This window comes from Falco biarmicus, chromosome 4, assembly GCF_023638135.1.
Source record: "Falco biarmicus isolate bFalBia1 chromosome 4, bFalBia1.pri, whole genome shotgun sequence".
Lineage (NCBI taxonomy): Eukaryota > Metazoa > Chordata > Aves > Falconiformes > Falconidae > Falco > Falco biarmicus.
Genome location: NC_079291.1, coordinates 46,666,902 through 46,955,259, shown reverse-complemented (window position 1 = coordinate 46,955,259; position 288,358 = coordinate 46,666,902). Strand labels below are relative to the sequence as shown.

The following is a 288,358-nucleotide window of genomic DNA, read 5'->3' as shown; positions in this document are numbered from 1 at the left end:
TCACAGACATGCAGGACAGCCTGGGATGCTGAGGAAAGTTATTTGGGTGCAAGGAGGAAGGATGGAGCTCTCGCGCCTTCTTTTCTCTCACACCCACACACATGCTCATGTGCATAAGGATGAAGCTCTGATCCCATGCCTGTGGCTACCCTGCTTCCCCTTGAATCACACCACCCACAAAGTAAGCAGGCTTTAAAACTTGGCATTAAGAAAAACAGAAGTAGATTTTCCTGTTGGCAAATTAATCTGCCAAGGCAAATCCATCCCTTATAACACGAAACTTTAACAAGCTCTTGCATTGAGATGCCCTAATTTGAACAAGGAAAAGTTTGCAGAGAACTGAAACCTGACTTTTCACTCAGAGATAAGGCTATATACCTCTCTGCCTGCAAGCCCACGGGTATTTAAAAAACCGCACAGAACAAAACAGAATGTCTTTACATATTTAAATGAATTAAAATGAACCTGCTCTAGATGAAACATTCAATTCAGTTCCTTAACTGAGTTTTTAAAGGGTGAGTTCCACTACAAAAGAAACTTATTAAAGAATAATGAAGACTGTCAAAAACCATATGCTTAAAAGCTAGTAAATAACAAAGTAAGGCTTTTAGTCATCTTGACTGGACAAGGTGAGGTCAGAGAGAAACAACACATCCAGCACCATGGCAATGGGCTTTTCATACTTCTTGTCTTCAGCAATTCCTTTTTTAGAAAGAAGTCTAGCTTTTCTTTGGTAATACATTCTCTTCTGTTAATCACTGTCTTTACCCTGACCCTTCTGATACAGAAAATCTCTTTTATGCAATATTTTTACTTGAAGTGCTGTGTTTCTTTTTGGTTTTGGTTTTTGTTGGTTTTTTTTTTTTAATGAAGCTATGTTTCCCTCGCTTACAAGTACAGACAACATAATGAGAGAATAACATATTTTAAACCATTGGTGAAATGTTTTTTCAAACAACTATATGTTGGATGGATCCTGGGGCTGTCATTATTTATATAAATAAATATTAGATTTATTTATACTGAATCAGTTAGTAAGTCAGATCTTATGTCATGTTAAACATTTTTTCCTTGTTTATTTTCCCTGCATTAATAGCAATACTGTAATTGTACACAATGCCCTGAGCAAAATTTAATTCAGTAGTACTGATTTACAGCTGTAGAACATGTTGGTGGGGATAGCTGTTGAAAAAAAAATCACTTTAAAGGCATATGCAGGCATAAAGAATTGATCAGTTGGCATCTAGTTTTGGCTGTGTAGGAATGAAGTAGTTGTTCATTATTTTACTTTTGCTGTAGTTGTTCATTCTTTAGCATATTCTTTTTTAATCTTTGTAAGCAGGCAAATGATCAATGGTGACCAGGTGCTGTTCCATCTTAAATACTGTTAGACAGCCTCAGGGTTAACAGAAATCTCACTTTCACTGCAAAATGTTCATAAACTTATGGTGACAAGAGCAGAGATGTGGAGTACTGTGCTCAGTCATGTAAGAATGCATCTGAGATTGAACTTAGAAGCCAATGCTATCTGAACAATCAACACTGCATATGTTATACTTCTTTAAGTAAAGCAAAGGGTTCTCCTATGTGACCTTGATGTGTAAACAAGAGGTAATTAACAAAGGCATTGTTGCAATTTCATGGAACATGAACTTCCCCCTCCAAAATCTTAGTAATAAAAATCAAAGTATATTTTATTATTTTTGATGCCCATGGCATTAAAAAAAAAAATAGTGTCAAGTTAGAGAGCCAGAATTTGATGACCAGAGGACACAGGAGGGAGTATAAAGGAAGGTTGTTAATAAGAGGTATTGCTAATTCCTGTCTCTAGGAATAATATAATGATGTGGTTCTGCAGCTTGTAGCATCCATTTACCTCCTCTCTTTTTCCAGTTCTTTTACAGCAGCCAAGCAAATAATAAAATACTTTTATCCTTACCTTAGTGTCCTATGTTTAGTAAACAGAAGCTATTCTAAAACTAAGAAGTTTTGTTTGAGTCTAATTCTGACACAGCTGAAGATTTTTGATATAAACCTTATGCATAATTTTAAAAAAAGCATATTTAACGTAGGCCATCTGTAATTTCTGTGTCAGTAGTGAGCTGCAGAATTGTTTTGAAAATACACATTCATTATATATGAATAATTATGTAACTGAAAAAAGACGTCACATAAATCATTTCCACAAAAGGGACCAACCCAGTTTTGGCCCTGATGAGTGTATGAGGTACTAATTTCCAAGATATAAAGTGTATTTTAAAACAACCAAGGGCATTTACTAAATATTGATGTAGTGTTTGCTTTCCAGTTGCCTTACCCTAAAAGCTTGTGAGGCAACCTGGCATGAATCAAGTCTTTAGAAAAAGGGAAACAAAGGAATAAGGCTAAGGTTGGGAGAGAGGGGCAAGGAGAGAGAAGAATCATAGAATCTTTTAGGTTGTAAAAGACTTTTGAGAGAAGGAAACAGGAAGGAAGGAAGGGAGGGAGGGAGGGACACACATGGACAAAACTTGTGCCTCAGTATCTAGAAAAGTATTTCACTTATACCATTGCTGTCAAACAAGCATTCCAAAGTTTTATAGTACATAATTAACTCTTCCTCCAAATTTAAGTCCCAAAACTAATTGTTAAACATCACAGGTAACATTGTCAAGCAAGTGCAGTGATCTGTAGCATCTGCTTAGTCTGTGTCATTTGAAAGTCAAACTATGCTTGTAAAGCTGGACACCCTTTTGAAGGTCTCATGGGTATGGTTTAATCTCTCTTTGTTGATAGCCTAGTGGTAGCTACCTTGCCTGCTGTAATCTTATTTGTCTCAAATTTCTGCACTGAAACATTAACAGAAATTTATTAGGATTTTGTTTGTTTTTCCCAAAGATAATTTGCATTTATGATAGGATTTGTATACCTTATCACTAGAAGTGATCGAGATTTGGAATTCCACCTCGAATAGGTTTTTGGGATCATGATTATTTTTCATTTAAAATCAGAATAACACATGTTCTGCAAAACAGAATTCCAAAACAATTGTACCTTGGGAAAAAAAAAAGAAAATATTACTTTAATATTCTTTCAATGTATTTGCTTAGTTTATGGTGTCATAGTATGGCATATGATCATTTCTTAGTATGTTATGTTACAATAACATTCATTATGCTTACATTCATTATAAGTGCTCACATTCATTATATTTAAATATTTTTTCTATATTAGAATCTCCTGTTTATCCTATAATGATATGGCTAAAAAATAAACACCCAGTGTCATTTAAAGAATAATTCAAATAGTATACAAATTAAGGGTATGCTTATATTTTCAATATACTTTTGCTATATATTTTAATATTAATAAAAGTACCATTACTCTAATTCATACCTTGAATAACTTATCTGTAGATTAGCATGTGTGTTGTAATGAAACCTTAAGTGTCAAATACTTCCATTACAACACACATGGGTGGCCCTGTTCTCGAAAAGGTGGCACATTTAAATTAGAACTGATCAATGTCTGTTTATAGTTATTTTAAAAATTATGTGAAATGAAGTCTTTTGCTCCCTTTTCCTATGATGTACCATAATTCTACATTGCTGCTGATAACATTTAATGCAAAGTTGTAAACAAATAAAAATGAAGTCAAGGGAAAACCATGTAGAATTCATGCGGACTTGACAGGGAAGTTTGCAGGTCGATAGAATCGTGGTAGCTATCAAATTTGTGTTTCATCACGCACTTTGTTTACATGTCTGCATAAGTGGCTGAATGACCTTGGCCTTTTCAATGTATGACACAAGACACACCCAAGTATGAAAAACTGATCAACATTAAAAAGAATCAATAAACAGAAAATCATTGTTGGCAGAACTATGGATCAGGTGCATGTAGGCACTTAGGTTTAGCTTAGAGATGAGCAGCCGCTATCAAGCGAGGAAGAGCCTTCCCAGAACCTCAGTCCAAATTGGAATGAAACATTATGTAATTTTGAAACTTTTAAGGTTTTTAGCACTTAGGCTTGCTGACCAAGTGCAGAAGGTAGGCATACCAGCAGGCTGTAAAGAGGGCTGTGCCTGCAGTATTTATGACTGGAACCAGAAAGGAAAAAATTTTCTTGCAAGATTCTCATTGGGGTTTTACAAAGTCAAACACCCCAACTCAATTCAAAATTTGAACCTGATGTGTCTGCACAGATAATAGAAACCTCAGTATCAGAAAGACACATTATCTATAACGTGGCAAAAAGAAACCACTTTCCACAGGATCTCTTAATATTCATTCTTTCTTTCTTTCTTTTATGGCACTGCTGTAGATAATTTCTTTTGTTCTGTCTCACATTGTTCTTGGTTAGTGGCACTTGCCTGAAATTAGTTTCTAATTGGGATAAATGGACTGAATGTATTCATGGGGCCTGGGCAGGTTTTTCTTGGCTTCCAGCAAAAAGCAGTGAACAAGCAGATTCTGGTGGCTGCTGACAGCTGTTTCACATAGGCTCATGTTATCAGGGCAAACACATGTAAACGATATGAATAAATAACATGAAAATGTTTATAAATTGAGTGAATTTAACTTTATCAGATTATCCTCAAGCTAGTTTTAAATGAAATTTAGTGGCACTAAATCCTTTAGCAAGTGCTACAGAATAGTGCTTCTTATTAACACTGAAAGTATGGCACCGTGTTTTTTTTAAGTTTCCACTCAGTACCTATGGTGCAGGAATTCCTAGTTCAAGACAAAGCAAGGGCAGCAAGTGGTGTGTGCCAGCCATCCCAGGCGTGTACTCACAGAAGCAGTTCACCATCCCATCTTGCTGACAAGCTCACTAAACCCAATTCATACAGATGTATGTTCTTATTTTCTAGCCAAAAACATTGCTGGTTTTGGCTTTCAGATGTTGGCATCTACAAAACACCGTACAAAGAGACATCTAATGTGAACTGTAAATCATAGTGGGTGTTAAACAGTGGCTCAGTTTACCAGTTTACCTGGATGCCAAGAATGGTTTGGGAAATTGGAGACAGACTCCTTCACTTGTTTTCCTTTCTTCTTTTTTTTTTTTTTTTAATTAGAAATTCACTGCAAAAGCAAGATTCATCCAGAGTAAGTGATCTTAGTCCTTTGTATCCTAAACAGAAATCAATGCAAGAAGCAACCAAACATACTTAGAAAACACTTGAGGTCTTAGCTAATGTTTCCATGGCATCTAGTTCTACTGAGGTATGGTGAATGCTTACCCTTCTCTGGGTGGTATCCACTCATAATTCTCCATCACTTTTCTGCAAAATATCTTAACACCACTGTAATGGATTTCCAAATTATAAAACATTCTTTTTTAGACCTGACATTTACATTGTGACACCTTCAACCGAGCTCTAAGTTGGCAATGTAGAGTGCTGTTGCATAGCAATAAACTCGTTTAACTAGACAGTTTACTTAACAATTTTCACTTTCTGTTTCTGCTGGGGTCTACCTTTCTCTGGCTTATTTATGTCACATTACTAGCTGCCCTTTAATCTGTTAAATTGCCATTTTATAGCTTCTGCTAAATATGTTTTAATCCATAATCCTATAGCGGCTAAATTCATCTGTACAGTTAATACCAATTATTCAATTATGCTGTGAATTAATATTGCATATTGAATTCTAGCCTTCTTTTTTGTTTAATATACATGGGAGCTAACCATGTAGGATTCTGATGTAAACCAGGAACTAAAATATTAGAGATATGTAAACATTTTTACTTCCAAAAGTCCTTTGAGAGTCACTGAAGATGTAATGCTTATAGCAGAGTTGGGTTACAGTGAGATTCAAAGCCTAGTCCAAAACAAGGAGTTTAAATTCAAATCAAAAAAACTTCCTTAAGTCCTTAGTGTAAAAATATTGCATGGTAGTGTGGTTATTTTTTAAATAAAGATTTTGGGTTCTAGTAGTTTTTAATTGTTACAATAGCTGTTTCCACTGTGTATTAAAAATGTGGTTTATCTCTCGCTAACATTTCCTGGTCTTTTGTCTTTTCTTATTGGGGCATCTGCTGAATTTAACAATTTGCTACGAGATAGCCTCTTCATTTTAGACTAAGCTAACTCTTAACCTTTTACTTGATCAACAGAATAGTTTGTTCTTTCTGGATTTGAAATCAATCCAACACAGTATCTGTTCACATAATGTCTTGCCTATGAACTGGTTTGTTCTCTGCCTCCTATGAAATTAGAAGGAATGCAGATATTAACACGCTGTGCTTCCTTCCTCCTTTCTTTTCCTGTTTGCTTTCTTTCTCCTTTTACAAAATTCTGATTACACCTGCTCTGAGAATCATGGTGTCGTTGGCTGTTCCTTCTGAGAGGGCTTTTTCTTACCAGAAGTACAGTTTGATGCTTAAATGACCTTGGGAGCACTGGGCCTTAGATTTGGAACAAAGTAATTCTGTGGAAAAGAACTGGCAGATTAGATTATTTTCCTTTTTCCTCCGGCATATTGTTAAGGTACATTTACCTGTGATAAAAGCACCAAATGAAACTCTAAAAAAATAAAGTCTGCTAAAGTTTCTTTGTTGCTGTTCAGCTTCCTAAGCGTTATGCACAGTTAGATGTTCATTTATGTGCTCAGAAATTAAAGACAATATTTATAGTCTTCACTCTGAGGAAAATATATTCTCTCAGAATAATCTGGTTTTGACAGTTTTTGCCCAGGATGTCTTGGTGGATATCAAAAAATGAGAGGTTGGGAGAAGGTTGGTATACCCTTCGACATGTTATTAGATAAAAATTACATAATTATTGTTTTCACAAAATGAACTCATTTGTTGGCCACACTGAGACACAGATATGATATCTGCATGCTAGCACAATTTATCGATGAGGAGGAGGTAATTGCTGCATTCCTGTAGAGCACCCATGAAGGAGTTCTGTGCCTAAATCTCGCTGGCACAGCCCTTGTGCCTGAAGCCCTGAGCCTGCAATGCAATCATCAGTTGATCCTGTACTTTGTTCCTACATCCGCTGATAACTACAATCCTTACCAACAGCCTGGAAAAACAGACGCTCCTGAAAAGTAAATGTGTTATATTAGCCATATGGAAGTCAAAATGCCATTATGGAGACACCAGAACTTTGGGTTACATTAAGGCACAAATATCAATGCACTTGTATATGCCCCAAAGTAGAGGGGTCCAGCTAAAAAGCACCATGTAACAGAGGTAGCAGATGTTTAATGGCTGCACCATTGACAATGTGTTTAACTGTTATTAATATTTATAATTCAGTAGTGATAACCATGGCTCCAAAGTGCACTAAATGCACTATCATTATTGCTTTGACTTAAACCTTTGTCTCCATTAATTGGCTTTGTGTCCCACTCCTATGTAGCCCATATGGCAAGGCCAGGAAATAATAATATTGTTATACTAGGAAAAATGAGTGACTGCTCTCAAGTGACTCTGGTCTCCAGATAATTATTGAACAGGCTTAAGCAATGGTCACGCTAAACAACCATCATTCAGCCCTAAGGAAAGGTGTAATTAAACTACATTTAGTGAGATTCCTAGAAACAGCAAAAGCCATTTCCCAAGGCAGTGGGTCACACAGCAAGGCTTGATCAAAAACTGCTACCTGTGGCCAGAGCGGTTGACTGGTTATAGCTGCAGGGATATTAGGCCAGCATGGCAGGCTATGGACAGATATTGCAGCAGAAAAAATGAATATAAAAACATCAGAGTGAAAGAAGCAGTCATGGGCAAAGAAAATGGAGAAAACAATGCTTTGTCATGGAACTCAGTAGAAGGAAAGGCTGGGGATTTCTTAGCAGGAGAGTGGCAATTTATAACTAGTGAACTCCAGAAAAGACCCGAAGATGTGTTGTCTTCCAAAATGAAGAAAGAGAAGGCAAGGCTACTGGCATTTGGCTAAGTGGTTGTGCCAAAACAACCATGCAACTTTGATCTTATACAATGCTTTTAACTGATAGTCTTAAACTAATCAACAGATCATGACAGCAGTACTGTGCTTCATACTTACGCATAAGATTTTTTTAATGTTTGTATATTTAGTTAGGCTCCATGCCTTCCTTTCATATAATTAGAGAAAATATTTTTACTCTTGCACAAGACTGGATCTGATGAAAGGCAAATGAGGACCCAAACATTGGATGAGGATCTGAAATAGGAGACTGTAGTTTTGCTTATGTCTATATTACATATACAACATCCAGTTACATTTAGCAGAAAGAGACCCTTTCACACACATTCTGGGGATGTCAAGAGGAGACTGAGCTTGCTCAAGCTATGTATTGCAGTTTCTCTTCCTGAGGTCTTCTCCCTCCACTTGAAATTTTTTCCAGATGTGCGCTGCTCCTAACCATCACTCAATGTCCCGAGGCCTATTTCTATATCTGTCATATTTTTGGGCTGGACTTGGTATGTCTTACTTCACTGGAACCTTTAGGGTTTGGGGGTGCCATTGCTATCATTCTGCATAAAAACTAATGCTATCTGCTAATGTGGCAATAAAGTGAAAAAGAAGAGGAAAAAAGTGGAAAAGGACAATGCTACACCTCCCAGTGAACTTGTTTCTTGGCCTTTGAAAATACCAATGACAAGATGTTCTGACTATTTTTTGCTGGCTGCTTGTCCCAGTTTCAGCTGGGACAGAGTTAATTTTCTCCTAGTAGCTGGTGCAGGGCTGTGTTATGGATTTGGTGTGAGAACAATGTTGACAGGACACTGATGTTTTCAGTTGTTGCTGGGTAGTGTTTCTTCTAAGTCAAGGACTTCTCAGTTCCTCGGGCCCTGCCAGCGAGAGGGCTGGAGGGGCACAAGAACTGGGAAGGGACACGACCAGGACAGGTGACCCAAACTAGCCAAGGGGATATTCCATACCATAGGATGTCATGCTGCGTACATAAACTGGGGGGAGTTGGCAGGGCCAGCCGGCTGCTGCTCAGGGACTGGCTGGGCATCTGCCACTGTGTGGTGAGCAATTGTACTGTACATGACTTGGGGGTTTTTTCCCTTCTCTTTGGATTTTTTTCCTCTCATCTTCTTTATTATTACTATTATTATCATCATCATCATGGTCGTCATCATCATCATTATCATTATTATTATTATTAAATTTTTCTTATCTCAACCCTTGAGTTTTACCTTTTTCTGATTCTCCTCTCCATCCTGTTGCGGGGTACGGGGGGTGGGGAGTGAGCAAGCAGCTGTGTGCTACTTAGTTGCTGGCTAGGGTTAACCCACAACACTGATCCCATCAGGAAATAGGTTAGATGGTACCTGCTTCCTGCAGGTCTGGCTGTCTGATCCCCAGATGGACTCAAAGGGCTTATAAAACCAAGTCCCCTCCTTTGCCCAGTCTGCTTTTCTCCAATAATCTTTTGATGAGGTGTATGTGCATGGACAAGTTAGAGGCAATGATGCAGAGGGATGCACAGGAAGCGAAGGGGCAGTCCCAACCTGTGCTGTGTCTGGACCAGCTAAAACATCCTCTTGGCCACTGAGTAAAGGCATTCAGTATGTTGATATATTGGATCCAAACCATGAAGAAGTGTTGGGTAACTAACTATCACTTTTTTTTTTCTTTATAACTAACTTTTCTCCTTCAAAACAAATACTGGTACCATTAATAATCACTTAGTTATTAAATTTCACTGTGTCTGGGTGTATTTATAAATATAAGACAACTTCATGTCTAAAGATATAAAAAAGAAATGAACACCAATCTAGACATCTTTAATATTTTAATTAAAAATAATCAAGACATTAAAAACAATATTAAAGAAGTTGAAGAGAAAACAAGATCTTAAAAACAATATTAAAACAAGTTGTTAGTTGAAAATTTTTTGTGTGGCCCCTGCAGTCTGGAACTCTTTTCTTCTGCCTCACCAAATCTCAGTGTAAAACACATTCCCTATCCCTGCTCATTCATTCCTTCTATTCCATTTTGGTTTATATAAAGAAGTCATGTTCTGTTATTGATTGGAAAGCATCACGTACTAGGTTCATACACTCATACTTTACAATATATTTAGAATATTGGTGGAAAGTAATAATGAATCACATCTACACATTCATAAATGCAGATAAATGCATTCTTGCCAATATGTTTAACATTTCTTTATACAGAAGTCCTAATTCTTGAATGTTATTTTAATGAAATGGAGAGTATAATTGCTGATATTTCTGACATATATTACCCATATTTCCAGGATCTTCTGGAAGCTGCCAGGTATCCAGGGAAATGTTTGAGTCCTAAAAGTTACATGAATTATGTATTTCTTGTATGAAATTTCAGAAGATTCAATATTTGTTATACCCTATTTGCTATTCATCATTTGCTATTCATTATACTTGTATTTATAAGTTTCAGTTACCCAATCAGGGAGTGCAGACAATAGTATGTGATTTGGTTGACCAGTCAAACACTTCAAATTGTGAATAGATGACACTAACAATTTGAGAACAAAAAAACAGGCTGAAATCTGTTCACATAAAATTGTTCAGTGAATACTTACAAATAACAAATGTGTTTGTAGAAATCAGGATTGTTTCCAGAATGATTCATGAACTGCAAAACGGCCAAATTAGCAACAAACACTATTTGCAATGGATAATTCAATCAGTCATAGATAAAGGAGAATTCAGCAGAATCTTTGATTCTCCTCACAGGAAATGTCGAGTAGCATTTTCTTTCTCTGCTCCACTATCAAAGCTGACTGGAAAACATGCTCTTTTCTTGCAGACTTCAGTTTGTGTGAGATGCTAATCTTCACAGCATTTTGCAAACTGTTGTCCTCCCTTTCTTGACTTCCCAGCTTTTTTTTAGCCACATTGATTGTCAATAAAACAAGGCATGACTGCATTTATTAAACTTGAAAATCCATGCCTGTTTAAGTACCTAAATAATCAATCAATTTTGATTTTAGAAAGCTAGCTTAACTACTTCTGAACAACCTCCTAGAGATGGTGTCAGGGCTGGATCCTCTCCTTTTTCAATGTTTGTAGATTATCTGCAAGAGCCACAGAAAGAATGGTGAAGTTCATGGCTGCCCCTTGCCTGTTCAGGCAGTCAAACTAGCAATATGACCATGGTCCGGTGGGATGACTGGGAACTGAGCTGTATGGCATAGATACAAACTACTGTATAGATGTGGCAACTCTTTTTGAATAATATTCCAACACAGGGAGCAGGATTAACATTTCCTACCTTTAGCCATGTCAGGGACTACTCTACTTAATCATCTAAGTTCCTTCAATGGAAAGAGGGAAAATTTATCTAGACTAAGTCACCTGGGACAGGAGAGACAACTGACAGTGATAGGAGACTGGTTGATGAGCCATTAGCAGACACAGGAGGGGTCATTCACAGAGTGGTGTTAGACACCCCTGGTATTCCATGTGGCCTCTAAAGGCATCTCCAGAAAGCTGTGGGTCTCTCCTAGGACCTGTACCATACCTGCACGGTGTCCTGCATACCCTGAGTTGCATAAAATTGCCCTAGATGTCTCTATACAGGCAAGTGAATTGCTCTAACTTTTACATTACATAGGAAGCTTTTTACCAATGTTATTGAATAACTGCTCTTAAATGTCTGTTTATACCTGTGTTTTGGTCAGATGCTCAACGTCACTTAGATGTCATGTTCTAGATTTCCCTTGTTTTTTATTTAAAACCCCCGACAACTTAGGAAATGTTAAAGATTGTATTAAGCTTTTATGTACTATAACAAATAACCCAGAATAATATGGAAATAGCACAGAGTTTTAGAGTATGAAATGGTGATTTTTTTTTCTTGTGCTTGAATTACGTTCACACTGTTGCCTCTTTACATGGTTCAGAAAGACCAGGAAGACAGGCTGGCAGGAAGGTCAGGAGAACATGCATTTGCAGCATGTACAAGAGTTGTGAATCAAATGCATGGTCCCATCCTGGCTCCCTGCCTGCTTTGTCCTCTTTGGAGTACAGGAAAAACAAGGATGTGTGACACTACGTGTCTCCCACCTGACCACAGCTTTTGGGACGTGCAAGTTATGGGACACACTCAGGTTACTTACTCCTCCTCTCTCACCTGTTTTTCTATGTATACTGAGTGCGTTTTTTCCTAGCCAGCTCCCTGTGCCAAGTTACAACACAATCAGCAGTAAAGCAGCCATGCAAAGTGGGGAAAAGCGTCTCAATGAGCTGATTGAACAAGTATTTCTCAGTTTATTCATATACTGTGTACAGTATCTGCTTCCATTTCCCATAAACTACTCCAACGTCACTTTATATATAAAATCAAGCTGCAAAAGCGGTATTAAATGTCCTGCTTCTTAAACTGTGTGCATGATTTCTTCTGCTACCCACAGTTTAGATACATAGGAATATAAGAAAAATCTGCTGTATATATTTCTAAATGTTCTCTTTGATGTGTATAACTATGTTTGTTAAGTAACAAACATGAAAATAGAAGGCAACAAAATGAAGTACATCAGGACAATACTGAGAAATTGTTCATTTTAGCTTACAGGAGTTGTCACAATGGAATCTTGAAGTTCACGTTTACATTTGATAATTTATTATTTTAATCCTAGGAGGCTTTAAACTTCAGTCTTGGAAATGGGGATAAATTAAATGTCAATAATTTGCTCACTTACTTTATTGTTTGTTTTCTTTTTTTGATATATCTGTGGTCTATATCCTAGCCATGCAGCTATTATTCCCCACCCCCCTGCTCCCCCTCCTTTTTATAACAGGAACATGTTGCTGTTTTACAAGCCTTAAAGGATTTTTTTTTTTTCCAGATTAATTAAAAAAGGCTTACCAGGCTTGTACTAGAAAAAAACAGATGGGATGACTCTGTAAATAGAGTCATTCATTTACATCAGAGCTTGAAATGAGTGGGGCTACTCAAGTGCGTCAAGTTACATAAGTAAAGCGCAGTTTGGACAGTAAAATAGACTATTACAGCTAATCAAATGTTAATACTGGGAGTCCAAGAATGACCATAGGTTACCAAATCTGGCAAGATGCTTTTACCCACCTTGAGTTGAAAAGTGTCACAGAGGAATGTCTGAATGTTCACTGGAGAAACTCTTTAAAATAGAAGCATCATAACATCTCTGAGTCACAGAGTTTTACAGAATGTAAAGAGGTCACAGCATGGTCATCCCCTTGAGGAAATCTGAGTAATATAAAAATTTTCTGCCATCTGACTTGACTGCATGGGTGGCTGAGCTATTTTACCACTCAGGAAGTCTTGAACAGCAAAAATGCTGATCAGTGAACAAAAGTTGCAGTACTGTTTTCCTTCCCCATTGAGTTTCTTTCTTGTTTATTTTGATATTGGAGGTTTTAAATTGCATGGAGTGATTTGGCTGATTATTTTCCCCAAAATGTCCTGGAAAGAAAATCCTACAAGACTTGTAAAACAGAAAAGTTTTTTGCTTAAAAAAAAAAATATGAAGGAAGCAGAAGGTAAATTAAATTTTAGAGAAAGGAAAGAAAATTGAAAATGGGATAGCTCAGCCATATGTAGGAAGACGTGAGTGCTCACACATGTATGTTCTTTGTCAGCATAATAGTCTTACCTAAATGTATGCAAACAGATCAACTCACACAGACATTTGTATAGTCATACAGAGATACTAGCACAGGCATACATTTTTGCATTCCTTGTTCATCACATGAAATTATATATATAATCTGGCACACACCATATCATATTGATATTCATATTCATTGATCTAACTAGAAAATGTTTGGTCTAGCATCATTGTTATTCAATAATTTCTACAGTTTATTTCTGCCAAAATGTAGTGTTTCTGGGAATAAAAGAGAGTCTTAGTGGGTAATAGGAGGTGGTGTATTTCCTACTTGCATTTAGTTAGAGTGCTTTTTCATCTCAGTGCATTCCCAAACTTATCAACAAATTTCTTAAGTATTAAATTCTTCATAGGGATGTTTAAAAATGAAGTAAAAAACTTAAAACTGATACATTCATTAAGAGCTCTTCAACAAAGCAAAGCTATAGTTACATTCTTAACACCTAATTGTCTTCTGGCTCCTATTCACACATTTATAGATGGTTAAGACAGAGTGTGGAAAAACATGTTGAACTGGTTCCTTAGTTAGACTTCTTCCCATCTACCCCTACACACGTTATAACTTGCCATTAAGATGAGATTTTTGGGCTGACTGTCTCTTGACTCCATATTTGTATGAAAGCAGCACAGTGACTACTGCAAAACACAGCAAAAGGGAAAATTCCTACTCACAATGCCATAGATGAATATAAGTGAATATCTAAGCTGAGTATCTTCTGTCCATCAGTGTCCACAGGTAAAAATCCAAGCAAGAGCAAGCATATTCAGACTGAAACTATTTTCAGCTCAAGGATTTCCTTTTCTTGATGAGATTTTCCTATTGAGTAATCTCCAGAGGGCAATTCTTGCAAGTATTTGTCCAGCTGCCTATTGATATCATGCCAATTTTATGCACAACGCCCTCTGGCAAGCTGTCCCACAGGTCTATCACCCACAGGAGAACCACCCTCTTTAGTCTGTTCTGAACCTGGCCCTTATGCATGCACACAATGGCCCCAATTCTCCTTTTTGGCAAAGAAAGTGAGTTGTCAATCTTCATGCTGCCCATAATTATCCCGAGCTCTATCAAATCCTCCCTGTTTCTTTTCCAGGATGAGGAGCTCCAGCCTATGCAGTTGCTGTTTGTGCAGAAACCATTTCAGAAAAAAAGAGACCATCCTTGTTGCCCTTCTCTGGACCTTTTCAAATCCTAATACACCTCAGACACTGTTTTATAAGTAGAGCTGGGACTGCTTACCTTATGTGCATCACTTTACATATATCTGCATTGAATTTCATCCATCATTTCATTGTCCACTCACTCAGTCTTTGTAATACTTCACAGTCTGCCCTTGTCTTACGAGTCTGAATAACTTTGTATCATCAGCATATTTTCTTACCTTACTGCCTACTTACTTTTCAGGTCATTTTTGACATTTCTCTCTGAGGCAGCACTGGTTTAACCAGTTTGTTCCCCCTGCATACCCTCAGCATGGCTGGAATAGCTGTCCATGACCTGGACTGGGGAGACACCATGACCTGGATAGGGAAAGTGACCTGCAGTTTTTTGCTGGGGTATTTTTAAATGGGGAGGCGGGAAGAACATAAATTGAATCTGCTGTCAAACATGGAAGCTTATTCTTCCACTACCCCAAAGATGAGGTGAATGAGCAAGCTTAACATTGAAATCATTGACTATGATTGCAACACTCGCACATTTAAACCTTCATGGCCAGTGTATGTAGTGCCACAGCTGTCAAATAAGACAAAGGATAAGGAAAAGAAGAACAGGCATGTATATTCCTACTTGAATTAAATATTGTCGTGCGTATATCATAAGAGATTCCAGTTCAAAAAAATAAAGGCAAGACATTAACTGAACTCTGCAAAATGTTAACCCAGGGGTCTTACGAGGAAGAAGACAGAAGAAAAGGGGATCAAGATGAATATGGGCTGGAGTATGTCTCTAAACTTTAGGCACCTTAACGAGAAGAGCTCTTCATTCCAATCTCCCTTTAGCCAGCAAAGATGGGTATTTTCAGGAAGCAATTCATACAACCTCTTTTGCATGCCTACATTAGAACGGATTCCAATGACCATATCAATTACATCATCACTGACTGTAAAAAAGCTTGGGACAATTAGTTCGGAAGTAGATATCTTCTGATGTTTCAAATCCCATCTTATGTCTTTCCACCTTGCTTCTGTCCAGAAAAAGTTAAATAATTTATAAATGGATAGCCCATGAATTGGTACTAAAGTTTAACCCCATGGTTAAAACTTTCAGCATTTTCTCAGGATGAGTCCCTAGGTCATTCCAGTCATCTCAGGACATCCAAGATAGACATCACAGACAATACCTGCAATTTTTCTTCACTTACTGCACTTTGTACCAAGATATTTCCTGAAAGAAATCTGCTCAGAATATCTAGCATGAGCTATTTGCATGCTCCACGCTTCAAAAGATACAAATCTACTTCAAAAAGCCTACACTAATCTCAGTGGGAACTGTTTACCCACAGCTGTTTGAGTAGCAGAACCAGTTGAAAACAGTGACCAAAACTGCTTGGTAATAAAGAAAAATATAGGGTGTGTGTGTGTGTGTGTGTGTGTGTGTGTAATTTCCTTCCCTTATTCAAAATCAACAAGTGAAAGCTTTAGAAAGTTATGAACTACTGAAAACAAAGAACTGGGAATGGAAAACATTATACAAAATTAATTATAGTGATCACTCTTGCCATGATTGTGATTTACAACACATACCTCCCCTTGCAGTAAGAAAGACATAAAACAGGATATGAATTTAGTTGGAGAGCAATACTTTCTCTCTGTATGTTTTCCTGAGTACCAGATTTCTGAAAATTCCCTGACTGTAACCAGTTTCCTTCTGTGTCACAATCACATTGCGAGTAGCTTTATGTCCCAATGTGAAAGGCATTAGATAACACAAGTGTGTCAAAATACAAAGTTAGCTAGCCTTCGTTTAGGCAAGCAAAGGAAGTAGAGTAGGATATTGCAAAGTGGGACCTTAAAGCTGTGGGACATCTGGCTGCCCTGTACGAGATGGAATGAAGCAGCTGCTGAACTGTCACAGGAATGCTCCACAAAGGAGCACAGAGTCATCGTTCCAGATCAGACTAATGGTACCACTACCAGATGCTTCAGAGGAAGACATAAAACTGCCATAATAGGCAATTATACAACAACATGTTGGTGAGGGAAGTTTCTCCTTTAAATCTCAGACTTTTAGTGTATGATTTATATCCTGAAGAATGTGGATTGATTTATGTCCTGGATAAACCACAGTTATCCTTATAATTCATAAAATGGCTAAATGCTTTTTTTTGAAACATCTACATTCTTTTTCTACGTGTTATGGTATTTGTGGATTATTAGGAAGCAAATATGAAGAAATACTGCAACCAACTGAAACTCAAGGAAGAATGCAGAGGGAAAAGGTAATGATGTAAATTAGAATATGAGCAAGAGGCCGGGAATAATTTCAAAAAAATGTGACACACATGTTTTCTCTTTTAACCACATGACAGCATTAAGAAGTATAGCTGACAAAGCAGAGGTTGGAGCATTCAGGTGTGAGGCTGTGCAGATGGGGGGAGGTGGGAACGAGCACTGCCAGTTGGCTGGATGAGGCCCCCTTTCCTTCCCTATGTCAGAGCTGTTAACAGCCACCCCACCAACAGAAAGAAGCATCAACGAAGAGGCTTTCAAATCCAGTTCCCTTAGTCATTAAAATATATGCATGATTCAAATATATCTTTAATTCCCATTTTTCTCAGAGACAGACTGCATACTCTCATCACATGGCACACAGCCTGGCATTACCTTTGGGCAGCTTGTAGTCCAAATTTTGACCAGGCTATTGAGCTGCTTCTGAGAGCTGTTAAATGATAGACTAAGCCAGTAGAGTTGTGTCACTGAGATGGCTTCTCTAAAGAGGGCATTAAATCCCCATTGGCCAGGATTGCTACAGTACACTAGCAATTTTTTTCTCTCTCAGAGCATGAGCATGTACTCTAAACTATTTAAGTTAAGAAAATGCATGCCAGGATCTGAGTGTTTGCTAGGGGTATGACATGACAGGCACACATGCTACAGCTGTGTACATCCTACTGCTGCCAAAGACTGTATTTCATTTTGAACTACTTAAAGGAGTAGTTTAAATTTTATGGCAACCCACAAAGTGTACCAGCATATAAACACATTCTCATCTGAGAGAGGGGTTCTGGTCCATGCTACCACTTTTGAGCCAGGACAAAACTGTAAAGATACAAATGGCAGATATCCGTTTAAACATAAGCAGACAGAACGGTTAAGTCACCCAAGTGTTTCTTAGATTATACAAACTGTGAGGAACCACTGTGCTAATCTAATCCAATGTCTCTGAAAGACATCCTGTTCTGAATTACAGATTTCCAGAGACAGAGGTTTCACCATAATCCTTGTTAAATTGTTCCAGAGGTTAATCATCTTCCTTATAAAACCAATGCCTTTATATCTGAATTTTTCCAGCTTCAGTGTCCATCTACTGCATCTTGTTATGTCTTTGTCTGTTGAAATGAAGAAAGCCTAATTATCAAATGCATTATCTCTATGGAGATACTTATAAACTGTGATTATGTCATCTCTTAACCTTTCCTTTGATAAACTCAACAGATTGAACTCATTGAGTTTACAATCCTTGTTTTCTTGTCCTTTAACCTTCCCTGTACTTCTTCCACAAATTTATCCTCTCCCCTCACCAGTTTGCAGATGACTTCATAAGATGTTGAACCCCAGGACTGGACCCATTAATGTAGTCACAGTCATAGAGATACAAAATATAGATAAGATATAACAGGCAAACTTCTTACTCTTCCAGGGATCACAAAAGCCATATTTATTCAGTCATGATTCCCTGTTTGCATTTTGAGACCTACCAGTTAGCCAGTTCTAATAAACTCAATGTGTGCTGTGTTGATTTTTAGTCATTACAGTTTCTTAAAGAAATGTTTGCTGGGTGCTCAGATGAACTCCTGACATAAATCTATGTATATTGTATCAATGTTATTTACCTTTATTAACCCAGCTTGTAATCCCATCAGAGAGAGACATCTGGTTTGTTTGACAAGAACTATTTTCATAAACTCATGTTGATTGACACTTAATATATTATACTCTTTTGGAAATAGCAGTACCCCAATTGATATAATTTCATAAGGAATTATTCTATCAGCTGCTGAAAAACTACATTCTGTCCCTGTGGAAATTCTGTGGGTCATTTTGTATTAAGTTGATTCTAACTTATATTAAATCTATAATGCATCCATCACTGTGAAGAGGCTGCCTTACACAAGCGAAATGACTGGGGTAAGAGTGCAAACACTTCACTACAAATTAAACTAAGCAGGTAGTCATATTTAAGCCTTAGGCTTCCAGAAAATCAATCTTCCCATGTAAGAAAAACTCATTGATCTGCAGCCTACGTGAGTGCGTTTATTTAAAAAATATGTTAAATACATTATGGTTACATACGTAAGGGTGTATTAAACCTGAAACACTGAGATTTATCCAAAGCCTATGTCCCAGTGATAATACTATACTAGTAGATGAAGAAAATTTCCATCATTTCTTATATAAACACTTTACCACCAAAACCTCATAAACGCAACAGAAATAATAATCAGTATTCCAGTTTTTCACTTTGGTCTTCACTAACAAGTGTTTCAGGCACACTACCCAAGTAACAGAAGGCAAAGTCAGGGCCTAGGAAAATGAAGAACCACCCACTGTAGAAGATCAGGTTTGAGACCATCTAAGGAACTTGAAGGTGCACACTTCCATGGGATCTGATAAGATGCATCTGTGGGTCCTGAGGGAACTGGCGGATAAAGTGGCTAAACCACTATCCGTCATATTTGAGAAGTCATGGCAATCTGGTGAAGTTCCCATGGACTGGAATTGGAGAGACATAATCTCCATTTTTAAAAAGAGAAATAAGGAAGACCCAGGAAACTACTGACAGTCAGTGTCACCTCAGTTCCTGGCAAGATGATGGAGCAGTTCCTCCTGGAAATTATGCTAAGGCCCATGGAAAATAAGGAGTTGATTGGTGACAGCCAACATGGCTTCACTAAGGGCAAATTGTGCCTGGAAAACTTGGTGGCCTTCTGTGACAGGGTTACAGCATTGATGGACCAAGGAAGAGTGACTGATGTCATCTACCTGTACTTGTGCAAAGGTCTTGACACTGTCCTGCATAATAATCTTGTCTCTAAACTAAAAAGACATGGATTTGATGGGTGGACCACTCAATGGATGAGGAATTGGCTGGATGGTTGCACTCAAAGAGCTGTGGTCAACAGCTCAATGTCCAAGCGGAGACCAGTGATGAGTGGTGTTCCTCAGGGGTTCATACTAGGACCAATGCTGTTCAACACCTTTGTTGGCAACACGGGCAGTGGGATCAAGTGCACCTTCAGCAAGTTTACCAACAATACAGAAATGTGTGATCGACACACTGGAGGGAAGGGATGCCTCCAGAGGGATGTTGACAAGCTTGGGAGGTGGGCCCAAAAGAACAAGTTCAACAAGGCCAAGTGCAAGGTCCTGCACCTGGGATGGGGCAATGCCAAGCACAAATACAGGCTAGGAGGAGAATGGATTGAAAGCAGCCCTGAGGAGAAGGACTTGGGGGTGCTGGTTGACGAGAAGCTCAACATGACCCAGCAATGTGCATTTGCATCCCAAAAAAACAGCCGTATCCTGGGCTGCATCAAAAGAAGTGTGGCCAGCAGGTCAAGGGCAAGTGATTCTCCCCTCTACTCTGCTCTCATGAGACCCCACCTGGAGTAGTGTGTTCATCTCAGGAGCACCCAATGTAAAAAGGGCATGGACCTGTTGAAACAAGTCCAGAAGAGGCCCCAAACATGATCAGAGGGCTGCAGCACCTCTCTGATGAAGAAAAGCTGAAAGGGTTGGAGTTGTTCAGCCTGGAAAAGAAAAGACTCTGGGGAGACATTATAGTGGCCTTCCAGTATCTAAAGGGGCCTGCAAGAAAGCTGGAGAGGGATTTTTTACAGGGGCCTGTAGTGATAGGACAAGGGGGAATGGCTTCAAACTGAAAGAGGGTAGATGTAGATTAGATATTAGGAAGAAACTCTTTACTGTGAGGATGGTGAGGCACTGGCACAGGTTGCCCAGAGAAGCTGTGGATGCCCCGTCCCTGGCAGTGCTCAAGGCCAGGCTGGATGGGGCTTTGAGCAACCTGGGCTGGTGGGAGGTGTCCCTGCCCATGGCCGGGGGGGTTGGAACTAGATGACCTTTAAGGTCCCTTCCAACCCAAAGTATTCTATGATTCTATGATTCTATGATTGATTATATGATTCTATGACCTGAACTGCAATGTACAGAAGTGTAACAACATGAAATGTAATCAAAATGCCCAGAGTTCATGTAGGATAGGTTTAGACATCAGTAGTGGACTCTAGGGTGTGACAACCTAGACCATATGATCAAATTCAAAATAAATTGATGGAAAGATAGTACCTAGATTTTTCTGGTGTTCTGTAATCCTAAGATTAGGTCAATAAGAGCATTGCTCTTTAGAACACTGTAGCATCTAGTCTTTTAAGTTATGCACCCAGGTTTGATATGTACCCAGAGCACTGAGATGGATAACCCTGTAAGAAGTTCTGCCTAACACAACATGGTCTGCTGACCTGGCGTTTCTTAAGTTAGATAGTAAGAAATTACAAAAACCCCATGAATTCCACATGCTCCCTCCTTGATCCCCAGGGTCTGGGAACACATTGCTCCCATTGCTGTGTTGATTTCTCTCCAAAAGCTAGGTAAAAACCTGTTTCTATAATGGGTGCTTTTAAAAAACAGCTGGAGAAGGAAATGCTATTATTCCTCACCCCTGTTTTCCGGAGTTCCAGGGTGTGGAGCGTTCTTCTAGAATATGGGGGGTTGGGTTCAATTCCCTTCTCTGTCTAATGAATTTATGCCCTGTTCTCCTGACTCCCTAAGGCACCATAGTGATTAAGAAGAGATTTAGGGAGCTTGTGAAGGGTTGCTCTTGTTCCCACATACTGAAGTGACCCATTTAAACAGTGAAATGGAAAAGGAAAGATGACTCTAAATCCCAGGGTTTCAATCACTCACAGGAATGTGTAAGAGTAAAATACTATAACAAATGAAAGCGTTCTCTAGCCCAACTTCTGTTACTTGGTACTTGCTTTCTCTTTCTCAGTGAATGTTTTAGCCATATAAAGCCGAAGAGACTCAGGATGAGGGTGTCCACACCTGCCTACTCAGGTTAGTGACAAAGACACATTCCAGGAGACAGGAGATGAAGGCTCAAATCCACCTTGGCTTAGGAAGAAGCTGAACTTCTGTCCTGGATTGGTCTTCTATGCATTGATGAAAAAAGTCACTTGCTGCATTCCTATTTTCTGGCTCTATTAGAGGCAGGTCAGCTGTCAGCTGCTTGGTTTGCTCTAGATCCTTGTAGAAGAATCCATGTGACTTATGGCAAGACTTAGGCAAGACTTGAACTGTTCTGCAAGTCTGCCTAGAGTGGGAATTTAAAACAACCAAGGAGGATAAATCTCACCAAACGAGTTGACTGGCATGTAACATGTTTAGTCTAAGCTGTCTAAATTCACTCTGTAATGGATGTGAATAGATTCTGAGAGAGAGCAAGTCACTCCAACTATCATATAAACAACACCTTGCACACATACCTGTTTTGTTCCAAGGACTACAGAAGGAGGCTAAACAATCCACTCAGATTATACACTCATTTTTCAGGACTCTCCTGGTTTCAGCTGGGATGGAGTTAATTCTCTTCTTAGGAGCTGGTGCAGTGCTGTGTTTTGTCTCTGATGTGAGACTTTTCAGTTCCTCAGGCCTTGTTAGCAAAAAGGCTGGAGGTACACAAAGAATTGGGAGGTCTGCTGGCCAGAACCAGCCAAAAAGGTGTCATACCATGGGACGCCATACCTGGTATATATATACCTGGGGGTTGCCCGGCATGGGAGGATAATTTTCAGGGACTGGCTGGGCATCGGCCAAGGGGTGGTGAGCAGTTGTACTAAGCACCACATGTTCCTTTCTTCCTTTCCCTCTGGATTTTATTCTTTCCCTTCCCCTTTTCCTTATAACTGTTGTTGTCATAATTGTTATTGTTCTTTCATGTTTATTCTATTTCAATTATTAAATTGTTCTTATCTCTACCCTCAAGTTTTACATTTCTTTCCAACTCTCCTCCGCATCCCTTGGGGTGAGGGGGGAGTGGGCGAACAGCTGAGTGGTACTTAATTACCAGCCGGGGTTAAACCACGACAAAGGCTCAATTAAGGCAAAATGAACCCTATTCTTGAAATCATAAATATACTTCAGGTTTAAAAAAGGACAACTACTGAGAGCTGTGAAGCTAATTTAAGGATCTGAGTACCTGAGATGACCAATCACATCTAATATTCCTTCTGGTTATGGCCCAATCTTTTATTGTTGCACTGAAGAAAAAAAAGTATGTTGCTGATTTCTTTCACAGAAATTCAGAATCATCCCTTTGGAATTCACCATGCAAGTCCAACAGTATACATGAAGTGTGACTCCTGTTTTCTGGTCACACATGGCTTCCCTGTCATTTTGCCTTTGACTGCAGCAGCATAATCCCAAGAAGACTTTCTTTTCAGGTCTTTACTTCTATAGATGAGGTGTGCTTATTTGTGCCAGACCCAATGTACTTTACTAATCCTCAGTTATCAACATTGTTGACCCAAAGCTGACATGGAGTCATAAGATAAGGTCCAAGACTACCTGGCTAGAATCAATCAAAATTTCTTTGTATTACAGTAAAGATAGCCACTTATTAACTGAATTTTCTGCATCCTTGTCTTATTTCAGTGATCATCAGAAAAGTATTTGCTCTGGCTGCTGGCCACTGACTGGTAAATTGATTCTTTTCCTGGTTTGTGACGAGTGACCGCAGACAGTGACTGCACAGATGAGAGATATCTGGAATTTCCATTCTCTAGATCTCCTGAGCTCTGAGAGAATCCATGATTATTATTTTTTCCTAAGGGAAGGGGTATAAAACTGAATGGAACATTTTTTATCTTGTGGAAATTGAATTTTCTATTTAATAAATTATTCTGAAAAAACATTCCCAAACAATGTCTATTTCTTTGATTCAAGAGACCTTTTTTTGGTTTGTTCTCTAATAATGACACAGTGTGGCCAAGGCTGACAAATGGACAAAACCTGGAGCAGAAAGGACTCATCCACATATTCCACCATGTTGTTGAGATTTGTTCCATGATGGTAAAAATATATCTGAGTTGTCTACAGTAGCACTTGTATCGTTGCTCTCAAGAGTTGCAAGACTGTCTAGTAAATACCTCACATGCACAGCCAGATCTAGTGATAAATAAATAGGGTGGAATCAGCTGCTGGAAAACCTGAAAGATTCTTCCAGCACTTTTATGTTTCTAAGCGTCATTGCCAAGGCCTGTAATTATACACATTAGATTCTGGTATCCGGGTTAATGGTGTAACCAGGTCTGACAGCCAAGACAAAACTATCATGCAGCATAAATTTGGTTGCAAATCACAGATATCCTGAATCAAATAGTTTCAAGAATGTTATTTGTAAACTATCTAGAGTAGCCTAGCTTGACCCCTATCAACTTTCCAGTATGTTATAGCTAAAAAATTAAAAAATGCAGAGCTTGAAATGAAATGTACAGAGAGCTGATTCACTGTCATTTTCAGATACTGATAAAATCAGATACAGTACGTAGGAAATGCTTCATCTTCTTTCTTCCACCCCCTACTTCAATTTTTAAGGAAAGAGTCACATTTTTCCCTATAGAGACAAAAAGGTGACTCATTTTCTAACTAAAACAAATATTTTTCTTAAAACAACTTTTATTTTCCCAAATATTTGACAGGAGCAGACTGTACAGTTCTGAAGAAGTTTAGTCAGCTGTGCAGATTGACTTTTGAAGTGTAAAATAAACCTTTACTTAACAGATGTCAAGAATATGACTTTGTGAGATAATGACAGGTTTTGTAATAAGTTGGTGGTGGTTCTTTCTAAGTGGAATGAATGAAGTTTTGGTGCCAACTCTTTAAAAAAAATGACAACATTATTATTAACAATTGACTGGAATCAGGAAAGAAAAATCAACAACAAAACTGACTGTACTTCATTTTTGTGTGTTTGGAAAGCACAAATAAGAAACATGGCAATGGAAAGCACAAGTTGCACGAAAGTACAATTATCTTTAATGGGTACACTCCTTCATCTGAACACTGCAATCACACTGAAATCCAGTGCCCAGGAAGACAGCCTCAAACCTACTCTTCAGACACCAGCCAAAGCTGACCACTTCCTTAGGCCCATCTTCATCTATAGGACCTGGATATCCTGATTCCACACTAATGTGATGACAATTTCAAGAGATGACTTTTCCCTCATGCGGTTAAAAATGGTTCACTGCCCCACCAGTTCACACAACTTTTGGGGAGAAAAAGGGGGATCCTCTACAAGAATCATGGTTTCTACCATCTTCCTAGGAAACAGGGCTACTCCTGCTGTCAGCACAGTCAACAGCACAAGAACATTAACACCCTTTCTAAATATTTTACACAGAGTCAACCCTTTGCTGTGCAAAACACCAGCAGTGAAGGCTTGGAAAAATTGATGCACCTAAAGTAAGTGGCACTAACCTTCCCTGCTGTCTGAACCCATTGGCATTTGGTACAGATTCCAGCAAACTCTTTCATCCTCCAAAAATAGCCCTGTGGGCTGTCATGGTGCTGTCTGGTTGGCTACAATTGGTCTGTACTGTCAGCCGGAGCATATCATCCTGAGCTGGAAACAGAAATGTGGGCTTATTGCAGGATTCAGAGAAAAGATGAGGGACACTCTTATCTCTGGTGGCCCCACACTGAACTTGCTGGACTACAATCAGGAGCTGCTCTAGGCAGACATGAGAGCATTTCTTCTCACAGAGGCTAGGTCCCCACTAGAAGGGAGTACTAACATGGACATGTGTACTGACTTTTTTCTCATTTGCTGGCCTTCTGCCTGAGAGCCAGATCTGCTTCTATATATATCAAAATTTTTTAATTCCCTTGAGAATGGCTGTCCTTTGCCAGTGAAACCACGTGTTGCTCATCACCCTGTCAGTGCTCTATTGCCAGCTCCCAGCCCTACCAGCTGACACACTGCTGAGGCCAACACTGGAGAGGATGGCCAGCCATCTCCACCTGCCTGTTAGGTCACCCAGGGACCAGTGCTCATCACCTCTCCTGCTCTCATCAGTGTCCTTCGGACTGACCCTTCCATTACTTCTCCTGCTACTCCAGCTCATCTCTATTTCTGCCCAATTTTATTTGGGATCATCTTCCTATCAGGTCCTTACTGTTTCATTGAAATGGCCTTCTCTTTCCTCTCATCTCTTTATTGAATTTTTCTCTGCTGTTTCTCATATTCCCCTTGCAACCTGCAGGTTCCCACGAATCCTCTGCAGCCAGTTTTATAGCTCTCCCTCACACATTACTTCACATTTCCTTCCATCCTATCAACACACACCTGACAGTCCTGTCCACCCTGTTGCTCCTGATTTCCCCCCAGTCTACTATATCCCTGATTATTCTATAGAGATGTGAGAAGGAGAGGGATGAGCCTTTGTACATGGGTAAAATGTACATGGGTAAAAATGCCTTTGCAAGTCTGAGGTTTCAGAGGCCGGATTATTAAAAAGTGACCATTAATATCCAGGCCAAATGTTATTTCAAAGCATCTCCTTCCCTCCCTCTCTGAATTGCTGTATTTGCTTTCCAACAGAAGCTAATGAAGAAAAAGAAAATACTTTGCTCTGCACAGGGAATTAATGCAGCAGGCCTGCAGTGGCTCTTCTGGAGCCCTCCTCATGTCCAGTGAATATCCATGTAAGTCCCCTGTAAATACAGACCCTCAGCATTTCTGCTAAATGCATGCTATTTACACAATAGCCCATTACAACAGCCCATCTGTCAACCCTCTTTCATGGCCACAGGTGGAGGATGAAAAATTCTTTTGAACAGAGCACTGAGGGTCTTTGGAGTAAATCTTGTTTGTCGCTGTATAGCCAGGCCTCCCGCAGAGCCAAGATCCGCAACCTTCTGGGGCTCCCAGCCACGGCTGGCCTTTAGTCAAACAGTGCCCAGGGCAAGCCAGAATTTCATGCCTTTCCAAAACGCTAATTGACTGGGGATAAACATTAACCTAGAATTTCAGTCGTGCATTCTAGTCTTAAGCATGCTGGGCAGCTGCCCAGCTAACCCACCCCTCAGGCTAACCCTACTTCAAGGGTCTTTGTGTAAGACCCAGAAGGTCATGGCAGTTTAGTTCATTTTATGGTACAGACAGCTACAAACCACCTAAATGTTTTTATTTTTAAAGACTTCCCTTTAATTCAGAAAATTATTGTGAAAATATGGTGGACAGAAGCAGGACATGTCCCAAGCTTTCAGGGTGGACTTCCTGGTTCAGAGATCAGAGCAATGAACCAGCAGCTCAGCCCAGATTGCAAACTGAAGCCAAGCAATTATGTAGATCACATGCACACTTACAGTGACAGATAACCCACCCATTCCCTGAACTCTGAGAGACATCTTGCCCTTCCAAAAATGTCATCACAGGATTCTCAGTAGATCTGGCAAAAAGTATGCACAGTTTAAATACCACTGGCCAGAGTCCAACAGAGAGCATGTTAAGTCCTGGGCTCTCACCCCATCACCAGTGTGGGAATAAAGTTTCTAAGAGGTGGCTGGAAATCAAAGAAAGAATGACAGATATTTTTGTGACACTCTAAAACTATTTGCTGAGAGCTGTAAGGTTGCTAGCCTCCCTATTTGTTTTTCCAGAATAATTCAGTTACTCAATTAAAAAAGAAACAACCCACATTGACACACAATTTAAGCTGAAAAAAAAAAAAAAACAAATGGTATATGGCAGACTGTCCTTAAAGCAAATTTGCCCCTTGCCTTGGCCATATGGAATGTATTTATTGTATTATTTTTTCCATTACCTTTTCCTTTTTTTTTTCTCATTCTGTTCATCTGTTCATTTGTTTATAATTCTGCAACACCCTTGCTCATATTTTCTTTTTCTTTTTTCTTTCTTTTCTTTTGTTTGTTGGAAATTATTCTTTCAGAGCCTTCTACCCCAGTTTTATCCTGGTAGAACATCAAACCAGTAACACTGAAAGTAAACTTTTGAACCCAAAGTGTTTGAGTTAGTTCAAAATTTGGTAAAACCACCTGGACACCAAAGGTCCTCCTTACCTTGAAAGAAGAAATGGGAAGATAAGACATGGAGAAAGTGGTGCAGATAAACCTCTCATTCTCTGCAGCATCACCAGCTGAGGACATGTCCACACCTTCCAGTGCACTACTACACTTTTGGCTGTTGCTCAAATCCACTGCAAGCAAAAGCACCCTGACACTGACCTCCTAGATCAGGTCCTGGAGGCAGAACTACATTTACATAGCACAGGACCCTAACAGAATAACTCTGCCTCTCAACAAGGCTCATTATCAAAGACACAACATTATCCTGAAACCAGATGAGAAGCTGGCTTGGGAATATCTATAGTATGCTGTATGGTACAATATGGATATGCCAAATCAAAGCTACTGTTCAGTACAATCCTTCCTGTGAATGCTACTCCCACAAATGTCAGTCAGAATCATATTTCTGACATGAAGTGCCCAATGACAGCAACTGTGAAATGTTTGGGAGTGTGCTGCCTTCCAACTTTTAAGTCTTTTATGTATTTAAGATGTATTGCTGTCAAGAACAGAAGTTTTTCCGTTATTCTTTGTCCTTTCAGTCTTTTATTTTGCAACTAGGCATATTCTCTCCTACTGATAGTTAAGATTTCTGCCTGTGGTGCATAAATGCAAAGTAATGGGTAATGTGGGCAGGGATGGAGGGCCCATTAGACAACAGAAATTCTATGAAAATGTGCAGCCCTGGAATATTCACTTTCATCAACGTAATCACCACATCAGGGTCCTAATTGGCCTGTCAATGGCCTATTTCAAACTCCAGGAGTGTTAAGACCTGAGCAGCTGGAGAGAAAAGTATTCTAAAATCTGCCCTAGTGATATCTTATAGGGGACATAACAGCAGATCCATGTGCTTTTCCCAGCAGATTTTCTTCTGTAACTTTTCTCAGATGAATAGAGTTATAGCTCATAGAAAATATGTCCTGGCTATTTTGTATGGTCTTGACTATGGATAAGTTCTAACTATATATACAATTTTGTCTGGGTGCTGCTCAGAGTAGGCTGGTGATCTGTGGTACAGAATGCTGTAATTCTTTTATTCTGGGTCTGCAGTGTCTGCCTGTCTTATTTGTAGCTGATGGCTAAATTTCTATCTGATACAATTGCTGAAATAGCCTTGAAATGGGAACTGCCTGTAACTGATGTAGTGATGTCTACTAGCATTTGCAGAATCTAAATGACAGGCTCCAAACACTAGGCTCATCTGGAGTAGTACGTCCAGTTCTGTTTATCTCTGTTCCAAAAAGACATATTAAAAATGGTGCAGGCCAGGAAAATTACTCCCAGTTTGGCATGGAGAATAGATTTCATTTTAGAAGAGACTGAGAACAAGACTAAGTGAGAGGATTCAGATAGACTTCAGATCTCCCTAAAGTATAATAGCCAGATCCTGGCACTCCACTTACATATCACATTTGGGTCACATCTGGCCCATTCAGGGCGCTGCAAGGGTGATGTCAGTTTGTCTGCATCCACACACAGATGCATGTTTGTTTAGCCTAAGAAAGAAGAAGGTTTGTTTATATCAGTGTTTTGATTCAGATAATTTTTGAAGCAGATCTCCTGATTTCATTGCTTCACCATGCAGAATAGTTTTAGAGGACACCAGGTGGATTCCTTTCAGATTAAATTAATCTGGAATATGTGATAAAGGTTCGTCTGGTGAGCTCCAGCCACTAATGGGAGTTCAATCCACAGGACCAGGCTCAACCAAGCAGACTAGGTAAAATCCCCAAAGTGTTTGTAATGTGGATGCGGACGACCCAGCACCAGGCTTTATTCTACAGATCTGGTTATATGAAACCATGTTTCTTGCTAATGTAGACACAGCTAAATAATATGTCTACTTGCTGAGAAGCAAACTAAGAGAAACCATGCTGAGCATCGCTGCCCAGCTAGATTGTTTCAAAGACTCCTTGTTTAAAATTAGCTCAAGCATTTTCACACTGCTCTAAGTTAACAACAGCGACTGCAGTGAAGAAATTCAAAAGAGCCATTACAGTTATGAAGTTCTGGATCATCGTTTTAGCAAGACCAAAAAAGGATAAGGAGTTTTTAAAAGGTTTTAACTTTATGGAAAGGATTACACGATCTGACTGCCTGTATTAAACATGGGGTGGAGAGGACTTTGTCATCCCAAGAGGTTTCTCCCACTTCTGCCTACTTAGGAGGTGTCACTTTCTACATTTATTTCTATATATGCAGGCAAAGAACTAAAAAATAGTATTACAAATAACAATGAAACAAGAAAGGATTTATTTGAAGGAGAATTTCAACTCTTTCCTCTCCCTATAGTAATCACCAAGGAGCCAGGACAAGGTGTCTAGCACCAGGCAGGGGAAACCTGGGTCAAAAAGCCCTGAAGAACCGTCACACTCAACTAAGGGAAATGAACTCTGGGAAACCCAAGAAATGCATCTTTGTTCTTAGACCTGAACTGAATTGAAGGGAAGCCTTGAATATATGGAAAAAAAAAAATCAGACCATATGTGGAATGCCTTTGGAATATAGATAAGTGCTGTCACATGTAGATGGACCTTCTTTCACAGACAATGGACTTCCTTTTTCCATCAGGAGAGAGGCATAAGGGATTTTCTTATGACCCCCTGATTCTTTGTCTTTGTTTACAAACAAAATTAGAGCAGCTTGAAGGTTGCTGTAAATTTTATGAACTAATTCCCAGGCGGTCATATCATTTGTGGTTTGCCAAAATATGCTCAGCTTTGTCACTTCTGTAATCTGTGGAGTGCACACAGTCTAGCTGGTACCTATGCCAAGCAAGAAAATTAGTACTAGTGCCCTGGTCCTTCAGCCTTAAGAGATCTTTACATGTCCCAGGTACGTGCCTGGGCTGTTGTCAAAAGGAGGGAGACCTGATGTGAAAGTGTCTGTCAGCCACCCAGCAGGAACATACCTTTTGCATTTCTTAAGCCTAAAGTGGCAGAAATTCAACCAGAATTCTGGCTTTTTCACTGTTCACCTTAAAACCTTTGTTAGGTTATGCTTGCTAACAGGGAATTTTGCAGAAGGAACCAAGTACAGAGACACCTCTGAACGGTCAGTTCCCCAGCAACAATGGAAAAATCTCTGAGGTACACAGAAGAGATGTGATTTTGTGATTAGTGAGCAGAACAGAGAGGTCAGGAACTCTGGGCTTCTCATCTCTCTCACTGGTTTCCTCTGTGTCCTTGTCACTTGAACTTCTGTGCCTCAGTACCCATATGTCTGAAACGGAGATCGTGAAACCTACCTTTAGGTATTGTGATCTGATCATATTTGTAAAGTCGCTTCACATCCTCAAATGGCAGGACCCTACAGGTCCTAAGAACCATTAGTGTGGGCTGAGAGATATACAAAGTAAATAGCTAGAGTTCCACTATGAGTTATTTAAGGAAAGTGTGGGTGTAAGCCTGATGTAAGTCATGTTCAAGAAACACACTTTCTTTGTTTTATTATTCATTTCCTACTTGGCATTCAAAATATTTAGAGACTAATAGTTTTTAACACTTGTGTATGCTTTTTCCTGGGACTGAGGATGCGGTAGTCTAGAAAAGTCAGAGAAGTTTTAAATAAGCAAGGCAAAAGCCCACGAACTTTGGAAATTTGAGTACAAATTAATACAATCTTCAAGGGGACTTTTTTTTTTATTATTACTGGCTGTGCTTGTGATGAATTTTAAATAGCATGACAACTCATTTTTCCAGAAATGAGGAACTCCAAAAATATCAGTATGATTTTGTTACTTAATTCTGTACATTTTTTTAAATAGTGTTAGTTTGAATGACCTTCTTAAAGTGAATGACACTAAAGCATATATCAATAACAGTCTAGTGCATTACATCAAGCACCATGTGTTGGCTCTGCCTGCTGTGTCTGCCCATCTCTTTTAGTGCCACAGCTGTTTAGTGCTTGTTCATAATCAGAATGTCTATATGATTCCAATAAGAAGTAGTAAATCAAGTATCATAATCAGAATTATCTTGAAAGTCTAGCAGCAGTCACCAAATCCTCTGAACATTCTGCTACCCAACATTTATCCTACATATATGAAGGTCAAAATCTGACATTAGGTCAAATGATGGATGTTCAGATCATGTCCAAACTGGAGTGGATATAGAGAGAAGATCTGAGATGGAAACAGAGACTCAGCTGGTTCCAGGATTAGTACTTTGGGACAGGCCTGTAAAACATTCTGAGTAAATGTTAATTTCTTAGAGATATAATCTGTACAAGCAACAGCATGAGGAGAATTTAAGCCAACACACAGATATGCAAATATAACTGTCATTTCATAAGCACTTTAAATCAGTATCAGTCAGAACTCATGCCAACAAAAGTGTTCATGCACCTACCATTGTAGGCTGCCTTTTACTGCATTTATGTCACCATTTATTTAAAAGGTGTGTAGATGTGGTGCTTAGGGACATGGTTTAGTGGTGGTCTTGACAGTGCTAAATTAATGCTTGGACTTGATGATCTCAAAGGTCTTTTAACCAAGCGAAACAATTCTGTGATTCTATGATTCTGTGTTTTCTATGTTCATGTTCATTAAGAGGGTTCACATGAATAGTTTTGCCAGCATTACAGAAAGAGCAGTGGGAGTGATGAACAGCAGATGAAGAAGGGTGCTGGGACCTTTTAGTGACATCACCAACTCATGTTACTGTAAAATTCATCCTATATATCTAAAATTCAGCAGAAAAAAAACGCACCCTGTTTTCGTGATGGCATAGTTTGTGACTTGTCAGACAAGACTCCTGTCTTTTTATCTGATCCTGTATGGTTTGTGACCATGGGGAAAATCAGCCATGAGCTTCCAACAACTGAATGACTTGACACCAGCTTATAGTTTTCAATGTGATTTTTATAAAGGTTTTTTTTCTTGAAAAGAACTGAAGGAAAAAGAGAATTTCTTTTACATTTTTTGAATCAGATGAGGTTTCGATTGTATTGACCTGTGGGAATTTCATATGCAAGACAAAGTCAATTTTGTATTTTAGATGTTTTTGTGGAAAATTAGCTATACTTTATGATTTTGATCTGGAAAAAGTGCTCCTTCTGGTTTGAATTCAACCCAAAGCTAAACCACAGGGAAAGCTGAGGTCCAGAACTTATACTAAAATCCCACTAAAAGGGTACAAGTACCATTGCTGCGGAATTTCTTCTACAAGTCACATTTGGTTACATCTCAGTAAAATGCCAGATTGAATGCTGCTAGTTACCATGCAAGTAAGACTCAAAACAATATTCTGGACACTTTGAGGTAAGGACAAGTAAGGACAAGTTAGGGAAGAGTGTGCAAACCAGTCAAGAGTCACACAATGAAAGCAAACCCCACATACTCAGTTCCCAAAATGTACACAGGCAAACAGACCCCTTCCATCTCCACAGCACCCTAAAGCCATTCTTCTGTTCCATGAGCCAGGTGCTAGACCTAGCTGGACAGCTGAATCTGCCATTGTCTCTGTCTGTTCAGAACAAGGGTGCAATAGATGAGCAGAAGGTGAATTTCTGAACTGAGCCTTACACCACAGCATGTGGCTGACCACTCACAAGAACTGAAGCTCTACAGCTCACCCACTGGGGGAGAAAATCCTGCAGAGTTCTGTCTTAGAGTCCTTGTCTCATTAGTGTGTCTGCAATGGGAGCTGAGTATCACCCAAAATGAGGCAACCCAGCCAAGACAGAGCCAAGGAGGTATTCACAGAGAACCAATGATTTTTTTTCTGAAGAAGTACAGACTCTGTATTTCCCTGCTTGCCATGAGTCTGTGAAAAAGATGGTGTCACCTCAGGTATTGTCACTGCTTAGGGCATCCCTTGAGCAGACTTCTGCAGCTCCCAGCGTCTCTTCCTTCATTTTACAGAGACACTTGATATAGTTGTTGTCCATGCTGATGCATTTTCCTCGTTTTTTTAGCGACATTTGTGAAATCGTCTCAAAGGATTTTAGCATAATCAGTCAGGATTTATGAATGGGTTTTAAAGCAGAAAACCTGCTGTTGAATATCCATGCTCATTCACACTTTGATAACCAGTCACTTAGATGGTTAAAATATAACTTCTGTAAGATAGGTTTCCTCCCACTTGGGTAATTACTACAAAAAGTGTTTGCAGACAGGGCTGTCTCACAACAGAGCCCTTCTTCCTGCTTCTCCATCCCATGGCTTCATAAATCTCTGCTTGTGACATCATAATCTGTTGCTGTGGGAATCCTGCTGGTATCACAAACAGGAGATTACAACCTCAAAGTAGGAGCAAACAGAAAGAAGAGATCGGTTCTGTGACAAACAAAACATCCTCAGGGAAGATGAATAGATCATCCTCCCAGCCCTTTCAAGATCAGGCTTAACCATGTCCTGGAAACCTGAGATCAGATTCCCGATTGCTGTGTCTTAGTAACCTCATCTGCAGTGTCAAAAACCTACTGAAGACTCCCTTCACATCCCCCCACAAAAAGCTGAATAGGGATGCAAGGCAGGCAGGCATTTAGAACAAGTTCTTAGGCAAAACATAGAAAAATATCTATTTTGTGATGACAGGGTAAAACACATTCTTAGCAGATAGGGTAAACTAGTTGCAATCAAATATATGTATAAACTGAGCTTACACAAAGACAGCTCAGTTCAACATCTATCATCTCCCCATTCAATGACCTTATTTTCATAATTTCATCTTGTAAGTACATGCCACAAGGTTTAGGCCATATCACTCTGGACACCTATGAGAAGGGTCCCCTATGGGAAAAAGCTGCAGGAGACACTGCCTGAGCAGGGCATTTATATCTGAGCAGCTCAGGGACCCAGTGGGTCACAGGCAGGTGTTGGCAGCATCATGGTGCTTATACTTTCTTCAGTAAGAGAGTGCTTTAAGATGTTCAGTGCACCCATGCTATGGCTGACTGAGACCTCTGAGAGTCACCGCAGCTTTGAAGCTGATGCCAGCACTCTCAGGAGTCCTGCAGCTGGAAAAGAAGTGGTGTGGTGCTCACCTTCATAATTTCCACATAGGACTCTTCCAATATTTATCCTTTACTACTAAACTATTTGAATAAAATTTGAAGGAAGTGCGATCAGTAAAGGCATATGTAAATATAACTTCTTTCTTGTAGGTCATTGCCATAGAAACTATTGCTACAGGATCTAGAGAGACATGGCCAGATCATCAGGGCACAGAAATGAGGGACTCGGCCTCTTGGCTCCACTGACATCAACACTTATGAAGGTTTACTCCAATTTTTTAGACAAATTATTTGTTTTTTCTTAGTTTTCCTACCTGCTAAATGGGAATAAAAATCCCAAATCATCTCATTGGAGTCCTAGAAGGAAGCCTCATTTTGTGTGGACAGGCAACTGGAGAAGACAACACAAGTGCTTTTGGGAGTGACTTCTCAGTGAGGTTCAGTCTCTGCTCCAGACTCAGGCCTATGGAATCTCTGCATACCCCAGCCTAGGAAGCTTCCCCTGTTTGTGTCTCAGGGCAATGACTGATTGTCACCCAACAGACCTTTACTTTTCACCAAGCGCTGGACCCGACCAGAGTCAGCCTGCAATACCCCGTATTGTGTCCTGCATCACTTGCAAAACCTCTGCACCACAGGCGGCACATGGGGGAAGGAAGGAGGTCCCTGGAACTGCTCTTGCAGCAATGTTACTCTCAACTGTCCGTGATGTTACCCCAGGCCCCCTCAAGGCTCAGCTTGTCTATTTAGTAAAATTAAAAATGTGTTCCTTCAAAATAAACCACTCTAGCTGAGGGTGTAGTTTCTCAGTGAGCAATCTTAGACTGCACTGTAGCCTAAAGCAGTCTTTCCCCCACGCTTCCTGCCTTATGTTCTTGATGCATCACTTGTGCTGGCAGCAGCAATTGCATAGCCTCACAATGCAGAAAACTAACCCTTTTTTTTCCATGTGTTTTTCAGGCAAAGCAGCTTGTTCATATCATTCATGATATGACAGCTAGAGCTGCCCCAAGTGAAGGGAATGTGTGGTCAGAGGCACCAGGGAAGAGCTGAACCGCTGCTTTTGGCAGCAGCCCACATTCAGACTGGGCTAAACTGTTGAGGAAATAGTTCCCTTACCTACGTATTTTGTTATCGTCCTCTTGCCTTCTTTTACTATCAGTCTCATCCCTCTGGGTAGGTACTGAAGGACTCAATTTAAACTTTGTTTCATTACATTTGCTTCCAAATTTTCCTGGGCAGGTGAACAAACAGGTTATGTGGAAGTCTATATTATATCTTGAGAGAGTACTGGAATGGAGGGTACTTGGGAAGGCTGAAATAGTTGTTGAAAGCTATTTGCTGTCTGGTTTCTAGGAGACTGCATGACTCATTGCATCTTTCCTTGTAGTCTGCACCTCTCAACCATTTATCAACTAACACACTTGATCAAGACTGATAAAAAATATTTTAGAAAAATTATAGAGAGCTAAACTGCAGAATGGGAACATTAAAGTGTGGAAATAAAATGATTGCTGAAGATAAGATCTGTTCCACTAGCATTGAAGAATGTAGGCTCACATTCATCCCAAGGGATTTATTGGTGTAACTCCCACTAGTGCAAGTAATAAATGCATGCATAAATCTCTCTGTACCTTGACAATTTTCCCCTAACCATGCTTTGACCAAACTTCACAGTCAGCAGTCTTTCAGTGTGTGTGTGTGTCTTTAAATTATTATTGCCATTATTTCATTCAGCACTACCTAAATATATCAAAACTAGAAAAGAGTCTTAATTTTAGTTGAAAAGTATCATTTACATATGCACACCAATATAAGAAAAATAAATAACACTAGTAGCAATAAAAACATTAATGGTCCAGAACATGATTTCAGAACTACGGAAAAGCAGATATGGATTTGGTGTACTAATCATAAATAAGTAATAGCTGGCAATTAATACATTTCATTTCAAGCTCTGAAAGGAAAATGACACTAGTGTGATAAGGCTGTTTTCTGCAGCTCATTTAGAATAAAGGTGTGAATGGTATATACGACACTTCATAATTGTATATGCCCAGAGATTAGAATGCAGGAAGGAAGGCAGAAACATCACACACAGGTTACAACAGAAAGTTCAGCTACTGCTGCAGAATGTACAGATTCGGTCTTATAAAAACAGTGCTCTGAATGCTTTTTCTGAAAGCAAGAAAATGCTGTCAAACATTTGATTCATTAAACGTTATCTTCACTATACAAGAAAATTATTCTAAGCCCTGACAAAGCCCAGGAAGAAGAGAATGAAATAAAACAGAACAACTTTGCAGCCCATCCAGAAAAAAAAAAAAAATCAATAAAAGTGACCACTGAAAATGAGGAAATTCTTTTTTATGCAAATACAGGACTTCCATTTTGAGGTCAATGAGGTAAAAGGCTGTGTTCATACTGAATTTAAAAAGGCACAGATGAAGACTATGGGTGACATTTTTCATAGTGTGTACCTGCATTAAAACCGTAAATCTTGTTTTTAAGTGGTTTAGATGCCTACGAGTTACATGTTCAGGATGGAGACGCTGAAAGTCATGGATGTGCACCAGAAAGTGCAGTTTCAGATTAACACATCTCCTGAAACCAGATGGAATCCAGGTAAGGGAGTTTGTATGGATGAAAAAAATGAAGAACAAAATTCTGGCTGAGGTTACTGCCTTCAGCAGCCCGCTCCACCTTGAGTGCACGGGCAGTTGCTCTCCTTGTAAATCAGGGCTCGATGCTGCGGTGTTGCTAAGCAAACTGGAACTGGAGACAGCTTCCTCCTGACCACGGGCTCCATTCTGCCGCAGACAGGCAGCCGGCTCCAAAAGGGAGCAGACGTCCAGTCAGGGCAGCCTGGCCAAGAGCTTGGGGCTTTGGCAGCCTGGGCCAGCCTATGCCCTCCATGCCTGGACCTGCCGCCTGTGACTCCTGGTGGAGTTTGGCCTTCTTTCCCAAATGTGTTTTTCTTTCACTAGAAAGGTTGGAGAATTAAACGCTCTATCCAGCTAAAAAATTCACAGTTTTGTTTCGGTGGAATTTCTACATGCATGCACACAAAGGTTACACACAAATATTTTTAAATATGTGTTAATTTAGCCAGCAAAATGACTATACTGATTAACTACATAGCCTAACTCCTAAATGCCTCCGCCGCTTTACTGGTCTTAGGTTTACTGTGGATATTTCCAATTTAAATTATTTAAAATTAATAGATGACCCATTTTGCTGGCCGTAGCTTAAATTCTTGCACATGTCTATCAAGACTATTTATTGCTATGGCACAAAATATACGGAAGCAGGGGCCGGGGGAAAAGGCTGGCACCTGCGTGATCTGTTCTCCACTAGCATGTGGGAGAAACAGGTTCTTTTCCAATCCTCTTGTTCCCCAGGCTGTCATGGGCACCGAGCACTGCAGAGATAGCAGCAGCAGCTTCTCCAGCTGATTAACCAGAGACAGTGACAGACTTTAACAGGAGTGCTACCCAGCGCTCCAGAGCCAGAAGAATAGTTGCCTCAAAATAGAAGCAGATGGGTCTACGCAAAACGGTGGGACTTTAGAATTCAAAAAAGTGTGTTAGTGGGGAGGGAAAGAGGGAATTGTGTATCTCATTTTAAAAGGAATATGTACACTCTGTCTCTTACTATCTTTTCCAGCAGGAAGATAAGGAGGCCAGGCTGTGCTAAAATATAATGAGCTGTGGTAAACCATGATTTTAAAATATGTTGAAATCTTTAATAGCAACAGTAGAAGATATTTACAAAAGTACCATGCTATAGATGATTTATACAGGGATAATTATCCTGGTAATAAATATAAATAGGAACAAACATTTTTCTTTTCATATTTTGGACAAGTCAAGTGGACTATGGAAAACAGAGAAATGTCCTATTTTACAAACCAGGTCTGAATATGAAGCTGAATTTGAAATTTTTCATTGAGATTTCCTGAGTCAGAAAGACATTTGCTGGTGTAAGGATCAAACTGTGAAGTCAGTAGGCCTGAGTCTCCAGCAGCTTTTACACTAGGGTAACTACTCAGGCCTCAGTGAAATTGCTCTGGGTCTGTCCTCTGGTAATTGAAAACAAAATTATCCTCAAAGGACAGCTTCCTATTTGCTGTAGAAAAACCTAAGGACTGGACCTTAATTTATTGATCTGATCCTACTACAGCAAATCTGCTTCCTAAGGGCATGTTGTAGGGCTTTAGGCTTGCTTTAAACTGCTCCGAAGCAGAAGTCAGGTGTTACGCCAGCATGTCACAGATGTGCTATAGTGCCCTCCAAAACACTGAAAATTATACTTACCATAGGATTCAGCTCATCTTTGGTAACAGACTTCTAAAAGTTCACACTATATTAGAAAATAACATGGGTCTGGACCTATTCTCCAGCTCTGGGCTAACTTTTTCACGTTCACATTATTAAACTCTCTCAGCCCCCAAAACAAACTGACTGCATTTAATACACTTTATTGAGGATGTGTCAGGCCCATGCTGCGCCCTGAACTGTGTGTGGGCACTGTCTGGGAGAGTGCTGGGATGCTGCTGACAGTGCTTGCAATTTGACCATATGCATGGTCATGCACGGGTGCGCAAGGCTGGCTCAGTTTAGTAATATAAAAATAGGCCTAGTGTCTAAGCCTGCCTGATGCCTCTTAAATGCCCTTTTTAGATAAATTGACACCTAGAGATGTTCATTTCTCCTCACTGAGTTTAGAAAATGCCTATGGTGGCTAATTCACACCTAGACTTTAACCAGGGTGTTTCAGGGACACCATATACATCAGTGAAGAGAGGAGAAAAAGGAGGGCATATTTCTTACTGCGCGTGCCTGGATTTAGTATGGTAAAGCAGAATCTTTGTGTAAATAAATAAAGAGTGAAAATAAGGCAGTCTCTGCCACATGTAGATCAATGCAGAAGCAAGCACTCACTGAGCCAGGCGAGATGCTGACACCATGCTTTTCTCCTATCTGCTCTGTAAGCAGTATAAACAGTAATAGACATTGTATCATCTTAAATTGCCTCGTCGAACATAATGCTGATTTTAGACCTGGTTTGAGCCTCCTAGATACCATGGAGCAGAGAATATTTACTCTCATCTTAGAAGATTTTACCTGGTGAGACAGACCCAACAGCAGTCAATACCATTAAGGTGAGCAAGACCCTTCTGCACTCCCAGAAATTCTTCAGAGCATCGTCCCTACAGAGCCCTGGGGGATCTCAGAATGAGAAGAAAAACAGAGTAATGGGCATGTCAGTGCAGAGAGGTTAATCATCAGTCAAGTTAGAGTTTTGGGGGGGGACAGACAGTTATCCTAAGGTAAGGAGAGTAAGCCCCCACTTACTGCCCTTGTTACCTAATGCTTGACATGGCCTCAGTACTCACTTAGACCTGGCAAAGACCCAGAGAGATATGCTGAGATTCAAAGCTGCAGTTGCTGATACTTTGAGTGTCCCTTGATGCATCTGATTAAAGCAAATGATCGATACAAAACTTGGAGAAAAACTAGTGTGGGGATGTTACGGATGACAGCCCATGAATAAATAACTCCGATAATGGCATTTGTCTTACTATAAAGCTCATTCATAATTTAGCAAGAATAATGCCCATTAAAGAACACCTAGAATGATCACTGCCAAAATAAAGAGTTAATTGGTGTCTGTCTTCTGGGAACTGTCTCATAATAAGCTCACTATGGAAAACTGGCTACGAATTCTATATAGCGATTATAAAAGTATCTACTCTCCACGTTACCTCCTCCTCGTTTAGTCTTTCTTCAGCACTTTTTGGACATCTGCTTTTGATATATGCTCTCTAACTTGGAAAGGGAAAATTTTGAGAGAGGTCCCATTTCTTTTTCACAAAAATAAGGAAGAATTTGTCCCAATCTCCACTGAAGTCATCAGAAACTGATGTGGGTCCAGAAGTAAGTATCACAGGACCCTTAAAGTAAATATTGCCCCTTACTAAGCAAATCAGTGTTGCTGTATACTAAATCTAGAGAAAGAAATAACCCAGTTATGTCAGAGGAGTTATGTACTTTAATAAAATGTAGCTTGAATATTCATACCGTACAGTCATGTAATGCCTATAAAATGCTTCCTGCCCCACCACCACAAAAACGGTTTGCAGATGTCTTTTAATCTAGAAATACTGTCTGTCTAAGGCAAGGGGAGAATGCCAATACCGGAGCCTTGCTCTAACAAAATACAAGTGGTTTGTATTTTCACATAAGGATTGTGCATATGCACTGGCACATCTGTTCACTACACAGTCCCACAGCCTGGAATGCATAACACTGACTTCAGGGATTAATGCCAGCCTCACTTGAATAACAAACACTTGTATTCTAACAGTCTTTGCAGCACTAAACCAGGATACGCTTCTTTGGACATCGTGTCAAAACACAAAGTACCATCCGATCCTGCCTTCACTGGGTGATCACCTGGTTCTATTTAACATCTTCTATTTAACAAGTATAGTATGATGGTGATAGAGCCAGAGTGTTTCAGAAGCATCCTGGAATAATACTCCATGTGGAAAATTATGGTGTCCCATAGTGCTTCACATCTACCTCAACTATATTAAACACTACATAAAACAATCTGAATTCCAGACGTTCTCTCTAGATATTGTAAGTACGCTACGCCAGTATTTATGAGATCAAAAACATGCCAAGGCTTTAAATCCCTGAATCTGAATAGAAACTTTAGTTTCACACACGACTGAGCTCTCAGCATACTGCTCCCCTCCCTGAACATGCCCTAGCCTCAGCCTTGAAAGTGACCACAAAAGTCACCACTGTCACTTCTCTTAGGCCAAAAGATAGAATAGTGAGCTCTAGGGGCCTGCTTCTAGCGACCAGGCTATTCAGTTATTGAAATCCAGTGACTGCCTGCAGATGAGCTTATCTGCTGCCTCTGCACGCAGGCCCTGGCATGGCCTCTGCTGCCTCTCGCATGTGGGGATCAACAGCAGAGAGCAGCCACTGCAGACTGGCCCTGTCCTAGCCATCGGGACTGCCAGGGAAACGGTTTCACAGGCCTGAAAGAAGAGGCCAGGGGAGATGTGTGAGAGGGGAGGGGAGGCAGCCCAGCTCCCCTCAGGCCCACTGGCAGCAAGGTTTGCCATGTTCTCACCGCCCAGGGTCTGCACTGCCATCCCCTTGCACTATCACCCCTTACACTGCAGAGATTCCACCCCTCTTCTTCCACACCATTTCAGTCTCTTTCACCTGCGCTAGGTTTGTAGGAGTGCAAAGAGTGGGCGGCTGAGGTACCAGGAGAGATGGATGGAGAAAAAGCACAGCCAGGGCCAAGAGTGAAAGCAGTTTTCCCTGGAAGAACAAGTCTTCCCATGGTTCTGCCCTCCTGGACAGAGGTACCCCAGGACAGGAAACCACCTGGCGCAATGTGAGGGAAGCCATTGCAGGGCAACCACGTGCACACACACACACAGACACACATGTAGCTATTCGGCGGGGTAATGAGGCAGATTTGAGCCCCTTGAGCTCAGTTTTACCTCAAGCCAAGGTGCTATGTCATGCGGGCAGTTTTCTGGAGGTTTATTCTTTTCCCCAGGGGCAGATGGGGCTTTCCTGAAATAATGTGCATGCACGTCCATGCGCTGAGTTATGCTTTTCTCCTGTGGTTGTCCAGAGTGAATTGTGGAGGACTGAAGCACGCTAATGCGGAGAGCTTGAACTGCATATACCATAAGAGCCATACCAGGGAGGTATTAGTCTCCAAGGATAGCAGCCCAACACACTTAATGAACACTGTTACTTTCTATTATTTTCTGTAAGCAAAAGTGGTGAGAGATGATTCACTAAGGAAATCTGCATAATTAGGGTCCATCATTTCCTACAGATGGGAACATCACAGGCAAGGCAGAACACTTTCCCCCACTCTTAGCAATTCTTCTCAAGTAGCTGTTATCTCCTCCACCTCTGGGAAGGGAGAAGGGACAGCTAATGACAAAGAAATCTTCACCAGGAGAATGGCTTACCCCTTGCTGCAACTGCCACTGCTCCGCCAGCTCGCCAGCTCCACATATTTCCTGCCTAGGAAATGGTCGGTTCAATTTCATTTTCTCTTATGATGTGTGGCTTTTATGTCAATTTATAAATCGTATACTAACCACAAACTGGATTTTGGTCTGGCAGCTCAGGAACAGTACCGCAGTCTGCTGCAGCCTGGCCTTTGCCAGGATCTGCCTCATGCCGTGGGAATGGAACAGACTGCCATTGGATCAGTCCTTGAGAACAACAGTCTCAAATTCTTGCTTTGGCCAACTTCATATTTTGCTCTACCTCTTTCCCAGCAGACAGGGTGAGCACTGTGTAAGGTTCGCATGGAAGGCATTATTCAGCCAGTGGTCACCAAGTGGGGAAGAAGGAGGGAAAGGGGGTGCTGAATAGTTCCAAATGGTAAGGGAGAGATGCTAGCTGATATATTTTGTATTACTTTACCAGAAGTTAGTTGCATACATTTGTTAACACTAAAATAATTGCTAGATAGTCCTGCAGTATGAGGTAGAATTTGCTGCTACCAAAAATGGGAATTCCTACTCTACTCCACCCTTTCCACATGTAAAACACTACCCCCTGTTTAGGGCTGGCTATGGCATATGTTTGGACAGTCCTTCTCCCTTCCCTGTGCTGGCTTAACTCACTACTCAGGCAGAAAACTAATTCAAGGAGGTAGTGAAAGGGAAGGGAGAGGGTTAGACTTCTGTTGGCTTAGTGCTTTAAAGGAGCCCAGGGGCATATCTGGAAAATGAGAGAGCAAGTGTAAGGGAGAAAGTAGGTCCTTAGGGCTAGGAACAGGGAAGGGGAAGAGAGTGGAGAGGAGATCAACATTTGAATAACAGCAAATTCTTTCACAGTCTCGATTGCTCTTAAGACAAGACTCTCATTTGTATCAGCATGAAGGTAGATAAAACCAGTTTAAGACAACTATAAATTAGGGCATCATTACAGTGGGCTTGCTTTTAAAATATTTTCAGTGTAAAAATCACCTGTAAGCAAAGCTTGGTGGGGGGAGAATTAAAATGTGCAAATCAAGCCTAAATTTATCTTCATTCGGAAGCTCTGAGCAGCCTAGCAACATCAGAGCTGGGACACCTTGCTTGAGGATGTCTGCTGGTGTGTTCTACCTTGAAAACTTTTGCAAGGTTTTTCTCAGTTGCGTGTTTACATTCATGTCTTATTCTCTTATTCTGCTAATGTTTTTCTTATTCTGCAAACTGTTATGAGAAACTTGGAACCTGGAACCTGCTTGATATGTTTAATATAGTATTTTTACTTTTTAATGGGCTTTTAAAATAAATTATATGACAAGTGAACAACACAAAAATCTTCAAAAGAAAATCCTCAGAATATTACACTTTAGGTACAGTCAATCAAATTAGGATATCAAACAGATTCTCTAAAAAGTGTTCATGTGACAACAAATGATGATAATCTCACCTTTCTGGTAAAGCACATAGGCTGTATACTTTCCAGTTTTCTTTTCTTTTTCTCCTCTCCTTTGATTGCTAACATATTGAATTATTTTATCTCCAGTGTTCATCCACATTTCTCTGATTAGTCACTTAGTATACGATCTAAAGAATCATTGTGCACGACTCCACACTCAAGTCCAACGGAAGTGGGAAGTTTCACGAATCATGTGAGAAAGCCTTTCTCTGTAAGACCTAATCAGTCTGGGTAAGTTTGTGTACAGTCATAAGCACCTCATTTTTTGTGCTAAGCCTTCAAAAGCTAGAAATCAGCCCCTCTGCATTCCACCTTTAAAAGTGAGGATAATTGCACTCAGCTCCACAGTAGCTGGAAATCTTAAAGCTACATCTAAAACCTGTGCTACATCTAAAGACAGATTGAAATGTTTTGTGCTTTTTTTTCTTCCAGTGTTCTTAATACTGTTACTGCTTTGTAGATCAGTAGGAACTTTTCCTAAAAAAACCCTGTACTTTGTAAATTAGGGTCCTCTTTGGGGCAGTAATAAATGATCGGCTTATGTTAGCTATTTTTGTGATGTGAATAGTTTATTATAAAATATTCACTAACCCTTCTCTGTGAGGAGGAGTGGATTGTGAACAGGGATAACAAATGGCATTCTGCCACTCACAGAGACCACAGACTTCACTGCTTTGCCCAAAAAGCAACTGCCTGCGATTTCTTATCTCTTCCAAAGTTTCACGCTAAATCGAAGACCTGGACAAGAACTTCCTGCCCCCTTGTAAAAGCCCCTCACCTAAAAGCTGTTGGAAACTTGAGGCCTTCAAAGGTGAGATCTAAATATCAGATCTCCCCTTGTGCCACTTTGCAATACAAAGGAACCTCCGAGCTTTAATTGTCAGACAAAAGAGACTATCTTAACCTACACAGTCCCTTTAATTAGGGTCTGCATGTGTATACATCAGTGACCTTTAATGGCAGGCCATTAGCACCTTTAAACATTACACCCTGATTGGTTTAGAGCCTATGTGCAGAGAAGGTTTTCGGTATTAAAGGTCTCTTTAATCTAAAGGAGAGGATAATAAGATCCATTGCCTGGAAACAAAAGGCTGCAGAATTTTGTACCTGCTGTTTCACACTGAAGACACCTTGCCACTGAAACACCTTCCTCAAGTCTGTTCTCTCTTGGAAGGAAGCTAAAGCCCCTTAGTGCTGATAAAATGAAACCAGTAAAGAGTGGTAAATAGCAGGAAAGGAGTGTAAACTGTAGAGGGATATATGTCTCACCACAGGACTGTTTATGACTCAGTTAACAGAATTCAGCTGAATCACTGTAACTAGCTCTTCCCTGGGGCTCCATTACGCTATATGAGCTGGATCCTTTCTCCAGCCCTTTGCCCAGTGGTACTACTGCAAGCACTTGTGGGGCTGCAGACTGGACTGAGCAAAGATAATAATCCTGGGAGTAAAATTCAACAAAAAACCACAGCCTAGACTTCTTCTCAGTTGGACCAAACTGAATCCATTCATGATCTGCTTCATAGCAAGACCCCATCAACCACTGACCCTACAGAAGCAGGGAGAGGTTCCTTGCAATACAAGGTGAGGAATAAATGCTGCAGGATAAACTGTTGCAGTATTGCGGCCAAGCATTTAACTTTGTCTTTGATATGTGGTTTTGCAAGGTGAAATAGTCTAGTTTAAACATTGAAATTATCAGCTAAGTTATATGGAAAAACTGAAGTACAAAAACTGGTAAAAGGCTGAAAGGTTAGCCTCAGTTCTCTGGCCAGCCCTCCTTCTGCTAGAGGATTTCCACCACCTGCATCTTTCCTGTGAGAAACCCCTACCTCTGCTTATTGACAGACTCTAGTAAGCATTAGTCTCCATGTTCCTGGTGACCATGGCTGTTATGGTGATGTTTTTTTCAAGCCTTTGACTAGGGAATTGTTTTATGGTCTATTTAAAGGGAAGTTATCTGAAACCAAAGCCAGTGTGAATAAGTTCTACAATGCTGTAGTAGCAAACTTACTCCCAGTTGGATCAGGAATAAATTTGCCACATTTAAATGTAGTATTTTGTATTACGGTTACACATGGTCCCCTTCTAATTCACCTAATGTTTCCCCCTGATAATTTCCCTGCCACTCTGCACCCTTCCAGGACAGGCCTATCTGGTCACCGTGTGCTGCCTAACACTCTGACATTCCAGAGACTGTAATTTCTTGCTTTATGTTCTGGCACAGAAGCCTGTTTTCCACCTCCAGAGACATTCTAGTGATGGAGACTCTGAGATCTCACCTATGCCTTTACCTCTCTGATCTGTGAGACTGTCTCCCATCTATCCCCTCAGGGTGCCTCATAAGAGTTTCAAACTGTGCTTAGGAGAAAAGTAAAGGCCTGGCAGGCCTTAAAACATGTAGTTTGCCAAGCCTATTGCAGTCCAGATAGATGCCAGAAGCCCTTGGGCAAGGACTTTGAGAAGTTCAGAGATGGATAAGAGATACTAATCATCATTACAGTGCTGAAAATGCCACAACCACTTTCGAAAAGGAAGCTGGTGCAGTCTGCAAAGGTATCACCTCAAGTCCTATTTTGCTGCAGATTCTGCACCTGACTTGGCTAAGACTGGGAAAAACAGTGTGTGTGTATCCTCAGGAACCAGGGCTCCTTGCCAGGAAGGAGCATTTTTAGCATCCTGATCCTGCACAACCATTAGATGCTCCTTCCTGCCAACGTACAAACAGCTGGTGCTACTTATATTATTGTGGCCAGATGTGAGAAAATGTTCCTTTACCTTCCTTTTGCTTCTTATTTTCTTTTCCCTCTCCTCCTCACATAGAGGCTGTTGGCCAAACCTGCATAAAAACTCTTCTCCCTTCTCCCAGAGTTGTTATCTGGCTTAGGCAGACACCCAAGTCCCTTCAGACTACAAAGTTTTCAGCATGCAAGCCAGGAACCAGCCATGCTTTGTGCACTCCTCTCAACTTCCCCCTGACTTCCCCAGACTGCTAAACTCCAAAACAGAGTTTTCAGTTATCTGGAGTCCAATTGTTTATCATAGCAATACTCGCTGGGGTTCCAGGAGAAGCCACAATGATGAGAATCAGCTTTCTCATTTACTACCGTAAGCTCTGGATAGAGGAAACATAGACCAGTGCCTGAGCGCACACACGCTGCTGACCCTTCCCCTGCCAAAGCCCAAACCAACTTTTTTTAGGAGAGCAAAACCATGGGTAGTCACCAGTCACTGCAGATAAGCATTTGTAATCTGGCAGTGCTGGGTCATGTTTGCTTGGGAGATAAGCTGGAGGATGAGGCACAGGAAGTACTCTGGCCAAGTTGTCATGTTTGTGAGGATGCCTGGCCTCTCCCTGTTCCTCAATTAGCAACATCCCTTTTTCAACCCTGTAAGAGCTCTGCTGGTGCCCGTCTAACCAATGCAGGCCATGTCTTTGAAAGATGCCCTTTTGCTACACTGACTGAGAAATTATCTGTGGTCCTATGCAACAAAACACCTGTATGACGCTGGTACAGTTAGCCTGCTTACACCATCCCTGTTAAGGAGCCATCACCACCTGGAAACTCTCCCCTTTTTCCTTCCCATGGAAAAGTATTGTTCACAAAGCAGTGTGCATCCCACACTGAGAAATGTCTGGGGCCTCAAGGCGTCTATCCAGAACACCAGCTGTTACAGTAGAAAAGAACTCCCAGGCATCAAGTCTCTCAAGATGAAATATTTGTGAATATGAAACACTGGAAATGGTTGGGAGATCAAGAACTTCATTCAGGCTAGAGAAAGAGGACACAAAAATATCTTCCTGTTGCACTTCTTACCTTTCAGGGCTGGCAACTCAAAGCATGTTGGTGATTACAGCCACTGAGCACCTTTCTAACCTTGAGCCAAATAGGAACAGTGTCCAGCAAGAGCCTGTAGACTTTCAGCATCACAACCTGTATTTTCCAGAAAAATCTTTTGAGGTTTCACCAGAGGTAATGGCAAGGCTTAGAGAGGAACCATGGGTCTCTGGATTTTCATTAGCCGAGCTCATTCAGCTGACATGGTAAAACATAATAAGGGAGATAGAGAGGCCCAGGAGGATACTCTGCACCCAGTTAGAGGGTAAAATGGCAGGGCAAAAAAAGTATATATTTTATACTCTGTTGTGAGGAAAGATTTAGTAGTCCTACCTTTGATAAACAAAATGTCCTCACCTTGACTATAACCTCTTAAAATCATTTCAGCCATATATAAAGGTGTACTACACCTCTGGTGAGACCACAGCTTCTCTGTGGCAGGCGGGAACAATAGCAGCTCCTGGCTGTCTTCTTAACACATTTGAAGAATTGCTTTTTCAGCATTCGGGATCTTGGTGCTTGCAGCAGCTGAAGAGATGTTTCCTCTCCATATATCCATTACTGAAACATCCCAAAGCCCAACTACTTGGGAATAAGTGCTATTCTGCATTTTGAGACAAATTGTACCCACCTTTCTTTGCTCTTGAAAGGACATTTACATCCTTCTCTTTGTATTTGTGTTACACCTATGTTTTAAAGCCCTGCCTGAGTATTCATCGTCTGGTTTTGTTCCAGTACCTTTCAGAAGGGTTATCGCTCATTTCACCCAGTACCTGCAGAAATCAGTTAATGAACAGGGTTTCCATGCAGTGGCCTGTCCATATGTGGCAGACAGACCAAATAAACTTGGACTGCTGGCAATCAAAGGAGTTCTGCTCCAGCAGAAGCAAATTTCACACAGGGAAAGATTGATAATTAAAAATTACGATTAATGAGGGAGGTAGAATAACAAAAGACATCCACAACCAGTAAAGATGTGTGCTCTTTACAATTTATTGGCCATTTTTTTGACAGGTAAAGACATTATTGGGTTTTTTATGACTGCCCACATTTTGTAATAGGAAGCATCATGGCTTTCAAAAAGCTTGTGCTGCTTGGCAGATATTTTCAGCCTGTCTGTGGGGCTTTGGCCTTAACTCCATACATAAAGGAGCTATTCTTAACCATGATGCTCACCACCACTGTCAGTGACTGTAAGGAGGATTTCTCTGCTAAGTGCAGACATCTACAGTGACTGTTACCTGGGTTGCCCTTAATAGTGGGTATCTGGTGAATATGTCTAGTCCTTATGGAGGCCCGGGGTGAGCAGTGTGGCTGCAGATGTCTGCTCTGTGGATAACTCAGGTTAAGTGAGATGAACTTGAACTTGTTTGTTTGCAGTACAATCTCTTCCAACAAATTCACCTGTATTTTCTGCATCCTGAACAGACCAGAGAGAGTATCAGTGCAAGCCATCTTCATTAAGTGTCTGTTTACATTCCCATCTTTGGGCAGATTGCTATCATCCTCCCAGAAAAGGATGCAAATGTCTGGTAAACAGTGTTTCACAAACCTTAATCTCAGCCCCTTAATCTTGGAGATTTCTGATTAGCCACCTCCAAATATCCCATAAACACTGAGGAAAATATCCCATATTGCAGTGAAACAGATAAGGCATAATTCATAGGAATGTTTCCTTCTACTTGAACAGATTTTAGTCCACAGCCAATGCTTTTGAACGGAATTGCAGTTGGACAGCTGTCCATTTCCATGACTTTTGCTAGTCTGGGACATGACTGTGAAGGATCTTAGATATTTGATTTAGTGGGTAAGTTCTGCTTTGACTAATTTGGCTATTTGAACTCGCCAGATGCAAATGTGGACATTTCAGAAAGCACCTGCTGTCTCCAGGGATATTTGTGAAAATGAGGTGCTGTCTCTCTTGAGGCTTATCTTGGCAAACAAAACTCAGTAAACCAAAGCCCAATATTGCAAAACATCTCTTACTCTTTTAAATGTCTGCTTTAAAAAAAAAAAAAAAAAAAAAACAAATCAAAACAAAACTCTGTGAGACCAAATAGATCCTAATTAAGTTAAAACAACTGAAGGGTACAGAGAGAGAAAAGGAGAGAATATTTCAAACAAGCTATTTTGGGGTTTGCCTTCACAGAACTCTTTTTCTTTCTCTCTCTTTGTTTATATGGCTGGGCTCAGCCTCAGCTAAAACAGCTGATTCCAATAAAGAAGTACTGGCAGCTTTCAGACCTGCTTTCCCCCTTGAATCTAAGAGAAAAACAGAAGAGAGTTTGCAAACTTTTCCAAGTGGACCTGGAGGGGCTCACTTTCTAGAATTTGAATGTCTGGCAAAAGAACTCAGGCTAATTATAACATCTCAATGCTCTCAGCTTCCCAAACCCTTTCCTGGCCTTTCCCCAGGCAGGAGAAGGAATGTGCAAAGGTCTATTGCCAGTGAATGGTAAACTCAGGAGCCCCCATTTCTTCCCTTTTTCCAGCTGAACCCACACCTGCCTTGGACACATCCATCCATAACAGATGTGAATTGCATGTTTCATCCTTGTAGCTTGGAATTGCTAAGATGTGAGCCCACAGCAAATTGAAAGCCTGTATCCTGCTAAGACAATTTGTCAGTCTTCATTTATAGCAAGCTGTGTGGCAATGCCACTGCTGGTTAAAGGGTCAGTACGACTTTCATTTCAGATTACCTGTTCTTTTTGAAGGCCTTTATGCATTCCCACTTGTGGGATATAGAATTCCTTTTGCAACAAGCCATGAATCTGCCTTGAAAAGCTAAGCCCATAACAAAGTGCTTGAGAATGCCTGCAAGGATGACTTGACTATCTCCTCCTTGTTAGGGACTCTAACAATCTTCCCAATGACTGCATCACTGCAGCAAAGAGCAGCTGGAAACACACTGTATATTTTCAGACTAAACCTTTCCTTTGCTTAGACAGACTGATTATGAGAAAATAGCTAAATGTTTTTGGCTCCTTAAATGTTCTCCATAACAATGCATTAAAAAGGACATGATTTTTGAATCTGGCCAAACAGCACATGGGTTCATTGTGAGAAAAGAATGAGGCATCCTGCTATATATATGTCTCTGGAAAGCTGGATACAACAGGGATACAATATGAATCTGGGAACAGATGAGCATCCCCCCAGGGACTCCGATTTGGCCTGAGACTGAGATGTCCTAAGGAAGAATTACACAGCTGGCCTCACTTCCTTTTCCTAATGTATCTGTAGCCCGTCATCCAGTGCAATCCCTTGGATCTCACGATGCACCCATATGCCAAGACAATCTGCAACTGCCCGACTAGGGCTGCTTTTTACAGTTATTTCTATGCAGCAGAATAGTGGACCACAACCTAACCCAGAAAGCTTACCTTGTAAAAGTCTATTTTTCAAATAGGAATTTTACAATGCTTTAAATAATTTTTTTAAACTATTATTTCCATTTAAATACTATGCCTTCTATCAGGACCTAGTAGCTTGTTTCTTAAGTTTCTCCTTTGAACATTATTATCTGTCCATTTAGTTCTCAAGTTTACTCTTTGTTTTCTTCCGGTTTTTATATGTGTAATGGCTTACTTATATGTTTAATGAAAATGGCAAAAAAGCATGGAAAATTAATATACAGCAAATCATGTTTCAGTTACCATCTCAGATGGGAAATGAAGAAATCAAGTAAAATGGCATTACCTTCTGAGTCTTGATAATGTCTATATATCCTTGTATGCATTCTTCACCTTTTTTGCTGTTTCTGCCTTCTGATATTTGTTTGTAATTTATGTCCTGGACTCCTAATACATTATTCAAACGAGTATCTCCTAATTTCCACTATCTTCTCTGATAACCTTGAGCCTCTTTTTATCTCAAAAACTAAGCAAATGAGCCTGTTTTATTTTTATATGCTGTTTGCTGAGCCTCAGCTAAGCTTCAGGTTTTAAATACTCAGACTTACTGGAACCATAGGTTTGAATACAAGCAGGTTAATCTTCCCAACACAAAACTGAAGTGCAACACTGCTGCTCATGGAAAAAAATCTTTCTGAAAAGCACCCCCAAAATGACAGACTTTGCATGGGCACCTTAAAATCAAGTTTTCTTAGAGGCCTTCTCAGAGAAGATGAGTAAGTTCTGAAGACACAAACAATAAACTTCCACCAGCAGGCTCTTTTTTTATTAGAGCTCAGAAGATGAAGTGTGGGTCTGTACAGATTTCTGCTGCATCCGTACAACACAAAGAAAAAAAAAGGTTTCTCGAGGGACAAATTAAGCCAGTTAGCATATCGTAAATCCAAACCAACACTCCAAACCCCACCCAAAAATCAATAAGCAATCAACATAGATCACAGGGTACCCAAAATATAATCATTTCAACATTCCTCCAGTGCACTGGAACTCTTTTCTCTGTACCAACAAAATTATTCCAACAATTTGAGAAACAGAGTTTGCCTAAATCATTGTAGTGTGCACAAAGATTGCCCCTGTGCATGAAGATGGATATACGCATGAAGACTGTACCTTCTTGTCCACATGCAAACGTAAGCAAGCTGTTCCAGCTACTTCTAAGACAATCATGGAATAACTGAGAAGCAAATCAGACTGTTCGCTGGGAAAACAAAAAAACAAATGGCTGACAAATACCTGCAATACAACAGAAAAATACATTCCTCATAATAATCCCAGGGGTTTTTTATTTTTATCTAGTTTGGGCACAGTGACAGGATGCTAAATTGGCTACGGTGGGATTGGGTCTACACCGTTGTTTTATAGGGAAATTCTCAGAGAAGACTTTATTTGGAGGGAAGAGTGGGGAGCAAAGATATGCAACTCTTCAAATAGGGAAAACAAAGTAAACAAGGACAAATGAGTAGGGTTGGGTTTTGTACACAACCTCTTTCCTCATCTACTACATCCTTGATTCCAGGCAACTCCTTTACTATGGAGCAGCAACAAACTCTTCCCTGTACCTTTTTGGGTCCTAGGAAAGTTATCAACTCTAAAGCCTGGCTGGTTTCTCACAGCACCATGCCACAAGACTCCACCTCTCTGTTCCTTTGACAAGTTCATCCCTCACTTTCTCCATCACATTGTGTTCAAACGTGCTCATAGGCTTGATTGAGGAGGAGCCACCTCCCCTTTCCTCAAGCCCCACATCACCCAGCCACTCTCTTAAGGGAAGATATGTATAACTGTGAAGATACCAGCAAAGCAAATGCCATCCAACACAATCCTTAATTAACTTTCATACATCCATGTGGCGATACCAGCCAGACCCAGGAACAAGGATTTAACCATGACATCCGGAGCAGAGAAAAGAAAAGGTAAAGCTAACATGTGTCTGTTCACTGAAGGTAGCCCTAACTAGGTGCTCGTACCAGCACCTTCAATAGCTTGTTTCCAAGATGAGTAAGAGAAACAGAGCAGGATGTACTCTTGCAAAAAAATAGCTCTCAGAATAAGAGCAGACCAGTGACAACACTTAGGTTTATAGGTATTTTAGCAGTATCCCATGAATAGCCAAATAGATACGCATAACTACTCTGACTTCATCCACCAGGAGAGGAAAAGTCACTTGCCAGCTAAACAAAGTCAGTTTTCACATTGTGCCATGACAGGAAGCTTTAATTATGTATGTATATGTATATTATATATGTACATATGAGTGTATACAGACATAAAACCCATATTTTTTTGTCTCACTGTGACCTTCTCCATAAGCTTAATAAAAAAATGAAAGAGCTAGCAAAAAACAAAACTGGCCAACTCACCCACCCATGTCTTACAAACACAAGCCATATCACTGTTGTTTTAAGCAAAGCTACTGGCCTGGGCTCTTGAAGTAACAATTTCGTTTACACAGGACTTGGTGCCCCTGTTAGGATTTAATAGCTGTGAAACTCATGTTTTCAGCCTCCAAATCATGGCCTAAATGTCACCAATCTCCTCACTACTACACAGAGCATGACAAGCACGAAAATGAAACAGGAATATTGCAGCATTTCTGCTGGGAAGATACTGCACTAGCTCCACAGAAATGTTATCCATCTGAAAGCAGTCTGATTTTTCTCACAAGTATCTCATGTCAGTCATGGAGTAAAGCCAGGTAGGATTTTCCTTCTAGATAACTGCAACCTAAAGCAACTCAGGGATTTGGTAAATCCTATGGGCAAGAAATCTCTTCTTTGCTTTCAATGTTGTGGTGGTATTGAAGTTTTCACCACATTTTTGCTGAAACAGGTAGCTTTTGCTTGACAGTCCTTCAGTGAGGGCTCTGCCTGCTTTCCAGTCCTCTGAAACTGCTCTGGATGATCCTAATCAACATGATTTCCAAGGGCAATGTCATGGAGGGGGTTAACTTGGATTTAACTCTAGGTCTAAATCCATCAGTAGAGTTTCCATGGGAGGAGAAATTATCTTCCTCAGGGTCCACACATGAGTTTTATCTGTCTTTTAGAACAAGCCATCAAAACAGGAGTCCAATGCTGACAATAGAGCCATGACCAAAATTCTGATTACCAGCCCAAAAGAAAAAATACACCAGCATCCAAAGCTGATCTTAGTCAAACAACTCAAAGATTCTTCACACTCCAAACAACAGCTAACTCATGCCATTGGCTGCCAGAAAGCCCTGCACTGTAGCAAAGCAATGAAACAGAAAGCTTCCCAATGCATATCCCCTTTCTCCTGTGGCTCCCCTTCAGAGACTGAATGAGTCCTCAGGTGCCTGTCAAGTCCTGCCTCACCTCCTGTGTACTCTTGGCATCTTGCTCTTTTCTTCCTACACGTCATTCGTGTGCCAGCAGAGCCAGCCACCTGACAACTTGTGCTGTGAGTCACCCCTCTGAAAAATACTGCAGAAGATCCCAAATTCTTCCAATCATTTTGAAGAGCCCTTCAATAGTTTTCACAATTGGTGGTATTTTTTAAAGGAGTCGTGATTTTTTTTTTTGTCAGTTGCTAATCTGCAAAGAAGGTTAATAACTCTGTGAATATATACACTGCTGAACGTTCTATTGCTGTCATATGTTTAAGTTATTGCAAAGACCCATGAGAGGGGAAAGTTTCAACTTTTAACTGAAAAAGCAAAAATCTTCAGAATGGGAGCAACAGGGAAGATCAAGGAATTTGGCAATGTATATATTATGGAAACAAATTATTTCGTTTCTTGCAAGGGTGAATAAAAAAGAAAAAGGGGAGAAAAAAATCCTACCTTTTACAATGACTTTAGAGGTTAAACTTCATCCTCATGTTTCAGTAATCAAATACTTTATCAAGCAAAAAGATATTTTAATTTGCTATTTTAAAAGCTCCCCAGCTAAAAATAGTCTAATCTTTAGAGGAAGGAGTGCCAGATGCGTAGGACAAGAACAGTAAAAGCTCTAACCCAGCAGTCTTCCTCTTATCTTCACTGGTAAGAGGAAATGAATGAGTCAGCAGATCAGAGAGGGAGAAATGGGGTGTGTTGCTCCAGTAGTTCTAAAATCTATGAACCCAAGAAAGTGTCTGAGTTATCAGACAAACTTTTAACATTAATGAAGAATTTCATTGGAAGTCAATGGTAGGACTTAAAGTTTGACAGTGTAATAAGCCAGAGTTTCTTTGTACCAGTCATTATTTTGGATCGTGGTTTAGTAATAATACCTAGGTTCTCACACAGCATTTTTCATCATTTGATCAGAAACTGCTTTACCAAGGAGTTCAGTATTTTCACTGCTGTTAAATTGAAATTAAAAAAAAATCTAAAAAAAGAAGTTAATCTTGTCTGATAAGACATTTCCAGAGCTACAGAACAGTACCATGCGATCTAGACTAAAAGAAAAAACACAAACAGGCTTCCAGATTTGTCTTTGATTGATTAGATTGCACTGTTCTTGCATTGATAAGCATGTTAACTAAGATGGCAATGTGTTTCTTAAATGGCAGTAAACTGTCAAATACTATAAGATTAATTTAGTATTGAAAAAGTATTTAAAAAGAAGAACATTCAAGGACAGAAATAACCAAATCCTGTTTAAAGTAAAATTCCAAGTGTTTCAGAAATTTTTAGATAAATATTCTATACATTAAAGGGTCAAATCAATTTCTTTTAACCATCAGTCTGATTTTAAAGCTACAAATCTCAAAATGTTTCACAAGATTCCAAATACTAGTTGCTTTCACAGGATTGGAATTTTCTCAAAATACAAGTCTCTTTCAAAATACTTTGGTATTTTCACTTATGGTCATAGATATATGTGTTAATTTTAAAAAAAAATTGTTCCACTTTGTGTTAAAGATAATTGTCTAAACCACACCGAGCCTGTTAGGAGAGCTGATTTTTTAAACCCCCTTTTAATTAACTTTACATGGGTAGATTCTACATAATGTATTTGTGATGGCCTGTATATCATAGGTACCTAGAATGAACCCAGATAAGGGCTTTTACCATTTTCCAGTTTCCCCACATAAATAACTTGGGAACGCTTACTAGTTGACCAACTATAACAATCTAAGCATTGTAGGAGTTTTTTTCCATTCTTAATTTCATATTTTAAATGGCACTCTTTACAAGAAAAAAGTTATTACAGAGGATAAACCACAAATAGTCCACATTTTAAAGGTGGCTTCCTGAAGCATGCAGAATTTTTAGCTTTCTTTGGTAGCCCATAAGAAGCTGAAATTGGACACCAATAATTTTCATTTTGCTGTGGACTGTTTAGAGAAGCGTGGCCCTAGTATTTAGAGTCAAGCATGTGAATCGTTTTTTTCTGATGAGCTCTGACATACTGCACACGTGAGAGGAGGCATCTCAGACCCTGTTGTTACACAAGCAGGCCTCAGAGATGTAGGGTGACATTTTCCTGCTCTGCTAAGATCTACAGCCACTAGCTTTTCCAGGACTTTTTTTTTTAAGTGTGTGTAGGGGAATCTGTTACTTAAAAAAAATAATAGCATTTATATCTCAGCTTGTTTCAATCTTTTGTCCAAGATCTGGTAATGATCACAACAGTATGCATGGTGATTGTATTGACAGTGTGCGCTCTGAGCATGGATTCCTATCTAGTTTCACTGGAATCACACTGAGCACATACATTTCCTTTTTATAATGAAAATATATAGGCCTACCACATCCATGGTACTCACCAAGCAGCGAGGGTGGCTGCCACAGAGAGAGGATGCTGACTCCCCACACCTCCCGCTCCTGCCTCTGCTGCATCTGCTTGACTTTCACTCGCACTGGCAAAGTCAAACGTGGCAAGTGGGGACCCATTAAGACATTGTTCCCAAATTCTTAGACAGAGTCATCAACAAGCCTGGAGAACCATTTTAAAATAGCAGCTCCTGGACATGCCATTGCCAGTAGCTAATTCTCATTCAAATGAAACAATGTGAATGAGACTCTCGGCTGCTTTATTAGGAGTAGAATCACTCAGGCATGGTGTTCAGCTTTGGTCCAAAATGAGCTTTCTGTAACGGAATGGCTTGCTTTAGCAGGGTAAGCAGTGACCACCTGCTATTCTTTGAGCTGCAACCAAAGCACAAGGAGCACTTTTTTATTTTAACTAGCTTACAGGCTGAGTTGCATATCCCCGTGGATATTAATCGGCAAATTTAGAGCTGTAGTGCTATCAAAAAATGTAAGATTTTAAATTTATTTTCGTAAAGTACAGGGTCAAAGTGAATGTTAATCTTTAAGGGGATGAAAATATGTCATTTCCTTGTTGGAATTAAAAAGTAGACGTAATCTGTAACTGACTTAGAAAGTAGACAATAAGGCAGCCAGCTTTATCCAGGAATAAAATATTTGGCATTTTAGAGGAGTATTTTCTATGAATTATTCAAAACACAGATAGAACTATGCCTTGGCTGTGAAATTATTTCCTGGCATTCGTCAAAGCTCTTTTCCACTAATTAACTAAGTATCTTCAATCAGTGATTTCTGTGTTTATTTATTAAATAGGCCACAATACATTGTAAGCCACATTGCCAAGTTGTCTTTTATTTTAAAGAAATAATATTTAGCAACCAAATCCAGAATTAGAATACTTGCCTCTGAATTTCAGGGTGCCATTCAGGTACTAGCAGAAATTACTTATCACAGCATTTACATCTTAATCTTCTGCTACCTGTGGTGGGATTCCCACTCTGGAATTCAGTATATTCTCTCTGAGATGATCTCTTTATTTACAAAACATAAAATTTCTTTACAAAACATGACATTTAAGTGCCTTGCACAATTATTTGATTGGTTAGTGCTTTTCTATAGTTTTGTCTTCTTAAAGTGAAATATGCAGGAAGTATCTGTATTTTGTGTATAGAAAGAGAACATCAGTTCTGACAAATACTAGTGAAACTCTTATTAACTTTAATTAATATAAAACTGGAGTGGTAGCACCAGTTATTTTTCCTCATTTTAATTATGATTTACGTGGAATGATTGATTCAGGATTTGCTAATGAGGTGAAATGTTTATGAATTTTTATGTATTAAGATAATACTTCACAAGTTCAGAATGCTGCACAAAAGCACACACTTCTGTGCAGAAATCACTACATCTGTTTTGACAAATAATAGCCACTTTGGGGGTAAAAACAAAGCTACGCTTCACCAAGGCACAAGGCTGCTATACTGCAGAAAAGAAAACTGGGGAGCTCCACTTTGCCTCCTATGAACAAAACCCTACTTTTATGCCCTTTTTGTGCTGCCTGTTTGTTTTCATCTAAATAAGGTTCAGGTCCAGATGTTCAGAGCTCACTGCTGCTGAGGGACTTCTGGTAGGACTTAAGATGGAGAATGTGATATTTTTCTCACGGCAGCAACATTAACCACATTTTCTCCAACTCTCTTTTTTTGATATACGTGGTTGAGAAAGTAAATGTGGGTGACAGGGAGCTGTGGCCTGCCTGGAGAGGGGCCAGGGGCTGCAGGAGCTCCCTGGGGCAGGCAGGGAAGGACCTGGCAAGCGGGTCCCATCCCGCCAGCTCAGCCAGGGAGCAGGACAGCCTCCATTGGGATGGGGATGGCCAAGGCTGAGCAGGACATTGGCCTGTTGGGGCTCTCTGGGTCGAGACGCCCAGCAAAGCACAGATGTGGCAGGGCTGGAGACAGCATCCCATGGCTGGGGCAGGGTCTGATGGCCCCAGGCTGGGTTGAGACGGGGTCGGGGAGAAGACACTAAGGCCCATGCGTGCTTTCAGGGCCCTGATGATACAGCAGATCACTTGGTACGAAAGCAAGGGGATTTAAAATTATAACTGTTCTCAGTTGTCTTTAGAACAAATATTTCTAGGTGGAGCATCAGCATCAGCAGAAAGGTGACATGGGGATGAAATTCTTGACTTCCCAAGGGCCAGCACTCTGCTTTGTGTGGGTCATAAGACAGTCAAGGAGGCATCCCATTCCAAAGGTGGGAGTCACAGACTCTCACGTGCTGACCATCTTCAACCAGAATTTAGAGAAACACATTGGAAAAGAGATAAAGAACCTTAGTGCACATTAAAAAGCACACATCCTCAAGCTGAGGAATGAAATGACTAAGTGGGCAGAAATTCTTCAAAATCAAAGGCATACCTATCTCAGTTCAACATGTACATTTCTGTCACTATGTGGTGTTATTAACTAATGGTCAGCTTCTGTTCTGCTACACCTTATTTCTTTAAATAAGTAGGATACTTTTCCAGCTTTTGAGTGGGTGACCTGAACTTTCTTGATACTTTATTCCTTTTTACAGATGTGCGGAAATTGGTCAACTTAAAGACAGAAACTCTTCTTCACTAATCTTGTTTTGCTAAATCTTCTATTTACCTTTTTCACTACCGTTGAGTATTAGGCTGATGCATTCAGAGAACTACCCACAATGATTATATCTCATAAAAATATGTTTATAACCCATAAATGTGTACCTGGAGCAAAACTTACTTTTTTTGTGCAACTTCCTTGCTTTCAGTGACATTGAATTTTATATTGAGATGGTAAGTCATTCTCTAGTTCATTACTGTGAGATCCTTTTGTAGCTCTTCAGAGTCAACGTCAAAACAGACTCTGCCAAAAATGTCTGTACAATGTGGAGGTTTAACAGTGACTGACAAAACATTCATCCTCATTTTCAGATGCAGACTATGCTGAGCTTACATATGTCCCTGTACTGATCTTAAGAAGATTTTGCAAATTTTTGGGTACCTAACTCTTCTCAATTTTTCCATTGTGTAACCATGTCATTTTTTTCTAACCTTCTTTGATCACCCATTAATCCATAAGAAATATTGTTCTATTATCCCAAGAGTGCTTAGTTTGTTTAAGAGAGATTTTGTCAAATGCTTTTTGAAAATCCTCATGCATTATATCCTTTGGATCAGCCATATCTACATGTTCATTTATTCTTTTCTCAGCTATAATAAAGCCATGGCTTTCATCAAAAGCCTATTCCCAAATATGTCATATTCCTCACTGCATTACTAAATTTATTCGTTATCAATTTTTTCATTTCTACTGTTTTGTGGAGATCAGAATTGCTGATTCATATTTCCCAGAATCATGAGTGAAGCTTTTCTTCAAAGTTTGTTGCTGTGTTTCCCGTCTGCTTTCCTCTGACAATAAGACAGATATAAATAATAATCACAAGTGTCAATTAGCAGTTCAGCAATTTTATATTTACCTTTTTTTAGAATTCTAGAGACAATACTACTAAGTTCTGGTGATTTGTTATTCTGAAGTGCATTAACTTATTTCAAAACACTTTCATTAATGTACCAGTCTGAAACATTTCCTCAAGCTCATTCCTTTTAAAGAGTAGCTGTGATATGGGAACAATTCAGTTAGCCTTTCTGCAGTCACTATATATTACACAAATATTCCTATTATTTCTTAATAGTATCTTGGAACTAGACTACCTTTTTTATTCTGATAGGTTTGAATACGAAGCAACTGCTGTATCACTAAAGATTAGTTTCTCCAATTTTTTTGGCATGTTTTTTGTGATTTTGGTTTTAGCTTGTCAAGGATTATGGTCCTTTTTAGCTTTCTTTACCAGCACATCATTTCCACTTCTTGTTTTGAGACATGTTCCAGAATTTTCCCATATAATTGTACTTTCTCCTTTACTCTAGCTTTCTCCTTTATTTCTAAATTAAATCACCTTTAAAACATTCCCTTTAGTTGCCTTTCTTAAAACTTTGATATTACTTACAAATTTAGGAGGTGGGAGAGAATTTCTTAGAATTTCTTACATGGAATTTGAATACATACAATTTCTGCAAGAGAAAGGAGGTCCTTTAGGGTTATTACCTGAGCAGAGAACATACCAGCAACAGGTTTATTCTTTCTCTCTGCAGGTATAAATGGAGTACCTTTAAACAAGGCTATACTACATTTATGGAAATGAATTAACAGTAGGTGACCTTAAAATCTCACTAACAAAACTCAACTCTCTGAGCTGGAACTTAAGGGTCAAATAATTTCTAATGTCACATGATCAGTAGCTTTAAGAGAGTGGGACCTTACTCATTCCTAATTTTCCCATTCACCTAAGCCTACTTAAATAATCAAGTTTTTATAGCTTTCTCTCTAATTTATAGCCTGATAGTTCACATGTGATAAAACAGTAGAATTAATATAGCTAAAAGATATAATGGATTCTCTGATTAATAGATCCCCTATATCTCTGGCAATATTTAGCAAGCAGCAAATAATATACTGCTTTTTAATTAGTGCCTACTGAGAGAGAATTTATTCAATTTCAGATTATTATGGTTATTATTCATATCATTTTTGGGGGTGAAACTTCAAAAGGTTGAGCAATCTTGTTTTGCAGAAGCCATAAGATTAACTGGGACTGTCCCAGTTTTTTTCAGTTTTTTTTATTACCTATTCTCTTCTGTCATACATGTCTCTTAAGGGAGATTGTCCTTGTCCCACAAAGATTCTCTACTCCGCCTTTGAGCACTAATCTATGTCCTTTTATCATATCTTTGACTTTGTCTTTGACCTTGCAACCAGCTGTGTCTGTTAGTGGAATTCTAAATTCAATAAGCATTTTGGCTGACTTATGTAGGTTCTTCCAGTTCCTTCCTACCCGCTTTTTTTTACCCTTAATTTCACACTCCTTCAGACAAACCCCACTGAGCTTCTTATTTTTGTCCCACCAAACTGTTTGTGGGGCAGTAATTGAAGTTGCAAAGTTTGAGTGAACTTGTATATTTTTTGATATAAATCACTTAGCGCATGTGACATTGCACATCAGCAGCCAGCCAAGAGCTGACTCCCTTTTTTGGCTAAGGCTCTTTAACAGAGGGGTGGTATATCAAGAGAAATATCTGGGGCCAAAGGTAAGTCAATTGTGGGAGATGGAGTCAGAAAATTATTCTTACCAAGGCTTGAGGTTAAAATTCCTGCTTCAACTTATGCTTGTGATTTTTGCAAACGAATTTGTCCCTCCCTAACTAACACTAAGAAATAGTCACTAACAACATTAGAGTGCCACCACTTAAGATAATGCTAGTATCCTTCAATACACATCTATAAAAATTCGGTCTCAGCCAGAGGTGCTTAGCCTTTTGTGCTGCAAAATACAACATTTGCAACTCTGACAGCCTAAGGGCTGAGTTTAATTTGCATAAACATTTAAATACATTTACATACGCCTGTCCTGCAAATAAACAGTAAAACTCAACACTGGTTATTAAGAGAACTGAAAATAGTAGGCAAAGGCTGTATTTAATGACAAAGAAAGAAGACAAGGCAGAGAGAAAGTTATGCTACCTATAGACCTTATGCAATGTTCTTTCACTGAGTATTTTATTTACAAATGAATTCTGTCTAATCTGAGGATGATTCCATAAGGAACATTCATTATTCCATTCCAGACCAAATCATTTATGGCTTAAAATGGACTAGAACGTGCCTGGTGTGTTCCTAGAAGCTGATGGATTTTCAATACTGTTCACCAAATCTATACAAATTTCTTCTTTGAGCGTACATTCCTTCCACGAAAATACAGCAATGAAAGAAACAAGCAAACCAAAAAAAGCAAAGGCATGAAAGAAAGAAATTAGTTGTCTTTTTAATTTTATTATCTCTTTCCTTTTTTCTGTCTCTCACCTTCTTCCTCCTGTTTCATTCTCACTCCTTTATTTGAAACAGCTCTTTCACTGTTGTTGCAATTTCAGCATGAGAACATATTGACATGCCTGGGCAATCATAAGAACAGTTAGAAAAGAGCATCTCGGAAAAGCAAAGCTCATTACAAGAGCCTGTCGTGAGAGCTGGCTGGACCATGCCCTAAGAGCTGTATGTGAATGGCTCTTCTGAACATAGCTTTTTTCCTTCTACAAGGAAAGGACACTTTCCAGAGAGAAGCCCAGCAAAGCAGATTTGGACTGGAGCTTAGTCTGCAAACAACAGGTCCAAAGGAATGTGCACTGATGGCTTATGAGCTTTGTGGTAGAAATGTAATACAGGTGGATAATGTAATGCAGTGCACTCATAACCCACTGCTTTACACATTTGATGATCCCTTACCAGGGGCGGGGGTATTAAAGTCCTAAGGGAATCCTGGAGCTGCTTTGAAGAAGGTTGGTTATAACTGATGGTCAGTGATTGGTGCTTGCTATAGCATAGATATCCCTGTCAGATAAGTCTGTTTCCACAAGATTTGGGGTGGATCATTCAGACTGTTCCCCAAAACTAGGGATGTGACCTGCTTTCCCAGTGGAACAGTCCTTCTTATCCCTTTGTGCAGATTTTCTCATGAGAAAAGGCAGCCAAAAAATGTACCATGTCTTCAGGCTCCATGTTCTTAATACCCCTTTGCTTTGCTTTACACCCATTTTTAAGATATAGATGTATATTTACTTCCATGTAGCTAAATATGTCTGTAGAGTGTCAGCACAATATATGTCTCTACAGTGCTACCAACATGCTCATAATAACAGTACTGTTTTCTCTGTCTCAGCCTATGAGTTTAGTCATGGCCTTTATTGTCTTTAGATGACAAATGGCCTCTTCCATAGATATTGCTTTCATTACATCAAGAATCCAAGGTTTAACCTGTAACATTGACATTGTCATACAGAGGAGAGCTATTTCACTTTTAGCAAGTAACAAAGTTAGTGATTTTGTTGGTGGGACTAATTACATTTTTGTTATATTTATGTTGCAAGTGAGGTATCATGATCTGGAGATAATTGCTGGAGCCAGTCAGTTTTATTTAATGTTCTGTAAACATAGCCAAGGGCATCCAGAGCTTGAGACTGCCATTTATTTTGTTTTGTGTAGGTAGATATCTAAGGTAAATTCCCTTCTTCTGTTAGTGTAAATCTGGCATAATTCCACTGAAACCAACAAAGTGAGTCAGATTTGTGCAAGTGCAATAAAGGTAAATTTAGACCTCATAATTTCTTCATTTCTATTCCCAATGCCATGCTACAAACTTGAAAAAGGTAGATGGGTCTCTGTTTTTCTTAGTGATAGCTGACGACAACTTCAACATGTGCACCTCCGTGAACATTTGCATACTTCGGGTAAGACGTCCATATTACATGGGAATTTGAAATTGCCACAGGGTGCGAAGTTATCTTTCTAAAATCTTTCACTATTTCAACAGTCACAACAGTTCTGCAAGGAAAAAGTTACAATTCTTCAAAAATTTGGTTAGTGTTTTTTGAGGTTTTTTGATCTACATTCTGGCAGATAACAGGCACTGTTTAAATCCACATATACCCTTTATTTCCAGCTGGAAATTTTGCTTGAGTGGAATTTGAGGCACACGATTAGATTAGAAACAAGATTTCCCAGTGTCCAACAGTCAAGTCAGAGCAGCAACAGAGCAGTATAGGAATCCTGGCTATGTCCACAGCACATATGGCAACCAAGAGGGCGACACATGCATAGAAAGAATGGCCCATCCAGATATCAGTGCACCTCTTGCAAATGTACAGACTAATTGTGGGAGCACATGAACATAAATCACATAGATCAGCTGCTGCCAGGACCTACTGAGCTTGCATACTTCATCCTGTCTGAGAAAATCTGGAAAAGACTGTGCCAGCGAGTCCTTATCTGCATTCCCCTCACCAAGGAGGCAAAGTAATGGACTCTCACAGGGAACTGATCCTCTCTTTCTTTCTAATACAAAGCACAGGCAGTTCCCTCTAGGGATACAACTGTTTGCATCTGAATTCTCAGACTGGAGCACAGTATGTGGGAGACTGTTCAATGCCTTTCTCAGATGGATATTATTCAAACTCTTATTTCTCACCTCCCAGAAGGGTGTCCTAACCATGGAACTAGAAATGAGGAACCTCTGAGCTCCTTAATGCAACAGCCACACTATAGTGGTATTAAAGCAAGCCCACATCTTTCTCCGCAAACAGCAACCACTGCGATCAGACTGTTCAGCACAGTTTGACAAGATGCCCAGATTTTAAGATTTAGGTTTACAAATGCCTTCTCAGGATTTCTGTGCTTCCCAGGGACCTAGGAGCCTGCGTCCCCTAGGTCCCTGGATATTACAAGGCATCCAGTTCCCTGCTCCAGCTGATGTGGCTGCTTGTGTGTGCGTGTGTCAGTCTTGTATGTCTGCACAACTTACCCTGTTCTGGAGAGTGAGATGGGGTCTGGTATTGAATATGCATCAGGGACACATGGATCTGAGCCCATGGCAACCTTCACAGGAGTCCTGTGGAGCAGACAGAGAGGCTGTCAGGCTGACACAGCTGAGTGCCTTGCATATTATAATCTGCTTCTTCCAGTCTCCAGCTGCCTCTGTTACTGATGATGTTTGCCACTGGGGTTTAGATTTGTGACCAACTCCCCCTTCCCCACCCCACCTTAGTCTTCAAATATGTATTTATGCAGTCAGTTCAGTAAAACTGTATTAAATAGCACCATTGCACCTCACACTTTCACCATTTCTTTATGCCTGTAATAGTTTAACCAGGGTCAATAACATTTTTTAAATGACTCGCAGCAAATGTGGTAAGTACTTAAACAATAGACTCCATCAGTTCCAGAGAAGCTGTTTTATTCTACTAAGTCAATTATCAGTGGTTTCAAAAGTCCCTAAATAAGTAGTTGTCTGACAGATCATAATGGCTCCTTCTGTTACTCTATGCCAACTCATATACTGCTGCAGAATAATTTGTCTTACGCTTTTGTTTAGGATGTGAAAAACAATCATGTTGAAAGGAAACAGAAGAAAAATTATAAGAATAATGGAATAAGAAAACAAAAGCAATTCTGGGAAAAATAAACTTCCTACACTAAATATTGCTGGGATCTTATAGTGGTGTATTTTGCCATATGAGCAAGGGATTTACCAAAGCTCTCAGTTCTTTGGCAATCGTGTTAACGTGCCACAGTTGCATTGGCTGAAATCACCTGCCCTGCATCCCCATCAGACTGGTATCCACTGCCAGCCCCTTTCACAACTGATTCTGAGCCTCAGGGAAACCACCTGGTTGCCTGAGCTGTAAGGGAAAACCTCACTTCTTGGATCTCCTGTACGCCAAAAGCATTGAGACTGGAGGTAACACTGGTGAGGGGGGAGCAAAATAATAAGTTGCTGATTTATTAATGGGCTCCCTTCAAATGTGCTGTACCTTTTCACTTTCCATAATTGCTTTAGGGACTGAGCTTTGCTAAGTGTTCACAGAGGCCAGACTTTAGGTCAGACGTGCAAATGGCTGTGGTGCTTGATTGTCCAGTTAGCTTGTAGGCTGCCCAGTCAAAGACATAAAGTAACACTACAAGATCAGTTGTGACTATCCAAACCAGGCAGCATACACATTAAGAAAACTCTGTATGATCACTTGCCAGACATTCCTTGGATAATGTCTGCAGAGCTACAGGATCTCCACAGATGTTATGGTCTACGGACAGGCAGATAGTCTCTGAGATAGCAGTGACTAGAGTTGTCAGCAGCTGCAGGGATCACAGCCAAGGCAGGGAAATGCTAAGCAGTGCTGAGGCTGCAGCAATGTGCTCTTTGTAGCCTATGGCAGCAATAAACTGAATAAACGAAAGTCTCTGAAATGTTTTCATGTGCTGCCTCAGATATGGGAAAGTTCATCAATAACAGATGGACATGCTGATTACATGCTTAGCCAAGGCTAATGGGAAGAAGCCACTGATTTGCACCTGTAGCAAGAAGAGACAGAAAATTGGGGGGGCCACCGCTTGACAGTCCAAAGTATCTGGGACTAATGTGTAAGAGAAACTCAGCCATTTTATGAACTGAGGCACACACTCTGTTTTGGCCCCTTATCCGAATCCTCAGCTCCTTTCAGCCACTATTATTTCAGTCCTGCTTGTATCCAGTTTGAGCTACTCCATCTACAGTCAGCATCTGCAGGCAGCGGGAAACGGTTGTGGTAGGAGTTGTGCACAATGAGATATCTATTCGGGCAAGGATCACCATGCTTCCAAATACTGCTTGTAAGGACTTCTACTATCTGCCTTTTTAGTCCACAAGCATCTGCTAATAATAAACTTAGAGGTGATATAGTAACTACTATAAAGGAAATTATAAAATAAACTGAGATTGACATGTGAAGACCCCTTTCTAAGCAGAATTCCATTTCCAGTGGAATAATAAGATAAAAAAAAAAAATCAATGGAAAATATAACCAGAAATCTTCAAAGAATAATTTAAGCTGGCTTTGCCAGTTCTTTTTGCTAAGCAGAGAAAAGCAGCCAAAAATTGGGCCTAGTGTTTCTGTTTAGCTTATACGTCATATGCAGCTCTCTGTTTGCCTTCATACCATACAAATATTTTCAGAAGAGCCTTTCCTTCTTTGTGGATGATTTGTATTCCTACTATCCCATGCTTGGTTGATTTCCATACACAAATCCAAACATTTCTAGCAACTCCCAGGTCAATTTGTGGAGAAGTTCTTGAAAAAACATACACTTAATAAGTTGCTTTCTTTCTCCTCAGAAATTTTCCCTCTTTCTGTGTGTATTGTGATAGGGGGAAACTGGAGAAAATAATCTATCTCCTTCATTAGAATTCAAAAACAAAGTTTCTTTGATGCTTTTCTCATTATTTTTATAAATAGCCATAAAATAGTGCATTCTTTATCCATAATTTAACAGATCACTGTGTTTATTTCACTGTACTTTTTTTTTTTTTCCTGCAAACTGCAGATAAGGAGTCACTCATATGTGGCATAAAGCTCTTTTTTGAAGAAATTAGTCATAGTGTGTAATAGCTAGAATCTTTCAAACTTCTGGTTATTCAGCTACTAGATGATTGAGATGCAGAATCAAGAATTCATAACAAATATCAAAAACCTTTAGTCAGACTGAGAAAACCAAAGAAGTATGAAGTTGCATTATCTCAGGCACAGTGAGATGAGAAACAGTGGCATCCCCCAAATAAGCGGTTTTTAAAGGTTTGGCCAGTGGTGCTGAATGAACATTGCTTTTTCTTAAGGCAAAATTAGCTGAAATAGTTTGGGAACACTGCCTAAGGTTACCTTTCAGGGCCAAAGTAGAGAGAATATTATATATTGTTACTGTTGTTGTTTTAAATACATTTCACCACAGGCCATTGAAGCAGATGATAATGGGGTTTTTTAGCATGAACAAGTTTTCCATGCATAGTAAGTAATGATCAAAAATGCATAAAAAAGGAGTAGTTCGGTGATAGGAGACTATTTGTGGGTTTTCTTACTGTAATGGGAAATGGACTTTTATTACTTCTCTGAATTTGTATTGAGGAAGACTATTTTTATCTACTTGGCTGTTGCAATCCAAGCAACCTCTGTGTGAGAGGCTGGGCTAATGATTTCACATAGGTCTCAAAACATTGCTCTCTGGAAGAATAAGTCAAATTTACCTAAGACACCTCTCTCTCCTCTTTTTTTTTTTGAGTGGACTTGCCAGCCACACTGAGTTCTATGTAGTCTATGAGAGCTGTTGTCCACTGGTAACTAAACAGGCTAACAGCTTAGATGCCCTCTTATCTTTTTGACAAGACTCAAAACAGCTTTTATTCTACTATAAAAAATGCTTCCTGGGAGAACATTTGAACCATAGCAGGGTACCAGGAGACTTTCTACATTTTTTGAAAGCTTTTTCTTTGGGATGGGTTTCATGGGAAGCTGTTGAAATCCTCAGTTGTGTCTCATTAAACTAATCCTGTGTCAGAGGAAATAATGAAAAAAAAGCCCCACCAAGCCATCAGAAGAAACCAGAGATATATATTTTCTGTGCCTCACAGGAAGCCCCCCAAGATATGATCCTTAGTGGTGTTCCCTGGATTTTCCTGTCTGGAACCTCTTTGTACCTCCCTTAGCAGCTTCTCTCTGTATTGTGCACAGCCTTTCTCAGTCCACCTCACTTTTTATCTTCTGATCTCTGCTTCTCCTATTGGTTCCTTGGTAATACCACTATTTCTAAACCCGCTTTCAGGTTTCTACTTCTCCATCATATTCTTCCCCCACCACCACCCTCTTCCTATTTTTTAAGGCACTTCAATCATGAGTCTTATCTTTCATGACTCTCACCCATCCAAATCCCCCCTGCTATTTGCATGCGCCTTTCTTCTTAGGCCTACAGCCATCTTCCAGCTCCTCATTAGGACCAGTAATTTAAAATCATGAACTGTCTTCTCTCTCTGTCATCATTTACCTCTCCTGCTTGTCTCTCCCTCCTTCTGCTGCTCTGCATACATTGGCTGGGCAGCTGCAGAAAAGATGAAATGGCCATTCACTTCCTTGCCTAGGGGCAGAATTTATTAGATGCTGAACCTCAGAAGGCTTGATTCTCAAGATAGCTCAAGACACAGGGCCAAATTCTCAAGAAATGGGTTTTATGGGCCAGACTACACCAGGGTAGTGTGCAGGCAGGCAGTGTGGGAGGAACACAGAAGCAGCGTCTCTCACCTCCTGCAGCTGGGTGTTTGCAGTGCGAAGCAGAGGGATTGCACCCTCTTGTTTCCCATCTCAGCCAGCCCCATAGCAAAGGAGGTACAGGTTTCTCTGCTTTAACTGTTAAAACTGCTTATGAAGCTGTGTTGTAACCCTCCAGAATGTGTAACACCAAAAGCCTCAGCTTTTCTTCCTAGGGCAGTGCAATCTTCTGCATTTCCCTAACAGGCAATGCTGTAAATACCCCAGACTAGCCCATTCAAAGCATATTTCTCTGTGCAAACCAATTTTTTAGAGTTTCTATGACTAAAAGTTTGTTATCTGAAGTCTATTATCTGTATGGGCACATCATCTGCTTGCAAATATACCGGGCAGGATGGAGAAAAATATGACCCTAAACTAATGTTCAAATTTAGATTAATATTTCCCCAAGCACTATTTCCATTAGTGCTAATACAGGAATGCATAGATCATAAATTGTCCTTTCGGGCTGTGACAATTCTAAATTTAGTGCCAATGTTAATTAAGCAAGAGAAAATTAGGCAATGCAACAGATTTGGGGAGTAGGCAGTGAAAGGGGAGAGCTGAGTTATCAGTTTGAGGACTTCGGGTGGTAATAGTTTAGTGCACAAACAATCATGAGGCTAGACCTGAATCTTTCAGTGATTTAATGATTTGTAGCATTTAAGGACAGCAGATTATTTTTTAATTATTTAGTTTCCACATGAGTAGAGAATAATCTTGATTTACCCTTCTCCTGGCCTTTTCTGGGTTGACAGAAAGAGTTCATTTGTTACTCTGACATACATGCTAATTACTATACCCATATGTACATACTGCACATTTTATTGACTACTGTATGAGAGAGATTTTGAAGGGGTTAATAAATGTCAAAAATATTACATAAACATTTTCTTCTCTTTTCTTTCATATAATAGAGGAGTCTGTTTAATAAACCCCAAATCAGCATGAGGTCACAATGTGTTTAGCTTTAAAACTGAAGTTAGGGTAAGTAATTACAAAGGGTCCACTGTGTTCCTTATTTAGTTGCATATAACACAGAACTGAATGGGATGATTAATAATCATGTTTTACCCTGAAAGAATGTAATTTATAATAGTTTATGTAAATACAGCAGCAGTATTAGTTGTTCATTTACCATTGCCATGTTAGCAAGTATGGGAATTCTAGCATTTTTAGAAAGCAACAAAGCCAAGATCCTCACAGGAGTTCTGTGCTTAAATACCTTTAAGATTGTGGGCCCAAGATACTAAAATAGCTTAGCACTATTGAATGTTTAGTTAAAATTAGACAGAATACTGGCATGTGTAGCAATGTTTGCTAAGAAGTCTGGGTTATACTGAGCTATGTTGGCAGTGGAGGAAGACAAGAGAGAATTAAAAGCTTTTACAAGATCACTGAACTCAAAAAGAGCTAAATAAATAAAGATTAATCACTGGCTTAGCATAAATTATATTTAAAAATGAAAATAACTCAGAAACCGGTGCAGGATGTTCTTTTAATTAATTAATTAATTAATGTCAAAATTGCAATATAAATTATGATGATTTTTTTTAAAATAGCATGATCTATGAGAAGCCTGGGAACAAATAAGTTCTCTCCAGCTTTGCCTGTAGTCCATGGTGCGTTCTCATGACAGCAGTGAATTGGTACTTACCTGTAACCTTTGATCAGCAATGAAATCAACAATAATGTTGCTCTATCGCATTTCTAATACTAAGTTAGGTCATGAATTTAGAGCACACCAATTACATCTCTCTCACCTTCTGCGTGGATGCTCTTATTACACACAGGTTCACTGGGGCTGGAAAGATTTTGGCTCCTAAGCACCTTAGTGAATGCAGCAGTTGGTGAGCAATACATGCAAAGTAGCTGTTACCTTTTGAGAGACGAGTAAAACTTGTTTCACCAGGTCCTTATGAAGACCTGGTGCTAAGTAGAAAGTATTCTGCAATTTTCAGTTTGGAATACAGCATGGTTAGTCTTTTATGAGATGATCAGGTCCTGGGTTGTAATGTGCTTTAAATTCATTATACTTTTTACAGCTATCCATAGAGGTTCACAGTGAGGAAAAATAGTAGGTTTAAATCTATTTGTGTTTGAGATCATATTAAACTTTTAAACATGGTGCATAAATGGAGTGCTAAACAGGGTTACTTTCTTGAATGAAAAGCCCTTGGTAAGTAATTGACCAGGTAATTAATGGGAAGTGCTCATATTCCACACTGCAAAGGCTGGATCACGCACTGCCGCGGCCGGTGGGAGTTCTGCCATTGACTTCAGAGGGAGCGCAAAGCGAGGCTGTTTTGTTCTTCATTCAGTTTGGCTAATAAGATTTGTGCTGCAGGCCCTTTTCACCAAAATGCTGGCAGGCTTCTTAGAGCATTACTGGAAACTAGACCCTACACAAATTACTAAGGCCTTTTGTATTTTAATGTCTTTTTTGTAATGATATTCAGTCCTTCGGGGCAGCTGCCTGAGAGAGACATTTGTCAACTTCACTTTGTTTTTAGGACAGATGAGCCAGAGCCAAAACCATAGACCTGAATAACTTGAAACTCCAGAGGAGTTTGGATCCAGATTTGAGCCCCATGATTTGAGGCCCTTGATAATTAGCAGGCCCAAATTTCAGCCTCTCATGGTGTGCCGTGCATTAACCACAAACCGGACTTGTGGTTACAGAGGGGCTCAAGGTTTGCTGCTGGCACTGTCCGTGCAGTAGCCCAGCAGTGAGAATACCAAAACTAGCCAAGTAGAGTCGAAATGAGTGGCACAGCACCCTGGCTCTGACACTGTCCTATAGCCATTGCCTATAAAAGTGTACAGAAACAGGGCAAGCACATCATGATACTTCCCCAGCACAACCTCCCGTTCTCCAGCGGCACACCAGGGTGGAGTCTTTGTGCTGGCAGAGAGAATTTTCTTTGTTAGTACTAGCCACTCCTTTCTGAATTATCTATCACTGTTCCTGCTCCTCTTGCTCCTGAGGCAAAGAGTTAGAAGGGTGAGCTTGTGAACTCCCAGTGCTGCTATATATGCATGTGAGAGAGCTGAGAAGGGCAGGTCTGAAATATGGGTCATGGGGAAGAACATAGCGAAGCAGGGGAATGGCTGCAGAAAGTCTGTGCTTGGAAAGGCTCAGACCCTGGGCTGTAGAATACCCATGATAGCTTTTTGCAAAAGTGTAACTATATCCAGTTAGAAAATGGCTGGATTTAAATCAGTACTGCATTCTTGCTTAGATAAAGCCATAATTATAAATGCAATTCTGCATTTTTAAGATAAATTACATGCACATAGACCAAAAAGTAATGATAGTAAGGGCAAAGTGTTTGAAATGTCTGTGAAATGCATGTGTAAAACTAATTAACTCATAGATGGCATTTGTCCACATCCTCCATGTGATGCACTGAGAATCCCTCTAGTATTGTAGAATGCAAATGCTTTGAAAAGAAATTGCCCAAGGGATTGAATGTCTTTCCTTTACGTTGTTTTTAAAAGGAAGAGTTTCTTACACTGTGTTTATTTGCTGCTAAGATACTGTTACACTAGCACCATCGCAGCCTGTTTCTCACTGCAGTATCCCATAAATTAGATTGTTGCAGGGAGTATTAAGGATGTGCATACACTGCCTGACTAGAGCAATTTTATCTGAATAATGTTTCGTGACCTTCCTTGCAAGAAGGTCCTGACTAGAAAAGCATAGATTTACCAGACATGCTGGCTGTACTGTAAGATTCTAATTACCGTTCTATTTTATCAGTATTAGTAGAGTTCCTGCGCTGACATCTCTCCAAACACAAATGAAAAGTTGGGATGCTGTATGACTCACGTAATGAAGTACATTAAATCCAGGTACCTGTTTCAAATCCAACAATTGTGGAAATGATGGAAGAGCCATCACCATCAAGATGACTTTCCAACAGGCTCAGTGAGATGGCTTTGTGGCCTCAGTCCAATTCTTAACGGGCAAGAATCCACAATACAAAAAGCAACACACAACTGGCAGTAATTGATACTCTTTTGGCACTCAACAGAGAAGCAAAGTATTGAATGAGCATGAAGAATGGACTAACCTTTCACCTCCCCCCTATTCCAGGTCAGGGATGAGACATCTGATAGAGCCACATAGGAAGCTCAGGCTGCTGCTCTCTGTGCTGCCCTGTGCCATACCCGAACAAAGGACTTCTTTCTTAACAAACATCGGGCTGACACTTTTCATGAACTCTAAATTTATGTGAAAAATTTGGAGGCTTTGGAAGTTAGTGTTTAACCTCAGCATTCTGCCTAAAGAGTGCAATCTACTGCTCCACATAAATACGTGTCTTTCTGATTGCCAGCTGCATTAAAAACTATTACACTAATTCCCTGTTATACATATGCATATATAATGTGTATGTACATGCGTAGCAGGAGTAAATGTATTAGTTATTCATGTATGTGTATACATAATAGGAGAAGTAACGCCTTTAGTTAAGACTAGCTAATGCTCATTTATAAGAACTTACTTTCAATTACTTATACAGTTTGCCAAAATTTAACTGTTACAGCTTAAATTTTCCATGGTGGCTGTCTGTCTCTAACTGAATTTGTTTTGGAAAGTTTTCACTAAAATGGTTCAGATAATTCCAAGAACACAGTAAAAATACATCCTTTTAGTCATGTTAGGAACTCTTGCAACCATTATGTTGAGAGATTCTAGCATGTCTGAGCTTTGGAGCTGAAGTTTGAAACTCCGTAAGGAAATTACTTTGATGTCAAGACTTATCTTCTGTCACTCCTGTGGAAATCTGATCCAGCTGTAATCTCCTAAAAAACTAAATTCTCATGCACTCATGCTCTGTTAAAATGTAAATTCTCCAAATACTGTATTTGCAGTAAGCACGCTGTCTTCTCCTACAACTATGACATCTTGGGCACAGTGTTGCCTTCTCTGTGGAGAATACCGACATATAGACATATATATATATAAACAACATATAGCCCAAGGCCACTCACAATGTCATTCATACACATTGCGTAAATCAGACGATAGCCCTATAGACCCATCTATCAGTAGAGTTCGGCTCTTCTCAAGGACTATGTAGATGATTTTAGTTACAGCAATGAGGAGGGAAGCACTTGCAACAAGGATCAGGAAGCACCTGCACCATGGATCAGTGTGCTTAAGTATATTCTCCAGACTTCTCTTCATCTCACAGCGAACCCATAATATATCAAATGCCTAGTGTCTTAAAGAGGACATGCCCAGAGACATCTGAGAGCTGCCCTGATTAGTCTGTATGACTGCAGCAGCCAACTACTTTGACCTGAACTTTGCTGAACCCTCTGGGTGGATTGGATATTGCTTGCAGGGTGTTTTACAAAAAAGTTTAAGGAACCACATAGTAAAAAAGAATGAGCAGTAAACATATAGAAGGGTCATTAACTTCTGAAGGATTCAGAAGTGAGGAAGTATTTGAATTAACATTGTCCTTTCAAGGATCCTGGTGTGAGGAAGTGAGGTAGAAATCTATGGGTTTGTAAGCACTGAAACTAAGAACTAGAAGCCAAAGTATCTCAGTGGATTCTCACCCTCTGATCATGATATAAACGCACAGGAGGAAGTGTAATGATTTTGTTGGTGATAGAGGTTTGAGTACTGTGTATTAAAAACAAAAGGCTTAGAGACATCACAAAAGGAATTGAGTCAGCTTAAAAAACCATTAACATCTAATTCCTCTTCTGTGAGCTCTCTGAATCCAGGACATTAAATAATATGAGGGACAAATGGAAAAAATAAGTTTAACACATGTAACCAAAGCTCTGTTTAAATGCACACTCCAGGGAAGGACAAATTAAGGTGACATAGAATACTAAATCTAGTATTTCCTCACTTTTAAATCCTCTCCTGTTAAAAGGGTTGGACAGGATGACCTCCAGAGGTCCCTTCCAACCTCAACCATTCTGTAACCCTAACGTTTGTTTAATATAGGTTTTGGTATGGTAGAGATATGTATTTAATCTCCAGATCCATCCCCCACCCCACCCCCCCACCCACCCCCCCCCCCAAAAAAAAGGCCCTCTAGAGACACTATATAGGAAGCCTAATGTTTTCTTCCCTTTCTGTGCCATATTTTGAATTTGTTTTGTTATGCAAGCCAACCCTCAGATTGCAAGCACTTTCCCACTTTGCCAGTCAAATTAATATGATGAAAGGACACCTGTAGGCACATACAGAAGCCAAGACCATTCTGTACATCCATTATTTATTTAGTTTTCTTCTTTAGATCTTATCAAGAAAAAAAGGCACAACAGGTAGAAACAGGGGGAAAAGTTCATCAGCTATATAGTCACCGTATGAAAAAGCATAGAAAAGAACTGATTTTTTTAACTTGGCAAATAAGAATGTTGAATGTTCTCCATTCTGCAGTCAGTTCAAAATAAGTCCCACAGGAATTATGCAAGCACATTCTCATTATGATAGTTATGATTTAGATTTCATTACAAAAGTAAAAACAATCATTCAAATGGGCTTGGGTGCAGTGATTTGGAGAGAAGCTGCTGCCCTGCCAAATAGAAAAAGAGAGTGAAGAGGTGGGGGCAAGGGAAGAAATAAATCCTGCCAAAGTGAACTCATGTGAAGGTGAAGCCAAAACGCCAAAAGGTACAGATTAAGTGCTCTTACGAACGTCCCAAATGTGTGTAAGCAAACTTCCCAAATAAGGGTTTGAACTGAAAGCTCAGGCTTCTGCTGGAAATACCCAGAAACACACAGATTAGATCCTGTTTGAAGAAAAGGATTCTGGTTTGATTGTCTTGAACGAGCATTTGAAAATCATACCACTTCTCACCAGAGCACGTTTTAATGCAATAGAAATGTTTCCAGGCTTTTTCAGTAACTGAAAAACAGCCCTTTAGTAATTCCACAACACAAGAGGTAGAGTACCATAGAATTTGCTTCCTTTTAGTTCCAGTTGTTCTCTGTTTGGCTTTTTTTTGTAGTTTGATGTCTGTAATGGCCATTTTAAAAAATGGAATCATTCAGATAATTCTTTATTGGCCCCTGACTTTAATGAAAAATTCACAGGAGAAAAAGTTCTTATCTTAAACATAGCTGCTGACTTCCGATATCTCATTTTTCTCTCACAATAATCCCAGTGTTCAAAGTAGGTATTGTATTTATCATCTTTGTATGGAGCTGAATTTCACTTCGCTTTTCTTTATGGCCTTATCACATAATTTACAAACACTTTATCTCTGTAACTGAAAATAAATGAAATCCTGGGCTTTCGATGAAATGCCATGATGAAATGGATGGTCCAAAAATCTATATTTAGATGACTGACTCCTGTTTGTAGAAGACATGATAAATGTTTTATGCATATAAACGGAAGGATGATGGATTTAATGATCATAGTCTAACAGGGAAATGTTACTTTGGAATAATTAAGTGTTCTGTCATTTGCAAGTCCAAATAGTCCATTGTTAGTTTATGCTTTTGTCTGTCAACAAACCATACCATTTTGTGAGGGTTATTTATCATTAAAACAATTGATGCAATGGAAACACACCACCAGTATGTGTTGTTAACACATTTTGTGAGACCTTGATTTGGATCCATATTTCAGGGATAGTTAATTGATGTATGTTTCTGTCTGACAGAAGAAATATATGACAAGAACCATTGAAGGATTGGAGGTAGCTTTCTCATTTGAAGTGTTACACATGAATTGCATTTGTTGTCCTTCCTAGAAATAGTTTCAAAGTTTAAAATATCTTGTGTTTAAGGCTCACATGTGCAAAATGTTTACAGTGAGGTGTATGCCCAGTTTCCAGCTGTTGCTCCAAAAGGGTATAAGTATCTGCAGATCATGATCTGCGGCTCTTCTTATAGCTACCCTGGACACCTGAGATGGTATCTCAAATGGACATCTCTGTTTAGACAGGTTAATCCTGCCATGAGGAATACCTCAATGGGAAGTACAGGGTGCCTGTGCTATCTTGTGATTTTTAAATCTGCATCAACAACTGCAATCAAGACAGTTACAGTAGTCTGATTTCCCCTGTCGTGCACACACAATTTTTATTGACTCTGTGTACAGAACTGAATACGAGTGCCTTTTATCTTGACATTCAATAGCAAAGCAAACTATTAGAAATATAAATGTTGGAAAGAAATACTAAAAAGGGAATTATTTTGATCAAAAAAATCAGTGGCTATACATTTAGTTGTGTAAGAATAGTGTCTAATATTTAATATCTGAATGATCATCACAGCATGGGAAGGTATAAACAAAAGATTACTTTGTATTTTAACTGCAAACACTATTTCCTGGGTTGCATGATATTTAGAAACATTGGATCAGTTCATAGGTCTTCTTGTCTCCTGATTCTAATAGTCAGCTACATTTTACCACTCAATTCCAAACCAGTTTTAAAAGCATTTGTTATCTTTTCTACATGTTGTAGATTAAGAACTAAAACATATGAAGGTGAAGTGATTTGCCCACGATCACTGATGAAGGGCCTCAGTCTCCTGACTCCCCACTCTCTGGTCCATGGTGGCTCTGTGAAATGTCACACCAGTTTCTATACTTTGCCAGATACGGCAGCTCTAAGAAGCAACAGTTTCTCCTTTTTACTGGCCCATTTATTACCTTTGCCATGAGTCTCTGCTCTCTGCATTCATACATCTACAAGACTTGTGAGACCTACTAGTCAAGTAGAAATATCAGCATGCACAAGTGTGGAAGCTGTGAAACATACATATCTGATCATCAATGATTTGCCCTGGGCTGCAGGCAGAAGTACTGAAAGTATTCCCATAGGGCTAGAGCTGGGATCAGTGGTTCAGACCTTGGCAAAACTGGCTGATACATTGTGGCATATATATTTAAATCTCAAAACTCTTTAGAGATTCTTCCAGCACTTTTCCCCATGAGAGGCTCTTTTGCATCACTGCTTTCCAGGTCGTTTTCTTAATCCTGGATGTAGACAGTAAAGAATGTCTTCATCCAACCCTTGAGAAAAGGAAAAGGGGAGGCAAGGGGAAAGCATGTCTACTGCAAGAAAACTTTAAATAGAGAACTATTGAAGGGTGTGTGTTTTTTTCTTTTTTAAGAATAAATCTTTTTTGGAGTTTTTGTACTGAAGGACTTATTGCTAGTCCTAAAATATAATAAACCCTGATATTAATCATGTCTTGATTTAATAAACGGATGGAATTTATCAGGTCTAGCTTACATTTTGTTTTTTAAAAAGCATTTTGTCGCTGTTTTTTTCAATAGTTCCACAAAAGTATGTAAGGTTAGCAATTATTTAGATGTATTGTACTGATGAGACAAATACCCTGGAGCTTCAACACTGCTTTCAGAACATAATTTTGTTACAATATAGTTCACCATTTATCTTTTTTGCCATAATATACATTCCTCATTAATATCAATTATTTATTTATGGAATTAATCCATTCAATTCCATGCTCCATAGCCTAATTACCTAAGAAAGATAAACTTGGTTCTTTTTGGAGCGGACTTCCATGAGAGCCTGGATTTCTACTCCATAAAGCCAGGACAGTTCTACAGAAACCAGACACGCTTTGCAGGGCATCACCCTGAACTCAGAGCTATCACCTCAAAATTAAAGCCAGTAAGGGACGCTGCTCTGACTGTCAACAGGCACAGTTCCTTAACAACAACAGTGTAGAATAAAGAACCAATGGAGCAACATCTGATCTGCCCCTTCAGCCCACACTGAAGGCTATGTGGAGGCTGCTTCCTGGAGACACCAGGACCTGAGCAGAAGTTGATTGCTGCCAGGGCATTGCTCAGCTCCTTGATTGTCCAGAATATGGGCCTTCGTGCCCATCTTCCAGCCAGTGGAAGAAACTGCCACTTACAAGGGAAAAATAAATTCTAGTCTCTCAAGAAAAAGCTACTGAAACATTGCTATTATTTCACTCATTGCTAGTACCCCAGGACCAACCACAACTTAGTTACAGTAGATGAGGCCCAGAACAGCCCTGATGACCTCAGTCAAATATAAGTATATAAACATCTAGGCAAACAAATAACCTTTGAGTTCCATTAGTCACAGAAATTAAGATGCTGAAATGCTCAGGCACTTGCACAATCAGACATTTTGCTGGTTTTCTTCTATAAATACAGCATAAAGGGTAGGTCTGGAGGAGCAATTTCAGTATTAAGTCTATTTTTTAATTCCTAAAACAGTAAAAAGGCTTACAGGCAAACCCATTAAAATTATTTTCATGGCACACAGTGAATACTTTGAATATATCAAGTTAAGGTTTTAGTTAAATAAGTTCATCTGTGTCAAGCTTAGCAATTTATTAGAGAATCTTTACCTAATTTGATGTAATTGGTGTTAAAGCCTTTTTTCCTAATATGCTGTTTGTGTATTCCTTTTAAATGAGGATAAGAAGAAACGGATTTGTAGAAGATGTTTTTAATTGATTCCAAAGGGAATACCTACCATGGAATCTGCTGACAGGTTCTGTGGGGCTCTAGGCTGCAATCATTCAGCATCTGTATTTTTAATGACAAGATGCTGAAATGCTTAAAAACAAGTATTTAAATTATAAGCACAGATAACTAACGTCTGCTCTTTTCTAATGTTTTATCAATAACCACCAAACCTCCAGTTAGGGCAGGGATGTCTGCATTGTCTTAGAGACCCAAATTGTAGAAAAAGCCAACGGGAGCAGAGCTACTTTCAAGCTCTTTGAAAGCTTCACTCAGACACGGTGTATAGATCCTTGATTTTCAGTTACAGGATGCCAATATGACCACAATACATACAACATGCTGTATCATTTGCCATCCCAGGTTATTCTGGCATTTGTCTTCCTCAGTTTTCACAATGGTCAATATTCATTCAAAATTAAATAGCATTAATCATTTGGCCAGCTTCATGGTAGCCAACCTCTTTGTGTGAAGAATCGCACTAACTCCAGGAGAACTAGTTGTATGACTGAAGGTTGCTCAGAATTAATAATGATCAGATTTGGCATTTGTAGTGTGATTTAAGGCTGGCTTTGGGCAATAGGAAGCAAGACTCTTGGGATGCTGCTGGTACTGATTCATTGTGTAACAAACGGGCAAGACGTTTAACAACTTTAAAACAAAACCAGCAATGGTATTATGCATCACATAGCTGTGACATAATTTAATGAATGCTCCAGATCACGTTCTGTAGGTTCATCTGTACAAACTGTATGTGTTTTATTAGGATATGAATGCATAAGCAGGAACTAGCCTATAGCATACGTAATCTGTCACTTCTCTTCAGCAATGACAGGGACTTAGAAAAAGTATTTCTTCTAGGGCTACCAAATTCCAAAAAGAACTCTGGATTAATTACATAAAGCCCTGAGGAGAGCAACAAAAACAATCTGAAGTGCAGAAAATATGGTCTATCAGGAAAGATTGACAGAAGAGGCAACATACAGCCTAAAGCAGAGAAGACTGAGGTGCATCACAATACCAAGCTTCAGGTGAAAGTGAAAAGGAGACTAAAATTACATGAAAGTAAACAATGTTCTAGTGATATACAAAACAGGGAAATGCAACAGATTTCTTGGTGATAATGTGTTGTATCACTGGACTTCCTGAAGGAGAAGACACCTGCCAGGAATGGCAAGTATAGTCAACGTGGTCTTCGGGCAGGGACAGAGTAAATTAAACTTCACACTGCGTTGTAGTGCTACAATTCTACAGCTCTGTGATTGAAAGATGGTGCATAAATGTAAATTGCTTTTGTGTTACTAAATTTTCACTGTCCCTTACCAGGTATAGGCAGGAGATATAGGCATTGCCTGTTCATGAAATTTGTAAAAAAAGTCCTACGCACTATTCAGTTACTATGCCAGAATTCTGTCCACTGCTGCAAAGATATACTGTGGCTACAGAGTACCCAGAAAAACCCAGCAATTCTATGTCGGTAACTTAGAAAGTAGGGCAAAATACTTTGCTACTTCTACCTCAGCAAGGACAGATGGAGATATACTCTATCCATGAAGGCACGAGCAAGGCATAAGTGACCTGAAGCAGAAGGCCTGTTCAGACTGTCTGGCTGTGAGGTCCCCGTGAAGTAACAGTTCAATTCTTATTTAACTCCTTATCTCCAAAATGTTTCCCAGGCCTCAAGTATTAGTCAGGTAAAGATCAGAGTATGCCTTTAAAGGGTGAGCAGATGGGCACATCTGTTTGTTTGACAGGAAAACGTATGTGTTGCTTGACCAGGCAAACATTTCTTGGTGCAGTGGAAGAATTGCACAAAATATCTCAGACAGTAATTGAAAAGCATCCCCCAGAAATAGCTCAAGAATTGGGACATGACAGTACAAAGCCCAAACAAAATGAGTTTGATAGTTCTAGCTCAGTTAAAGGAACATTGCTCAGCTTGATAACTCTGAAATTAGCTGTGCTACCTGTGCTAAATGACTCTGTCTTGCTGTGTTACTCGTGAGAGCTGCTCCTCTATTTTTTTTTTCTTTTCAGTGGAACAAGTTGTATGAGAATACACTATGATGAAAGCAAATCAGAGCCAGCATTTTCAGAAAGGTATTCTACCCATCAGGGATTTTCTGTTTGTTCCTTCTCTCCACCTTTGATGATGATTTTAGCAGATAATTGGACACCTTTCTTGCCAAAGTGATACTGCAGAAGTTAGCTCTTACTGACTCAGGCCTAGTAACTTGCCTCCAGTCTTAGCTTTCAGAATCATATCATTAAGTTAGTTTCAATCAAAGCCTTAATTTAAAAAAAAATAAATAAATCCATTCCTAACCGCCATAGTTCCAAAAGAGATTTCTGTCTCATGACTAACATTTGAAGTGAGATCTGGTGATAACTTCAATATCAGTAACATCATTGCCTAGCACCAGGCGTTAGCACATGAGAGGAAGATATCTAGCCCTATACCCATCTGAAGAGATAATCTTTATCCTCTTTCACAATGAGATCCCTGAGCTAGTACTGGCCGATCTGGTATAACACAGCTCTGATTTCTGTTGGAAATATTAGCTTTAGTCCTGAAAGCTGTATAATTACATTAGTGCTGTTCCATGCCTGAGGTAATAAGCTCTGCCTCACTGCTGCGTGACCAGCTGAAGCTCAGTGCCACTCCAACTGCTGCACCCAAAGTGGTACCCGGCACTGGCTCAGCAACAAAAGCCTCACCTAGAACAGTTTTCATAGTTTTCTGCTGGTGCCACATATTGACCTACGAAAGAAACAGACTGGGTTTTCGGAAGTCCTGAGTACCCAATTCTCCCTGTAAAATCTGTATAAAATTTAATATTGCTGAAAATTGGATCCAGTGCCCATATCATGAGGGCATCTGAAATGCTAGTCATGCAAGTCTTCTTACTCATAGCACTGTCTCCAGATATTTTTACAAAATCTACATTCTCAGTAATAAAATATGTGTTGCTATGGGGCATCAGTTTATGTTTTTATGTGAACTGACACTGGATTTCCTTCTGTCTTTAAAAATGGTATAGTTTTTCAGTGAGCCTACAAACAACTACCAAATAAATATAAAAGCACTCCTGATTTTATATGAGAAAAGAAACCCACATAGGATAAATCAGTGCAAGCAGTTCTCCATGTAATGGAGATGTAATCTCCATGTATCCAATGTAATCTCCATGAATCGTATGTTTGGCACCTTTGACAAAATATAATTTTTCCCTTCATAACCTTGTAAGCTCATCTCCCCTCTGAGCTCAGGAGCCATGCTTACTATATCCACTTGTCAGCCTTTAGACCTCATAGCAAACTGTCCCAGACGGGGTGGGTCTCAGCCTGCATTTCTGAGAGTGACAAATACCAGGCAAGTGTTAGAAATATGGCATTATTCAAAATACACAAGTAGATAGGTAGATTTTATATGTTTGAGACTATTCTATTATGATGTTTCCAAACCTCAAACACTGCAGAAATACAATACGATACTTACTATGAATAAAAAAGCAAAAGGAAAGTAAAACAAACTGTAGTTACACTTAACACACACTGAAAAAATTAACGCTGTGAGGCAACATCCACAGGAACAGAGTGTCTTACAGTCCAGCTTCTTAATTTATGTTTGATCTTTTTGTCCCAAAGACACTCCAGCTCTACCATAGCCACTGGCACAGATGCTATTTGTTAAGTGTCCCCTCACTTACAATCCTTTGGTGAACCCAATCACAATTCTTCGTAAATAATTTGTCTGCTTCCATTAGCTCACCTCTCAAAGGCACCTACAGGGAGGCTCTCTGAAAATGCTCCCAATGGTCTCACAGTTACATGAGCAACTTGTGATATTTGGATTTTTGGCCCTTTGTCATGGAGAGTCTCTCTGAAACTGAACAAGGATAATGCCTTTACCTCAAAGCTGGCTTCCAGATTTTATTTCCATCTGCCCCGGGTTCCTGCCTTAAAAAAAAAAATCATGGATTTAAAACCTGCTTATTCTGGTTAGAGTCTTCAATTTGTGTCCAGTTCATTTTTCCTTTAAAAAAGATAGGGTTCATGTTTTCTTACAGCTTCACAACTTCGTTCTGTTCTGCGTCCAATGTAATTGATGACAGATTAATGCCCATCTGTCACAGTTCCGCACTGTTCATTTTTAGTGAAAATATTCTGTACTTACTCTTCTGGGTGTTACAACCTGAAAAGAATAAAATCCAAATCCATGATAATAACATTACCAGAATTAGATAGATATCAATGACAAGTCAAGGAATTATTACATGTGCATGTACGTATGTGCTTTGAAACACCTGAAATTGGCAGAGTAAATTACTTGTGGCTCTAGGATAAGGCTGAGTGTAACAGAAAGAAACCACAAAGCTGAGGAGCAAAGACCTTGGAAATACAGGAAGAAGAGGGACCCAATGACCCAGCAGACAGTTTTCAATGATACAGACGTGTAGCAGCTTAATGAAGCTGCCTGTAACAGATAGTGTAGGTGGAGTGTCTTTAAGATCTATCTGTAAGACAGCCACGAAAGCAATTGGTTGCCTTTATCCTGCATTTCAGAATCGGGTATGCAGAACACGTGGCTCAGATCCTACCCTGAACTCCTGTCTTAGTGCTGTGGTAGTAGCACAATAGTACTTAGTACTATAGTCATAGTGTCTTACTACCATAAATGTAACTGTGTTTCGGTACCTCATTGTGCATGGCCGGTCTGGTTACCTCCTTTTGAGGGCTGGCTGTTAATTCTGCATGCAGCAATGGATGGAGGATGTAGACAGTCTAGGAATGTAAGTACTACTGAAAATCCGCCATGAGGAAGGAAGAGTCCTCTATCTTGCTCTCATGATCTAGCTGCAGTTCAGCCTCAACAGCCTACGTACGTAACTGAAACATTTGTCTTTTCACCTTCACCATTTGGTAACAACAGGTTTAAGTAACCAAACAGCCTATGTAATCAGGGATCAGTTAGACCAAAGGTAGTAACCAGACCTGTAACAGGAAATATTGATCAATGGATTCAAAGGATCACAACCTTTGTCTCATCATCTCTAGGACATGGGAAAATGAATTCTCAACTAGAATCATAGGTCTCACAGTGGGGTTCAAATCCATGGACAGAGGATGTTTTCCATGGGTCATTAGAAAACGAAGAATGAATTCTTGATATCTAAGTGTTAACAGGAAGTGAGAAATTCAGTTACAAGAATCCAACGAGTTCAAAAGATGAGCTATTTGGGTATTGTAGTGTACAGGAGAAGAAACCAGAGGTAGAATAGAAGACACTGAAAATAAAACTAAAGAAGCCAAAAAAACCCCAAAAAATGGATTAAAAGAATAATAAAAAAAAAAGTAGAATAAAAGAAGCTGAAGGTTAAAGAAAAGAAGATTAAATAAAATCAGAACCAAAGCCCAGAAGATGAACTATAGGAGTCAAAACAGAAGGTAGAAGAAAATGAATCCAGGTAATATAACACTAAAGGATTCTGAGCAGCAGAAATGTTGATGTTTCTAGAAAAAGGAACATAATTTAGAAAAAAAGAGTAACCAATTCCCGTAAGAGGAAACAAGTGCTAAACCAAAAATTAAGTGAAGCCCAGGCTACTTTCAAGTTGCTCTGGAAGATAAAAAGAGGAATCAGAGGAGAAATCTCATCACATGCCATGTTACCAGGAAATATGACAGTTTGAAAACATTTTTTAAAACACCAACTTAAAAAGAAAAAAATAGGTACTGCAACAGTTGTACAAGCGCACAGTAAATTAACTTGGAGATGTTTGATATGACCCAAATTCTGTAGGACTTAATGACAGTCCACAAGAATATAATGCACTCTTCATTAAGAAGAGAATGCAAATTAGTCACATTAAAACAAGCACAAGAAACTGTAAAATTATTGATCATCAAATTAATTTCAAAACCAAGGATAAATGAACAAATCACTGTTGAAACAGAACTGGACACCAATCATGTCAGAAGAACCAGAAAAGGACTTGGGATCCTTAAACAGGAAAAACATACAAATTGCCTAGAAGCACTGAAGGAATATCCAGGGCTAAACACTGAAGACTGAACTTTAATTGATCAAGCAGCCCCAACAAAGCTTGTCTGAGCTTTATTTACTGTGCTGGTATTGGCTGGGATAGAGTTATTTTCTCCACAGTAGCTGGTACGGGGCTGTGCTTTGGATCCGTGCTGAGAGCAGCGCTGATAACGCGGGGCTGTTCTCGTTCCTGCCGAGCAGGGCTTGCGCAGCCCCAAGGGCTTTTCTGCCTCTCACCCCCCACCAGCAAGTGGGCTGGGGGGGGGCACAGCCGGGACAGCTGACCCCCGCTGACCAGAGGGACATTCCATACCACATGGCATCATGCTCAGCACGTAAAGCTGGGGGAAGAAGGAGGAAGGGGAGAACATTCAGAGCTAACAGTGTTTGTCTTCTTCCCAAGTAATGGTTATGCATGATGGAGCCCGGCTTTCCTGGAGATGGCTGAATCCCTGCCTGCCCATGGGAAGCAGTGAATGAATTCCTTGTTTTGCTTTGCTTGTACACACGGCTTTTGCTTTACCTATTAAACTGTCTTTATCTCACCCCATGACTTTTTCTGACTCTTACTCTTGCAGTTTCCCACCCCATCCCACTGAGTGGGAGTGAGTGAGCAGCTGTGTGGAACTTAGTTGCCAGCTGGGGTTAAACCCACAATAATTACTCAAACATGCAAAGTAATCCAAAACGTAAAAGTGTATTAAGCAATGGAACTTGACCAGTCTGACTGTTCATTTAAGGTGATGGTAAATTGTTGATAAGCCATTTCACACTGCAGAACTAAGAGTAAATTAAAATGGCCAAAGGATCTGCACAAGAAAAGAAATTATTGGGGACTGCAGCCAGGTTAGTGATTGAGAACACTGGGGAGTATTTATAAAAAGGCTTTCAAACTAGCTGTATAAGCTGGGCTAAACCAGGCTGAGAAGATGACTAAGCCCAGTAAATACAACAACCATGAAATTGGAGATTTTTGTAGATATTTGTTGAAGAGCTGAAGAAATCTTGCAAGAAGGATGTGAGAGGTAAAAACCTACTGAGGTAATAATGGGGGAAAAAATCTATTCAAGCGGTAACCTTCTCTAATCAATGACTAAAGGGTCAAACAAAAAAGAAATCACAGTAAATAGGACCATGGATAAGACTGTAATAGAAACAACTGTGTATCCAGCAGCAAGGGTGAAAATGTTAGCCTGGTCCTAAAAGATACTGCAGACAAAAGCACAGCATGGCAAGAGAAACAGGAAAGGAATAGAGTGAGGAATTAAATGATTGATTGTTATTCTTGAAGAGATGTGAAATCCATGGAGAGAAGCCTACATATCTGAAGCCACCATGGAAAGCTGAAAGGGTTTTCAATTTTAGAGTTGCATACCGCATAAATCAACTTAAATATTCCTTTGAACACAAATTTCTGAATTGTCACCTGTAACACAACTTGGCCTAAACCCATGCAGACAATGGATTAAAAAATATGTGAGTAGAATGGAAAGATAGAAACCTAAGTACTTCATTGAGAAGTGTAGGGGTATTGAGTGGGACATTAAATAATATAGATCTCAGATCCATATCTAATATATTTGCATTTATCATTGGTGGACAATGACATGATGAAAGCATTGCTACAGGGAAATGGAAGTTTTCACATTTTAGAACATAACTAAGGATACCCATATTCCTTCTAAAATCTACTTCTTCATTAATTTCAAGTCTTATAAAAACAGCGCAAGAATCCACCTGGATTATTACCTGGCCTGTGCGATGTGCTGGTATGCAAAGCTTGTTACAAAATATAATTTTCCAAAGCTTAAAAGAAGTGAAAATGCAGAAATGTCTGCTGTGGTAAATTTTATTTCAGAAGGTTGCACACCCTTACATGCAGCTTTACAGCATTATGACTGGGAAAGAGGATGGTTTGTGTAGTGTTATATAGGGAATATTTCAAAATAAGTATGCATAAGTTAATGGCCTCACGATTGTCTTAAGAAAATGCTAAAAAACAGTAGAGGCCATAAACTCCCTAACTGTGGAGATATATACTGATAATCAAAACACTACAAATCTGTATGATATGCAAGCATGTACCGATTTAGTAGAAAGATTCTTTTGTTTTCAAGGAGCTAATCAAGTAGCTTTAGCGATGTCCAACAATTGTTCCTCTGCTTCAGGAAAACAGCAGCAAATATCCGTCACCATGAAGAATCACTCAATGCAAAAGTTATCTTTTTTAGTCTGGAAAAAACACACACTTTATGTACTTTGTCATGCAGTATCTTGGCAGTTAGATCACACTTTGTAATTGAAAACGAAACTTCATCCAAAGATGTTTGGTGCTCTGTGCACTCAGTCAGATGGATTCAAGTGCATAATCAAACACAGAATCCTGCCATTACAGTAACTGAAAATAACATACAGGTTTTATGATGGTTTAAAACTACTCCAACAGGGTCAATGGATAGAAGAAATTATGGAAAAAATCTTGTATCTGTGTCTACAGTAAATTATTCAATAACTGAATTCCAGAAAAATTAAAAGATTGAACAAATCCAGCAAAATGTCACAACATGGGCATCACAACTTCAAACAATATACAGTGATCTTATACGGGAGTATGTATCTTCAGTCCACAGCATCTAAACCGTTACATCTATTATTTCATCCACTTATTGTATTGTTAATAATACAATAAGTATTATTGTAAATAATAATAAGTAGTATTGTTAATAATACAATATGTGTTATTGTATTATTAATATTAATATTATTAATAATACAGGCTGGGATTCTGCTATGTATCATAATAACACTTAAGTGTTTATCAAAAACATTTGCATATTACAGCATGGTTATTTGCAAATAATTATCAAAAAGTCAGTATCTTAGGAGGCAAGACCAAAGCATTCAAAATACACCGTTCAGCCAGCAAGCACCCAGCAATAACCAGGCAATGCAGGTCAGGGAGTGTACAGTTTAGCCAACGGAATCGTAAGACCACAGTTACCTGAAGATGTCCCTGTAAAGGATGAGATGGTTGTAACCTGGACAGAACCAAAATCAAATTCCTTAACGTTGCAATAATGAGACAAATAGCTATAAATTAACCAAAATAATGTGTTGTATACATATATGCTTTGAAACATCATGGTTGGGCAGAACAAATAACTGGTGGCTCTAGAGTAAGGACAGATGTCTCAGAAGGCAATCACAAGGCTGCAGCAGAGACCCCCAAGGAAACCAGGGAGCAGAGAGCCTGGAAGTACAGGCAGAGGAGGGGAGCAGAGACCCAGCAGGCTGGCAACAGGGCTGCTTGTTGGTACAGACCTGTAACAGCCTAACGAAGCTGCCTGTGACAGGTAGCATACATGAGGTGGTTTTAAGGTGTATTTATTGCAAGAATGCCACAAAATCAACTGGTTGCCCTTACCCTTGTAGAGTCACGCGTGCCCACTGCATGCTTACCTACCTTGTCTGTGCCAAGGGGCCTATGCTTTGGTGTTTGGTCTAATGTTTTGTTAATTGTATTTGGCTGGTTTTGTTGTATGCTTTTGAGGACTGGTTATTAAATTTAGACGCATTGGAGATGACTGGCTGAGGAGATAGATTAAAACTCTGGGGTTTTGTCCTTTGTCTTTGAAGTTTGGAGTTTTTGAGGCTGTGTAGGTCAAGAAATTCAGAGTTCGAAGTATGAATGTTAACCTCAGAAGGCTAGTCACCTCCAGACAAGGACGGATTTGAAGGGTTCAGAGGGCAATACAAATGAAAACACACTGTTTTAGTTGTGGTGAGGCCATCAGCTTTGGCACTATTCATTTAAGAGCAATTTGTCATCTGTGTTAGGAACACTGTGTTGCTGGAGCATTTAATGTGATTGCAGGGATGTTTTAAAACAACTCCCAATATGAAATGGAATCAAAGAAGCTTGTGGAGCTCTTCAGCAAAGAGAAGTCCCTACTGAGTTGTATAGAAGTGTGTTATAAATGAATATGGAGTGTCTGAGCAGTGACCAAATGTCCGTTGCTAGCCAACTCGATTTTGCAGTGGATTGATCTTTCTTCTTCTAAAGCTCAGCGTTCATAAATCGTTCTGGAAAACATCTAAGTTATTTGAAAAGGTCTATAGCAGTATAAATTTCTCTATGCAAAATGTCTGTTTAACAAGATTGCCTCCTTGAACTTTCATATGATTGTGACAGCCACTTTCATTTACTAATGGAAGTTTTATAGCGGATTTTCCTACTACTCCCACATCTTTGTTTACTGTTATTTTATGGAGAATACTTTACAAATTGGGTCTCTGAAACAAAGGAAGGGACATGTGGTAACATTCCCAGACTGCCATGTGGCTTGTTAGCAGGGCTGCCCAAGAGAGAGAACGCAGGAGAACCCCAGCTCGCATGGGCTGCACCTACTGGGACCATCTACATGGGGGTTAATTCAACGGTCACTGTGGCCATCGCTGAGAAACTCCTTTTGCATTAGCCCTGCTTAGATTCAAATCAAGAAGAACAGAAGGTTCATGAGGAATTGTTTCTCACTATTTGTGGTGGAGGCATCAAAAGACGGTGGTGGGTGTAGTTAGGTTTTACAGTGATAGTGATCATTTAAGTAAAAAAGCAAGACAGAGGATGAAGGAGTAAGTGGTTAGCAAGGCATCTGAGGCTTCAGGTACCCAACATCCATCATATTGTTACTGAATAAGTTTTGGAACTAATCAGGAACTGACTATTTTCTCAGCTCACCATGCATAGAAAGCATTCACTTGGTATTTTAAGAAACGTCTCATGTATTCCATCTGGAGAATCCCTGGGTAATTTTATGTTTAATAGTTTGAATTCCCTCAGGGCAAAAAGTAAAGACATTTCCAGTTGCTTGATGAGAAAGAAGTGAGTAGAAAGGAGGGAAAAGTATCTGGAGAAAAGAAGAGACAGCTATGTGTAGAGTAGCATTTAGAGAAGCAGAAAAGTGTGAGTAACAGAAGTGAAGGAATGATTTATTTATCTTTTATTTTTCCAAGTTATATGTCTTTGTGAAGTCTGTTGCAAAAGACAAACCTCAGTTTGCCTGATTTGCCATTTTTCATTTTATGATGGTGGATTTTTCTCAGAGAAAGACTGTAACATTTCTCCTAGCAACTAAAGATTTTTTTCTCCAACAAGTTATAAATGTGAATTAAAATAAAATTGTGAAATGCTCTGACTTTGCACTTTGGTAAAAACTTTTATTTTTATTTTTACCAGCAAGCATCTTCTTTCTGAGCAGTAAAAAAAAAAAAAAAAAAAAAAGTTTGTTGGTTTTTTTTTTTTACCATAAATGTAGCTTTTGCTCTCAGTGAAGTTCCAAAACTTCACAGAGGCTTTAATAATTTTTTTACCAGTCCAAAAGAACATTTTGCATATTTCTAAATGTGACATGATGAACATTTCTCAGCTTTTGAAGCTGGGTCATCCTTCTGAACCAGGGTCATCCAGGGTCAGTGTACTATCCTCAGCAGTGACAGTGTGAAGCTTATGATGAATCATTTCTACACATGGAATAAATGCATTAGACTGCATTTTTCTTCCAGGTGCACTCATTAAATTACACAAAAATTACTGGGAAAAAATCAGTCTTGAGACACACAAAATGTCATAGCTCTAACTGAGATTGCTTGAGCTTACTTCAAGATTGAATTTGTGATAGTAGTTGTACATTGTTGACTGAAAACTGTTTTGATTCTAGCTGTACGATTTCAGAGCAGCAACCTCACTTTAATGCATACTGGTATCACGGTAATTAAATTTCATTCATAAAAGAAAGCTAATTTTAAAAACTTTTAATTTCTTTTTGTTTCTATATAAATGCTAACATTGAAATTTTTAAGCACATAGTAGGCACAGTAGGAGCCAAGCAACTAAATACACAGTTCTACCTCCAGACCGCTTAAACTGCCCACTGTTGAAGCACATCATCTACATCAAAAGGACAGAGTTCTGGCAGAGTACGTCCTCATTCATTACTGTGGCAAGTGAGGAGGTGCATGATCAGATTACAATTACACTGTGTAAATGCAAAGGATCAGAATAGGACCTCAAAGACATATACGCTGGGCTTCTCAAGTAAAAGAGTTCCTAAATGTTATGGAAAATAATATATGGCATTTAATCTTCTAAGAGATGTAAAGACAATGTCTTCTACTTTATACGCTTGAAGGGGAAAGTCTTTTGTTCATCACATTGGACAGAACTTTTATCCTTAAACTGTCAAGATGATAAAGGCATCAGCATACATTTAAATTCCTCACCTCAAAAAATGGTAAATGATATATGCAAAAGAAAACCAGCATGCACAAGAAATTTCTTTACACAAGGTCTGTACCATGGAAGAAAGTTAACTTAAAAAAATGTGAGGTTTTTTTAATCTAATGCTAATGCATGATGAGGTCATCCAGCCAACGGCAGGCTTCATTTTTTTAATAAGAAAACAGGCTGCTTCTTTTTTTTTTTTTTTTTTTTGAGATAGAAGATATATTTTTTTTTGCTCTGCTTTTGCTTATATTGATGGACTGTGAAGGTCAAGAAGAGATTGATCCACAGAGGCCAGTAAAAGTTAGAAGTAATTTAATTAGAGTTGTCCAAATCTGAAATATCTTCTAATCCGATTATATACTTATTTCTTGAGGGACAGTGTGTGGGTATCTGTATTTGCCATAGAAAGATACTTTTTTTTTTAACCTAAAAAGATTCAGTTATAAACTGATTTTTAAGAAGGAGAATGAGTTGAGAAAAAAATTCCCCAGGTATTTTTCCATAGCTAAAAAATAGAATGCGTTCATATTAGTTTATATTTCAAATTAATTATATATGTGTGTGTATGTATTTGTGTATATTGTACACGCATTACATAAAGTAATCTTGTTGTATCGAAGTAAGTGGAGACACTGTCGGTTAGATGTGTCATGTGAGGATCGGGTTTAGTGCTGTGCTACCTGCCGTATGTAGCTGGTGTGATTCATCATAATGAAGGACATACACTGGAACATTTAAAAAGATGTAATTTTGTCTAACTGTCCTAATATTTAATAGACAAAATGCTTTCTGTGAAGAGAAAGGCTGTCATCTATCAAAGATTTTTAATCCCTGCTTTGCCATGGTCATTCTTTTAGGGTTTTAAGGGTACAAAATGTGCATTAACTGTAAGTACAAGAACTGAGGTGACTCTTAACAACTGTGAAAGCAAATGAGGCATCATGTGAAGGTGAATATGCTGCGAATGAGAGCAGAGATGCTGGGAAGCAAATTGTAGCATTCACTGAAAGGCAGCGCAGTCTGCCTTACGGGACCTGAACTGCAGAGAAAGGTTTTCCTCCCACTGCCCCAAAAAAGTAATGCTACAGAGGGATGTCTAAGGTATCTCATCCTCAGATAAGCAGGTATTGCAGCCCTTCCTAGCACAGCAGAACAGGATTTGACTGAAAATGTTCTGTAGAAATCTTGAGGCAAAGTAGGTTTTGGTGTACAGAAAGCACAGGAGCATAGGTGAATCCTTTCCTCTTCCTGTCTCTGTTTGTAGCACCACAACAGAAACAAAGTGGGGGTTTTAAGACATTGAGTTACATTTTTTAAAATGTCCCTCCCTTTCATTTCTTGATTCCAGAGCCAGAAATGGAAGTGCTGAAATTCTGTGAGAAAGACCACTCTTGCACTCATGGGAAATATCATCGTTATCTCTATAAAGTCTGTTGCTGTGAGATTTGGAGATGTTTTGCTGACTGCAGAGATCTGGATGTTCTTCAGATTAGGAACTGAAAGTTTGTTTCATTACCAGATGCAAATCTCCGCTTTAATGTCCACCCATTAGCAGGTTAGACTGTTGAAGTACATTGAAGTATATATAACTCATACAAATCTGGTAGGGTCTCCTTGACACGAATGCTTGCAACACTGCTTTCAAAAGGTTTATAAATATGAATGGACTGGTGATGTTAGTCAACATGATTAAGATGCTCCCTAAATCAAAGCTACCACTGAGCTGCCCACAGATGGCACAGGAATTACTTTATTTTGATAAATAAAATATCAGAGATAAAAAAACTCCGTGCACTGAGTGCTGTGCCTACTGAGCTTTTACTTTTTTACCTTAGATGAGAAACTGATACAAAGAGCAATTAGGGGCTTACATTAAGCAAGAACTTAAGTTCCATGTGCTCAAGGGCTTTGCCCAGCATGAATGAATTTACTCATATACTTAAAGATTTGTCTTGCTGTTAGACAAAGAATTCAAAATTTGCAATTTATATCCATGCAAATCCCATCAGCATATAACAGTTTTGCAAATCAAGAAATGTGCTGTGCTTTTTGGAGCTTGCTGCATCCTGGAAAACAGAGAATATATTCTTCTGTCTCATCGGTCATTTCACTGGGCAACTGAATTTCTTGAAGAGTAATGGGCAGACAATGCATTCCTAATGATAAATATGCTGGCGTGATGACAACTGGTTTTACCTTGAATGTTTCCCTGGATAGTTAATTTTTTCTAGTAATATGGCTCAGTCTCCCAAAGGGGGAAGAAATACTTTCCTAGGAGCTGTGTTAGTCCATGCTAAATGAGGGCTCCAAGAGCAACCCCAGTGAGAAGTCACACGAAAGCTTTTTTAGTAAAAAAAGAAAAAAATAAGAAAAAAAAGCTGGCCTAAAAGAGTTTACACAGCTGTGAGTGATAAAATATAGCAGCCATGGCAACCCACTCTCTGGTATTCTGATAACGCATCAGAAATGAGGCTATTAGAATTATTAATTCACATTAGCGGCTATTAAAATTACTACCTGCAGATTCACAGCCTGAAAATCTTTTTCTATTTCTAAGAGAAGGTTCAATTGCAGAAGGAACCTTTTTGCTAAATAGGTGCACTGTATTGTATGCTAGACATTATGGGAAGTCCAACAGATAATAAAGCTCACGTTGAGCTTTATGTAGCTGCTTTGTAATGCAAGGGTAGCAGATGTAATACTTTATTCTTTTAATGATGGCAAAGAACCAATACAGCCCCAACAGCAGTAATAATAACTGGGCTCTTACTGGTTCCCTGGAAGCTAATACTAGAAATCCAACTTACCGTAGGGTATTTCACTAAATAGCAAGTGACATACAAAATATTCTACTTTGGTAGGTAATAAACAAAGCCAACAGAAATCAGCAGTAAAACTGAGCCAGACCCATAGAAAGGTTTTGTAGAGATACTGCGGTGAGGCTCAGGGAGTCCTGCAGAGATTTGGCTACATCCTTTCCATCCCCCATTAACTTAACTCAAAATGCAATTGCATGCTGTTTTAAGTAAAAGAAGAAACACTATTACACCAAGGCCACAGCGGGAAATAATCAGGGGGAACAGCAACATGGCAGAGAAAGAACATTTTATTTATGGAAATGAGCAGAAAAAGTAACACACAAGCTAGAAGCAGCCAAATAGGTACCAGTAAAAATAACAAACAAGCGAAGAACATGAGCTTGGATCACAACCAGTTTTTCGGAAACCACATCACAGTCTATCTCTTTTAAGATCCCATGTACCAAAAATGGATATGACATCCAGTGTTCTTTCTAAAAATTATCGTTCTCAGAAAGAGAAGAGGAAAACAAGGGTAACTCCAAATGAAATTTAGCATGTCCCCACAGGCTAGGCACAGCAAATGCTGTAGGCATATACAATGGGGCATGAGTCGCCTTCACACTAAACGCTGTGCTGAATTCTCTCCCCCTGGTTGCCACGTAACTCAAGAACAGCCTGAATTCTCTAGGCACTTTACTTTTTTACAAAGTTCCTTCTGTGCCTACAGACATTTATTTCTATGCATCCATTTTTTATTTCCTATCAGTAATGCTAACAGGTACCTGCAAGTAGACATTGATCTACCTCAGCTTCCTTTGGAGCATGGAATCAGGCTCTCTGCAAATACAGACATTTTTCATTTTAAACATGGTGGCAATTACTTTCTAACAAATAAAAAGATGGTAATAATTAAGGTCATAAATTAGAAGACTCAGGGTTGATTTCTTCCTGGGGATCATCACAGTGACAAACAATGATGTCCGGATGGCAGTCTCCCCGGCACTTTTGAGGGTGTGCCTAGAAAGGTTTGTTTGGTTTAGCTGTGCCACCAAAACACACCAGCTGTTGGGTGCACTCGTAACGTTAAGAAGGTGAATGTAGATATTTGTTTTAGTCCAGTCTGGCCAGCAAAATCAAAGAAATACTATCTCACTGGGCATGCCAGAAAACATTACTGATGATCGTCACAAGAGATGACCAACTCACAAAAACATTTGTCAGTGGTCTTATTTGTAAAATTTCAAAGACTACAATTCTGTGCTATTGGTACCCTGCCCTTTTTCCCATTTTTCCTCAGGCATTCAAACAAACATTGGTAGATAGGGTATGATTCATACAGATAACAGTATCCTTGCACAACCACGGGGCTTCATGCATGAACGAGAGTATTTGTTGTTTCTTTTTGACTGCTTGCTGTTCATCAGCTCAAGTTCATGTCAGCAGGATGAATCATGTGCTTTCATTTAGCACGTGCTTAATGCTCAGCTGAGTGACGCAGAGCCTGCAGTGGCCTGCAGAGCCCAGCTTGCCACAGGGAGGGAGGGGAGAGGAGGATGGCTCACGCCCCATGGACAGCCACTACACAAGCACCTAGCTGAGCTGCCATGGAGCAAGTCCAACACCATTCCACATGATGGGGGGTGCTCTCCCAAGTACCCTCGGATAGAGTCACGCTTTCTTAGGTCACAGAATTGTCAGGGAAAGATTTTTGCCTAAGAACTTGCTGTCTTATAAAAATTGAAAGGCCTGACAGAAGTGGTTTGGTTTTGGCAATGTTGTGACAGAGCCCTGACCAGGTCTCATAGACCTACCTGCCCACCAAGACTTTGTCGGCAATGTCCTTAGTTTCCTGCCGTTGCAGCTGCCCAGATTCTCCATAGCCACCGTGGGGCGTGGAGAGCCTCAGCATGACCCCACAGGAGCATAGCCTGTCTAAGATACCTTCTCTTTCCTCCTTTTAAAAAAATCTGAATTTTTTTTTTTTTTTGCTTTTTCCAAGTTACAGCTGGAAAATAATCTAAATATTAAAATCTTCTACAAGGAAAAATCACCTTTATCTGTACAGTTTGCATGTAATGGAATAATGAGCAGTTATTTTTCCCTATATCAGAAAGGAGATTTTAGAAAACATTTGAAGTGAGAGACAAAAGAAACTTTGCAGGGGACTGACTGGGAGACCATGTAAATCAGAACAGGCAGTAGAAAATGATACAGAGTCAAGAGTAGGCAAAAACCACTGGTGGAGACCACAAAACACAAGCTGAAGGGGGCAGAGGAAATAGTGGAGGTGATGAAGCATTTCCCTTTTCCTTCTCACACACTATGAGTACATCTGCAGAGATCACCAGCGTGACGTGATGAGCCCCCTAAAAATGCACCAGAGTGTGTATCCCAGAAAGCAGCCCTGTACTGGAAGAAGACGAACAGCCAAAGTATCCAAATACATTATTATTCCTTAACAAAAGTGTCCACGGTTAGGAAGAGTCCAGTTTTATAGTAAAATTTAGGTGGACAAATGCTGAAGGATGCATGATGAAATTCTTCAGTGGGTCAAGGCAGACTGACTCAATCAATGCACAGGTCATTCCAGACATGACTGCTGGGAGATGCTACCCATGCCCTGCACATCACTGCTCCAGAGCAGCTCTGTGGAGGGAGTGGATGCTTCCACAGCAAAACAGGTTTTTTTTCCCAGGAAACTATTGCTTCTGACAGTATCAGCTGACAAAAACAGTTTAAAAACATTTTCTTCTTTCTATTTTAACACTTTCTGTGTGTCTTCCTTCAGATCATCCTCTTTTAAGTCACCACAAAAACGCAGCTTCCATACATTGCCCATTGACTAAATGGCTACTTTTAGTCATTTTGATTTTAACTTAATCTCATATTAAAATCTAAATGAGGGATGATTTCAATTTCTTCTTGGAGGCTGGAAGGCACAGTAATGTGGGACTGTACCAGCTGCAGCTTTAGAGCTTTATTTGGAAGGCTACAAGGACACACTTTATTTCCTTATGGATCTCAAAGGCCTGGACTAATTAGTACTTATTAGAAAACAAATTAGAAATGCATTTTATTTCTCCATATGGTGAAAGCAGGAGCTACAGTAAAGGGATAGGATATCAGAAGAGCTGACATAGTGATTTGCAATGCATAATTTATTTGACTAATTCTTTGCCTTTTCTTTTATGTGTATGCATTGTCTACAAACAGGTAACAACTTCCTTGGATGCATCCGCTGTTCAAAACAATTTTCAAGTAATTTTTGTTGTGTAGCTCTTCTGTGAACAATTCATTGTATATATTTGATCACTAAAATTCCAAATGGCAGTGCCAAAAAATAATAGATATGTAGGTGACCTGATAATATTTTATTTGATAATGTGGATACCACTATGACCTTTTTTGTGTGACTGTGCCTGATTTGGTTTTTAATTTTCTGTCAGCACTAATTCTTCAAAATAAACTTAAAATTGCTTGATTGCTAGTAAAATTGCTACAGAAAACAGGCACTACCAGGATTAGGTAGAATTCACAGGAGCTTAGACCTTATTCTCACTGTTCTGGGAATGTTTGTCCCGTAATGTGCTTTATGTATGTAGAAGGTGATCCCAGCAGGTCAGTAAACACAGTTAAAGTAATTTGATTTTTAAAAGTTAATGAATACTCAGAGAAAAAAAAGAGAGGTAATCCCAGTAGCCACTGTCAGAGACACCTTATGGCAAATCTGTCATACTGATACACTATTTCTATGTTTGTAAAAGACATTATCTTTAATTATTTTGAATATTTTTATTCAAGAACCATTTATTATACCTTGAGTATATTAAAAATGGGAACACTGATCACTTTGGTGATCTCCTTCTGATACGGTTCAGCAAAAGGATAACTCCAGCACTAAAACCTGCAGAACGCAATCATATATATGGTTTCACCCTGGTGATATTGGAGGTCAGAGCATCTCAAATTCACAGTTCTTACCTCTCTTTCCTGAGTAGAACATAGTGTCCACCAAGCTAAAGCCATGCTTCCCAGTCCAAATCCTGACCTCTAACCTTGGGACTAGTTAAGGTATCGAAAGACATTCTTTTCCACATGCCCAAAGTTCAGGTCTTTAATTTCTGAGTATAACACTCAATTGGTATTTATCTGAACTGTTTCTAGCAACCTGCCAACCACATTTGTTGTGAAAGTCACGTCACGTGGAAGTCAGTGTTGCCAGCGTGCTAGGTGTGCTTTCAGCATGCCCACATACAAAACAGGGTGCCTTAAGGGAGCAAGGGCAGAAATGCCAGATGTGTTCATCCCAAGTAATTTCTTTCATTTGTATGCACTGGGCAATTTTAAACAGAGAAAATTATGCACAGATAGAACTGAATAGAAGTAATTATGTCTATAGGCATGCTGACCATGCAACTGCATGAACAATTGATTCCAGATATTCCTTTTATAGCCCCCACACCTGGCTGACTCAGAACTGTCATCTTTAGACCCCCGTACATTGAGGGCACATGCATCCTAGTCCCATTAGTAAGATATCTCAATTCCTGGGAAACAAGGAAGTACCCTTCACACTACTAAATGCTCCAAGATAAGGCATTCTGTACATCTACTGGTAGAAAGAAATGTAAAAAAAATGTGGAAATTTTTTTTATCCCTGGATCAAATGGTTTTGTTCATTATTTGAGATTCCAGCCAGACATAATCTAGTTTATTACAGTGAGAGGAAAAGGACAGGAGATGTGCTATCTTCCTTAAAATGTTTTTTGGCTAGAAAATGCTTCTAATTTGTGTGCTGCATTACTTCATCCATATTATAGAACTATATGTTTAAATTATACAAACTGTAAGTAAGCATGGATAATACATAGTTTTTCAAATAATGAAAGACTTCTTGACTTCTTGTTTTTCTTAGTTGATTTCCTTTACCGACAAGGACAGAGCTCACCTTTCAACCACCTCTTTTAACAGCACTTTGCTAATCTATAGGTAGTTTATAAACTCCTTTCTCTCTTTGAAAATGTGTTCTCCAATATGTTCCACATTCAGAGCTATATTTCAAAGTGCCACTTTAATCCTTTTTATCTTTCTGATAACTTAGAGTATTGGTCATTACTTGGTTATTCTGGTCACATTTCACTGTTCTTCACTGAAATCTCAATAGAGAAAGAATGCTTTAGGCAAAATGAACTCTGAACTTCTGTGTCATCAAAATCTTAATGTAAGTATATTGAATACAGCCATACAGCTTAACCTAAAATCATAAGAAACACATTCACATTATAAAGTTTGCACCAGCACAAAAAAAAGGAAGTTTTTGTGAAAAAAGGAAATTTCATTTCTCAGTGTTATTTCTTACGACTCTGGGTACTTACTAAATCGAATAATAAAAAGAGTTAGAAAATATTTATATAAAATCCAAGAATGCAGAGGAGAAAACAGTAAGAAATTCCTTCTCCCTCCTATACTAACCATAATGTTTTTTACTGTCCATAAACTATTAAATGATTTGGCTTTCTACAATTAGAAAGCTAGGACATTGTCTTCATGTGCCACATTTGAATACTTACAGGTCATGATGACACCATAAAAGTTAATGTGCATACTCTTTTTTAAATACCATTACTACTCCAAGGAAGTAGTGCTTATCATAAAATTGTGTTTAAATTAAAAAGAGATATTAGCATGAGTTAAAGCGTCCTTTTCTCTTTCAATCTTTTAGCACTTTATCTCTCAGCGATCATCAGAAGACTAGTTGTTTTCTAAAAAAGCCATTTCTGACATAGGTACTTTGGCTCATACTTTTCACATGTAACTCCACATGATTATTATTAAATTATCATTTTTGTAGGGGAGTTTGTCATCTTCACTTCATCTTCTGTATTAGTTATCAAACCCGCTGCTCCATTCTGGTACAGAACAATTTCTCACAGCTTAGTACTCAAATTACCTTAAAATTTCTAAAATGCAATTCCACCATGGCTTAGCCACTTTGGCCACTTTTAAAATCACTACTTATTAATGTTAATCATGTTAGAATGCTGGGTTTTCTTAACTAGTAGAAGAGCTTAAGTTTTTAATCTGAGTCTATTTTTTTCCCCCTCACAGATTTCCAGAAAATTGCTAGGATTAAAATACCATAGAGATTTCCTTTCAACCCATGTGAGTCTGTAACCCAGATTGCTTAGAAGAGAATCTTTTACACCATTCAAAGAGCATATGTGCAGACTGATATAAAGCACGATCTGTAGTACATGTGTGTCCACTCCATCAGGACATTCACACATCTTGCGTGCTGCCGTTCAGAAAGTAAAGGGAATTTTCTTACAAACAGCTATTTCTTCCTTTCACCTTTATCCTGTACCTATGTTGTCACCTATCTTCTCTACACTTATTGTCACCCTAGGTGAAATATATATGGGTTTTAAGCTGTGCAGGCCCCAAAGGGTAGTGAAAGCTGGGTCTCCATCCAGAAGAATAAGGGTGACCCTATGAGGAAGCCAAACCAACCAACTTCATTGCAATTAATTACTTGGGGGAGCGGAGATGGGCAGACGAACTCTTCACCATCAGTGCTTCCAAGACAAGCAATGTCTCCACCTGTGGTCAGACAGCTGGGACTGGAAGAGATAAATGTAAACTTTTCTCTGGTAACATGTCAGCCAGTTTAAGAAGCAGCAGTTCTGAAGTTTGAGGAAGGACCTCATTTTGCAACCTGGATTTTTGAACCAAGTCAAGCACAAATGTATTAGATCAGATATTTCTGATTCCTCATAAGAGTAAAGATAGAAACTTTGCAAAACTGTATAGTCTTTGGTTTTCTTTAAAAAATACATCTCAGTTCTTCAGAACTTGCAGTTCTGTTGCTATCACATTGCTCCACAAACTCCTTTCTAAGGGTCTTCAAGAAAGAAGATAAGGATAAATGAACTAGTCTGGAACCTTAAGCTGTCCTTCGTACTTTCTTTCAGGTTAATTTGAGTTAGGAGAATAGCACAGAGACTGTTCTAGTCTCACTGATTGCTGGTTTGTCCTTAGCAATGAGCAAAATCTCAGATACCTGTTTTAATTTCTTATATCAGTCAGCAGGCTTTGATACCTGTGGTCCTTGGTTGTGATAAACAGCGTAGCTTTTATGCTATCACTCACTTGAGTGATTGTGTTCTTTCCTCTCCAAATGTCAACTCCAGTTCCCACTGAACTCAACTGCAAAACTCCTTTAGGCTTCGACTAAAACAGGTTTGGGCCCCAGGAGATGAAAGAAAGTGATTTTGATCAATTGCTCATCTGCCCAAAGAACACTTTCACACAGGTTCTGCCAGGCTGTATTTTAGGTCCCCTCCTCTATGTAATGCTGAGAGAGATAATAACACAATTTGGGATGTTGTGCTATCAAGATGCAGATGACACGCAGCTCTATGCCTCATTTTCATCAAACCCAGATGGTGCGGCATCTTTGCTTTGCCTGTGCCTGGCAGAGATTAATACTTAGATAAGGGCAAGCCGACAGAAGCTTAATTTGGACAAGATGGAGGAGGTTCTATTGTGTAAGGGAAAATACGCATGATCTTACTTCTTTTCCACTTCCCATTTGGGAGGTTTTCAACCTGGAGTGTGTTTGGATTCCTATTGCTATTTAAATTCGCAGGTGGTTTTGAGGGCCCAAGACAGCATTTCATATCTGCTTCAGTTAGACATCTATCACATTTCTTCTTGGCTTCAGACACTGCCACCTCCAATCCATGCCTTTGTAAATTCTAGACTTAATTATTGTGATGTGCTCTATATGGGGCTACAGATGAGGACCAACTGGAAACAATAGTGCGTGTTGAAACCAGCTGCTTGCCTGGCTGGCAACGGGAGCCACTGAGCACATACGAGATAGCTACTCTGGCAAAAATTCTGTCTCCCTCCCCACCAAAGGTAGGGTTCCCTCCCTATTGAATCTGGCTCCTACACTGAATTAGTGTTAAATGACCTGGGTCCTATCTTCTTGAGAAAACATCTCCTGCCAAGTGAAGTTTCAAAGCAATTTCTGACAGCATAATGTTAGAGCTCTAGAATTAAACAAATAGGAGGCAGTAGCAATGCTTTTAAAACAAACAGCTCTCAGCTTCAAAATTGGCTTTCCCAACTACTCCAACAGAGCCCAAATGTGTTAAGCTTGGCACAGTAAATGACCCTTCACTTTTCCCTACCTTTGGATTATCACCACGCTTATCACAAAGGACTGGTTGGGGAATCTCATAGTAATTGCATCTGTGTTCATGAGCTTTTTAACATCATCATTAATATTGCACTAGAGTTATGGGCTCCCCGTGGAATCACACCAATGTGACACCAAGAACTCGATCTGAACAGCCTTGAACTTTGGATTCTTATATTAAAGATTCCATCTGTGACCCATTGTTTCTCAAAATGTGTGGTTCAGATAAGCACTCCCAGGATTCAATATTTTTCTGACCTGCCTTTTGGGTCAGCAAAAATGGTTTGGAAAGCTCAAGAGAATAGTCTTATTTATTACATTTCAGCACTTCTTTTTCTAGTTCTAGCTAAAACCAGGACCTACAGACAGGAATTCTTAGGACATTCAAAACACCCTTTCCAGTTCCAGAAGGACTTTATGTCTAGTCCAAAGATGGGAAAAGCCTGTCACTTCTTATTGTAGTCAAATCATGCATTACAGGGGACAGCTTAAGCAAAATACCTCAGTCAGAAGTTATGCCAATATGTATTTAATGCAGAATGCTGAATTATTTTTTTTTCTTTTAGACAAATATATCTATATCCATGTCAGGTAATGCTATTCTCCATTAGTAGTGAAACTGCCAAAATGGTGTAAGACACTGAGGGCTAAGCTACAACTTTATGAGAGTAACAGTAGCAGAATCCATCTTTTATGATAATAGACCAAGAATCTATTTCCTTCCTCCTTTGCTCCAGCTGACCAGTTCAGACCTTGTTATCTGAATACAATCTCTCTGCCACAGATATTCTGAGTAAATGGGATTTAGGCATAATTTATAATTCTTAGAAGGGGAAATATGTCATTATTTCCTATATAGACTACATATACCACTAATAATTTAAATTCCTAAAGATATGCAGGCGCTTGGATGGAAAAAGGAGACATTTCAATTCCTTGGTCTCTACTTTGTTTAATTGGATTTTACTGAGCATTTTAAATCAGCTGAGACTTTTGATCAACTGCACATCCACCGTTACTTCCAAGAGCTTTCACAACACTACAGACCTGAATATCTATCTGACAGACATATTTTTGAATCTACTAACAGTTCCTTACTAAGATATTTTCATCAAAAATGTAAAACCTTATAAAAAATTCAAATGTTTTGGTTCACTTGAGGCTCTCAGCTAGAATAATGTCATCTCATGTCTTTATGGCATGGTGTTGTTTTTATATGGGAGCTTTTAATGCTACAGTGATAGTGATTTCAAAGGTTCTACCTCCTTTTTAAGAGATAACTGCACTATTCTTGATTTTGATCTGTCACCACCTTGCCACAGTATGATATTCCAGGTTTCTTGTTTTGAGTAAATGTATTTTTTTATCATTGCAGCTTGATAAAACAGAAGCCCATTTTGAACAATAAAGCATAAGTAATGTATTTCTATTTTTATATGTTTTCTTGGATATGATTGCAATTTATAAGAAAAAACACTATAATTATGAATGCAAATGATTTCACAGTTACTGCAACAGATTTTGTTTATATATGTTAAACTATGCTGAGAAAGAGCCGGCTTTGATCTGGGAAACTCATTAATGTCTTTGCAAAACAGCAATCAGAACATGGTGTACAGCAGTGATAGTGACCATGGTTCACCAGGATGTGACTCAAACCATGCCAGCTTTGAAATTCAGACACCTTCTTCTGTCAGCACAAAGAGTTGGATCATAGGGAAGCTAGTAAGGCTTTTTTAATGGAATTGTTTAAAGATTGTGTTTCTAGCCTGCTACTAATAACACTGTTATTTATTAAAGCAATAGTATCATGGTTTCTACCCAGGCAAGGCAGAAGTTCCAGTGAAGACTGACAGTGCATATCCATACTCTGTGAAATTAAAACAGGTGAGTGTGCAAGCTTGAGAATTCAGCCCTTAACGTCCGCTCTGCATTCTGCTTTGCAGTGGTTTGGACTATTCCCCTTAACATCCCTTCAAGATGAAGTTTGGGTTCATCCTGGGGTTAGCTTCCACCAAGAAGCAGTATGGATGAGGCTATACCATGTTAAGCTATCTGTGTTTGTCACCATTCTCTAACATTAACCCCAAAGACCTCGAACTCTCACATACAACCCACATATTCATACAACACTCCAGGGCATATGTATACTCTCCATATCTCACATATTAAAATTCCACTCTTGGGGCTGTAAGGCAGTTTCCTCATTAGCAGCCTGGCCTATGGATCCTGTCCTGACAACAAGTGTTGTTAACAGCATGTCAACAAATGTCTGAGGAGCATGTGGAGCCAGCCTGAGCCTTACAGAGAAAGCAAACCTCCTTTCAGCATGCAAAACAAAAGGCCAGGAGGGGAGGGCCAGCCACACACCCTAAAAGAAACGTCGGAATATTGCACCATCCACAGACCATATTGATAACACCACACAAGTTCAAAAAACAATAAAGTTATCCTGGAAGTATTCTAAAGGCAATGTCTAAAAGACATTCCTTGCCTTCACTTTGCCCAGTTTCCTGATTATCTATCCAGACTCCAGTGTTCAACTCAGTCATAGTTGGCCCAGGTGAACTTAGAAGGATCTAGCCATGCCTTACACAAGGCATAGGGAATATCTGCAGGTGATCCAGCATATGGGGACAAGGTGGGCACCACAATGGACTCAAGACCTGGAAGAGGAAGGCAGGAGGTATGGCATGAAAGGGTCATGTCCCACTGCCTTCAATGTTTTTCTCAAACTCACCATCACACAGGTAGGCTTCTACTTTGTGGTGGAAACATATGCATGCCCCTCTTAAAGCAAATGTGATATCCAGTCTTGGATGTGGTAGGGTTGCAGAATGGCACAGAAATACGGGGTGGTCCACCTCCATCCCTCTCAAAGGCACCCACCCTTTGGCCTCCAGTAGGGCATCTAAAACTGTAACAGACACTGGACACACTACCCATTGCCAAACAGCATCTCACACTGCCGAATGCTGAAACACTTCCTAGAACTTCTGCTAGCCAGAGCAGCTGGAAGCCCTGTGCACCACGGCATGGTGACTCAGAGAAATATGGGCTGTCACCTAGTAGCTGAATAATAGGAATTTGAATGGGAGAGGGATGATGAATCCTTTGCATGCCCTCACACTCAAGACCCTCCTAGAACCCCTGCCTGGAGCACCTACAGGGCTGGATCCCTAGGTATCAGCACAGGGACTGCTGTCTACACTGGGGAACTGAGCAACAGGCTGTAGCACACAGGGTCACCCTTCATTTTGATTGCTTCCTCTCCACACCAAAAACATGTTCCCCACAGAAGTAGCCCTTCATTTTTGTTAACTCTCACTTTGATAGTTTTCCATTTGATGGACAACGCCAGTTTTTGCAAAGATGTTGTAATTGTCTGAGAAGATACTAAAGTTATGTCTATGCTAGTTGACAAAACAGGTTGGGGACTGTGCTCTCACCTAAAGGCAACTAACCTAGTCTTGTTTATGCAGGACAGCTTTGTCCAGACTTCCTATGGGGAATGGTCCCCAGCCCATGCTAACTCCCAAACCTCATCCAGGCATTGCCTGCAAGCACCAGTTCACACTGACCAAAAACCTACTGAAATTGTGCTGGCAATTATAAGTAGAGCTCAGGTCCACACCAAACCAGTTAGTTTATCAGTCTAACTATGGCTTGTTTAATTCACTAAAATATGAAGCTATTGCAAGAGGACATAAGTAGGGATTGGAAGGACTGTAAGTTACAGAGCAACACTCTTGTTCTATCCTTTAGAAAAAGAAACTTTTCTTTGGACTCAAAAATAGGTTGACAACTGAAGGAAATTATCCTATATCTGGTTTAATATCTATTGAGTTGAAGTTTATGAAGAAAAAATTTTCCACAGGGAACAGACAAGCAGCAGAGCCCCCCCCAGAAAAAGTGACTTATTTCAAAGAGTATTTCTCAGGCAGATCTTCTGAGTAGTTGCCAAGGAATTGTTTCTTTTCAATGTTTGTAATACCTTATTCTTCAATGACAGCTGATTATGGCTGGCAGCATTCTCATTCTGGGGCATTAGGTCAATAGATTAATATCTTGGCTAAAGGACCTGAGTGTGCTTCACATGGCAACACTGCAGTGCGCTGCCTGAATGCAGCAGCAGACAATAACAGGGAGCTTAACTTCCCCAGTAATGCTCCTCTTCGCCAAGGGAGGCATTACACACAAATATCCCCAGCTGCCTTTAAATACCTGCTACTGTCCTCCTTCTGAGTTTGAGAATCTACACACAGTCTTGCCACCATGTCAAGAGAGACTAAACTTTTAAGCTACATTTTAAAGCAGCTGGCATATAAAATGTTCACATTTCATCTGCAAAAGTGTGGGCTTTTGGAAGGATGAGCACCAGCTCATCTCTGTTCTTCTTTAGCCATAGAAAAGATAACATTTAAAAGCAAAAATTGTTTGTCAACACTGTCTCATCACGAACTTTGTAATTTTTTTCTCAAAGTACTGCATTTACATAATTAAGAGCCATTCATAACTTTGTTTTTAAATTTTAATTCATCTTATACTCTCCAAATATAGTGTCTATACTTTACTTGAATGGAGAATTGGAGAGATTCTGAATATACTGGTGAATGCAAAATCTATTATATTATATCTGGTACTGATTCTACCAGGATCATATAAGTATGCCACAAAATTATCTTGTAAGAAACAAATGAAGGCAGTAAATATAAAAGAGGCACTTTCAATAAATCCAGTAATTTCCCATCGTTCTAAAAAATGATCTTTTAATTATATTCAGGGAGTGATACTGCGCATGTCAAAAAAATCTATTTCATTAATTTTCTAACGTTTCATCCAGATACTGTATCACAAAGGTCTGGCAGCCCTTTTCTGATTAGGGGTAATTGGGTGAAAGAACATTTGAATTTATATTAACATGTGAACTTTCTGCATGAAGGATACAGAGCTTTCCAGAAAGATGCTTAGTGTTTTACTAAGGAGCTGAAAAAACATCAGCTCCTATTCAGCCTTCTATGACAGCTGAGGTTACTCAGTCTTCTATAAGATTGCTTGATATCTTGCAGGATTAATTTGAAGTGGGGTTCTTGGCCATTGGTCACAGCATGGTATTTTCTGCCTAGCTGAAATCATCTTCATTCCAGTCAATAAAACCCAAGCACCTTTTGGATTATATGCAGTTGCCAAGTCGTTAAAGTGGGCTTTGACCTTTTTCCAGTGCATATGTGGTACCTCGTTTTTGTCTGTTTATTACTTATTAAGATCTTTGTGATGGAAGAATTTGCCCCAAAGGAGGAGAAAATAATTGAAGGTTTTATGATATGCTATGGCATGATGAACAAGCCATGAAGGAAATCTCAAAAACAGCATAACATATAAATGTCAGGGAGTTTCCATTCAAACACAAATCTCACCAGAATAAATCAATGACTGTTACTAATCAGTCTCAGATAATCTTAAAGAACAAAGGGTGCGTAAGATTATAACTACAGGGATTAAAAAGGAGACAATGTCATGTTTATATATTTCTGCAATGGTGACGAAGCTTCAACACAGTAAAGCCAACAGAGCAGTTGAGAAAAAAAAAACCAACAATGTCTCCAGATAGATTTAGAAAAACATTGAATTTAATTTTTTTTTTCACAGCAAACAAGATGTTCTCTGGCAAATGATATGAATCCTTTGTCAAGGCTGTCCAGATGGCCTTTGCGAATAAAATACTGCACACAGCAGTGACATACTTGTTGGACAGATAACTTACAGATTTGGAAACTGCCTGTTGGAGAGCTTCTGCATTAAACTAATAATGTTTCTGGTTATTTGGTTACAAGAAGCCAAAGGCCTGGTGACAGTTTCACAAAAACGAAAGTTTTAGCTGCTATGACAACCTGGACAATGGTGTTTCTCCTTACAACAAGCTGTCCGAATTATACAAAGTCGTGAACCCACAATGAATACTAGATTCCAGAAAGATCTCTAAGAAATTTAAAACCATACTTGGGAGATCACAAGACATCTAACACAATTATTTTCTTCCCCTGTTCATGAAGTAAGATTGAGAAGATTGTGAGATGTGTGGATAACTGCTTTTGGTATTGCTTAGAAGTTTCTTCAAAAAAAAATAAATCTCACAGAGTAGGTAAAACTTATTAAACAAACTTTCCTTAAAACAGGAGTTCTTCAGTTGACTTTATTGACAACTGAATGGTCCCAATACAGGTAAAAATGAAGTAGAAAAGACAGGAGGGAGAAAAAAGACAAATTTCCGAGAAAGGTGAGTCCTTCTAAAACATAATTTCCTCTTCAGTCAGTCTTTGTTCAGGCTCTTCTTTACTTCCTTTTTCTAGTTATATACCAGGTAGCCTGCCAGTCCAATTTTCTATCACTCCCATTGGGTTTCTCTGTCATTGACATCCTTCCACTACAAATCCAGTTTTTAAAAAATTGCCCACCCATATTCCATAGCCAAAATGTCTTTCTGTTTTAGCTGCATCTTCTTGATAAAGGAAACAAAACCAAAATACTACTCTGTGGGATTTTTTTCAAAGCAATTTTACAAGACATGACATTTCAGAGCAATTTTTCTACAGACATAGAAATAAGGAGAAAATACTGAAAGTGACCAACATGCTGAAAATAAACACATTAGATCAGACCAGTCATGTTTCTTGCTTTCCACTTCCAGGCCCTGGTATGAAACAAAATTTACCCACACAGAGCCTAAGAGCTCCTTCCAGACCTCAGACCGTATTCTTAAGGTGCGTGACCAACAACAGCATACATATCAATTAATTATACTTCATTTATGTGAATAATACTCCTACCGTTATACGTAATCACCTGAATAAAGATCTGTGTGTTAAGGATTGCTTCCATCTCCTCCAATGAAGCTAGCTGACTGGAGGTAATCCATTCCCTGAGTTAATCCCTTTGAATATGATTCCCTCGATTTCTAGTTAATCCACTATAGTCTACAAATGGGTTCTCCATTTCATGTATAACGTCAAAGTAAGACAATGTAAATGTTATGTAGTTAATAAATAACCCTAACAAGCATTTAGCTGAAAAGCCATTTAACATCAACTGTAGTAAGTGACAAAAAAAATTATGATCGAGAACATCTCTTCATGAAGATGAGAGATGACTGCGAAAGGGAATCTGATCTCTAATGAATGCAGTACAACTGCTCGTTTACAGTGATTGCTGTATTGTAACTAAAGGGGGTGCATGACAACCATGCAGTGTCACTGTGACAGCTTCCATTTCCCTAATAACATTGCACCCTTCCTAGTATTATTCTATCGGATATAACACACATAAAGTAGTGCATATAATTTTCAATAATATGATATAATCATATGGGCCTTTACAGATGAATAGATTACGTGAGCAGGACACTAATTTTCCAGCCAAAAAATAGGGCAAGACAAGAAATACAAAGATGCATCGAACACTATTTTTACTTACCTCTTAAGGATTATAGACCTTCAGTCTGGCAAAGCCTTACTTTGAAAGGAACTGATATTTTGGTTTTCTGCAGCAGTTATCTTAGTATAAACACAGACATCGATATACCCATTGTGCAATCAAATGGAAACAACTGAAGCTGATAAAAACAAAACAAGTTTATAATCTAACAGTCCATTATCACCATACAGGGCCTGCTTTTCTCCTTTGAAGTAAGCGGGATTTTGTCATTGCCATCAATGGAAATATAATCAGATTCTTCATCCATATGGGGGGATTTACTATGTATTACTTCCTTCATCCCAGAAACAGTAACTTCAGAACCCTTTAAGTTGATCAGTCATTATTATTAATGACAGTACCATAAATCATATGTTCTATATGTCCCTCCCCTTCCTATTTCAGATAAAAAGCCGATTACCCTGACAATATACACATACTACTGAAGAAAAGGAGTGGGGCAATCTAGAAGAACATGGTGACAATGTTTAGATTTTGGCAGCTGCAGCAATGCAAGCAGAAGAAGAATTAGGCCTAGGAGAGACCTAACAAGCTTGTTGTCAAAGTAGACATGGGAGTAGAATGATATGTGTGATGATCTGCCTTCGACACAGATGAAAACATTTGACTGTTGATAATCAGACAATCAGCTAATAAAGCCTTGGGCTGTGCTAATTTGTTGAAGTGGAATGTGTTTAGACAGGATGATGAACATTGATAAGGCATTTGTGAGATGGCACAGTTGTGATTCCAAGGAGTTTGGTAAGATATTTTTTAAGCCTCTCTAACCCTAACAATGTAGTCAGCGTGGAGATGATGTAAATGCAAATGCACCAGATCTCTAACCAATGGAGTATAGGTTCTGAGTGTATTTTGCAGTACATGGCCATATGTAAATTTAAGTAATGTATAAATCAGATGACATGGGTTAAAAAATACATGTATTTGCCGTGGTTCTTTGGAGAAGGGTAAGATGTGCAGTGAAAGAAGGATCATTTAAATGCATGTGGCTATGTGTGGAAAAGAGGTGTAACGTGAGAGGATAGGGTAAAAAAGCATTGGGTGTGAGAGACTGAGTAGGTGGATAAAAGATGTAGGAGATAAAAGGGTTGAGAGAGGAGAGATATAGACAAGGGAAAATGTATGTCTGATCTTAAAGATAAGGGTAAATAGCTTTGGTTCGGTACAGTAAGCAACAGGAAGCCAAGCAGTGATTCATATGGCCAAAACAACAGGAGAGGAGATGACACAGAAGTCTTACTTTCGAGAGATTATTGGTTAGATAGGTGAAATAAAAGGAAAACATTAGAGAAAAGGTTATAAATGAGCACCAGGCCATATATGAAGATATTAGTAGGTACTAGTCATAAAGCAAATATATTTTTACTCTCCACTAAATATTGGTAAGAAGTCTCCATTTTCAGGCACTTAATATTACGATGGGTTTAACTTGTTGTGTTTCTTTTTCAAAATAATACCAATTAAAGGTGTCTTCAGCCATGGATTAATCATTTGCCAAACTCAGTTTTTAATTAAATGCATTACTGTGCTATATGAGTGCACAAAGGAGTAAACATCAAAGTTGCTCTGTTCTGCTATTGTTAAAATGGAAAAAGTGTTTTTTCCTTTGGAATTTTAAGTTTTATATTACATGATTTAGCCCAAGGCAAATATTTTTTATGGCTGAATTATAAAGTTCTTGAGAAACAGGTTTATAACAGAAGTGCAGACAATCTTCAAAAAAGCATTATAAGCACCAAGTCAAATTACGAAGCAAAGATGGGCCTGAACCCAAACCCCAAAGCTAGCCACTCCAGTAACTTTTACATACACTGGATTCAGATTCACTCTTTGTAAGACTAACTCATCCTTGCCATAAAATCCCATTACTAATGTGAAAATGGAGAGCTGAACAAATGTGTAAGCAGTTGCAGGATCAGGACCTAAAATACCGTAACTAAAATGTGAGAAGTGGATTATAAAAAGAGACTTCTGAATGTCTCATTTGATGTCAGTTCATATTCAAGATGATTAAAGATTAAACATTTTCAGATAAATATATGTAAACCAAGGATAGAATGTCTTCACTCACCATTTCAGGGCAATTTATACATGGAAGGAAACTGTACCTATATCTGTGAACTAGAGAGAAAAAGATAGAAAAAATAGACTAATGCCATTCACGTGATGATAGAAAAAGACATTAATGTGCTGGACTCTGCTGTATTTCCTAGGCCTTGAGAATTCAACAGGAAAAAAACACAGTTCCAGTGTGAAATCCAAAACGCTCACAGGAGTCCTGTGGAAGGGCAGAACTGCTCTTCCACGGACCATTCTAGCCGCAACAGAGGCCATTCCTGGTTCAGCTGTCTTCGTAGCCTGGTGCACATCTCTCTCTGTGCAAGAGGAGAAAGCGCTGATATTTGAGACATGAGCATGTTGAAATCAACCTTGGTGTATGGATTAGTGGTTACAAGGTAGGCTGAGGTGATAAAAGCAACCTTCATCATTAGTCTTACAATTTATCGCATTGTACCATCTTCACTAATGCACATGTTCTGTCTGCATTTAAGTGTTTAATTTTTCTTTCAGGGAATGGAATTTCTTTAAAATACACTAGCTACTAGCACACTGTGTCCGCATCTGCAGAAAGTGATTTGTTAATCTGATAAGAAAACAAATGAAAAAACACCACAGCTGCTTGGTTGGTTGGCTGGTTGGTCTGGAGCATCTTTACAGCATACAGCTGGGAACAATTGTTTCCTCTCTACAGATTTGTAGAAATTACCTGACAGGCAATGCTAATCCCAAAGCAAGAAAGCCATCATTGTCATGCACTAAGTGTGATTTTTGATACATACACTCTCTGGGTATCTGCTTGCTACTTTTCACTTACAGAATTAGTCTTGGCTTCTGAGACTAAGTTTTTAAAATAAATGTGTATGTACACACTGCTGCAACCCCCCAGTAAGCTACTATCAGCAGGTAATTTCTGTTTTCAAAAATAGATGTACTTTATTTTAAAACCTATATTGTCTCTCAGTCAGTCACAGACTATGAAGTGCTTCAGGACAGAACCAATTTATCTCAAGGACTGTCCAGCAGCATAAGAGCTTTAATAATCAGAAAGCACTGTTAACTCTCCCCTTCCCCCTTGTTCTGGGAACTCCTCTAAAAGAAAAAAAAATAATACAGGGGGCTTAATGTGCTACCCATAAAATATACATCTCAATCAATCAAAGAAATGCATAACTATTGTGTATGATGATCCAGAGACTGCCTAAAGATGGGGAAATGAGACTGAACCCAATAACTCAGTCTGACTAGTTCCAGACTGCCTGGTTTCCAGCCTGCCTGCAGACACAGGCATGGGCAGGAGCAGGGGCAAGGGCAGTGACAGAAGCTAAGGAAGGAAAGCATGAAGTGTACAGAGAGTATAACAGGATCAAACTGCAGTTTAGTGCTCGATATTGCAGAACTGCAATCATGGAAGAGAAGGGGAATGTCTGGCGAAAACTCAGAAAGCAGTGATGAGAGAGAGTGTGCAGTATGAGACCAGCAGACAGATTTCCTACAGTCTTAATCTCCAGACTTCAGCTGACCTTAAAGTCGGGGCTTCAAAAGGGCAGCAAGGGAGAGTGAGAGTGGAAGACTCAGGCTCGGGGCTGGAGACAAAGGGATGGAGGAGGCTGAATCTGTGTATGATTTCTGAACACAGATGTAACACATTTGTAGTTAATCTGTGTGTCTGCAGACTTACAACTATGTTTGAAAACTATTTCAAACATAGTTACATCTTCAGAGTGAACAGGGATTTATTGCTGCGGCTACACTTGGAGGATGACACTGCCCCCAGCAAAGCTCAACTCTTCCCTCTGCATTCCTCAAAAACACTCCTTGTGGAGTAGGTCCTCTAACAGCCCTTTTTCCTGAGGAAGAGTGAAGAGTTTGCCTGGGCTGTGCACCAGTTACAAATTGTTTTCAAGCTCTGCTCTGGGAGATGAGAGTGGCTGACATCCACCGTTGGCCGCAGGTCATTTTCCTAGCACAGACCCATCTTTGGGGACCGTTTGACACTGTTTCAGCTCTCAGCCTTAGAGCTCTTCCTCTAACCCCTACCCCAGCGACTGGATTGCCTGTACACAGGGAGCTCAAAGCGCGCCACGTGAAAGAAGCAGTCAGGTTTGGCTAGGCAATCGCTCCCCGCGAGCGGGGACAGCCTGTCAGGCAGGGCAATGGGGCAAGGAAGGGACAGGCCCATAGCTGGTGAGCACCAGAGCGTGCAGCCAAAGCAACAGGATTCAGAGCCCACTCTGTCCCTGCTCTGTGTGTCTCCCCTGGTGCTGCACGGGAGGGATTGCTCAGAAGGAGACACACATACCCCAGTGGGGATTTCATGCTGCACAGCCTCCATGGGGAGCAGAGCTGGCCCCGGGGGACCCCAGCAGCTCCTCAGCCCCTCAAGAGGCTTCATAAGAGACAGACAGACTCGGGAGGGGGGGCAAAGCCGCAAGGGAAGCTGAGAGAGGCGGGAATGACAGCCAGGGTTGGCAAGAAGGGAGGTGGGAAGTGTCAGGAAGAAGAGGGCTCAGGGAGACCCATCAGAGCAGCAGAAAGGCAAAGGGGACGAAGCGGTGGGTCCGGGAGAGCCTGTCACTTACGGGTGCCCGTCAGTTCTCCCCGGGGTCCTCACAGCTCACCCCACGCTAGCGCAGCCAGCAGCCCCTAGGACCACAGGGGGTGGCAGCGTCCCACTGGGGGGCAGCAGGGACTCCGAGGGACACGCGTGGGGCCAGGTGCTCGGCTGCACACTCGCACGAAACAAACAGAGAGTGTTCGGGTGGGCGGCGGAGGGGGAGCCCGGCGGAGGCTGCGAGTGGGTGCCCGCGGGGGGAGCGGGCCGGGGGGCAGGGGTGCGTGTGCGTGCCGGGGCGATGGGGGCGGCAGGGCACGGCAGGGCACGGCAGGGCACGGCAGGGCACGGCAGGGCACGGCAGGGCAGGGGTCGCTGGGCCGCAGCAGCCCGCGGGGGCGGCGGGGCGCAGGTGGGTGCCTCCGCCTGAGCGGCTCTACCTGCCGCGGCGGGGGAGGCCGCCTCTCGCCCGCCCTCTCCCACTCCGCACCCCCCACCCCCCGCCCCGAGCCAGCCCCCGCCTCGGCTGGGTGTCAGGGCTGGGGCTTGCCGCGATTGTTTGTTGGTTCTTCCGCGCTGCCGATGTCTTGGGGGGCTGAGGAGGAGGAGGAGGAGGAGGGCGGGGAGGGGGAGGGGACTAGGGCTTGGGAGACGGCGGCTCCTCGGCCTCTCTTATTGCCGCTGAGTTGCGCTCCTCTTCCTCAGGCTGCGAGCAGGAGCCGCCCGGCCGCTTCCCCCTTCCCCGGCCGGCCGGGAGTCCCTGCGGCGGCAGCGCGCTCGCTCGCCTCCCGCCGGGGCAGGTGAGTGCGGGGCGCCGGGCACCGCCGGGCACCACCGCCCCGGGGCTGCCGGCCCTGCGGGAGCCGCGGGAGAGCGGGGCAGGCGGGAGGGGACGCAGTTTGCCAAACTCCGGCGCCCGCCTGGTCCCCGCTCACGGCCGCTTTCCCTCCCTTCTCTCCTCTCCGCAGAGCACGCACGCCCCGTCTCCCTCAGCCTGCCCCGGCAGAGCGCTCCCCGAGGTGCCAGCAGCCGCCAGGATTTTTGTCTGTCTTGTTTGTGTGTTTGTTGGCTTTTGGTTGGTTTTGTGGTTTGGTTTTTGTTTTTTTGGTTTTGTTGGTTTTTTTCCCCCCTCGTTTTCATTTGGCTTTCTAGTCTCGCTGGGAATGGTAGGGGCAGCGGCGCCTGGAGAAGGAACAAGTGTGGGGAAAGGGAGAGGGAGCCGGAGCTAAATGACAGGATGCGGGCGACTTGAGGCACAGAAAGAAGCCAGCCTCCCTCTGCCCCCGGGACTGCCCCTGCGGACCGTGCTTGCTGCTCTTGATTCCGGCTGGAGGATTTAAGACCTAGGAAGAGTTGTGCGTGGAGGGCGTTTTTTATTTTTTTTTTTTCCCTCCTTTCCCTGCTGTCAGAAGGGAAAATGGACTGGGGACTTCTCCTGCGCTGTGCAGCCCTCACCTTCACCCTCGCCAGGGCTCTGCGAAGCGGTAAGTGCCGGGGGGGCCGTGGAGGCTCAGCGTGGGCAGGCAGCTGCGGGCCGGGCTGCGGGGCTGCCCGTGCGGGCCGGGGGGCGGCACCGCCTGAGCCCGGCCGGGGGAACTTCCCGCCGGAGGGAGGCGGCGCGGCCCGGCCCGGGGATCGACCGCCCGGCGCTGCCTTTCCTGCTCCTCGGCGTTGTTATATAAAGCAGGCTGCTCGTTCTCGCTAGATCAGGACAGCCAATTATCGTAATAATGTTTCCTCCCATAGGCAATTAAATAAGTCTCGCCTCCGATATCTGAAGGATAATGAACACTTTAAAGGGAAGGCTTTATCTCCCCCTCCTTTCTTTTTCCAGTGCGTAAAATTTCGGATTATAGTGCTTTTTACTAGCTGTGTGTATACCTGCGAGTAGTCTTCAAACGGAGAGCTCTCTAGACTACCCCTTTCCCAAGTCTGCCGTGTACGTGCAACTTGCACAGTGCCAAGAGAGAAGCTGAGCTTCTCTGCGAAGGCTCAAGACTCCCTTCCAAGAGAAGAAATCCCGTAACTGAATGACTGATGTAGCTAGTTTACTATCAGGCAGCCCTTGAAAACATAACTAATTAAAAGCAGCGTGCTCCTCCTTCCGCGAACAATACCAGAGCGCTGTGAATATTTCACTGCATGATGCATTTTTAAAGATGGTCTAATTGTGGGACTACTTGATGTTTAACTCTCACACATGAAGTAGCTCGTGTGAGTTTTCCTATCCTGACAAATCCTGAGCAATTATTATTAACTAATTATCAAATATTTACTTTTGCCTGACTGGGTTTTCAATCAAAGTAATTAAAAAAAAGAGAACACCCTCTACTTACGCTGGTATATTGTTTTAATAAGGGACTGGAAGTTGAGTGTCGTGAAAGAGAGTATTAAAATTGTGTGGTTTATGATGGAAGTTAATCTCTTTCCCAATATGTTTTGAGAAGGCTGCTTAATTTAATCGGGATGAGCTGCCTCCTCTAGTGCTGTGGTGCAGGAGAGAAGGCACTAGAGGTGTGCACTTAGCCTGGCTTGGGGATGCCCGAGAGGTGCACTTCGCCCTCCCCCCAGCCCAGGTGAGGGGTGCGGGCAGCTGCCTCCCTGGCACCCACGTAAACCAGGTCTGCTCCTCGTCCTGCACCCTCAGCGTTGGGGTGGGGGGTGGGGGAATCCAATGCTCTTGTTGATCATTTCTCCCCATTTAAAGAAGGGGAGCAGGGTGGGTCGCTCGGCAGAAGCCTCCAGCATAAGTGGTTAATGTGGTGGCCCTGTTGGAGTCACCAAGGCCATTAACCTCCTCTGTAACCTACCAGACCTACTAATGCTACCTTCACCTACATGCAGTACTAGTGTCTGCTAAATTAATTCATTAACCTTATTTAGAACTAATGGTCCAAAGTCATTAGAAACTGCTCTTCTTAATCAAGTGTGAGAGAGATTGCGCAGAGCCAGGGAGTCTAGCAGACCGCATTATCTTATTACACTGTCACTTTCCCAGAAGTCGCAGATTAAGGAGCGCTGGTGGTAGTGAGTCCACCTCAGCGTCCTCTGAAGTGACTCTGTCAAGTGACTGGAAGCAGCACTGCTTTATTTCAGGCATTTAACAGATGCCAGACTCTGCCATGTTGTTTGCAGGGCTGGAGTGGGCTTAATGAGACAGGATCACTTTCCGAGTGTGCTTACACAGGGAGGAAAAAGCAAGATTCCCTGAGAGCCCCAGACAGCAGATTAGCAAAATCACCAGTGACAGCTTTTAAGCCTTGAGCTGCAATGCCTTTTGTTCTGGTCAGAGCAAAATAGCCTGTTTTGCAAAGGCAAAGCAAAAAAAAAATAATAAGATAGCCTTTCCCAGCAACATGCTTAGCAATATCTGGGTTTTGACCATACAGCTGAGTGCCTATCATCCCCTTCCCTCCTAATTTATGGCAAATAATTTCTCTAAAGAGTGTAGCTTTATGCATTTTTGATGTGCACTTCCTCATTCATTTCCATTTGACCTGTTTTTCCCACAATAAAATCCCGTACATTTATAAATTCATGCTGAGAGCAAGAAATGCCATTTTGCTTTCACAGGGAATGTATTAGATGCAGCACTGCAGCCTGTATATACCATTCCTGGGACACAGTGATATATAGTCTTGCTTTTTAGTGTGGACGTTCTTCCTGTCTGTAGTTTACTGTCATATTTTATTGCTCAAAATTAAAAAATCCATGTGTGGAAGAAGTTTTCTCCTCCCTGAAGGTCTACAGAAAGAAATCCATAGTAGTAAAAAAAGTGATAACACAAACCTGCACTGGACAGTGAAGTGAGTTACCATGTAGGCTGAATTTCTTGTCCCTTTTTATTTTTCCTATAAACCTTAAAATGCAGCCCTGACAATGCTGGCCAAAGGAGCAAGATACAGCATACCACATTTTGCATCACACTTGGTGATTCTGGAAACTTTAGCAACTATTTTGCCATTAGAAATGATTCTTTGTTGTTGTTGGGGGGAGGAAGGGACTCGGGGAAGAGGAAAGGATATTGTTCTGCTCTGTTACTTAGATGCAGTCTCTGAGCATGAACAAACTTTCTTGAAGGAATAAATAGTGGATGATTTCTGCTTCACTAAAACCACTTTGTTCTCTGCTACCCTGGGTTTAAAGAGCACAGATAGCTTCAACCTGCCTAGATTTATGGACTGATAAAACAAAAGGAGGGTCTGCTGCAAATGAGCTGGGATCCACAAAGACAATCCCAGTGGTCAGTGACACAGGCCAGGCTTATCCCGTAGCTGGGCAGGGGGTCAAATGGCATCTTTATAGCTCACCTCCCAGCTTTCCTTAAAACTTCATACTTAAGAAGATTACACTTTTTGGAGATAATCGTGTCTCAGACACCCTTCTGAGCTACCATAAACGTTTTTTGTGAGAATGCAAGGTTTTAACACTGTAAGGGGCACTGTTTGCTCAGGACGGGAGGATTTTTAAAAGGATGCTGTTTAGAAATGGAGTATCTTCTGTTGCTTCTCCAGCTGCTGGACTGAAGGGTGGGCATGGAGAGGCAGGCCTCTTCCCTCTGGTAAAGTGTGGCAGAGATGCCTTTGTGTAAAATGCACAAGGATGCAGCAAAAGTTTGCCTGAAGAAGGCTGCACACACACGTGCACACACACACAGAGCATTCTCAGGGCAGTCGACTGGTTTGCTGCTGCAGGCTGAAATGGGGCGCTTGCTGTGGGGGCACTGAGAAAAGCCTATCTGTTTTCTTCCCCTGCAGACAAGTGCGGCGACACGATTAAAATATTAAACCCCGGATACCTCACCTCTCCCGGCTACCCTCAGTCCTACCACCCCAGCCAAAAATGCGAGTGGCTGATCCAGGCCCCGGAGCCCTACCAGAGGATCCTGATCAACTTCAACCCTCACTTCGACCTGGAGGACCGCGACTGCAAGTAAGTGCGGGCGCCGCGCTCCGGAGCACCACGGCGCCACCTGCCGGCCGGCCGCCGCCCCGCGCCCGCGGGTCCCCCGCCGGGCCGGGCTGCTCCCCGCCGCTGCCCACGGGCTGCGGCCCGTGTGGGGAGCGGGTGGGGGTGGGTGGTGGGGGTGGCGCTGCGATGTTTAAAAAGATCTTTGCAACTTTTTGAGCTTTATGAACTATATTTGAATTCTATCTGCCTGATGAGCGTGCAAGTGGGTGATGGTGATGAGGCAGGTTATGGGGGTGCCGGTAGGGTGGGGTGCCGTTGCATGTTTGTTGGACTGCTTGCTGTTTTGAGTAAGTCTCTAGAGTTATAAAAACTAGTTCCTTTTCGTTTTGTACCCCCACCGCTACAAACAGCTGATGGCCGAAGCAGGCAGTTTATAAATTGCCAAATCCTCTTAATGTAGAATTAGTCCAGCGTTTACTCTCTCCCGTTAAGGGGCAGTGGACTGCAGGACTGATAGTGGTGTTTCCATCTTTCTCCCTTTGCTGCTGATTTATAGCCAGTAGCTCTTCTTTCCCCTCCTCCTGCTCTCCAAGTAATGCCCTGAGAGGAGGAAGGGGATAGCTGAGGCTTTCTTTGCTTCTCTGTCCTCGCATTCCTGTCCCGGTCCTGTCTTCTATCCCAGCCGAAACCAGGGCAATTACCTTTGACCACCTATTTCCAAGAGTGAGAAGGGGAGTCAGAGCCTCACAGCAGCTGTTCTCCACTTTTCCCCAAGTCTGTATACCACATAGCTTGCACAAGGCAACACATGGTCAGATCAAGCCCCTCTTCAACATGCCGTCTAAATTCAGCCTACTTGTTTCATGAAGAAAATATTTTAGTGATTCATTATTTTAAAATTTCTGGAGTATCACAGATTTTCATTCCCTTCTGACAACTGCAAGAGAGAGTTACTGTTCATTAATGCTACCAGTCAAGGTTTTCTCTGCATGTCAGAAAGATTAAACTCAGTAGTCATTGGTGTTTGGCATTTCATGTGAGTATTCAGGATTTTACAGGATTTGGTCCTGTAAAATGATGCTTGGCGTTGTCAGGAACAGACCATGAGGTTAGAGTGTTGGACTTAGAGAAAGGGAGCAACTGTCCTCAATCATTAAATTTTATCGTGCGCATCTTTGTTCCTATTGTTTAATAAATGGATTACTCAGATCACTTATTACAGTTATAAGGTTATTACTTATTACAGTTACTGATTTCCTTTAAAACTGAGTTTTTTAATGATGCAGTGTGGTGCTTAGTTGCTTTTTTGTTGCTTTTTATAATCTCTTATGTATCAGCATTTTAGTACCGTAGCTGAGTGATAATGCAGGAAAACCCTATGCTCATAAAACTAAACTGACTTTTCGTTAAAATGAGTTTTTACTGTGGTGCTGGAGCTGCAGCTCATATTCACACCATATGTTCACACGCTGACTTCCCATTCTTTAATTTTTAATTATTTGTACTCAGGCAATGGTTCACTTCCCCATGTCTTCTTGATACAGGTTTTGCTTTCATTCTGTGGGACAGTGCTAATGCTTTAAAATGTCTGTCTCTGCCTCTTAGATAGAGATTAGGAAATTAAATCAAGCATATTCCAGTGTCAATTCCTTTTTGTTCCTCACTAGAATACATGTTTTTTCAATGCTGTAAAACCAACATGCTCTTTGACAGCGGTAAAATGGTGTACAGCATACAATTATTTAAAGAACAAGGCATGGTGTTGTGCTAAACAGTGCTAGACTGAGCTGAACTGGGTCCAGGGAAGAAATTGACTCCCTCCCTCCGTTGCTCCCTTCTCAATATTCATTGTCCGCTTCCCCCCCCCCTGCATTATCTCTTTCCCTGAAAGGGGCCCAGTGCAGTAAGGAGATGGTAGTGGGTGGAAGGAAGTCTCTAAACAAGGTTGTTTGCATTGTCTTTGCAGTATGTGATGGTGATGACTTTACCGTTATTTGGTCTATGCTGAACTGCTGATCTCCTAGGCTATGTGAAATTACTCAGCTGCTGTTTCACTTATACTGAAAATTGCTCTTTTTAACTTGAGAGGGATTGTATTTGTGCCAAAAAACTTAGGACCAGAATAACAGAAAATTATTTCAGCAACAGGAATTTGTCAACAACCTCTGTGGTTTGAAATTACAGTGTCTACTTACAAAATTCACATTCCGTGTACCAAATATTGGCTACAACAAAAGATTAATGCAATAAAACATATCACAAGATTTTTTAGTTTTGCAGCTAAGTACGTTTTGATTTCCTAATATACTTTAGTTTATTAGAAACTCAGTCTGCGATCTAGAAATGTGCAATTTAGGTTACATTCTATTGAAAGGTTTAGCACTTAAAATTAATAAGCGCTTAAATATTAAACGCAGATAGAAAATGAGAGATAGGGGAATTCATGTCTGGAAACAAAAAATGCCCCATACAATTAGAGTGGACTAGGGGAGAAGATTAGCTTGCTGGCCTAGCTCCCAAAATCCTCTTTGTGATGCTGTTCATTGCATCTTAGACCTTAGTTAGAGTTGAAAACAACTTTAATAACAAGGACCCCCTGACCCCAGGGAGGGAAACAATGTGACTTTGGAAGGGTTACCTTCTTGTTCTGTAGTGCCAACAAGAAAATTGAGAGACCTTATCTAACTCTTTAAAATATTACTCTGTATAGAGGGCTAGATGTATTGAAATGTAAAACTGGTGAAAGGTTGATTCTCTGGGGAGAATCAAAAGCAGCAAATTTAAGCATTAGCTGTAGCATGAAGCTGTTCCCAGTTATGTTCCCAGTCTTTTTGTATGTTAGTGTTTGGAATTAATTATAAAAATATGCCTTTTACATTTACCTACTTATTATGCTATGCTTTAATGAATAAGTATTTCTCAAATGTCTGCTAATAAAATTCATTTATGTATGATTTTCTGATTATCAGAAGCATTTGAGTTGTTTTAAATTTCAACCAAACATGGTGAAAATTCCTGTTTTTCTGGAGGCATTCCAAAGGACTCAAATTTCACAGTTTTGAAGAATAAAGATAGGCAAATAATTAAAAATATGTTCACACAAGCTAGGTTCATCTAATGAAAAATCTTCTAGCCAGAACTACTGAAGCAGCATAATGGAAATACTGGGTCTCGACGGGAAGTATACAATCGTGTCAACCACAGATTGTTATCAAGGACATACATAATGAAAAAACACACGGTCTCTTTTTAACTTTTAACTTTAATGAGTGTTATGCCTCCTCTTCAGGAGGCCAAGAAACAGAAATTATGGTTGTACTTTAAGAAAGAAGTTTCTGTTTGCCGTTTTGCCTTTTCTCAAGTAAGCCCCAGTAATAGCCATGCATTTTTGGAATCAGGAACATGGTTAAAATTAATAGAAGAGACAAAACATATGGCTACATATTATTTAAAATGCTCCAGTGTTTGTTGCATGTGGTAAACGCTTTTCAGCACTTGGGGCAAGCTGTACAAGTCTCGTGTTGCTGAAGTATCATACTGTGTAAATGTAGCCATCTTGAACCTAGTAAAACTTTATACCTAGATAATAAACAAGAATGTCACTGATACAGTACTTTGAATTTATGGAACTTTTCCGGTTTCCCAGCAATGCACACTATCAGCATGATAATTTATAATGGTTTGTGACAAATGTTGCTGAGCAAAAGAGGTGTGTGGTTACATTCAGATCAGATGTCATTATCTAGGGAGCAATAAAAATTTCACAGACACTAGGTTAAAAACATTAAGAAAATGAATGTGAAGCTTCAGAAGAAAAGGGCTTAAGAAAGGTGGAGGCTTGGGTAGAGAAAGCCCAACAGTGGTTTCCTTACTGACAAATTATTGACTTTGTTGCCAGACTTGACTGTATTGTTTTACAAGGTTTTCATAGATATACCACACAGCACAATTGTTTTATTGGCCATCATTTATAGATGTAGAGAGTAAATATCATTGTTGCTTGACAATTATAGAGTGTACACTCAATGCTGTCAAATCACTTGGAATGGAAAAATTGCCCATTTTGGAAACATTCAAATTGTAGAAGGTGGGATGTCATGGATAATTAGTCTTTATATTGTGTTTACCAGGTGTTAGTTACACTGATAAGATTAGAGCCATATAGAAATTGCAATCACTTATAGAATACAGAGAAGAAAACCCACACCCTCTGTTTGTTTATATAGAAGAAAACAGCTCCTCCAGATTCTTAAATAAGGAAGAAAGTGTAGCTATCCAGGCCTACAGAGTGAAACTGTAGCCCCCACGGAACTCCTATAGACCTTAATGACATTAGAAATTCATCCATCCATTTTATTTCTAAATAATGTCAATGGATTTATGCTATAAATCTGTAGGTAAAACAAACTGAGGCTGGTAAAATAAACAGGAGCAAGGCAAGCCACGACTCGGCCTTTCTCTAGTTTCTGCAAAGTTTAAGCTTTCGTTTGCTTTTGTCTAAATCCTGGGTCCTAATCTTCTGTGCAGAAGAGTTTTCTTTGTGCCTTGTGATTCTCTTGCGTAGGGGTGGGCTGAGCCCTTTGGGGTGGGTCAGTGGGACCACGCACCCCAGCTGCGCGGCTGGAGGGGAGCAGCTGGTGAAGGGCACTGCTGGGCTGCCCGCCGAGCCCAGCCGAGCCTCTCACAGGGGTCCTGTCAGCGGCTGCACATGTTGGAGCTGCTTTTTGGCTGCCCAGAGGAGCAGCTAGAGCCTGGCTCTAGGCCTGCCAGCCCCAAACTGCTCCTGCAAACCACACCGAGGGTATCTCAGCTCTAATGGAGGGTCTGGGCCCAGCGTGGGCCTGTCATCATAAGAAGCAATGGGAATGTTCCCCTCCGCTTCCACAGAACTGTCTCCTGTTATTCCTTAAGGCTGTGAGGGAAGGGGCCTTGTAGAATTGGTGTGTGACTGTATCAGTTGTTTTGATGGCAAATGTCAGTCAGAGCTTCCTAATACCTTCCACCACCGCTGCTGTTGAGCTGGGCGGGCAGTGAGGTGACCGCAGCTGACAACAGGAGGCAAGCAGCAGAGCTGGCAAAGGAGCACATTCATTCAGGCCTGTGAGAGGCAGGGACCATGTTTGCCCATGGTTGAGCAGAGAAGTCTGAAGGAGCCAAGGCCTCTGAGCTTTCAAGCAGAAATATGGTTTTAATGGCCTGGCCCTGCTTCTCTGAGCATCAGCATTCAGCTTTTAGTGGATTGCCTCAGGAGGAGGTACCCAGGAGAGGGGGGAATGCCCCCTCCTCCCTGCTGAGGGCAGCTGGAGGAATGCCCACGCTCCCGTGTTTGCTCTGATTTGAATTAACTAAATCGCCCAGCTCACACACCTTGGGCCGCTGCGGACTTCACAGCAGGAGGCTGGCAAAGGCCCGAATGCCTCTCTGTCGAAGCCAGGCTCAACACAGCCATGAGCAGAACATGGGGCCCAGCACCGTCCTGATGGGAAGAACGCACCTGGGCCCAAGGGGCAGCATCTCCATGCCGTTGTCTCCCTCAAAAATCTATCCCTCAAAACCTCTTTGGGGTTATTGAGAGATTATTTGGGAGTTACTGAAGGGATGAAGTGGACCATCCTTCATTCTGTCCCCAAAACAAGAAACGAGTGGTTTTGGCGTAGTTTAGGATGAGTCGTTGCAGTGGGTTTGGGGGTCATGTGATATCTCATGTTTCTGGGTACACTTCAAGGGCATTTCTCTGCTTTATATAAAGCACATGAAAGGCTTTCTCAGGAAGCATGCTGCTAGATTCCAGTCAGCCCTGCTGGTGACCACTGCTATTTGATACACTCTGGAAGGCTACAGTAAACTGTGCCAAGGAAAGGAATCAGCCCAGAGCCTGGGCAGGATCAGGGAAGCAGAAGACACTTGTTGCAGTATACATGGAGCGTGTTACCCCTCCTACACACAAAAATCCCAAAACTTTTCCTTAACTTAAAGGCTCTGTATCATTAAACTATATACGACTATGTGCTTTTTGCTGCAGGATTCAGCATGTATTTGCGCACAAGTATCAGATGCAAGTATCTGAAGATAATGCTGTTATTTTATTGTGCTTTAGAGACTAAATAAGAGTTGAAAGAAGTTGGAAAGTATATTGTTTTTCTGACAACACAGTGTAATAACCCAATTCTTTTGTTGTTTATCCAAGCAGTTAAGTCTTGTGAAAATCTCTATTGTCAAACTGTTTAACAATTCTTTATTTTAGAGTAGTGGTTTGGGTTTGAGTTTTCTCAGGAAAAGGTATTAGGGAAACCATGACCAAACTGCCTGGTCATAGCTAGAGAGTCTGTGCTGGCCTGCGTTTAGTGCTGAGGTGTTGGATGGAGAGCCTGGTTCTGCACTCTGTGTGTACGGGTGCATTCCCTGGCACAGTAGTCTCGAATTTGGGTCTGTACAGTAGCATATTAAAATTATAATAACAGTCATATGCAGGTGTTTCTACTAATCCAGACAGTTAAGTGAACTGTGGGGAGGATTCTGTCTTGATGTGCTACAAGCAGGTGCCCTTCAGACAGGAAAAAATTTGAGGGTCAAATATGAATTCCTGCAAGCCTAATCCTTCATCCTGCCTGTGGACAGAGACAGACAAATCAGAGCAGAGGGCTGAGTCCTTTCTAAATGGAAACCCTGAGTCATTGGCATTAGCCTCATGAAACTCTTAATGGTTTCAGTCAACTCCACATGGCTGTCCTTTCCACCCCCTCTCCTGTGCTAATGTAATTAAAACAAAAACCTATGTGTTGCTGAAAATTAGTTTCTTAATTATAGCTTATTGCAAGCTATAACACTGGATCATAATTTGATAATTACACTATAGAGATTTTTATGCAGCTGATGTAAAACCAAATTAAATTATTTTCTTTTGTAGTATTTCCAAAGAATGAAATTATGTCTGAAAACAGGATATACATGCACTCACATGTATATGTCTAGACTTCTATATCACACAGAACTACTTGGATATAGTCATGTGTTACATGCATCTCATTAAGACTGTGCATATATACAGACATTTATGCATGTAGGATAGACTCCTTAGTTTATGTAGAAGTTCCTAAAGTAAATCTACTAATTAAAGTGCTAATACCCATCTTAAGGCTGATAATTAGGTATAAAGAGAAAAAGAGACAGGATTAGTGTTCAGATCATGTTCCAAATGCCTCTTAATTGGGTGTTTGTAATCAATCCTGATTGCAAGAGGCAGTGGTTTGGCAGAATAAAGAATGAAAAAGGCTTAGCCCTACTATTTTCCTGTTAGTTGACTTGGCCGTAGTATTTAGGTCAGGATCCAGTGTCAAACAAGGTAATTTTGTCAGCCTTAGCTATCCTCATAAAATATATAAAAATCTTTCCTAATGATATTTTTTCAAGCTAAAAACTCTCTGAAGCTAGACAGTTATTTTTATCCAGAATCTTATAAAGTGTTTTCAAGTGAACCACAGAAAAGACTTTGTTCTCCTGGCCTCCATCCACCACTGACTTCTGAAATCAGGTCTGAGTTCACTGTGGGTCTTTCATTGCATTGACCTTGGCACTTTTCTCACCAAGCTACAGTTTTCCATCACAAAACCACACAGCTTGGTATAATGATTATTTCTTATCCCAAGTAACCAAACAATTTTTTAAACAGGGTGACAAATTTCCCTCTTGCACTGTGGGAAGCAAGCACCTGGCCATTTCCAAATAGAGTTTTAATGAACTTCCTGAAGGAGATTTGAGAGAAGTTTAATAAGTCACCTGCCAACTTTTCAGGAGCATAGGTCACTTGCTTTTCTGTAGGAATTCACTAAAATGTGAGAATAACCCCCTTCCCAAGTTCTAAATGTCCATGGAGGAAATTGATTTTCATGGGCAATATCAAAGGTTTTTAAAAACATAACCTCAAAAAATTAAATTTCTGATTGTTTCTCACACATAAGGTACTGCAAAACTCTGTGATCCACAAAGCTGGTTGTGGACTGTGTGAGCTTTATAATAATTCATTTATACAGGAAAGGACTGTGCATATTTACTCATCTTGCATGTTAATAGCATTACAAGTATTTTACGTAATGCTGTAAAATGAAGAATTTAGACGACTCAAAGGACCATTGAGAAAATATCTCCGTATGTGGAAGAGACACCCATTTGACATGGTGATTTCTTCCATAAGAAACTATGGACATCCCAGAAGCGCAATAACTGCTGTTCTACAGGAGAAACTAGGCGGTTGTCCGCTGCCTTCCACACTGATGTGGAGCTGCAGTGGCCACATGCCCCATGCTTCCCCTAAATACGGATGGGCTGAGTCTCACACTGAATGAGAGCCTGGGTTCATGCCTTCCTTACACTCCCAGAAGCCTGGGCTGTGTTACACTTTTGCACTGTGGGCTGCTCTGTGCCCCCATGTGAAGACACGGCTCATCATAGCTGTGGGGTGGGGTGGGGGTTGGAGCACCCCACTGCAGGTGGGGTCATGCACTGCCCTCCCAGCTCAGCCCTGTGCTGGGGCTGTGCCCCACTGCTTTTCATGTTGGAAAAGAAGGTACAAATAATTCTTTTTCTTTCTTACAACACTTGTTCTTAAATTGGAAGTTAGTAACCTAGAGAAAAATAGAGAGGTCTGTTCACACCCATGTGATTATTTCTCAAAGCCTCAAGCTTTGAGAAATGCTCCCTCACAGCCAAAGGTTTGCTCATCTTATTCACAGCAACGGTCCTGCTGAAGTCAGTTAAAACAAGAGACTCGCTTGTCCAGGGCTAATAGCTAGGACATACATTTATGGCACTATACAAATTAATAATTACTTTTTATAACAATGGATTTCAGATGCTTGCAGAGTAATTTACAATAGAGTAGAAAAATAAGCTTTGTTATTTTTTGTCCCCTCAATTAATAAATTACCATAAATAAATTATCATATCTTCTCCAAATCTTAGCTTGTAATAGTGAAGGTCTGGAACAAGTTGCTAAGTGCATGGGTAAGAATCAAAGTTTGCCTTGTTGTAGGATCTTGTGCCAATCTGTCATTAAGCCAGACAACTTCTACTGACTTTCCTCTGATGTATTCATCTGTAGCAAGGGAAGCAGATCAGTAATTTAGAAAAGCTTTAGCATGATCACCATGAAGAACGTAGGCTACACTGCCTATTTCCATAGTGATCACTCCACTTTGCCAGATGCAAAATGAGAGACTTCCATCCCTCATGTTCTTAGAGGAAATCCTAGGCTGTCGCTCCATTTGAGCAGCTTTAGTTAAGTCTGGAAAAATATGCAAAGGTAGCTCTTAAATAAATGCTTTTTTCTGTTTCACAGCCATCTCCATAATCTGTTTTGGAGACAGAGGCATAAGATGTATTAACATGGCAGGCATATGTTCTGATTGCTGAGTGTTTTTTGACGTTCCACAAAACCTCTGAGACTTTGTGTCACAATTCTCTAAACTTTATCTATTTCTATATTTGTATCTGGGCTTAAATCCGAAACTTCTTTACATGCATTTACAGAAGAAAATTTAGGTTCATCTCCTTGTATTTCAGATGGAAAGCAGTTAAAGCAGGTACACATTTCAACCACTCTGTATAGTCTAACTTAATGCATTTCAAAAGTTTTCTGTTGTGTTTCAATAGCACATACACTATATAATTTGGGTATATAAAATAGATACAGCACCACATCGAGCTGCAATGCAAGTCAAGACAGCTCTACTGATGGCAATAGTGTTGCACCTGCTAATAGCTCAAACACAAAATACCATAAGCATATCGTATTATGTTCCTTACTGGTTTCCATTTTCATTTATCCTTCACTAGATGATGGCCTTCAAACAGTATAATAGTTGTCTTTATCTCATTTCTCTGACATCATTTTCAAGCTCCTTATTACTCTTGAACAGTGCAGCTCATAGTGCCCAAATTGCTTCTCATTCTTCCCATCATAGCATGTCATTATTCAAGAAACCAGTGCTCTTCAGCCTTTCCCACACAAATAGCTCTCCCTCAAACTAAACTTAAAACTTAATTCCAAGACCCAGTCTGACATTTCCCAGACAATTCAGCTCCTTCTACCAGCTATTACATTTTTAATTTGTGCATTTTTACACTTTTTAATTAACCATACCTGTGTACTCCTTGCAACTTGATTCTTTGTCTTCTAAAGCCTAGTCTTTATACAGTGATTTTTGTACTGATTTAATGATTTCAATTATGGTTTTGTTTGTGTATAGTTAAAAAAATTCAACACGTACTGGGGACACATATTCTAGTATGAAGATGTCTTATGTCAGTATTTTTGCAGAAATTAACCTTGCTAGTGTCAGCAGTTTATAGCGGGGGCTGTACTGCTTTATCTGTAATGGTTTGTGAACTGGTATAGCTAAAGTGGCTGTAACAAGAATATATAGACTTATTTCTGCGTTACATAACTTGTCACAAATGCTAGTAGAGGTTTTTGGAGAATGTATAATTTAAATTCATTAGCAAAAATTAATCTGATTGCCTTACTGACTGCAAGTTGCGAATTGCAATATAGACATAGGTATGTGCATGTTGGGGGACTTACTGACACATCCATTTTCTCCCAGCTTTTTCTCTTTGAACAAAAGCTTAGGCAATCTAATCTAAGCTAAGCAGTCCCTCTGCCTGCTGTAACTTATGCTTTCCAGGAAGGTTTTTTTTTTTAACTTGCCTCACTAGGCAGCTAGATAAATTACTGTGGTGTGACCTTCAAGCACCTCGCTTACTCCATGGAAATTGTCCGTATGCACACTCTCACCCCGTGATATTCCATACGATGTGCAAGGTAGTGTATCCTGTTTCTTAGTTATTCCTCCCCCCACCCCTGACATTACAAAGTAAAAATATGCTCATAGGTGTAACCACAGCTCAGCTAATGCTCTGAAATCAAACTCTGAGTGCTCTGAAAATAAACATCTGATCACTGAATAACTTTTGCATGCCCCCATATGCTCAGCATAGAAAGAAAAATGTATCCTTCCCTGTTACATCCCAGTTTCAGCTCTTTATCGTCTGAAAGATGGCAGATAATTTTCATTTAAATATGTAGAGAAAGTAAGCTTCTTTTCATATGCCATATTCTTAATTTGTCCAAAGATCATTCTACTGGAGTTAGGGGAGCACCAGTTACTAACTAATATCAGCTGAGTGAGGAGCTGACTCTACATTTCTACATTTCCTTAGAAATTCTCAGAAGAAAGGCCAGTATTGTAGCTGAAACGGCATTAACTCAGAATGAAGTCAGTTAAAGTTTTGCCGTTCAGCAAGATCAGACTTTAATACTCATGCAGAATGGGTAGGAGCTTCTTAAAAGTAGGTGGAGTAAAGGCAAAAGTTCTTCTGTCATGTGTATAAACCTTTCTTTCCTCTAACAGCTTTAAACAAGTACACAGGATTGGGTGCTAGGGTACTGTGGCTGTTTACAGCGCTAACTCTCTCATACTGCTTGATCTTGGGCCAGTCAATCATCAACTTTGTGCCTCAGTTTCCTTAAAGAGGATGATATTTCTTTGGTTTGCAAATATCTGAGGATGCACTTATTAGTGTTTGTGAAGTCCTTAGAGACTGCTGAGTGGTTATGTAGTGCAGTGTAATAGTTATTTGCCATTGTTTTGTATTTTTTCATCTGCTAGCTGATAATTTTTTTTTAACAATATACTGCTGTGTAGAAATGCATGTGGCAGTCTTTTGACTTTCATAGAGAAGTGTTATCCAAACAAAAATAAAGAATAAGACTCATGCTCACAAGAGACACATTATCCATGATGAGAAGAATCTGTAACAGACACAGCACTAACTCAAAACTGAGCACCAAACAGCATCCAAATGCAAGCAATTTCAAATGTGTGCATATTGCCAGTGCAAAACCAGGCCATTCTGCAAATGCAGTGTCCCCCGAGGAGTAGTGAACCTAGCAGCAGCAACGCTAATGGCTGGCTTCTCATGTGCAGTGAGGGAAAGCAGCGCTTTAGAGCCGCCTTGGGCAGCTGTTAAGTTATTCATTCTTAACTTACTTCTATAAAGCTTTATTGGGTGGAAGCAGATGACAAAGATTTTGGGCCTTCTCTTGTGTGCATTGATGACGGGGGGTGGGGTGGTGGTGGTCGTGGTGGTGGTGTCCCCATCCTTGCACATAAGGTGACATTCTGGCTTCCTTCAAGAAAATGGCAAAATTTCTCCCCAGTCTCGCTTGGACTGAAAAAAATATATTTTAGGTTCCAGAAAACCCTTTTTTTTAAAGAACACTTTCTGGGTGCCAGCGTATCTCATAGAATTTTTCTCAGTTTGGACATTACTTTCCTTGCAGTGCATACAGTGCGTGTAGGGGAGCAGAGAGGCCCATGAGTTTTCAAATGCATTTCTACTACTAGAACAATGATGAAATAATAATAATAAAAAAAAACCCAAACTATTTTCTGTTGCTAGAACACACGTAATGCATGAACTACTGTGCTAGGTCATCTACCTTGTTTCTTAACCTCCTTTCAGAATATTTCAAGCTGTTTTGTGGTTTGCTTGTTCCACCTGATGCCTCATCCTTCCGTATCTTCTCTCTGTAAGTGATATGAAAGCTCATGCTCTCCTGAGTAAAACATAGCAGTTTTCTTTCTCACTATTGTCCACTCCCAATTTATGGACATTGTAAGTTAGGCCTCAGAAAATTGTGAAAGTTTATAAAAATCCTTATATCTCAAAAGTTACTGTTGATTTCTTTTTCATTTTCTGTCTAGTATATTTTAGGGGGTTTCCTCTGTGATAATAATAGCAGAAAATTCCTCTGCTTTAAATGAGAAGTTTGGCAATATCCTGATACCAGCAACTGATGCTTTAAAATCTGTGACCAAATTTCATGAGACTCATGACAAAGATCATGAGAGCTGGCACTGCTGGATTCTTGCTAAAGTCCCAGCTTCCTGATGCTGTTTCTGTTCTTAGTCACAGCCCTGAAACTCCCATTCCAGTGGTAGACTTACAGAAGAAAAATAGGACCAAAAGGAAATGGAAGTATTAATTTATATTGATTTCACTGTTTGGCTATGTTTCTTCACCCCTCACTGTATGATCAAAACTTTCAGAAAGCAAAATTCATCTCAGCAAAAAAACCCTCTGAGTTTACCACCCTTTTCTCTGAATATGCATAAAATAGCATTAGCAGTCCTATTGTTATGGAGGCTACGTGTTTGCTTGGCTTCAAAGCCAATTTGTACCAATGAAAAGAAAATTGATTGAAAGCCATTAAACACAAGGACATGAGTTTTGGCTCAGAAAGACCCTGACCTGCAATTCACTGACATGTTTGGGACAAAGATCACACCAGCTGCTGCAGGATCCTTACACTGTCCCACTGCTATCCCCTGGCAAGCACGTTGCAGATAAAAAGGCGGACTGGCATATAAAAAACTTTCTTATGCCATGTTCTTTTATGTGTTGTGCAGGCTTATGTTTTCAGGGGATTGTTCTCTTTCAAAAATTACACAAAACCACTGTGTAAAATAACTAACATTGACATTAAGAGTCCCATCCTCCACCTAACTATATCATTTTTATGTCTGCATGTTTCTAATGAAGGCAGTGAAGTTGTGTTGTATTTCCTTTACGGTTTGGATCCTTTCCGGCTGCAGTTACAATAACTGCAGTGGGTCTAATCTCATGTGCACAAGCTGAGAAGTGGCTATATAGCTTTAAACTCAGGGGCTGTTCTGAGGACAAAATTAATTTTCAAAACATCGTTATAAACTCAGGGAAATCTTAATGTCTTTATTCTGTTATTACTTTAAAATAATAATCCCAAACTGACCTGGGAGCTATTACTCAGTGAGCACTGGCCCCTTGGAAGGTTTCAACTTGTCAAGTTTAACCATTTTCTGAACACACAGAGGAAGTCATTAAGGCACATCAGGCTGCTGATTGCTATTAAACTCTGCAGAGTGTTCTGTGTAAAAATCAATGCCATAACAGGACTACAAGCATCTAAGAGGAAGGAAAAGCATTTCTTTACCCTCCGGTAACTCAAAAACGTATTAATAGATTTTGTGAAACCTCAGAAAAATATCACCTATAAGCTAGGAGCCAAATGTAAACCTCTGTGACAAAATAATACAGCTCAGAAAGCTCTGAGCACGTGAAAATGGGATTATAATGGAACTGTCACTGCTGTAACCTCAACTGTGTGTTCCTGTGCTGGAGAAATCTCACACATCTGCACACATATGCATGCACATGCTTATTTATTGTATCCCAAGGAACACCTTTTTTTCTGTATTGCCACTAAGGAACCTAGAGGAAAAATGCGTTTCTAGTAAAGTACAATCTTATATAGCTTTTGCTAGAAATACAAGAGTTTTCCAGATGAGTTCAGTCTCAGAATCAGCAAAAGTGTTGCTGAAATGGCTGGTGGGTTTTGGCTGTGTGGGAACTGTACTGAAATATGCACACAGTTTGCTTCTAGTTGAAGACTTTTGTAGAAGTATTTTTCATGGGAAAAGATAGTTCAAATAATATTAGGAAGTTTTACTGTAAACATGCAGTATATAAACTCGGCAAAGTCCATTGTCTGGCTCTGAGGCCAATTGCCATGGAATGGCTTAAATTCAAACGGTCCAGTTCTCTTACCCCAGAAAGCAAAGTGGTGACATTCAATTCCATTTTTGGCATGAATTTTGTTAATTTTTTTTTAATAAATTGTTGAAACATCTTTTAATTTGATTATTCATCTTTGTTTCTTATATGAAAATGAAAGTTTACTGAGCTGTATTAAATTTGCTTCATTCTATCATAGGGTTGGAAGGGACCACAGGAAATCACCTCATCCAACTTATTGCTCAAAGGAATTACATTTTATATAACACAAAAGCCAAAATCAAGCAATCCATGTACAACTAAATGTTTCCATAAAACCAAAGACCTAGTTAGGATGTTTCAGAAACTTCATTTCATGGCCTATCCCAGCCCTTCTGCTCAAGTAAATACTAGTTTCTCACCAGCTCTCCTTACTAATTTTAAAATTTTAGATTGCATGCTTTTATTGAAAAGAAGGTTCCCTTTCTGTTTTCCCACTTTAAAATACATGGAAATATCATGTGGCATTGACCCACCCCAGGAGAAGGCCTGGCTGCAGGGCCCCTGTGTCATGGTTGTGGTCTGCCATCTCAGTTAAGTCCAGAAAAGACCTTTCTAAAGAAAAACCGTGAAGGTGAGCAGTCTCAGTACCACGGCTCAGGGCAGGCAGGGCTTGGGACCAAAACAGCCAGCTTTGGTCCAAGTGGAGGCAAGTTTTGCCCAAAGCTCACCAAGGCTGCAGGTTTCTGACAGTCCCTGTCCTGGGGAGCAACCCCAAGTCCATGGTGAAAGCATGTGGTCATGGCCACAACCAGCATGACAAACCCTCTTGGAGTATCTGAGCCCAAGACTGAGATCTGGAGAAAAGGATCAAAATTGGGCTTTTTTTTAAGGACCATATCAAGCACATGCAATGAAAAAGCTCTTAACAAGTGAGTTGTTAAAGCCTGTTTTAGTGCATATGGTCTGGATCAGCTGCAGCGAGGGGGCAGATAGCGGACCATTTCCCCAGCACAGTGCTGAGGAAGGAGGCTCCTATACTCTCATTATAGCAGGGGAAAATCCACTTTTCTTGCATGGATAATTTGGAAGTTATGAATCAGCCTGTTGTTTTTATTTCAGTGGAGTACAGACAAGAGTTGTGTAAAATGAGGCTGCTGCCTGTCTGTCAGGCAGCTGTAGTTTTTTACCCTGCAGCCTCTTTTAATGTGCATTCTTGGCAAATTCTGAAGAGAAGCAGTCACAACTGTGTGCTCAGATGTTAAAGCAGATCTCATACCCTAGCCATTGAGCCAGGGACTTCACTTATGCGTCACCCTGTGTTTGACACAGCCATTAAGCATCCTGACCCAGTAACCAGAAAACTGAATTGGTGTCTAAGTTAAAAGGCACAGTAAAAATAAGCTCTTGAATCATCCGTGTTTGAACAGAGATTAATATTTTCTTGCAGTGTATCTACTTTGCAGTGTATCTACTTTTCCCAGGTGTTAAATAGACCATTTTCTGTCTGCTGGTTTCTAGTTGTTCTATTTTTTTTTTTTTTTTTTTTTTTTAAGTAGGTGTTAAAGGCTATTCCAGCCTAACTCTACAGGGTTTTAAAGCATGAGAGGCAGTTCTCTGCAGAAAAATGCCCATCTTGCTCAAATAATTAGCAATTATCTGTCAAAAAACCTTCTGAGCCGACTACACTAAGAAAAACACTTTTCATCTTCAGCTTTTTTTGTCTCCCTCTTTTTCCCTCCTTTTTACCTCTCTCCCACCTTTTCCCTAGCATTTTCTGAGCAGTCTTTGCCAAAGGAAACACTGATGAAAGTAACTCAGTGGCTGAGCTCCTCCCTGTCCGCCCCATAGATTGCAACAGACGTCTGCCTTTTTACACACCATGTCAGAGTCCAGCAGAAACATTTAATGTTCATTGTTTCTCCAAAATAAATAAAAGCAGCACAGACCATGCAAAGTGGCTGCAGACATCCCATTGCTAATAATGGAGCTATGCTGGTAATTGCTAATAAAGATGCAGCGTTTCAGCACGGGAACACTGTTCTAGCTGTAATGTGGATCGGGCCTGAATAAAGTGACACAGATGGTAACATTATTGCATATTTCTTTGTAGTAGAAGTTAAAATTTTACTTGGGGGGGGGAGGGGGGCAGAACTCCTATGTTTCCTTCCAGTTATTTCTTTAATATTAGCAGCACTGGCATGCTTGATCTGTGAGGTGTGTCACTGCCACCTAAGGAACTTGAAGAGCTGTCTGTGAAGTGAGGAGAAGCAATTGTTTCCATTTAGAAAAGGAAGCACTTAGATGCTGTTTAACAGAATTACATTTGCCTCCCTTGGCAGGGATGACCCATTTTGATCACATGCAACACACAAACAACAAACAGCCAATTTGCAGTAAATCAGACTTTAAATATCTCTTTAGCTGCTATCTGAAAGACCCGTTCTGGAGTCCTGTCTCATGAACCAGAGCTCCCACATCTGTACCTCAGTTGTCTGGGGGTATCTGCCGGCTACAAACAGCAGGAACACATGCTTTGTGGGCCAGCTCCTGGGTTTCATCTTCCTTTGATGCACGCAAAGTACGTGCTCCTCTGGGAGTGCCCAGCATCCTCCATGCTTACGTGCATAACGACTTCAGCACCCTGGTGAGCCAAAACCAGTGGAAGCACACACTGCTACTTTGGCCGGACTGCAACATGTTTCCTTTGAAAGGTGTTTGTAAAGCCGTGGCAGCATGTCAAAGATAAGAGAGGCAGGAATTTGTTGTGTTTGCCAAGCGCCTGCCTTTGTTGGCTCTGTCCAAAAGAGCAGCTACCCTCACTTTTGAACTCTCTGAACTTGCTGCATGTTCATCCACAAAAATCACTAGCTTGCCCAGACCTAGAGTATCAGGGCCAGAGTTTTCCTTCCTGCAAGATTAGGTCACAGGATTAGATCAAAGTCTACTATGCCATTTTGCACCACATGGATGCAACAACCAGCCAAGTTTCAGGTCCCAAGTACAGGTGTCTAGTAACTGTATGGTGCACACATGAAGTTTTGAGCCAGAAGCCAAACTTACAAGTTAAATTTCATTTGACACCTTTCTCATCCACCCTTATAACTGCACTCCCAACTTAAATTTCAGAAGATCACTGCTAATGTCTACAACTTCTATGCCTGACTTTCCTTTGCAATTTTCTGTCTTCATCGGGCAATTCAAAACTGAGATTAATAATGCCCTTTTAAAGAGCTGAGAAAGAGAGACCCACCAAAGAGGATTCTTCCTGGCAAAAGAAGTGCTGCACAGTATTAATTACTATGTGGAGGAAACACGTAGCAGAAAGCAGTGTTGGCATGTGTGTAGGAAGTAAACACACTGTATTTGCTGCAGAGTTGCTGGAAGTGCAAGGTATGAGCAAGAGTGATAAGTGAGTGTCATTTAGAAATGATTATGAGAAAAATAGTGAGAAAGTGCAGAAAGAGCACCTAATTTCACCTAATTCATCCTTCCAAAAGCTGGATGTCTCCTTTAAACTGGATGTGTCGGCTTCTCCTGTGGCTTATGTGGAGAGCGACCTCCAGCAAAAATATATCCCACCTTAAGACTGATCACCAGTATAAATCATTCTTTCAAGGTGCCTTTCTTTTTCTCCCCAGACTACCAAGGGATAACTAGCTCAGAGTATCTCCCTGGGTTTTTGACAACTACAGTAAGGTGAAATAAATTCCACCCAAAGTCCTCAGAAATGGCTACCCAAAGCGGACAGGAAAGCTGGCAGACTTAGATAGCTACAGAAACTCATTTATGTCATGGTGGACACAGAGCTGATTGCCAGAGCTGCTACAGTCTTGCCCACACCAATGAAGTAAAAAAAATCTTGCAACTGTTTGGAAATTGTTTGCCATATCACAGGCTCAATGCACAACAAGCACTATAATTGATTTACAAGTGAAAATGAAAACAGAAAATGAGCACAAGACAAGACCTCTGTGTTCCGCTCATATAGAAGTAAACATTTTCTTCAAGAACTGAAACTGTTCTCTTAAAATATGGCACATGTTGTTGTGCTTACAATGTAAAACTGCATTTTCTTTGGCGGTTTTACCTGCAGCTTCTGTGGCTTGGCTCAAAGCCTTTTTGAATCTCATTGGGGCAGGCTGACAGACCTGTGCTCACTCGTCTGTGGCACTCAGTGTCACTCCTTCAGAGCACATGCACCTCAGGAGCACACTGGTCAGCACTTAGAGGTCTTCTGTAGCAAAGAAGATACTTGATAGGACATAAGGATATGGGCAACATCCCTGAAGTGGAAGGAAATGGAAAGAAAAACACCAGAGTATAAGCACACACAACACAGACTGCCTAATTCAGCAAAAATGCAGATCGTTCACTTGAGCTTCCTCATTCTCTCAGCACACACTCAGCCCTGTTTAACATATGCTTGAACTGCTCTTAATTTAATGTAGCCAACAGGTGCTTACAATTAGGCATATGCTTAGTAACATGACTGAATTAAGGCCCAAATATTCCTGCTTCAACACATGAACAAGATTGTTTCTATTAAGACAGAGCATTGCATGCTTGAATTTGTAATCAATGCAGACCGCACCGCATGGATGATGAGGCACTATGAAATGTTTCTGTTCAGAAGGCTGATCACATGCATCCATTTAGATCTGAGCTCAAAACTTTTTCTTAATCACGGTCAAAGCAATGACTGTATCTTAGACCAAGTTATGAAGCTGAAATCCTGAAGTTCTTGTTGCTGCAAAATTCCCACAGACTTGAAACATGCAAATCAGATGCAGTTTATAGACTCCTGGCAGACTGTCAGGGCAGTGTCCTTAAGTTCCTGGTGTTTTGCTAAATTGTAGTAAGTAGTTCTGTAGTTTAAAATGCAGGGAAAATAGAGGACACTGCATTTTCACTTACAAACCGAGTTTAGTCAGTTTGCCTAGTCCCTGCCTTATTTAACTAAAATAAGGTGGACTTAAGCAACAATAGGTTAAGCAGTAATGACGCCATCATTTTCTTTTGCTGAGGCTTTAGCCAAGCTAAGGCTGCAATGCTAAGCTAAAGTTCTTTCTCTTTTTCCTTAAATAATATTTTATTGAGCAAGAAGCGGATGCCAGAATGGCCTTTTGATCCGCTAAAACCAACAGCGTCTCTAAGGGAATCTTTCCTGTTTATTGTATGCTGCTGCATTTGGAAAAGGCTAGCCTACAGTAGAGCCAGACTTCTTAACATACAAGAAGCAGGGCAAAACAGGATGAGGCCAAAATGGGAACTGTATATCACAGGAACTCGGAAAGGCAGGAAGTAACAAAAGAAGTAGAAATTCTTGATCAAAAGTATAATTGTACCAGCTTGTGCAAGAGGATAATGACTTTCAAATGTCAGCCTTTGTGCCTGTTCATAATGATAAAGCTATTAAACCATATGTACTGTTCTTAATTCCATTTCTCATGGCAAGTCATTTAGGATCCACAACTATTCTGTCCACTAAAATCTAAAGCATTTCTTCAGCACTATTCAAACAGTAGATTAAAAGGCATGCTAACTAGAGCAGTGCCAGCCAGGACTGCTGCGCAGTAGTTTAAAGTGTGTCAGAGATTCTAAGCCCCTGCTTTCAAGGATTTAAATACCAGCCATAAAAATTCACTCCCAGGATAAAAGTCAACCAAGGAGTGAATATTTAAATCTAATTTGTTAAAATAAAAAGACATAATTTTTGTAGTTTAGAAGTTTTTACACATAAAAAAAGGTCTTAAAACATTTTTTGTGGATCTGTAACTGAAAAGTAAATCTATTTCAAAAATTAACTCAATAAGAAATTAACTCTTAAAGCAGTCAATGCCTTTATTTCAGAAAAAGAGTTATTGCAGAGATAGTCACAAACAAGTTACCAAGTTTTAAAACCACTGCTGCACAGTTGAGCTTGGTCCAAATCTCTGTTGCTAGTGGAAAAAAAAAAAAACTTTTGCTTCAGTGGTAATTAGATGAAATGCTAACTTCCTCATGAGGCAGTTAAATTCTGGAAGAAAAAGTAAGAGCTCAGTTTGGTAATCACAACACTTGGTAGAATTTTCATTTATAATGTCAGTAAAGTTCCCTCCAAAGACGGGAAGACAAATGTTGTGCTGGTGTCACTGTGGGTGTTTTAGCCTTCCCCAGCATTTCAGTCAGAGTGTCAGTGCTTCTAATCCCAGGCCATGAAATGGTGTTGCTTACAGACTGAAGTTGGTAATAACGTGTTTTATAATTATAGGCACATGCCAACAGAAAAGCTATAGAATAAATTGTCATTACCAGATGGTTCAATGTTTCAGAGGCGAAGATGTTAGCAGAGAATTCTGCAGCAGCTTCTGCAAGTCCTACCCAGCAGGTGATATTTATGGACTGTTTACAAGATTTTCACATATGGCATTCTGAAGAGGTTTGTAACTTTTATACTCTGACATCCAGTTTGTTTATTTTACAAAAATCCCACTCCAAAGGTCACCTATGTTCTGTCTGTCTCAGCAACTCCAGGCCTAGGGAAAAATGCTGAACATAATCTCAGCATGGAGTAGTTAAATGTGATTTTAAACATGGTAGAGATGGTTTTGTGTCTTGTTCTTGTTCTCATATATCTTAGACCCTGTGTCTCTTGGCTTTAGGCATCATTTAAATGAGAGCACTGTTTAGCACCTCTTTCACATTCAAATGATGTATTTGTGCTCTTTTGTGTGGAAATGTCTGTATATTTTCAACACTGCTCGGTTCATGTGAAAGCAGACAGGAACAAACCAAGGAGACAAAGGTTGTGTCAAAGTAGGTGAATAATACTGAAGTGATCATGATGCATCTATTCTTCTTTTCAAAATCTTCAGAAGAATCCCTCCTTTCCTTTTCCAGCTTTCAAGCAGCTCAGAGGAGTTCATTTCAAACCCTTCCAGCCTGACACTCTGCTCTTGGTGTTGGGTTTCCACCTCTGAGCCTTCTCCTTTGCTCCATCTGATTAAGGCATGGAGGCCAAACCCAGTACTGGCTTCCCTTCTTACCTGACTGCAATACAGAATAACTCCTCCTTACCACATCTTAGCCGTATACCTGAATAGATCCCATGCTAAGTAATGAATTGCAGGTGAAATTCAAGTAATGCAAATGCCACTACTCTCATCTGGTATGTGGGACAGAACTGGGGAAAAAAAAATAAAATGTGTGGGTTGAGATAAAGACAATTTAATAGGACAGAGAAGTAAGGGGAAATATTATTATTAATAATAATAATAATATACACAATAAATGATGCACAGTGTAATTGCTCACCACCTGCCGACCAATGCCCAGCCAGTTCTGGATCAGCGCCCCCCAGCCAGCTTTCCCCCTAGTTTATGTACTGAGCATGACATCATATGGTATGGAATATCCCTTTGGTCAGTTGGGGTCAGCTGTTCCAGCTGTGTCCCCTCCCAGCTTCTTGTGCCCCCCAGCCTCCTCACTGGTGGGGTGGGGTGAGAAGCTGGAAAGTCCTTGACTTAGTGTAAACACTGCTTAGCAACAACTGAAACTCCAGTGTGTTATCAACATTATTCTCATCCTAAATCCAAAGCACAGCACTACTCCAGCTGTTAGGAAGAAAATTAACTCTATCACAACTGAAACCAGGACACTGTAGAAGACTGGTGATAAAATTTTGACAATTGGTTGAATAGTTGAATCTCTAATTCAGAAAAGCAATATGATTACAAGGCAACTATTATTTATACAATGTCTGATTTGTGATATATGTGTATAATCAATTGCAAATTACGATCATTTCAAACACCTGCTGTAGTTTATTGTGAGTCTGTTAGAGGATATCTAATGTTTAGTAAGAAATAATGTGTAAGAAATCCATCACCTTTTTTCTGGCAGGAGGGCCTTGTAATTCAAACAGAGGCTGTCGGTCTTCTTTGTTATATCCCTCTGGATTTGAGGATCTTAGGCTTTCTGCTGAACCATCATGAAAATACCTTCATGATATTTTCATGTCTGACATAATAAGCCTCCTTTCTGACCAAGAGGACAAAACAGCTATACAGTATGCAAAAATGGGCATAGCTGTAAAACAGGCATTAGTTTAAAGTCATGAAACAGTGGTGTTTGTCAGAAAAATAACAAAATCCATGTTTTCAAGTAAAAATCACAAAATTGTTATTTTCAGTAGCTGGTAATATCACAAGCAGTATTTCTTTTGGGAATACTACCTGGGAGTGTAGATTTTTTTTGCTCTTAGGAATCTGATATACAAACTCTAGAAGCAGAATGTGCAGTTGCTCATAGGATGCATAGGGAGGTCTGCGATTTCTGGTATTATGCACGTTTTGTCAAACCACCACAATTTACAAATTGTGGTTTCTTCACTGGAGGAAGAACACTTGAAACTGCCTATCAGCTGCAAGGTATAAAAGCAGCTGTTAAGTGTACCTACTGCTACATGTTTATAGATTTACTAAGGAAGACTTGCCTTGGGCTAGACCTCAGTAGGTTAAATTGTATCCACTGACATTATTAATAGAGCTGTTCAGTTTTGAACTTCAGCAGAGCTGGAGAGCAGGACAGGGCACCGTGCAGGTCCTGCAAGCAGACCAGAAAAGCTCTGTGAGAAGAACTTGGACATATTTTCAAATTGCAGATTTCAAATTGCTCTTTGAGAGCTGAGATTCTTCAGTCGGTAACACCTTTTCTCCTCCTGAGAATATTTGGCTCTGCCAGCACGACCTGCATACTGCCATGCTCTCTGCTACCAAAGTCTGCAGAGTTTCACAAAATGCCAGGGAGGAGAGCGTGATTGCAGAGTGTAGGTTTTTTGGGTTCCCTCTTGGGTAAGGTGTCTGCCATGGTCCTGTGCACAGGACAGCTGCTGTGCGGCTCCCTTGGAGCTCCTGGTCTCAGCCATGTGGCAGACTGTCATGGGCGCATTTTCGCCTCTTTTTCTTAGCCTGGAAAACATCCTGTTATCTCTATGAGAATTTAACTTATGCGGAGGCTGTGGGATAGGGACTGCAGCTTACTCTGTTACACCTAATTAGCCCTGGGAATTCATTTCCACAACACAGAAGTAGGCCAAGAACATAGGTAGCTTTACAAAAGAAAATGAAGGATTTGCAATCAAGATGTGGAATATCCACAACTGCATTTCATATGATACAAAATAATTAAGGAATATAAGCCATAATGGTTCATGACACAATCCAAGTTCTAACAGATGGGGATACGATGAAATTTCCCCATGGGAAAGTGATTTTGTAATTGTAGAGGTGGGTGTATTCCATTTGCTTCTGTATTTATTCTAACTGTGTATTTATGTTTGTATAAACATTAAGGAAAAGCATCAATCTATAACCTCTGGGTATTTTTACCATTTCTTTAAAATACAGAAGTAATTGCTGCATACTTCTTAAAGAATAGAAGGGGGAAAAAATGAAACCCCTTGTTTTTCCCCACCCACACATTTCTCTTCACTTCATGTATCCCAGCCCTCAGATTGCCCCTCCCTCTGCAGAAGCCTGGGAAAAGATTCACAAGCACATGTGAAAAATGATAGTTTCACATGGTTGTAGTAGGTTCACATCCTTATTATGTAAATGAGTGGTTTTGGTTTGAGCATCTCTTTTGTGGTTTTTGTGCAGATGGTTAAATACTTAAACACAGTGGGCCAAATTGTTCCTACTGGAATTTCACTGGCTTTGGCTATACTACACCAGGAATTGAAATAGGCCGTGGAACCAAATCTACTTTTGCGTATAATGAAATAGCCAAATGGGTAATGGGATTGCTGCACAGTAGCAGCAAGGAAGAAGCAGCCATGAATAGTTTGCTTTGTCTGTTCAGTAATTGATGAAGTACCTGGTGAACGATAGAAACCTTGCTTTGCTTCTGTGATCTGCACTTCCTCCAGACAGGTAAGCGCAGAGTCATGCGTGCTGGAGACTGATTAATTAGCCCAAACTAGTTGTAAAATCTTTAGGAAACAAGCGGTGTCTGTTTTCTTTTGCACAGGATGCCAAGAGATGTATTTAAAGTGTGAGAGTCAAAGGTCAGTTTGGCATCACGTACTCTTAAGAGAAAGCCCTCACTGGGATCCCTGTTTCATGTTAGAAATACTAGCTGTGAGCCGTGAAGTTATTGTACTTGATAAAAGAAGGAGTGGGATTAATCTGCAGCAAGGAAAATTTAGGTTAAATATTATGAAAAATGTTGTAACTGTGAGATCACTTAAGCAAAGTAGCAGGCTGTCAAGGGAGGCAGTCAAGGCTAGAAGTGACACTTTTCTATCAGAGCTGGTTTGGAGAATAATTAATAAGCATTTCTCCCGAACCAATGAGCCTACTTATCCCACAGACACACTGCGTGTTAATGCGTATGTACAGATAAAATTGAGCTCTCTGGAAGGACTTTTCCAGCCTCTTCTCAGCTTATGTTACATATTCTAGATGTAATTTGAATGCAAATACTATGAGCTGTTTGACACAAAGCAGTTTACAATCTTCTACGCTAAATCTGACCCACTAGAAATTTAAGGGACCATAGTAATGGTTCATTTAATTCTTTCAAAACTAATTGGGTTACAACAGCGAAAAAGTCTGCTCCTATCTCCACAATTTCTTATGCCTGTTTCATATTTATTTTTACAAATTTCTTGTTATGGTTAATATTTCTAAGTTTTTAACAAATCTCTTCCCACTATCAAAGTTAATGAATGTGTTAACATTGCATTCAGTAACAAAATGCATAAACTAGATGTGTGGCTCAAGTTCTAAATATTCTGCTAAGGTTTTTATCTTCAAATTATTCAGGCTTATCCGCTTGCACTGAACCAGCGATAATAATGTATGTTTCTTTCTGTCTTTGCTCTGGAAAGATAAAACTTGTCATTTCCTAGCATTATATCCAAGCGCAGCAAATTGCAAAACAAATGCATTACCTCTACATTATTTTTGGGGTGCAGTGTGTGTTAAATTAATTTTCAAAATCAGATTACAAGAGATTAAATCTCAGTCCTTAATTTAGGCAAACAAAATTGGCAAATCATCTCAACAAAGGGCCATAGAATTATTGCCTTGATAATAACAGAAAATTTGAACTTGGCATTTTTATAGATTGGCCCGTGTCTAAAAAGTTTAGTAAAGGTGGTTCTCCACCATCTCCAGTACAGTGGTGCTTCATAAAAGCAAACATTCATTTTGCCCACCAACAGGGGTTTTGGCAAATTAAAGTGGGTCATAGGCAACACAAAATTTAATCGGTAGCTTTCCATCTACTTCACCCTACAGAGCCACAACCCAGGGAACCAGAAGAAAGAGATCAAAAGGCTTTAAAAATGTCGGGCAGCAGGATCTTATTTAAATTATTAGGTGAGATGCCCTCTTGTTTTTAACAATAGCAAAACACATCACGTAGCCTGTTTTCTTCTCTCCCTTTATGCTGTTTTTGACAGGCTGATGCAAATTACATGTAGAAATTGTCTTTTTGCTCTCCGGCATCGCTGTGGACAACATTTGAAAACATGTTTTTGTAAAACAACGTAGTATTCAAAAGTATTTGAATCATGTAGAAGCTGGAGGATTTGTAACAGGTTCTTAACCAGTATTGACTGAAATAAAACTAATTTCATGAAAAAACAGAAAGCTGCCTTAGGTGAGACCGATAAGCACTTAGGGAATATAAGAAGGCTTATCTCTAATTCTGTTAAGTGATTCAGTTTTAAGAATTGCACATTTCTAATTCACATACATATGATAAAAGGTGGAGGGTTTTTTTTTTTTTAATTTCCAACAATTGAAATCATTAAAACCATATAAGTAGATATTTTTTCTTGTTATTAATGTTGGCTATTATGTGGACAGGAAGATACTGTCCCCACCTGATGTCATACTGCAGAACAGGAAAACCTTACTCCCAAGCTCTACATGCAACCTCTATGCTGCTAAATCCTTGTGCGCAAGTAGTCTCACTGACATCAGCAGAAGCAAGGCTGTACAGTCTAATTTTAAGAATACATGTGTGGTGTACATAATAATTCTTGATGCTGTCATTTTTATCTCAGATTTTGTAAGGTGAAGCATATGGCCTGAATATGAGACTGGCTGAATATTAAAATTCTTCAGTTTATGGAGTAATTCATGTTTCTAAATCATATGACTAATGGATAGTACTGATTTAATAAAGCACCAATCAGCCAAGACTATGTGCTTAAAATGAAAGAAATACAAAGAGAGGGTCATCAATATACACATGATTAATGACCACACTTAAAAGCAGTTTTCACCATGCCTCCTAATCATGGATTTGCATGTCTGTGTGTCTGTGTGTCTGAAGGGTGGGCTGAAATGGGGGAAAAGAAGATCTCAGTACCATTCTGTCTTCCTTATTTAATTTAATCTTTTTGGGATTCTTCTACAGAATAACATAGATATTGTAGATTAAGGAAAACAGGATGGGCTATTTTTAGGATTCAATTCATATGAAATCATTTTCACTTACCTTCTAGCAGCTCCCTGATTTTCTTCTCACAAAGTGTGTTGGCTTAAGGTAGATGGGCAGGGGACTGCAAAACTGAAGTGAGCAAGACTTGCAACCTTAAGGATTAAAAGCATCAGGAGATAAAACGTGTGTTGGTGTTGGAGAAGAGGAAGCTTACGTTCTGGGTGTAAAGGGCACTGGTCATGCTGGATGAAAGGCATTTCACGTTCAGAATGACTTGCCATAGTGAAGTGTTTGCTAATGTGCTCACTTCCTCTCATGTTGCCCCAGGTATCTGAGACAGTTCCTACATGGCAAAACGAGTCATTTATAATGTGACAGACTCATGCTAAGGCTGGCAGGGAATATCGTTAACCTCACAAGTCTTGATGTGACTGAAGAGACTCGAGATCTGTATGGGAGACAGGTCTGAAAATTAACAGCCTCATTAATCAAATCACAATGTTTTGACAACTTCATGGTGTGTATGTAATCTATCCTGTATACAATTTAGCTAAGGCTTTTATGCGAGACATTTTTTGCAATAACTTTATGTGAAAAGACTCCACCCCACAGCACAATTATGGGATTGTATGCTGATTATCAAAGGGTGAAAAAGCATAATTAACTGAGATTCAAATAGAAAATACTGACAGGATTATGAAGGAAGTAGCACATCTTGTTTTCTATTCCGTTTTACCGACTGAAGAATAATCACCATCATCACTTAGAAAGCCTGGAGGAAAGGTGGCCAACATCTCACACCTGAGCTCAGGTACAGGGCATACTCCTCTTCAGATAAGAAATCCCTTGAATACATTTGTCCAATGTGTTTAGTCAAGACTGAAAAAGTGCCGATAACCTGCTGGGGCACCCTACCGTGACATACCACAGCGTGTCCCTCAGATAACCAGTTCTCCAGAGCAGCAGGATGCTCAGCACAGGGTAATTCAGAGTAATTCTGGGTCCCTCAGATGTCAGCCAATAACTTTCTGCTTAAAAACAGACTCTGCCCCAAATATTTTGTTCTTTGGGCTCCTTTTAGATACCCATCTTAAGGAGCTTAGGGATACATGGTCGCTTCTTTCCACACCTATGGCAGAAGGCTTATTAAATACTTTTGAGTAATAATACTCAAATACTTAGAAGTATTAATAACCCTGTAAATCCAGACAAGACTACATCTATGAGTATTTCTGGGTTATAAAGAAATGTTATTGCTTGTTATAATGTGCTTAGTAGAACAAGGTTTGATGTAGTGGCAAGAGTAGCAAAATGCCATATTGCTCTATGAACGTTTTGAAATGGAGGCTCAAAAAAAATACATAGTATTTTAACTCTCTTTGTCCTTCTTGTTCATTGTCCATCTACAAAGGCAAACATTTTAAATCAAAGCTAAAAAGGGTTAGCAGCCAGAATGCAGAGCTGTCAAATATATATATACACAAAAGACGTATTAAATCGTAAAAGTAATGTCAATGTCACTAGTATTGTAGCTATCTCAGTTCATCCAATGCCTTCAAACTCTTTTGGGGAAATAGCAATATCTGATTTTCCAGACTGGGAAACTGAGGCACAGGTTCGTTAGCTAACACTTGGCTTCACTGAATAGAAATAGCACAAGAATAGAAGCCTGTGCTTTCAGCCATCCAGTCTAGCCTCTGCCCACTTTCTCCCATCATGTCCCATCTCCCTAAATGACCTAACTAAGCCCCATTACACAGAGGGCCATCTAGGCTCACATTTGAAGTATGTAATGTCAACTCTCTCTCTGACCTCACAACTTTATGGTCCTGTTAGCTATTGTTTGAATAGTACAGAGCTGTAACAACACAGAAAATTTACAGGTGACTAAATAGGCAACCCCCAGGGCAGCCTACCTCCCTTCCAATGGCTCCTGCCTTCCCAGACACTGGGTCTCACAAAACCAGAATGACTCCTGGCTTTCAACCTGCTATGCTGGACATCTGCATCTGTGCTGCAGTCAAAGATATGACTGCAGCATCCATAATGGTGCCAAATCCTTACCCAGTTAGTGGCAAAGCCATGGTGGCATAGGTCTTATTGTCCCTGGTGGGAACATTCAACACTGAGCAGAGTCTATGACATTATTAGTACCTCAGCCAATTAAATAAAAATCATTCAGACATGTGTCCCTGTGTTGTAATCACATCTCCAAATGCAAGAATAGCAATTTTTGGTAGTTTATCACTGCTCTGAGCAGCAACATTAATGAGCAATACTGTGATTTTCCCATAGCATAATGCTGCATAGAAACCTTACTCAAGTTCTTTCCAGCTGATATATTCTCTTGTTGCTGGCATGAGAGGCTCTTCCATGATCCTTATCCCTATGGGATGAAAAGAGAAAATCCTTCATCAGTTTCTCTCTTATCCCTCTGCTGGTTCTGATGTTTGTGAATTCCCATGTGGAATTTTCACGGGGGGAAGGGACAGAGGTTTGAAATATTTCTCAAAGTTGTCTGGCTGGCTCCTACATTAGACATGCAGCAATCACGCAAGGGCAGAGGACATTTCATGGTATCTGTTTGAGGAGAAAAGTGCAGTAATTAAGGAAAAGCTGAAATATGGGATGTTATATGCCAAACACATGAAAATTCAATTCACTGGAGCTGTTTCAGGAATCTGTTCATCTCAACATGTGTTGGTACTGTGAGTCAGGCAGGATTTTGCCTCTCCAATAGTCTGTTAGTCTCTTAACATCCCTTTGTTCAGAAAGGAGAAGGAAGGACTGGCTTTACAGTGCCCGCGAGACCAAATTCAGGTTAAAGCTAATAAGGAATGCATACATTTAATTTGTTAAAGGGGTTTTCTGCATGTTTCAGGAAAGAGGGGGGATTATTACCATTTCACCCCTGTAATAAAAAACAGGATCCTGTATCTTGGAAATGTTTACAATGTAACAAATGAGGTTATGTTACATTGTAAAATTTTAAAGGGGACTGTGCGCTGACACCTAGTCTCAATGGCATGAAACACATGAGCTGTTCAGACAGGAAGCGTTTGTATTTAAAAAAATATGAAAATAATGTTTCAGTTTGAGAAAAACAAGTGCTTTTGCTAAAAAAAAATTATATTCCCCCAGGTACAGATCCTCCCCCTGCCAGGTACCAACTGTTTCATTCAGAGTAGGGGATAAACATGATGCCTATATCATCTGGCTCAAAGCTGGGTGTGATGTTGGTTATTTGGGTATCTTAGCACTGAGAGAGCAAAACTGCAGGTTTCATTTTCATTAATGTGCTACAAGGTGACCGTGTCTGGCTGCACTGCTGGCAGAGGGAGGATGGCTCCAGAAGTGCACCTTGCAACCTGCAGTGCACTGCCCTGGGAGCTGCATCACCTCAGACGCAGTGCCAGGAGGGTTTGGAACAGGAGGATGGAGGCTACACTGCCAAAAGGAGTCCCTGATTTCTTCTGCGCAAGGCAGACATCTCTGTAAGCCATCTCAGGGGGCTCAAAGTGAGGAAAGGGATGGGGCATTATCTCATTTCCTTCCCAGACTTCCTACTACTGTTTTGGGCAATTTATACCTTTAAGAATGCATAAGGCAAACAAACCTTGTTCTCCCTAGTGTGTGAAAGCCTGTCTTTTGCATTATTAAACCACAGAGGAAAGCATGGTGTTATCTCACTCAGATTCTCTGCACGTACAAGAGAATCTGTCCCAAATACATTTCACGGCTTGTCTGTCTGGGTTAGTGTGCTGCTTGCCGTGAGCGAAGGAGAGGAAAGAATCAATGCTTAATACGACAGAGTCTTATACAGATTGTTCTTGTATGCTTATCACTACTAAGTAGACAAACAAAAGTAAAAACGTTAATAGATACCTGACTAGAAGTGTAAATGAAACAAAAGCCATCAAATCAGGATTTTATCCATTTAATTGCAGAGTAGGTGTTTTCATCAGTCATGTAATGGTTTATTGCCTTTCAAGGCTTATTTATTGTAATTGATTAATGAAGACTTGGAGCACCACTCTCTTATGGGCAACAAAAGGAAAGAAGTTGCAACACCATTTATGTTTGCAATTCATTGAGTTACTACAGGTCCCCTTGATATATCAGGTAATACATTACTGTAGCTCCATGTCACACTGTCCATTTCCCTGAGTGGAAAGCAAGGACAGAAGCCTGACCCATGAAACGCAGAAGACAAATCAACATCATTAACACATAATTTCTCGGACCCAGTAACAGCCCTTTTCTGAAAACTCTGTTTTTCCAGGTCACAGCTGTCAAAGCAGCTAGGACAAGGATGGGAGAGAGTGGTTCTAGGAGAACATTACTGCTGACCTCAAAAGCAGCAATTTCTGTGTGAGCGTGTTAGTCCTGACTTAGGTTTTGTACTGCCGTGATTCCAAAGGCAGGGATCATCTCACAGCCATGTGGCTCTAAGCAAGAGTACAGGTCCAAACGCTCAGCAGATTTAAGAGAGTATATCTCAAGAAGTTGCACTGATGAGGGAGGAAAAGGAAGTGAAAAGAAGACAAACTTGGTCCCATCTAATGAACGCTTGCTTCCTTGACGTTTTCACAGCTCCCGCTGGGGATTTAAGCTGGCGCGTATTTATGCTGTATGGTCCCAATTACTGAAGCCCACGAGCTGTGTATGTGTTTGTGTTGTCTGTATGTTCATTACTCTGCTTGCTTTCACAAGTAGGTATTTAGTACCAGAAGAAAACTATGCAAAATTCTTTAGCAGACACTTGTGAATTCTGACAGGTTTTCAGCTTAGTTTTCCATTTAAACATAGTGTAGGCCAATGCACCTCTGATGCAACTCCACTAAACTCTGTAAATTTTTACCAGGGATGATGCTGATCTGCCGTGCACATTTTCCTTCCTGTAAGTCATTATCACATGCCTGTCTTTCTAAGAAAGACATTTTTATGAGAGGTGGATCACTGGGGTGGGTTTTTTTGTGTGGCTGGTTTGCCCCATGCTCCAGCTATAACAATGTAGTTTCACTAGGCGCTGGGTCATATGGCTGACCTCAGCTAACAAGCTGTTCCTGTTTTTAGGCTACTGGGAATGTTTATTGGCCACTGTTTTCCTCTATTCTAAACACTTAGTTATTTCTCAAGACTCATATAAATCATAAGGTCACAAAACTCATAAAAACTGTGGCATTCTTTGTGATGCAAGATACAAATGAACTAACTTCAGGCTTAGCAGCTTTAAACATCTATGGTATATTTTATCATAATATAAATACATTCATTGAAGTTATATATACTTTTTTGTTCAAGGATACACAATAAAATGGTAATAAAATTGCTCAATGGGACAAACTTTTATATACTGATGTTTCAAATTGGTACGGTTTAACTGTGAGCTCTATTACAAAAGCAATGTACTGTAACTGTATGATACTGAGTTTAAGAGAAATAGTGATCTGTTTGCAATAAATGTTAAGTATTCACATACTTTATAAGAAAATAATGCTGAGGATGCTATTGAATTTCCTAATGTAGATTTCAAGAGTGGAAACGCTGAGAGGTCTGTGCTAACATGCTGGATTGACATGTGTGCAAAACCAACTACACCTGTAAGGAAACACACCAAGTTATCAATAGGAGTTTTATTCATAATGTCTGTACTGAAATTGGACAACAAATTAATCAAAAAGAACTGGTAGCATTTACTATAGTTAAATTTGCATAGAGGTTTCCACTCTGCTTCCCTGTTCTTATTTGCTTTAGTTGTTCTGCAACGCACATCTTCCAAGTTTAAAGTTTCCCAGGCTGCTCTTCTGCTTGATAATGAACTTTGGAAAGAGACAGCTAAAATGACTCAGGTCTTTTTTGTTCAAAGAATATAAAAATATACGCAGAGAGTCACGCACATATACGTGCATACACATGTCCCTGTTGCAAAACAGAAGAACAACTGTGGGACTTTTTCAGGCAGCTCTTCAACCACACTCGCTAAGATCAGAAGGCTGAAATTTGAAAGCACCATCCATGAGTAAATTTTTTTCCTTGCACTGCCCTTATGAAATATCATGTAGATTTCACAAAGCCAGGGCTTCTTTAATGTTGCTGGCTATGCATGTTACTCATGCTGCTTAAGGGTTGTTTGTTAAAGTGGCAATGTACACCACCAGATGATTTTGTGGTGAGATAACGGCTCGCCAGGAAACATGCAGACATCGTGAGTAGGTTGATTTCTGAGCTACAAATGCTTCTTATTCAGCTTTGTGTGCCTCCTGTGCCAGAGAGTGCTTCTAGATGCTATGGACAAGCACTTTGTCTTTCCAAGTTTGTATTATATGAAAGAAGTAAGGAGAGACGGTTTTCATCTTCAAGTGTTACAACAGACTGCCAAAGGTCTTCTCACAATTATGAGAATATGTAGTTATTAATGCCACACATTTCACACACTTTAGGATTCTGTATTTAATCCAGAAAAGCCTTGAAAGTTTTTATGTCCTTTATGTAATTCCAACTCTTTTTTTTCCTTGGTGATAGCTTCAGAGAGTCTGCCCCCCTTCCCCCCATTAAAAAAACCACAGGAAAATCTCTAATACTTGTACATGATTAAACACTGACAAGTCAAAAGTTTCAGCAACAAAGCTGCGTTTTTTCCAATAACTCCACTTGTTTGTACATATGCCTAGTCATGTGGCTATATACAGGTTTTAGATACAGCCTCAGCAAAAATCAATCCACTCATTTACATGTGTCATGCTTTTCAGGGAAGGAAGACCCATAACAATCATTTACATCAATACAGACTAGGTACGTGAAGACAGTAATCACACAGTGGATTTTTCACTTGGCCAACAGTCTGCCCAAAGGGAATGGGGTGCAGAAATCAGAACAAAGGGAACAACACTGAGAAATATTGAGTTCCAAGTGCCTAACACTGCATCCTTAATACTCTCTTAATATAGTTCCTAACTGGAAATAAATGAAAATACCCATCATTTTACTGCATTTACAGAGCTTCAGGACATGGTTGCCATGGAAGAAAATTGCCATAACTTGTGTTCTAAAGCTGATATGTCTGTCTGCAATTTCCTTTCTCCTTTAGCCTCTTTTCGTTTCATTAATTATGGGTGTTGCTCAGAGAGGTTGTAGACAGCCCACAAGGGACAAATATTTGAGTTTCAAAAGCATGGAACTTATTTTATGTTCTGAACTTTCACAGATTCTGTGAAAAGCTAACATCTACCTAATACTTTAAAAAGTCAAGTTTCTAAGGTTGTGATTAATATGCCACATAGATCCCAACAGAATAATTACAAATTAATCAGTAGTTCAGAACTCCCAAATGGAGTATTATAAGTTTGCCATCACTTTAAAGTATTCCTTTTCTACTTTCATGGAAAGAAAAAGAAATCACAAACGATTCTGATCTTTGTTTGATACAACTCTTTCTCTGTCCTTTAGGCATTCAAGGAAGTAAACCTGAAGCTTCTATAACTTAGCAATTAAGAAAGCTTTTTTGTGAACTCAGCAATACATACTAACAACACTAATCCAACTACAAGTCATTAGGCACATGAAAATGATGTTTAATGGATATAGAGGCATACAGTTAGTGTTTGACTCTTTGCAGCAGTGTGTGTATATATGCATGAGTCTGAATGCAAGTAACTTAGTCTAGTTCTACAAAAATCACACAAATGTGTTTGTGAGATTGTGTGAGACTTATCAGCCCCTTCTTCCAGTCGTTCTATGGCTTAAGAAAACTTCCAAGTTTCAAGCCTCTGTTAAGAAGCTTTATTCAAAACCCACAGAAGCTGCTAGGAATCTTTCCATTATTTCAGGAGATGCTAGACTGGGCTCTTATATTTAAAATAAAGAATCTGGCTATCTAGGCTTTGTTCCTTGCTGTCTGTAAAATTTCTGGGAGACTGTTTGCACTCAGTCTCTCTCTTCTGTCTCCACATATGTAAGATGAGAATGACAACTTTACCTCAGAGGAATGTTGCAAAGCTTCACTTATAAACAGATTGGCATACTTGCTAACTAACAAGAAGTTTTCTGATTGATGGGTGTCTCCTGGGAGGTCATAAAAAAAAAAAAACAAAAAAAAACCTGTATGATTGAGTTTTCGGAAATAATGTTTTTTGGCTTACAAGAGCCTACTCTTATGCAAGATGACTACTTGTGCCATCTTTTTTCTCATCACCTAGAATATCTTCTCAAATCTAGCCATGTCAAATTAGTGGCTATATACCAAGCTAAGCCAAGGCATAAGCCTCACTCCTGAAATGTCCATATGAAAGAATATAAAGCTTGAGGTATAGTGAGTAATAAGAAAATTACTTTTTAAAACCATATTTTTTTACCCAGTTTCTTAAGCCCTTAGCTGCCTCAATGTAGATAAAGTAACTATGAAACAACCAGTAAAAATCTGACGGTGTTTTATTTTGTGAAGAACACTGGAAAGTTGGCAAGAGGTAAGATTTTGCAGTGAAATAGGGAGGTGAACAAGCTGTAAATGACTCTAATATCTTCCAGATGGCATATTTTACTTGGGAACTGAGTTTGGAGTAATTAGAGGCATGTGAATTTCCTATAAATACTAAACTTCACCAGTTTGACACTAGAAAGCTCCTTCGTCTCTGAAGTCTTTAAACTGCTAAGTGTTTCTTTTCCCCCCACTTAAAGTGGAAGTCATGGATTTGTAAATTTGTCTTATTTGACAGACAGAAACCTTTTTTCCATGAAAAGATAGCATTTTTCTATGCCAGAATGTTATGAACTGAAGTTCCGTACTGAAGAGGTTTAAAATTGAATGTTTCTTCCCAGAAGAGGTTTTCATTTTTATATACTGGGTTGATTATATTATAATTTATTCTAGTATATGGCAAGCAGTGAAATCAGTAGAGTTTGCCCTAACTTCAAGAACAAAACTTTTCATTGGTAAAATGCTTTTTGCAGATAGATAGGCTGAAGACCTTAGCAGATGAATTTTGCTTTTACTTCCCCTAGGACATTGCAATACTAAAATGGCAAAACCTGGTCCACAGCCTCTGATTTTTCTTCATTTTCTGCATGACATTGTTAACATTCATTCCCGGAGTGAATCCTGGTGTTCACATTTCTGTTGAAGAATTTTCCAGGTTTTATTTGGTGTAAATAGGGTAGAACTAAGTAAATACAAGGTAAAATATTCTGTCACCACTTGCACACTCTTTAGCCATATATCAGTGTAAACTGGCTTAGATCCATTGACATAAAGAGCTAATCTCATTTGCAGCAGCTAAAGATCTGTCTACTGTTCTCAGTGGAGCTGTATAGATAAAAGTGCAGATATAATCTTGCTTATTTAGTTCAGCTTTTCAGTTCTGCCATTCCCAGGTATTCAAAAGGCATGAGCCAAAGAACCAGAACCATGTGATAAGATGAAAGATAATCAGATTTTAAAATAGTAGTGATTATTTTTTTTACTTCTGGGGTTTGAACTTTTATTGGTTAAGGTATGTTGTATTTCAGATTCCTCTGTTCAGCAGAGAATTAAAAGCTTAATTTTAAAATGAAAGGGCAAATCCCAATGCATTAGATGATTCCAGAATCCAGTGTAATAACAAAACTGTTGCTAACATTAGTCACAATCAAACTGTTACAGTGGGTAACTGTAGATCTTCATCAATGTCTTTGTTACATCTTTTCTCTTTTTCACTACAGCATTGTCTTGTACTAAAATAGACCCTCACTAGTTCATTCTTAATGGAGACCCAATGTCAGTTAATGGCCTTGGTAAATTACTGAACAGTGGCCAAATCCCAATGGCCTTATTCCCAGAAATCTCTTAGGTTGACAGGACCTTTGTATGAGTAACTTCAGTGAATTTTGGCCCTGAGTGAAGACCATAAAAGCATCAGCTCACAAAAGACCAATGGAAACAAAGGCCCCCCGAACTGACAGGGATTTCAGTAAATTACAAATCATTAATCGATTGCAAATTGTGTATTTAAATATCCAGCACTTCAGAGAACTGTGGGATTTGTATGATATATTGTCTCCCTCAGGGGGCTTCATCTGCACCATGAATCCAGTACAAGCAAAACCAGCTCAAAAGCCTCCTGCCATGGCATTCACTCCCACGTCCCCCTTTCTCACAGAGCTTGCACTGCCTGGCTGGTACTAATTCAACTGTATGTGTGTCCACACTTGGAGAAATGATCTTTTGGGCTTTTTAATAGATGGAAGGAAGGAAGGAAGGAAGGAAGGAAGGAAGGAAGGAAGGAAGGAAGGAAGGAAGGAACGAAGGATGGATTAAAAAAAAGGTCACTTCACTCATCCTGTCAAAGACGTCCACACCAACAGTTGACTTGCTTGGGATAAAGAAAGACTTCTCTGTTGAGAAAACTGTGGTGTGTGATAGGAGCCAGGCAGGAATGCACCGTGCAGGACCATGGCACCAAACACACTGCAAAGGGGCTAAAAAAGCAAAAAACCTCCACAGTCCCCTGTAGTTCCCATGCCTCCCAGTGCTCAGGGAGCAGCTGTGCCCAGCTTAGGCCTGGTGGCTTGCTGCAGACACAGCAGCTACCCAGGATCCTCCAAGGGCCACATGCCGCTTTCACATCCATCAAGGTGCATTTTGAGGCCCATGCATGAAGAGTTATATTCCCTCCATGTAGATACCTGCACTGAAAGTCCCAGCTTCCACAGGATGGGGCTGCCCCTCCAGTACCCGTTAGACAGGTCACCTTGCCTGGGTAGGGCACAGGAGGTCACGGAGAGCAGTCAGGCTGCACAGAGGCTCAGATAGAGAGCAACCCAACAGACAATGAGGTTACAGACAGAAAAACAGCCTGTTTGGGGCTGTGCTTAATCTTTTATTTTTAACAGCATGTACTTCTTTTTCTTGTTGCTAATAAAATGGGATTAAGTTTGGTGTCCCTTGAGTGCCTGCAGCTCTTAAGCTTTTAGCTCTGGGATACAGATTGCCTTGTGCCACAAGCGCTGCAGTAAATCCCACACCTCTAACCCTCAGTCACTAATGGGGCACAAATCCACAGTGCTGAAAAACTTGAAACTCTTTATTTAGATTTCTTCTTGTAACGCCTTCTGTTCAGCTGAAATGGAGCCTTGCACGGCATAAAAATAAATTCTTTATAAAACAAAGGCAAAACATACATACTAAGAAGCAAATTCTCAGGATAGATAATTCAGGCCCCAGAGAGATTTAGCAGCTTGGTGGAAGTGGAACTGGAGTAATAAATGAAACAGAGAGGTGGAAGATCTTTTCATTCTAACAGGTGAATAACCAAAATACTCATAACCACTGTATTGATGCATATCATACATAGTAGGCTGCAGAAAAATATGGCATATTCAGATGTAAATTACAGTTGTATACGCTTCACTGATTGTTTCATAAGGTTAAATGGCAGATATTTAGATTTCAGCTGAGTTCTGCAGATGTCTTGGAAGGAATTTTTTTAGGCAAAAGGCTTAAGATCTAACTGTTCTAATAATAGGAAAATGTGTAGAAGCAGAGTGTAGTTTCCAGAGTGGCTGGCTTCAGCACCAGGCAGCGCTTTCTAGCACTTTCATTTCATTTTCTGCAGTACAACATGCTATGGTGCATTTCAGGGGTCACCAGCATGTTCAGAACCGAACCCAGATGTAAGCACTCTTATCATCTACTGAAAAGTAGAAGTAGAAAATTCACCAAAATCTGTATTCTGCGGCTGTTTATGTTTTCATTGCCCAGTGCTCATTTAATAGGTTTTGCTTGGCCTGTTCCTTGAACCCCTAACTTACTCTTCCAAAAAAAGAGCAAATTTTTTGCAATTCCTTCAAGAATTTGTAGAAGAATTCTAGATTCCCTCATCTTTCCAATGGGAATCTGTCCCAGACATTGTTTTATTGAACCGTAAAATTAGGACCATCTAGTAAAGGTGTCTTCAGCCACCAGCTGAGAGGAGCAGTGGGAGTGTGCGAGCTCTGCAGCGCACTTCAGCAGCTCCCACCCAAGAGCCACCATTGGTCCTTGCACAACACAGAGGGTGCAAACAGAAAGCAAACAAAAATGGTTTATCCAGAATATCCAGACAAGCAAAAAGGGAAGGCTTTTTGCATTGTGGCATAGTGGCTCCATGAATGTATCCACCGATTACCCTCTCTTCTGGGCATGCATCTCCTATTTTCGCACATGAACTTGTGCTCTAGTCTTTCACCTGAAACTACACTCGATGGTTAGTGCCATGTTTATATTTACATCTCTGTGCCATAAACCCTAAAGGACTATAACATTACAAGAAATATTTGCCACACCATTGACAGCAGTAACTGAGTGAAGAACTGCCAAGTGGGAAATCCAAATTTGCAAACTCAGTAGTCTGGGCTGCATGCCAAGACTGTCTGGGCGCTGCGGAGGTGACACATTCAGTCTCCTCACAGGGATGCCAATGTGCCAACTGCATCCCTGGCACAGCATCTTCTCCTGACAAACTTATGGAGAAGAACTGCTACCAAGCCCAGAGGGATATGCAAGCTGCTTTCTGAGCTTCCTTGGCAGCAACTCCATTTTCAAGTTGTGACTGTACTTTCTGCTATTTACAAGAACAGTTGTTTGTGATACACTATGGTCTTTGGTAGGATTTTGAAAAGTGGAAAAATGACAGCAGGATGTTGGTTTCCAAGTATAAGCTAGTAAAATCCAGAGTAATTGCATTTCCCTAAGAAAAAAAAAAAAATACTCATTTACTGCAGCCTCGATATCAGATGTTGCCACCAGTGTGGGAGAATCCAAATCCATTTGTTAGCTGCCAAGTGAAAGACATGATCCTCAGAATATGAAAATTATAGGAATGATCTCTAAAGCTTCCTCTTTTCAAATTGTACTTCGTACTTATTGTCTCACAGCTAAACTTCTTTTCTGTCTGTCAGTAATTATTCAAAACAAAAGAAAAAAACCTGATAAATCCTCCAATCTTCTGCAGGGCTGCATGACCTATAACTTGCAAAATCCATTAGAAGACAGCCCTTTAGTAACCAAATTGTGTCATTTACAACTGCACAGCAGCCAGAAAGAGCACCATAAATTACAATTCTGTCACTATAAGGGACAATGGAAAGGTATGGGCAGGCTATCACTATAAAGGAGGAAACCTAGCAGAGTGATAGACTAATTTTCATATTTTTTGGCAAAGTTATAAATAAATAAATAAATAGATAGATAGATAGATAGATAGATAAATAAATGCGTATGTGTGTAAGCAAAATCGGTACTTACATATTAATTTTTTCTTGGCTGTGTACGAAAGAGTAAGACTATAGAAGACTATTTTCAAAGTGCAGCAGAATAAAAATACTGAATTCAAACCTTTTGGTTTGTTGGGGTTTTTTTGTACATGAAGTAAAAATGCATGTAAAAACTTGCTTAACATTATTAGTTAAAATTTTTCCTATTACTTAATAATTCATAAATAGGGTTCTTCTTAATATTAATTTGAAAAGTTGTCTACTATTGAGGCTTAAGCAATGAATGGTGCCTGGAAAACGTGAAATAAAGTCATCGTGGGGAGAAGAGCAAAGACTCATTCAGATGTTGTAGTTTTAAATGTTTACTCTTTAATGAGCTGTTAATTATTTGGAGAAAGGTTGTCTTGTTAAAAATTCTCAACGTTCATTTTTTTCCTGAAGTCTAAAAACTAGCAGCCTGCATCCCTGAGTATTTCCAATAGGTTTTGCAGAGAACCTAGAGCCAGTATTCTTAAGGATATTTCTAAAGGAAAAACAACCCCAAATCCAAAGAAAAACAATTCTTATGTCTTTTTACAACTCTCCTCTTAATTTTCAAATCCTGTTATACATATATCATAAAGAAATTATAGAAAGAACAGAAGTCTAACTTTAAAAAATGCAGGCTACCTAAAGTATCTGTAAAATTATCTTAGAAATTAACATTTCTGCTTTTTATTTCCCCCAATCTGAAATGGGACAGTGAAGCTGACTAGTTGAGCAATTGCTACTAGAAAAATCAAATATATAAGAGGAAATGCAGTTAACACAATATTTCACATATGTTAATGCTTACAGTTCCATCAGTGTCAGCTTTATTTTCTACTTGATATACACCAAAGCTGGCACACAATTTTAACAGATGAGGTAATGTCATTTTTAATTTAAGGAGCCTTAAGCCATCCACTTTAACTAGTGATATCATCTCTGCAGTTGTCTCACGGGACTTCATGTAAACATAAGTAATGTGCCCTGGACGGTTTGGAGCAGAGTTGTTAAAAATTACATTGGTCATCATGAAGACATTTTTTTTTCCTTTGATCTCTTTAAAAATGTCAGATGCACTTTATTGTCCTGTCATTTTTAGCTCTTCCTTGTATATTATTATGCTTGGAACATTTCAGTGAACATAACAGTAAAAGAATAAAGGCCTAAACAAATTAATGGCAACATTTTAATGTCAGTTGTAGTAGGATAATGAAAAGTAAATGAGATTGTCTGGCTAACAGCAACTTGTTAAATAAAACAGCGGCACGGCTGAGACACAAAGACACAGGGGCAGAGAGAAGCTTTTTGACACAGTCCGAAAGAGGCTCAGAACACAGCCCAGGCTCCAAATGCCACCGCCTGTTAGAAGATGATTAAAATGATTCCACAGATTGGGTCTGCTCCTCCTTTCTGTCCAGGGTCAAGTGAAATCATCTGCTAATAACACTTAAAAACAGACCTGTATCTGCACCTGCAGCTTCTGCCTCCCTGTGACTTTGATTCTTGTCTGTATTCCCTCAGCAGGTCAGTACACCAGGCTGCTGGGCTGTCCTCAGCCCTCTGACACCAGGTGCCAGAGCAGCCCCCACGCACTGGCATCTCTGGTGACGGGGCTCAGGAGCCCTAACATAACTGTTGCTCCCAGGCAAACTTTTACTACCAGTCATTATTGCGTTATTCTGTGCTTTTTCTTATGAAGTCCTTAGGAATAAAGCAGGTAACCAGGGGAGGATTTAGCCCAGCCTGTTCAGTAATCACCTGCTGTATGAGTACAAATATGATAACGTGCACTTCTTGATTCAAATGCCTAAGCAAAGATGATTTGTAATGAAGCAAGTTTTGTCTGAGAAAAAACAAGTGCTGTGACTGACGTGTGGATTTTGTGATTTGCTCCAAACTATTTGTCTAGCTAACAAGGAAAATAACAGATTTTTCTACCGCTGGTCTGAAACGTGGTGGAGCTTTGAACAAAATCTGATGTTTAGGGATTTATTTATTATTCTGTGGACATATGTTTGGAGGACAGCATATGGAAATCAAAGTATTGTTCATAAAGAGCTCAGCCAAAAAGACATTTTTGAATTCATAACAGAACTTCACAGTTTGAAAAGAATGCTATGCATTATGTATTGATAACAACACTACACAGACAAAGGAACACAATTTAATAATACAGAATTGTGCTCATGAGATTTCCCTTTTTTTTTGTTAATTGGTTACTTTAGCTGACATTGTCTGCAAGCATAATGGACACCATTCTTCCTAATAGTTCCATGTTGCCAGATGATGTCTACAGACATAATGTAGTCCATTTTAATTATTTCATTTTGCTTACATCTTTCAGCATAATGCATTTTCCAAGCAAGCTAGCATTTTTCTTGATTATCTATGTTGTGTTATGGTTTCTAAATTAATTAGGTCTCCTTCTTTCCTGGAAGTTAAAAGTTTCTTCCTTCCATTTATCTACCAGGTATGATTATGTTGAAGTGATTGATGGAGATAATGCTGAAGGACGCTTATGGGGAAAGTACTGTGGAAAAATTGCTCCCCCTCCTTTAGTGTCTTCGGGACCATACCTTTTTATTAAATTTGTTTCCGACTATGAGACACATGGAGCCGGATTTTCTATCCGTTACGAAGTTTTCAAAAGAGGTGAGAAACAATTCATTGTTATATAGCTGGTAACCTGCAATTTTTGCTTGCATTGTAAAGTTCATCATAATTCTTTGGAATGGGGGGAATGCATGAAAATTCTTGAAAGAGAAAATTGTATGACCCTTGTCATTCCAAGGTGGAGCATGTATTCAATGGGTGTAAATCATTATCAGTCCAATGGGTCAGCTGCATCTGAGGATTGACTCCTCTGAATGTAATGTGATCTTCATCAGCTGTTTGTTTCAACCATCTTAAAACCATTAGCTTTCTTCCATTTTTGTTGGTTTGGGTGGGGGTTTTTTTGTGATAATAATTACTGTATGATTTACAATGTTACTGCCTTAACAGCACTGTAACCTTCTGAGTCCCTGACTTATTTTGCTTAGTGTTTTGCTCTGCATTCCCAAGAGGTAGCTGTGGGCTCAGAAAGGACCAGAGTACACATGGGCAGCAGATGATGTTGCTGTTGCTTTCACAAATCATGTTTGGGAGGTAAAGGAGGGGAGAAGCTTACACTGTTCACAGGCATGACCTTCTGGATGCTGGTGCCAGAAGTTCAGTGCTGGTGAGCACAGGTTGCTGTACAGGGCACAGAGAAAGCCCAGAGAAACAAACAGTCCAGGATTAACCAGACCTGTAGACAGTCCCTCTCTGATAATTCTCCGAGTCAATAGCTAGAAGGGCAGTAAGATCATCTTATTTTGGCATACACCTTCCCTATAGCTGGATGGAGATAAATTCATATATTCCATGCCTGGAGAATACAGGACCAAAAGTCATGATATATAAAAAGACAATAAGCTTAACTTTGTAGAAAAAAATACTGACTTCAACATCAATGTTTAGGGTTATACTCACAAAAGCAGTTTAGGGTTATACTCACAAAAACAAAAACAAAAACTTCGAATTTCCAATTCACACCACATCCAGGTAGCACCCCATTTTCAAAACCAGTTCAAGCTCCTTTTACACACCTACACTAGAGCCAGATTTTCAGCTGCGGTCAGCACACACGCTTGGTGGCAGCTGTACTGTTAATGAGGAGAAGCACAGTAGTGAAGTGTCTTTCCTATTGCAAGCTATTGCTGCTCTGCACAGTGCTAATTGGGGCCACAGACCTCTCGTTCACCATCTTCCCTGTCTGTAAATCCACTCTTGGCTCCCAGAAATTCTTTTGGTGACCTTCAGGGTCACATTTTTTGAAAGAACTCAGGATCCAAATGACACCAAGATTTCCTGAAAACATATCTCTATTTATTTTGATGGCTTTAGGAGGCTAAACTCTTGAAACTGTGCCCTGAAATTTCTCAGTACTTATATATACAGTACCACCTTTTGTAAAAAACAAGGCTGAAACACAAGAAGAAGTGAAAGAATGACCTGTGAAAAAATCTATTTTAGCAACTGAGCTTTTTCAAGAAAAAAGCTTTTATTTATTTCCTGATAGTATAGTGGCAACCCAGAGCTCTGACAGCAATGTTGTGTTTATTTCCTTGTGTGGTCATTTACATGTCTCAATGACACACATTACCCATATTAAGATGGCATTATGAAAGTGATTTTACACACACAGAAGTCAGGAAACTCCAAATTATGGCTCCCAGAGCAACTTTAACTCTAGTTCATTCCACATAAACCGTATATTAAGGCAGAAAAGTTATCACCAGGTACAGTGTTAGAAAATGCTGTGTGTACACAAAGGATACAAGTTTTAGTTTCTGTGGGAACACAGCACTTTTAAACTTTTGAGTTAATGCGTATATGCTATTCCAAATTTAAGTTTTAATATCTGTACCAAAGAAAGCTGACCAGTTCACCCTGTTACACAGGTGAAGCTCAGTTGCTCACACCAGACTAATATGCTTCATTCAAGCATATTCACATCTTAGCTCATCATTTCCCAGCTATGAGAAGTATTAAAATGATCACAAGCCCTAGGTCCTGTGTTGCTGAGCTGAAGGTTGAGCTGCATTTCAGCACACACTATATTTTTGCCCATGATTCCTGTGAAAGCATCCTTAGTTTTTGAAAAGAAAAACTGCATTACACTACCTGCATCCTAAGCTGAGAGACCAATACACGTAATGACTGTGATAAAAGAGATATGGGTTTTGAGAGTAGGAGCTGCCTTCACTTCTCATCCAGCTCCTTAGCCAGAAAGACAATGAAGAAGTTGAATTCTAGACTAAATCATGAAACCCATATTGCCCAGCATTTAGCCCATCTGAAATGTTCATCATTTTGGCTGTGGCAGCCAGCCTATCATAGGGTGGATGAGTGGTCTGCTCACTACATGAGGATCTATACTGTACACTTTCAACACTCCTGACTTTAGTTGACTAAACTTATGGTGTAAACTGAAAGAAAAGGCAGTGTCAGCTAAGAAGGCAAATGACTTTCTGGCTCAGTGACACCTACATCGAGCGAATTAAATTATACCCAATGTCATCTCTTTCTCTTTCCTTGCTCTCTCTGTTGCCTCCTCTCTCTCTTTCCTTCAGCTCATCTATCTTCCTTTATTTCATGCACATGCACACAGGTAGTTTCTCCCTCCCAGGAGTATCTATTTTGTCAGCTCTCTGTTAGAATCTTTTCTGCCAGTTTTCCATGAAGATTGCACCATGGAGTTCCTCGTAGCCTCAGTGTTGATTTAATTCATGGAGCTTCTTCTCAGTGTCAATAAAGGGTCAAAATCTGTGGAGGGCAATTTCCTGAGGCAGCTCTTCTGAAAACAGGTTTTGTTTCTTGCACCAGATTGACTTGAACATGTTTAAAATAAAGCAAGCCGGTATTGAGATACCATGTGTCAGTGTAAGGAGCCTGATGATCATGCACTTACAGAGCCAGGATCTGGCTGTATTTAATAAAGCAATAATGATCCTGGCTTACATTTTATATTGCATCTTTTATTGGATTCCAAGAGGAGTACAGAGCACTTTTTGCTATGAATGGCATAGCAAAGCTATTTTATCCTGGAACAGCAGCTACCGGTGGGAGTAAGAGGCAACAACCAGAATATAACCCTCCCATACATGACAAGGAGACAAGGGAATGACAGGGAGAGAAGAGAAATATCCGACCAATGTGTAAGCGGGCAATTTAATTATAGGCAAAATGTAATTTCCCAAATTGGAATGGGTCAGGTTACGTGAGCATTAATATCTGCATCTTCCAAAATATGCCACAAAGTGTTCTGAATAGTGATGCGATAGATCAAGCATTTCCTATCAGTGTCTGTTGAAGGACAAAAATACCTGAACTGACTAAATTCGTTCAGACCTCTCTCTTGGATGCTGAATTTAGCTGGGAGGTGGCCAGATCTGTGGGGGGTAATACATTTGGCACATTCACAAGGAAAACATTTTCTGTGCTGAAATAAGAGTATTCATATATGCAACAAGCCAGACTGTTTTCTTTCAGTGATCAGTGTTCAGCATTGGAAATCCTGTAAGGCTTCTGGCTACGGTCTCTAAGGATGCTGTGCATCCTCATCCAAATTGAAACCTCGCACATGCTCATCCTCCAGCACAGACCTGCCTCTTGCAACCAAACTGTTGCCTGTGTCCTTCCTCTACTGTGTGTTTGAAGACCTTCATCTGAGTCATCCTACTCAAACTCCCCAGGTCAACTGCTCTCCACCAATCCCCCAAATCCTGTAAATCACTTTCCATTAATTTTGGAGTGTCAAAAGTCAGAGAGGGGTACCTATGCTGACCTTGTGGGAGGATGTGTGGGCAGTGCCTGCGGCTGACTTCGAAGCACACCTGCAGATGTGGGATACACAGAGAGGATTCCTGAGGGACCTAACAAAAGGAGAAATGCGATCTGTCAACAAGTGAGGAACTCCAGTTTTAGTCCCCTGTATTCACAAAGGCAAATCCAGTGATCTGGCCTTTTATACCCTTGCATCTTTACTGCTACTTTCCTGCTTCACCAAAAGCACTGTTTGGAGCATCCCATTATGGCATGGTGGGGACATTGGGGAAAGCTGGTGTGTCAACATTGACATTAGGTGACTTCTAGCAACACTGCCTGTAATCACACAGTTTATCGTGCCTGCACTAACAGCAACATTTTACTGGTGCACCTGTGTCAACACCACTCAGAATGAGTCACTCACCCTTGGTACATGTACGAATTACCTTTCACATTTAGTTTGTCAAGGAGGCATAGGTCACATCTGGCAGAGTTACTGAGTCAGTGCTCCAGGAATCTGAAACCACTACTCCCTCTACTGAATTCACTCACCCACTTTTGTAAAAAATTCTATTTCACCAATAAAATCCCTGTCAGCTATAAGATTTAAAGATTTGAGCTTGAAGGGGCTATAATTATTTCTCTAGGGCTCTGTCGAGATTTCTGCAGCTTACACTTTCATTGTTCCCACATGACTTTGTATTTGTCATAATTTTTTCTAGAGCTGGTACAAGTTTTCATATTGTTCCATACAAATTGAAAATTGGACATCAGACAGTATATGTGAATTGTGCTTTAAAACCTGACTATCAATAATAGGAACAAGCTGGCTGAATGATTAATGCAGCGATTAAAATGAGGTGTTTCATTGAAAAACCACCTTTGCTGCTGGAGAGACAGTATGACCTAATTTGTTTTCCAGCTAACTACTTTGCTTAGTAGCATAGTGTTAACCCTGGTGATTTTCTCTTTCTCTTGCAGGACCTGAATGTTCCAGAAACTTTACTTCATCAAGCGGAGTGATAAAATCCCCTGGATTCCCTGAAAAATACCCCAATAGCCTTGAATGCACTTATATTATCTTTGCACCAAAGATGTCAGAGATTATACTGGAATTTGAAAGCTTTGAGCTAGAACCTGATTCAAATACTCCAGGGGGAGCATTCTGTCGCTATGACCGATTGGAAATCTGGGATGGATTCCCTGATGGTAAGAGAAAAATGGACTGTGATATGCATATCCATTACTCTGTAGTGGGCTGCAGAAGGCATATTCTCATTTTTTTAAATGTCATAGTAGAGAGGTCCTTGCTTGATTTATGTGAAACAAGTTGAATTAAAGAGAAATAGGAAAAATGCTCTGTAAATTCATACAGTAAAGCATATCACAGTGTGAGTGATTATTTTAATGAAATATGTTTAATTTTGAACAGTTGGCTTGGAGAAAAACTGGTTTTAGAGGGGATATTTGACAGACCCCTACATTAAAATTAATTAAATATGAAGCTTTGTAATGGGTCCTCAAACTTGCACAGCTAACGCATGAGTATTGTCCAGAAATTTCCAACAACTTGCACAAACTAATCCTCCAGCTTGTGAAGGATCTGGGTTACAGACCACCTGTCAAATTGGAGAATTTCTTTGCCAGAGAAAACGTGGTGTCCATACAATGGAAATCATACAGACTAAAGATTACAGTGAACAGTGATTGAGTTATTCATTCAGGTGGGTTCAGTGAATGGGCACTGCAGTGTTCCTCCCTTACAGTGCTCTGTCTTCCAGCAGTATCAGCAAATCCAAAAGTTTTATCTTAATTTGTTAATTTATAATCTCTGATTAGCTGGACACATGTTGGGTACCTTCTAGAACTTACTTGTCTGCCAGCTCAGTAATTTTCCGCTTGGTTGTTGCCCACGCTTGACCTTGTGCAAATTCACCAAGTGCATAGCTAGATATTAGCAAAGACTATAAGGCCTGTGAGCCCTCACTTCACCCTCTGCCCGATCTCATAACCCAGCTTTGCACTGAGACTGATGAATAAAATAGCTGCATGATTTCTCTGTTTTTTTTCATAAACGGCAATGGGTCCACAAGGTCCAAGTCCCCTCTAGGCTGGGCAGCTGTGTGCTGGTTCACCAAGGACCCCAGTTGGAAAGGCTGTGGCTCCAGTCTAAAAGGGACTGTTCGAGTAGAATGCCTAACCTTTAGGGTGCCCAATCACCTACACCAATTGTGCAAATGGCTGTGTAAAACCGATTGTGATGCCTTTTTCACTGTTTCTATGTATGGCATAAGCTGATAAAGAGAAGTATGTTGAAGCTGTCCTTTTTCTTCTTAATTTTGTGACTTGTAGCAAAATTCAGCAACTGAAGATTTATGTTGTTTGTGTTGGGCACTAATTACAACTATTTCAGTTTTCCACTGGTGTGATAACCCAGATTAATACATATTTTCTTTGCTTTTATGAACAGCAGTGGCAGTTTCTATAAAATGCTAATACTACATTAATATTTCATTTAAATGAAAACATATAACTTAAGGAACATACTTTAGTAACATATTTAAACTTGCTTGTGTTTTTTTTTCCTAGATAAATTCCTGATACAATTTTAATTAAAGCTTTTATTGATGCTGCAGTAAATAGGTACAAGATTTTTAACATATAGTTATTTTTCCTTTTTGTTTTATACTTAATGGGTTTATCCTGGCTCTTTTCAATCCACTCCAATAAATAGTGAAGAAAAAGCCATAACAGTAGCTGAAAGACTATTTAGTATTTAATGCCTCAGTTAGGAAAACAGTATTGTAACACTACAATAATGATGTCTGGAACATTTAATAATAGGTTTATTTGTATTTAGGCCAAATCTGTCCAAGCTGAATTCCTGTAGAACTTGCATTTAAACTGACATGTGAAAAGATGATCCAATCAATCAATTTATGTGTAATATTACCAAAAAGAAATGCATTATTGTTAGTGTCAGAGGGTTTCAAAACGGTAATTTCCCGGTTCAAGAAAGTGACTGAGCCATACTGAAGAGCAATTAACAACAGGCATTATCAGCCTTTCAATTCTCTCACAAACTGTCTGAACTCAAAATGGTCCTGACATCCCACAAGGGTGCTTACATGTTTGTAAATATTCAACTGAATTTGTAGAAAGAAATGTTTCCTTAAATACAAACTGTTGGAGGTTGTGGTGGCTGTAGGGAAATGTTTGCTGCATCATTTCACTGTAGGACAATCCTTAGCCAGCAGTCAGTCTCTTGTTTAACTTAACACTACAAAGGCAGAGAGAACATGATTGCTTCTCTATAAATGCATCACGGGATTAATCCCTGGGAGGGAGAACTATTTCAACCAAAGAGCAAAGCTGACACAGGAAACCACTGGTACGACCTGGCGATAAACTGAAGGCAGAAATTAAAAGTTTCTACATATCAAAATAAGAGTTTCCAGATAATCTTAAAAAAAAAAAAAAAAAAGGAGAAAGTCAGGCAAAATAAATCTAATTTGCACCCACATGGAAGTAGTACATTTCTGAAAAACATTAGACAGTGTTGTTGCCTTTGATGAAGAAAGGCTCACCCAGGGTGTCTTTCAGCCATTTGTCCATTTCCCTTTAGTCCATGAAAAAAATATTCTGAAGCTACATCTACACTATTAGCTAAAACAGGGCCAAGGCATCATTGTGTGTACTTCCTAATTACTGACATACTACCTTGCACAACTTCAGCCCACATCAGTTTGCACTTTCCCAAGCAATTCCTTAGCACGGTTTGGAGGAAAGTGAAAGCTGGGGATCATTCCAAACAGGCACATTGCACGCAGCTGTCATGCTTCAGTGGAAAAAGCCTTACAGGAGCAAGCTGTGTCACTCTGTTAGTGTGATCCAGGAACAGTCCCTGGCTACTGGCTGCAGATCCAGAGGGTGGTCCATGGCCTGGTCTGTTTAGTGATATGGACATAGCCATAAAAAAGGAAGCTGTTTTGCTTTCTTAGACTGCATTGCTGCTCACATACCCAGCTGTGTCAGAGAGTAAAGCCACCATTGCACTACAGATGCACTACACATGAAGCAGAAAGATTTATTAAACGTTTGGAAAAAAAACCCATATCCTTCAGTTCAAATCCCCTGCTCCACAGCAACACAGCTGTGGTGTGCCAGGATGATGGCAGTATTTTAATAGGTCACAGAGAACAGTTTGATGGAAAACAGTTGTGGCCACAACCAGGGAAGAATTAGATGGACAACCCCCTGAACATGCTGCTCTCACCCAACTCTGGAAACCAGGCATCAATGTTTGAGCCAGGCACTTTCACTACCTCTGTTCTCAGCAGAGGACAGCAGCCCTCACTGATCTGTCTCAGACATCTACTTCAGGGTGCAGTTAGTGGACCTCTGGAGATTCTTATCTCATTGACTGTACTGAGAGCTATGGAACACTAACTCAGATGTAAACTTAAAAAAGATACCTAAGATAGAACAGATGAAACCCAACATAAGTGGAAAATGTTTTCACTGTAGAATTAGATCAGCTACAGTCACTAGAGATCAGCAGGAAATTAATCTGCTGTTTTCTACAGTTGCGATTTTTTTTCCTTCTTCCCCCAGAAAAAAAAAAAAAAAAAAGAGAAATGTTCTTTTAAACAAATTTTCACACTGATGTTTAAAAGGATGTGTCAAAATCAGTATGCCTCCATTTACATTTTGCTTCTACATAATTGCCATTTTCCTGATGGAAAACAATTTTCTGTTAGACAATTTGACAACAACTATGACAGTCATTCACAAAGACACTAATCCTGAAATGCTCTGTCACAATCATGGAGTCCTCAGCCTACCTGGTTGTCCTTTTAGTGGATTGAATCTGGCAAGTGCTGAGTACTTGCGTCTTGATTCTGCAAAACATGTGCTTATCTTTGAAGCACGTGAACAGTTCGATTGACTTCAACAGGAATTCACCAAGGACACTTACGGGTCTGAAGTACCACTGGTGTGAGTGTTTGCTGATTCAGGAGGGGAATGTTAGGCATTCAGTAATGCCTCAAACCCGGTGTTTTGTTTCTGCATAACTGCATATCAAGAGCACACTTTGGTCTTTTCTTTAACACAAAGCAATAAGTGAAAGAAACCCTGGTGGAGAATATTCGGGAACTACAGGTGCACGTTGCAAATATTGTGCAGAAAAGGTACCACGGTTTGAAGGAGACAGCAGGTGGGATTAAAGCAGGAGAGTGAGTAGATCATGAAATAGAAATATGTGATTTTGCATGAATAAACAAGACACCAGAAATATCTCTGTCCAAGGCACAAACGTACCTTAGCCAGCCTCAGCTGAGAACAGCCCATTGATGACTTTGAAGAAAAATAGCCCACTCAAAATAAGGACTAGCTTAAGTGATGAATTGCACATATTCATCATGCAGCTCTCTTTGAAGCTCTAGAAACTGTCTACTAGGGGCTCAAAAGTAATTTAAAGAAGTTTACTTATGGTTTGAGAACCACAGGCTAAGCACTGCTGTTTTGGTCAATGCCACAAGAGCTTCCATTGAATTACAGAGCAAAACAAAACACTTCAGTCATTAACATCACTGCAAATGAAGGTTGCTATTAATCTAAATGTGTTTCTCCTCTGTTGTGGTTGCTTTCTACACTTTTTCAAGAAGCTGTTAAGATATAATAGTATGCACAAGCTCAGTGTAGGTGTGTACTGGGCTGTAAGGATGGGACTCATTTTTCAATTCTTTTCTCTTTAGCATCCTAAGTTTTGTGCCAGTGGTTTGTCAATAACAATCATACTGCTGTGAAAACACTGTCCACAGCACAACAGCATACTTTTAAAGACCAGCTTTAAAATTCTGCAAAATGGCTAGTTAACATTTCTTTTAATATTTGAGAAGTCTGATATACCATTTTTCCTTGCTTGTGTTTTATTGTGGTTTTTTTCTCTTTTTAAACTGAGTTCCAAAAGTTAACGATTTCAGCTGGGTAGGCAAATATGTATTTCAGTAAGTCTCAAAATGTCCTGATACAGTTACTCTGTCCAGAAGGGCAAACAGTAGAAAAGAAAAGAAGAATTAGTAAGGATAAGGCTTCTGTTTAGTCTTAAATCACCAGCTATGTTCTATATGTTCCATACTCAGATCTGTAAACCTTCAAACATACATATTAAGAATAATCAAGGATTTATTCAGGTTGTAGAATTAGACTCTGCATTTTGGGAAAAGCTTGCAAGACAGGTTTCTTAGTTGCCCCTCCAACTTTTAAGCTGAAAGTTACTGTTTCCCACTATATCATACTATGCCAGTGGAAAGAGGAAACAAGGTCCCAGAAATAGCTACAGCATGGGCAGTCAAATGAAGCAGCTGGCTCACCAAAATGCCTTTGTTCTGTGGGTAATGGAGAAGTGTCCTTGAGCAAGGACATTTCCAAGTGACTCATATCTGGAGTAGGCCTTCCTGGGGGATGCTGGCAAAACGACAGGATGGTCTACAGGTAGAGGCTGCAAAGAGTTTTCTGGGCTTAATGATTTTTCATCACCTGCTGCCCTAAAATTCCCATTTGGAACTGTATATGGTCTATTATGAAAGCCCATCTTGGTTCTTGAGGAAGGGTCAGGAAGTTGGTTACAAAAAAGCGGTGCCATTGTCTACCTAAGCAGACAGCAGTATCATCCCCTAAATGACTGATTGCTCAGATGGTGTTACCCACATAGCATTTCTGTGATGTGGTGACTGTGACTCCTGAAACTTTTGATAAGTTATTGTCATTCAAAAGTTTTCAAGATTTGAATGGAAGAAAGAACTTTGCATTAGCTATTTGTGTAAGAAGAACAAGAAATTCTATTTCATCCAGTTCTGTTCAGATCAATACTGTATTAGCTCACTAGGCTAAAGCTTACATGTTGTGCAAAAAAATTCAATACCTCTTTGTATCATATTCTGCAAGTTTTTGGCTCTTGCATCTACATAGCTAGCAAAGGGAATAGTACTGTGATAGCAGGGCCAATCTGTAGAAGACTGAAATGCAGAATCACTAAATATGTCTTAAAAATTATAAACCAGTGAGTCATGGGGAATCTTAAAGCCTGTCTGCTTTAAACAAAGTTCTCTTCTGTTTGTCATTTCAAAGAGGCCTCCCTACAGGAAATGGGAGGAGGGAGGCTCGGAGTGCCACAACATGGTGGCCTTATCCCCCTTATTTTCTTGCAGTTCAGAGCAACATCAGCAGCTATAATGTTGAAAGCCATGAAGGGAAAGAGCTCAATCAGAACTGTTTGCACACAGAAAATGCAAAAGAAAAAAAAAAAAAAGAAAAACTAAACGAAAAAAAACCCAGCAACAATAACCCTGCAGCAATTGAAGTGGAGGCATTGTTTTGTGTTTTTCAAAAGCCACTACTAGCAAAAAAAAAAAAAAGAAAAAAAAGTCTAAAACAACTTTCTCACTCCAAATACTAAAACTGTAAAGCTTTAATGATTTCTAGGATGAGGAAGAATTCAACTGATATCCTCTATAGGGTGTTTCATGCTATCAATACTGCATTGAACATCCATGGTGGAAAAGGACTGAACAGGCAGGTATTTTAAACGCCATGGGATTGCCAAGGCAACTGAAGACTAACCGTGGCCAAAATATGGATAGAAAAGCACATGCTGGCAGGAAGAGCTACAACATCTGAGCTCCCTCTTTCTGGCAACTCTAGGGTCTTACAGAAATGTGTAGCTTACATACTGAAGTTATTCCAAGCTGGAACTGTTTTACTTGATGCAAAACGCCAATAAATGACTACAAATTTATGTTAGCTGAGGATTTTCTTTGAACTGTGAATAATTAGGATATATAAACATTTTTTATTTTAAACTGAAAGTGAAATGGACTTCCTAGAGAAATGACAAGGTGTCAATTTCAGCCTGGAAAGCCAGTGGTGTAAGCATTAGAATGATATTTTATGATTATTTTCATGATTGACTTTGTGGATAGGTTTTAGCGTTATTTTTTCTTATTGTTTGTAAGCACAGATGTACCACTATTCAACCACCTAGGGGCCTATCTGCAGGGAATGCTTAAGTGCTAGAAGGCCACATATGCTGGCTGTGAATTGAGTAGCTTAATTAAGGAAAAGGATTATCTCACTGGACAGGAAATCCAGAAAAATATCAGGAACTGATTTATAGTTAACATTGAGAGAGATCATGTATGTATGTATGTGTGTGTGTTCTGTGACATGAAGATATACCTAAGAAATCCTCACTGTTTGGAAAGTATTAAGATTTTCCTCTTGAATCCTTTTACAGTATTCTTTAGTATTAAGCATATGGGCAAAAGATCTGTGAAGGTGTGCTGAAAGCATAAACAGGAAGGGATAAAGAGCCATTGGTCATAGCCTCAATATGTGTGCAAAAAGGTTTTCTAAGGGCGCTGTAAAATTAACAGATTAACTGCAGTATTGAGCATAAAACCTGGAAAGTGCTGTTTGAACTCTTATTCCAAGAGCATCTGGTAGACCGTGTGGGGAAAATCAGACCATTCAGATGTTGCTTGCATAAATAGGTGCTTCAGTCACACTTTGGAAAATACTTTTGTTGTTTTGTACATGTAGTTTTGTGCATCATTGCCCCCTCTGCACACTTTAAAGGACTTTTTTTGAAATCCTGGTTCTTTACATTTTCAGAGGTTTATGGAGTGCTAGCTGGAACATTTTAGAAGTAACATTACTGGGGTAGAATAAGCCACTTATTCTTCACTGCTATGTTATTGATAAGATTGTGTTTTTGAGCTGTTGTAGAGGTTCACTATTTCCTCCTGAGGGGCTGTCTTTAGGAGGCTATTGTATTGGCATCTATTGTTGTAGCAGAACTGGTAGTTTACTATTATATCCTGTTTCTTTGCAGTTGGCCCACATATAGGGCGTTATTGTGGGCAGAACAACCCAGGACGTGTCCGGTCTTCAACAGGGATTCTTTCAATGGTATTTTACACTGACAGTGCAATAGCAAAAGAGGGATTCTCAGCAAACTACAGCGTGTCGCAGAGCAGTGTATCAGAAGGTCAGTATTTATGTATCCCGCAGAGCTTCTTGGAAAATATTATCTGTTATGTCTTCTTGCAGACCAGGTGTTCCATGAAACTTTAAAGGAAAATTAAATAAATAAGATGGTGGGGAAGGGTTGGTTCTGTTTTTCTTTTTTCTTTCTTTTTTTTTTTTTTTTTAAAGAACAGCTGCCCTTTAAAAAGCAGTGCAAGAAGCAGAATTCTTCTTACAGTTTAATTCCACAGTATTGCCAGGAAGTTGGGATAATTATTGTGAAAAACTGTGCTGACCAAGGAAACACAGGAATGCGGAGCAATTGAACGCTTGCATTAAAACAATGAAACAAGAACAATGAATGTGCTATCCAAAGCCTTCTTTTATTACATGGACTAAGCTTTGATGATCGATTTCTTGAATAAAAAGGACCCATTTAATATATGTGCTCTTGTTAAACTATTTCATAAGCTATCTAAGCTTTGTTCTTTGTCTCGTATTTTTTTTCCCAGTTGCCTCATTTTCATAGTTACCCTTTGGACAGAGAATGAAACAAAGTGAGGGAGACACAGGAAAATAACAGGCTGTGTTACACCATGTCCTTGCAGACTTCCTTGCTTTGCTTGATGATAGAACACACACTTTAAATCAAACTCTCTCTCCTTTCTGCAACTTACTGAGGTTTGAGCAGATCCACCCAGATTTGAGGCACTTGTTTAATCAAAGAAGAAACCAAAGAAAACTGAGTAAACTGAAATTATCGATGTTACTCCCCAGCTCTCCTCTGCCCCGTGCCTCTTTAATAGCTTTCTTGCATGTTGCCTAGCTAGGAAGAGGGAATGGGACGTACCCAGTCTCTGTGAATGGGAAGCATCCTCCTCCAACTCTTTCAGATTTTATCTCCAGCTAGTTTGGCTTCTCCTTATGTACATGCTGCTCCTGCCCCCTCATTAGCTAGCACAAGCAATGTGTCCACCTCTTCCAGTCATCCTCCCTCGGCTATAGAGGGAGGTGTCATCACACTGAAGCCAGAGTTAATAGTATCTGCTATGCTGGGATGCAGGCTTAGACACAGGAGAGATTCACCTCACCTCATTTCACCCACCCTTCCTCTTTGTGCTCTCAATAGAGAAGGGGTCACCTCCAGGGACCAGCTCAGCCTACTTATCTCAGACATGTGAGGTGTGCCCTGGAGGTACTTTTCTCTCTCAGTAGACTACAGGGAAAGCCCACATGTCCAGATAAAACTATACACCTAATATTTAGATATTTTAAAATTATTCCCACCTACCATATCTTGCATTCTTTAGTGGATTATGTACGGCTCTCCTTCCAATTCCAAGCAGAAGTTAATTTTACTTTGAGTTTTACCCCAGCGTAGTTCAAGTTTCAGTACTTCACTCAAGGCTCCAATACATTGGAGCAGCACAGAAGTGGGGGAAAGGGTGGTATGCCATGGGAAATGTGGTTTGGCAACAAGTTTGATAATTCAGTTATGGGACACCCTAACTACAACTCCTATAAGGTACCCTGACAGCATTTCTGAATAGAAGTTTTGGGATCTGTCATAAAAGATTTATACTGTTTTTTCAGAATGTTTTAATTTTCATCGAAAGATCAGAACTTTGCTTATTAAAAGCTCATTTTTCCAACTCACAGATTTTGAAAGCTTCAGACCTTCAGCTCAGCACCCACCCACCCTGACAGAGATATGTCATCTCTGTAGAAGGTGTGATAAAAAAGGGTCTGTACCCAAATGTCAGGGCCTCTGCTTCACACACTGCTATTTTACCTTAAACTGCTAATGAAGGAATTAATTATATTTATATACTATGAAGTCCTTGAAGAGAAGCATAGACACATGTTATTTTCTCCTGCTTTTGCAATAGGATTGGTAAACTTCTGACAAGGCAGTGCGTGAGCAGCTGGGTGTGAGGATCCATCTAAAGACACCAGCCTCTCTCACTTCAGTGGGGGTTGGAGCCTTTATTTTTGAAGAGTGAGAGAAGAACTAGTCTTCATGCTGTATTAGCCTTTGAACTCACTATAGTGACTAGGGTGTCGATTCTAAATTATCTAGGTAATTTTTATGTCAACAAGGAAAGATTGCATGGAGATGATCAGCTTGTTTAAAATACTGCATGTTACAGAAAACATGGTAATTCCCTTAGGTTAGTAATATTCTAGCCTGGATTCAAATTTTGTTGATCTGTTCCTTTCCAGTGGCCAGGATCCACAGAGAATGGCTGGAATTTTAATAATATTTAAAAAACATTTTATACTTTTTGTACTAGAGTAAATAGTTTTAAAATAAAATTATTTTATACAGTCATCTGGTCTGTCTTTCCTGGCTTTGTGCATAATTATGAGTTCAACATACTTTGATTTATATTATAAACCCACAGAAGTGCCTGTGCTACCCTAGAAAAGAGAAATCTATTGTCCTATATTGAAATGGCTACAATGCTGGGCTAAAAATATTTGTATAGAATTATTATTGCAGGAATTGCCATGGTAACTTGAATGACGGTATTAAGAATGACACCATAAGCCCAACACTGCCTCACTTAAAGTTGTTAAAGAATTCAAAGTCACATAAAAATAAATTCTTTAGATATTCATATTCAAAGCAGGAAAACGTTCTCATTATTCAAAGTCTATATCAAAAAGCTGACCATAATAACAATGGTAATTTATTTTTCTTCAGATTTCCAGTGCATGGAACCACTAGGTATGGAGTCAGGAGAAATTCACTCTGATCAAATCACTGTCTCCTCCCAGTACAGCGCTATCTGGTCTTCAGAAAGGTCCCGGCTAAATTACCCTGAGAATGGATGGACCCCAGGGGAAGATTCTATCAGAGAATGGATACAGGTAAAAAGATAATGTTTTAAAGATATTATTAATAATACTCTGTGGAGTTTATTGAATGTGGAGAATGCAAAAGAAAGAATGAAAAAAACACAGTAAAGTACTTCTACATAATCTAAGAATCATTGCAAGTGAATCGTTCACATTCCCTATTAGACACAAAAAAAGACTGACTCCCAAAGGTATAAAAAAAGAAAAGGTCAGGAAGATTAATTGTTCTGCTTCCCACATCTATTGTTTTTTCAGTCTTCTGAGCACAAATAACAGAGATTTTGGTTTAGTGGAAAAGTCAATATTAGTTTAACATGCACTTAAAGTGGAATGTCCCAGTAAACTGAGCATGTGCTATGTCTCTAGCTGATTACAGCTAAGCATTAATACAGCATGGTGTTTTCATGCACTCAGATTTCACCTCAGAAGACCTAAGTCCCTTCTAGAATATGTTAGTCATGAAATGAGTTCAATGGTCTCTGTCTAGTGGCTATTCTTCCACATCCTGAAACACAACATTCATTAGAAAGAAAGATCAGCTGCCTTGGCTTCACTCTGTTAATACAGGAGAAATTGTGCAAACGTTTGTCGCCATGAAGAGACCCCTCGAGTTCAGCTAGTCTGCTTGGGCTTGTTTGCTATTTGTTATCAAGTACATAGGTTAATGGCACATGATTCCTGAACAGTTTAAGATTGTTCATATGAATTACTGTACACAAATAATGTATACTAGCAGGCAAGCGTTAGTATCATTAGGTGAAAAAAAACACTGATTTATCTCAGTCGTAGTCAGACTTCTTAGTTGCAACCTAGATTCTGTTTCTGTTGGCAAAAGCTAAGAGAAAGGGTTGAGCATATTAGATCAATATTACTGATATTGAAAACTTGTTCATATATTTGAAACATTCCTCTGGCTTCTGTTGTTTTCCATAGGAAATTACTAACTGACATATAAAAACAATGCCTTATTAGCCATCCACACAAATGCTCACACTGGCGTTTCCCTGTGAGGTTTGCTGTCTGCAAGAAACATTAAAAACATGTTGAGCACTAGTTAGTAAAGAAGAAAGAGGGGGAGATCTTTCCCTTCTGATCCTTGGCACACAATGGGACTCTCAGGTGTCCTGCTTAGGGGCCCCTACACATCCTGAGCTCTTGGCAACTTGGTAATCATCTATGATGGACCTAATCAGACTTCAGAGTGGCAAAAAAATATCTGTTGATCCTTTTTCCTTACTTAGGAATAAATGTTAAAATCTCCCAAGCCTTATCTAAGTGCAAGGCTTGTTATTAATCATTGCCACTTGCAATCCATGGAATGCACATGAAAAAAGAGTGGAATGCATCAGAATCAAATTCCATGTGTTTCATCTGGTCAGAGGGCCACCACTTTTTCTTTATTTCCTTCTTTTCTGCTGTCACTTATGCATTTATGACTGTATAATCAAAACAAGAGAGCTAGTCAAATCTCATTCGTGTGTTCTGTGTGCTTATTAACTTTATTAAGTTATGATGACTACATATATATAGAGAGAGCTTAATCCTTTCACTTAGAACTAGATCTTTCTGAGAAAAAGTTTCAAAGGACTTTTTTAACCATTAACTTTTTTAATAACAAACACATAACAGAATCCAAGCTACTCTGGGATTTATGCTTAAAACAGCTCAGGGTACCTCAGGCCTCCTGCCTATGAATTTCTCATCCTCCTTTGCTTTCTGCCTTAAACCAGGATGCTCAGGGGCTGAAACAACCACTGAGCATAATTTTTAGCAGTTTTACACTGCCTCCAGCTACCACATCAGCCAAAAAGTCGTTTGGTTGTATGCTGTACTGCTCACACCACAGCTCTCACGTACTTCACCCTGCCCCTGGTTTGGAAAAGGCAGCATGAACCATTTCCCTGAGCAATTGAGACCTAGGGCATCTCCTGCACTGCCCTGGCCCCACGTGGAGGGACCGGCACTCCCAAGGCAGACCTCCTGACAGAGCAACTAAGCTGTAGCAGCCTTTGCTACAGAGCTGGGTCTTGTTTGCAGGACTGAGCCTGGAAAGTCTTGCTTGACAATGCATTTCGTTGAATAGGCAACATGTGTTGCAGAAGAACTGTTTTAAGTCGTTTCTACCACTCAACCCATGTAGCAGAAGCAACCAAGCTAGTTTGGATATCCCCGGGATTTTCACAAGGCACAAGGGTTTAATTAATCTTTGGTTCCATTTGTGTCAGGAGGATATTCTCATACTTATTTATTATGGTATAATTCAATACTAACATCACTAATTCAAACTTCCAAACATGTTCTAAATGCTTTCCTGTTAAACTTACTTTGGCAATCTTCAGATGGGTGCTAAGTGCTTCAGACTACCACATTCTACAAACTCTTGATGCCATTGGCAGTGAGCACATGTTGCAAGTTTGTATCTGGATAAAATATTGAAATCCCATGTTCCCTCTGTACAAATATCCCCAGGAACAGATGTTCATCTCCATAAAAGCATACAGACAAACAACCATGTAACTGATAAAATACTCTGAAATTACCCATTGAAAAAAAACCAAGCCATATTTTATAAAAGGAGGAAGGCACTTGTATATGAAGGACTAAGGCCACTTTGTTCTGTTTTGTTCTGTAAGCTACTGCAAACTAGTCATTTATGTGAAATATTTGCTTTGGTGCAGTACAGCATAAATGGATTGTTGCTGCACGGTGTAAGAACTCTAGAAAATACTCAACAGAAAAAAACTGTGCTGAAGGATACTGCAATGCTGAACTTGGAACTTTTAAAGTGAAAATTTCTGCCTGTATGTCCTTTTCTTTGAGGCAGAGATTTTGTGTATATCAGTATTCATTGATTTTTTCTACAATTGCAGGTTTCCATACCTGCACACACACTGCAGCTGGTTAAGCAGTGATGTCTGCCTTCAAACTGCTAATATGCATATGCAACTAGGCATATGTATGAGATATGTACAATCAAACATGGGCAAAGCAGCTTGAAAATCCAGCTCCAAATACTAATTTCCTTAGTGTGTCTTTCTTTTTTTGCATAAGGGAAACATAATAGTTCTCATTTCCCTTCCTTTTACCCCTCCCTTCAAGGTTAATGTTTTTGCTAAGACAAAAGAAACAGAAAACCTCAGTTAAGTATCAGCAAAGGGCGATTGGTATCTACAAAGGACGTTTAGAAGGCATGTGATATGATTGTCTCATTTGAGGTGTTGATGTCTTTTGGATGATTTAACTGAAAATAATTAGGAAAATAGTGTTGGCTTTTTAGTAATGGATTTGCATGAATTCCATCTGTGGACCTGAAAGCCATTCTTTGGTGGAAAAACTAGATGGCTCCTTTGTGGCTGAGAAGGTACCAACTACTGCATTCATCTGAATGCTGCCTGCTTACAGGGCTCTGCTAAGCGAAAGCTGCTTTTCCATTCCTTTCCTTAGTTGTTTGGAAATAAATGTCAAAGCATAGGTTCAAAATATCCATAGCACAGTCACACCATAAGTCTGCACAGTACTTTTACCCTCAAACACACTTTTGAACATTGCTCAACTAACTTGAGATTTGGAGTGACTCCATAATCAGAAACAGAGACACTCCAGATTGCATTTCTTCTTTAAAAACACATTAATAAAGTTTGTGGATTTTCTAATATGAATGGAATAAAGATATGCATGAGGCAAGGGCTGCCAAAAATAAGCATGAAGTTAGTTTATTGTCATATGGGATGTTATTAGCTCCTCAAGCTTAAGCTCCACCTACTTGTTCATTACACTTACATTTTGCACACTTGACTGCTCTTCAGTGTGAAATAACATAATTAAAAAAAAAAAAAAACCACAAGCTTTTTAATTTAATCACGAGCAGGGAACTGCCATTGCAACGTAAGTCATTGTCCCTCATTAACGTATCCTTTCACAGGAAAAATAGTATAGTGTTTCCATTTCTGTAATCTGAACAACAAACATGTTAATAGGTATCAATTACCAGCCAGTTTCAGTCCTTAGAACCAGTAAGAAGGCCAGTGCAAGGGTTTCACATCTGGTTTTAGTGAAACTGTTCCTGTCTGTGGCATTTAAAATTTAAAGAACTCCCGTTATTGTGCAATTGGGAATCCTAGGGGAGTACAATGTTAATGAAATCCATAACATGCGGGGATTTTATGATTGCATTTTCAAGGCATTCCTTCAAAAGGGATGACTGATTTCTGCCATGGCAGCAGTAATTGTGCTTTTACAGAGTAGATTTAATGTTCACATTTAAGAACAGCAGTTACGCTTACACTCATCTGAAAGAGTAACATGTGAAATCTTTATATTTAGGGAACTTGTTGCATCTTATTTCTGAAGCCTTTGAGCAGGAGCCACAGGCCACTGTGCTTGGCAAGCCCTTGCACCTCAGGGACGCCCCGATGGGTCATGGCCAGCAGCCCCCCAGTGCAGCGCAGGAGCAGGGGGAGTGCCCGGCTGGATAGGTGCCATCAGCTAAAGACACTTGAGACCCACGTGTGTGTGGTTTTGAAGGGAGACTGATTGCCTATTACTAGGGTCACTGGGAACCTGCGCTATCATCAATCCTCATAATGGTGTGGGTTTTCAAACCCGCAAGGAGCAACACCTTCTGGGTACTTTTACTGCAGAATCTGTATGGGTTTTATCAAAATGTTTCTTCTAATGCATATAACACAAATCTTTACACTCCCATCAAGCTGGATGATAATTTCTGGGTGGCACAATTTTTCTCTCATGCTGTTAGACTGAGACCTACAGCTTTCCCAGAAAGCAAAGCATATTTGTTAATAACACAAAATTTTCAGTTCATATTACAGTTGGGTTTGGATAAAACCATAAATCCAGCTTTAAGAATCCTAGTATCAAATCAAAACTTAGCAGCTATAAAACAAAAAACACTACTCTGTTATAAACATGCTCTGACGGTTCAAATTTTTGAAAAACTGTTAGCAGGAGAGTTAACATAAACAGACATTATACTCTGGATTGGGTATTATCTCATTCTGCAGCCCTACACTAAGATGAAGTCCTTATTGTGTGCTCTGGTTAATAAAAAATAAATGGTTAATCCAGCCCAAATTTGTACTGCTAGTTTTTTTCAGCAGGGTACAGATCTTGTATCACACGTAAACGGCTGGAGTTAGAGGTTAGCAGATCTGGTTTGCTGCCTCTGACCTCTGCCTGCCCATCTCCACCTTGTTCTCTACCCATCCCTTTGGCATCTATGACTGTTGCAGAGTAATTCTGTAGACCTCTAGACCAGCCAGCCATAGGAATATCAGCTGATCTGGTGTAAAATTCTCCCTCTGCATCTCGCAGCATTTAGGGATCTGGAGAAAGTCCAGAGAGGTAAGAATAACCCTCCTCAGAAAGCAGCCTGGGAGATCCCCCTTGCCTCCACTGATTGAAATATCAGTTGTTTATTTAACACTAACTCTCCTGTGCAAGGAAAATACACTTCCCCTGATTTAAAACACTTTTATGTATACACTGCTTCACCAGAATAAGAGGGACCTTGGAGCTGGAGTTTTCCTTCCACATTTGTCTTCATTCCTTTACATTTGCAGTAACCTACGTTCTTCATTATTCGCTCCTTTGTAAGTGGAACCCTGGAGCATGCATTGCTGATGTGAACTGGTATATAGATTAGTCCAGATTTATTTCTGTAGCAATTCTGAAAATAATTGCAGCTTGTCATTTGGTGTCTTGACCTTTCATCTGTGTCATAGCTTATTTCCTTATCAGGTATTCACTTAAAAATATAGTCAGTATTTATATATGTTGCTGCACAGCATATTTATTTCATTAACAGGTTTATTCTTACATCGGGCAGCTGTTTAGGTTGACTTTATCGAGCAAGCCTATCTAAATACTTCACATGAAAGCTCAAGGAAGTGCAAGTCAACAATGTCTGCTGTTATTTTTATTCTTATTATTTCTGTTTCTTTTGGAGTTTGATATTGCAGTGAAGTGCATCATATTAGTGCAAAGAATAATGTTAAACATGGGAAGCTGAGGCTTCCCAGGTCTCCTAGCCTTTGAAGGACTGCCTGAGAGCTGAAGTTCAGAGGATCTGTGGTAGGGCTGGCCCATCATTAGGGAGCACGCTGACATGAAAGCACAAAAACTGTCAGTCCTTTGTCTTTTCTACCACTTTAAAATACAAGTCATGCCTTCGGTTCATGGCATTTACAGTTCATAACTGCACCTCAGAAATTACAAAAAGCAGAGTTAGCTTTGTGTGGAAAAGTATTACAGTTATCTTATGGTCTTAACATACTTTGCACATGGGCAAAGAATGACAAAAGACTATTCCTTTCTGGAAATCACAGCCAGGACAGACTGACACAGCACAGAACCAGGGTTAATTGACCCATCAGGATACATTCATACCTTTATTTACTCTGACATGGAAATAAATGGTAGTTTCATAAAGGCAAGTACTGAAATTAGACGAGAGGGAGAGGGATAAATAAAAGGGTCCTACAAAGTATGAAGGTTTTTTTGATTATTCAAAGTGCTTTAAGAGGTCTTCTAGTACCAGAAAGTTCCCAGCCATAGATTTATCACTCTGGGGAGGCTGAAGAGATGCTCAGAGAACTATGCAGAACTGTTGGCAGCCTTATTCCTCCAGAAGTGCAGGTGCAAAATGCAGTTTAGAAGAAAATCCTCTCTACCTCCCTCTGACATGTTTCAGCATCAGCCCTAATACAGAGGAGAGTCCTGCGTGGCTTCGAGCAATCCTGCATGCAACATATGGAGGAGCAGCAGAAGCAGAGCCCCTCCGAGCCTCCACTACCAGCCTAATCATTGTAATAGTTTCAGTTCTTTCAGGGGATCCATTATGCAGAGATCTGAGTAGTTTGTATATAACTCTGTAATTACCTATGCATCCACTTCCCAGTCCGGCCCTACATCCCCTGAACGGCTGCAAGACAGATGGCCCTTTAGAGCTGAGATAGAGAATTAAAAATGTGTCCAGCAAAAGCACTGATTCAGCAACTACTAAAATAATTTTGTAAATTTATCTTACTTTCACTAGTTGGCTCCAGGAGGGAAAGAAATTAAAACCTTTAAATATGGTTTTAAACTAAACACCACAAGTTTTTTTTTTTAAATCACAACATCTTTCTCTTCTACTTTCTTTCACAGGAATTGAAGCCACTCAAAAACTCTGTACAAAATTATTCTCCTCCCTTGTTTTTTCTCCATTCACCAGGTTCACACGTTTGGCACGATTCAAAACATTTGTTATAGTTTGCTGGTCTTTAAACTGCCATCAAGCTAAAAAATCAGTTGCTTGTGCCATTCTGCTTGGTAGGGGAGCTCTCTCCCTGATGACCTGCAGACCCCATGGGGACCGAGGCAGCCTTGCCCACCCAACTACAAGGCACTGCAGCACATCTGCTCCACTGCAGCCAGGACATCCTGCAGTTGTGAAGGAAGGTACCTCAGAAGGAGATTTTTCTGTGTCCAGCAGAAATAAATTAAGCTACAAGACTAGGCAGGTGTCGAACTACAGGTGAAGTAGAGCTCAAGGCTAGAAGTTAAGTGACTAAGGGTAGTGGCTAGAAACACAGCCTTGGGTAGGAACACACAGCTGAGGCATGTTATAATAAGGAGAGTTGTTACTGAGCTAAAGGTCCCTGTTGTCACGGGGCCAGCCCTGGGCTGGAGATGATAGGTGTACTGCTGAGTGCTTTGCAGACAATTGTGCATTCTTATTCACTCTTTCCACACCTGCACAGTAGTATGAAGCTGAGGAGTTCATGAGTCCTATGGGCCCTTCCCCATCCCAGCATCTACGCTGCAGATTTTCTGTTGCTGAGCTATTATTTGCCTCTCTGTCCTTGTATCATCCTCCTTTTCTGTCCCAGTTTAATTCTGTTCTGCCCATTAGATGACATTTTCACAGCAGTAGCAAAATAGGTAAAGTGGAAGGATAAATGAGATTTCTTCCAAGTGGTAAATACTTGCCCTTCAAAAAGCAATTTGCTTCTTCCCACAGAAAAAGAAAAGAAAGAAAAAAAAAAAGGAAAAAAAAAAAGTTATATTTCAACAAGGAAATATTTCCATTTTTGCTTTATCTCTGATGTTTTCATTCAAGATTTAAAAAAAACTCTTTTAAAAGGCATCAGAATAAACTCCATAGCTGTCTGATAAACAAAACCTACTAGCAGAGAAAACACAGTTGGCCAAACATTAAGCTGAGGTTCAGTTCCCCTGTTTTCAGGAATAACTGGCTTCTCATAAGAGAAGCGCTGTTTACACATAACTTCCACCAACCAGCTGTACCTGTGTCGTCTGGTCTTTCTCTTCATTGCAGCCTCCTGTGTTGAACACTTCAGGCCAAACTAATTTCTGGTGTTGATCCTCTGAAGCTGCTGAAAATATTGGTTTGCCCTATCACGTATAAAACCAGGACTTACTTTAACAGGTTATATTTAGATTATGGATTATTGTACTACAGACTAAGGTGGCTTTCGGTCTTTAACAGAGACAGGACCAACCTATTCCATTGCAAATCCTATTAAATTCAAGCTAGGGGCTGAAGGGCCAACATAGCACAAAGTAATTTTAAAATCTTCTTATCAGGCCATAAAAATTAACTGTCCATAGAAGTGTTGCCCCCTTCCATGATAAGCTTAACTAAGAAAATACATCCTGTGTTTATTTTAAAAAGCCACAGCACTTAAAAATCAATGGCTTTGCTCTTTACATAGCTGGATATAGAGCAACTTTTAGAGAGGCAGAGTGGGGTTACGCAAACCAGGCACCATTAGCTGGCCAAAGAAAGCCTGGAAATGAGACCCCCATGGCTGGAGTTTGAACAGGCTTTGTTGAGAGAAGGGCAGAGCTGGAGGCAGTCAATCTCCCTGGTTTGCTTTAGGAGCAGGTGGTGAAGTTTTCTGGGTAATCAACTATCCTGCACCACCCCATCTGCTGTCCCCCTTCCTCCACCAGCACGGGACAAGAGCACCACTCTCAGCAGCAGGTCTCCCAAATCACAGCCTCAGAAGTGAACCAAAGAAAAACCAAAAATTATCTTTGCACGTACAGTCTTTGTCTCTCATTTTTCACCATACATTTACAGTACCCTTACCACCCCATCTAACCTCAGCTACCTGATATTTTTCTAGAAGGCAGCAGAAACTCATATTTTAAAAAAGCAGTGACTTGCTTGGTGACCCAGTAGTAAATTAAAATCATCATACACAATGTGTATGAAATAGAAAATCGAATTTTGGTGCAACAAAACTGACAGTTCCATTTAACAGAGAATAAATGAATGCAGACTCCTGTGGATGAATGACTGATTTAAAGAGACTGTGCCGATTTTCCAAGATGAGAAAGCTGATCACAAGAAAATACATATATTTCTATGTGACACAGGTTATAGACTCATTCCAATTGCCAGTGAAATCAGGCTTAAAAAGTATCAAATCTTAGACACTGGTACTTTTTCCTCATTTTGTTGCTACTGTTTATAGAAAAGCTTGAACTTTCAAAAATATCCAAGTGTAGCAAATTCCAGTGATTTCAGTAGAACTCGCTCTGACCACAGTGATAGCATAGTCAGATCTATCTAAACCATCAAGGCGTGCTGTCTGAGACAGGAGAGTTTAATTCTGCACAGTATATCATCCCATCACTTACCAGCTTCCTACCCAATTAGCGTAGGTATGCTACGAAACAGGAAGAAGCAGAGGTTATTTCTGTGTGTAATTACATGTGTAATATTGTACTTCCATTCAAAATACCAAAATGTATTATAAATCAAGCCCTTCTGCCTGTGCCCTGTGATTTTAACAGTACAGCAGCTGGCAAAAAAATGCTAGAGAAGAACTTTATAGACAACATTCAGCGTTTTCCACCCAAAGCCCTGTTATTCACATGTGAAGCAGCCTGATAGAGAAGCTTTGGCTTACTTGTTTCCCATTGGTGCACTAGTTGCTCAGTACACTTAGGGGGAAAAAAGTCCTACAATGATGTCCTTCTCTCAGAAAAGAGTGGTTCTGCAAGTATTGCTATAGAGTTTCCCTTTTCTATAGTTTCTAACACAAACTGGGGAAGGTTACATTCAAGCTGCACTAAATAGTTGTCTTCATTCCAGATCAGAGGATTAAGCTCAGGTTTAAAATTAAATGTAAATTACAAATAAGTATTCAGAAAACGTTAATTAAAAGTATTACGTTCCTGATTCATTTATTGCTCAGCAAGGGTTCCTAAGTATCTTAGCTGGAGAAAGGGGCCATTCACATTCCTCTTTTCTTGACCAAGTCATTGTACATGTCTTAGGTTATCCATTTGCAAGTTAATGTACTGCCAAAGCAAAGGTTTTCATTTTAAAGAAGTAATATTTCACAGCAAGATATGCTCCTGCAAGATGTAAAACAATCTTTTTCTAAAGCACTGGGAGTTAATCAGCCTTTCTCTTCATTGCTACAGAGAGGGTTTGAATGGCATAAGATGCTGATTACTTAGATCCCAAAGCCTATAGAAATCCCAATACGATTACATTTTCCCCCCTTTGTTATCAGAGTTTATTGTATCTTGCTGTTCAGGTTTTAAGTAGTTTTCAAGTGAAAAAATAAATTAAGAAGAAGGTATTTTCTGAGTCTTCTGAATAACAATCGTGTTACATCAGAGTACCACATGAATGCGTAAGGTGGAGCTTGCAAATGAATAGCAGAAGGATCGTTCCCTATCACTGCATGTGCACTGGATGCATTTCATACAATACAGTGAGCCCATTTCAGGGGAGCATTGCACTGCCCTTGCTTTTAAACTGAAGTCCTTCAAAACTCACACTAAAAATATCACACAGAGCTAATGTGTAGCAGTGGCAGTGCTTTTCCCGGCCTACTTGCAGCATTTCTCTTTCACATTTGATCTTTATAGTTTCCATACTGGAGCGATTTGGTTTGCTGAATTCTGGAAATGTCTCAAGTTGAAATGCTAGTGTATTAACCTGCTGTACTGAGTCTCTTTTGTTTCTCTTTACCAGAGTGCTGCTTGCCAATTTTTACAACTACAGCAGATTTTACTATTCAAACAGAACCAGATGGAACACCAGTTCAAAGAACATGTCAGAATTAAATATTTCTTTTTTAATTAGTTGCTTCTGATTTATGCAAAAAAAAATTAACATAAGAGTGGGAGAATGTGCCATGAATCCAGATGCAACACAGCCCACACAAGCATTATCTTTTCTCTGTCAGAGACACAGAGGCCTTTTCTTTCATTTTTTTCTTGTCTTTTCTTTTTTCCTTCTTGTTTCTGGATTTCATTTTTCTTACACTTTCTGCATCTTTTCTTTCTTGAGCCAGCCTCATAATGATGACTGAGGTTCTTTTATGTTCATCAGTCAGAGTTTTTCATGTTCATCTTAAATTTTCTCTTGTAGAAACTGGCTGATCTGCCTCTCAAAAAATTACTGTACTCAGTACCACAATCCCAGCATAAGTATCTCAATGTGGTAGTGTCCTTTGAGTCTATTTTTTGTTTTCAGTTGGGGGAATCTTTACATTTATGTTTTTTCTGCTGCAGAAAAGGATTTGAGCAGAAGGTGAAGACCGTGAGGAATATTTCCACTGCTAAAGAAAGTTAATTTCCTTTTTTCTGCCAAGCATTCCTATTTCCTTGGCATGAATGTTTGCTCATCCTCTCTTTCACGCTTCCCCATTTTTGCCAAGTCACATAAGCATCAGTTCAGTAAAGCATACTGACTGAGGACAGTTGTTAGCACAGACTAGAAGTTGAGTGTGTGATTAGCTTTCTCTTCTGGGGCTTTCAGGATGTTGCTGTCAAGGTCAATGAGAAAGACTTCAGTGACTCAAGAGAGATCTTACTAGCAGCAATATTTTCTCCTCACATTCTTTATGGAGCTGCCACAAATATCACTCAGATTTTTGCACAAAGATCTGAGATGGTTTACAGCCTTAACTATTTTCACTTAAACCCAGTATGAATATTTACACCCTGCCATTAATCAAGGAGTTGTGCTCTTGTAATGACTACTCATTTCAAGGGCAATGACTTTTGGCAGTAATTTTCCAACCAAATTAATTAGACTATTTTCAGAATTTCTACTAGAGCTTGTACCATTTTTACTTAGCATTATAATCTTCTTTACTTAAAGCTCAATAAATAAAGGAATTAAGTGACAGTTGTGTATACATCATGGGAGTGCATGATTGGTCAAATCAACAGCAACATCTAATAAAAAAGATCAACTCTTACTTAATTAAATATTTGACAGAAGAACAGTGAAGTGTCACAACAGTTAATATGACTCAGAACACTGTATGCTATCTAGGGAAATGACACAGTTCTCTAAAAATATTTACTTTGGTATGTTGTGTCAAGTGATGGATTATACAGCTTTTCAAGCCACAAGAGATGCCCACAACAAAAAGCTTCCTGTTGTTAATCAAACTCCAGCACTTTGTCTTTTATTTTCTCAGGCTGTTGAACAGACCTACAGTAGGAGTGTTAAAAGCTGGTAAAACTGCTCCCTTGCTACATCTCCCTTAATGACTGTATTTTATTTAGCAAGGCAGATTTTCATTGCAAAAATAAGGTTTTCCATACTATGACATGGTTATGTATGACAACAGGAAGCACCAGTATTAATTTCAGTTCATGTATGTTTTATGTTATTCTTTATCCAGCAGTTTGCTAAGATTTGCTACATGATACATTGTACAGAGCTAAATGTTATTCCCTTTCCTTCTCCTTAACTGCTCTCTAGCAAAATGCGTATGCCACTGCTTTCATATCTGTGTCTTAACAATGTGTCACCCACTCACATTTTTTGGAGACAGTAAGACAGCAGTAAAAATATTTTTCCTGGATGCTTAAAAATATTGCAGAATAAATAGAGAGGAAGTAATTCATATGTAGAAACAACTAGTGTCTTGCAACATGTTCTTGTGGCAAAGAATTTTAGAAGTAGGAACAACTGGGGCTTTTTTCACATGAACATTCTGTCCTGGAAAAAAAATACACACTTGAGATGTTCCTCACTTCTGGTAAGTTAGGGGCCCATTCCTGTAGGGAAGTCTGCTCCCAGTCTTGTAGTTATGAGTAAAGGCAGTCACATTGCAGCACAGGCAGTTATCAAAGGCTGTGTTTTTGGATAAGGCCCTAAGGCATCATTTTCCAAGATAGATATGCTTTTTAATCTGAATGAAAGTGAACAAAATTTGAAAAAAAGAACTAGCAACATGCTGCAGTTAGTCAAAGCTGAAACTCTGGTAATGGAAATGAAATGTCAAGATTTCAGATTTGGAGACAGCTGCCTATCTCGGATCACAGCCATACAGCATGCAATAACTTATAAAATCGCTTGCATCCTCTAAAACAAATACCAGATGTTTGTTTATCATATGTGCAGAAAGTTAAATGTCAAATCATTGCAAGGAAATGCATTTGATGTTCATCTTCAAAAGTACTGTATTTCATCACCACCTCTCTCCACAGTTCATTTTAACGTGAAACATAAGTTCTTGAAACAAAAAGGACAAAAAGGCCGAAACAAAAGGCTAGTCATTAAAGATTTGTATTACTATCTCAGCTGGAGGAGACTGGATCTGAGGAAAATGGGTTACCTCTGGTCATGTTAACACTTGGAGACCTCTGTGGGGAGGACATACTAGTTGACTGGAACTTACACAGGCGGTTGGACTCTATAAGCATAAGCCTCCAAAATTCATAAGAATTCCTATCTGTTTGGGGACACAGCTGTACTACAACTACAGCCCTCTGCAGTGATTCCTCTGGATAACATGGTACAGAAGAGTTCTGTCTTACCACAGCTACATTTTGGTACCTTCAGGTTCCATTTGTTAATAGCAGTTGATATGGTTTAACTTCAATGCTGAGCAGTCCCTGTGGCATTTAGAATGCGTATTTTATGCACACTTATGCATTTTACAGAAAGCAAAGTTTTAAAAGACTTTGGAAAGAAAACAAAATACATCACAAAGTGATTAATGCAGGTGAGCTTAGCAGCCCGCTAAAATGTGTCATGCAGTTTCCAAGGTAGTCTTCTACATAATTTACTTTTATCACCTTATGTAGAGAAGAAGATTGGTACATGTAGAGCTTAATTTACAAACATATTTAGGTACTGCAGCAGGGTGCTCGGTGTTGCAATTCTGTTTGTATGCACCTGGAGAGGAGTGGTTCCTCTCCAGAGGCCACTGCAGAGAACTGTCAAAGGGAGGAAAATGCCGAAAGCTCTACCTTTCTCCTGGACCTCTGCGCTGACACAGTTAGTACTAAAACTTCCAACCCCTCTGCTCCTTTGCTGCTTAGCCCCACATTTCTTGATTTCTCTGCTGCTTTCTCACTAAACACTGACAGGGAAAGGTTATTCCTTTTTCCTCTATCAGCTTGTGAGCAAACAGCCCTTGGCATGCAGCAGGTCTGGGCTTACAGTTCGCCTTTGCAAGGTGTTTAAAGCTGTGGCACACAGCTGAACACTTGAGCCCTCAGCCTCTGGGTGCCCCAGGAGAGGACTGCTGTTGACATAGTTCCAGTTTTCAAGAAGCACATAAAGATTTGCCAATCCAGAGATAGCACATCAAAGTGAAGAGATGCTCTCCCTAACAAGAGATGCCTCCCTCCTCCCGTACTGCATTAGACAGTTACTAGAGCCGGGAGCGCTAATGAGGTTGCCTCTTCCCTACCTATAGGCAATAAATTAGAGCTCTTCTCAGAGCCTCTGCCTCTCCCAGTGAGCTGTTAACTTCTGGCAGGAGAATTTCTGCCTGCCTCTTGAATACTGCCGGGGTTTAGGCATGAAGGTAGGTGTCTATATCCTTTGTGTGTTTAAGACTTAGTTCTGGGCAGTGGAATAGATGCATATTCCATTCCCCAAGAGTTAAGGGAGTGTATTAAATACCAGCATTTGGGACTAAGAAAAATTTGGAGGCCCAGTGTTCTTTGATGGGGCAAGCCTGAGTCACCTGAACGGTCAGTGACTGGTAGTTGTAACTGTTAGCTCAGGCATCAACTACTCAAACCTTCCCCTAAACCCCTGATATTAAATTTTAACTTGGCTTCAAATACCTAGAACTCTTGTAATAGGCCATTGCTTGACTTTATTCACAATGAAGTACTTACTGTATATTAAAAAGCCCCTACTAGAATAATTTCAAATCAGTTGGAACGGTACAGGCTTGGGACCCTAATCATTTCAAAACTGAAGAGCTGTTTCAAATTGTAAGAGAAGCAGATCATTTAAATAACTTAGCTCTGCACTCCCTCAGACTTCCAGATTTTCAAGTGCACTTCAGCCTGGAAGTGAATGTGGTATTGGACACAACTCAGTGCAGCACACTTTACAATCAGCAGAGTACAGTTTGGAGAGCATTTGAAGTTAAGCTGAGATTGCTCAGCGCAATGATGCCCAGATTCCCCCATTAACTTTCAGATTGCAACAATCTAACATCTGAGACTCTCCAGTTACTTTAAATCACTTGATTGTTTTTGTAAGGTGGTGCTGGGATATGGGGGTTTTTTAAGACTGAATTTTTTATCACGACAAAACAAAATGTTGCACTATTTCACCCCTAAAGACAAGGGCTAAAATGTGACATATAGACTTTACCAGCCTTAAAAACTGGGGCAGGGGAAGGGGCTTCACCCTGAAAGCTGGTTCTATCTGTCACACACAAGGCCACTATTCTTGTGTTGAAAGACTAAAAAAATGCCTTGCATATGACACGGGCACTGAGAGAGCAGCCAGTCTATCCTCAATAGCACTTCCTTCAGCCTTTTGAGAGAATGCAGAGCATGTTGATTTAACTGCTCCAGTGCCTTTGGATATATGACATACATCCAGGAAGAAGGATGCCTGTGGGACACAGGGGACATATATTCTGCATCCTGCATACTTTGGAAATAATGAAAAAGCCTGAGATGGTCATGGGACATTCACTTGAGAAGCGTTAATTCAACCTATTATTATCCTACTGAAGTCTGGACAACTGAAGTTTAGAGGTATAAATTAGTCTGATTAATATTTTGTGAATAGTGTAATTTTATATTGAACTTAAATTATTTACTTTAGGAAACAAAGAGAAGGTTCTAGCTGCAGAGAAAAAGGGTGATGAGTTTGATTTTAATTGGCCTGTTGTTATGGTTAAAGAAGGCTGTAAGGAAATGGCAGGCATTTCAAAGCTGTGGTCACCAACCTGTCTGTGAGAAAGTTTTGTGCCTAGTTTCAGCTGTTTGGCAGTTGGACTTGTCCACTGGGACAAAGGTTTCTTTTGCCAGCAGAGTTGACTTGAGTAACTGCACTCCTGCACCCCACATCATCCTCCCAGCTATGCCTGTGCATCTTCTGTGCTGCCACATGATGAACTGGTTTAGGATACAGATCTGGATGACAAATAAATAACCTGGGTGTGTGTGTGTGTGTGTGTGTTTAACTTAAATCACTTGTCCATTTGGTTGCAAAGTAGCTTCATGAGAGAAAGAGAAAGAGAGAATGAGTGAAAAAGAGGGAAGGCCTCTAACACATTCATGTGCATACCCTAGCATTCATTTCTCCAGCAAGTTCAAAATGTCAGTATTTTCTAATGATTAAAGTTTACTACATTAGACAGTTGGAACAGAATTATTGCACTTCTGCTAATGCTTCTTTCTCTTTTCTTCAATACATCATATGGTACAAGGAACTCATTTGCCTTTTTCCCAACAAAATCACATGGTGACTCATAATTGTCTCGTGACTAACTAATGCACCACAGGATTCTTTTCTCCTCTTCTGTTCACAAGTGATGAGCTCCTGGGTTTTAGCCGAATTCTTGTTATCATTTCCTAAATGTGCAACTTTGATATTGTACTATTAAATTTCATCCCATTCCTAATACTGCAGTCCTCAGGGCCATTCAGTTCTCGCTGCATGACTCTCTTTTGTATTGACAATGCCTTGCAGCTTTGTGTCCTTAGCGAATTTCATTAGCATCTATGCAAGGTAGTTAATGAAAGTATTAAGTAAGATTGTTCATCAGAGTGGTCCTTGAGGAACTTCTCTAGTAACTTCTCTGCAGTCTGGTGGTTCCCACTCCCACTGACAGGGTCTTTGGTTCCTCTTCCACAGAGGAAAGATAATTATCTGGCATCTGAATAGCCCTCCTGGCTAATTAGGCAAATATCTCCTGTGATGACACTGTTTACAAAAGAAGAGATTATGGCTATGTTATTATCAACAATATGTTACAATTTCCTTTATTTAAAATTCTTATTATCTTTGTAAAATATCTTGAGGATGGAGAGGGTGTGATTTCTGCAGTGTTGTCATGCTCTGAACTGATTGTCCTCATGTCCCAATTCATTCATTACAACAGGTAGATTTAGGCCTTCTCCGCTTTGTTTCTGGAATTGGAACCCAAGGAGCCATCTCAAAAGAAACAAAGAAAGAATATTATCTGAAAACTTATCGTGTAGATGTCAGCTCCAACGGAGAGGACTGGATTACACTGAAGGAGGGAAACAAGCCTGTTGTAAGTCTTTTCTCTTTTACCTCTCTTTGGCCAAGAAATAGGCTGTTGAACTATTTAGTTACTACCAGTTGTTAAGAAAAGAGGACTAAGGTATCACAGGTTTAATCAGGTTGATTAGGGTTAACAATATCCCAAATCTGAAAAATAGCTATTGTCTTAGTAGTAATGGGCCACAGAAATTGTTTATTCAAAGCCTAGACCATCTGAAAATACTGCAAGGTGCTGCCCTGTCTGTTGTACCCACCGTAATTTGACTGATTTGTGTCTTTTCCATGGAGTATGCTGCTGTTTTTCAGTTTGCCAGGTATTTTCTATGTGAGCTTGAGAAAAACATGGGAATCTTTAAAAAATATGTAGGTCCCTTATCTGCACTGAAACTCTGGATAACAGTGTGTCAGCACCTCAGCTCCCCATGCATACCCTGCTGTCTTGCAGGAGTGCTAGCAAGTGATTAGTAGTTTGTTAGACTTCCAAGCATCTCAGTGATGGGGGTCATGCAGACAGATAATTAGGCACATCTTTCCATCCTTATAGATTTTTATCACCTTTCCATTTATCAGCAGATTTGCTCTCCGTGACCTCTCAATGAAACAGCTTCAGACACTCATAAGAAAAATCTTCATTATCCACTACCATGAGCATAAAGCTCGTTACTGAGGAGTCAGTTCTGCTCCAGCTCTCACACGAGTAGTCCCAGTGAGGCTGTGCCTCCCTTCTCACCTTGCTTAGGATGTGCCTGGGAGCAGCATCCCCAGAGGCTGCCAAAAGCTGATGCAACTGGAATGGTTTTGTGGTACCTCCCTTCAAAATACCTTTTTTGTTCCCCTTCTGTGAAGACCGAAAAGAGCAATGCAATATTAAACTCTATCAGTGTAACCATATCTAGCTTTAAATGTTTGGTTACTGGTTTGTCCCTGATTCATCTGGGAGTGCTGTGCCAAGTCCACTACATTTATCTAATCAAAATGGTAGCTGTGTTGCAGGCCTACATCTTTCTTCTTTGAGGCACTTTGTAAAACAATAAAAAATGAATTCTGAAAGCTTCTTTTTGACAGGTATTATGCTGGTTTTACAGAGAAGGGACTTTAGAAGGTCAAATGCCACAATGTGGACACTGTATAATGATGTATAAAGGTACAATAACTGACTTGCATAAAGTCACAAGAGGAGACAATGCAGTGGCTGTTATGAGACACAGGGTTTCCTGACTCTGGTTCCCATACCAGAACAAATACCTCTTTCAAAATCAGACTATGCCTGATTTTCATTACCAGCTTCAATTTGTAAACTCTCCGAGAGCATACTTTATGTAAGTTTCTCCTGTACGTGCTGTCCTTAACTAGTGAGAAGACTTCCGAAACCTGTGTTATCAGTTCAAAGAGTTTATAAAAAAATCAGGTGTCTAAAATGGCAATATTTTGCTGTTGATCAGGACAAGAAAAAACTATGCACCAGTCTCCCTCTGGTATCTTCATGCAAATGAAAAGTTAAGGAGCCTGGGCTACTGAAGGAACAACAAAAGCAGGCTGCCACACATCTCTTCAAGGCAGCATCACACAAGTGCTGCGCTAACCACATATAAGAAGCTGTGTACTTTTAAGAAAAGAATATTTTCCCTGTCAGGTGCAGACCTTGAGAAAACTGCAGCAGGCCCTCCCAGAATAAAAAAACATTGCTGAAGAGAACTGTAGCTCCATTTAAAATATCTTGCTAGATATGAAACCCCTATACCAAATTACTTGAGATAGAACTGAGCCTGATCAGTTGACAGCTGTGCGCTGCTGGCCTCTGCTCCAAATCAGTGCAGTTATTGCAAGTCGCAAACAGGAAAGTAGACAGTGTGTGGAAGAAATGGGAGAATCTCCCATAAAAGGAGAGGGGTTTGCATCCATGGAAAACAACAGGAAACTGGTCCTCTCTATGTGAGGAAGAAGCAGGAAGCTGAATCACCTTCTTTGGACTAGAACATTGCAAGGTTTCGGCTCTGCTAGGAAGGAGCGCGTCTGCAGGATCCTCAACATGAAAGCACATCACAAACCTGTCCCTTCTTGTGGAAGTCTCATTGTTCATCTAATTTGACTGTTAGCCTCAGGGGACGCAGAGAAAATCTTAGAGCCTGCTACATAGATTTTAAATAGACTTCCACCTCAGTATGCAAGGACAAAGAAAGTCTGAGTACTTGTTTAAAAGGATTTTAAAACTTCAAGATAACAAAGCAAGGTTTGCACTATACACTCTGCAAAACTCTTAAGCCCAAGGACAGCAAAATAAATGTTTTTATTCTTACTCCATATATAATTTTTATTTATACAAACCTTTAATTTTGGCCTGAGGTTCTGTAGCTTTTTGCATCATCTACGAGTGTACAAGGAATAAAATTGCCCTAGTGGGGCATTGAGGGATTCTCCCAGGACAATGGCAGTCCATGCCTGACAAAGATCAGTGTATGTCATTCCTGCATATAGATCTGGGCATTAGGAGGACTTCAAAAGAGGCAGGGAGTGGACCCTTGTTGCACTCAGGTAAGCTCCTGATATCAAGGTAGTCCTGACTTCTCCTGGCCTGCTCTTATGGTGTGTTGTGGCACTCTGCAGGTGGCAAGTATTTTTTAGCTTCCTAAAAATACTCTTTTTTCCTCTCCAAGGAAAGCTTATCTGTCTGCAAAAATTGAGTTAGGAGTTTAATGTAATCGTTCCCCATGCAAGTCTTTTGTCTCATCCCCCCCACCCCCAAAATAATGCTGGTTAGATCGTAACTATCTGTAAAATACAGAATTATGAACACCATTTAAGAGAAAGCCTAACAAATATATCCTTTTTCTTTCCACACAAAGGTGTTTCAAGGGAATAGCAATCCCACCGAGGTTGTTTACAGACCTTTTGCCAAACCAGTTTTAACACGGTTTGTGCGAATTAGACCTGTGTCTTGGGAAAATGGAGTATCATTAAGATTTGAAGTTTATGGCTGCAAGATAACAGGTAAGTCTTGGGAAGGATTTTAAAACCAAGGGAATTTATTGTGTCTGTGCTGTGAGTTTTATTTTTGTGAGTGAACTGCATCTTCACTATTTCCACTGTGGTCTGTATGTAGAAATTTTAAAAAAAAAGGCAAAAAAAAAACAGCAAAAACACACCAACATAAAGAAAACAAAACACGACAACCCAAACATTCAGTGTTATCTGACTGTTGTTCTGCCATTATCTTTTAGGTGTTTGGCTTTAAGAAGCGGGGAAAAAATAAGATTTAATGACTTTTCTTGCAATTACTTTACAGCTCCATGTAAAATACCTGAGACACACAGATATTTTGCAAATTTCCATCCCGTTTTTCCTTCCTAACCCTCCAGTCCCTCTCTCTCATGCCTGCTATTTGTAGGTAGTTCTCAGCAGGCTTCCCAAGGAACAAATATACATAACTAGGTTTAAAAGCATTGCAAAACACATAGATTTGAAGCCTATTCAAGCAACTAAACATACATAGTCAGGTTCCCGCTAGTGATCAGTATTGGATTGTAACTCCTTTATATTACACAGTTAACTACTAAAATAACTGTCCAAAGTGCTTTCTGAAGTAACAGGAAAAGGCATTCATTATCATCAAAATACTGTCTTGGAAACCAAAAAAACAACCAACAGGCACAAGCAGGAATTTTTTTAGAAGTCTTTTTACTTCTAGTTTTAGGATTTCTACAATTCCTACAAAATGGAGGCTTTTTATATGTAAAGTAAAAATACAACTTCATAGATTAAAGAAAATATGAATTATTTAATATTTTTTATAAAGCTGATTTTTCAAAAAAATATCTTGTGTCATTTTATAGCACTTAACACAGTTCATTGGCACTCATTTTTAATAGTTCTAGGGATATCTTTTTTTCCTCTTAAGGTATTTCCTTAGTGTTGAAAGTATTTCTTAGGACTTGTTTCCATACAACAGGAAAACAAGATTACTGATTACTATGTAATAGAATTCCAGGCCTTCTATGAGATCTTTTCAGATTAGATGAAGGTAATGTCAGCAGAACTGCTATTACATTCTATATTTGGAAATTTTCATTCCTTGTTATCAGCATCTTCTAATTAATATTTATCTGAGTTCATAAAAGAAGCAACTATTTAGCTTCTGTGTCATTTGGAAAAGCCTGAGAGACCAAAGAAATACAACAGGAAAATCTCAAGTACAGCAATAAATCATATTTCACAGAATGTATAAAAGTTTTCCATTTACAATGTCACCAAAATTAAGTAATCTGCCACCAGGTTTTGGCTGGTTTTGGAAGTTTTCTCTAGGGGAATATTCATAAATTGAGATGTGACCCTGCATTCTTTGCCTTAGCATGAAAAATAGAAAACGAGAATAGAATAGGATTTTCTGATCCTTTTGGTTCCCATCAAGCCAGAAATACTTGTGGTATTTTGGTACTTCCTGCCAAAACTAGGATGTGCAAGTCTGAACAAATGAAAATTATATACAAATCCAAAGATATTATTTGGGATATAAGAAAGAAAGAAGTAATTGCTTATGATAGTTGAAATGACTGATGTGTCCTGTTTCTGTTTCGGTGCTTATTCAGATTAACTATTTATTTGGTTTTTTCTCTGTAGATTATCCTTGCTCTGGGATGCTGGGTATGGTGTCTGGGCTTATTCCTGACTCTCAGATTACTGCATCTACTCAAGTTGATCGAAACTGGATCCCAGAAAATGCTCGCCTCATAACAAGCCGTTCAGGTTGGGCACTGCCACCAACTACTCATCCATACACAAATGAATGGCTTCAAATAGACCTTGGTGAAGAAAAAAAAGTGAGTGGCATAATTGTCCAAGGAGGCAAGCACCGAGAAAACAAAGTATTCATGAAAAAATTCAAAATTGGCTACAGCAACAATGGATCAGATTGGAAAATGATCATGGATTCCAGCAAGAAAAAGATAAAGGTAAGGAGGAAAGCTCTGCACCATAAAAAATTTGCCTTTAAAAAAAAAAAAAAAGCTTGCATTTAATTTCTACACATCTATGTCTGATCTTAGAAAAGGCACATGATTGGGATGAAGCCAAGCAGGAGGATTCATAAGACAGCAACCCTGAAGGGATGCTGCGGGAACTGTCCCATGCCTCAGGGTAGGAGCTGTCCTTAAGACATTCGCCTCAGTACGGCAAAGGTTTTGTTTATTCAGCAGCTAGTTGGGACTTGATTTCTGACAAGTGTGGTGTGCCTCTGTGAGCCCTAGGTGACTGCAAAATCCCATGCAATGGTAATATGCAACACTGCCAAATAAATAGTGTTTCCTCTGTAGATTTTCCACTGACAGTGAGCAAACTCATTTGAGACACTGAATTTAACTCAGTGGGGTACCTGCTGGATTTCTGAACTGCTATAAACTGGTTTGAGAGCTTCACAGGCTCTCTGGAATGGTGTGATCCAAATCCCTCTGAAAGAAAGTGATGAAGTTTTTAACTTGTTATCCCATCCCAAATGAAAAGTACTATTGCACTGTCATAAGTGAAGCATCTTGGAGGTTACTTGGGCATAAAGGGCAGCTGGTTCATAGGTTCAGCCAGCAACTGCAAGACATTTACAGAGAAGGGCCAAATGAACTGCTGGGTTAGATGCCAAGGAAAAGAAAATGAGTGTGACCCAGAAAAGTTTCTGGGAAAACCTATTTTGGTTTGTCTTTGAATGCATGCTTTTCACAACGTAGATTGCACTGTTTAGCTTATTTACCCCAGATCCCATTCATTAAGTCTCCCATTCCATTTTGCTATGATTGCTCACAAGGTGTGTTTTTGCCTCAAAAGGCACAACCCTTTTTTAGTCCTACCCTGTTCCTTGAGGAAACCAGTGGACACACAGTCCTGTTCATGAACTGGTGCCGCAGTACTGGGATGACCAGGGAATCATATGCCAAAATGTGCCCTCAAAAGGCAAATCAGTGTGGTGCTTGGCAGATGGGAATCCTGAGAGTTGCTCTGTATCTCAGCTGCCTTAGTTTGAAAATTAGATGTAAAAGCTGTTTTGCTATGTAGACTCATCCATTGGACAAACCTGTGTTTCCTTAAAGGGAAAGCTGAGTGGGCCCACGAATGTAGCTTTTCCAGGCACATTTGGTAAATATTGGACTTCATTCTCTCCTGTTTTAATCTCACTGAATATGTCTGCATTTTCTCACTTTTCATCATTTGTTTTGGGGATTAAAACTAAATTAATTCAGCCTTTGCAGTCAGCTCCTTTCTCTTGTTACCATGAGTTTTGACTTCATCATAAAGTGTGAAGAGAGTGTAAATCAACAATGGGATCTAACCATTTTCTTTCTAAAATAGATGTTGTTTTGACATGTACTTCTACACTGTGGCTCAACGATGGAAAAAAATAATGCCATATGCTTTCAAAGCAGTGCGCCGTCTGCTGCATGGCTTTCTGTTTTCTAATACAAGCACTTGCCATCATTGTCAGAAGTTAGCAGTTTGACAAGAAAACTAGTGTGCTAACACACTGAGCCCATCCTCAGCTTTCATCACTACCAGAAATTAACTTTCAAGATTAAAGGAATGGAGGGGGCTGGAATTCAAATCTCTCGTGGCATAATTACAATCCTTCCCAAAAATTCAAGACATTTAATAAACTTTCTTCCAAAGCATAAGTTTTCTTTAAAGAGAATCAGATAAATCCAATGATTTGGAAGTCCGAGGGATTTAAAAAGTTAACACTAGAATGTAGTATTTTTAAATGTAAGTGGAGCTGGATGGGACAGAATGCTATAATGAGTCACAGCAGGAATGTGGATTAGAAACAGCCCTGTTACATGAAATGAAACACATTGTTTCACTTGGTTAAAGTCTTGACTTTCAATAAACAAACAACTGCATTTTAGGAAAAGAAAGAACAGTGACAAGCTAAACAAAACAACAGAATATGTCCAAAGGATGAAACATCACCTTGTTTCTCAACATGATCTTGTCATCCATGCCTGCAGCTCCTTTCACTAAGACTACCATAACTCCTTCCTCTTTGACTGACCCAATTTCTGATATTTTTGAATTTGCAGAATGTTTCCCCCTTTAGCCCAGCTCAAGCACTTAAAGGAGTGAACACCACAAATCCTCAAACAACCACGCAGAACCCCATTTTCATTTTAAGATCCAATCTGTATTTCTTGTCCATAGTCTTACTCAAGATTATTCCATAAAGTCATCTTTCCTTTCATACTTCTTTTCTCCTTCCACTTTCTTTTTGGTTTTTATACATCTCCTCTCATCATTTCTGGTACAAGAAATTTCTGAATATCCTGCCATTTGGAACAACCTTTTTAAATCTTTTCAGCAAAGTTTATTTAGATTTTAAAACATATTAGGAAGATTTTTTTTTCCTCTCACCAGTTCAGCTTCTCTTTTGTTTAGGTATTATTACATAACTTTTAATTGTAATGAAGTAAAGCAGTTTGTGACAGAGCCTGTGTAAAAGACACTCACAAACTGAAGTTTTACTGTGTACTCCTCTCTCCTCCCCCACAAAGAGTATCAGTACATGTTTTAAATGAACAGTCAGAATTGAATCACAGGCAGCTCTGCACTACAAAGGACAATGATTCAATATAATTCTAGATGCCTATTGAATTCTAATGTCTATGTGTCAGTACTCTAGTACTGATGTCTTTTATAAAACAGTTTGCATTATTATATGTTGCTATTAAGACTACTATTAAAAAGGCAGCAAGGATTTCTCAGATACATGTCTGTCTAATTTTTACAGATAAAATGGCATTGATTCTCTCTCATATGGTAGATACCTTTTCTGATCATTTGCACTATATTGCTATTCAAATAAAATAATATGTCATTCCATGCTGATTAGATCTGACAGGCCATCTACATGTGAATTCTTGACAACTGTCTTCCAAGCACTGGCAGAACACCAGGTCAGCCAGTGCCCCTTGAAGCCACCTTGGAGGTACAATCTCCCCTAGGAAGAAGGAGCAGAAGCATTAATGCTGAAATTATTTTTTTAAATTTAGTTGGTCATAGCCTCCTATTATCATTAGCTTTAGTGACTAGCACTCTAACCAATGGCCAGAAGTGGTTGTGGACCATTGGTTCATGATACTGTACATGAGGTGTACAGTAAAAACAAGCAAGGTTTTCAGGACTGTGCAGAAAATACAGGCAGCAATCAGATTTACCTGTGCTGGTTTTGTGCCTTGGGAAATACAGCCAGCTTTTCCCATGTCCTCTGTTTTCTCCAGCCCAGACAAATAGGAGTCCATTGCAGGCTGGGTTTTGTTCTCACTCAAAATGAAGAAGGCTTCAAGCTTTGCAGCTATGAGTTGGAAGTACCTTATTATGGTGATTCTAATCCGAAATTTGAGCTCTAGTTCAAAGAAGATATTTTTTAATGTTTTGCCATTTAACTAATTCATAGAAAAGTTGAAAATACTTCACCTTTACTTCACTGTTATATACATTTTCATATTTTGTATTTAAGAGAGTTCTATACATGATATTCCAAAATAATTTTTTACCATAAAATAGGGTAAAAATCACTCCTTTTGCCTTGGTTTATAAACTCTTCAAGGCAAAGGCTGTTTCTTTGTGCAGTTAATTCATTCAAAGGACCAATCATCTCCATGGAGGCACCTGGGGTGTGCTATAAGTACAAATTATAACTTGTTCTATATGCAACAGATCACTGACAAGAGAAGCTGAAGGTATCAAACAAATGCCATTGAGAGCTGCATTATGGCTGAAGAACCCAGAGTGCACCTCAGAGAAGAGATTTTTGTCTGAAATGTACATTTGCTGACCTGCCTTGCCTGTTGGATTATACTGCAGTTCTGTCAGGAAGCAGCTTTCTACTTTCTTTCTTTCTTTCTTTTTATTCTTACTCAATAGCAGGCTCGCTGGAAGAACTCTTGCAGCTACTGTTCCTGGAGTTTAATTTATGCCTTTTGAAATAACTACAACTTGTGAAACTCTGTCACTGGGGGAAATCAGATTGAAATTTTCTCTTGAATAGTTGGATTATTATTGTAACCACTTAAAAGGTGACAGGATCTTCACCTCAGCTATTTTTTTTCCCTGAGAAGTGTTGAAAATGTCACCCAGTTAAACCGCAGATCAGAGTGTCATTTAAAAACATGTCTCATTAAACACTCAGCTCTTGTTATGACCCTGATGGATTGGTTGCTACTGAGTTTATGAAAAATGAAATGCATTACTTTTCCAAGAAGCTTTAACTATATATTTTCCATTCTCATTTAGGACAGGAGTGCCTGACACTTATTAAGCAGTTAGAATCTGGCCTACTGCTCACCTAATTCAAAGACTAGAGAATGAGGAAAAAAGATGATTGTTGAAAATGTTTTTTTCTTTTTTTCTTTTTTTTTTCTTTAACAAGTAGCATTTTTCATGCTTTGCAGACTTTTGAAGGCAACACCAACTATGACACACCTGAACTGCGGACTTTTGAACCTGTATCGACAAGATTCATCCGCGTCTACCCTGAGAGAGCCACACACGGAGGGCTGGGGCTGCGAATGGAGCTGCTGGGCTGTGAACTCGAAGGTAATTGCTCTGCTAGAGATGAATGCACTTTATTATATTCATAAATACATTCTCTGCTTGGACTACCGCTGAACACTGCTGTGTCTGTACAAGCAGGACATTGGACTCTCACTTCCATGACTGCCATTAGTGCTGTTTCTTGGCCTAATCAGTTCCTTCTCTGCAGATATTTGAATATGCCCAAGGCACAAATATTATTCTTTCTCCCATGCCTTCATTGAATCACAGTGATATTGTTCACATGGTTTTCTGTTCCCTTAAGTAATCTTACGATTATACTTTCGAGAAGCATAGTGCTATTAGGAAAGAGTAAAGACAGGAACTTAATTTTTATGTTACCATGCTACAACCCTGGAAGAGATGTTTTCTGAGAATGCAGAGGGAGCTTTGCACTAAATATAGCAATTATGTCCCTTGCTCCTTCAAAGGATATGGAAAGTCACACCAGACCATACGGTGGGCAATGATTACTTTGCTGGATTGTGTCTGTGCTGGTTCTTTTTAGGGGGTGAAGGGGGCCTCTTTCTTCCTTAGCAAACTTTACTTTTGCAAGAGTATGTAGGAGATGAAAGACCAGGAAAAGCAAAGTTTAGACATTTATCCTTGGACTGTGACATGAAGTCAAGCTTTGATTCTTGTTATATAAACAATAATTATTTAACTTCATAGATAACTACAGATAATACTACATGAGTTTCGAAATTTTATCTGGTGGATGATGGTATAGTGGCATGGCTTATAAACCACACAGCTTAACAATACACCGAATAACAAACCATGTTATTCAGGGTTTCATATGATACCTCATATAGAAGTAGCTCAACAGGCTCCCAAGATGAATGGAACTGACTGCTCTGCCTCCATTTCTTTCTCACCATTTCTCCCCCAAGGCGGAAGAGTGGGAGGCATTTGCTGTGAGAACTGATGAGTTCTGTGTTGTTTTTTTAGTGAAGGCCAAATTGAATAAGTATGCTATTTACTTGGCCCGGAAAGTGGGGAAGTTGGAAATACTTCTTAGTTCATGCAGGAAGTCCTCATTTCCTGTGGGAATACTTAGTTCCTGCAGACTATTGTGCTACTTGCTCAGAAAAAAGAAAACTCAGCACCTGCCTTATGTAAACTCACAACCTGTGGGCAAAGTCCTTTGGCCGCAGGGCTCCTGTAGCCACCTAGACATCAAGGAATGAGTCCATGGACCATCTCACAACTATACATTGTTCAGTGAGATGGAGGAGCCAAAGAGGAGACTGACCAGGCAAAACACCTTTGCTTTTAGGCAAACTGCAACAGCAAGTACAATTTTTCTCTGGGACACATCTTCTTACATTTGCGTTTCTGCTGCGGTGTACTTTTGAAGGGTGCTCACCCGTAGGTCACCCATGGACAGTTGAGGTCAGTTCCCATTTACCCATGGGAGAAGCATAATAAGAAACCTGTTGTATAACTGTATCTAAGGAGGGAGTTGAATGAAGAGAAGTCACTTGAGATTTACTGAGCAAGAAAGGAGTTGAGATGAGAAAAGAAGCATGGAGGCAAGCACAGACAGGAGTAGAAATCAGCTCTCCAGCAGTAATGAGCAAGGGGAAGTTTTGTGTGCTCAAAGCATCCCAGGGGGGCTTATGTGAAATGATGACAGAGCTATAGGCAACCTTGAGGCTGTACAGGGGCACGAAGATCAAGATAAGAAACTTAACTGGATGTAGAAAGCTGGAGGGAGCTCCCAGAGGGGGTTTTAAAGTGATCTGGGGAACAAACACTCTGCATAATTCATAAGAGGTACAGAACTGTTTCTTAAACTGGGGATAGATTGTACGTGTAAAGCACAGGTCAGGGTCCTAAAGAGACATGTTTCATCCCAGAATATAGCTACTTCAGAAACTACCAGTCCTCCTGACATTTTCAGGTGAGAAGTCAGTGCATGTGATCTTATGTGGCCAGCAGGCTTGGGAGGCAGTTGAAGAGCAAAGAAGAATGTGAGAAAGGGATACATTATTGCATAGCTTATAATGAGAATAAAAGAATGTTAATGAAAATAACAGTAGGTGAGAACAGACAAAAACCTGGATCACATTCCCAGAGTGGTTATCTTAAGCCAGGGAACTATACCTGCAGCATAAAAGATAAATCTAAACATAACACCAAGTATCTGTATTCCGATTTTCCAGATGTATGTTTTGCAAATATTGAGGTATAGATGTATTTTCTGGCATCTTGCACAAATCTCAAGCTTTTAACTACAATAACAAAGGTCAGACTTTTACTGGTTGTGCAGCAGCTACTGGAAAATCATCACCAATGAGAAACAGGCAGGTGGCCAGGAGGGATGACTGACATCACTGATGGCTTATTTATTTATAACTTCAACAAAAACAAAAGAAACTCCTTCCAGATCTCCTCATCAAGCTTAAAGTGATTCTACATCACACTGCCTTCCTGCCCACTGTTACCAGGACTCTGCTCAGACGTTTCCTCTCTTACATGTGCTCTGCAGAGAAGTTTCTTCAGCAAGGTGGTGGGTGCTGCAGAATTACCACCTTGAGCATGCACCCCTGCAGCTCTGCTGTACAGGCCCACTCACAGGCACTTTGGCCTACAATAAAATGACGGGGTTTTCTACCTCACTTCACCCCCACAAGACTTCCATTCTGCCTTGCCAGGCTTTCACTCTTTGTTGGTAGGAACAACAAACACCCATCAGCCAGTGAACAGACAGTCCGGAGCTTTGCTGCCCAATTCCGCTCAGCCCTTGAGCTCGGATACAGCAGAGTGCCTTAGTGCAAGGAAGCAGAACAGATACATCCCGTTGCAAAGAAATACTAACCTGCAGCTTCCTTCCTCAGATACAACACATGAAGACAGCATATGGTGCTCATCAAAATGATACTGCCAATTGCATACTGATTCTCCAGCATATGTTTTAACTAAATGACTGGATTTTGTTTCAGTTCCTACCGCTGTCCCTACGGTTTCTGAAGGCAAACCTGTGGATGAATGTGATGACGACCAGGCAAACTGTCACAGTGGCACAGGTGATGACTACCAACTGACAGGTGCAGAAACCATCCTCATTCCATTGCAGCTTCATTGTAGCTCATATCCATCACCAGTTACAAGCTAAATGTTTGCACTGATTTAATCCCTCAGCATAAATGGACATTGTTATGCAGTTTGTATTGTCAGTGCTGTCAAAACATAGGCATCTGCCTTTTACATATGACAATACTTTTGATTGTTTTCTCAGCTATGTAATTTTTGAAGCAAATAATAGTGACTAGCTGGAAGAGAGGGCAATTTTTTTGAGCAGGAATTGTGTCTAATCAAACTTTTTCTTATTAAGAAAAAAAGCTAGACAAACCTTTTGAGGTTTATAGTCTGAAACTGAAGAACTCAAAATGAAATATTATTTAGGCTCAAGATACGTGTATGCTTCAATACCTAAAATATAGCATAGGACTCAAATCTCAGCCTCAAACCTTTCCCAGACAGAAACAAAGCAGATTTATTTCATCAAAGCATATTCACGTATATACAGCCAGAAATATTTCTATGGGCATCCTCACCAACGTTGCATTACAGCCACAGAGGGTCTGGTTTTCTCCAAGCTGCCATCTCTAGCAGAAAAATAAAAGGGAGAGACATAACATAGCCCTCATCTGGAACAGAGGAAGCTTGCTAGTTTTCATATTCTCCCGGTTTTGCACAGAACCGCTGTCATTCTGAGAGAGCTGACACTGCACCACTACGTTTTTGATCTCTTCTTGGAGGGCACTTGCTCCGCAGAGCACTGGGCCTGTTTGTCGATCTCTTCCTGTAGCGGATACATACATCTACAGTAACTGAGCTTATTTTTGGACATAGTGACACAAGTTATTTCATCACTGCTCCCTGGTGTGCTTATCTAATAAATGTTTATTTCTTCTTATATCCATGATATAATATAGCATTAAAATCTGGCAATAGATGTCCAAGAGGGCATTGAGAAACCTTAGGTAAGAGATTGGCTTTTTGTAAGGAGCCAAGTAGAACATCTGACAGCAGACACAAATTAAAATGCATTTTCAGCATCAAACCCTTTCTGAGTTTTGCCAAAGTCTACTGTAAATGCATGTTGCAAATCATAAATTGAAAAATAATTCTTGAGTGGAAAAGACACTGCATGGACATTGTCACTGCTTTTCAAATCAGTGTCCCAGATGAATCTTACTCTTTTTGAAATCAGCTGTGCAAGGAGTCTGATAAATAGTCTGTTTTGTGTTAAGGTAGCTCAGAAAGTTTTCAACGTTACTAAATATTGTAATTTATTTATTTTTCTGGAAGGAAAGAGCTAGGTCAGGAAATGCTGGGGCTTCCTGCAAAGCCCTACACTGAAGGCTGCCTTGCAGAGCCCAATAGGTAGAGACATATTTCACATAGATAGAAGCTGCATGAGGGGAAGGAGGCAAATCTATGCAAGCACCTTCCATGTTTAGTCATAGTCTCGGCACTTCAGGGAGCTCAGGACTGCATCCCATATGTCCCTTAGGGAAAGCTTATTGAGCAGAAGAAACTCCCTCTGCCAATTTTTGCAGGTGGTGCTTAGGGAGCAGTTTATAATCTCTAAGACAAGGGAACAGACACCAGCCTTCCTGCACACGCGCTCTTTTGGAGAACTGAACCTATTTCAGTGCTAAAATTGAAAATCACTACATTACCTTTCTACAAAAATGCAGAGACTTTAGCATAATTTATAAACTACACCATCTAGAAACTCTGAGCAGTGCATGCCCGGTTGTTCTGGACACTGTAGAAACACTGCATTGTACATATGATGTTATTTGTAATGCTAAAATGCACAGCAGTGGTTTTACCAATAATTTCATTGTAATCATTCTTTTCTTCCTCCAAAATGCATAGAAGGATGTAAATATCGTGGCTCGCTAGGGATACCAGGGCAGTGCAGGCAGGATTTCATCAGTGCCTTACCTTCTTTTATCCACTCCCGATGCAAGTGTGGTGCCCGCATTCTCATGGGTATGACTCTTAAGAGTCGCTTCCCTGATAGCATTTGCACATATGTGAGTATCACAATGAAGACTCCCTTGCAATTAACTGTAATTGTGCTATAGGCCAGATTCCTTCCTGCTCTATTTGGACCCCATACAGAGCAATTCTATTTGCATGGCGTATAGCTTTTCCCATCAGATCATTCTCACAAACATCAAGCTGGTATAGCTTGGGCGTTCGTTCTTATTGGAAGTCATCATAGTCATCCTTTCTATAATGCTTTAAGCACTTGCTTGCTGGAGAAAAGAAAAGCCATTGACTGGTAATCAGCACCCCACTGCGCACTTATAATTGTGCTAATTTACTTTTTGTTTCCTTTATCAATATGAGGCTTGCTTTAAAAAGTCATGTATTTTAAAAATATCAATTAGTGAGCTTAGGAGAGGACCATGACCTCGCTCACCTCTTGTTCATCTGCTTGAAGATGAAGACAAAGGGGAAGTCCTTAATTCCTCCTGCTCTTTGAGACAGAACTGAAACCTGCCTTAGACTACAGCCTAAAGTCAGGCAGTTCCCATGCACTGCTCTTGGGAGCTGGTCTCACAACGCAGCTATAAAACAATGCACAGGGAGGACCCAGAGTGGCAGGGGTTGGAGGACCTCACATCCCTGGTGTGAGAAAGAACATTTCACGGGTGAATGCACAAACTGGTGACTGTTAGGAGCTGTTATGGGGATCAGTCGTTGACTTCCCGTGTGATTTGGAGCAAATCAGTGTCTATAAAACAAGGATGGCCAGAGGGACATGGTAAGGATTGATCAGCTGGTGTTTGCAAGGATTCCAAAGATATACAGCTTTATGTAATAGTGAGGTTTTGTTTTATTTTTTGGTAAAGGAAACCAGATCTTTAATGCCCTATTTTCATGCTTAAGCTCACATACTCAGTTACCTACATGTCTAATAAAGATGGTAATATTTCAGATTTATATATAGGGTATTCCTAATGACTGCTGTGTCCTTTGCTGTGTCCCATGTATCATGATATGCGTAATTTCTTTTCCAGGTGGTACTACAGTGCTGAATACAGAAAAGCCAACAGTAATAGACAATACATTACAACCAGGTAAAAAAAAAAAGTTTTTTTCTTATTAAAAACATAATAAATTCCATACCCAAATTTCATGCCAGGGACCAAACAATGAATTGCAGCACTTCCTGACTTCCCATTCCCTAAAAGTCTCTGAAGTAAAGAAGCATCTGGTCTCTCAGCTCTGTACAGTAAATATTTTATTCCTTTCATCCACATGTAGACACAGCAGAGAACAAGTTTTCCTTCTACATCAGCAAATGCCAAATGCTGACAAAATTAAACTTAATCACACAGTGCACTCTGTTTAAATGTGGCATGTCAGTGACACAAAATGTGTTTGCAAACTCCAGGCAAACAAAAACAGAACCACACGGGCCCACTCACCATTTATATCCATGGATTTACAAAACTAAGACAAGTAAAGTTTGCTGGGTTTCTCCACCAGGGAGCTGGCAGTTTTACAATATTGTTTTCTAGCAAGTTTTCTCAAAATGGGGTTACATAAACTGCTACCATGAACTTGAAAAAGTAAAAAACAAGTTGTCACTGGCAGCAGGTCCTTTCTACTTAATCAATACAATAACTAGCAGCTTTAAAAAAACCTTAGTTTGCTGCTTCCACAGCTTTCATAGCATTTTTTAATATCCTGTACAATTTACAGGGAGTGAGGGAGAGGATAGATTTGGGCAGAAAACCCAAACTCCAAAACGTATGAGCATCAGTTTAAAACCCTTTGCATTAGTAATTGTGGAGCAGTAAAAGGTCAGTTTTCAGTTGCTCCCATTTCCTCCATTAAAGCACAGTCAGGCACAGTCTTGCAAGTGATTTATTAACAGGGTGGGTAAGTGTTTATCATTGTTTCCTCAATCATGTGACACAATCCACTTTTGCTTCAAGCAAAAGAAAGTATCTAATAATGTAAAAGTTTCCTAAAGGACTAATGGTGTTGACCTGATTAAAGAGATAGAGCTGACATCTCAGACGTTGCTCCCACTCTGCCTCTGCGTTCTGGTACTGCAGAGGCAACTGCTCTTACTCCCCTCAGAATTTGTCTCCAGGGTCATCCAGTTGGCTTAGTCAGCATACACTATTTCTAGCTCTGCCCTGCTTTATGAGCAGAGGGAGGTTGTGGAGTACCGTGCAATGAGAAACGTGACGGCAGGCTGGCCCACCCTCATGGGACACCTCTCCACACTGCTCTTCCACAGTCAGCTTTGCTGAAGGGCTAGGGGGCTGCTGGTGATCCCACAGTTCGGAAGGGGGTGGGGGGTGCAAAGGAAGAAAGGATGCTGTGCAGTGGTTTTAGAGTAAAACATTTTAATTTTTATGTCTGAAATGACCTAGCTTTCTCTTTTTACTGAAATGAAGGAATTTTTTTACAGGGTTTTTAACTATCTTCATGTGTTTAAACAAACTGCAAATTCATTAAGTGCCTCTGTGCAACACAGTTTCCTCCCTCCTCCCTGTGCCAGTTGCATTTGCAGGTTATGTTTAATCCCCTTGGCTTGGGTGGGACTCTCCAGTAACAGACTGACTGCTTCTGCCAGAGATTAAGATATCCTCATTTTCTCTCCTTACTTCCCTCCTGCACCACCTTTGCTTACTCCATGATGAGCCAAGTTTTTTTCTCTAGTAAAGGAGTTTCTGAGATTCCCTTCAGACCATGCCAATGTAACTTCCCTGCATTGTGCTGGTAGGAACTGTTTCCTTCCGGGGAGTAAGGGACAAGTTCACATCCCAAACTCCAGGCTCCCACATGGCAGCACATTACAAAGATCATAGATAGAGATCATTCAGATGTTAATAAGTAAGAATAAGGTTTCCAGAATCTCCAGTTTAAGACATAAAGGCTTCCAGCTGCTTCATAATCCCTCACTGAAAATCAGCCAGAAAACTCCCAAAAAGGGGCAGACAGAAATTCCCCTCAACACAGAGAAACCCTTCCTGGCATGAAGGTGCTATAAAGTGCTAAAGGGGCATGGCTGGACCTGGCTGGCATAACAAAGCAAATCAGAGCAAAGGGCCATGCGGCTGGGAGCGAGCGTGTGCTACAGCAGCCACGAATAACGTAGTTTAAACTGGCCTTGTAGTTACAGAGCTGCTCAGGGGCCCCCCTAGCTCTCAGCTGGCTGAGGATAAGTGCACTCCAGTTCTTTCAGCTATTCTCAAGCTGAACAAGGTATGAATTTAACACAGCAAGGACTGAGCCTTCAGCTTCAGCCTTAATTCCCTTTAAGGGCTGGTTTACCTTAAGATGTTAATACACGTTGAGGTAAATGATGAACTCCAAGCCAAAGAGCTATTCCAGATCAGTTGCAGGTTGTAGGCTCCAGTGGGTAACCCTGTATGAGCTACACCGTGCCAGTGCTGGCCACAACAGCTTGTGCCACAGTGACTGGGGACAGAGATTTACCAGCCCCCTCAGTAGCAGCACCTGCTGTGCCACAGGTGCTTCTGCAATAGGTGCTAACACCATGTATTACTGTCCTCCTGCCTGCATTCAAGCCTGCAAACACCCCTAATCTTGTTATCCCAGACTAACATGCTTGTGTGTGTCAAAGCCTGAGATTATCCTATTCCAGCCAGCTTTCACACACTATGGAAACAGTTAAGAGCAAATAGCTGGAAAGCCTCCATGTATAAACAAGCTTTCCATCAAGGAGACTTTTACAGTTCATTTCAAGGGGACTGAATTGTAAGAAAATAAAAAAGAATCATGATTTCAAACTGCTAATAATGTTTAAAGGTTTGGATTTTTTTTTTTTTTAAGAGAGGATCTACTTTCCTTCTAAAACTTAAAAAAGATGCCTTTACCAAATCTGTCTGTCAAGTTAAATACCTTTTGGGCTTCAGTTCTAAGACTCACCAACATCTAGTCTTTTTGAACACAGCGTTTTCGATCCTAAAGGACTATTTGAAGTGTTTGATTTAGCTATTTACATACAGAGCAAGCTATTCATTTACATTATGTGCTCTCAGCTTGTAAACTCAGTCCTTTGTAAAGCAGACTGTTCAAGAAATACCTTGTTTTTCACATATATAACAGCGTTTTCAGAAAAAATAACTAAGAAATCCTGAGGTTAAAATCTATGCTAAGAATCCGTTTAAAGGTAGAATAGGTCTGATTCTCATTTACAGTGGGACAGCTTTGCATCAATAAAGGGATACTAAAGGAGTTAAATTATCTTTTATTATCATTTAAGGTAATTCTGTGCTGCCAGAATTATATAATTAATTATACCAGCACAGAGTGGTATAAAAAGGTGAAAAGCAAATACAAATCAGACCCAATACGCTACTTTAAAGTGGTCCAAATTATGTTTGTAATTTCCCATTTTAGTGTTGATTAACCCTTTGGCAAGGGCATCCCATAGAGAATTTTCATAGCATCTTTAATGCCATCATGCTCCTTCTTGCCTCTTGTTGGAGAAGTTATAAAAATATGTCAAAGTCTGTGGGCCACGAAAGATTAATGGACTTGCAAGAAACTCACTCAACTAGATTTTCAAATTACTTTCTTGTTCATGTGCAGTAATGGTTCCAGCTGTGAGCAAGATGTGGTCAAAAAGTACAGCTGTTGGTTATTCTTTGAGAGGATAAATCTGTTTTAATTCAGTATCACGTACCCTACATTTTGAAAAAGACATATGGGATTTCGTCACACCTCCCTCTCAGATTCTCATCTGAACTGCTGCTATTTGGTTACAGAATAGCAGGGTTTCTTCATCTTCTGTATACACACAAACCCAGAGATCAGTCACCTATTGGCAGGAGAATTATCCTAGCAGAGGAATGGGCCAGCACTGCAGAGGCAGCCCACCAAATGCTACTCAGCCCTATTTTCCTTCCTTCCACCAGAGATGCCAAGCTATAGTTCAAGGACAAAGAAAAGGACAGATCGCCTGTAGCTTACTGCGAGCTACTGTACCAGCTCCCTGGGGACCTTTAATAGAAGCGTTGAACTCTTCTGTCTTTTGCTGGGGCAGATCCATTGTCCATTCAACTAATGAACCTATCCTGATGCTACAAGTGTCTATTATTAATTGGCTAGCAGGTCTATTTTTTTCTTTTTATGAGTCCCTGGGAGAAGCATTGGAAGAGATATAAGAATAGACAATAAGAGATGGCATGTTTAAGGAGCCCATAAAATAAGAGCACTCTGAAATGCCTTGCCTTTGACCTTCAATCCTGTTGCTGTGATTGTCTAAGGAATGTATTAACACAATCACTTTTAAGAAAACAACAGGAACCTAGCAAGAAATAGCTAACTGAGAGCAGGTTAGTGGTCAAATTCTTCTAAACTTCAGGGGATTCTTGTTGTCTTCTGCATGGAAAAGAAGTTCATTTTTATGCTACACCATGTTGTCTGTGCGTCCAAAGCCAAGGAACACAGGCATGGCCAAAGCATATCAGACTTAGGCTCTTTGCCAGTTTCCTGGACTATATGTCAAATGAGCGTGTAAGAAATTCTTTTTTAGATGGTACTGTGAAATTTATCTATGTTTTGAAACCCTCCTTCTAATCCCAATGTTCAGAGCTGGCTTCAGACCATGAAGCAAAAGGCTTTTGTCACTCCCTGCATTTTAGAATTAACAATTACATTCTGGATATTGTCCTTATCCATTTCAGTGTCCAGTTCTCTTTGAATTGTGCTCAGCCTTAGCAGCTTGCTTCCCATACAAGGGAAGCAAGTATCGCTCATATCACATGAGAATTTTTTTCCTTTGATCCACGTTGAACTTCACTGGATATCTCACAGTTCTCAGGCTATGAAATTGAGAAAATAGAATATTGTAATCTTCCTTCTCTGGATTCCTCACCCGTTTACATACTTACCCTGTGTCTTCTGCTATTTATTTTTATTCAATGTTGAACAATACTAGTCTTTCAGTCTCTTTGTGCTAAGTGCTCATTTATTCTGTGTGATATCTTCAGATTGATGTGATCTATCTACCACTGTTCTCCTTGCTTGTGGTTTGAATACCACACCGGCTATCGCTAGCTTTGTATGATATAAACCTTTGGGATTAATAAGATTAATTTTGCTTTATGTTTCCTAAGACCTTTTCTAAAGTTCTGTTTCATGGCTCTGATATCAAAGCCATGCAATATAGCTCTCACTAGGCCTCCTTGACAATTAAAGGCTATTTTTCACAAACTTAAAACCCTTTAATTAATTTCAATGTCACTCTGTTTCTTTAAAAACTCCCCTTTATTTTCAGATGTCCCCTTTTGGGCAAGATGCCTTTGATCATGACCCCATTGTCTAGAAAAAACAAAAACATATATTGAAGAAAGAACCATAATGGATTGCCGTTCTGCATGTGCACATGCATGTCACACAACTCATGTGCACACAGGCTGAGTCCTGCTTTTTCAGCATTTTGAGTCCAAAGAGAGATTATCCACGGCAATCTGGCCCTTTCCTAGAAAGGGCTAGGGTCCTCCAGGAAACATGTTTTCTCCACATTGAATTCCTGTGCCAGACATTATCTGTTTAATTCATTTGTTCCCAGCTAGGATGCTGTATTCGTGACAATGTGGAGTAGACCCCTCCGGAGGCCAGCAGGAGGGAGTGGGTCGGCAGGCGGGATGAGGCAGATGAAAGGAGGGAGTGAAGAATGAGGGCTCAGTGCAGAGAGATGCCGCAGCACAGCTGAGGTACTGACAGGCAGAGAAGAGGGGCAGGAGCTGCCGCACACTCAGACCTCTGTGCTGACAGAAAGAAATTTTCTAGGGGCCAGAGGGGATGGGGTACAGGGGCTGCAACACAGGGATCCAGTGAGTTGTTAAAACTGTGTGTGGGAGCAAAGACCTGCCAAACAAGGAGACATCAGGAAAAGAGAGAATGATAGATGAACCCTTTTTATATCCGTTCTGTCTTCAACCTACTCACCTGAGGTTTTCTCTGTGTTGATAAAATGATTGTTCTAGTCTACTTTCCATTAAAATCTGGGTTGTGAGTTCAAAAGCCTTTCCACCTTCCCTGGGCAGCTCACTATGTGGAGGAGGTCTTTGCCTCTTCAGGCTGGAAATGTTCCACCTCTGGCCAGCCACAGGTCCCAACAGACTTCCCATATTTCTCCATATTTTCCCACAATAAACAAAACCCATTCTAGGGAGTTGCATTATCTTTCCTGGTTGTTTTGTGGTTTTGTTTTTTTTTTTTAATAATGGGCAAGAAACACAATTCTTACCCCAGAGCTGATATTGATGGGAGCACAGAGTCCTTTGTTCTTAGTTCATACTTGCACAAAGTATTCATTAAAAGTAAACCTAAGTTATTCCTCTAATAAGGCGTGAGTCATGCCTGAGAAAAGACTTCAGGATTTGGTCACATTGCTGTGGGAAGGGTACTGCTCTACTGGGAGTTGTCAGTGCTCAAGGTGAGGTAAAAGTTCATACCAGTGGGACAGGAACCAAAAGCGCAAAAGATTTCAAACTGCTTCTGAAAATAAGAAATGCAAGAGATTTATATGCTATCTTTGTGTAATCTTTCCATTCAAATTCCAAGTGCTATTGAAGAAAATAAGCTACTATGTATTAAACCTTTGGGCAGAATTTAAGAGAAGCTGAAAACAAGATATGATCTCATCCTGACCATAATACCAGACTTCCCTTGTTTTACGTGGAGCTTGTTTTGAAGCTTATTTTGAGTTCATTTGGCAATCAGCCACATTTGTCCCTTTTCTGTCTCAATTTGTTCATTTCAATGCTGCCATCTTGTGGGCCTGTTTAACTGTCTGGAAGATCCTGAAATAAGTTCCTTATTGAAGCCACGTACTATACATTTCACCAGAAATCCTTCCCTGCCAAGGACATTCCATTAGCGTTTCAGCCCTTTCTTATTTTTGTCCAAATCTTATTGTGAGCTGTTGCAAAACCTTGCACTGTTATGGTACAAGTAGATATTAACAACCAGAAAATGTATCTGATCATTAAGCTAGAGCTTTTGGTTTGAGTCATATGTGTTACAGCACAATTATCAGCTAATGTGGGCAAATCAGAAGAATTAATCAAACCACAAAAAAATCCCAAAATATGGGTCTTCATCTGTTTCCCAGCAGGGCTGCTCTTGCTATGGATTCTCAGAGTTTCAAGGATGAATGGTTCTGTTAACGGTCAAATGCATGCATTTGGTTCTGAAGTACAAAATCTGAATTACACAATTAATCATCATATTTTGTCCCTCCTTTTCCTTCTTTCCTTGCAGAGCTGCCACTATACAACTTCAACTGTGCCTTTGGCTGGGGATCCCAAAAGACTCTGTGCCACTGGGAGCACGACAACCAGGTGGATTTAAAGTGGGCAATCCTGACCAGCAAAACTGGGCCGATTCAAGACCACACAGGTAATCATGAGTTCATGATTTAGCCATTTTACATGGGAAGAGGTTGTTCTGTTTAATACCAACATGCCTTCCAAAACCACAGAAGAGTGAATTATACCTAAAATACATAGTCACAACAGTGATTCTCTAGGCAATCTAATCCATTATATGTAGTCACAACTGACCATAATTGTCCTTTCTGTTGGGGAATAAAGATCATTTATTGTCAGGAACTGAAGATATTCCCTTCCCCTGACTTGTCTTTGGATAACCATCATCTGGGGTAGAAAAAAAAAAAATCTGAATGACCAAATATTCTGCAAGTATCATTCACCAAGTGAGCCAGTTGTGAGCAAATATCACATTATTCCTGTTTGTAGTTACAGGGACTGCCCACCACAGAAAGGTATTGTAAGTGAAACTTCCCAGATGGATGTAATTCCACGCCCTCGTCCTCTCCAGCTGGAGATTATAGCCATCCCTTTACTCACACAGTTATTCCAGAAATATCACCCTGGGAAATTGATTAGTTGGTTTTGTAGTACCTAACTCATGGCTCTGCATAATTAGGCAGTAAATATGCTGCTGGCTAGTGGAGAAGGGAGGGCGCTGCATGACCTGCACAGCCTCTTGCTTTAGTGTTCTTTCTTGCATACGTGCAGATTAATCAAATGTGTTGAGATGAATCCCCCTTCCCACTTCTGCAACCCCTTTGCCTAATGAGAATGACAAGGAAATTAGACAAAATTGGACTTTTTAAATTCTGAGACACTTTCAATTGAATCTTAAGACAAGTACAGTAGTTACAGGGAAAAAAAACTTATAATACTTTGACTATAAATGGCATTGTACAAATAAATGGCATCAAATTAACTAAATGCAGTTAGCTGAAGTGAAGGCTGTAATGGTGGAAAAATTGACGTAGAGTAAAGTGAAATGGCTCAGTAGGATCTGACATTGAAAGGAGGTTAAAAGCTATGTTAGCCAGAGACTGACAAAATTTAAAAGGCATGCATAAGTAAAGCTCTAATTAAGACAATGAAGACAGAGTTCCTGACCCAGCACTGCAATAATATTCTGGAAATAAGAGCTATCTGCACTTTGCCACCAAGGATTATAGAGAGACTGAACCTGTCTTCAATCAAGAGGTGAAGAAATGATATTCTTCAAATGAGATTTTGTTGGTTCCAATGGGCCCTGCTAGTGCAGAAGACTTATTTGTTCCATTAGCAGTAGCGTCAGTAAGTCTTACAGGCAGCCCCTTTTTCTCCATACTGCACTAACTTTCAATATTTTCTAAAAATTTCCTTGAACTCTTTCAAATCTTTTCTTCAACTTCAAGGGCACCTTTACATGCCAGGTTTGCCATTCACCTGCCAGCAGGTAGGGGACGAGTAGGGTTGGGTGTGAACACAGACCACGGGCAATCTGAATGGCACTGATGTCCCAAACAAGCCCCTCAGTGTCACCGCTACACAGCAAGGCTACCCTATATATTGAGAGAACAACAAAAAGCAACTCCCAGGCGTATCTTGCTCTCAGCTGCATATGTATAATGCTAAAGGAACTCCACAGAAGTGATCTTCAACAGCAATTGCTTTAAGACAGTGGGATATGCTTTATGTCACTTCAAATTATACATGTTATGATTAAATCTGGCCAGAGTTAGGTTTTCCAACTGAGACAGCCATCCTGATGCTGTGATTATTTTCCTCCATTTGGATTTCCCTATCACCATTCTTTGATGAGATTTGCACATGTTGTGCTGCCCTCTGCATAGAAGCAAAGTTGGAAAGAACATACAGTCACAAGCAGTCCTGCTGAAGAAGCTGGACAAGATGATACTACAGTAAGATATAAAAAAAAAAGAAAGAAAAAAAAAAAGCCTAATTTTTTTTCAGCAATTTAACATCGTCTTCCCCTATAGAATTCTTTCAATGACCAGATATTTCCATGTGCATATTGGCCAGAGTACCTCTGACTACCCGCAGCAAAATCCAAACAAAGAAAGTGTCTTTGCCTCATGTTAGAAGCAATATTTCTCTTTCTCATTTATTAGGCCCACTCCTTCCGGCCACTGGGTTTACCCTACTCATCTTTGTTCCTGGTTCACTATTTACTGCCCTGTCCTTCCAGTGCTTCCCAGAGTAGCAACACTTACCCTTTCTTCTTCATTGGTGCAGGACTATACCATTACAATCCAGCAAGTCTCAATTATACATTATTTCAAACGAAATTCAAGACTATCATCTGTAAGCAAAAACCAATGTTGATAAAACACCACACTTCAAAACACCTTTTTGCCTTTTTTTACTTTTCTTATGTTTAAACATTGATATAAACAGATACGTATACTTATTTCAGCATTTGAGGAGTAGTATTTCTTATTATTACTTTTCTCCTTCTTACTTTCAAAATAACTTTATACACATGCCAGTAAACACTGTCTCCATCCTTTGTGTGAGTGTATTACACATGCAATCTATTCTTACACGTACAAGTATGAACTTCATATTTTTCCATCATAATTCTGTGCAAAGAAGCGGTTCAAAAGCTGTCTGGAATGGATGCCTGGGTGGTGTAAATCAGAAGCACTTCTCTGTAGTCAGTATCTTACTTAGCAATTTTCTGTTACCAAACTAATCCCACCCTCTCATGCTCCTCTCCCAGTGTGATTAAGCAAGTAATTTTCCAAGTTAAGGGCATTAGGCGTTCAGGTTTCAACGTGTATAAATCCATTATGCTCTTCAGAAAATACCAGCCATAATCCTTTCCATTCAGGAAACAGCTCACAAATATACAGAGTCCAATATATTATTACAAAAATCAAGGGAACAGCTCTGGCACCGTTTGTGACAATGCTCAGACTCTATTTAGAAGCACTGCTTAGATCTCAGTTCCTGATCTCTGACCGTGCCTGTTCAAAGCTATTTCATCCTCCAGTGTTCTTCCCGTACTAATCTTGCCTTCTCAAGCACAGATTACCTTAAAGGGAGATTAAAAATAGCTCTTTGGACAATTAGTGTAGAGTAGGGCCCTAGATTTCTGCCTAGCCTGCTGAACTAGGGCTGGCTCCCTTCAGGAGGTGTACACTGGCTAATGATACATATGCTGTCACATCAAACATGCTTTTGCCTCCTTCCCTGAACAAAAGCAAGTGCCTTGTGTGTGCCATGTAGTGTACGTGTTGCTATGGCTCACTCTTAGCAAGAAGCACCCCAGTGAACAATGAAGAAGACTGCCAGAGGAAATCATACAATCATAGTACGGTGTGGGTTGGAAGGGACCTTTAAAGGTCATATAGTCCAGCCCCCTTGCAATGAGCAGGGACAGCTTCAGATAGATCAGGTTACTCAGAGCCCCATCCAAACTGACTTTAAATATTTCCAGGGATGGGGCATCTACCACCGCTCTGGGCAACCTATTCCAGTGTTTCACCACCCTCATCATAAAAAATTCTCCCTTATATCTAGTCTAAATCAATGCTCTTTTAGTTTAAAAGTATTACTCCTTGTCCTATTGCTACAAGCCCTGCTAAAATTCTGTCCCCTTCTTTCTTTATAAGCCCCCTTTAAGTATTGAAAGGCTGCAGTAGGGTCTCCCTGGAGCCTTCTCTTCTGCAGGCTGAACAGCTCCGACCCTCTCAGCCTTTCCTCCTAAGAGAGGTGCTCCATCTCTCTGATCATTTTTGTGGCCCTCTCCTTAGAGCACATCAGCTTTCCTAGAGCTCCCAAACCAACACCCTCTGAGACTCTTGGTTGTGAGGCTTGACCCACCAGCATGGAAAGAAAGCAAAATGATCAGGGGTGGCCGGGGCTTCTTCAGTAAACAAAGCAAATGAAAACTGGTGGCAATTCCTAACACAGTCCTTCTGTCACAGTAGGAGATGGCAATTTCATTTACTCACAAGCTGACGAAAGCCAGAAAGGCAAAGTCGCCCGACTGCTGAGCCCTGTGATTTACTCGCAGAACTCTGCCCACTGCATGACTTTCTGGTACCACATGTCCGGTGCACACGTCGGCACCCTGAAGATCAAACTGCGGTACCAAAAGCCAGATGAATACGACCAGGTGCTGTGGACCCTGAGCGGGCACCAAGCAAACTGCTGGAAGGAAGGACGTGTTCTTCTTCACAAGTCTGTGAAACACTATCAGGTGAGTGGCTGCACCTCACTGAACTGACAGAACTGAGGCCACTAAGACCTGGCTGGTCATGTTTTATACACATAGCAGAAGATGTCACTGAAGGATTTACTCAGACAGTACCTATACCTACAGATGAGGTGCTGTTGCTGTGACGGTAATAATAGTGACATATTTCATGGTATCTCAGATGACAGTGATACAAGCAATTTGTTATCAAAGGCCAAATAAAATACTTTAGAAATGATTTCTCATCTGTCACAAAACTGCATCCTTGCCACCATTTTGCTGCTGATGTAACAGTCTTTAATGAAGTTATGACATTATATAAATTCACATTTGCATATGCAAGTTCATAAAGGCATGCAGGGCATATTGGCAGGCCACAATCAAAGTACATGTAGCTATGGCATCATGACAAGTGAAGATGTGTGATAACAACTAAATAAGATGTCCTGAATGCTGCAATTGTGTGTTAACATGAAAACAATGTGAACATTATCTTATTTTGCCAGGTGGTTATTGAGGGAGAAATTGGAAAAGGAACTGGAGGAATTGCTGTGGATGATATTAAAATTGACAATCACGTAGCACAGGAGGACTGCCGAAGTAAGTATGAACAGCAAAAACATACAGAGAACTCATCAAAAACATTTGTTTTCTTTTGATAGCTTTTTTATCTGTGAGAAAGGGATACATAATTATTAGCTATATAGGAAGTTTTGCACTGAAAACATCCTGATCTGGCCCATAGCTTTATTCATAGTAAATGCTACTGGTATCATCTCAGTACTGCAGCAACTGCAGTCTTTTGGATCAGAACTGGCATCCTACTGACACGAGTCACAGCATGTTCACATTCTCACATCTCTCCCTGCAGTTCATATTGCTTCCATCTTTAATTTTTTCTGGTTTTTATAATGTTCTTCCCTGGTTTACCTAACGCTCAAAATCCAATTTCATTTCCTCACCTTTTTTAGATTACTTAACTACCAGGCCTACTTGATTTCTATTTTAAAGGAACATATCAAACCCTTACAGGATACACAGGCAAGGTAAAATAACTCCTTCTCTGTCCTCTGCTGTCCTGTAATTCTGAGTTTTCTGTGACTCATTTGCTGTAGTCACCAGCTCCCAGACATACAGGACACAAAGTAATGTTAGAACATAGCCTTTTCCACACCTGAGCCAGGCTATTGCTGAGATGCTATCTGAGTCCTTTTATTTCTGGCCAGTCTTGAGTTATTCCAGTCACTGCTGATCATACACACATTGCATACTGCATGTAATTTGGCAGCAGCAACCCCAGATAAACAAGCAACTGAACCCTGTCCTTCATGACAGAGATGAAGCAATGACTTTTATGTAGGAGAGGGAACAGAACTGAGAACCCTCAGCTTTAGAAAGATAAACTTATGCCATATGAGTTGGCAGCACAACTGAGAGCAATAATAGAGGATGTTCCTCACATTTTGTAGTTAATATCCTTTGGAGAGTAACATGTCAGACTTCAGCTACATGATAGTTTCACTGCAGGATGAGAAAACTGTACAGTCTCATTTTATCACACAGTCCATCTTCTGTGGTTCAGTGTACACCATCAGAATGACAGTTACCAGGAAAGAGAGGCAGGACACACTGTTTGGTCCTCCTGCAGTGCCCTCAGTGACAAGAAAGATGCTGGGACCACAGCGATTGTATTTACGTGGCTCCAGAATGAGAGAGGGAAACAAGTTCCTTCCTACCTCCACATGTTTTGGTTGTTCAAACTGAATGCTGAGCAAAGATTTTGGCCTGTGGGAGCTAAAGCCAAAAGCTGTCTGAAACCCAAACACAAGTCATCTTGCTGCAGTCAGTGAAACTGTTCTTGTGATTAACTATGCCTACACTGATGAAGTGTTATGGAATTGGGCTCCAAAATTGTAAATACAATGAATGAGATGCTAATTCATTACACTGATTTCTCTTTCCCAGGCATGGAAAACCCCTGCTGATAACTAAAACTGTGCCAAGACTGGGCGGAGAGGAGTTTTTAAATCTTTCTTTTTTCTCCATTAATTTTCAGAGCCTATCATAATGAACAATTCTGTCAAGCTGACATAATGATGCTCTGACACAGGAAAATCTGCTATACCATTATTGCCAGCACGATAGTCAATCAGTGTTTGTAACCCTAATAATCAATGTCAATTCTCTCTGCTTCATTAGAGTCAACTGATGTGGAGAATGAAATAGATGAAGAAGACGACCCAGAAAGTAATCAAACAGGTAAAAATTGTGTTATTGTTAAAAAGGAATTAATTTTAAAATGTATTTTCTTGTGATTTTGTGTATTCCATTTATTTATTTGTAGATAGTTCTCTAACTGCATATTGTATCACAGTTTTTTGCTTTATCTAGATCAGATGCTAAAGAGGCTTACACTTACTTGATGGATGTAATAGTCTTATTCTTCTATGTTATATAATCGTATGAACTTTGTATTATTTATACCTGTCTCATTTCTTCCAAATTTTATATACATAATTTGGTATATGGTATATATATATATGCATGCACACTATAGCTCCTTAATATTTTGTTATCTAGAAGGCTTGTCCACAGCTGAGGAAACAGCTATCATTATATCTTACCATTTATGACTCGCACAATTAAACTCAAAACTCTTCAGGCTAATTGTTTCACAGACCTGGCTGAAAATGTCATTTTATGACCAGTCTACCAAAGCATTATCATTTTCTATGGTGATGGCTGTAAATGGATCATTAAACGGATCATAATTGTCATACTGTCCCAATAATAAAATATACTTGCATTTTTCAGGCAATGAGCTTATTTTTTTTCTGTTACAGTCAACAGGATTGGTATCATTGATTTCAGCGACAGCAGGGTTTGTCCAGAAAGACTTTTTGGCTTCTCCTGCAACAGTTAGCAGGATTTGCAAGCCTATTGGATCTCTTTCATAAACTGAAAGGGTTGAGGGAAAACATTATCATACCCAGTGAATATTTTACCGAAGGGGAAAGAGTGCTCTTCTGTGTCAGTTTTGCCACTGTTTCCATTTCAAGGTCCAATCCTGAAGTCAGTGAAGTGGAGATGGATGCAAAATGGCTGGAGATTCCCAGCTAATATCTAAGGCTATAAACATCCAGACCGAGCTGAATAAGATTTAATTAATAATTCTGAACTAACTACTGCAAGCTGGTAAAATATAATCAAAAAGTCTGGTTATTCATTCCCAAGACTCCCACTTAATCCAAGGCAGAATCAGACCCCTACTAACCGGCAGCAGATTCAAGGTTTGGAGAACGGTTTGAAAAAAAATCAACTGTTTGGGCCCCATTATAGTTTTCAGCTATTTATGACTACCTCCAAGAAGCTAGGTTTTCAAATTATGTAGCAACTCATCTCAAAAACTTTATGTCCTTTCTCCAAATTTACAACTCGTAAAACAAATTTCTAACCAGAGTCGGTTCTGAAAATTTCGCAATTCTTTACTCCATTTCAGGGTTTACACCTCCATACCATACAGGCGAGGACTACGATGATAACATCTCCAGGAAACCAGGCAATGTCCTGAAGACCCTAGATCCAATCCTTATTACCATCATAGCCATGAGTGCACTCGGGGTGCTTTTAGGAGCCATCTGTGGAGTCGTCCTGTACTGTGCCTGTTGGCACAATGGGATGTCAGAGAGGAACTTGTCTGCACTGGAGAACTACAATTTTGAACTGGTCGATGGTGTAAAACTGAAAAAAGATAAACTAAACACACAGAATTCATACTCAGAAGCATGAAGGTATAAAGCGACTGGAGAAGTTTCAGAGAATTGGGATGGAAGGACATAGCTCGGTCATGCTGGGGAACTGTTGATCTTCTTTTACTGTACAGGCTGAAAAGTGCATTGATGACACTGAGCCAAGCTTTTCTCAGGAGCTTCAATGAGTGTGTAACCGATAAACATGGACAACAATCTGTGTTAACAATCTGAATCATGTACAGTCTGCTTTTTCTGTTGGTTTTATTTGAAATAATCAAATGCTGGTGTTGAGACCAAGTATGATTGACTTATAATTCATTTTGTCTTTCTTTCTCTCCCTCTTTCATTTTCCTTTAATGGATAATTTTGTTTTAACTGTGCAAAATCCAAGATGCTGTCACAAAATGTATTCAGTGGGGTCCTTTGGATGGACATGCTGTCTGTAGCTCAGTGCCCAGAACATATTGGAGTAACAGCAATTTAGTGGACTCCTGCACCTGTATTTGTGTATAATTGCTCGTGTTGTGCATAGGCAAAGAAGGGTTAGGATGTTTTTGAAAGTACTGCTGCATCAGTACCAATATAGTGTGTCAGCTCTGTTTACGAAGCAATACAGTCAAATTTTATTGATGTTTTTCAGTGTTGTACTAAATTTTGTGCTTGTGAACTCCATAAAAGAATATGTGCCATCATCAGACACAACTGGTAACCAAGTGTACTGCCTAAAAACTAAACAAAAAAGTCCTTGGCACTGGCTAGTGTATGTCCTCTCAAGTGCCTTTTTGTTTGTACTGCTTCTCATTGTGTTAACATTAAGTACAGCTCTGCTTCTCTGCAGTTAGGCCCTTGTCTTTGATCATATTCTGATGGCTCACTGACTAAAAGAAAAGTATATTTTAGTGTAAGAAAGTAGCCTCAGCAAGGCAAGGGCTAATCAGATCTGACAACCTGGCTCGATTGTTCTGCTTCCTGTATTTCAACTTCATGTCTCTTGACCCTTTTGTATAGAGCTGCAATATCCCCTTTTATTGTTCTTTCATATAGAATGTATTTTCAAATGTAAAATCTCTCTCCCTTTCTCTTCTCTTTCTCTCTTTCTTTCTCTCTCTGAGTAGATTGCATAAGCATTTGCCGTTGCCAAGGAAAGAAAACTGCAGCTTTAACTTGCTGGTAATGGCAAAGGATTTTATTAGAGTTTGTGTTAAAAAATAAGGGAAAATTCTTAACTTTACCCTCCAAAGTCGAACTTTGGGTTTCTTCTTAACAGCATAAAGTGACAGTATCTTTTTTCCTGAAGTCATGAACCATGTCGTTTATCCTGAACAGCTTGCCTGTTAATTACACCGGGGAAAACGATTCCCTTACTCAAAAGATTGCCTTTAAACTAAGAAACTTTCCTCCTCCTGCCCCTACCTGAACCCAGAGTTCTGTTCTCTCAGTGAATGTGCATTTTCATACTAATCAATGCTAATTGAGCTTACACATGGGTACTGAGGGCAGAATAAAATCCCACAGTGTATGTAGGGTATATTCTTACCATCCTGTTACATCCAATTGGCATTTCATAGCAGGAGGTTTCTGTTTGACCAGAAGTGCAGATAGTGACAGATTCAGTGAGCTGAGTAATGTAAGCTGTCAGAAAAATGTGTCTGACAATTATGTGGCAATTTTTTAACATTTTAGGACAAATATTATTGGACAAATAATATTCAACAGCCTATGCAGCTGGTCCAACAGGGTAAAAGGAAACAAGAGTATGTTTCCCACAGGGGTCCACAGAAGGAGGTGGGGGACCAGAGGGATCACTCCCCTCCTGCAGGTGTGAGGGGAGCCCCTGGGTTTTCTGCAGTGACCCACACACAGCACAGCCATAACTGGGGGGGGGCAGTGGAAGAAGGCAGCTTTAACCTTCCCCTGGGTATCCACCAACTAGCAGGTAAAACCAGTGCAAACACGGGGAAAGGGACATCCCTCAAAGTGCTGAACTCGTGTTTTTCCTCACTGAAATCTCCAAACAGAGTCAGGGAAGAGACTGTGGCTTTCTGAGTTAGTCTTTTCCAAAGTTGGTTTTGCAGTAGAGCAAATGAAGTATCCTGTCCAGGATTAGGGCTAAAGAAGGGCCAGTTCAGCCTTGAATTACACAGAGCAACAGAATCCACCCCTGTTTATCAATTAAATATTTTGAAGCACATAATCTCACCAATATAAACCATAAACCAGAAAAATCTGCAGAAAAACCACCAGTAACCTAGAAATTGAACAAAAGAGAGGGAGACTGAAGGTAAAAATATGAGTTTTGAAGTTGAAAATCTTTTAAAGGAAGACCCAAAAGAAAAAAAGCAGTGGACAGTTGCTACTTCAAAGGAGTCCTAAAGGCAAAGACTATAGTGAAAATTCAAACACCCACTTCAGGTCATCAAGCCTTAGATGCCTAAATTAGATGAGTTACCTCCCCAGGCTCTAGACCTTGGGTCCTCCAGAAGGCGAGACAGAGCACCTAGGGCCTGAAAGTTTTGCCTAAAAGTTAGTCCATGAAATGTCCCAAGTGACAAACTCACTTTGGCAGAGGTAGAATTTTAGTTGTATCTAACACTGTAATTTGACCATAATGGTATCACAGCAGCTAGTTAATTAACCCAAAGAAAAAAAGGTTTTTTTCAAAACTATTTTCGGCACACCACCACTGTGTGATCCAGGTGTTAGGGTCTGTTCTCCTCAGTGGGAAAAACTTCTAGTCCACTAACTTGAGAGTTACATGCATATATTGCCTTGAAGAGGAAATCCCACTGGGGAGCCCAAGCTTTCGAAATATTCACATGGATTTCAATAGATTCTGGGCCAGCTCTTGGTCTTGATCTATTTGAAGAGCAAAGCTGGTAGTTGGTGGGTTTTTTCCTTCTTTTAACATACTGAGAATAGTGAACGTAAAAAGAAATATATCTCCTTTGCGGTCTTCAGACCTTACTATGATAATGAGGATCTAGCACTGAAGATTCGATTTCTCTGAAGGTCATAGAATGAAAGTTGCCCTTCAATAAAGGAAAAATGATACTGCAACTTTACATTGAAAAGTATCTTGCACTGATAAATATATTTAAAAAATTATATGTTTATAAAGTTATTAATTTGTAAAGGCAGTGTTACAAAATGTTCAGTTTATATTGTTTTAGATTGTTTCATAATTTTTAAAGTGTAAAATAACATATTTTTTTCTTTATTGAAAAACTATAAAAATCTTCTGTAGTAAAATGATTTCATTTTACTGGTATATTATTGCTTCATGTTTTGTACCATCATAAAACTTTGTGCAAATTTTTTTTACAGAAATTTTTATTTTCTATGACAATATGACACTTGTAAATTGTTGTTTCAAAATGAACAGCGAAGCCTTAACTTTAAATGACATTTGTATTCTCAGACACTGAGTAGCATAAAAAAAACCACATAGAACTGAACTGTAACTTAAATTTTCAAACTATGACTACTACATTCCAAAGAAACAGTTGAATTAAACATTTTCATAAAATATCCCATACCTGATGTATTTTATTATGCTAAAATGGATTGGTTTTATTAAATGGCTGGTTTTGTTTAGCATCTTGCAACAAGCACGGTGTTTTAATCATGGTTACATTTGTTGGTAGGCAACTCCAACAAGCACCTTGGTGGGACCATTCATGGTTTAAGGAGGCATTCACCCTCTGCCTGCCCCCCGCTTCTTTCTCCCTGCTGGAAGACACTCCCACTACATTCCTAACTTGTAGCTAAACAGCAGAAATTTAAGAGGAGAAATCTGTCACCAATGCTTTTAGGTTGTAATTCACCTCGCTGCCATGGGAAGCCCAAGCTGCACACCCTCTGTGGGTCATATGTGCCCCTTGTTGCTCTTAGTAGGGTGAGATGTGCTGCAGAGTAACGTCCATTTCTGACAAGTTCCCCACTGTGTCTCTGCTCCGGTAGTAAGGTTGATACAGATGAGGTCCCTTCCAATTTCCACTGAAGCTATCAGGACATACCCAGATCTCCCAATGCAGAGCACAAGTTGTTGACAGGAGCAAATGCTGCAAGGGCAGCCCATTGGGCCTAATTCTGCATTCAGCTGGGGGCTGAACTCATCTGTGGAACATATGAGTGTGGGTAGGAAGTCCGTCAAGAGGTTTGCATCCAGATCAGAAACTTTAGATTGCACATTTCCTCTTTTATGCAATACTTGCTTATTTGTTTCTTTTTAACACTGATCACTCTGCACATTAAAGTTTGTGAAATCCTTTCCTTATGCTGAATACACGAACGATGCACGTACTGTCAGTATGTCATTAGGCTGAGTATTCATGGACAAACATTTTACTTCTGATAGATACTTTACTACTCCTGGGAAAAATATTGTACTTATTACCACATATTTGATGACTTACTCTTGAAGAGAAAGCACCATATTTTGCCTCCTTGAGAGAGCAGCATTGTGGGTTTAAAATATGAGATGTTAACTACAGCAAGGCACCTGAGCAAAACTCTGCGTTGCGGTCAGGGTAAGGATTGCTGCCAAAAGACATTTGTGATGGTCGTTGTCCATACAATCACTGCATCTAACTTCCTTAGAAATGTTATGTACCTCATTGCACTCCGTTTGGTTCTGTGATAACCAGCCATGGGGGGCTCTTTGAGGGAAAATAAATGGCAATGGAATTAATTAGTGAAAAATAGAAGAATCTATAAAGTGAATCCACTGAGAATGAAGTTCAGAGGAGAGTCACAAATATCTTACATTAAGAAAAGTCTCTTTCTTTCATTTAGGGGAAATTAATTAGCCTAGAAGCTAACAAGTACTTACCACTGAACCTTCAGTTTTCCATGCTGGATAGGCTGACAAAAAGCTGACAAAGACAAAAATGGTGCAATGGGATCTGAATAACATTTCAGAGCATAACTTGTAAACTTGAAAGAAAAAGAAGAGCAGATGGAAGTAACAGATGGGTCAGCTACAGACATCCAGTGCCAGAAGTGCGTAACTGTGAGGTGCAGATATTAGGGTCATGGTCTGTGAAAAGGGTCTTTGGCAGGTAGTGACAAGCAAACCCTGTTATTATTTCATCAAATGTACCAGCCTTGAGCCACCTGCCATGCGGTCACAGTGCTGAGTCCGGTCCCATTTCCTTGCCTTTGGCAGGATGTAAAATACAATTACACAGCAAAAGGCAGATGTACAGGAGAGGCAGGGGCAGAACAGCTGACGTATAGTTGGGTAAGGCCCGCTGGCATCATGGAAATGGCAGCAGTGCCTGCCCATACAAACTTTCCCTCTGCCAGTCCCAGTGGTGATGAAGGCTCATCAGTCCTCATAAACTACCTTTAATGAGGCATATGAAGACCTAACAGGTGCATATTAATATAGCTCTAAATTTGACCCTCATAAGTCTTTTCTTACGTACAATTAGTCCATTTCTAAGTCAATTCTCCCAACCCACTTTGCTAAAGTCAAATGTCAAAGCTGGTTTTGATTTTCAGATCATGGCGTCTAGTCCTTACATCACAGAATTAATTCCCTTTCCATTCCTTAATTGTACTGTCCTTTGCAATGCATTATTCCTAACAGTATATTAGTTCAAGCAACATTAATTTATTAGAGATTAGAGCTTTAATTTCTTCCTTTAATACGATTTTGTGCCTCAAGTAGCCCATAACAACAATTTTATCTACAAGTGTTTGTTAAATTATAACAGAATGTATCTGATTTTTTTTTTGCCACGGGATACTTTGTATAGCTATTTCATTTGCCGATTAGTCCCCCCGTAGATCCTAATTGCTTTTCTACAGTAGGTCAGTTCTCTACATACTCTTCTCATAGCAACACACAATCAAACTCTAATCTTATCACCTCAGGACTGATGGTGTCTCAACATTTATAACTGAAAATCTCATTAAAAAATCTTCCAGCATTTTTCACAGATGGATGGAGTCTTACAATGTGTCCAAACCTAATTCCACCTTCAGTAATCATATTCTCCTATTTAAATTTATATTGTTTTTATTTGTCTTTCAGAAATTTGATTCATGTCCCTGTCATTGTACAGCATCACTATGCACCATGCACTGTGTTTTATTACCGACAGTTGTGTTTCCATAGTGGGTGAGGTGGGATCAATTGAAAAAGGAATTGCAGTCTTACTGGAGCACTGTTGATACCAGAGAGAGAGAGGTCAGGTGGTGCCCTCAGGGGAACAAGGCTAGGAGAAGAAGGAGAAGGTTTGGCAGGGTTTGGCAGATGTTGCCGTGACAAAGACTGAGGGATTTAATGAGAGGATGAAGGGCTTGCCTGAGGAAACAAGTATTTCAGGTGACATGAGCTGCAAAGGGAATTAACAGAAAACTCCCTTGTTCAGTTCCTTCATTTTTTCCTCAAAAAAAAAAAAAAAAAAGCCCTTCACAATTCTCCAAAAATGTCTGCATTACAGAAATGTCTCTTGCAGCTGTCATGCACTTTTAAATCCTCAGGCATGGAAGAAGGGAGTGGGGGTACCAACCCATCTGTTAGCTGAACCTAAATGGTGGACTTCTACACTCAAAAAGAGGCAACAGGTGTGGATATGTGTCTTTGAAGAGCCAGGCAGCATCTCAAGACTATAAGATTGGCATTCTTCTTGCATCATCTTCATCCTGAGCACCTTTATTCCCTTTCCTCTGTAACATGTGTTTTTATGCCATTTGTTTCAGAAGTTAATTGCCTGGGCTGAACTACTGCTTTTTATGACTTCCTGCTGTTACTATACTTTTCCTTAGTGCAATTTATGCTGCCCTCACTGCTCAAAAACTTTTTTAAACATCTCCCTAAGCATTACTAAGGCATGCATAGCATGAAATAGCCCCACTCGGTGTCACACATACCCTGTGTCAGAAGAGAGAAAAGCCCACTTCATCCCACCCCTCCTCTTCCACATCCCTGCCAGGGCTGTGTTCACCATGTCAGGGACCCAGATGCTATGCCTTTAATAAATAATCTACCTTTCAGGAAGCCTCAATGTTTTCTACATCAGGCCTGATATCTTTGCATTAATTCATTAATTAAATATTGATATCCAACTTCCTACTAAATATTTACTTACCAGCTTCATAAATGTTGGCATACCAGAGTGGATCGTTCTCATTTTGCCTTTTGAGACCACTAACTAGACTCTGGTGTTCTATCTTTCTCTCCTTTAACCTTCTAACCAGATTCTGTTTCCCATCGCTTTATCAGCAAGGAAAAGAAAAAAGAGAAAACCTAAAATGAAGGCATAGTTGTGTCTACTTTCTATCTGTGTGACTGAAAAAAACATTGTGTATATAAAAAAAAATTAAATTTCTTTTTATTTTGAAATGTATTTTTGTGGAGTGAAGAGGAAAGGCACCAGTCTGGTTGGAGGTGGCATTTGAGATGTCTGAGAAGCAGTAAGGAGACAGCCATTGGAGCCCCCTGAAAATGGTCCTGTAACATTTGGAAAGGCCTAAGAGCTCTGCAAAGTGATGGGAGCACAGGATTATCAAAGTAGGCAGGCTAGGAAGGTTTTGGGTTACCCCAAGCATGGTTGACAAAATGGAAGAAAAGCAGGAAAAGGTGTTGAGAGTACATCAGGAAGGGCCTCCTTATTCTAGGTTCTACTAGTTTCTCTTTTAATTAGTCCTCAGAAGGTGGGAAGCAAAGCAAGGAATGAACTCAACTACAACTCAGTCCCACCTGCCGCTCATGTTAACTAATTCGTGTCTACCGTTATCATACAGCTCTGGGACTGAGGCAAGGAGAAGTCAGTTGCCACCACCCTTTGTCTGAAGGATCTCTGACCCTCAGAGCCAACTCCTTTGCGTGTCCTTTGGACTGTTAAATGCAGGAGGTGATACTACCCATTGCTCACATATTTAAATGTATTTTTTTCTCACTGTAGGCCATATTACCTTTTCAATTTCTTTGGCATTTTCTTCTTCTTAAGACAAGGCCTGCCAAATAACCCATGTTTCCCCAGACTGTTTTGCATGGTGCAGGGCAACCCAGTTGCCCTTTATCAGCTGAGGAAGCCGAGCGTGGGGCCAGACCTCCCATTCACTCAGCGGATGCTGCCCCGCTGCCCCAGCCTGCGGGTTGTTTTGCATCACGACCTTCTTTGCAATAGGAGGTCACTGCAAGTTCCCTTGAAATCTAGACTCTTATTTCAATGCCAAAATGTGTAGGTGACTCAGGAGCATCTTTGCTACTTTTAAGAAGTCTTTTCACAATATATTCCCTTTTCCTCATGCATACTGAGGTCTTAAAGTGGTCAACTTAAATCCATATATCTTGATAAAGTGGCTGAACTACTGCTGCTGAAGGGTGGGCCATTATCTACAATTAGTTTATGGCTCTTAATAGCTATTATTGGAAAAGATGGATTTCTCTATAGCATAAGTGTCTTACCAAAGATCCTGTTAGCACTCTTGCTTATGAAGAGTTAAGTGGTAGCTGCTTTCTGGAAAAGATCAGGTTACTCTCCAAGCTGAAGTGAACTGCTACCAGCTTACCACTACCAGTAATAAGCAGGTTCATTGTGAGCACTGTTCGGTTCTTCTTTGCTATGTACTTACTGTATGTAATAATGTAAATGTGCACAGCACTATAAAGACAAACAGATTGAAGAAATTCCGTGAAGATGTCATGACCTAGTTTAAGAGAAAGACACTAAACATCTGTCAGTCACAAGCAGAGGATGTAGTAACCTGCCTTAGAGTAGCAGCTTTTCTTTTTCTGTTTATAGAAGTATGGTGGGTAGAACAGCTAGAATAAATATGTGCTAGTTCATTGGAGAAAACTATGGATTTATGAATCTCCTTGAGGAAGTGCCTTCTGATGAAGGACATGAAGGAGCAGAGAGTAGAGGCAGAGTAGATGGGGTCATGAACTTCATTTTACTTCTCATCATGAGTAATAGGGCTAAACTGATAGTCAGTCAGAGCTCTCATTTTCTTTAATTTAATGCTATTCTTCTTGCTCCTTGCATTACTGACCCCACATTATAACTGAACCATGTGTTTTATTACAATGCTAAGCACTGCTTTAAATGCACATGAGAAGATTTCAGTGCTTTTTATACTGCACAGTTATGTGTGGTGAGTTTTGTTCTTTTCACATAAAGAGCTATCTCAGAGCTAACAACTTGTATTATTTTAATCCAGTCTCATTTCAGACAGGTTGTGAACTTTAATACAGATTGCCATTTCTTCTGGGCTTCAAATATAATGCACAGCTCAGCACAAGACTGACCTTTGTGGTTTCATATCAGCACATACTTGCTGGAGGCACTTAATTAAGCACCCATGGTGATAGAGATTTCAGCTTTTTCACCAGCTTTCTTTGGAGCTGCTGATGATTACCAATATATACATTTTAACCAATAACACATTGTGTGTATATTAAATATAGTAAGCACACATGTCTCCTGAGATGCAGCCATGATTAGAACAGAAGGTGAAGAAGCACTAGAAGTACTAGAATAGAGAGTTTGCCTGGAGGTAAAGGTCTGTGTGATTATTAAACATCTGAAGGTTTTAGTCAGGTTTAGTGATTCCTTGTGACAGTGTAATGCACTTAGAAATGCAAAGAGCATCTCTACAGGCAGAAGTATTTTCAGGCTGTTCTCATGTTGCTCTTCTAGCTTGCTTCCTAGCTCAGATTCTGCAGGCTAAGGAAAGAGTTTTTAATATTCCACTAATAATTTCTCCTACTACTTTTTGCATATAATATTTATTAAGTTAAGGAATTTTTGTTCCATGTTTATATTGTGATAGCACCTACAGGATAACAAAATGTGGTCCCATAGTGCAAAACATGAAAAGATACAGAAAATGCACATGCCTGCCTCAAAGACAGGAGCTGTAATGTGGCTGCTGTGAGTGTGGATGGTTCTGAACCCAGTATCTTCATCGAGAGCCTTTATTGCCAGCTCTGCCTTTTGTATTTTCCTGAGCTGTTACTGGGTTTTATGATCAATACATCAAAAGTATGTGATGCTACTACAAATGTGGTCAATTAGCCTTCAAGGGTAGCATTCAGCTTATCTACCACCAGCTAAGTTGGACATCATCTCCAAAGTGCAAGTTATATCCGCTGCTTCAAACACCTACCTGAGGATGGGATGACTTTTCCTCTTACAGTATCAGTTTCTTTTGTCTACAGAATACTTTAAATTAATAGTTCAGATTTTAAAGTCTATATTTTAGATGGGTGAAATGAAATTAATCAAATTTCCTATTTCTAATTATGAACAAACTAGCGGTGGTTTTGTTTGGTTTTCCCAGGGACAAAGATATGAACAGCTTTCACTGATATTTATCGTAGTTGTTTTTGACATCTGAAAGCATTGATCCACCTGCTAACCAGCTAGCAGAAGCAAAATTTAACCATTTAGGTTACAGCAGGACTCTTAAAACCCACTGATTCGATTTCAGCAGTGGAGGCAAACAGGCAGTGTGAAAGTAGGTAGAACCTTGTCTCCTTTATCACTGTGTCATCTGCTGCTGCCTACAGAATTATGATATTCCTGAAAGAAGTCTTATCCTGCCCTCACACTTAGGCAGACTTGTGTCTGGTCACGTCTTTATTCAGGGTCTAGAACTAAGCATTAAACCTGGAATTTTATAGGCTTGCTAAATTTGCTTCTTCAATTGTTTTTGCTCTGGCTGCTACAAGCTGATTATACTGTATTGCTACAGTGCTGCAGTTTAGACTGAGCATTGCCTACCTCACAGTCATCTATTCATTTTCTCACTTCTGGATCTTGTGTTTTGGTTTATTCTGTTCTACATATATAACTTCACACAATGCTGAGGGGGTTGCGGGGGGGAGCAGTCTTAGTCATCTACCTACAATTTTATTCTCTGGTACCCCTTGTGACTTTGCAAATAAAAAGCGTATATTTCAGAAGTGCAGCTCTTCATTCTCTTTAGGAAGTTTCAAATTTCTGCAACTTACAGCTGTATTTCAGAACTTCCCATGCATTTTTTATTAATTTTAGGTGCTTTGTTAAGTATTTTTTTCAGCAAGAAACACACTTATGTCCATGACAGGCAGCATGAAGGATGACCCAAAATCACTGTCTGCTTTTGATGCAAAAGGAGTCCTAGTGAACATACTAATGAAACCTGACAGAACCTTGAAATGACCTGGAAGAAACTATCAGAAGTGTTAGCAAGCATTGTTACAACTATTGTTATTGACACCACTGTGCTTGCAGTGAACCTCAAGATCTTTTCTGATTAGTTTTTATTAGGAAAATTCGTATTTCTTATCTGAATATACATTTTAACAAAAGGGTTATGACATGCCTTCCTCCTTTTCGCATTTACGTTGGCAAACAGGACAGGACCCAGTATATGCCACGTAAATCACCATCTTGGTGAAGTTTGTTCTGATTTTTCAGTACTTGCTACACCAAAGAGACAGAGGCATCCATATTTATCTTCATGTTACTCTTCAATATATTTAGGAATCCTTACGTTTCAGATTCTTTGATTTTCATCCCTTCCAAACACATTTTGTGTTTCTTCATCTTCACTTGGAAGACATGATTGATAGCATATGAATGAAGATAAAGGTTTTTTAAGTTTTTCTTCAATCATTCTAAAAAAATACTTTTTTCTTTTATGATTATTGCCTTGGGTCAGTGCATGTTCTGAAACAAGTATGAATGCATACAAGAGACAGCTGTGATCCCTTAGATGCATGTTATCAAATGGCTAGAAGATATTGCACAAACAAAATGTGCAAACGATAGAGAAATGGGAAATAGCTCATCATTTCCAAGCCCTTTAAATATGAGTAATCAGATATGCTGAAATCTGCTAAGCCATGCTGTAGCTGAAGCAAGCACTGCACAATCTAAATGTCCCTGCTTCTCCTGCTAATAGCGCTTCCAGACCCAATTCTATGGGCCTGACTCAAGTAAAACAGTCCAGAAAATCAGATGGAGCTCTGTATGAAGGAGAAGTGTTCAGGGCCACTGTCCGTTGTTGCCAGCTGAAAAACAATGCCAGTGACTTAGAGGACTATTAGCATAGAAGTAATAAGTGCCACAGCAGCAGAAGACTGTAGAAAAAGTTGAAAAATGCAAAGTAAATGTTAACTAATTGCAGAAGCAGAGAAAACTGGTCATTAGTAATTCACACAGACTTTCAGATAAGAAATAATCATTATCATCTTTTGCACAGAACATAAATTTAGCTTTTATCATTACAGCCTAGATATAGCTCCCAGTACTGAAACTGGTTTTTACATTAAATGCAGTATAGCAGTTGATGCTACTGTATGAAAACCAGGACCTGTAAGTTCATAATATACACTCAGAATGTAAAACAAACCCAGATGGCAAGTTTCAAACAACTACTGTTGCTAACAAATTCATAAAGTCACTTTCTACATCATTTCCTAAATTTAGTAACTCCTCATTCCCCAGGCAGTTGAAACAACTTGTGATTCCTACACACATTGTTTGGTGCATAACAGCATGCAGACACTAGTTCACTTCAGGCACCCAACTCACAGAACTCAGTAAATGTCCGGTTTAGGTGTTCTGAATTACTGTCTGTGAGAGCTTATTCCTCTCAATACAGAACACTGGAAGACAAGTCTCCTCCTCTCCCCCAAATGAGTTCCAATGCTCAGCTCCTGCTGTAAATTACTCTTCAGTGTAAGTCAAAGTCTCAAGAACTTGCTGGCTTGTTTGCTGCTGGCAAACATTATGATCATTCAGCAGTTTTTCTGTTCTCTTGGAACTATTCTGCTCTTAATTTCACTGGAAAGAATGAAAACAGAGGCAATTGATTAACATGCATATAGGATCTCTCCAGGATTTTTGACCAAAGAACCTGGTGGCCATTGTGTGCAGCAGCATAAATAAGTAATACTTTAAAATGCATCTGTAACATTTGGCATTATCTCAATATTCCACACACAACAAAACTATATGACTGTAAAATGTATTTGATGGCCATTGGTAGTGACAGGACTTGTCTTTCTAAATTCCGTCTCACCTCTAGAGTAATTGAACTCCAGTGCAGCTGATAGAAGCTCAAGTTCCACCTTCCGATACATCATTATCATTTGATTGTAAAGACTTCTCTCTTTTCCAAACACTGAAAAGCAACACAGGTCCAATTCTGAAAATTAATATTCCAAAGATCATTGATATTTTTAGCCCTTTAAAACAAGCTACCCCTGTGGACTGAATAAAAATATATCTCATCAGCCAATCAAGATGAAATAATCCCCCAAAGCAGGGGTTTGGCATTGTGAGAACATTTTTAAAGCTTGGTTTGAAAAATGCTAGAACACAAATTCAAGTATATTGAAAAAGTTGCTGAAGAGCACTTAAAATACTGTATATTTTGTATGTGACCCTATATTCTACATGGAGACAATGATTAAATAAAAGTGAAATAGTTCATGAAGCAAAAAAGTGTGACTGCAGTTTCCTAACATATGTCTTCATCTCTCTACAGATGATGGTTTCTATTCTTTTCTTTAGCTTGTGAAATAGAACCAGTTGTCACCAATGCTGTAGCCTTTTCAGTGAAACAGAGCATTTGGCTGTGGCAAATTGTCCGCTTTCTCTAACCATTCAGTATACAGGTTCAGCTGTCTCTTTTCTGAAGACTTTGCACTGAAGGCTTAACAAGAAGATACACAGCTTAGTCATATTGCTGCCTTCAAGCACTTAATGAAAGAGGGTGCTACTAGAAAAGTGGATTTAATCAGACTGTTTTAATTAAATTCTAGCTTGGCACAAGTCCACCTGTCTGGATTCAATTGGATATAGTTCTCTTTCCTTCTTGCTCCAGACATTATCGTTGCCTGCTCCCATTGAGCTGCTGTAGTGATTCTCTCATTTCATTTGAGTGCAGTCCTGAAATACAGAAAGCCTCTTGCATAAAAGGGACCTAACATCAAAGCTACTATTAAAGACTAAAGTGTCACACCATTTACATGTTCAAATTGTCTGAGGCAGGCAGCTGTGTTCACACTGATCCCATACCAAGTGTGATGGTGTAGCCACGCATGGAGCTCAGCACAGACTACCAAAATTAGTTTGGAAAGGCATCATCTGCACTGTGAGCAAAATCCAAGTTCTCACTTCAGAATTGTACTGGACAAGTTGATATAAGGTGCGGTGACTTATGAATTACAGAGGAGACAGAGATTTCCCACCCAGAGTAGCAGAGAGGGTGAAACCAAAACCCTGAATGTATTGATGGTGGGCAGTATCTTGCAGCTCCATTTACCCATCTTTGAAAATCGTAACTAGTTAAACACAAAAGCTCTCAGAGAAGATTTCTTGAGGGCAGGGTTGTAACAAGGAAGTTACAAAACTTCTGCTATTAAAATTCCCATGTCAGTAATCTATAGCCTCCTAGTAGTGGCGAACAACTGCTTGTGACCCCAGGTCACAGTTTGTTTGATCTTATGGTGGAAAGGGTAAGTATCATGTGGGTAAGTACAGTCTCCAGGCTATCGTTCTCTCACCAAAAAGAAAACAAAGCAACACAAAATGGCAGTCTCATTTTCTTCCACTGCATGCAATGAATTTTAAGCCCTGACATTATTCTAAAAACAAAAGCCTTGGTCATTTGCTGTCTCTTGCCAAAGAGTTGTTCAGGTATATCATGGGGAAGAGAAGAGGACAAGGGTAGGAGGAAGCAAGGAAAGATGCTTGGAAGAAGGCAGCTTGAAAGGAGTGAGTTAACATCCTCCTGCGAAACACCAGAGAAAGAGACAAAGCATTGAGTCACAGCAGTGGGATTCATCTTCATCCTCTCTAGTCATCCAAAAGTGAACTCTAAGCCAGCCAGCTAGTTTTCTTCTGTAAGTAGAGATGGGCATCTCCAGATTGCAATTCAGCTCACAGTTCTTGGTTGCCTATGTTAGTAAAAGACAAATCCCTGTGTGCTCCAGCAGCCATGTAGCTTTACGCCACCACCGACTCAAGGCTTCTTAGTTAATTGAGTTGAAAACATATGCATCACTCGCCACTCCTGCAGTCTTAATCCTGTCTCACATCTAACTGTTACTGCTTATCTTTTTACTCCTTTCTTCAGGCATAGGAAACAACTGTTGAAAGATATCTGAACTTTTAGAGAGAATATTGCCGGTAAGGTGAAAGCACAGAGCATGTGATTCATTGTATTTTAGAACTACTGAAAAACAGACTGGTCTCAGCACAGACACCAGCCTGTACCAGTATGGTGGCTCTGTTTCCCCTTAGGTGAGATGTGTGAAATATTGAGACTACACCCCCTCCCCACATGAAAGCAAATACTGAGAAATGCACATGTTTACCAGCCTGAAAGTTGTGCCACATAATACCGCTGCAAGCTGTCAGGCACTTGCCAGTTTCACTCTCTGCAAAGAGCATTTCGCCACTCCCGGTTTGCCTACCCGTCCTGCTGTTAAAAAGACTTTTTGCCAGACAAAGTACATTAGTGCCCCAGAAGGATATATTAAGGGGGAGGGGGGGGGGGGGGGAAGAAAAAGCATTTTTTACTGAAAATAACTGCATAAGAAGGGAGTAAAGCACACTATAATGTGCATTGTTAGGCTTGTTGAACTTGTGTGACTCTGGCACATTATGAAACTAAATGCATTCAGTTAGCTGGCAGGAGGTAAATGGCTAACTCAAAGTTGCATGTGCCCAGATTCATCTTTATAGAAAATTATAAAATAGCCAGAGGCATGGGTTTTTTTGTTGTGTTAATTTAGGGTTTGCAAAAGCTGATAGGTCCACAAGGCTTCATAGCGAGCAAATTCTGGAGATTAAAAAGCACCTTCTCAAGTCATCTAAACTTCAAGTTCCCAATAACGCCATGCTGCTAGGAAACGCCCTGGTCTCGGTATGCAACCAGGTGGTCCAGGGAGCAGTCAGCTCGCTGCTCCCTTCTGCACACAGCCACTGGAGGCATCTTCCCAAAGGTGAACGAACGTGGGTTTGCCATACTTCTCTCTTTCATAACTTCTACTTTTAAGAAATACCAATGCCACTGGCAGTCAATTTTGTTTTCCTCAGTGAGGCGGTTTCCGCCTTTATATCAAGCTGCAGACATCTTGTTACTTCATGAGTCACTTTATTGTTGTGATTAGTCTTCAGCTTCTTGGAAGGCTAGAATAGGGGCTAACTGCCCCTTAGAGATAAATGATTTAGAATTATTTTTATTCTTTAAGGTCCTTTAACATTACTTGGACTGTTAGCTGGGCTGTTTTTTATTTTGTACTGATATGGGGAGGTGTCACAAAGGAGAAACTGATAGCCCTAATCAAATGACGACCTAAGAAGTCTCTGTGAGCTTTCACCCACCAAGACCAATAAGCAAGTTACAGACACTAAACATGAGTCCCATCAAATTACCATCAGTCATTATTCCCTTGCTTTTGGGAAAACTATGCAGTTTTTCCCCTCCTTCCCCACCTACTAATCCCACCATGCCTGCAGGAGACCCAGCTTTGATCCCACACCTTCTGTGACAGCACTAAGACCGCAAAAGGATCTGGGAATGAGAGAAGCCACCGACAGCCAGATTCCCTGCCTGAGCCTAACACAGAGGTCGTGCTAGCTACACATGAAGATGAAAGCACTTCTCGAAGTGCAAATAGCCTCCTCTCTTTCCGAGGTAACCTCCCACAGCGGCGCCTTCGCTTTGCAGTCCCAGCATTTCAGGACCACAATACAGGGTGGCCAAACAGCTCTCCGTGATCCACACGCAGCTTGCCGGCATCCCCAGCCTGCTCTCATTCTCTTACTCCAGATGTGCTAGAGCTGTGGGGGAGAACAGCAGGTCACGCCGCAAGACGGGGAAGGCTGCAGCTGGTAAGGAGGCCCCTTTGCTCATGGAGGCCTGCTAGAAGCAGGAAGGATGATTCACACATTTGCCTTTCTCCAGCTCCAGAGTTCCATGAGACATGCAAGGAGCCAGCAGATTGCAAAACATGCCGGTGCCGCTGCCCACTGCCCGACAGAAGGACGCATGTGGCACTGTGGGGACACAGGTGCTGCTGCAGCCCACGGCCCATGGCCACTGACGGGGGAAGCAGGGAGTGGGCAGGGGTCTACAGCAGCGGTGGTGGGCTGGCAACTGCCGGGTGTGATCGCCCAGGCTGTTTGGAGAGGTGGGAGTTTGGGAGAGACAGTGAGGGGTTCAGGTTGTTGGGAGGATTTGGGGAGGCGTGGGGGGGATTGCAGCAGGGTCTGGGGGCACGCCTGGGTTAGGGCAGTGGGACTCACAGGGTGGCTGAGGGGAACTCAGAGGAAGGAGAGTCTCTCAGCCAGATGAAAATTTTGGATTGCAGTTTGCAGGACCTGGCAATCTGGGCACCCCTGTCATAAGCATTTAGAGGCACTTTGGGTTCTGTCTTTCCCAAATGAGTACTTGTAAGTCGCCTTGATGTTAATGAGAATTACAGGCACACATCAGGGAAAGAATAGTCCCTCTACAATGGGCATGTGACAGCTAAAGTGCATCAGTCAGCAGGGAAACAAAAGAGGTCATAATTTATGTAAAAGGTTCATTTTTAATGTAAATTCTGCCCCCAAATGCTCTGCTTACCAGCCTGAATCTGTGGTATTTGGCACTGTAAAATGAAAGGGGTGAAAAACTCACTGCTGGCAGGTAAATGCATAATGTGATAGATTGATTTAAAATCCTTGTCATCTTTCTTTTTCACCTGCATACATAACGATCCTCTGTTAGTCATTAGGGCTCCTTGTACCTTCAGCACTCTAAAAAAATATTGGCTTTGAAATGATAGTTCATTCTTAAGGAATTTTTGTCAGCTAGCTCCATTTATTGATGTATCAAAGCCATTTTACAAGAGATAGGCTCCACTTTGGCACCAATAGCGCATACATTACGTGCCTTGTGAGGACTTGCATCTCATTCCAGCACTGAGTGGAAGTGCCAGTTGCCACCACGGTACATAATGGGACATGTCACCTGGCACTGGGGACAGCATCCTTGACATGAATGAGTTGGCCCCCGATGTTTTCTCCTGGCCAGAGATGAGAGGAGTGGGGACATGAGGGGTTGCAGCAGACATGTTTGGGGTGCGACTCTGCGCAGAGTAGCTGAGGACTCTTCTGTCAGAGCCCCCAGGGTGGGGGTAACATATGCCAACAAGATGCATTTTCCTGTTGATCTATTCACACCTCCTCCCCAAAGAGCAAGAGCCAAGCCAGGAAACACTCTTTTCTGTAGACATATGTGTGTCTGCAGCAAGGGGTTTTTTTTTTCAGCATACCAGTGATAACTGAGGGTGTCACGCTGTTTTGTGAGCAAAATTTTGTAGCCTAAGCCAAACCACAGAAAGCCTACTACCAAGCAACTACCTCCAAAGCTGTTCAGGCTGTTTTATGAACTAAATCATTTTTCTTTGTCCTTTTGTTTAGATCTTTACCTTGTGTTGCCAAGCAACTGCACGGGGAAAGTTAATGGCAAAGCTCCCCTTTTAGACCAGACAGGCAGGAGGTCTTTGAACTGAGGCGATCTGGTGTGGAAAACACAAGGACTAAGAGAGGAGAAAAAGCTCATGGTCATTTGCATCTTTTTGTATTTTCCATGCATCCTAGAAACAGAGGATGCTGCAGCAGAGACAGCCTAAGATAGGGCTTTCCTGTGCATAGTTTATTACCGTGCCATTTCAAGGAAACTGAAGCCAAGTGCAGGCTATGTACTAAGAGATGTCAAAAAGAAAATATCATTGCGCCAGTGATTTCCACTTTGAATTATCCTACCAACAGGATTTCTCCCTGAAAAGGAAAATCTTGACCCAGTTTGCTGCCCCTCAAATATTTGTAGCCTAAGCCTGTGCAGTCCAAGAAGGAATCTCTGCCTCCATGAAATCATACTGAAGCTATGAAGGATGCCACAGATTCCTGCCAGCAATACCTATTGCACCTTCCAGATGATAAAGTCAAAGCGCACAGGTTCCCTGTAAACCGGGACGTATATTTTTCAGGCTGAAGGTTCATAGCTTAAGTAGTAAAAGAGGGGCTCAAGACACGCAGAAACCGCTGCCTCATACTGGCTCCCACACTCGGTTTGCATAACTCATTGAACACAGCCACAAGACTCGAGGACTCCTGACCGTTAGGCACTTCTACCCACCACCATCAAAGACTCCTAAGCCTGGTCCTTTCTATTCACCGCCTTGTCTTTTCTTTTAGGAAAATTGTTAATGATCACAATCCTGGTTTGTAGTTGTACCACATAACATCCCCGCCTCTCAAGGCCAGGATTTCAAAGGACCAGTATTACTTCTAATTACATGCTGCATTTTGTAAACTCTTGGGTTTAGGAGATATTAATTAGATTGGCCTAGTTAGTAGTATTTCCAATTCAGAATTTTACCATGCACTGTACATTTGGCATTTCTCCCAGGAGTTCAGCTGCTGGACTCCAGACATTGCACAGGGACATTTCCAGCCGTCTTTGCAGAGAAGAAACCCTGGGAAAGTCAAAGAATTTGCACCTGAAGACTCAGAAAAGCATCAAAAAGTGTTCATTAAAAACAAGCCTCTTGATTGTTTAAACCAATCAAGTCAGCACAATGAGATTAGAGGTCCTGTTTTACTTTTTTTATTACCAGTAAATACTAAGTTGATTCAGTGCAAGCTCAAACATTTGAACCCTGCTCTAGACAGAGCCAAAATAGAAAAATTTACAGCCAAAAGCTGTATGTGCTACTTGCATCTCTTTTAGCCTCCAAAGGCCAATAAATGCATTAACAGGAACATGCAAGAAGTGTGCATGGAAGCCAGATTCAATAAGAAGATGATTCGGTGTCCATTGGACATTTAAGAGAACCACCAGGAGCATGGAAAGAGACATAGGAAAGGCAGAGAACTGCTGACGGCTCATGGGATGAACTTCGCTGTCCCAAATGGAGCACAAAAGAAGTCATGCTTCACAAGGGTGCAGACCTGGAAACAACCTCCCTCTCTCCCTGGCAAACTTATTTTGAAGTGAACATTATTCTATGTTCATCATTCTCCACATCTGAAAAAAATTTCACATGAAAAACTGTGTCACGACAAATAGAAACTGCAATCAAGCCTAATTTTTGTCACACAGTATTATGGGTGCACTTGTGAAAGCTGTGCTGAAGCTTGTCTAAAAATATTCCTACTGTATTTTGCAAAGTTTATAGGCCGATCTGACCTGGCTGTTGCTGTTTTTCCATCTAGTCTGGTATTCTGTGTCTCTGAGAAATGCTAACATTAGCAGTTTCAGAGGACAAGAGATGAAACCTCTCACAGTCAGGTGGCACAGTCTACCTTATAAAAATATTATCCAGAGCCGTAACAGCAAAAGATTGAAGACAAACTAGTTCAGGTCTGTAACATGCCCCATATGCAATAACAGCATACCCTTTACAGCACATACACATTTGAAATCAAAAAGTCTTTGCTTTATCACTAGCAGAATCACGGACTTTCAGCAGCTGTAGAACTGTACACAGAGACAACCATCTTATCTTCAAGCTGTCAACGCTCTCTCACTACCTTTTTCTGAACACAGTAAAGGTTATTTAATCTAACAAGACAAATTCAGTTATCAGCTATAAGGAGTAGGAAATCCTCCTGTAGGATTAAAATCAAGGAGATCCAAATTTAAGACCTCAGCTAAAATTATAGGAAGGCATCAGTGTGCCAACATTATAACGTAATTGTACACAGTGCAATTCACATTACTAATATGGCCTAATATTTCCTGCAAATTTTGTCTGAAATTATAAAACATCTTATTCTATTTTGATACTCTTTGGGGGCTTTTTAAATTGAAAATATTTGTCTGATAGTCTCTTAGTTCTCTTACTTCTAAACAGGAAGTTACACTGCAGATTTTTCTTCTAAGATCTCTGAAAATGTTCACACCTATCTGTACATATGTATATATATATGAGCATGTGTGTATATAGCTGTTGTTTGTTAACTTGTGTTTCTGTGTGACAAGATGTGTTCACACCCGACAAGCCCTTTTATCAGGAAAGACAATAATAAATTTCTCTTCGCAAGCATTCTGCTTCTTCAGGCTCACCTAAACACCTAAACTGTTTCTTTGTTAACCTACCTTAATTAATATTAATAATATATTAATAAGACTATTCTGTTGCAGACATAGTGATTCTAGATAGGCCATAGATCAAATTGGATCTTTAATTGTATTTTAAAACATGCAAATTATAAATTCTTTATGACACTATTGAAGCTAAGAGGGCTAGGAGTATGTTGTGCTGGTCTCTGTCCTCCCTAAAGGCATGAGATAACACACGGACAGGAAACCACCAGATAAATATAAATGCAGAGCTCAAATAAAGTGCCTCATGAGTTTCATGTTAATTATTCTCCCTCCTCCCACACACTGGTTCTTAATGGACAAACAGATCAATGTAGATGACCACCTTTCAGGTACATGTATGCTGTTTGCCTAGAAGCATCAAAGGTCTCCTCTGAAGACATCAGACTTAGCCTGGGAGCGGCCTCTGCACCAGGGCCAGCTGCCACGAGTGTGGAAAAGACAACCAGCCACCTCCACAGAAACTTGTGGAATAAAACAGAAAGGACTTGTCCTTGTAAAGGCTGCCATGCTCCTGCTTTGCTCCCCAGCTGGCAAGCAGAACTGTCAGCCCATGTTGCTGGAAGTCTGAACTGCAGAGCCTTCTGGTGCTTAGGAGATAAGGACAGCTACTTAGCCTGTGGAAAAAAACAGATGCACATTCTAAAGATTTATACTGAACAATCTCATGCATACATCAACAACTGTATTACACTGTCTGTGGCCAAGCATATTGCCAGACAGTCCTTGAAACTCATGGTCTCCTCTGATGAATAAGATGCCTTCTTCAGGTGGTATTCAGATATGAGACTCCAGGGTGTGAGGAGCTATTAGGAGCACAGGGACGAGCTACAGAAGAGTGTCTGTAGCCACGTGAGCCCCTCTGTGTGTCTGCAAAGAAGGATTTTATACTCTTCTGAGAAACGTTGTGCAAACAGCTGAGCACTTGCCCCCCCCCGACATTTCTCCTACTGGCTTCTCATGCTCATAACTTGAAATTTATCAGAGTGCGCTGATTTTGCTGTTTGTACCTCCCAGTTATCTCTGTCATTATTTTCCCAAGAAAGGTAGCTGGTTAATACAAAACACTGTAGCCAGGAAATCGAAAGCTTTTCTTTCTGTTCCCAGTTCTTTCCCAGTTCTGGCACTGCCTCCCTCCATGCCATTGGCATTTCCTCAGGGCTCTCACCCTCCTCGTGCATACAGAAGATTGTAACGCTTGCACAATTGGAAGGACTCGCTGGTTACATTTGACCAGCCCCATAAAAACACCAGTAACTTTAAGACCAAGGAACTCTCCAAATGCCATATGGTGTTGATATTAATATATCAATAAATTCCTCGCTAACTGTAACAGATGCTCAAGTCAGTAGTTCACCATACAATACAATACACTGTTGTGTCCTTCTCTGTGAGCAAGAATAAGCCAGATGCTTTTCCACAACATATTGGCAGAAATACGGTGCTACACAGCCAGAGAAAGCAAATTTTACCTCCACTACAGATAAGCCTCTATAGAACAGCTTTTTAAATCTTGCTTGCTTAAACCTGAATAATTTTGACAAAGGATCTACCTACTGATAGCTATCCAGATGATCAAATACTGCTGGAACTAAGACTGATGCATCATCAAGGAATATGAAACTCCCCTAATGTCATAATTATATTTTTCTTATTTCTTTTTATAATACCATTAGACAAAGAAAACAAATTAGGGATTTTTGGTTTTCCCCCATTAACTGTTTTTTTGCTTTTTTACCTTCTTATTCACTCTCATTTATCTTGCTTCTCATTTCCTTGGAGAGCAAACAGTGCTAACCTGCTTTCCTGCTTCCCTCATTAAATAGAATTTTAATTATTTTTACTTCACCTTTACTTCTCTAAAGTTCTCTTCCAGCTGCATATATTAACACCTCACCATTCTAATAATTCTCTGTTTCAAGTATCATCACCTAATTTGAATCTTTGCTCTTTGGTCCTTTAATTGGCATCTACTCTTGAATTCCTGTGGGGCTATGCTCTTCCACTACTCACCTCACCAGTAATTCACATCACCAACTCCTAAGTCTCTCTACCTGACTATATATTTCAGGATGTACTTTCACAAATGGTTTAAGCCCCCTGAAGGGTATGTAGCCCCCAAGAAAGCATTATCCTGCCATCCCAGCATCCCTGGGTGCATGTTCCCACCCCATTGCTGGCACTGTCGTTACCGCTTATGCAACTATATGGTCAGCCAGACCACAACTCTACTTTCAGTTTTGTGCTTTTTTTGGTAAGGTAAATTTTCAGGCAGATCAGATAATGCCTGCCCAAGGGAGAGAGCAGGGCTAGGAGCATAGAGGAAAGGCGGGACTGCCTCTTTTGGCCTCAGGGCACACGGCTGGATTTAGAGTGTGCATGAAACTGCCGGCTGGTAAGTGCAAAAACCGCACAGTGACAGGAAGAAATGTACATTTAGATTCTTTCCAGCTACCACTTTTCTGTTTTAATCACAATCACAGTTTCGTGTGAGCGCTTGCATTACCCTTTTGGGGAAGGGGTTGCTATTTGCTTCACTGAACTGTTGAACTTCACCGAGCCTTCAGTTCCACCAAAAGCAAAACACACAAGAAAAGGACAGGCCTTATAATCCTTAGTCATCGACTTCAACAGGAGTCTGTCTGGAAGGGAAGAGGCAAAACTGTTAACGAATAAGTCTAAAAATAAATGCAAGGGTTTCCTGACATTGTTTTCTGGTCTTCTGTATTCCGCCTATGAGGGAAAAAGAACAGTGCCATTCAAACTGCATTTTAGTTTGTTGTTAAAATTCAGAGCCCAAGAAAATATGTCAGTAATAGCAGGTCTCAGAAATAAGAGCAGGTCTTCATTATAGCCATGATGACCTTCACTTCTATTGCTCCTGGGGTTTGTGAGAGAAAAGAAATCACTCACCATTACACATACCCCTTCAAATTATGTGTTACAAGTTCAGGTATCCAAAGACTTAACACTTAAAGGATTATTTTTCCTCCAAAAACTAGACCGCTTTTATAAAAGAAACTAGTATGCTACATTTATAGGTAACATCTTAAACTCCTACATGTCAAAGAATATAATGAAACCTCTGTTTCTTTCAGTATCTTCAGGGAACCTGTCAGAAGTTCTCCCACATCTGCAGCAGCCAAATACACAACTTTTCCAGCAATGTATCTATCTATGTCATAAGACAGGCTTAAAAAAGCAGCAGAAATATTGATCTTTCAGAAATCTATACAAAAACTATTTCGGTTCATCTGTCTTGGATACCATAATTATAGAGCACAGCTCTGACTGTTAGATTCCTTGATACATGCCAAAAGCGAGTAGTTTGAGTATTTAGTTTCTTCTTTAGAGTATCTCATTACAAACCGTCCTAAAGATGTTGAAAGAAATCCACAAGTTTTCCTAATGCTTTACAAAAGTGAAAAAGACCATTTCTTAGTGGTTTCTTTTCTGTTTTGCAAGATGTATATAACAGGCAAACTCCACTGGGGTCTGGAGGTACCTGGGGTCTGGTTGTACTCCTGCATCACGGTGTGCGAGTTTTCTCACCTTCTTCCTTCTGATGCTCTCCTCCCATGTTGCTGGGGGCACTGGGGTGAGCAAGCACCTGTGTAGGCAGCTGCCTACCATGCCTACCAAGGTTAATGTCTAACAACTTACTCCACTTTTTTTGCTGTTTCAGTCACCCTTGACTTCATTTCACAGAGCTGAAGATCCCAAAGGATCATTGGTTCACCTCATATGACCTTCAGTAGACGGAAAGCAAGTACAATTCACTCACAACATTAGGTCAAATATATTTGAATAAAGGTTTCCAGTGTGAGGAACAAGAGCCAGCTTAACTGGTGCGGTTTGCTGCAGGAACAGCTCTTCACCTGGCTCGTTACTTGCCAGCTGCTGGTCCTGGTTCTTTACTCCTGCAACACCCACAGCCACACCAGCTGTTCCCTACAGTGCTCTCAGGCGTTGTGCTGCACCTTGCACAGCTGCTGGGATACTGCATCCTTTTGGCCTGCGCGAGTAGCTATCCATCACCACCCTGGCTTCTGCTAGGCAGGAATTACAGACACCCAGGGCCACAGTGCTGCATTACCTGCTGCTCTTTTATCCTTTATTTCCTATGCATCGAGTCATGCTGCTCTTGTTTGTTAGGGGGCAGAGTGCCTTGAACACCAGATGAAGATGCTATCAGCATTATTTCTGTGTAAGTATCCTGTTTTGGTCCCTTTTTCTTTCAGGTTCTGCCCTCCTTGTGACTTCTCGATGACCTTACCACTTGCTCTATGTGAGTGCCTCTGGCTATTGTGCATCTATGCTCGGATGCTTTCCTGTTATTGCTTTACCTTGATCTGTTGCATGTGCTCCCAGCAGGCAAAATACAAGTGGGAGAAGGCTGAAGCTGTAGTCAAAACACATTAATTTGGAAGTATATTATATCTGAGGGGCAGGGGAATGAAAGAGACCTCAAAACCAAAAAAAAGTGTACTAGATACAGAAGAGTATGTCCACAGGTTCCTGTACTACTTCTGATGTAGCTTAATATGACAGTGCAGTTTACAGGGACGATCTGGGTGCTGTAATTCACCGCTCTGTTCAGTGAGCAGTAGCTCAGGAAAGTGGCTAAATATTACCTAAACTGTTACTAGAGACCGCTTCGGAAAACATTCATCTACAGGCCTAGGGCTGCCACCATTTGTTCAAATTTTCACTCTCCATCTCACCAGCTCAAAGCCTTTGTTTTGCTGGAGGGTAGCGTGTGGCTGGCTGGCTGGCAGAACTAGCGCGTCCTCCATGGGAGGCAGAACACAGAGAGGAGCCAGCCAGGCCAGGAGGCAGCCGTCTCCTCTACATCGATGCAGAGAACAGTCACCAGCTCAAATCCCTTCTCCAGCTCCTTCTCATCTCCTGACAACACGATCATTTGATCAAGCCCCAACTACATCAAAGACAAACTTGATCTCTGAACTGTGACATTCTCTCAGGACAGTGAAGTTTTTACAGTCAGGACAAAGCACACAAGGAGCTTTTACAGTCAGGACAGAGCTGGGAACAGAACATTTTTGGATGCTGAGCACTGACTACATTCTTCTTCTGAAACCTGATTCATTATATAAAAATAAAAATTACATATGAATATACAATTGTGAGGTACTTGCTATAAAGCTATGAATGTAGTTTAAAGCGGGAATGGACCACTGTGAACATCTAATTTGATTTCCTACAGAGATAATCTATTGGAATCTCCTGAATTCTTGATCTAAAAAAAATAGCTTGACAAAATTTATTACAAGCCTGTTGACTAATTATCCTCCTTACTAATAAATTGTACTTTTATCAGTGAAATATGAGATAAAATGTTGTAGTTCTGTAGTGAGTGTAACAGAGTAAAACATTAGTCGCTTTTCTCACAAAACATTGAATTTACAGGTTAAAATATGAATCAAATTGCAAATATGTAAATACAGATTTTCATTGTAGTGCAGTCTTTAAAAACAGTCAAGTACATATAGTGTTGGTGTTATTGAAAACCTGTGTAGAAACCTGGTTTGTATCCAAAGTCAGTTAATCTCTTTCCAAAATGCATTATAAATAAGAATTGATTTGGTAACATTTTAAAATTGTATTATCAAGAAAGCCAGGTCTAAAGGTACCATTTTAACTTGATTTGCCATTTCTCATTATCATTTTACTATTTATTTAGTCCCATTTTTCAATTGAATGACTTAAGTATTGCCCTTGAGATGCTCCTATTTATAGCATATCTTAGAATTTATTAGGTTCACAAAAATTCAGTCGATGATGTTGACCTTTACAAGAAAGAATCACTCAGACTCCTTAATTCCATTTCACTGCATTGCAGTGGTAGCTATCTTTCTCCATTTTATCTAAATTTTACTTATTAATTTCACTATCCTAAGGCTGCCTCAAACTACAGGACATTTTCAAGCTTCAGTTTTTCATAGCTTCTTTATTAAATGCAAATTTTCTCCTTTTGTAGTTTTCCTTTACCTTTAAAAATTAAGATAACAGACAAACTAACTATCTAACCAAAAAATGCTAATTAGTGAGCTCCCATTGTAAGGTATATTCTGCAAAGACAGAGAAGCCTAACCTTCTACAAAAGCATAGCCAAGTCCAGACCAGGGCTAGGAATCAAACTGAAAGAATGACCATTTGGGTCACCTTACAGTAATGTGGGTTATCTACTTCAAAATTAATAGAAAGACCAGGAGCACTAGAAATACCAGCATACAAGAAAAAAAAAAAATCACGCAAAGCTGAATTAACATAGTAGATTATGAAGAGGTTAAATAAAATGTCAGCACAGGGAGGAACATACATCACTGGAAAACTTCAGCATAGTAAGTAGATAGTGTGACTACGGATTCACATAAAAGAAGGTGATGGCAGGTTAATTAACCACATTTCATGTAGCTGTAGGAAGATCACAAAAGGAGCAGAGACTCAGAAATGGTAGCAAAAGCTGCTATATTTTAACTTTCAAAGCCACAGTTAGCATGGATTTTGTTTGTAATTGCTATCACTAACTGCTGACTGTTTCATTCTGGCATTCAGGAGTATGTGCCCAGTGAGCAATGCCTTAACACAGAGGTTCATTCAAAAACTCAAAAGAAGCTAGACGGATGGCAAGCCCAGACAGAATCACAATATTTACTCAACCAGAGCCAAATTCAAATGCAAAAGCTCCAATGCAATGACATAACACACAGAAGAGGCAGGTATTTACTGTGGTCATAAGGTGATCTTGCCACACAGGAGGTTCAGGAGAGCTCATAGTTCTGACCTTTTTTCTCGCTTTCTTATGATTATGGAAAAAGTTGCAAAATAGCTTCTCCTCTGCAAACATAACATCCTTTCCATCTCACAGGGCATCTCTGCTATCCAGAGACACCCTAAAATCTTAGCTGCTAGGAGAGCCATGGGAGCTGTGAGCATCCCAGCCCCAGTGAGGCATTTCAACACAAATGAAGTGCTGTCCAGATCCAGACCGTGGAAAACTCTCTTCCTCTCCAGTCAGACAATCCAGTTTGTCCAGTCAAACAGATAGTCAAACTTACCAGCTTACAGCATGCATTTGCAGACAAATGGACACTACCCTACAGGCTTTGGGGGGATCAACTTGTAACCATGCCTACAGCGTGTGGTAATCTGGGAGAAATCCAGCATTTGTAATGACCACAATTACAGTACCCAGTGTCTACCTGGTAATAGTGAATAAGTTTATTACTATACAGATAGGGATGAAAGATAAGGATCATTTCATTTTGTAATACACTGATTAAAACAGAGATCTGCAATAATAAATTGCAGTAGAAAAATACAAGGCAGGAATATATCCTTCTAGGTTATACTTGGCAGTCAAGATTTCCTCGCTGCTTGTGTGCAGGAGCTAGCCTGTGAGGCTGGGCTATTCACCTCCTCACCCAGAGGGCTGGGGTTTTCCAGAAAGGACAACACCTTCTAAATTGTTATGGTTAGAGATGGCTGTCCCTGCCTGTCACCTTTGCCATGCTGGGAAAATCTCCTTTTCTATCAGGGTTTGCCACTTCATTTTCTGTGACAAGTCACATTGCAATGTGAAAAACTAGGTTATTATCCTTTCCATCCCTCCTTGATGTTTCCATAAGTCACATATCCATTGAATCCCCCTGCTACTTTTCCCATGAGAGTTATTTTTAGAGGGAGGAGGGTGAAAAGGAAAGGAGGGTGAAATTTGTCATCTCATCGACAAAAGTCTCTGGAGTGTGCTATTTATAGGGCACATCTACCTTCTCACTGACCTTGCCTCCTTTGCACATTTATATATCCATTAGAATTTATTAACTATGAATACATTAGGCTCCAGGTGCATAACAAATGTCTAGAAAACTTATTTTAATAAAATATCCAAACAGCATGTCCAGATAATGCCCGCAATGTCCCCATATGTCTCACTACACAGATCACACAACTTAGTATGTCCTGACCTGCAATAGGTATCGTTGGCCACATTCATTACCATTTAAGATGGGACAAAAAAGCAAGCTACTATTAAGTGTTTTCAGTTTTCTAATGGTTCTATTTGATACTTAATATTTTAATTGGGGGAGGGGGGGGGATTTCCCCCATTATGGAAATAATTTTGACTCAACTTTCCTCCTGGCTGCTTAAGCAGGTTCATTACCATGCAATGCAATTTACCCAGCTGGACAGGTCTGCAGGTGGCCAGAAACCCATTAGAGAGGTATCTACCTACTACAGGGGAAACTAATATTCAGGAGACAGGAAATCTCACAGGGACTTCGATTTTGCCAGGCATTAACACAGTTGACTGGGTAGCAGGTGGCTGGAAGCATAAATTTCCCTGTAACTTATTTATTAGGGCTCCCTTGCCTCCCTTCTTCTAGAATTATAACATGCTCTTGGCATTGATAAACCCCAGCAAGGGCACACTGTAAAGACACAAGTAGCAAAGCCTTGATAAATATTTTTTATCTATTTGACCTAAATTATTTGAGCCAAACTGGAGTCTTACATGGATTTTTTTTTCTTCTTTTCTAAGGGGAAAATAAAGTATTCCTATGATGCAAGCCTCCTTATTTAGAAATAATATATAACTGCCTGTCTTCCTGAACAGAAAAAGAGTCAAAAAGGAATTACGTTCTTCTGTCACAGCTCCAAACCTCCTTTCAGCCAACTCTCTGCTTGGAAAGCTTTCCATCAGCTATTTTTCCTACACCATACTCTGTTTTTCCTCTGTGGCTTTTTTCCCTCTCTTTGTTTCCATGATGTTTTCTTTCCCACTAAAGCCCTAGCCCCCATGCTTATTCCTGTGGAAATTATGTGAGCCACGAAGTTCAGTTTTCACTCAATGTGCCTGTATATTGTTTATATGTTTCAGTTATCTAGTGCCCCAAAGGAGCTCATCTGTAGTTTATGCTTCCCTGGAATGAAAGCTCATCGCCACACTCACCAGCTCTAAAGGGGTTTACTTCTGTGTATAATGAGAACACAGAAAATAAGAACATTTTCTATTTGTTCTGGGAGGAAAAGCATAGAAAACTCTCTCATGAGCGCTTTGGGGCTAGTTATTCAAATTCCCTAGAATATTCTGAAAATTTCAGCATTAATTCAAAAACACCGAGGTCTGTTTAATTGCACTGCATCACATACACAGTAGCTTGTGAACCAGCACTCACAACATCCTCAGTTTCACAGCACACTCACCTGTTCTGCCAGAGCAAAGCAGAAACATCACATTTAGACATTTTCTTCACAGTTCATTCAGAACAATCTCGTATGCTCTCTCCAGCCCTGCGGCCACATGGACCACATGTGGATGGCTGTGGATTCATGTAGGATGTGATGGGCTGATCAGGGGAGCCCCACACTGCAAGGATCCCTGCTGGCTGACACGGAGATGCCTTAGTCCTCCTGCTCCACATGCCACAAGCGTCCCATGAAACACGGTCTGACACACCACTACCTCCCATACTACAGAAAGAGGCCCTGGAGAGGCCTGGGAGTATATGGAGAGCTGTGGTATCCATCTTTCAAGCCCAACGTTTTTTGGAGAAATCATTGCTTTATGCAAATTAAAGAAATACTTCTCCCCACTCAGTCCCTGCTAACACCCACACATCTTTTCCTGGAACTCAGTCTTCAAGCAAGCAACAGATCCAGAAAGTTGATATACTTACTGTAAGTGGTTTGGAGAATGGAAGTAGGTCTTATGTTGGCTTCTAAGAAACTTCATTAATAAGTAAACATATCCATAAATATTCTGAATAAAACGGGCAAGAAAGACATGCATTTCAGCCACTTAGAAGCAGGAAAAGCAAGAAAGGCTTTCTTTTCACAGGCTTTTCCTGTAAATTATATGGGAGAGTTGCATGAATCTTCTTTGATCTGGTTTAGGCATATAGTGTGTTTTCCTATTAAAATATTCACATACAATTAAGTATCCACAGGTAGACTTACAGTAGAGATCTGCCATAGAAACAGACTCCTCCTCACAATACAAATTACAGAAATCTCCAAAAAGTTGAATGTAAATTTAATCTGTTGAAAACTGGCTTTAACTTAATGTCATTTCCTTTGTCCTTTCTCCCACATCATTTCAACTCCTCTCTGTTAAAGTTGGCACACAAAAAAACAAATCATTACAGTTTTTTGGGTTTTTTTTCTCAGCCCTTCAGTACCACACACCATTACTAGAAAAATCCTGCTGGTTTTGTTCACACACATCCCAGCTTAGTGACAGTCTAAGGCCTTTTAATATGAGCCATTAAAAACTAAACTTAACCACAAATATGCAGCCATTACAGTAATTTCACGTTAGACATTCAGACAGTATGGCAATAAGAGGTTAGATGACAAGAAAGACACACTTAAAGCCACTTAAACACAAATTACAAAGGAAATGCTATCAGCTGTGTTTCCCTTTCTAGAAAAAAAAAAAAACCCAAACAACAATGCACTTTCTTCAGCACCTTCAGTTCTCTGCCTTCCTTCCATGTGGAAGAGGAAAGGCCCATTTTGCAACCTCTTGGCCCCAAAGACAATATCTAAATCCACCTCAAGGACTCCTGGGCTTGGCCCCAAAATATTTTCTAGCCTGGGAAGTGGTAGATGTTTCTTAGTGAAATGCCTGGCTTCTGAGCAGCATCCTGAGGAGCGCCAAGGTAAGCAAATGCCATCACATCCTCAGCAATTGGGCACCTACCCTCAGGAAAACAATGTACTCAATAATTCCAAATCATCAAGACCCCAACTCCAGATGTAGCCAACCATTAGGCATCTCTTCACCATCAAATATATCCAAATATGTAGTGTTTGATGTTGGCTAGTCTCAGAGCACTTTGTTCCACATGCAGGAGCCTTACATCAACCTACATAAAACACTAAGCTCCCTATTTAAACAATGGAAAAAGCACTTCATTTACATATTCTACATAAGTCTTCAGGAACACTCTGTTTCTGCAGTGGTTGCAGAAACCCATGCACCTAATTTCAGCAGCCTGAATTCCCCCCACCAAGACCAAACACTCACTCACAGGGTTTTTCACTGCCTAAATCATGATGGCAGGTGATCAGAATCCAGCCTAATACCACATAAAAGTCCCTGGAGCTGAATAATCCCCCAAAATTAATTCAGCTTAATTACCTGGGAGGAAAAAACCCCACTTGGCTCATGATGTTGACCCTTTGTGGAATGAAGCTATACATCTTACTTGTTTCTATTCTAAAAGTTCTCTTAATTTTTTTAAAGTCTTTCTGTTGCTTTTTCCCCTTTGCATTTAGGCAAAAGTATTGTTTACTATCTCATTAAGCTCAACTGAGAACAATCACAAGCTCCATTAGACCACACTGACAATATATGGCTTTAATTATTTTTTCATAGAAAACTCTCACACTGGGGCAGAGTAACAGTGGTTGTGACATCTTGCTACAAATTCTTATGTGGGAGTGTGCGTGGTGAGAATGGGGCCTCAGGAGGGCTGGTGGAGAGGCAGGAGAAGACGGAACTGTTCTTTGGGGATTTTTTTAAGGAGAAGAATGTTGGTGAAATATTTCTGTATGCTACATATGCTAAAAGCACTTCCATCTTTAATGTCATCTGGTCAGAATTACACATTCAGCACGCACTGAAATCTAAATCAGGTCATCAGTTACTTCTTGAGATGATAATCATACTTTTAATAAAACTTTTAACCAGCTTTGAGTTGATAGATTTCTATAACACTTAATTTGTAAGCCATATTCTGCTATTCCCGTATTTGCTGTTTAGCCTATCCTACAGCACAATAAAAAGTCCTGCCATCTGGCAAAATAATCACAACCTTCCAAATTAAAACATAATTCTATACTTTCTTGGGTTTTTTCCTTGGCAAAGCTTTTGTCCCAAAATACGAAGTCTCCTTACAAGCTAGAAAATATTTCCTAAGATATTTAGAGCCAGAAAAAGTTTGGTACAAAGTGTCTCTTTTTACCAACTCATGCTGCTTCTAAAAGCAGGGGAAAATAGGCTTCAGCATCCTTAATGCTCTTGGCTTTCACTTCATCAATACTTTTCTGTTGAAACACTCAATATTGTCGATATGAGAATTCTTGCCCTGGCAAGATGGTTTTCCTCTTTCGAAGGATCATAGTGTTATACACTGAGAGGATCTTCTTTATTTATGTCCTACATAGTAGAACTTACTCCAAAGGCAAGGTTGAGATCTAAATCTTGGCCTCCCTTTTCCGTTTCCGAGATATTTGCCATTATTTCATCTCCAAAGAATTATTATTTAAATCTCCCCTAAAGATACTTAAAGAAAGGGCTTGAATCCTCCAGTAAGTCAGTTTAAGGGCATACATGCAACCTGTGGACATCCCCCAGAGAAGCCAGCAGAATGTGCGTGAAGTCTCCAGGCGGGATGAGGACAGCCGCACTCGGTTTTCCTGCAGGCAAGAGGCTGCTGCCCGTGGAGGCATAGGGCAGCTTTGCAGGCGTCTGTGAAAGGCCAGGTGGAAAGCTCTTTACTCCTTCAGCTTCCTCACAGTTTCCTGATATTTTTCACACTACCTAGCCTGGTCCTGTGAATTGGCATGACACCATTGACTTTCTGGCAATTTTATGAGGACTTCAGACCCATTGTTTCCATTCCAGACTCCACTTCCTTAAAACAAATAGTTGGTATATAGCAAGTATGTAAATATGCACAGAACTCCAAGAATTTCCAGAATTGCAATTAATTGTTCTACTTTGATCTCTAGTTCTCAGGACCTCTTAGCCCTTGTTAGTGAAATCCTGATGGTGAGGAACAGATAACTTAATTACCTTGAAATTGAAGTTTCAGCCTCAGTGTTACCTAGCAATATGTGCATCGAGAGCATTGTGTTTTAAAAGCCATTTGAAAGCATGGGAAGGTTGCCAGCTATTCAAATATTGTCATCGTTGTGATTTTTCTCCAGCTCCCCTGATAGGCACTCAGAAATGAGACCAGCCTTCCAAGGAGGAAAGACGGGGAATCAAGACATCTCCATTTATATAGCCTGAAAACTTTCAAAGCAGAGCTGTACCAGGCTTCAGCTTGGGCATGAGGGTGCCCTAACTTTACACCGGGGAGTAAACACCTCCCCCCACTCTCTGATGCCAGAGCTGTACCAGGCTTCAGCTTGGGCATGAGGGTGCCCTAACTTTACACCGGGGAGTAAACACCTCCCCCCACTCTCTGATGCCTGGAGGAGGCAGGTTCCTGTTGAATCAGATGGACAGGAGCCTTACTGACCCAGCTTTTGTAACACAGAGGGTTGTCAGGGTGTCTTTGATATGCCCCCAAGATTGCCATAGCAACTACACTGTGTTTACTGTTGATTTCTGCCTCCTGGTCCTCACTGTGAAGGCTCAATCTCAAGGACAATGAAGCCCAGGAAGCCGTGGTAATCCTTGACAGACTCACCTGCAAGACCCAGTTCATCTTTTTCACCATCAGTTCATAGATCTACCTGTCTGCTCCAGGCCTGTTATCTCTCTCCAAATTAAATCCTGCTGACGGGCAAAGGGCGCCAGCTGCCATCTAAGCCAATCTGCTCTTGCTCGCTGGTTGGTTGTATATCCCTTTACTGTGCCCCACCACTGCTGCTGCAGACTTTGGGGCATGGCCTTGCATTTTGTTACTGGGGCTGCCATGGTGGGGTCCCATTCCAAGATGAAGGCTGCCAAGCTCTAACATGACAGAAGTTTCAAAAAATGAGACTCTGGGCAGCCTTTGTCCAGCTTCATATTACAGAGCTCAGAAAATCTTTATCATGTGGTTTCTTCTATGTAGCTTTGTCCAAAAGAGAAACTTGTTTCTCACACAAATGTGACTGGCCATAACTTATCCTGAGAGGTTCGGTGCTGCTTTCCTTGGAAATGTTCTCAATTTTAACATTCTCTTCTGTGGAAGCATCTTCAGAGCTGGACAGAATAAAATAGGAAATGAAGGATGATGAGACCAAGCAATGTGAAAGGTCAGAGAAAAGGGTAAATAGCCTCACAGACATTCACCCTTCCCCTCCTGTCCCAGGATGGAGCAGCACCTCTCTTCAAAGTGACAACAGAATTCCTCGGCACAACCCTCTCAGCATTCTCCCTTCCACCACTGCTAACAACCCTCTAAACGCTGCCTTAAAGAACCTGCTCATTTGAGCTACAACCCCATCTTTGTACTGAAACACAGAAGTAGCTCATTAAACTTTCTTAGATAAATTGTTTAGACTAAGTAATTCTCCCCTTTCCTCCCCTTGTGTTGCCAGCCTATTGTTTATAGCCAGCATTCCAGGCTGCGTGTGATGAAAATGCTGATGTGTTTCCTGAGTTACAGACCCAAGCTTTATCTCATCTTTCATTTAGGAAACTGGCTGCTTTATCATTTTATGCTGCTGTGTGCAATGTTTATTTTTTCCCCATTATTAACATTGTATAGGAGGATGTGCCCAGCCCCATCAGCTGTTAGTTGTATTGTGCATACCATACACACACACATCAAAAAAAGGAAAAGGGAATACATAGTGTGATAGATTGGGGAAATCTACACACAGAGTTCACAATTTCCTTTTGATATTGGGGACAGCCTCTAGGTAACAGTGTCAATGTATAGCTATGTCCTTCATACACTATCCTGACTGTTGGGTTTGCTGGTATTCTCTGCTGTCTTTTACTTCCATTTTTCAATCAAAATCCACAGGATGTGACAATGAAAACTCCCACCTTTTGCACAGACTTAATGATGATCACCTATCCATCTGGAGCCCTTTTAGGAATAACCCCTCCCCAAGTTTTCCTCTGAATTCCAGAGGAGAAATTACTAACCAGTGACTCACCCGATGGATCATGAAGCAGCGAAGGGGACCAGGGATTACACATGAATCTATGACTAGCTATTCTGGTCAATAACAAACTAATTGGAAAAGTCAGAGACATAGCTCATGATTTAGAGAAGTTATGTTTCAGAGAAAAAGCATCCTGAATTTCTAATAGGATTTTGATTTAAATCTAAAGAATGCACAAGTGATTAGGAAAAGGAGGCAGATGCTTACCCTTCTGTCTACAAGAGATATATCTTGGGCTAGTTTGAGTGCATTGATTTTTTAAATCAATTTTTGCAAAGCCTGTTTAACTTTTTACTTTAACTACTGAAAGAGGTAAGTACTGGGAGAAAAAGGTACTAAAATATTAAAAAGAGGATCAGCAGAGGTTGTAGAGGCCAAAAAGCAACTGAATTAAAAGATGTTATTACTTTGAAGGTGCAAAATTGCCTGTTTGGGGCTGTGTGTTGCCTGTGAGGATAGCTTCTAAATCTGAAACATTCTCACTTGTGGTTATCACCACAATTATTTTCAGTTATGAGTTTTGTTAAGTATAACGGATTCTTTGCATGCACACAGTGGATTGCCCTGGACTTCTGAAGGATCCCAAAAATAAGGTTATCATACACTCTTAATGTCAGGCAGTTCAGTTATTTCTCAGTGATTCTATCAATTGCTGTTCTTGAACCACTTCTTTTTGATAATAATAATCACTTCAATAACAAGCATTTTCATTGTGAACTTTACCTACAAACATAGAATACCCAGAAAATGAGTTACCTGTTCAGTCTTTCTTTCTACATTGTTTAGCTATATTTGCTTATGCTGACTTTTCTTTGGAAAGGCTTATGTCTCCAAAATAATTTATAATTACCTAAACTGGAACAAAGGGGCCTGATGAAAATATGACCTGTCAAAATCCAGCTTGAACTTAGACTTGTTGCTCAGGTCTGCTTCCTTGCCTCCCCACACCCAGCAGTATTTTCTTTCTCTAATTCAGGTTTTTTCAGTTCCATTTCATGTTCCCTTTCTCAACACCTCAATTCCTCATTAACACACAGAACAATGTACTTTTTCAAATGCTTGCCCTGTGGTCATCCACAAAACTCGCATAAGCAGTGCCAGAGTTACATGATGATCTCCAAGGCTTAGATGCCTGCGACTTCAGCCATGTGGATTCAATTTTCTGAATTTTCAAGGACTTTTCTTTATAACCTTGGTGAAGTTCAAACCACCTCGGTGTTACTGCATTCCCTGCAAGTTTCTCAGCTCTTCCAGCTTTATTTTGTTTACACCGTTTAAAATTAGTCTCTTACTAGCTGTGACACCCATCTGAAGGTATTCAGTTTAGTTATTTTTGGATCGATAAAAACAGGCATACTGGCAGTGAGACATATTAAACCAGAATACTTTATAAAGTCGAAGTATGTAGACCACTCTTCTCGTTGTGAGGATGGTATCTCCTGCAGGGCCCCTGGACACAAGGCCCGTGCAGTACCAAAACAGGATCTGAACTACGCTGAACCTATATTCAGACTTACCCTATATCCAGCCGCAGCACATTCAGTTCATTTGCTTTAAGCCAAATTTCTGTTCTTCAGGTTCAGGGGCTGTCACAGCACTGATGTGATCTTGGCTATATTCTAGTGCAACCCAGAGGTGACTTTTTAAACCATGGTATCTATTTATAATCTGAAAGAACTGTTCCGGTGCTCTTCCCTCCCACCGTTCCCTGTCTTCCTTCTCTTTCCCAGCCCTGGTGCCAGCAGCACAGAGAGGGCACCGAGGCTTCACACCTTGCTAGTGTTTTGCACAGGAGGCAAGACTGAAAAGGCCTCAGGAATGCAGGATGTGTGGGACACTCGTCCCACGGCAATCCTCCTCAGAAAGACTGCTTCATATAAGGAACACTAGATGGCACACAACAACCGCCGTATCGCTTCTTTTTTTGGTTCAGAAACCAAAAATTGGTTTCAAAGCATCAGCCTGGAATGTGACTGAAGGGCTGAGTGCAAAACATGAGTCTAAGTACACTATAAAAACCCACTGGGAAGATAACCTTTCCAATAAAACCTCACCCCGCTTCCTCCATCAGAATTATTTTTCTATTTATAACTCTGCCTAACTTGGCAGCTTCAGAAAGTAAACACAGATTTTACTTAGTGGCTTGTTGAGAAGCAAGAGAATACTGTCATTTCAGTACAATAGAAAATAACAGAGCGGTACACAAAGTAAAGCCCACTTGGCTCAGCAACCTCTACAACTCAAAAGACAACTGCTGGGACAAGATTCAAGTGATATAGCAACCTATCACATGTATTCTGTTAAAGGATCTGTGTTTCACTTTGTAAGTAAAATCAAGTATTCACTTCCACTCTTTATATACCAGTAAGTATTTTTTCCTTGTCCTAAGAGATCCAAAAACCCAGGGAAACAGATACATTTTGCTATTACAACTTCTTATGCTTTATTGTATCAGTGCTTAGCATGGGTCTGTTTTAATTTGGGGGGCGGGGGGGGGGAAACAGCTAATACACATTCTTTATGTCAAAAGAATCCTTTACCTTCTGTTGTTCATAAAAACACAGTATATAACAAGGAAAACTTTTACAGGAGTCTTCACACTTCATTTCCAAAACATTGGAGCAGTCACTTCCTGGTGCCACTTGACAGATTCATCACATCAGCATGAAGTGGTGTAACTTCTGAGCATGGATGAGGTTGATTTAACTGAAAAGATGTGAACTTTCAACTTCCTGTGAACTGCTAGTAATTGGCATGGCTTCTTTGGAAAACAGAACCTTGTCCATGATTACCTGATAGAAGTCCAATCCTAAACTCACTTAATCAGGAAGACAGTTTACTGGAAGAAGGGTGTAAATACTTCCTTGCTTGTATCAATAAAAACTAGCTGATGTAGGGGCGGGGGGGAAGGGAGGCTTGACTGTGAATGATTCATTCCTCTTCTTGTCCTCAGAAGTGGGCCAGAAGGAGATCTAGTGGCCCCTTGGAGGGGACTCTCCTGCGAAAGCAACCTCAAGCTGTACTCAAGACCAACCAGCATAAAGTACCCGCCAGGCTGAGAGATGACTCATCCAGGGAGAAAGGACCTTCAGTGCTAACCAGAGTCCCTGGCAGAGATGAGTATTTGGGGTGTTTTTTACTTTCATTTCCGTTCATGTTTTTTCACATGTTTTGCATTTCATGTTGCCTGTTTCCAACTGTGTCAATAAGTAGTTTTATTTGGTTTTAACTTACTCTGGTTTGTGTCAAGAATAAATTCTACAGAGAAAGCCCCTGAGATGTCTGATGCTTCTACCCAGACAGAACTGGCAAGGAAGACTTCAGTACAGGCTGTAGGTTGCAGCGAGTGCCTGGACCCTTCTGGAGAAAGGTAAGCACCTCCATAAGGCACTTACACACCAGATTGGTGACCTGTCACATCAGGTGGCCAAGTTGCAAGAAACAGTTAAAAGGCTGTGCAGCATTAGAGGACCCAAGATGGAAACAGATGAGTGATTTCAGAACCACACTCCTGTAGAGGACACCTTGGACCCTGGCGACCCACAAAAGCAGGACTCTGATTCAGTTTCCACCCTCCAACATCACAACCAAAACCAGATAGGAAACTTTAACAGATGTAGACACCCACAGGCAAGGTCTGCTAGGAGAAACTGTACCAGCAGCACACAGTGGATACTGTAAAAAGAAGTGCTCATAGTGGGTGACTCTCTGTTAAGGGGCACTGAGGTGCCCATCTGCCAGCCTGGCAGGGAGTCAACAGAGATGTGCTGCCTTCTGGGAGCTAAGCTCCAAGATGTTGCCAAGAGGGTGCCACAACTTGTCAAGAGCACAGGCTACTATCCACTGCTACTCTTTCATGTGTGCATGAGTGACACCGCAAGCCAGACCCTGAGCAGAATCAAGGAAGACTATAAAGCCCTGGGGTGCAAGTGAAAAATATTGGTGCCCAGGTTATCTTTTCTTCCGTTTTACCAGTTAGAGGAAAGGGTGCAGCCAGAAATAGATGTATAATGTAAATCAGCTTCTGGCGTTGTGACTGGTATTGTCATGAGGGTTTTGGCTTTTATGACAACGTGACATTCTTTGATGACTATAGCCTGTTAAGGAAGGATGGGAGTCACCTGTCTGGAAGAGGCAAGGGAATATTTAGCAGCAGGCTGGCCAACTTGGTGAGGCAGGCTTTGAACTGAAGGACTCAGGGCAGGGAGAGGGGGAGCATCCAAAAAGGCAATGCTTACACCATCATATCCAACTGGGGAATAAGCCAGCCCAATCAGAGCAGCAACAAATTTACCTTAGCTACCTCCCAAGATGAGAACCAGTAAGCCAACCACCTCAAGGGTGTGTGTGGCTATGGTGGACCCTCTCACCCCTCCTGGGAAACCTGCATGCTTGACTACCTCTCTGAAATGCTTGCACGCCAACACACACAGGATGAGGAATAAACAGGAAGAATTAGAGACCTGTGTGCGGTCACAGGGCTGTGATCTCATTGCGATTGCAGAGACATGGTGGGACAGCTCGCATGGCTGGAATACTATCAGGGATGGAGATGTACTTTCCAGAAGAGACAGGCCAGCAAGGCGAGGTGCTGGAGGTGCTCTTTATGTGAGAGAGCAACTGGGAAGTATTGAGGTCTGCCTAGGGGTGGATGCAGAACGAGTTGTGAGTTTATGGGTAAGGATTAAGGGGCAGGCCAACATGGGGGACACTGCTATGGGTGCTTACTACAGGCTGCCTGATCAGGAAGAGGACGTCGACAAGGCCTCCTACAGACAGCTGGAAGTAGCCTTGTGATCACAGGCCCTGGTTCTCATGGGGGATTTCAGCCTCCCTGATAGCTGCTGGGAAGACAACACAACTAGGCACACACACCCCAGGAGGCTCCTGCAGAGCATTGACAATAAGTTTTTGACACAGGCGGTGGAGGAGCCACTGAGGTGAGGTGTCCTGCTGGACCTTGTACTAACGAACAAAGAAGGACTGACTGGGGATGTGAAGGCTGAGGGCAGCCTTGGCTGCAGCGACCATGAGACGGTGGAGTTCAGGACCCTGCATGGAGGAAGCAGGGTAACAAGTAGGATTACAAACTTGGACTTCAGGAGCGTTAACTCTGGCCTCTTCAAGGACCTGCCTAGAGGAAACCCATGAATTAGGGCTCTAGAAGGTAGGGGAGTCCAAGAGAGCTGATTAAAATTCAAGCATCTCTTCCTCCAAGCTCAAGACTGGTGCATCCCTATGAGTAAGAAATCAAGCAAAGGGGGCGAAAGACCTGTGTGGATGAGCAAGAGGCTTCTGGCAAAACTCAAGCAGAAGAAGGAAGTTTACAGAATATGGAAAAAGGGATGAGCCACTTGGCAGGAATATAGGAACACTGTCAGAGTATGCAGAGGTGCAATGAGGAGGGCTAAGGTCCATTTGGAATTAAATCTGGCAAGGTATGTCAAGGACAACAAGAAGGGCTTCTTCAAGTACATTAGTAGCAAAAGGAAGACTAGGAAAAACATGGGCCAGCTGCTGAATGAGGTGGGTGCCCTGGTGATGAAAGATACAGAGCAGCCAGAGTTACAAAGAAGGAATGCCTGCTTTCCTTCAGTCTTTACTGCTAAGGCCAGCCCCCAGGAATCCCAGACTCTGGAGGTAAGAGAGCAAGCCTAGAGAAAGGAAGACTTTCCCTTGGTCAAGGAAGTCAGGGTAGAGCTCATTTAGGCAAACGTGACACCCACAAATCCATGGGCCCCGATGGGATGCACCTCTGAGTGCTGAGGGAGCTGGCAGATGTTGTTGCTAAGCCATTCTCCATCATCTTTGAAACATCATGGAGAACAGGAGAGGTGCCTGAGGATTGGAGGAAAGCCAATGTCACTCCAGTCTTCAAAAAGGGCAGGAAGGAGGACCCAGGAAACTATGGGGCAGTCAGTCTTACCTCCATCCCTGGAAAGGTGATGGAACAGCCCATCCTGGAGGTCTTCTCTAAGCAAGTGGAGGAAAAGGTTATCAGGAGTAGTCAACTTGGATTCACCAAGGGCAAATACTTAGTGATGAGGGCAGAGCAGTGGATGTTGTCTACCTCGACCTCAGCAAGGCTTTTGACACTGTCTCCCACAACATCCTCATAGGTAAGCTCAGGAAGTGTGGCTTAGATGAGTGGACAGAGAGGCGGGCTGAGAACTAGCTGGATGGCAGAACTCAGAGAGTTGTGATCAACAGTGCAGAGTCCAGCTGGAGGTCTGTAACTAGTGGTGTTCCCCAGGGGCCAGTACTGAGTCCAGTCTTGTTCAACTTTTTTATCAGTGATCAGGATGAAGGGGCAGAGTGTGCCCTCAGCAAGGTTGCTGATGATACAAAACTGGGAGGAGTGGCTGGTAGCCCAGAGGCTGCGCTGCCATTCAGCGAGACCTGGGCAGGCCAGAGAGCTGGGCAGAGAGGAACCTCCTGAAGTTCAACAAGGGCAGGTGTAGGGTCCTGCACGTGGGGAGCAGTAACCCCACGCACCAGCGCAGGCTGGGGCTGACCTGCTGGAAGGCAGCTCTGCAGGGAAGGGCCTGGCAGCCCTGCTGGACACCAAGGTGCCCGTCAGCCAGCAGTGTGCCCGTGGGGCCGAGAAGGCCAGTGGTACCCTGGGGGGCATTAGGGGCAACGTGGCCAGCAGGTCGAGGGAGGTGATCCCCCCTCTGCTGTGCCCTGGTGAGGCTGCATCGGGAGTGGTGTGTCCAGTTCTGGGCTCCCCAGTTCAAGAGGGATGGGGAACTGCTGGGGAGGGTCCAGTGGAGGGCTGCAAAGATGATGAGGGGATTGGAGCGTGTCCCTAATGGGAAAAGGCTGAGAGAGCTGGGCTGGTTTAGCCTGGAGGAGAGAAGACTGAGAGGGGATGTTGACAATGCATATAAATATCTTAAGGACAGATTTCGAAAGGATGGGGCCATACTCTTTTCAGTGGTGCCCAGTGACAGAATAAGGGGGAACAGGCACACAGGAAGTTCCATCTGAATGGAAAGAAAACCTTCCTTACCTTGAGGGTGCCAGAGCACTGGAATAGGCTGCCCAGAGAGGTTGTGTTCCTTCTCTGGAAACATCCCAAACCCACCTGGATGCCATCCTGTGCAAGGTGCTCTAGGTGACCCTGCTTTAGCAGCGGGGTTGGACTAGATGATCTCCAGAGGTCCCTTCCAGCCCTGACTGTTCTGTAATTCTGTGATTCTTAGTAACTGGCTGAACCTTACGGTATTCCAGCCCTTCAGGATGGCAATCCTAAAAAAACAGGATCTTGGACATCTCTCCCCTGCTTCTCCTCTTTGTTTCATATAATAAGGCATGTTTCCACAGAGTTGCAGGGACCAGTCTGAGATGGAAAAGTATATGCCTCGAGAGAAGAATTTATGCCTGCAAGTATCATTAACCTAGAAAGTTCTCTGGCATTAGGTAAAAAAGAGGAGGAAGGAGCACAGATAAATTCATGGGATTTTTAAGGGACATGTAATAGTAATTATTGATATCTTACTTTTTGGTTTTGAATTAAATTCCTACCAAAGATTGCTGCCAGTTTGAGTTAAGTAATATCTGTTTCAAGGATGTCGTAGTAAGAAAACCAATGAAAAAGTTATAGTACTATGTAAATCCATATTCTGGCTTACTGGAAATACATTTCCAAAAATACTATTGCAAAGTTGTGTGTGTGTGTGTTGACAATTTCCTGTAACAGCTGCATATAATTAAGGGATGGAAAGGAGCTAAGTATATGTAAACAGTTCTCCCATCTTTTGTAGAGAGTCATAAATTTTTATGTTACTTGGAACTGTAGTTGCTAATTCTATGTTGCTTGAAATGAATGGCAATTTTATTGGATTTGTTATTTATCCAAAAGAATTCATGCAAGATATTAGCAAGTTAAGCTATCTACATATTCATTTCTGTGTTTCTTTCATCTCCACACCATACTACAAATTTGCCTCATAAAGTCTTCAGTTCTTCAGAAACAGATTTTTAACAACATCACATGGGAACTTAATATCAGCAAATTAATGAAGAGTGATTGCAAGCTTCCTAACAGTGTGGGAATGATCGAACACACCTGTCCCAAGCACAAGGACTGAGAGTGAGAAGCAACTTCAGGGGCAGGGACCCTGTGCTTGAGACCAGCTGAATGCCCATCCAGCTCTACCGCTTTCCGAGTTATACAGTAGCTCTATGTGATGTTGACCTGTTCCAATTCTACTGGACAGATAGGAATAAGTGAAATAACAAACAGCCATTCCTTTACAAAGGCATTGAGATCTGAGAGTCAGATGCCTACCAGCCTGTCTCAAAATGCCTTTGGGGTCTACCTGCCTCTAACATATACACACCTAAATACTTTTCACTAACATTCTACAGTAATTCTGGAAACTTGGTTATGACCTCAGTAGCATATTTTTAATAACACTACACAGAAATTAAATGTTAATATTTTTGCTAACATTTTCTCTTGACATATCCTATTATTCTACTCTATATTTTGTTCTTTCTACTGTACAAGAAAAAGTAAAAAACGTGACTTGGTCACAGTCCAGAGGAAACAAGAACAGATTGGAAACAGCAGCAATGTGATCTAGGCTGTAAACTGGCAAACTAGTAAAGAACATGGAAAAGCTGTGGTGGATTCCCCATCAGTTGGGGCTTTCAAGCAAGGAGTGAAAAGCTCTCTGAATGATATGCTTTATTCAAACAGGCATTTATGCAAAGCTTGTGTTATGCAGGAGATAAACTAGATGATCTCAAGGATCCCTTATGGCTTTACAGTCGATGAATAAAGAGCCTCTTTCACTGTAACAGACTCAGTATTTCAGCTACTTCGGACCCAACGTGGTGTTAGGAGGACTGCCACAAAGCAGGGATTGTGTCACACACTTCTAATGCTGCGAAGGCCCCTGCAGAACACAATGGGGGACAAGTGTGTGAAAGAAGTTCTTTCAGTGCTCCATCAGGTCGGTTGTTTGAGCACAAAGCACTGCTGAGTAAAGAATTACAGTATCTTTGTTCTATCCTCACATTATGAATCCCTTTCATTGGCATACCCGCAGACCCATTAAATGTGATATTATGGCTGCACGAACATGAAGTCCTCCAAGATTGGTGAGAGGTATATAGGTCTTCTGTTTGGCCATTTCGTGTAATCAATACTGTCTGGGGAGAAATGAGGGAATTCAGAACAGAGTTGAACTTAGTGTATGAGAGAATCTTTCAGACTCAAAAGCTAAGCAAAACAGTAATTTTTCTCTTTTTAAGGATAAAAAAGAAATACTGACAGATTGTCCGCTCTGAATTTCAAATTAGAGAAAATTTGCTCTGCTAATACAAGCTAACAGGTATTAGTGTCTAGACAATAGAAGAGAGGGGTTCTAAGAAAATATCACATCTGACAAACAAAGACACTGTTCCTTATAAAAATGAGAACAATTTCATAGATGTAGTCTGCAATAACTTGATTTTAGGAAGTGCTTGTAACAGTGACTATGATATCTTAAATGGTGAGTGCAAGTTGGCTCGAAGAAACCCCACATACATCTCGACTGTATTTTCTGCCGTATTTTTGGCTAATATGCTGATATGCATGAACTAACTCTTCCCCATCTACTTCAGATATTACAAGGAACATAAAACTATGACACCACAGAGCCCAACTCCAGTTAACCACAGAGCCTTCCTAGGCGTGTCCTGCAAACCATTCTATGTTTCATTTGACCATTGCTGCAGAGCTATCAGTAACCAAGCTAATTTCAGTCGGAAGGCAGCTCAGATCATTTTCCATTTAACACTAGTTTCAGCAGTCACTGAAACACAGGCACACTCAGAGTAGCTGGTGATGAAATCTAAAATAATTCTGAACAAAATAATTCAGTGCTGGGAGGGAGAAGAGTACATGCCCAGCAGGAAAACTGTTATAAGTCTTATTTAAAGTATTTATTAAAGATTTAGAAGAGGGATATACAGTACCTTTTTAAAATGAAAATTACACTAATTTAGGAAGGGTTGTGTATCTACAACTCACATAAATCATCAGTTATTTCTGGAATGTAAAAATTAAGCAGAAATATTTGCTCTCACAATTCATTCTCAAAACCCATTTTTTTGTCTTGTTTACTGGAGTAAACTTCAGTTCAAAGGTTCCTTCTGGATGTCTTTCAAAAACAAGCATATTAGATATGTCCTTCTTGGTGTAGCTTAGCTTTATGGTGTTTATGTTTCTCCTGTTCATTAACATTATGGATTAAGGCCAAAGTCCTCAGTTCAGTGAGGCAAAAACTAGGCTGGATTTTAAGCATGCACATTCTTTCTCCCTTCAGCACTGTTTTTCCCCTCTTGCCGCCAGCACGACACCATTTCATGAGTAAGAGCTTCCTCTTCGTTTCTGCACCCTCATTTCCTGCTGAAGCCTCCTTCAGGATTTTCAAAGTATTTTTCCACTCAGGCTGGGAAAATGCATTGAACTGAACAGATGGTGTGGAGATGGTGTGGAAGAAGAAACAGAACAGGAAGCATGACAGAAAGAGAGGAGAAGGTATGGAAACAGAAAAGGCAGGTATACATTGAAGTGTATGGATATACAAAAGAAAGGACGTGAATAAGGAAAGAATTAGTAGAGTGGTGAACAGTGAAGTAGAAGCAAAAGGGAGTCTCTGCTGCTTCCCATAATTTCTGAATGCTGGTCCATGGAATGAAAAAAATAAAACACTTTAATATCCATTATTAGTAAGAAAATTAAAACATGTAATTTCTCCAAAATCTAGCTGAGTTGGCAGTGTCATATAATGCAGACAAATCCTCCAAACACTGATGCTATATTGGCAGCTAAACATAAGAAAAACTATCCCTCTGCATGCAGAGGTTCTAAGGCGAATTTAATGAGGAACTAAGGAATACAGCGGTGAGTGCAGGTCTTAAGAAAGCTTCATACGACACAATTTCACATCTTACAAACAGGTAGCTTTATGGTGTGGCTGCATCTCCAACACTGTGTGCATTTCTGATCCCTCAATGAAAAAATGGAATAGTTAGTTGTACCACAATTCATGTAAGACTGTCTTAGAAAGCAGGACAGAAATTGCTACTGATCTCACATCTTCATCTCAACAGTGCAGACTTCATATAACTTCAAATATGTTCCCTGAATAAGTTATGGGGTTGAGATATTCCAATTATATTTTTTAAAAATAGAAATCCTAGACTGTCTGTATATGAGAAAGTAAATGTCCAAAACTAAAGTAGTGTGCCCCCAAGCAGTTTTGTGTACAGCTTCTGTACATAACACCCATAACAAGACAGCAAACATAGGTTTGGGGCTTGTTTTGCACTGTCCTGTAATCATCCGGTTTGAGAAGGTTTCTCATTTTCCTAGAAAGGGACTGGGATGGGAGGCCAAGCCACAAACATTTCCAAGAGCCAACCTTTTTCAGGCAAGTTACTCAAAAAAACTAAGGGGAAGGGCAGTTTCTCCTCTACTCACAGATCAGGTTAGTCAGGCGGACAAGTCCGTTCTAGCAGCACATAAGGATGTCTGAACATGCACTAGCAACCTGTGTACTGAATCCTGGGCTGGTAAGCACTCTTCAAAACTGCTCCCTGCCTCTCTCTTTCACCAGTATTTAAAGAAAAGTGTGCAAGGTAGTATCTCTGTCACCGTTTAGAACAGGACAAAGGCATCAAATGGGACAGTTGAAGCTGACGGGTGTTTTCCATCTGCAATGAAGTCTCCCAATGCTCCAGATAAACTCCCCGAACACCCAGGACTGTGCTACCTACACACTTGGTGGAAACAAGCTGAAGCTGGCTCTCTTCATGCAGGCCTTAATCTGCAGCCAGATCTTAAGCTTTGCAGAGCCCTCCAGGCTCTGGATTTCCATCATGCTGTTTCCAGGGTTCATCTCTACAGATGCAGCTGCAGGACCAGGTCCTTAGGCTGTAATTCTCTCAGGGCATGCATGGTGCCTTCCTTTTAATCTTATTTTTTGTCTGTAGATTGCCATCACATAAATGACAGCAATAACAAATCTGTTTCTTCTTAGAGAATCTCAGTCAGGACTCTTGGGTCATCTTTTCCATCCCTCTACTTGATGCTTCCACCTGGAGTATTCCAGAGGACTCTGTAAATGATGAGGCACAAGGGGTTTATTTCTGGAGTCTCTCCTACAAAGCAGTATGCCTGGGAAATTTTTTCCTTGTACTTGTCCAAAAATACATTTCTGCTCTATTTTAGTTATTCTTGATTCTGGTAGAAGCTCTTGGATACTCCTAGAAAATTCCTCTCCCTCGTGGAAGTCAGTGCCCTTTGAATACTTGTAGACATTAATCCTCCTTCCTCCATTTCCAGCCAAAGTCTGCATATTTAGATTGTTTAATTTTCTGACCTAGATTGTAACAAAAACTCAGCAGAGGGACAGAAATCTGTTACAAAGATTAAGCACCTAAAAATTTTACCAAAAAAAGGCAGAAGAGAGAAATCTGTCAAATATCCTCAGAGGCAAAGGCTGCAAAATCAGCTGATGTCCTAGTAAAGCAGCAGAAAATGTATTTGGAAGAAAATCTGCAGGAAGAGGGAATATATTATTGCTCGACAGCAGAAGATGCTTTAACAGAGCTTTGTCCTTGTACACCAAAAAATGTAAGAATGATTATACCACAGCCTCTTAATCTATTGCTGTGTCTCCAGCAATGATCAATAGCCTCAGGAAGAACCAGAGCAAGCAGAGACTGCTACTGCCCCAGAAGTCCTGCTTCGGAGCCATGTCGCCCAGGGTCACAATTCCAGCTCCTACTGCCACCAGGGAAAGGATGCTGGCAAGCTCTGCGAGCCAATACCTGCATCACAATTTTTATGAAGGGGCAGAAAAGCAAAACTCTGCTTACAAGCTCTATTCTAATTGTTATTTAAGCTAAAATTAGCCCAAGGTCACATTGAAAGATAAGATGTCCTATCTTTGTGTTTGGTGCCATAGCAAAAGCAAAGCAATTTAAGCTAAAGCTAATTAGAAGATTACTTCTGCAATCCAGTTTCGTCAAAAAAACTGCATTGTTGAATGTGAAATTCCAAATATTCTATATGAATAGCTTTTATTTGCCTGGCCTTTGCCAAAGCCAGGGTTTCTGAGGAAGCCCAGTGGATGTGGGCTGGACAACACCGGAGGCAGCAGAGCTTTACAGCCCTGTGGTTAGGTACAGCTCTGAGCTGGGAGACAGGCAGGTCCAGCAACCTCTCACTTATCAAAATGTTTTCAGACTAAGCTGGGGGGGGGGGGGGAGGAAGCATATTTTTTTTTTTTATTTAGGTAGATGCACTGCAAATGGAAAGTCTTCTTTTTAATCATTTGCAGTGAACTCAGTTGATGCATCTCTCCACTACTGGCCTCAGTTTAGTACAGTGATGAATACTAGAGTTCAGATCTGCTGGCACTAATTCCATTTTAAGAAAACTATGGGAGGAACATTTTTCCTTTCTTCCTGCCCAGGAAAACAAGAGACAGGAGGACAGCCTACTGACAGCCATGCTTTTCCCTACTCTGGATTAGTGTCTCTGTATACTAAATGTTAAGTATTTTAAATTCTTTGTAATTTTAAAAATTTGCTACCTCTTTTTTTCAAATTATTTGTTGTGAAGAATTCTGACTTGTTTTAATGAAATCCAATTTTTAAACTCTTTTGGCAACCTTTTGTAGAAAAAAATACCATAACCACTCAGTGTTAAAATGAGACAATCCCACACGAAGCAATGCTGCCCTGCCTTGCAGAATTATTACCCAGAGGAAAAGCACACCACACCTATTGTACAGTTTCTACCTTCAGAAGTCTCTGCCAGGACCTTTAGGGTGCTGTTTTCTTTCACTGTCTGTACAAGTGAGTAACATAAAAAAATAAGAAGCTAGTTCTGTACTATTAAAATAGAAACTTAAAACAAAATATAACACAACATAGTTATTTAAGGTATTAGAAAAAAAATCAGTTTCCTTACATGAAATTTAATTGTTCTATAATCTCTGCATTTTCCATTTTTGTTCTTTATACTGCTATTATATCAAAAATATACTTTGGCTAAGACACAAAACCTCGCAGGGAACTCTAGATTTGGCAGCTCAGAAGAAAATGAGCCCAGCATTTGCAAAAACAGTTGCTCAGGATATCTTGCAAACCCAAAACCATACCTGATTTTGACTAATTTCCCTTTTCAGTATTGCAATTTAAGTCAGCCTGTGAGGCCAAAGACTTCAGACTAAATGGGTTTACTAAACTATTACAACCAAACTGGTAATTTCTGATAGTCATCTCTTCTGGGTAAAGTTCATGGACTTGTAAAGGACCTAATCAAAATCCTCGCACAGTAGAAATGTGAAGGGAAAGATCTGTAAGTCTGTCAGCAAGAAAACTGCTGGATTTACACTTTAATAGAATCAGTGGTTCCACTAAAGGTGTGGAGAAGGACAACAGCTGGAAACAGCTGATTCTGACACACCCCCATTTCCATGGAGTTTCCACCAAGCCCTATTATTTATTCAGAAGCTATTTTCCAGGAAAAGAGCCAGCCAGCCTGCAAAAGTGTTTTCAAAAAAATAATTTTCAAAGGATGGTGGAATAGCAGAATAAGCAGTCCACAGATATCAGGCGGCTAGGTTTTTCTTTTGGATTACCCAATTTGCATGTTTGTACAATAATTTCAAACCAATGGTAGTCTGTTAAGACATACTATATATGCAATATTTCTACTTTATATGGCCAAATTATATTTCTGCACTATTTGTTCATTTTTGAGACCCATTTAATATGGAAGCACAAAAGATTTTTCATCCCATCACTAGAAACAGGTATACGTATGTGTGTCCCCAGAGTGTTTAGGGGATTTCCAGCAAATGTGGAAAGAGACAAGAGATTAATATTTTTGGTTGCCTGAGGAATATTTTTTACAGAAGAATATATCTCGAACTAGGGAGCTTTAGTTCCAGCTGCTTCTGTCCAGTGCTCTGAAAGCCTTGTCCAAAGCCAGAGGTTGAACAGGGGATGGGGCAGCATGAGAGGAGACATCGAGACACAAGATTTGGCCATCTGCACCGGCAGCCAAAAAGACTGCAGTAGCTGAGCAGCTGGGAGAGCACTCAAGCGGGAGCACAATGCTTCGGGCAGCCAGGGACAGACCGAGGCTGACAGCCGGCAGCCTGGGACGAGGGTTTGTGTGGAGTCTGACCTGGCGTGGGGACACGAGGCACTAGGAGTAGAGAAAGGGTTGTGAAACAAAAAGCTTTGGCAGTCATCATGGGACATTTCCTCGCTGAATAACTCAAACCGGGGGGCTAATATGAGGAAAACAGCATAAGCGCTGGACCGCTGCGCTATGCCAGCAGCACAGCATCATCCTTCACACTGTCAGAAATAGGGTGCAGCAACCATAAACAGGCTGTGTGCTGCTGCCCAAACACCCCACGGGAGAAGGGAAGAACAATTTAGTTAGACAGTATATGTTGATATCAAATTGAAATGTTACCACAGCTCATTTAAAAAGCAAAAAAACTGTAAGGATACAAACAGCAGAACAGGCTTCACTCGTTTCTCACAAACTCAGGTGTCCATTAAGGTTCATGTTTTTGCTAGAAAAATCATGAGTAGTGATGGCAACTGAGGGCCAAACGGTCGCATCAGTTAAAGCAATTATCTATCCAAAATCCAGTGTGACAAATCCTACCTATTTCTAGAACTAACAGGAACACTGGTGGGGTATGAAACACAGGAACTTAAATGCTGATATGAGACACGTCACTCTTCTCTGAGAATGTTGTAATACTGCTAAAGAAACCAAAAGAACTATTTTTGTCCTGAATTTAGCCCATAAGGTTTAGCCTATGAAGTTTTAAGAAATCCTTTAAATAGCTGTTTCATTTAGGTGAGTTATATAAATGTTCTGGATCAATAATAAAACCAGAAAATATAGACAGTTACCACTGATACAGCTTGAAAAACAAGCTTTTTTTTAATGCAGAAGAGAAACTGGTTGCTTCCTAGAAGAGCATGAGAGCAGAAAACTTGAAAATCTTTATAAATTATATACGTACACACATACAGATGTTTCTATAAGCATGTACCTATATGTACAGACATAAAAAGATCAAGGTTTAGATTCCACTTACACAGTAATTACTCTACCTTTATTCCCTCACTTCAAGAAATTTAAAACTAGAAAATTTTGTCTTTTATTTACTAGTACTGGAAAGAAAGGAAGCTGACAGGGGGTGACATCTAAAATTTAAGGAGCCAGACTTAAGAATTCACATTTCTTCCTCAACCAGGAAAGTGCTCTTTGCCATTGGGAGGACATTATCACTGGATATAAGCTTGGGATATTAAACTTCAAATACCACATGCTGTGACAAGCCAGTCAATGCACTCCTACATGAAATTAACTACATATTGCGTAGTGTGGTGGATGAAACCTCCTCTGTCATGTAGCAGATCATTTAATACAACTGCCCTGGGATTTCCTTCTCAACATAAATTATGTCTAAATTGGTGCCTAAGCACTATTTTGCTTCTTGCACTAGTCTATCCGTCATACTTCCTCCTCCAGTGATTAAAAGACTAAATAAAATTTCAGAATACTGCAGAATCAAACTATAACAAATAACTATTTTTGAGTGCCAAAACTATGTAATTATCTCATAACTGAGCATTTCTTTTACCAGGTGATTAAAAAAATATACAAAAAGACAAAATGACAAAAATGACCCAGTAAAAAGGATTCTGTTAAATTAGCTCACTTTTCTGTATTCCAGGAAAAAACTATTTCCAGAATTACCACGGTGCTCTTAAGACAATAAGTCCAGGAAGAAAAAGAAAGTAAGGTGATACAACAAGCTCAGTATGTGGATTTATCAGTGCTGTGTCATTTGGTTTTACTCCAACAACTGAATCAGAGCAAAGGACAAACCTTCTGTTGCAGGTAAAGTGACACAAGCAAGTCTGGACCTTTTCCCACAGGTGAATCAAGTTCCTGTTTGCACTTGGAAGTCAAGGCTGCTCCTAAGACTATGACTGAAATTAAAATATCCAGATAACAAGAACAACAACCTTCATTTTCACTTCAGTCCTGTCTTCTCCCAACAAAAATTAAAAAAGCGGGCACACAAATAATACACCACTTGCATTCACTTTAGCTCCACTAAAAAGGACAAGGTGTAATAGACTAGTTACAGAAACACCCAAGGGCTGCCTGGTATAAAATTAAAGTCACTTGAGAGTCTTAAACATTTTGTATAAATAACCTGTGCTGCTGCTATCCAGAATCAGCTGAGCTGTAGGCATCATCTACCCCAACCATGAGTCAGCCTGAGTCAGTTCAGTGTACTTTTACGGTGCTGTCACAGTCAGAAAATACAACTCTCAGCAGCATGAAAGAAGTCTCTGAAATATGGAAGAAGTATTTGGTGGGAAGGCATTCTCTACTATAAGCTAGCAATGAAATTAGTGGAATAAATAAAATGCCAGCATACTTAACATTTTTGTCTCTTTATTTTTAGTCCAAACGGGACTGAAGTCAAGGCATAAAATGAAGGTCAAATCATGTGCTCTTAAGGTCAAACAATTTTAAACTCTTTGTGAACTGTTCCTTCTGCACAGCAATTCTCTGACTGTGCAAAGAAGACTACGGCAATATGGATTCAGTAAACAAGGAATGCTTCCAGCTGTTTGTGTCCCTCCCGCTCCCAGTATGTATAATATCTTGGCTGGTAGAAGTTATATTTGTGTTTAAACATTATAAGACTGACTTATATTAAAGGAATGTTCCTGATCAATCATTCGTTCTGAATAGCCAGTGACTAAGTGGAAATGCTTCACAGAAAGCACTGCCGAGTAAGAACTGAGTAAGAAGTTTATAAACCTTCAGGACGTGGCCAACAGTCTGTAATCTACTGAGTAGACAGCACACAACCTCCTGTAAGCGCTTACGCTGGGCACGCACACACACTTCTTCCAGTACTCAGAAGAGTCCCAGTATTTGTAGTTATGGAATAAAAGGTAGGGAGGGCTCGTTGCACTTAATATTGCCAATGAAAAGTTAGCTGCCAAGTACAAACTGATTATTACAGTCAATGGAGAGAGATATGAGACTCTTCAGGCATTTATCTTCAGGCAGCATGAATCACTCTGTCCACTGACTGATATCAGCCCAGAAACTAATCAGCTGCCTCTGGCTGAGATAGATCCCACGAAAGTTTGGTGCTGTCCGCTCATAGGATGGATCATCAGCTGATGTTCTTTGTCAAACTGTCAATAGCTGTGGGTCCAGTGGAGCTGTGGAAACCAGCAGAGGCAAAGATCTGCTCCTAGGTCTTTGCCAAGTTTACAATCCAGTGGCCTGAGTACAACAGATCTGCTCTTGGAGACTCTTTGGAAAATAGTTTTATAGTGCACAAATAAATATTTATACCAGTAAAACATTTCTCCTTTGATATTTGACAAATAGTAAAAGAAAGTGATTGAATTTAAAATAAAGTGTTAATCTTCCATGATGTTTTCGTAAAGAAGAGCTTAAAAGGAGGGGGTTTTAGGGAACAAGTTTTTTCTGTGATAAAGGTACTAGCCAAGCAAAGACAATTAAGATTCACATTTACTAGTTGGAAGACAGTTTAATTTTAGCTAAATCTCAGCTACACAGAAAGGCAATGCCAGATATTCAAGTATGTGGTTACAGAAAATACCACAGATGCTGAGTAAGCTGCGAAGCAGAAGGCTGAAAGCCAAATGTCTTTCCACCACCTGAGCAATGGGACATCCAGCACAGCCTACATGTGTATTACACTCATTGTAACTTCAAAATATTTTTTAACATGAACTAGACTGAAAAACTCACCTCCTTGCGATGTTCCACCTTGTTCTTTTTGAGCTTTTCTAAAAATTCCTTGTCAATCTTTCTACTATGTATTAGTTCAACAACATCATTTTTGCTCCTTGCTGGTTTCTTGCACCAAGAATGGAACTTCGTAACAGTTACAATGTCAGCTGTGGCTAGAATATCCTACTGCTGAGGTTACTAGCAAACTGCAACACTTTTTACTGTAGTTTCACATCTAGGATTTAATTAATGATGTATTTCGTTTAAGAGCCTGTACCTGCAGACTGGGATACTGAATTCTTCTCTTGTTGAGTCCTGCAAGTTATACAGTTTACTGTTGCAAAATACTGCAAGTGCTGGCAGAGTCATAACGAAGGGCAGAAAAGCCGGGTGAATAGCACAACAGAAAGTTGGAATTGCTTTGTATTAACCTCTGCTTACATGACAAGGTAGTGGGATAAATCAACACTTAAGCAAAACTGCTATTAACATTCAGATGTAACCTCTTCAGAATAAGAAAAGTTATGATGCTTTTGCTAGAAAGAAGACAATATATGGGTATCATTGAGCAACTGAGAGATTTTGGCTGTAAATTACAGGCAACTTCATCCAAACATCATCATTGCCACAGCGTTTTAGATATGACTAGGAAATAAAAAAAATGAGTCAGTGAGACAATGTTAAGAACCATGATCATGAGAGTAAGTCCAGGTATGTAGGAATGGGCAGGATACACTGGAGGTTTCAGAACTATCTCAGTATAGGACTCCCTTCTAATTGACAGAAATAGTATTATAAAAACATTGTTCTGCCGTTTTTGCCATTTATTTTCTATTGGAACAGCCAACCACCTTATACAATAGTGATTCTATTTGCCCAAATCTCCTTTCCCAGATGAATCATTTCCTTCAGACTCTGTCCTGTTTCTTGCCTTCTAGTCTTGGCCAAGATATGGTGGTTTCCACATAGCTCTTCTTTCCCCTATACACCAATGAACATAAAATCTGTCCTTACTCCTGTTCTCACGACACAGACTCTTACTGCTAGTCGGTTGTTCCCCTCTCCTACTTTTTCTGGAGCAGATGATATTAAAATCCTCCTCTCTCACTCCTATCCCTCCTCTCCCCTAGAGAAGTCTAAATTTCAGTAATTTCATACAGTAATAACGACTGTATTGAGCTTAAAATGTTGCAGCATGTCCCTCACAGTAAAACGGGGGCAGAAGAGTTCTGCAAAGGAAAGCTCTCACAACCCGCCTTGCACACTTCTTTGGTGGCAGTGGAATTCATTTTTCCCCCAAATGAGCATGAGCTTCTTGTCTAAGCAGTGGGAATCCCCTGAGAAGGAGGGAATGGAATATGTAAGCACGTGATCTCAGAGCCTCACAGAATCAAAGCAGCACATGGTAAGAACTAACTAACTGCTGAATCTCAGAAAGTTATTGTACATTCAGAATTATCATCCTGTGGAGATATTTCTAATGCTCCATAGGCATCTTTTCTTGGGTAATTAAACAGTAAAATATCTTCAAGCCTGAAGTTTTTTAATCACGTTCTCTAGAAAACATGCTTTAGTTCAAGCAACGTAAGGAGCTGGTGTAGGAGTTCTCCGCCCTTTGTTATCGTGATCATAAGGGTTTCCTGTGAACATAAATCTCAAAGACTTTATTCTCCTCACTTAACTCCTGCTCACTTCCTTACTAGGGAACACAGGAGGAACCTGTGCTTCATGCCTAAGGATGAAAAAGGATTCCTGCCTCGCCTACTGAGAGTCAAAATATCTTACAGAATTTCTGCATAAAACAAACAGTCTTAACAGTGACATAGGAGTCCCACGAAACAGTTGTGAAAGAAACACATGACAAAGAAGGAATGTGTATGCTAATGGCAGCAGGGTAAACATGGAACTATAACAGCAACAGTTTACCTTACACAAACTATTGCACAAAAAGAGGACAGAGAAGCTTTGCAGGTGAAGTAAATGCAGAAAAAGATTCAACGGAAGACAGAAGGACCACAAGGCACAGTGCAGCTATAACAAAAGCTGCTCTTCACCCCCTTCACCCTAACAGCTTTCTCAGTGCCCCTGAATGGATGGCATGGGCCAGTCCACCCAGAAGGTCCACATCCTCTGGCTGACCTCTCCTTTCTCCTTGCCTGACAGCCTGAAAGGGACAAGTTCCTTTTTAAACGCTAGTGAGCTGAAGGAAAGGCTTGGTGGACTCTGACCTTTTTAGGCTAATGCTAGACACAGGACTGTTGACTGAACAAAGTAGTGATCTAAGCGCTGATAATAAACCAGGTGTTAAATGTCTCAGGCTGATTGCAGCTAAGTGCCTAACCTTGCTCCCATGAACAGGAGGCAAGTATAGCAGGTCATTCAATGCCTGGCAGGCGGACAATCTTGCAGAGCAAACCTTTGCCCACAGACTACAATCTATTGCCATATTCTGGCTGGACGTATCTGTGACTCACTCCAGTCCTTGTGTGGGGCAGGAGAACCTTGCTGCGATGTACATGTACCACTCCATATAATGGGCACATTGTACGTGGCTGACAAGCTGCCAGGTCTGCTCACCGCCTGCTTCCATGAGAAGTGTTCCTCACTGTTTGTGAGGAGACAAACAGAGGCTGTTATCAAAAGCAATTACCACAACGGTTTAGCACCATCTCTTCCTGTGCTAAGTGACCCTATGTCCTAATAATACTTTCTGTATTAATCTTGCATCCATGTGTAACATCTGCTTCATCCTCTATGCTCAAAGGCAGAGCCCAGCAAGCTGCCAGCGAGGCCTTGGTGCCCGCTGTGCCCCTCAGCAGCTGCACAGCCACTGCTGGAGCCACACGGCGGTGGCAGCTGCTGCTCTGCTCTGGGGCCAGGCCAGGCAAACCCCGCGCTCGGGCAGCCAGTGCAGCCCAGGCGGCCGCAGGCTGCTGCAGTCCCAGGAGACCTGCCTTCTGTGTCTGGCTCCATTGCTATCCTTAGGAAAATTATTTTGGCTTTCTATTTTCTCTCCCACCTTTTATTTGTCTTTTGTATTTAGACTATGATTTTTCACCTCAGGTTTATGATTTGGTTTTCTTTAGTTTGGAAAGAAAAATCTTAGGTAGGGCAGGAGCATTTTGAAAAGGCAGGGGAAGAAAGAAGAGGGGGGGAAAGCAGTCCACTCTTAGCAACAAAGTGTGTTGGGAAATAGCAGTACAGACACATTAACACTTCCTGAGACAGAGGCGGATGAGATATCTAGTACAATATGAAGAAGTAAAGGGGAAAGATTGTGTTTGTGAGTGGTGAGATGATGAAGCTGCCCAGCAGGATGCTCTGATGGGGGGCTAATGTGCAAACCATGGCACTCCTCACTCTGGCCCCAGTATTAAGGAGAAAGTATCTCCCTTAAACCCTTTGCCAGTTTCAAGAGTGGAGTCGGAGATGGTGGGTAACAGGGTGACAGCCCCCCCGGCTGTGTGGACTTTGGTAACCAAGAGCTCAGTGGCTTGGCAGCAACACGTGGCGACTGGGAGACTGCAGCCAAAGAAACACCCTGATAACCTGGTAGGAGCTGCTGCAGCTTCTCCTGCAATCAGCTCCTGTTTCGTAGGAGGCAGTGATCTCTGAGGGACACTGATGACCGCTCACCCCTGAGGTCACCAGCCAGGCACCGGGAGGGACCGCAGCACAGTTGCCTTCTGCAGGGATGCTCACCCCCAGCCCTCGAGCTGCAGCTGAACACCCCTGACTTACAAAGCTGGCCTCTTGACACATGCAATACTGGACACACCAAAACCTGGTTTGGGATTCCTGGGTGTTTCTGTAAAAGTTGTAATAAAAACTGTATCTGCAAGGCAAGCTGTAGCTGCAGATTGATTCCTCCACAACACAACCGGGTCATGCTGCTAATTATATATTTATATTATATATATAAAATGACTCACTGACAATGAGCCAAAGATTCTCAGACTGTGACCTACACACCACTGGTGTTCCACCAACCAATTCTCTTTGATACCTGGCCCCTCTTTTGCCAATGGCTTATAAAAGATAGCTAGAGAGAATGAAAACACAATCTCAAGGGGCTTTTAAAGCAAAACTCTGGTAGGTATAAAAGATAATGTCATGTAATGAAATCAGCTGTACCTACTAAGTAATTTGCCAAATATACTGTAAACACTTTTAAAGCAATAACTGAAATACTAAATATTTATGTTTCTGATGACTTGTGTTAAATTTTTCAATAATACAATACACAAATAATCATAAAACAAAGTATTTTACTATTTCTGCTAATATCTGCAGGCATCACTTAGCCAGCTGCCCTGTGATGGTATATTCTACAGCACAGAAACTTATTTCTTACATTGTTCACAGAAAATGAGCATATGTTACATATAAAACAAAAGACATCACTACCAAATGACAGTCTGTATTGTCTTCTAAATATAACTGAAGTATTACATACACATAAAAAATCAGGAAAAATGTGATCATTTAATGTAATTAGGTCAATTAAATACAATTAAGTTAAACTAACTGAAGTATTATAATTTGATATTTTCCAGTTCCTATATGGGCTTGACACATGCAAGTACTTGGAGAAGACAGAGTTGAGAACTTATATCCAAATCCTATAACAAAGACCACAATCTCTCAAAATCACAGGGGAAAAAAAAAAAAAAAAGCAATACAAAACACAAAAGCAAATCCAGCAGTATCAAGCCGCAGTATCAAGCCACACTCCTGCCTCCAGTGTCACACTTTCTCACCTATTTTCTGTAAGATGCAAGAATGTGGACTCCCAGAAATGGTACTCGAACTCAGTGACCCACATGCTTCATAGCTGCCCGCTCAAGCCATGAAAGTCTTTTCTTTAGCCCTTCCATACAAAATGTTCACTCACTCTCCCAGATGTCATGCATACTGCAATATGGAGATGCTACATTAAATATTTTTACATCATCTGCAATTGTGTCTGCTGGCTCAGACACCTCTAGCACTTTTTGCTGACATCTTTAGTACTTCAGAAGTGTTGGAAAATAACAAATGGCATTCATACACATCTGTGTTCTCCAAAGGAGTCCAGAAAGCAGCCAAATAATTCAGAGATTTTTTTTTCAGCCATTTGGGAGACTTTTTTCCTGCCAATTTCCTATCACAAGGCACAGCCAGCAACTGGCAACTTGACACACAGATGTCTGAGCTGAGCATTGGGTAGTACTCCTCATAGCCCCAGCAGTCTGAGGCACATTTTTGCCACCACTTGTTTGCAGTATACCATAACGGATTTCTGCTCACTGTTTGCATATTCTGGCAAAACGTGCTTTTTTTCCCCAGCAATAAGGAAGCAGAGAAGAACACCTTGGCTAAAAGTAATTTTTCTCCCCCAGTACTTCGATTTCTTACATTTTTGGCAGATCACTATCCCTCCAGCATTTGTTTTTATTTTGCATGGCATACATTTCCACAGTTTTAAAACTCTGGGGTTATGGCAGCTTCCTTCCCTGTTCCTGGCAGTATTAGTATTCTATATTAATCTACCTGTTGAAACACATGGTCTCTGGCTTCCTTACCTCTAATCATCAAAGTTATTTCTCTTCCACTTCATTTCCCCAGTGCTTGCTTCTGATGAAGCTGCTTGGAGCAGCCGTCTATCATTTCCATCTTATTTTCTAACACCACTAGAAGTTTTACAGTTGAGAGTTGTACCAGAATTAAAAGCTTCTGCTAAGGCAGCTCTG

At 40.2% G+C, this 288,358-nt stretch overlaps 1 protein-coding gene across 1 annotated transcript; it reads left to right on the top strand.

Moving 5' to 3' along the window:
* The first annotated feature begins 116,613 nt into the window (after positions 1–116,613).
* Positions 116,614–231,328, top strand: NRP1 (neuropilin 1). Its single transcript, XM_056334706.1, is given in 19 exon segments — positions 116,614–116,766; positions 116,935–117,450; positions 120,724–120,898; positions 163,632–163,813; positions 168,494–168,721; positions 176,409–176,564; positions 179,250–179,416; positions 196,780–196,935; positions 199,769–199,913; positions 201,540–201,871; positions 206,348–206,492; positions 209,438–209,542; positions 212,540–212,599; positions 219,780–219,917; positions 223,780–224,051; positions 224,555–224,648; positions 226,248–226,307; positions 227,548–227,802; positions 227,805–231,328. Coding segments are annotated over 18 exon segments (2,778 nt in total). The 5' UTR covers positions 116,614–116,766; positions 116,935–117,383; the 3' UTR covers positions 227,846–231,328.
* The last annotated feature ends 57,030 nt before the right edge of the window (positions 231,329–288,358 follow it).